Source organism: Lycorma delicatula, chromosome 2, assembly GCF_047948215.1.
Source record: "Lycorma delicatula isolate Av1 chromosome 2, ASM4794821v1, whole genome shotgun sequence".
Taxonomy (NCBI): Eukaryota; Metazoa; Arthropoda; class Insecta; order Hemiptera; family Fulgoridae; genus Lycorma; species Lycorma delicatula.
In genome coordinates this window covers 233551327-233754472 of record NC_134456.1, presented here as the reverse complement: position 1 = coordinate 233754472, position 203146 = coordinate 233551327, and the positions used below count along the sequence as shown (strand labels likewise).

Below are 203146 nucleotides of genomic sequence, written 5' to 3'. Positions count from 1 at the left end.
AATAATTTTATTTGTACAACTTCATACATAATTTATATCATATACTAAAGACATCATATTTTTGTTATGTAACCTAACAGATTTAAAAATCCTTTTAAAATAGTTAACTATATGTAATTCAGTTAGCTTATAGAGTTCAAGTAAGCAAACTGCACATACCAGTATTCAGATGGTTGATTCACAAGCATCTCCTGTAAATTCTGATACATAATAAAAGAAATTACACGATGTTAATGTTCAGTAACCATGCGTATTTTATAAAAATTATACATACATTTCAAATTTAAAGTAATTAAGACATATTAAATGATCAATCAGTATTTCTTACCTTGTTTAGCATATCTAATAACCTTGAGTATTTTATTCATTAAAATTGTTTATTGTTATATATATAGTTTCCTTGATTTTTTTAAGTTATTAAATTGTCAGTTGTGCGCTAACAGTAAAATTTTACTAATTTCAGATTAAATTTCTATGAAAATAAGTAAATAATAAATTCAGTTCAGTTTCCACCATTTGATTACAAGAAATCCATACTGCGGTCACTATTAAGAGATACAGTGAGAGATACATTTTCACAAAAATGTGGTGTTATCCAATTTCCAATAATTTGGTTCAGCAGTATCCCGTACATATTTTAAACACAAATTTTCCATTCCTGCTGACCCGTTTTATTGACGGCTTTTAAGCATTAATTTTTAATACCAGATATTTTAAATTAGTCTTTTGTAATGCTACATAACTTTGATTTGTCCCCAAATTAACTAAATTGGGTTGAGTTCACAATGAAGTGGAGGTAATCGAAGCACGGTTTTACCACTGGATCTTGCTAACTCATCAATTTTATATACATTAAAATTACTTTTAATACACAAAACCCTTTGCAGTAATTGAACCTTAAGTTCATCCTCTTCAAAAATCACTCCTTTTGAACCAAGCCACATTTTGATATCATTCTTTTTCCATGACACAGCTGGAATTTTTTTCCTTTTTACATGAATGAAAAGTGATGTTATCTAAGACAATAACCAAATTATCTTCCAAAAGAAATAACACATTCCTGAACCATTTCTCAAAAGACATGCTGTGCTGTTAATCTTGTTATGATAGTCTCCTGTAGATTTAGATTAAAAAATTCAGTGATCACCATTGATAAACTCAGTGTCACTGCTGATATGCGTAATTATTAGATGCTTACCTTTACCCGATGGAGCCTTAATACAGTTGATAAGCCACTCGGAAAGACTTCTTTTGATGAATTCACAGCTTTATCTTTCCAAATGAAACATTTTGTTAACCCAAGTTTCATGCATATGATTACTCTTCTTGCTTCATTTTCATTGTTTAAGAGAGGTAATGTCTTCACCGTATAATATTAAACCTGTCAATTGAAGCATGTTTAATTGACGATATGTTATATTTCCTGGCCCCATTTTTCGTTTTTCTTTTCGCAATTTATAAAAACTTGTTCTTTGGAAATGCAGTAGATCGTAATCATCATTTACACTCATAACATTTTGTTTATTATATGCAGCTCATGTCAAAAATAAAGTTTATATACTTTTTTACGAATTTCATTTTTATTGAAATTGTCAACTTTTTCTTCAATTGACCTGTGGGGTTTTGTTTTCTTAGGAGACCATAATTCATTGGTAGATTTATACTCGCGAATCACATTGTACACTGAAGCAGCAGAACTTCCACTTATGTTGGCAGATTTATTAACAACATTCGAAGTCATCACTATTGGATTACTCTGTAATTCGTTTTTTTAAGAATTTAAAATGATATGTTTTTCTGCACAACTTAAGGACTTTTTTCAGGTGGGATATCAATAATTGTGCACTATTATCAGCTGAATCATTATCAGACATGATGTCAGAATAATAGTATAACTCGGTCATACAGACACAAATATAATTCACTCACGTTCCAATAAACTTAAAAAATTGATCACAAGAACAAAAGAATGAATGATCATATGAAAAGATCAGGGGTTTTATTAGAATCGAGAAGACATAAAATTATATAAACATTTGATTACATGACTACTATGTGACTAAATAATGAGTAAATAATTATAGTGTGTACATAGATATGGCCACATAGTGAATCAGTACTGATACATGGGATGTGACTCAGCAGAATCACGACCAACTCACACAAATACAATGTTTGTTTATTCTTCACTCTATAACCTAACTGAATATAGTATAAGTTTAGTTACTTTTTTATCCTCAATCTGTAGGTTAGTCAGCAAGTGTTCTCCATGTGAATCTTTTTTCAGCCTTCCACACCATTTATTTTAAATAAAAAATGAAATCAACTTCCTTCATTGTTTGGCCTTCCTTTATATTACATTTCCTCAATTATTATTATTTTGATAATTTTATCATACCATTATAATATAGCCAATAACTTCATCTTTTCAGTTTGTTGTTTTCCCATGCTTTACACAATTTCCCTATTCTATCTACAACTTCCGTGACCTTATTAACAAACTAAATTATAGTAACTTCCTATAGCACCACATTTCAAATCCTTCTATACTTATATTGTTTAATTTTCTTAATTCGTTCTGAATTTTATATAACAGTTGATTAAAAATATAAGATAAATTTGAATAATAGAAAATCACTATTTTGAGAAAGTTGTGAATTTATATATTAAAATTTCTGTCTATGAACTGTAGATGATGCGCATTCACTTTTAAGGTTCTAAACGTTGTAGAATTGAAATGTTAAGTAAATGCCTAATATGATTGTTAGATATTATATTAATAAGGATCTGTCGTTTATTTTATTTTTTGCTATATTTTTAATTAAGTTTATAAATTGCAGTTATAACCTGAAGAGATAAGATAAACTTATTTGTACGTAGGCCTAAAATAGAACAGGAATAAAATAAACACTTGAGTAACTAAAAAATGGATATTATACCAAAGTAACATAAAATACAATAAAGCAGTGAATATTTTAATATCCCTGTTAATGTTCCTGTTGCCAGGGACCTGCGAACAGGCAGAACACCACATGATGAAATATACTTTTCTATTTAGATATGCCATTCTTGTAAGTAAATGTCTTTATTTTATTATTATAAAATCCAGCATTCCTCACTACTGTGTGTATAATTTCTTAAATTATATTTGTCATGTTATTAATTAATTATTATTATTCACTGATCTGAAATAATACAACTTTTGTTAACATAACACAACAAAGCTTGTTTCAAAATTAGTTGATTTCATATTTGATTCTCAGCAAGAAAGGAGTGGTATTTTTATTGTGATAGTACTAAAATATAAAATAACAAAGTGTTTTACAATACATTAAACTAAATACCATCTGTTTTTCTTATAGAGTAACTCAGTAGTCAGTCACTGTGAGTGTCACAGACTCAATTGACCAAACAACAATTATACTAAATTTTTTTGAAGGTGGTTTTTTTTAATCATTACGGAAGGGCCAAGTTACTTATTCAAAAAGATAACGATATGATAGTAACTAACAAATTTATGTATGTTACTATTAAACTGTGAACAATTATATTATTTCATAATAATAATAATAATAATAATCATAGAAACAACACCAGTAAAGTATAAAATTATAGTTAAAACATATATCTAAATCTTACTCTATTAATTCTACCGCTTGGCTATAAATCCATTTGTTTGTATGATTAGTTTATGAGTTGATATTGACTTGAACTAGACTTATTTTCTGTTTATTTGAAGCATATCTATTTTAACTCTTAATGGAACAAGGCCATCTGATTGGTTCTATTCTCCAATAGCAGTTTAACTGATTTCACAGTTCAGCCTCCTTATATCCTTCTTTTTCTGCTGTTCTGAAGGTGCAGGTTATTGGCCTCTGCCTCCCAAACACTCTGGTGTGGCTGCCACCTTTCAGCCTGTGTCTTTCAATCCATATTGATTGAGTGTGCATGATCAGAGTCCTTTTCTTCCTCCAAAATAATTTATGGTTATACTGCCAATCCTTTATCATTGGAATCTCATTATGGCAACAGGATACATCATAGGAAGATGTACCTTGAGCTTTGAGTAAATAAGAACAAATTTTAATGAGATGTTTCTTTATTACATTAATCCCTAATCATTGTTATCATTTGTTTTAAAAGGTAAAATGTAAAGAAACCCTCATACGGTCAAACTCGAAATATTCAATGCAGTGAGTTGAAAAGAGTAATATCTTATTTAATAAAGTCAAGAAATATAATGAAATGCAAACAATATACATTGAATAACATTAAATTTTATTAAATAGTGAAAGTTTTAATGGATAATTACATCTTAATACAATAGTAATCTTCATTAAAGTACTAAACTTCAAGTACAACTTATGCCTGTTTAACTTCACCTATAATTTATGCTAATTCTTAAGTAGAAGAATTTTTATTCCAATTTCAGTAAAATTTTAAATAAAATACTTACTTGAAGGTTGTTCTCTAGTAACATAATCTAGGCCACACTAAATGCATTTTCCCTCTTCAGTATGTACTGACACATTTTCATGACTTTTTGCAGTATTATGTAACAATATAATTAATTGTATTTAATTTATTCTAGGAAGAAAGCAGTCTATCTCTAGAATAAGAATTTATGTAAAATTTAGATTTGGTTTAATTAATTCATATTCGCTTAACATAATTACAAAACATGACATTTTGAAATTATTAAAACTTCTGAATGACTCGATTACTAATTAATTAAAATGGTCTTTTTTAAAATTTTGTTAAACAATAAAGTCACTAAAATAACTTTATACCCCTTACCGAACGGGGAAGCTCGCAATTTAAAAAAAGTTTTTTTAGTTTTGATTTTAATTTATTAAAATCAGTTTTAATGAATATTTGAATCATTAAAGAAAGCTCTCTGATGCATGAGCTATGAAATTTTCAAAGAGTCAAAAACATTTTTTGAAATTGTGATGCTAATATACTATTTTATTTTCATTTAAAATATTATTATCTTCATAGCACTAAATAGTGTTTGGATTTTTGGACATGAAAGCTGAGTAATATTGATATTTACAATTTTTATTTAAAATTAATTTTACTTTTCAACTTAATTTTATTGTATTATTTCTATTTTAAATTTTTTTTAAATAAAGCCATAGTACCAGGAAAGTTTTACAATCCTTTGCTGGCTCTTTTTCAGTTAATATAAATGGAGTAACTTATTAATCACTTTTAATCAGTTTATTAACAGCATTTAATCATGGCATATTATAAATAGTTGTTAACAATTTTGATACATTAAACAATGTAGTATGTAATTTTTTTCATTTAATATATTAAAAAATACAATGTATTTAATATATTACTGATTAATATTATTTAATGAGTATTATTTATTATTAATTAATATTATTTTATAATATTTAATTCAACCTGTACATGTCAGAGGAATAGCATTCCTGAGTGTAAGGTAGGCAGTTTTGAAACCCAGACGTACCAGTTTCATGTTAACATTAATGATTTAATGATATATGTCCTAACTATCATTCCGTTGTTGGGTTCTGATTAACTGCTCATCCTGGCCCAATCATCTACTTTTTTCTAATCAGCAGGTTTACTTATTACACAGAAATGAGGTGCAGCTGCCTGTGGTCACCAAATTAATAAATCACTATTAATTATTTGGAAACATTCAGAATTTTATATGAAACAATATGAGTAAATTGTTAGAGAGTTTCAGTTATTTATGAATAATTTATTATAATAACTAATAATAATAATAATACTTTTAGTTAAGATATATGTATTTGTTATCGTGTTAATGCTTAAATTTAATTATGTTATATGGGTTGCATTATGAAGGTTGTACGGTATTTATTTATTTATCATTTTATATTGTGCAATTTTGTTTTTAATTTAATTAATATTCTGATATTTATTTTTAACTGATGTTTGTGATACATAAATAATTTATTGTAATGAATTATTTTTTTTATGATCATTTAATTATGTTAAAACATTAAAATTATTTATAATGTACAAATTTGTATACAAAGCACAAATATGGCAATAAATGCGTAAGCTTTAGCTATATACATAGTGAATCATGAAGTTTACCAGTACTTTCATTATTCTACTTGTGAAAATAATGGAAAAAGTTCATATAACAAATGTCTTAAAGTGCTTCATTTGCGAGTTACAACTAGTGAAATGAGTTCATACTGGAATTTTTAGGGCAGAATTAGTGATTTCTTACAGTTTTTGACCTGAAAAATTGAATAAAATACGTTCCAGAACTGTATCTATAGTAGTTTTTGATAAATCTCGGGTGAAAACCAATAAATTGTGGTAAAAACCCCTGATATTTATATTTGACGTATAATAACTTTGTTAACTGGACAATGAACACACAAAACTTGTAGAGAATTTAATTCTGAACAAAAAGGTGAATAGTAGGTTGAATAAAAAAAAAAGTTAGAAAGATTTGAATTCTCTTTAGAAACAGTACATTACTACATTTGTTAGAAAAGTATTTATTTAATGTAAACAAAAACCAAATTTTTTTTCGGTAATGTGAAAAATTTGAAAAAAAATTTACTGTTAAAAAATTTTTAAAAACTGTTAATTACACAACAGTAATAAATAAAAATTACTTTAATAATTTTTATTAATAATTTTTTTTAATTAATAAAAGAATCACATAAATTATTTTAAAAATTACCCGTTTAGCAAAGTTACCGTTTGTCAAACATAAAAACAGGGTTTTTTACCACAATTTATTGGTTTGCACCTCAGATTTCTCAAAAACTACTGCAGATATGGTTCTGGGACCTACTTTGTTCGATTTTTCAAGTTCATAAACCATAAGAAACCACCACTGCCCCTTAATTAACATTCTAAAAATTTCAATATCGCCTAATTTCACCAGGGTAGCTGAAATCTGAGTGAAATCTTTCATTAACTGTAACAGACAAAAGAAACATTTTAGAACATATGTTTGTTTACATGAACTTTTTCCATTATTTTCATAGTAGAATAGGTGATGAAAGTCCTGGGAAAACTTTGTGGTACACTGTATATATGTTATTATTATATTTAACATAGTTATTCTGTATATGTCTTTATTTTAATATTTGTTGAATTTTTTTTTTTTTATTAACTTTGAAAATTGTCATGTCTTATTTGGATTTTTCATTGTAAGATAATATTGAAAAATATTTTTGTATAATTGATTTTTTTTGTAGGAAGTAGATAAAGCTCTTCTGAAAACATTACAATTTTAAGAAGAAAGCATTATATATTTAATTTGTGCGTGTGTTTATTCATGAGCGTGTATTTATATATATATATATATATCGGTTGAAGTTATATCAAGAAATAATAAATTTTGGAAAAGCATTATTACTTTTTTCAGACATTAAGCAAACTGTTAACTTTTGAATAAACTTTGAGCTTTAGAAGGATTTATTTTTTTTTGGAAAGATATTTCTCTTTATAAAAAATATTTATTACTTATTAATTTATAATGAATATCTTATAAAATAGGGGAGCTAGTAATTATAAATAACTTCCTTTCAAATTATGTGGTGATTTTAATCCTAGAACAATGAAACCTTTGAAAGCAAATTATGGCCCACTGATTTCTGAAAGGACAGACTCCATGAACTGCAATTTGAAAGTTGTTAATAATTTTAAAAAATTACCACGTTTTGTTGTGCTGTTGACTGAAACACAATTTTACAAAAAAAATTTTTCCTATGAAATTCTTTGCAGTTTAATTTTGTATAATATATTCTGTGCTATTAAAGCTTTTTTTGAGGAGCAAGACTTCCTTGAATAAAATTCATGGACAGTCAGCTACAATTGCTGTAAACCAGAAAAACAATGGTTAGCTTCCATTTCTTGCTGAAACCAACCATTGTACAATGTTTGAATGTTCAAACCCGTAGACTACAATGATCATTTTTTATTGGTTTAGTTAGAAACGGTAACCAACCGTTGTTATCCTGGTTCATATACAGTTATTTGTTACGGATTAGGTGTGATTTTCTAATAAATCTATTTATTGCTTGTAGTCATTAACATTTATTTTGCATATTGTACAGATTTTTTATTTTTGCTTTAACTGTATCATTGGAAATGAAAACCACCTGAAATTATAAACTTTGAAAAAATGAACCATACAAAATTTAATAAATACAAGGGTATAGTAACTTAAAAATGTTATTAGTCATTTTGGCGTCAGTTGGTATTATCACTAAATCTGTTATTGTTTATAATAATAATTATTATTATTTTTAGCATTATATATTATTTTATATTATTTATTTATATTTTTGTATAATAATTAATTACTATTTATAAATAAAAACCATAAAAAATCCAATTTTTTAATCCAACACACTTTTTAATCACATTCTAAATATGGATTTGCCAAATTCAAAACTCACCAATCTGAAAGCAGCACCAATCAGTGAAATGTTCATAAGAGTAAGTGAGAAAAAATTTAGAATAAACTATTAAAAACATAATATGTATAAAATTTGGTCCAATTTGTCATTTCATAGGTTTTTAAATAATTTTGATAAATAATAATTTATTTTGACATTTATTTTTTATAAGAACATGAAATCTATTTATCAGAAAACATTAATTTTTGCACAATATGAATCCCTTAATTAATTTAATTAATGGATTGTAATTACTTAATTTTAGAGCTGTGAAAAATTATGATAAACATTTTATAGAAAAAAAAATTAAAATCGTGTTACAAAAAGTATTATTTATTTCAGTTTAACTTTTTGTAATCTTAATCTAAATTAAGGTTAGTGTAAATTAAAATCCTTCAGAATAAAATTAATTTTTGTTAGTGTATATGTAAGTATAAAGACTATTTAAAAATTTTTTGAATACCATTACAAAACATGATAACACTGTTAAAAATTATAAATTACTTTCCGTAAAATTAATGAAAATAGTTCTTCCATAAAACCCTTTCAATCTTATTATGCAATTCCTTTTTCAGTGAAGCTACTGGTAGCACTGTTTTAATAGTTCCTGTCTTAAAAAAGGCATATCTTTATAAGGTCACTAATAAGGAAAGTACATAATTAGCTCCAAAGGATTCTCTGAAAGAACAGTTGCCAAGTAAATGAGAAGCAAGTTATTTATGATTTTAATCGATTGAAAACCATATTAATAATATTCTTACATCTTTGTTACTATTGGATACAAAAAAATAACACAGAAATATTCTAAAACAGAATTTATTAAATGCAAATGTAAAAGTCTAATTTCATTGGAGCTTTAAAAAATTGCGTTCCAATATGTAAAGAATCCCTATAAGGAAACAAACAAAATTTTTTGATATTTTTTTATACTGATATCATTCCAGTGTAATCATTAAAAAGTCATGTAATCTATATTTTTAACCAAATGAATTGAATTGTATTTTGACTTGTACAATACTGTTAAATATTACTTATTTTGATTTTTGGTTGTATTATATATAGTTTATACAGTCATTGCACAATTATTTCACTGTAAATATAATAGGGACATAAATATCCATTTTAGTATGTAAATGTAATGGATTGCATTTTACAATAAAATATCATTATTATATTCAATTTTAAAAAACACATAACTATAATTCTATAATTTTATATAAAACAACCATTAGTATGTAAGAAATATTATTCTTTTTCACTAGTAACAGATTAAAATTTATTTACAATTAATTATTGTTGGCAGGTTTGGTATTTTGTTTTTAGTACCATACTTAAAAGATAAAGAGTAAGTAAAGTAAAGATAAAGTAAATAATTATAAAAACACAATTAGTAAATTTTCTTACATCATACAGTTTTATTTGATTGTGATTTTGTAAAGTTGGTACAACTAGTTTGAAAATTCATAATTAAATTGTCTGAGAATTAGTCACTGATTTGCTGCAATGTAACATGAAGGTAAAAATTGTAAATTGAACATGAATTTTTTAAAATAAGTTAGGTGTTCCCTAAGTTGATGGATTCACTTAAAAATAATTATGCTTAGAAAAAAGTCATCAGAATTCAAATTATGCTATAATTATCCAATTTTTAACCGTAAATTAACACTTGTCTTATTGCCATATTTTCCTTTTTAATTAAATCTCTGTTGACTTGAACTTAGAGGAACACTGCTTATAATAATTCAACTTCAGATACAAAAATTGATAGCTCTTACCAAACTAAGTTAGATCTGTTAATCAACTTAAGGGGCCAATATAAGTAATACAATATGATCATTTTATCGCACACATCATTTGTCTTGAGCACACTGAAATTGAGTAACCTTGCTTTAGAAATTTTTTGAAGTTAATAGATATCTAGGTATTGGCTTTATAGTTAGCTAACCTATCAATAATAGATGGCATCAGCATATAGTATGCATTAATCATTTTTGTGCATACAGAGCACATGATCTTTATAATTACAGAATGTGTGGTGTGACATGGCATGATTTTTGTGACTAATTGTGCAGTTTTCAATAGCATAACGGGTGTTTATTGTCGATGTGTACTTTGAAAGTAAGTCAAATGATTACGTTGGAGAACAGTTTCATGTTAGACTTTTCCATATGCACCTGTGCCAAATAATTTGATAGTAATGCGAATCATCAATCGCTTTCGAGAGGCTGGAAGTGTTGCTAACAAGAAAAAGAATAGGCATGCTTCAGTATTGACAGAAGGGAAAATGAATGAGGTACGTGCATTACTTGAAAAGTCTCCAAGGTAAAGTTTGTGTAAATTATCATTGCAAACAAGAATCGTACAGGAGTGCACAAAAACCTTAAAGAAATTATGAATACATGCATACTGAATACATTGCACTCAGGAACTAAAACCCTCAGACATTGTTAAAAAAATAAGATACTACCAATGGTTTATCAACCAGGTGAAAAGTAACAGGATGGGCATACTGGATAATGTGATTTTTTTGTGATGAGGCGTATTTTCACCTATATCAATAGTCACAGTGACAGATATTGGTCAACACAATTTCCACACATCTTAGATGAATCGCCGCTGCATTCACAGAAGGTACAATTTTTTTGATGATGAATAGTGTTTACTGATGAACTGATGAGCAGTTTTAGTTCCAGTTAAATCATTAATTTACAATGATTGCTTTATTAAATTGGAGTAAAAAGGATTTTTTGTTATAACTTTGTTTTAATACCTATGAATGTGTAATAACATAAAATTATAGCTTGAAAATCTTAATTTAGTCTTTTACATGTAGCAGCTAGAAGCTGTGTAGAAATACTTTATCTTTAATATATATTCTGTTTGAAGAATTATAAGAAATTTATGTGATTTATTTTTCGATTGAAATATATCATTCAAATATTTCAATATATTTAAAATAATATATCTGATATGGTCATAAAGGTGTAAACTGCAATGGAAGTGATTTATTTTTTTTTTTTTTTTTATAAATACCTGACCTGATGCAGGTTTATGTTTATATAATAGACATGTTTGATTTTCTTCATTACAGTTTAATGTTTTGACTGTATTTTAAGATCATGCGTCACACTTATGAGTAAAAATTTTTTCATAAGTAGCATTATTGTTATGATAATTAACTATTAAAAATTGCCAATATTATGCGATAAACTCTCCAGCAATCTTTACTTCAGTGATCTGCAAGAACCAGTTACTTGAATGAAGCTTTTACTATAATTAGTTTACTGCACGGTATTGGCATTAAATTGTTAGTTATTTGATTATTGGCATTTTACTTTATTTCGTATTTTTTAATTGGTAGGACACTTTTCCCCAAAATCTCCCATGTTTTCCAAAATCACAAGCGTTAAAAGGGAGAACAGTTATCAGAATAATGATAATAATAATAATAATTATTATTTAAAATATATTCTGATATGATGTAATAACATGTATTGTTCACACTTATTTATTACTTGCATTATTTTATAAAAAAATAAAAACAATACTGAGTACAGATGCATTCCTTTACTTGTTGCCTATTATTCTATTATTATGCAGTTACTTGCCTTTATAGAATATTCTTTCCCAGAATTATTTCCTAGAATTTAGTTTAAGTATATTTTTATATTTTATTAATTTTTAGTTTTGCATTTTATTGTAATATAGTTATCTGTTATTTAATAACATTTTACTTAGTCTTTATAATTTATGGATAGTATTGTTCTTATTTTCTGTTTTAAACAGGATTATATTTTTAACCGATTTGTATTTTTTTTAAAAACTGATGTTGAGAGAAACTGTCCTGTCCTATAATTTTCAGGATTTGGGAAAGGAAGATGATGTATAATTTAACTGTACAAAAGTAATCACATCTAACATCATCTATCAAATTTTGATCTTTATGGAACTACATGTTGAATAAATATAATAAAGTTAATGCAAACAAATTTAACATGTAATATAATTAAGTGAGGTGAGTTGGGTTGTAGTGACAAAATGCAGATTTATGTCTTACTTAATTTTACTTAAATTACACTGCACTTAAGTTTACAAAATTTGACAAGAAATTAAAGAAAAATTTTGGTTAAATCTTTTAAGCAAATCATTTTTTATTAAAATCAAAGTATGCTCTATAAGGTTATTAAAATTTTCAGTTAAATTAAAAAAAAAATTGTTTGAGTAGATTTACTGGAATTCTGTGTTATGAATCAGCAAATGCATAATTTCAGTCTTTTTGTTAAGTATAGTTACAGCTTTTCTCAAATACTATTCAAGTTGTTTCAAAAGTTAAAACCAAAAGATTTTCGCCTTGATTAATGCCATCTATTTCATTATAGTTTTTATGATGTAAAATATCAAAAGACAGGTTAAACAATATATCTGTAAATTTTCTTCTAAGGTAGATTATATGAAAAGACAGACATTCTGATTTATTATATCTTTATAAGATTTTATTAATCAAAGTATAAAATACAACAAATTTAAGAAAATTAAAAAAAAATTATCACTTCTCCATGATTAATAAAAAAAATTATAATTACCAGTAGGCTATCAATTTTTTTTTTTTTTAATTTTATATAACTAGTAGAGCGCACAATGAATAATCATATTGTTTTTTTTTATGATGGTAAATTTTTTTACTTGATTTTCTTTTAGAATATTTTTTCTTCTTATTTCTAATTCTATTGTTATCTTTTTAATTGATTCATTTTAAAGAAGAGCTGATGTACCATGATATAAATATAATGTTGTTTAGCAATATGTTATATTTATTAATACTATAAACTGTAGTAGGCATAAATAAATTGCTGATGAACTATGGAGTTTGTTTATATTTGTTTTAAAAGTAATTCTTAATTCCGATACTGGTGCAATGAGTTAAAGCAATTGGTTATCTGCTTATTGCAGGAAGACTAATTACACTTAAATTAATTTTTTTTTAAATGTGTTGCTAATGATGAAGTATTACATTTGAGGAGATTTAAAATTTTTTGCACTGACAAAAACTTTTCTAGAGTTAAAAGAATGTCCAAAATACATGTACCTCAAGGTAGTATTCATGGTTAGGAAACTGCCCCACCCTATTATTCAGTTTTCATTAAAAAAGATTGTAATATCATTGCCACATATCACAAGTTATCAAATAAACTTTATTGTTATACATTTATATATCCCAGAAATATTAGGCGAATTGACATTTACACACACCAACACATATCTGCACTTATAAAATTGCATGCTAGGTTTTCTAGAGATCAAGATCTCAAAATATTGAGAATTGAAAAACTGAATTTCTTTCATTTTCAATCATTACTGTTACTTTCTTGTTTAATATAACATTCTATATTACAATTCTGGAAAAGTAAAACTGCATTTTGATGTTTAATTTACTATTTATATAAATATGTATTTTTGTACCTTTACATTATTCTAATTATTTTTTGTAATTCCATTCTGATAACTGCAGTTTGACTTCCAAATGAGTCATGTGTCATTAGCCCACACTTTCCTTCTATCTTTTCATAAAAAATAATGATGAAATATAAATTACTTTCAATAAATTATTATTTTTTATTATGGTAAAATTAAAATAAGAAAGAAACTACTTAATTTGGAATGACTGTTAATTTTATATTAATCCAGTTTTAGTAGTTGCTTTTTTTTACTTAAAAACTTAGCTTTTTTTATTATTTTATGAATTTTTCTTCAAATGTAATTATGTAAAGAAATAGTTGATAATGGTTTAGTATTTGTTATATGTTAAAGTTTACTGAGAGAAGAGATGAGTTCTAATTTTTTTCAATTTAATTATTTTTAAAACAAAATACTGTTAATTTTTTATATGTTGGTTGTTATAGCTTTAATATTTGTTGTTTATTATTATAATAAATTTAAACTGTTAATCGTTTTGTAGACATTTAAAATTTTTATTGTTATTGTTTATCTTATGATGTACAACATCACGCATAAAAGTTAGCTATTGTACAATATTTATTATACGCATATTTGTAATAGTAGACAAGAGTTATTTCATGCTTTTATTAATTTACGTTTTAGCTATTAATTTAAGTCAGTATTTTTGTGTTATACTGGAAAAGTGTACATATTTATAACATTTACTAATTATTACATTTATGAAATTCATTGTGTAAAATAATAAATATGTGATAAATTAAGCATTTGAAAATCTTGTCATTATTATCTTCAACTAGTATTTAATTTATTTATTTATGCAGTGTTATGTAGCTGGAATTGGTAATATTCAACCATCTTCTTATACAGGCATAAGGGCTAACTTCAATATTCTTGTCACTTCTTGATGAACATAAAGTGAATGATACTTGAAGATTGACAAATGCATTTGCCTTCAAGCATTGTAAAACGGTTGGTAAAAAACTTAACCCAATAAAGATGATCTTCAGCTTAATCGTGATTGATTAACTTGAGTAAAATTAAGTGTAGATCTAATAACAAGAACTGAGTAAATCTTTCCTGATTTGTATTCTTTGTGAGCACAGCATTTACATTTCACAATCATGCAGATACTGTTGCAATTGTTTAAACTACATCAGGTTTGTTAATTTTATGCTTGCCATACATCTATTTGGATATAAAATGCCTTTTGGTGTATGTTTAGCTTTAGAAATCACAATACTTCTATCATTTTAAGGCATTGTGTTTTTTTTAGAAATGTCTTTAAATTATATCTGATATCTGTATATGATTTTGATTTGACTTCTCAGTTGATTTCGTCAGTAGCTTTTTTGATCTGGGTTAAATTATAAAGCTAAACCCCACACAGAATCAATCACACAGCAGTAGCTCCCTGTGGCTAATGATTATTTTTTGCATATGGAAATTTTTCTCAGTGTTGATTCAGCTTTCTCTTGCTTAAGTACTCTGATAATATCAGGTGTACAAAAATGAATATTGCAGTTTTAATCTGTTACAATTTCTCTTTGATGAAGTGTACAGTGTTTATTTAAGGCTAGAATCAAAAACAAAAAGGACAATTTTAGATGCATGCATGGCCTTAGATTGATTCCTTACCTTTCCGTTGGACAGTGGCACTAGATGACAAAGATGATGACTCTTGAACAGAAAGCCCTCTGTATTTTGCAATTTGCTAAATATGAATCTGTAGTTACAGTTCAATATTTATTCCGTACAAATTGGATGTCTGTGTAAAGAGAAGAAGAGTACAGGATGACTGAAGGCGTCTGAAGAAAATGTGGAACTTTTTAGGGAGTCTTTCCTATATAGTCCTAAAAAATGTGTTTGGAAGGCTGGCCAAAAACTAACAATACCAATGATGATGAAATCATTTTAAAGAAACATTGACAAATATGTCTATATCATTTATAGCTGTTTACAAGCCGACTTCACATTGAACTGTTACAGCATGAAGACGATAACTTTCTTGATCGTGTTGTGTTTAGTGATGGCTCAACATTGTAGTGGAAAGGTTAATGCAAACAATGTGTATATCTGGAGGTCATAAAACCACATGAACTCATACAATACAAAAGGGACTGTCCAAAATTAAATATTTTCTTTGTAATATCCCAATGTCAACTTTACAGGCTGTTCTTTTCCACTGAAGTAAGTGTAACAGCTGTTGCATATTTGTATATATGGCATAGATGGTTTTTTACTTGACTACAAGGTGGACCAGAAAATTTTATTTGATAACAATATGTTGCCCCTCGTCACTTGCATAATTCTGTATGGTTGAATGACATTTCCCCATTCGGTGAATTGCTTGGCATGGACCCAATAACAGGGTTTGTTTATAGAGAACTACAAGGTCACCCGATCTGACCTCATGTGTTTTTTCCTTTGGGGGTTTTATAAAGGATCTTGTATGTGTGCCTCTAATATTTACTGATTTAAGGCCAGGACTGAAGAAACTTTCTTTACTCCAGACATGCTAGTTAAAGTACGGGACAAACTCCTGTTGATTGAATATGGGCAGCGTAATGAAAAATACTCACATTGTTTTCCTTGTAGGAAAAAACTGCAAGAGTTACTCTTTCTTTTATTTGTGATTCATTTCTGTTAGTCAAAGTTAAGAGATATTAAATAGCTTTAAAACTTTGACTTTATTTTTTTGTACATTCTGCGTAACTGTTGGATTACACAGATTTAAACTTAAATAATAAAAATATTAAGTAGACTGGAAATTGAAAATATTCAAATTAATTACAAAATAATAATGTAAATATATTTTTTAAAAAGCCTGCTTTGGAGATCAGTATAAATAGAACATAATACTTTTTCACTTATTCTTGAAATTGTAGCCAAATTAAAAACAACTTATGCCAACAAAATATAATGAGAGTATTATTTATTAATCTTTAAGGCTTATTTTATTTTTATTCTAAGCACCATACAAAAAATACTGCTCACATGAAAAAATCATTCATTAAAACATCCGCATTTTGATAAAAATAAAAAAAGGAATGTTAAGAAACTATGTAAAAAAAACTTGCCAATTATGAGTAAATACTCCAAAATGCAAGAAATGCTTAGATTGTCATTTTTTACCCGAAGCATTACCAGAATTTTGAAGTTTATCCTAATCCAAAACTCACTATAATAAAACATTAAGCAATAATTATAAAAAAAGGAAAATATCTTCAATGAAAAATACAAGTTTTTGTTCCCCTTAAGATAAAAAGAGGAAAGAGTTATCACCTTACAAAAGTACCATCAGAAGTACCTTCTTTTCAAAATATGAGAGATCCTCGCAAAAAAGGATCATCAAAATCAATCTTCTGAAAAGTAAGATAACAAAATTAAAAAAAAAAAAATGGAGTCATAAAAATTGAATTGAGAACCTTCTAATTTTTTGTACTCCATAAAAATAAGGAAATAATTTCTAAAAAGAAAATCATTTAATATATTGATCAGCATGAAAAGTATGACTATCTATAACAGTTTTTTTTATATTTTTAATAACTTAGTTTCCAAAATTCATGGAAATTGTGCTTCTAAAACAACTTTGAGGATATCGTATACTTCAAATCCTAAATTTTTCAAACTTAAAATCATATAAAATTTTACATTAAATTTATGGAAAGAATGTAACTTCTTTGTAAGGCGACATTTTAAGGTGAATTATTAAAAACCAGAATTTCAACATATAGTAATACATTAGCAGAAAGTAAAGATGATTTGTGTAATTTTTCATTACAGTTTCTCCATTGCATTCTGGGCCAGTGAGAATAAACAAATTATACTTTAGTTCCATGTGAAACCAAACTGATTAACAGAACAAAAAAACACAAATAAATTTTTATTTTGTTTCGATTTGGTTTTGTCTACTAAAAAACAGAAAATTTATCCAAATATTTTGTCATCCCATTGTGAATTATTTTTTCAAGTGATTTTGATCATTTTGAAGTTAACTAATTAGAGGGGAAAATTATTTTTAAAAAAAAGTTTTAGAAAAATATGCATATTAGCTAGTAAGAGTTTATTATAAAGTGATATAATAAATACATTTATTTTACCGTAAAAGTGTTTTTGTAGGATCCTGCATCATCAGTCATGATTGAAATAATTCCATTACTGCTATATAATTTAATAGTACAGAAGAATAACTTGAATCTTAAAAACATTAATTTCAGTAAAATAATATATATACATGTTGGAGAATTTATGCTAAGTACTTATCCACTTCAAAAAAATTTTTTTTTTGCTTTTGGCCCACAATTTTTATGCAGAATGTTAGATACTATTTCAATTTCCACAATGACACAGAGTATCAACCTGCCATTAAGGAAAAAAGGAAGACATTAGTTGAGTTGCATCTTTGAAGTACAGTTAATGTTGTTGGAAGCATATACATGTTGATGTATAAAATTATAACAATGAATATTTAATATTATATAATAAATTAAAAGAGTTAGTTTATATAACTAATAACATATTTAACATTTGGACATTTAATATTTAAACAGAAATATAATATTAAAATCTGGAACCAGATGTTGAATTGCATTTTAGGAAAAGTACATAAAATATATTCTTGAGAAACATTTCTAATAATATGACTGACTTTAATATGAACATACCCATGTTCATGTTTGTTAATGACATAAAAAATATCTTCCCAAAACTAGGCCTTCAAATCCCCACATTCTGCAACATACAGGACATTTTACAGGCTATAGTATCAATAAATATGCTGGATAAATGTGGCTATTTCTGATTGGGTGCTTATGAAAGTATATTGCAAATATAGTTTGGGAAACGAATATTGTTCATGTTACTTTATTAATTAATGTTTTTCCTTATAGATCTATTACAAAGTCAAAATTTAAGTGTTTAAATGTGTACTAAATAGCATTTTTTACCAAAAGGGTTTCTTCATTAAATGTAGGATTATTTGTATTGCCATATGAATTTATTTATGAGTTTGCAAATGAATTAACAATATAATTTCCCAAGGACTAAATCTTAGGTAGGTTAATAATCATGGAACAGTAATTACAGAGGATTAAACTGATTTATACCAGCAGTACTTTAAATTATTATAAGAGGCTAAAATTTATCCTTTAGGTGGATGTCCTGTATAATCACTTATATGGCTATAGGCACTTCAATTGCAATTGATACCTGATAGTACAATAATTTAATTTGATCAGAGTTGTATAGCTGGTCTGAAATCTGTGACTTTCTGTTTACTATGTTACACAGTGTAGTATATAGCATAGAATACTACAGTCAAATTCCGGCTTCCATGGCACGAGTGTTAGCACCTCAGCCTTTCATTTGGTGGTCCCAGGTTCAAATCCCAGTCAGGAATAGCACTTTTCATATGCTACAAAATTCCATTTCCATAACCTATACACAAGCTTCAAGCTTATGTGGCAATATAAACAGGAAAAAATACAAGGATTTAGGTTATTGATTTCTTCAAATGTTTATAATTAAAAAGTAAACTATTAGCCATATGTGATTTGGATTCATCAGTATATAGTTTGTAGTAGGAATCATTTCTTTTTTTTCAAATAAATCACATTGAAAATAATTGTTTATTTTGAATTTTGTTTAGTCAAATCTTCACCATCAAGTCCATTAACAATACAAAATGGTAATGGGTAGTAATGAGTACTGGTTTTAGAAAATTAAATTGTTGAGCAACAAACTAAACTATGTCCATACAAATTGGATTGATGTTAAGTATACTAGATTAGTTTTTGACAAATCAAAACTAACTAACATAAGTAAAGTCCTATTCATTTTCTAGCAGGAGTAATGCTGCATCTGCCCGACAAGCTGATATATATTAAGATAAATTTATTACAGAAACAATGTTTAATTGTTTCATGAGTCAGTGTTGTCTGGCAGTTTAAATGGATATCACTTTGTTCTCTAAAGATGCAACAAGGTGTTGTTTAAAGTAAGTAGGCTAAACCCATCGGGTTGGTCTAGTGGTGAACACATATTCCCAAGTCAAGAGTTACAGTGTTCAAGTCCTAATAAAGGCAGCACCTTTATATGAATTTGAATACTAGAGTGTGGATACCAGTGTTCTTTGGTGGTTGGGTTTCAATTAACCACACACTTCAGGAATGGTCAAACTGAGACTGTACAAGACTACACTTCATTTACACTCATACATGTCATCCTCTGAAGTACTACCTGAACGGTAATTCCCAGAGGCTAAACAGGAAAAAAGAAAGAGGCTAATCTTTGCTTCTTTATCTTGGACAGTTTTAGATGTTAATATTACACTGGTGTTGCTCTGTGGATTAAAGTTTGTAAAGGAAATAATATTTATTATCCAGTTAAACAACAAGTCTTCTTCAACAAAAGTGCTAAAGTATTCTTGAAGTAGGATTAGTTTCTGTGATAGCAACACTGCTTAATTCAAATCTTTTCGGTACATAGTCATAGATGAATTTTGACATATAACTACCGGTATATCGGGTATTGCAGATTCGATGTAAATTCGTTGATATAAAGGTGGTTTGCTTATAATGGACGTACCTGCGAACCTAGGAACGGATCACATTAAGGCAATTGTCATCTACAAACGCTTAAAAGAAAACAGAGAATAATTCTGAAATTATTTTCTGAAAGCATATTAAATAATTAGGAATTTATATTACTTAATTTAATCATAATATAGTATTGTGTGTTATATAACGTAGTATATCAAACGGTCAGTAACAAAAATAAAACTTAAAGTATTATCTTAATACGGTATTTTTAGATTTCTTGGATCCATTATCAGTAATTAAAATAAATATATTTTGTAAATGAATATATTCGCTTAAACGAAATTTCGTCATGTTGACCTAATTAATTTTTGTTTTATATATTTTGTAATAAACAGAATACTAGACCAAAATAAATATCCAACAAATGCATTAATTTATCACTCAAAATAATAAAATTCTTTTTATAATTAATATTGCCAATAAAATATTTTTTTAGAATCAGTTAGTAGAAGATGATTACGATTTTGTCGCACACAAAAACAGTTGGCTCTCTGGTTGTTCAGCTACCGAGTGATTTCTCATTGGTTATATTATTCCAAGGTTATTGTTGTTTCTAGCTGTTTGATCAATCTTGCCATTTTGGTGTGGAATTGGTAACTCTATTTACGTGGATGGGTATTGAGAAAACCAGTATTTATGATATTCTCGAGTTAGTGGTAAGTCTGTGGTTAAATGTATAATATAGATACGCATTTTTGTTTTGTAATTGTCTGAAAGTCTCGAAAATTGTACTGTACAGTAGTTTTTAGATTTTGTTACCAACTACGCTTTACCTTCAGCAGTACGTCCATTTTATATGATGTGTTGCGATAGTATATGTTAATATTTTAGATAGCGTATAATATTTTGAATTTTAATTATAAGGATTTTAATGTCGTAGTTTTAATTAGAAATAACTGATTATGTTGAGAAATCTGGTTACTGTTAGGTTTCTGTATTATTTCCTCCCCGCACCTAATGTTGTAATCTAGTTATTTCGTGTATTAACTTAGCACCGGTGCTTGTTTTACCAAGTTTTGGTGTTGGGATCTATTTTTCCTTGTAGTTTTTTAGTCATAATAATTAAATTACTCCTCAAATTGTAGTATACTGTTTTTGGATGATGTTATAATGTTATTTATTATTATAATTACTGAACATTTTAGTATTCATAACTGATAGTATTAATTTCCTAACCATTGTTGAACTACAAAAATTTCCAAGTTTATACAGGTGAGGACTATGATATATTAATTTTATTTTCTTGAGTAAATTACATTATGTGCAAAATTTACATTATTTTTGGCATTAAAAGAGACGATTTCTGTTATTTAATAATAAATTTGTTACTGATATTTATATAATGATATATATTACATTATATATAATATATATTATTTATATAATGACATACTGTACTGTTCGAGTAGTATATGATATACTAAGTTAATGATGTATTTAGGGAATACAATTCTTCCATACATAATGTATTGAAGCTTTTAATAAGTTTTTTGCTATTCAGCTGAATATTTTACATTTTTTATATTCATATTTAGTTCATGGTTGTGTGAATAAGTATTGAGGCCTATTATAATTTTTGTTATCTGAGAAATCTGATTCATTGATTGAGGAATGAGAAATGATCTGTGAGAAATGTTTTCTTTTGAGAATAATTTTTTTTATTGTGAACCTTATTTCAGATAATTCTGAATCACCATTATTAAATACATGAAATTTTGACTAATGAATTAATTACCTATTATTACCAAATTATTTTTCCTACTCTGGTTTCTTTCAATTAATTGTAAGCCTGTCCACTTTTTAAATTAAAAAAAAAAAATAAATAAATTATATATAAATTATAATATATTTGAAACTTTATTTGAAATAAAATAAACTTTGAAAAATTAAGTAATAAAAAACATGAGAAAGTAATAAATAAAAAAAATATTTCTTCGATTCTGCAACTTTCATAAAGTCTGCATAAAATGAGGGTTAGTAGAACCCACAAGTGTTATTTAATTGAGGTTGTATATGTATGTATGTAGGTTGTGATTTATTTTTGTGTCAACTTCAAAAGAAAAAAAAACTTTAAACAGATGTATATTTTGAGTTTGTATATAGGTATAATTTTTAAAAATTTCTTCAGTTACTGTTTTTTAGTGTTATTTATTTTTTATTAAGTTATTAATTTCAAATGGTTAATTTTTTTATGTAGAACAATGTCTTCTTTTTATGTAATATTGGCTATAAAAAGATGATGAAATATAAAATAAAAACAGACTTCAAAATATAATAGTACTAAAAAGTTACCGATAATTATATTAACTAAAGTAAAAGTATTTACAACAAATAACTATTTTTGAAGTCTGTGTCATTCGACTGCTAGGCAGCTTAAAAGCATTCCCACAAGTAAAGTGGAACCTCAGAAGCATATAAGAGAGAGCGTCTCTCGATCATACCTTATCTTGAGTTTGCAAAGATATATATACTTTGGTGATGTACCTAAGCATCTATATATTACACTTATATCATATTTTTGTATGTCGCATTTTGTAGATCTTGTTTTATTATAGTAAAGCTTATATTACCAGTTTTGCATTGTTCAAAATAGGATTTGTGTTATATTGATCATAGGATTTTTTTTACCTGAGTTGGCTGGCATCATCAAAAAAATTTATTTGTTGTAAATACGTTGTTAAAAAAAAATAAATAAATAAAACAGTTAAAATAAATGAAAATATAATTATTTGTAATTTTTATTACTATTATCTTTTGAGGTCTGTTTTTATTTCATAATTTTTATTCGTATCTAGAACTTCTATAATATACGAGGATCATTCAGTAATTAATCAGACAAATAGCTGTACATCAAAAATTGTTTATTAAATAAATATAGTTTTTTTTTGTATACTTTTCATGTAATCCCCACCAACCTCTCTGCATTTGTTCCATCTTTTTTTGAGTCTTCTTATCCCCTCAGCAAAGAATTCTTTACCTTGATCGCCAGTTTTGTATTTGTTTCTTTACCTTTTCGTTTTCATTGAACTTGATGCCATGCAAAGCTTCTTTCATCAAATCAAAAAAATCTGAAGGGGCAAGATCAGGGCTGTAAGAAGGACGAGGGTAGGGGCTTCCAACCCACTTTGCTAATAGTTACCAGCATCAGGTGCGTATGAGGTGGAGCGTTATCTTGAAGAAGATACATGCCTTTCCTCGTCTGTCCCAGACATTTCTTCTTCAATGCAAGCTTGACTTTGTTCTCAATCATGGCTTATTACTAGTAAAGGTTGTTGATAGTGCATTGCTCCTCTAAATAATCGCAGAAAATCAGACCATGGGCACTTGAAAAGATGATTAACATGACCTTACCACCTGATGGTTTCGTTTTAAATTTCTTACAAACAGGCAATTCAGGGTGTTTCCACTGCATGCTTTGATGCTTGGAATCTGGCTCAAAATGATGTATCTAAGTTTCATCACAGGTTAAAATCGTGTCCAAAAATGGATCACCTTTATTATTAAAACTATTTTTGAGTTCAGTGCAAATGCGAAATCTCTTTGCTTTGTGATGAATGGTAAGCTTTCTGGGAATTCACTTTGCACAAGGCTTGCAGTAGTTCAGTTTGTTTTGATTGATGGAATGAGCTGTGCCAGCACTTACTTGACATTTTTCAGTAGTTTGTCAACTGTAAGTCTTCGGTCTTCTGGAATAAGTGAATCAATATGAGAATGTAATGCCGAGATCGATACTGTAACCATATGCTCGGAGTGGTGCTCATTGGTCGCGCTTTTGCAACTATTATTAAACCTTTTCACCCATGTGTAAAAACTCATACACAACTCGTGTAATATTTCTGATGGTTGTACACTTTTTGAGTGTAAAAATTGAATCACAGAACGCTGTTCTTAAAAAGTACTTTCTTTGAGCAGATAAGCCATAACTAAGATTTAAGAGGTTATGTTTATGTAAATATTAATTGAAGAGGTGACTAACACTCTTCGCAAGGTTGCCAGATAACACTTAAAAAATTTCAATCGCCTACATTAAGCATTTCCTTCACTGAAAATGTTTGTCTGTTTAATTATTGAATGACCTTCGTATATTACATTTAAAATATATATTATATAATTAAAATATGGGTTTACCTGCTAAATATGCTGCTCAGATGAGACTGCGATATTTAAAAGAAAGTTCCCAAGAAAGGAATAATGATCCATTAAGGAAAAATAGAGAAGGAAATACCGTGAATATTTCTGCAGAGACTTCTCTACAATGAGAATACAGACTCCCACAAATGAGAACATACAAAAGCTAGATTCTTAACGGAATGAAAGTCTAGAGAGTCATGCTCATTGTGTCAGTTTAATACATAAACGTTTATCAAATGAAATGAAAGAACAACATTTTCACCAGCTCGGGTTGATATATGAGGAAGGAGAATTACCAGAAGCCGAACTCAAAATTTAATGACAAGACATTTGATCTTAGAATGAAAGACGTAACCATTAATTTGTACATCATACCAAGTGACAGGGATACGGAGATGTTGAGCATCTCCACGTATACAGCTCTTTGACTGGGCAGTGATAACCTCGGCAAGAAAAAATTTGCGAAGGGGTTGATTTATGTTGTTCTTTTGAGTTAAAACTTTAGAAGACATCACTTTGTTTGATTTGGACACAGATAAGTTATTAAATAGACCAAATGATGAGAAAGCTTTGACAGAAATTATGGATTGAGTAATCCATTGTATAGGATTTATTTGCGAGTACCAGGTTAAAAAAAATGTTTGTAATAACTATAGAATATTATTTATTGCAAAATTATATTTAATTTGCTTCATACAGAGTGATTTAAGTTGGGAACTGTTGTATTGCTATTTAATATTGCAAAATTAGAATTTTTATTGCAAAATATAAATATTTATATAATAGTTTTGCGATTAGGAATAATACACTTTTTTTATCATTTTATATAAATATTAAATGTAGATTTAATGTTCATATGGAGTTAAGAGGAAAGTAGCTCGTCAGATGTTTATTGGTTGTTTAAGAAAGAAAAATAGAGAAAGAAATGCCATGAACATTTCCACAGACTATAAACAGTGATAATATAAATTGTTATTAATATCCTACTTATACAGTGAAGAGACAGCAACACTACTGGTGCGAGCAGTCAGCGGTTAAGGGTATTGAGCCAATTGGTATTTTGGTATTGTTCCTAAGATTATCATCAATTTGGTTTATGTTTGTATGGGATTACTGCGAAAGTATACTCTTTCGATTAAAAAAAAAAAAAAATGATCAAAGTCGGTTTACTAAAGTCGGAGATATTGTGTAACATGCGTTTAAAAAAATACAGTCGAATTGATAACCTTTTTTTAAGTCTGTTATTAAATAAAGTTAACAAACCGTTATTTTAAAAAGTTATTTATAAAATAGTTAATATCATTATAGTAAGAAAAATATTATTTCATTATTAATATTAAAATTAAAATATGACTGATAAACACTTTTATCATTATTGTTTATTATGTAAATCTTATCTTCATTTTTTATGATCATCTGTTTACCTAGTAACTGTACAGACATGTGTTTACACTTCATATTGTATGATATATTTATTTAAAGTGTTATTTCACTTGAGGATGAAGTGAATAGTATTGAAAATTTATTTCATTCTTTATTCATTATTTATTTTAAGGCTATAAGTAATTTTTATACATTAGTAATTATTTATTGAAAGAAAGTTACATAGATGTTTTGTATAGAAAGTTTTTCCTTTTTTTTTAGCTTTATTATAGTGAAGTGTATATTTATAACTGTTGATGCTATAAATATTTATTTTAAAGGAAAATTGTTAATGTAAAAAAGATTTAGTGCGGGTTGGTTGGCTGGCTGGCTGGCATGTGTGAACATTACATATATACAGGTGATTGAAAATTGCATAGGAATTCACCAGATAATAAAAAAAGCTGATTTCAGATTAATATTAGCTAAAAAGGTTCCCATGATTGTATGTCTTGAAATGCTTTGTTTTTGAGTTTGACCAAAAAAATATTTCATCCCAGATTTCTGTTAGAAATCTTTTTACTAAATTGAGGAACAAATTTGTTGATTTTTATGAATTTTTGGACTGTAGATTTTTCTGAGAAATTGTTGCCTTGTCAAAAAATTGGAGCTGAGAATTTTTTAAAAGTTTTCCTTAATTAAGTTATAGATTAATAAATAAAATTTTTAATAAAATGTGTAAAGAATTTAATTAAAAAAAAAAATTATATAGTCAGTAGAAAATAAATATAAGCTTTAGAATTTCAACTAATTAAGAACAAAAACTGTGGAATTGTATGTGCATGTACAGCAGATACACAGAGCCAAAACTGAAGAAAGAACAAAATTATTTAGATTAAGTTTTTTAGTTAACATATTTCTGGTTATGAAGATTTATGTGGAGGATAATTGATATGTGCTATTGGGATTAATAAAACTAAAATTAAAAAAATATTTATAAAAAAAATTACAAATAAAGAAGTTTTTTTTTTTTTTTTTTTTTTTTTTTTTTTTGTCTTCAGTCATTTGACTGGTTTGATGCAGCTCTCCAAGATTCCCTGTCTAGTGCTAGTCGTTTCATTTCAGTATACCCTCTACATCCTACATCCCTAACAATTTGTTTTACATATTCCAAACGTGGCCTGCCTACACAATTTTTCCCTTCTACCTGTCCTTCCAAAATTAAAGCGACTATTCCAGGATGCCTTAGTATGTGGCCTATAAGTCTGTCTCTTCTTTTAACTATATTTTTCCAAATGCTTCTTTCTTCATCTATTTGCCGCAATACCTCCTCATTTGTCACTTTATCCACCCATCTGATTTTTAACATTCTCCTATAGCACCACATTTCAAAAGCTTCTAACCTTTTCTTCTCAGATACTCCGATTGTCCAAGTTTCACTTCCATATAAAGCGACACTCCAAACATACACTTTCAAAAATCTTTTCCTGACATTTAAATTAATTTTTGATGTAAACAACTTATATTTCTTACTGAAGGCTCGTTTAGCTTGTGCTATTCGGCATTTTATATCGCTCCTGCTTCGTCCATCTTTAGTAATTCTACTTCCCAAATAACAAAATTCTTCTACCTCCGTAATCTTTTCTCCTCCTATTTTCACATTCAGTGGTCCATCTTTGTTATTTCTACTACATTTCATTACTTTTGTTTTGTTCTTGTTTATTTTCATGCGATAGTTCTTGCGTAGGACTTCATCTATGCCGTTCATTGTTTCTTCTAAATCCTTTTTACTCTCGGCTAGAATTACTATATCATCAGCAAATCGTAGCATCTTTATCTTTTCACCTTGTATTGTTACTCCGAATCTAAATTGTTCTTTAACATCATTAACTGCTAGTTCCATGTAAAGATTAAAAAGTAACGGAGATAGAGAACATCCTTGTCGGACTCCCTTTCTTATTACGGCTTCTTTCTTATGTTCTTCAATTGCTACTGTTGCTGTTTGGTTCCTGTACATGTTAGCAATTGTTCTTCTATCTCTGTATTTGAACCCTAATTTTTTTAAAATGCTGAACATTTTATTCCAGTCTATGTTATCGAATGCCTTTTCTAGGTCTATAAACGCCAAGTATGTTGGTTTGTTTTTCTTTAATCTTCCTTCTACTATTAATCTGAGGCCTAAAATTGCTTCCCTTGTCCCTATACTTTTCCTGAAACCAAATTGGTCTTCTCCTAACACTTCCTCCACTCTCCTCTCAATTCTTCTGTATAGAATTCTAGTTAAGATTTTTGATGCATGACTAGTTAAACTAATTGTTCTGTATTCTTCACATTTATCTGCCCCTGATTTCTTTGGTATCATTACTATAACACTTTTTTTGAAGTCTGACGGAAATTCCCCTTTTTCATAAATATTACACACCAGCTTGTATAATCTATCAATCGCCTCCTCCCCTGCACTGCGCAGTAATTCTACAGGTATTCCGTCTATTCCAGGAGCCTTTCTGCCATTTAAATCTTTTAATGCTCTCTTAAATTCAGATCTCAGTATTGTTTCTCCCATTTCATCCTCCTCAACTTCCTCTTCTTCCTCTATAAAACCATTTTCTAATTCATTTCCTCCGTATAACTCTTCAATATATTCCACCCATCTATCGACTTTACCTTTCGTATTATATATAGGTATACCATCTTTGTTTAACACATTATTAGATTTTAATTTATGTACCCCAAAATTTTCCTTAACTTTCCTGTATGCTCCGTCTATTTTACCAATGTTCATTTCTCTTTCCACTTCTGAACACTTTTCTTTAATCCACTCTTCTTTCGCCAGTTTGCACTTCCTGTTTATAGCATTTTTTAATTGCCGATAGTTCCTTTTACTTTCTTCATCACTAGCATTCTTATATTTTCTACGTTCATCCATCAGCTGCAATATATCGTCTGAAACCCAAGGTTTTCTACCAGTTCTCTTTATTCCGCCTAAGTTTGCTTCTGCTGATTTAAGAATTTCCTTTTTAACATTCTCCCATTCTTCTTCTACATTTTCTACCTTATCTTTTTTACTCAGACCTCTTGCGATGTCCTCCACAAAATTCCTCTTTACCTCCTCTTCCTCAAGCTTCTCTAAATTCCACCGATTCATCTGACAGTTTTTTTTAAATTTGTATTAATATGCAGTACATAAAAATAATATAATGTATACAGTTAGAAAAAATCAAAAGTACTGTTATGTATTATAAACATTTAAACTACTTTGTAACATTCACACCTCATACATCTAAGCAATAGGGAAAAAATTCTAGACGGGTATCCAGTTACAATGACTATTATTAAAATACGTCACAACTAAGCAGTGCCAGTTTTAAAACAAAATTTTCAGATTAGTTTTATCTGACGTTGATGTTTGTACATGATTAGACTTTCTAAAATCATATGCCTGTTCAAACAAGTCTGTGGATGTAATTACATAAAGGGATATGTATGGCCTGTATTATTGCAATAAAATTTTGAGTTCAGTATTTCTCTTAAGCAAATTTTGACTACTAGGATCAAAATCCTACAATTGCTTGTGGAAATTCAGTTGAAATATAGTAATAAATTTCAAATAATAGAATAAAATTTCTTCAATTTCAGGTAAAGGAAAACTATCACCTAAAGAGTTGGTGAGGAGTTTGACTAGGAGGTTCAATTTATAGAGTGAACTATTTATATTTATCTTAAATCATGTTGACATTAACGAAATGAATGACATTAACACTAATGAAACTAATAATTAGCCATTAATGAAATGCCTACAGCATGCTGTGCAACTGCACCAGTATTGATTAACTTGTGTTTTATAGAGTGCCCACAAAGCCCCTTTCCATGATAAAACATTAGGTTGGAACGCTGTACCCTCATCAGCTGATAAAGGTTAATCGGTTGCTTTAATTTACTAAAGAAAAAAGTACCAGGTTTGTAACAAGGATACCAGGGTTGTAAGTACAAACCCACCGGGTTGGTCTAGTGGTTCACGCGTCTTCCCAAATCAGCTGATTTGGAAGTCGAGAGTTACAGCGTTCAAGTCCTAGTAAAGCCAGATATTTTTACGTGGATTTGAATACTAGATCATGGATACCGGTGTTCTTTGGTGGTCTGGTTTCAATTGACCACACATCTCGGGAATGGTCGAACTGAGAATGTACAAGACTACACTTCATTTACACTCATACATATCATCCTCATTCATCCTCTGAAGAATTGTCTAAACGGTAGTTGCCGGAGGCTAAACAGGAAAAAGAAAGAAAGGGTTGTAAGTACAAGGTTTGTTTTTACGTATTCAGTGAGAGTAGTGCTGTATTAAGAGTTTTCTTGTTCAGTAATTTGTGCTGTATTAAGTTAAAATGGCAGACACAAGCAAGTATTTAAGTGAAGAAAGACGCGTTTTAATATTTAGGTGCATGAGCTTACTAACACAAAATGAAACTATGAAAACACAAGAGGCAGATTCGTTCATTTTAGTAAGAAATTCAATCGTTAATAACACTCCAAAAGTAGGGAAAAAAGGATTTAATCCTAGATTTGAAACAATTTAGATGTCTTTCCAGTTGATTGAGTAGCATTGATATTGTTCAGGAATCCTATTTATGATCTTTTATATAAAAAGGAAAAGGTTTTTCTTGTAAGTTTACAAATAAAGATTTTAAGTATTTTTCCGTATTTTGTTATTGCTTAGTTGACTACTTGAATCTTTGACTTTGCAGTTAAAGATTCTACTTTAATTTTTCTTTGCAGTTTTTAACAAGATTTACAGTGTCATGTAAAAGTATAATTTTAGGATGTGAAAATTTTAAAAAATAAAAAAATGTATGATTCCGATTTTTATATAGAGTTTACAGAAAGAAGAAAAAAATGTTTAGAACCCACAGGTTTCAAACTGTATTGGCAATACAACTGAATATATTTAAGCATAGAGTCCTTAAGCATTACAGATTTTAAACAAAAAATGGAGGTAGGCTCAAAATCCTAAGTGTATTTTTTTTGCATTTGCTATAGAACTAGCTGAATGATAATTAATTAGAAAAATCTCATGTGGACACCACATGACATCCTATGACATGTACACCTATTAAATTACATATACACATTTTTTTAAATGAAAAGTACATAAAATTTTATTTCATTAATAACTTCTGATATTTTTTTTTTGTTATTGAATTATTATTATTAATTGTATACAATGAGAGGAGAGGTTAATAATTATTAATAAATATATTTATATAAAAAAAAGGAGATCAAGTCAGATTTAAACCACATGCCTTCCCCTAAGATCCAAATATTTCATTAATTAAAATTTTATTTGGTTGTAACTCTGGACCAATGAAAATAAGTACCACTTATGATTTATAGATGAAAAGCTCTCAATGAGGGCTGATTACTGCAGTTAAGAATTCCAAAATCCAAATTTTTAAATTTAAAGCACTTAAATCTGCCAAATTTTTTAATTTTGGATACTTGGTCCGGTCGATTACAATCAAAAGGGAATGTACATAACCAGTCCGAAAACAACACTCCTAAATCTACAATTTCAACATTCTACAGCTAATAGTTTTTGAGTTGCATATGTATATGCAACATGTTGTATATGTACATACATACATCACGCTGAAACTATTCAAAATGGATTCAGAGATGGTCAAATGTCTATTTTTATAGATTCAACTTCTTTAGTGCAAGGAAGTAAAAATATATACATATTATATAAATTTTAAGTAGAAAATAAGATTATATAAAGTATTTTAGCTTTAATAGTAAGAATTAAACTTTTCATGAAAAATTAATTTTGTGTGGTGCGAACAAAGAAAGCTGGCATAAAATTTCAAATAACAGTTATTTGTGAATTTGTAAACTATAAATCTCCTATCACTATTTTATTTGAAAGTTTATATTTGGTATCTGAAACGGTTATTCATTTTTAATGATATACGGTGTAGCCATTAAATCAATATATTTGTAAAGAACTTCCATATTTAAGTTTAATATCACATTCCCTTACGTTAAAATGTAGGTCTGTCTGAGAATCTTTTTTCTTCATTTTTGATATTAAAAAATGAAATCTAGTATTTTCATGATTTTATTGATTTACTGTCTGCTTAAAAACAATTATAACTCGTCTATTAAAGAACTATATAAAAGCATCATTCTCTCTCATGGCATTCAGGTTTTCTGTTGTTAATAGTAAATATCAACTCACATTGTTGTAGTGTTTTGGAAATTTTTTTTTGTATTTTATTATTTTTATGAAATTTTTTTTTTACAAAAAAATTGAAAATAATTTATATTTTCACTTTGCTTTATCTTTTCCAGTCACTTTCTAATTTGCTTAGGCTCTTATGCAAATTATTTTTCTAACTGTACTATTTTCATTTAATTTTCATTGTTTAAATGTCATACCTGTTGTCTAATAAGACTGGCAGGGGAACCTTCTTTAACATTGTTCTCTTTTCTGTCATCTCCCTAAACATTCTGGCATGTGTGACATTACTATTTTGCTAATTTCAATTTTATTATATATTAGCTGATTTTAATTTTATTTCTAAAATTAACAGTGTGAATTAATAGTATAAATATCTTTGTGTCTCATGGAAATTGATAAGAATTTCTTATATTTGATAATAATATGGCAAATTGTTTTCAGTTTATCATCATTTCACTAGTAAAGTTGCCTTAATCTTAAAATAGTATTTTCTTTTTTATCATAAATTATTAAAAAATTCATGTTTGAATTTTTTTAAACTACTTTTTGAATTTTTTTTTGTGATTTAGCAAAATATGATTTCAATGGGATTAAATCTTAGATTGTCTATATATTTGGTTAGTATCCAGGTGATAACCTGTTCTTCATTATTTTTATTTAAAGATTAGTGTTCACTAATGAGTCAATTCATTTGTGAATACTTCTGGTGGTTGCTTGACAAGTTCAGAAAAAAATTGAAACCTACCCATTTGTTTCCTACATGTCTCAGGACCTTAAAATTATTTTTTTTTAATTTTTATTTAAGCAGTTTACATGTGGCGGCGATTTTTGTTACTGTGCGTACACTTATTTTTATGATTGTAAGGGTTTACAGAAAAAATCGTAACTAATAAAAAACTATTGGTCCTGGAAGGAGATTAAACAAAAAACAATTTAATCATATTTTCTCAAGGTAAAAGATTGGTCCAGTGGTCTATTTACCTATCTCTCTTCTTTCTATGAGAAAGTTACCAATAAAGTTGAACATGAAAAACTGTGAAATTTCACTTTGTAATTTTTTTTCAAGAGGCAGGGATGGCATACACAGTTAGAAGTTTTACCATAAATAATATTAATGGTGATATACTTACCCCTAGACGTTTATGATTTTTTGTATATGTTTATCACAAATAAAAACGTTTCTTGTGTACTGTACTGATGAAAAAGTTATAACTTCTCAAAAATCATGAAAAACCTGTTTAAAACAATGCCATTTTGACCCTTTAAATAAGTGTTCCAATGGGTTTCTTGTCTCTTGGCACTTTAATATTTTTATACTTGAAATACTAATATACTAATATTTTTATACTTGAAATAGACTTGTTTGAACCATTGAACTGCAGTGTTCATGTTATAACAGGTGCATGGTCATTTCCAGTCGTTGGAAAAATCCATGTTGCTGCAACATGCTCGTGTATGCTTGTTGGATCATTTAGCTTTGCAGTTACAGACTGGTTAGTCTGATATTAGTCAGTGACCTGTTCACATCTTTACAGTGTCTCAAATTTCATCCTGTATTTGGAAGTGTTTATTAAATAAATATGTATAAATATATATAACATAATAACTTATTTATTAATATAAGTTTTATGTTAAATAATATTTTATTTGAAAATTTTAAAATCTATTAAATTTTTACATTATTTCCAAGTAATTTTACATAAAACAATGGAAGAACAATGTTCCATAGTAATGTATGTGAATGAAGTCATAAAACAGTGTATGGTACAGTGCCAAAAGAACTCATTAAAATTAGTGAATTTAGTGATGAAAAGAAGAATTTTGTTATTTGGGAAGTAAAATTACTAAAGATGGACGAAGCAGGAGCGATATAAAATGCCGAATAGCACAAGCTAAACGAGCCTTCAGTAAGAAATATAATTTGTTTACATCAAAAATTAATTTAAATGTCAGGAAAAGATTTTTGAAAGTGTATGTTTGGAGTGTCGCTTTATATGGAAGTGAAACTTGGACAATCGGAGTATCTGAGAAGAAAAGATTAGAAGCTTTTGAAATGCGGTGCTATAGGAGAATGTTAAAAATCAGATGGGTGGATAAAGTGACAAATGAAGAGGTATTGCGGCAAATAGATGAAGAAAGAAGCATCCTGGAATAGTCGCTTTAATATTGGAAGGACAGGTTTTTTAAAGACAAGTTTTTTTAAAAATATTTTTATAAAAGGTTTTTCTTGAGTAATAGACTAAATTCTAACTTACAAACAGGTAAAAACAACCATTTTCATCACTTTTTCCATGAGCTGTAGCATTGTTATTTTACATCATACAGAGGTCAAAAAGGGCTTTTTGTAAAGAATAAAGTGGAACTTCATCTTAGTGTACTCAAAATTCATTTTGTTACATAACCATATCTAGTAATGTTTACTGAAGTTACATTTACAAATTGTTTTTTCAAATTTTGGGCCCGAAATAAATAATGAAGGATTTAGGGTAACAGGCCTGTTTCTTATGTTTTTACTCTTAGGTACTATAGTACATATGGAAAAAAATTGTACTATTACTGAGTGTCCTTCATTAAAACAAATGTCTGCTAAATCGTAAGATTTTGAAAATGTCTCATTTTCGGGGCCCAAAAACCACATGTGAGACAGGTGGCAAAAATCTGAAATGTTTATGGCAGTAAGTACTTTTTATGTACCTCAAAACCATTTAAAATTTATTTTGTTACTCGAAGGGATTGACGAATAATGAAGCCAACTAACAATGCATCCAAAAGTACTGATATTATAAAAATAACAACCAAACAGATTATAAAAATACAGATTCAGATTCAGATTATAAAAATTACAACCAAACTCATTAGAATGAATAAATTGATAATTAATAAATAGTCAATTACAGAATGATAAATAATAATTACAAGATTATGAACAAATCAAATACATTAACAAGTTGTTGAATTGACTTATATCTTATTTTACTCCTGCTAATGTTTGTTTGATAACAAACATTGACATAACTTAGTACTCCTGCCATTTTTTTTTATTGAGTAGAACTGATTAGTCCTCATTCATCTGTGGTGCAATGTTGTGTCCTCTTCAAGTAATTTGTAGAAAAAGCTCTGAGGGCGTGAGAATCTTTGAAATATTTTTCAGTTGAACCCGTGTTTGATTATCCCTCAATGATTTCTTGAATGAAGTACTAGGAGCCTCTGCATTGAAAAAGTGTATTCTATATTCCTCTTCATTTTTATGTATTTTTACTTCAATGACTTTGCCCAACCACCACTTGCAATCGTATACACAGCCGACATAATTTTGGCATTTTGGACCAATGATATGATATAAGTCTCTCATTACCATACATTCATTCTCCTACAAGTTTTCCTTTTTAATGTAGAGGAAATTAGCTTGTTTCTTTGCAAAACAAAATGATGCCTTTTTAGATTATTTAAATCTTCAGTAAGTTTATCTAAGTACTCTTGAAATGGAAGAATTCTAATAGTCACTTAACAACGGTCAGTAGAAACCCACTATCTGAAGATAATTTCAGAATTGACTCATCCCAGCTCTCTTGCAATAACCTGAGCACTTCATTACTGCCTGGACATTTTTCATACTGTGACAGAATGCACGTTTCATTTTCTATATCACATACCATGGTTGAAAGAAGAATTTAATAATCAAATTCATTTTTGGAGCAGACAAAATGAGTACCTGGCTCACACAAAATCTAGGTCTTAAATTGCCAAATTTTAAAAAACTAATTTTTAAACGTTTTTCTTTGAAGGCTGTGTACCAATTCATTTAACTTGTCTAAGGTAAACCTTTTTTGAATATTAATTTTCTTCCAGTCAGCTTGTCTTACAGAGATACAGTTCATTCTGGTAAAAATTTTGGACATATTTAATAACATTTTCATCATTTATATATCTGGGCTTCTTTTTGCCGATTTGTGGCAAAATTCCACTATTAACTAATTGTTAGGATTGACGAACTAAATACTGACTCTCATTTTGAATTTTTTTAATGCTCCAGCTGCTTGGTAATAAACTTAAAATATGAAGTTTTCCTGTGTTGATGTAACTATTTTCATTTTATTCTTTAGTTTAATGATTAATTCTTCATATTCCGTACCTAAATCAGCATAATTTTGTGGTACTTAAACTGGTTTCTTCTGTAGAAATATTTAAATCAAAGAAATTTTTTATTTACTGGTAACAGACTCCTTTGCTTTTGTAACTTTATATTTAAAATTTGTTCCTTTTTGCTGCTTGATAATTGTTGAACCTTAAGAGGGAAATACCAATTACTGAACAAGCTTTATTCACTGACTAATATATCATTCAAATTCCAATATATCTTGACCAAGATGAAGTTTATGCTTCTCAAGGGTGCAGACAAATTATCGTATAGTTGAAACCCCCACATTAAGTATAAAGGCTATGTAATCAGCTGAGTGAGAGTTCATAAGTACCTAGGTGTTCTGTTTGATGAGAAGTTGCTGTTTAGCAACCACATTAGGCAAGTAGCGGCAGATGCCGTCTCAGTGATGCACAAACTTAGGAGGATTGCTCAGAAGGACTGTGGGTTGTCTGGCCGTCAGATGTACATAGTGTATCGAGGTGTCTTTGAAAGCATGATCTCTTACGCTGCACCTGTTTGGTACATAGGTTGGATATGAATAGAGCACGTGAAATTCCAAGCAAACCAATATCTTGACACTCCAGTTTGCTTTCTGTATCATCTTGTGGTTTTTGTATTTTGTTTAAGCATTTTGCACATAGTGCTCTGCCTGGAATTAATTTTAAATTTGATTGCTTGTTGAAAGTATTAGATACTTCTTGAAGAGATTTCTTTACTGGTTTAGTGTGACAGCTAAATGGGTCAGAACAACTTTTCCCATTAATATGAAAATATTTAAATATTCGGTTTTATGAAAAGTACAGATAATTTTTGTTTTAGTATATCCACTTCTTAAGGATATAATGTTATATAATGTATGTTATAATGTTATGATATATACTGTACTGTTGTAATGTTATGATATATATTTACTGTTCAGTAAATTAAAATATTGTGCAATACTGAAGATTATTTTAAATCAATTTGTGACATAATGTTTCAGTGTGAATGCAAATTGAACATTCGTAATCTGTTTTTATAAAATGGGTTCTTACAATAACAATAGAGTTAGTATAAATAATAAAACTACCATTTTTTTAATGAAGGACACTCAGTAACAGTACATTTTTTTAAGTACTATTAGTACCTAGGAGTAAAAAGGTAAAAACAGGCCTGTTACCCTAAGGCCTTCATTATTTATTTTGGGCCCAAAATTTGAAAAAAAAAAAAAAACAATTTGTAAATGTAACTTCAGTAAACATTACAAGATTTGGTTATGTAACATAATAAATTTTGAGTATATTAAGATGAAGTTCCATCTTTACTCTTAAAAAAAGCCCTTTTTGGCCTCTGTATGATGTAAAATAAGAATGCTACAGCTCATGGAAAAAGTGACAAAAATGGTTGTTTTTACCTGATGGCAAATTAGAAAACAGTCTTTATCACTCAAGAAAACATTTTTTTAAAAATAAAAATAAATATTTTTTGGCCACTACAAGGTGGGTAGTTCTAATGTACCAAATATAAAAATGAAAAATAGTGATGCAATAAATTTTTGAAAATTTGTTGAATTATAATAAAATACCCCATGAGGTGAGGTGTGTCTATTAAATAGGATTCCTGTGTTCCTACCTTTTGAGAAAGCAGTGAGAAACTGGATTGTGAGCTCTTTCACAGAGACTTTGAATCTGCATGATAAATAATGCTCTCAACTGTTAAGTTGATTGTCATTGTTTAGTCATGTTTTCTCTGTGCGTTAGAATAATGCTAAATAGAAAAACGTTCAGCCATGTGACATGTTGAAATTTTAATTTTTAGTAAAATTGAACAAAACACCAACAGAATCTTTTTAATTGCTTTCTTGCAAGAAAGATTGAATGTCTGTTTCAGTAACACAACATTTGATGAAGAATATCAGAATATAGAAGACAATAAATGATCTGGATAACATTCCTCTTCAAAAATTGAAGGAAATATGGAAAGAATAGCTAGATTGTTCGAGAAGGCCGCTAACAACAAACTGATAGCTGGAGCTTTGAACATTGACAGACATTGCATAAAAAATTATGAATGAGAATCTTAACATGGAAAAAAAATTGTGTCTATATGATCCCCTTATGTTTCTTATGCTTAATCAAAGCTAAATTAAAACAAAGGAAATTTGCACTGACATTGTACAAGGAAATGGGTAACTTGATGTTGACCCCCATCTTTTTTAAAAAATCATCTCTTGTATTGAAACTTGGTTTTTCCAGTACAATCCTGGGACACAACAGTCAATGCAGTAAAAGATGCCATCATTACCAAGAATGAATAAAATCTCATCAAAAGAAGTCCAAAATCAAAGACATGCTCATTGCTTTTTTTCAAGGATATGATTTTGGAAGAATGTGTTCCAGAAGGCCCAACAATAAACAGCATTATTAAAGTAAGTTTTTATAAAGTTGAGAGAAAGTCTGTAAACACAATTAGAACTGTAGGAAATGATGTCATTCTTCTTCAGAATAATGTGATGCTTGCCTTGTACTTGATATAAGTTTTTGGCCAACAAACTCATTCCCATATAGGAATAGCCTTCATAATTATCAGATTTGGAACTGTGTGACTGATTTTACTCTAAAATAAAATTTGCAATCAAACCAATTCATTCAGTAAACATGAAAACTGCAGATGTGTTAAAACAGCTGACAGAACTGTATCTTCTCCACACATTTGACCAGTGGAAAACAAGATGCATAGGTATTGCAATAAGTGCAGTGAGGACGGAGCTATTTTGAAGAATGCAAACTTTAGAATTATGATACATGGTGTAATAGAAGGTAAGTTATCAATTCATTATTTAACAGACACGCCTCATATTTTATTATTATTTTGTTATTGATACTTTCTGGATATTTATGTAAAAGTATTATAATTAGATGGGTTTTTTTTATACTTACAGAATAGTAATAGATCTATGAATTATGGATGAACAGTTAGATGCAGAGTTAGTGGCACGAGCTATCAACTTTCACGGACAACCTTTACAAAAGATATGGGAAAGTGAACGTGGTGAAGGCGATCTGCAGAAATCAAATGTTGACTTAGATTTTGGTGTCTATGCTCAGAGACAAAAACATCTTAAGTAATTTCTCTTTTTATCCATAATTTTATATAAGCCTTAGTATTAGTTTTAAAATTATCTTGCATCCATACTCCTTTAAAAAGTAGAGTAATATAATTGGGTGTCAAGCAGTACATTATCTTTGATTAATAAATAAAAAGATAAAACTCAATTATTAGTTTTTCAAAGATTAGAAAGTGTAAATATATAGTTGTGCAGTAGTTCTACTCAGAGCTGTCTGAAGTAGTGTTAGGATTTGAATAATAAGTAGAGGAGATAGTGAAGCATGGTGAGATGTCATATGTAGCAAGAAGCCAGTTACTGGTTCCGCTGACCAACTTGGCCTAATTTTTTACTATTAATACCAGTTATCCATTGTAATTGCAGGTGTGATTTTGGTTTTGTAGTTTGCTTTATTGGTTAGTTATCTAACATATTACTTCATTGGCTTTTGTTGTTCACACATTTTTAAAGTTGGGTTTGGTTTATAAATTAATATTAAGTATGTTGTTTGTGGATTATCTACCACATAAATAAAAAAAGATAAATGATAACTACCAGTTTACTTTAGTTAGTATTAAAGTATTAATCATGGATAATGAACAGTAACAAAAAGAAAATAAATAATTATTTAAAAGATGGAAAACTCTGTTACATTAATTATTCTTAGAAAGAAAGGTAATTTAGATAAAAAGTCCAAAAACAATTAATTTTTTAAATTTTCTTAAAAGTTATAAAGTATTGTGTTCAATCTTCTAATTAACAATAATTAAATAATCAGTAATTAGATGTGCGGGCCCAAAGAAATTAAATGGGGACTTTTCTGGATCTAGACTGAGAGCTGTGGGGTGGATGAAAATGAAAATAAAAATCTTGTGAAATTTGTTAGAGTAAGAATTGCCTTTTAAGGAATAAAATAACAAACTAGCGTTTAAAATATTTCAAAAGATAAATTATAATGCCTATAGTTAGGACCCTGCTGTAATGACCTATCGGTTCCTGGACAGTAATTGTAAGCTAAGCCCTTAGCATAGTGTATTGCACCATTGCACAACCATATTGTGCTACAAATTTGATTCCAGAAAGAACCCCTTCAGTGTATTTTTTTTAAAAATGAAATTGAATTTATGTTTTTTTAGTGGAATAATCAGATTTTGTGTTGTAGTGTATTTTATAAAACATTGTAATGTGAATTTATCGTGGCTTTAAAGTGAGATATGTTTTTTTTTATGTTTCTCATTGAAAAGGTTTCCAGTAGATATGTACCATATTAGGATAGTATTTTACTACTGAAAGATCTGCACTGGTCGGTTTCCTTTTTCCTGCCATATTGCTAGAACTTAGATACCTATGAATGATGTGATTATTGTAATTGTCATTCACTTATTCAATGGATTATTAATAATGATCAATATAAATTAATGCAAAAATATTAAATAACATTACCATACAATACAATTTTAAAGCAATGTATCCGAAATCTTAAACTATATTTTTGAAATAACATTTGTAAAAAGGTTCTGTGTGTCTGTCAACATTACAAAGCAGATCTTCTTAAAATCTCAACTTCCAGTGTCATAGTTATTGCGTTGGGCAGAATAGAAAATGCATTGTAAACAATTCATTTGAGGTAATATCAGAATGTGACATTTTATTTATTTTTATTTCAAGATAATTAAAAAGATTATTAGACTCATAATAATACCAGATGACATAAATAAGCTGCTGTATATCCCTTTTCTTTGTATTAGAATCTATCAGTTATTTCTATAATCTTGTATAAATTAAGTGTGGGGGGGGGTTGATCATTATTATGAACCGTTATAGTTAAGAGCTTTTGTATTCTGTCTTGCATATGTGTAATTTGAAATTAGTAACATTTTGATTGAAACTGTACATGTAAGCCTGATAAAAGAATAACTCTGGTTTAAGTGAACCAATTAAAATTATATTTGAATCTTTACCACTTACGTGTTATTGTTAATAGATCATTGGAGTAATAGTTTTCTGGTGATAAGGTTGTTTTTAAAACCTATGAAGTATGAAAAAAATTTCTGTATGACTGGAGGGGTGGCACTGTGGCCTGCCTCAATATGAATTAAAATTGCTGAATGATTTAAAGTTTTTTTTCTTGGTGAACCAATTTAATAAAACACACATGTCTCTACAAGGAATTGCAATTATTATGTTATATTTTATCTAGAAATAATCATGTAAAGAGTTCCTTTTGATACATATACAGTAGTGTTAAATTATTCCAAACCTAGATGTTATTTAAAAAGTAATTTTATTTAGAAAAAAAATCATTCCTGTACACTGAATATGTAGTAATTAATGTCCTTTATTCTTAATCGTTTCACATATTTGATGTGTGTTTCTATTCAATATGTTTTTTGATTTCATCATGAAACTTATCAATATTATTGTTTTAATGAGGTCATTTTTTGCTGTACAATTCATTTTTAGTATTGTTTTTTACTATTGCCCAAAAATTTTCAGTTTGGTTAAGTCTGGGGAGTTGCCTGGCCACAGGAGCACTTTGTTTAATTCTTTGAAAAGTTTCTCAACTTTTTTGGCTGTATGGTATATGGCGCCGCCAAATCTTGTTAGAATAATCCATTGCCTTGTGGGAATTTTTTTTGTCCTGTCCTATAGAATCTTGATGGCACTTTTCAACATACCATCTACTGGAATTAAATTGGAATTAACAAAGGCTTTCAAATGTGAAACAGTTCCAAAACATTTTTTCTGGTAATGTTTATCTGATTGTTGGATATAAGCTGGTGATGTATTTTCATGTTTCTTTTTGTAATGTGTGGAACCCTTTGCCCCCTGAATATAAAAGTGTGACTTGTTGGAAAACAACTTTTTTCAGTCTTCTTTAGTCAAGTTTTAGCATGTGCTTTGGTCCATAACAGCTTTATTTTAGATGTTACTGCTGTTATAAGATGCTTTTTGGTTGGTTAATGTCCATCTGCAAGAAGTCTGTATCTAATAGTTGGTCACATGTACACAAGAGGATGCTGAGGTGTTCCTGGCTTTATCTAGAAAGAATGGAGCCAAAGTTTTGAAATTATCCATTTATTCAACATATTCTCTCCTGAAACTGATGCACTTGGTACATTGTTGCAGCTTTTCTAGTCCATGCAAATAAAAGTCCTGTGATTGAGCGCAAAACTAGCTCTCGGCAGCTTCTTTGACATCTTCAATGTCCTCAAAATTAATACCCTTAAAGTGTTTCTTCAAGTTCAGAAACATCTTTCCGATTGAAGGGGCTAGGTCTGGTGAGTAGGGAAACTGGTTGACCAGTTAGAAGCCCAGGGTTGTCAATTTGGCAGCCACAACGTTTGACATATGTGCAGGTGCATTGTCCTGCAATAGAAAGATCCCTTTGGCCAACTTCCCTCGATGTTTCTTCTTAATTGCTTCCTTCAAGTGATCCAGCAGATTAGCTTAATATTGTCCAGTTATAGTAGATCTCTGAGGTAAGTAGTCCACCAACAGATTGTCCCAGAAAATGGATGCCATCACGTTTTTGGTTGATTTCTGGGTGCGGAACTTCTTTGGCCGTGGGGAATCGCTGTGGTGCCATTCTTTTGACTGTTCCTTGTTTCAGGATCTAAATGTGAAGCCAAGTTTCATCCTTAGTCACTAAGTTAGCCAAAAAAGGCCTCTGGAACTTCAAAATGACACAATGCCTTTGGATATCTCAGCTCGTTCCTTCCACTGATCACAGTTGAAACATTTGTGCACCAACTTTGCTGAAAGGTTGCGCATGTTTAGGATTGTGGTAATAATGAAACCAACTCGCTCTCTGGAGATGTCCAGTATCTGGGCTATCTTGTCAGATATTCGCTGGTCCTCAAGAGTGAGCTCGGACAGCATTGCATGTTGCAGTATCAGTTGCAATTTGAGGGTGCCCACTGCAGTGCTTATTTTTAACAGTGAAATGGCCAGTCTTGAAACGAGATATCAAAGTTTTTATAGTGCTGTAGGAAGCACTCTTCTTTCATAGTGTTTGTGACATCTAGTGTGAATGTCCTTTGCTGACTTTCCCTGGAGAACAAAAGGTTAATGACCTGTAACTCCACTGATGAGAAACGTGCTTGAGACTGCCATCTCAGCTTTCACCTGCAACAGAAAAAAATTGTATGAATCCTGGACACCTTATATTTACACAGTTACATACTAAGATTTCAAACTTTCAAATGAGTCCAAGGTGTTTCTGTTTCAACCACAAGGCATCAAAGCCAGGAACTTTTCAGCCCCCATTATAAATTTGTTCCACCGGCTGCTAAATATCTAAAAGTCCACAGCAGATAATTTTAGATCAAGTTTACTCTTTTTTCACTTTGTTAGATCAGTTTTTCTTTAACAGCCACATTTGCCTTTTCTTTAAGGTGTAAAGGAATCTGTTTTATGAGATGTGATCAAAAAATACGGTGAATAATTTTTTATTAAAAAAGTAATAAGGTTACATAGAATTCGATTTAATCTCCTTCAAAATACTGTCCTTGGCTAGCAATGTACTTATCCCAATGTTGACTCCATGACTGGAAGGCGTCTTTCAGAAGGGCTTTCAGCTGCTCGGTCGTGGCCCTCTCAATGTCAGCAATGGTGTCAGAACGTTTTCCTTTAAGCACAGTTTTAATTTTTGGGAAGAGCCAAAAGTCGCATAGTGCTAAATTTGGTGAGTATGGCGGATGTGGACAGACAGGAGCACTTTTTTCGGCCAAAAACTCACCAATGAGAAGTGAGGTGTGACACGGCGCATTGTCGTGGTGAAGAAGGGAGCCATTGGTCCATTTTTCTGGTCGCTTTCTTCGTACGTCGTTTCGCAAATGTTGCAGTATACCCTTATAAAATTCAGAGTTTACAGTTGTTCCCTTTGGAACGAACTCGGATCGCACTATGCCCTCACTATCGAAAAAACAACGAACATGACCTTGATGTTGGATTCTGACTGACATGCCTTTTTAGGGCGAGGAGATGAACTGGTTTTCCATTGGGAACTCTGCATTTTGGTCTCAGGGTCATAGCCATAGACCCAACTTTCATCTCCAGTTACAATTTTGGCCATGAAGTCCGGATCTGCATGAAGACTCTGTGCAAATTGACACACGATTTTCCTTCTGTTCATCACTCAAAAGCCTCAGAACAAATTTTGCACTCACTCGTCTCATTTGCAATTCATTAGTTAAAATGCTTTGAACGGATCCGTACGAGATGTTAATTTCTTCCGATAGCTCTCGAATAGCATTCGCCTGTTTGAACGAACCATTGTTTCCACATTTTCAACTGTTTTTGAGGTTAGTGGACGTCCTGCACATTGCTCGTCTTCAACAGACTCATTTCCATTTTTAAATCGGTCATACCACTTGTATACAGTCTTCAAAGTTACCACATTATCGCCGTACACCGATTCTAACATTTCATGAGCTTCTTTGGCACTCTTTTGCAATTTAAAACAAAACTTAATGTTAATGCGTTGTTCAAAAGCCATGTTGGGAGACAGACACGATAAACACAACCTCACTCTAGCGGCTCTGGCAGCTGACTGGTAAGCTTGAATGTGTTACAACTTGTCCCTGCCTGTCTCAGTTGATCACGCTATTGGACAAATTACAGCATATGGATGTAGTGTTGGCAGTTGCCGCTATAAAAATTCATTCACCGTATTTTTTTATCACACCTCGTTTGTTCAGAAAAGTAACAATTTTTAAACACTTTCTTGGAGTTGCCATTATTATATATTCAAGACAGCATAAAAAAATATGAAAATTGTTAAATAACTAAAGAACAGTAACCTCACATAATACAAACGACTTAAAGAATGGGTGTGGTCAAGCAGTGTAGTCACAACATAGAAATAAACAAACTCCCAGTGTTTGGATTAATTTTTGCACACTACTATATATATATACCTAGTGTGTGTTAATCATTTTATATTAGACTATTAGAATTATTGGATTCATGTGGTAAATGTGTGTTTATTTATTATTTGGAAGTCAAATTGTTTATTAATTAATTGGAATCTTATTGTTACATAATAATATAGTAATCATTGCAGATGATAAAATATTCATAAAACAATAATGTTTAATGTCTCTATATTAAAAAAAAGGACATAATTCAAATTACTTGCAATATAATTTAATGTAGTTTTTTCTGAAAATAACATTTAATTTTGTGTAATAAATAATTTAGCAATGATTGAATAACATTGGAAGATATCAGTTAAAAAAATGTCTAGTCACAAGAGATGTTTTTTGATATGCAAAACTGACATTTTGTAAAGCCTATTTACAAACCAATTGGCTTTTTACTACTTATTATTATTTGATTCTATCATTATGAATTATTGTAAATTATGTTTCATTTCAGTCTCGTAGAACTTTCGATCCAGTTTTTCTTTTTCTTTTAAGAATTTTAATTTTAGGATAAACCAAGAAGCTAAGCTCCCTCTGCTTGGATCCGCACCACTTTATGAAAATTCTTTATTTTTTTTGGGGGGGTGTTGTGTAACCTGTAATAAATTGATTTTTAATACGTATAAATTATACATTTTGCTAATGATCTTTTAAATTTGATTTATACAGAACATAGAGACTTATAATTTTTGTGTAATGAAATTTTTTTTAATAGTTTTCAGGATCGTGGGAAAAGACTGAAATTGCACCAGTTCATTGCAAAAAAGGCAAATGTTTTATTTGATCCAGAATTGAATGAGAGAGAAGAGCGACCGCCTACAAGAAGTAACGAACCAGGTCTTTATGCAGTTTTGCCTCCGTATGATTCGTTTCTCAACATTGATAAAGCCAGCAGAGTTAAACATTTCTTTCAGGTAGATTTTTATTATTTTTTTATTATATAATTGTGTATTGATATTAAAGCAACTAATTAATTTGTCGATATTTAAACATTATATAAGTATATTTAAGAATCAATATTGTTCTTTATTAAAGTAACAGCCGGTGGACAAAATAGGCAGATTTTTTTTAATCTTTAAAAGTTTACTAATGTATGATTTTATTTTTTGTATTTTTACAATACTGGATTTTTATCCTAGATTTAAATGAGAGCTCTTTACATTTCTACCCTGCACATTAATTTACCTATAATTCATATGCCTTTTACCCTGATTGTGCTATTATTATTATTATTTATCGCAGGAAAAAATCCTGCGATGGGTAGAAATTGTATGATTTTTTATTATGTATTCATATTGGGTAGGGCATATTATTTTTATATATAACAAGTTGAAATGGACAGAGTTAAAGAATAAAGAGTATTCCTGGTGGCAATTAGGTGTTCAAATTCTCAATATTGATCATAAACATAATCTAAGAGGTATTCATGGTGTTACAAAAGAGCTCTCTATCTTAATGAAAATGTCTAAATTCAGGACCCAAATTGTTCTAATTATCTTTTCACTTTTAAAATAATCAACCTGCAAGAGATATTTATGACAAATTTGCTGGGATTAGCAGGTTTTTTTCAGTTTCTTAAATGAAAAGAATTGTTTGAATTTTAGAATGATTCTTTTTTTTAATAACACTTAGATTGTGGAATATGAACTATTTTAGGTTTAGTAGAAGAGGGAATCTTTGATTTTAACAATTTGCCAATAAATATAAATTGTTCAATATCCTCTTCCTCCTCTTCGCATGCATGTGTAGAAATTTTTCGCATGCATTTTCCCAGAAATGGGAACAGTCATATGCAAAACTAGTTGTGATCCATTATGGAATTCATTTGGCTCATTTTTATATGTAATGCAATTTTTGATTAAACATTTTTTTTAAACTGAAACCAAAATCTTCAATCAAAAAATGTCTCAAAATTGTTTGAGAGAGATTGTTGGATAAAATGTTAATATACTTTTGGAGCTTTTATTTTATTGATAAAGCTTATCTTCAGAATTTGTTGAGATTAACAGAAGAGAAAAGGTTTTATATATATATTATATATGTATAAAACCGCGCGGTTAGGGTGAGAAGTTCCAGGCCTTGATAAGAAAACATTTCCTGGGTACACTTTGATTTTCCGCCAGAGCACTTAGGCCAGTTTGGTACATTGATTTATCCAATTCCTTAAAATAACCATCTACAGCAGCAATAACTTCACTAATGGTCAAAAATCTCTTCCCTCCAAGCCATTTTTTTAGGTTAGAAGACAAGTGATAGTCACTGAGAGCCAGATTAGGTGTATATGGAGGGTGTTGATTTTTGCCATTGCAGTGACGTATGAGCTGGAGGAGTATTGTCTTGATAGAAAAGCACTTTTTTTTTGTCAAATGTGGTTGTTTTTCTTTAATTTCATCACAAAGATGCTGCATAATCACATAATATTTGCCATTTATTGTTTCACCCTTTTTAAGACAATCAGTAAAAACTATCCCACGGTGCATTCCAAAAAAAGCTGTTGCCATAACTTTGTTAAAAGATAAATTCGTTTTCGCTTTTTTTGGAGCAGGTTTTTCTTTGTTTTGTCTTGGAATTGTAGTGATGAATCCAAGTCTCATCAGCTGTTTCAACTCAATGTAAAAATTTCTCTGGATTGCACCAAAAGAACTAGACAATCACTTGAAATGTTTTTTCGGCACTGTTTTTCATCTGATGTTTGTGCAATATATTGCACACATGCTCTGTTGACATAAATACAGATTCTGCTAACTCTTACAGTTACTCGTTGATCTGTCAAAATGATTTTATACACCTTTCTCTAATTTTTGGCATATTCACTTCAGAAGGGTGCCCTCTGTGTGGTTCATTGCAATTTTAAACTCTGCAACTCTGTGTTTAACTCTGTAGTATTTGATGGGGGAGAGTCTCCTGATATCATAATTAGCTCTTCTATAATTTCCTTTGCACATAAGTCTTTCAGAAAAAAGTATTTAATCGCTGTACAAATTTCCAGTTCTTCCTTTTTAAAAAAAAATTCCTAATTCTTCACTTTGACAGACTGTAAATACAGTAGTAGTTGTCCTTCCTGTGGCGAGTGATAGCTTCTCTGCTTTTCATCTGGAGGTTCCAGTGTTTGAATCATTTAATATGTAGACCGTCTAGTAAACAATAAACATTCTATTTCTTATATTAACAAAAATTTAGAAATATTAGAAATTAATGAAGGTGACAGAATTAAATATAATAAAAAAATATTACATAACTGAATAGAAAAGTGTTTTCTATTGCTGCATAAAACTTGCAGCAAAGCAGCACTCATGTAAATTAATATGTAATTTTAATTGTTTTAGTATTTTTATTGTAAATTATTAGAATGATTGAAATATCATGATTATGCAATATCATGATTGAATTAATCATGACTTAGAATGCAGGATCCCACGAAAGGACTTTAATGAAAAATTAAGCTAATATGTGTAATATGCTAATATGTAAATATTGTTTAGTTGGTGGTTTATGTAATAGAATTTAAATAATCTTAAATTTATATATATATATATATATATATATATATATATATATATATATAATGTTGGTAGTTTTAGTTAATGTTGAATTCAATAAATAATTGCATTGCATTTAATTAGTTTAGTAATTGGTCCGGTGATGAAGTTGCTCATGATCTAAAGTAATTGAAGGGTTTTTATTTAATATTGGTATATTTTGTAGATAATTTATTCAAAGATGTGTTTAATTAAATTATATGCTTTGAAATTACCTTGACATGTTTGCTACTTACAGATGTACTAAACACTTGTTGATATACCATGAGTTTTATTTACACAAGTTTATTTAAAATTGTTCATTTTGCCTATTTCATATTGTACACAACTGTTTTTTAATACAAATTTTCCCTTTATTAGGTAATAACTTATAAAACTAAGCTTTGATTACATTGTGAAATTCTGCCATAATAAAACTTTGTGGAAACTGTTTTAACTTGCTGAAATTTTACAAATAAAATTACAGTAACTACATATGTGTAGATATGTAAAGCTAATGTTAGTTTAACTTGTTTAACATGAAATTGAGTTTTTTTCAGTTTGCTAGTAACCATTGTAGTATGACAATAATAATCTTCTTAAGAAGAAAATTAAAATGTGAAACTGCTTATCTGTTTAATTTTTTCTTCTGTTTTATAAGAGTTTTGGTAAGCGTAAATATAGTTTACTTTTTGAAAGAAAACTGAATTGACTTGTCATATCAAATAAATTTAAAGGTTTTCATGTTTACAAATGTTACAAGCTCTCTTACTTATAGGGAAAAATTTTTTTGGCAATGATTTCTCAAAATTGATTTTTAAAATTTTTAAGAAAGTACACCAGAATAATGAAAACAGGAATTTGGTCAGTATTTGGCAAGTAATTTATCATGTATTGACATACATGGTAACAGTAATCTTTATTCAGTCCTTGAATAGATAAAATTAGAAATTATTATTTTCAAGTACTAGGTTTTTTAATTGTTTTTAATTTTACATATTTTTTTTATAGAAACAGGTGTGTTAAACAGTCATAGTAATATTTAGAACTAATTACAATTAATTAATGCTTAGTCACTGTTTGTAACTTATTCATATATGTATACTTATTCATGTATATATTATGATTAAACATAATATATACACCCTTTGCAAGTGTGGTGAAAATTAAACTGTTAAACACATCACAGAAGTTTGCCCTAGGACAGCTTATGAAGGGACTCCTGAAGATTTCCCAATTGCGACTCCAGAATAGATTGCTTATATTAATTTATTAGATGTTTGCTTGTAATTTTTGATTGTAATTGGTGTTATCTTGGTGCCATACGCTAAATAAACAAATACACAAGTTGTTTAATACAAGTTGAAAGAGTCTCTAAACCTTAACCAGCATTAACTCTTTGCATAAGGACAGCATCCATACAGAGTTTGGAAGTTTATTGATACAAAAGTTTTACTTTTGGTGGCACAGAGGGACTATTATACTGGGCTAGTAATCGTTGCCACTACAAGCTCACCCGTTACTTGGCAGTGACCACTCACCGTATTTTTTCTTTACTTCATTTAAGAATCGCCTACAAATATAGAGAGAAAAGTTGGTAAGTTTTACAGTTTGTCGGTCTAATGTGACAAAAGTTTGCATTTTAAAACATTTTCCGTGTCTTGCTAATTATGGAAGATACGAATTTGATTTTTATTTTTAGTTTTCTTTTACAAGAAAATTAGATGGTCCAAAAATACACTGACCCTGGATGGAACTGTTAAATTTAATTGTTAATTTATTGTACTTGAAGGGGTAACCTGTTATTCCTTTTTTTTTGAATTTTATTGAATTGTTTTTGTTTACAGTGTGTGAAAGTGGGAGATATTATATATGCTTCTATCATTCAAAAACTATCATCAGCTCTAGTATTGAAGGTATTGTGTCTTGATGGAGAGACTGCTCGCAGTGTTGCTGATCTTAATATCAAGGTTGTGATTGGATTTTAATTATTTTAATAAGATCTATAGCAATCTATGTCACTTCAGTATTCCAAAATAAAGTATATTTAGATAAGATTTAAAAGAAATTTATTACTGTGTTCATGCTCAACATAATGGAATGTGGTTATTAATATGAAATTAGTGAATTGTAAAACAAGAAGGTAGAAGTGTTCATAGAGAGCATTCTCTCTTGAGCACTTGTTGACTATGTAATCATTATACTTAAAATCATTAGATCAATATATTTAAAATTAAATTATCATCTAGTCCTTCAACATGGGAATTGTTTTACACAGTTTATTTTTGCTAAAAACTTGTTTTCTGAAAGAGTGGTTTTTTTAATGTATAAATGTCAGCATACCAGAGTGTGTACGTCTTCTTTCCCCATATTTTATAAAGTTCAACTTTAATGATTAAATTTGTTTATTTACATAAAATTAAAAATAACATTATAATAAAAAAAAAGGATTTGTGAACTTATATTTAGAAAGCAGTTAACTTGGTTTTTTATGTTTAAATTGACATATGTTGAATTTTACATTTAAGTTGTTACATGTTTAAATTGGAAAATGATATTATTGAAATAGTTGGATAAGTAAATTGAAGAATTGTTAAATCTGGTTATATTACAAAGAACTGTTTATTCTGTTAAAAAAAGAGTATGAAAAAACCCTAAAAAAGGCATGGGGCTTTTTCAACTGTCCAGCTAGTTGTCAAAAAGTTGGCAGTTGAAGATTAGGCATATATAAAACTATGAAATGGATAGAAATCTGATGTTTTACATTTGAAAACAGAAAATTTTAATGAGAAAAAAGAAAATTAGAAAAGTTTAATAAGAAATTAAAAATTTGAATTAATTAAATTTGTTTAAAATTTTAATGAGAATGAGAAAATTTTAAATTTCCACATTTTCCATTTACTACAACATGGAGATGTATTAATAAATTGCTAAAGTTTATAAATTTCATTATTTAGTCAGATTCTGATCACGTTTTGTAATTTTTACAATTCAATACCCCATGAATTAATTTTTTTAAATTGTTAAATGTTCTTTTATTTAAATGTGGGTTAAAAATTAAGAAAATAGCATTTTATTGGGTAGTAGTATTTTTAAATAAACCTTAGTTTCAAGGATAATGCATATAATTTTCATAGACTTAAAGTAAAAACGTATGACTTTCTAAAATAATGAGAAAGCTGTTGCTGAAACAGATTTCATCTGCTAAAAGCTATGATGAATATTCATTTAGAATTGTTTTTAAAAAAATTTTCTCAGGGGAAAAATTTTTTTTAATAGATATAAAAGTTTTATTTAAAAATTTATGAAAAAATTAAGGACAAACACTCGCTTCACATTCACAAGAAAGAAACTCACAACATGAATATTTAGAACACCAGAAAGGGCACTGAGGTCGGAATGTATGATAAAGTATGGGGAGGACCCAAGATCTGAACAGTTCCTTCGAAGAGACTTGAATAATGGACTGATTAGATACGGTTATATAAAATATAAAAAAAACAAGTTAATATAAAAAAATATCATTTTGCTCTCAGTACTTCAGGATCAAGCAGACCCAATGCAGGAATTTGCAGTATATAACATTAATAGATTTATATTTGTTAAATAATTATTCAATTGTTAGCTGTTCTCTAATTTATAGTCTGGAGAAATTTAGACTTGGTCATTTTAAAAAAAATCAGACTATTCAAAAGGACATTAAATTTTACTTGTAAAACAGTTTGCATTTAATTTTAACTTCATTGTGATTCTCTGCGCTACAGATTGGTAATAGATAAATCAATTTTTAATTGATAGCACATTTTATTTTTTCCCACTAACTTTTGTTATTATTATAATATAGTAAGTTAATATAATGTATGAGCCTATATGATGAAGAAATGTTTTCCATATTGAATTAGTTTTTTTTATAGGCGCATTGTCTCACAATGAATTTGATACCAGCTGTTGACAAGAAAAACATCTCGCGTCCATTTCTTATAAATGATCTGGTGTGTTGTGAAGTTTTGGAGGTTGTAGCCGATTCAGAGAAAATGACATGTGGCATGAAGGGTGTCCATACCTCTGAACACAGAGCGCGACTTGGCCTGGTACACTCTGATGATTTTCCTGAAAGTTATAAGTTAGTATTATTGCTTTATAATTAATTTCTCTTTATGCTTAATATGTGAATCCATTTTTTCATATTTTATGAAAAAATTAACAGTATTGTTTTATTCTTCTGTGATAAATTTATTTAGTAACATAAGCTATCTCTTGTATTCTATTTTATTTTAAGTACACTGTTGTCACAAAAAAAAATTCACGGTTTCTGCACATTGTGTAATGTTTGATTTGCACGTGTTTTCTCTGTTATCTATTTAAATAAATGTATCATTCAGATTATTAATCTTTTGTAAGATATTTGGTTCGCCCTGTTAAATAATTGTTTTAAAAAGAACTTTATATACAGGTGAATTAAAATTAAATTTAATTTTGTTATTTAAGTAAGGTTATTAACGAACATAGCTATAATAGATTTTATTCTTTATATTTCTTTCTACGTGTACAAAAATGTTTAAAGTTTACTGAAGGGATGAAAACATTTTTAATAGGGAAAATTGTAGGTAAGAAATATAAGTCTCTGTTATCATATTACTTATGCTACCATTCATTATTTCACACTTTCCCAACTTTAGAGAAGACAAAATATCAGGATAGTATGGGCCAGATTGTTTATTATTTTGAAATAATACCTTCATTACTCATTAGTTTTTATGATATTATTAAGAAACCACTAGTGAACAATTTATATATTTGTCAAACTAATTTGCTATCTAAACATAAACGAACTAACTTTGTATCAAAGAATTACTACTTAGTAATATATAACCACTTAGTAATAACTAAGAGGGCACTTATAACTACTAAGAGGGCATCCCAGACTACTAAACTAGGTCTTAAGTGCCCCAGTTCTTGAGCTTTGAATAGATTTTTAAAACATGAATAATGCTTACTGTATGGGAACTTGTTCATTCCTCAAGTTATTGATTCCATGACCAAACAGAATTGGTTTTATTAGATTGATTGTTTGGTGAGTAAATGAAAAATCTTAATTTTGAATTGTTATAATTTTATGACAATAAATATAAAAGAACTTGTTTTAAAAAGTTAATATTTTAAGAACCGGTTTAAACATTAAGAAAAATGCCATTTATGTTGAAAGGATAATGCTTGAAAATGTTTTTGATTTAGACTTCCACAAAGCATGTCGGTAAAAATAAGATACAATGAGTGGGACAGTTTGTGTGAAGCAAAAATTCAGTTATGTTGTGAAACTATGTATTGCGAATGAATTGCTTAACATTAATTACTGTTTTGATTTGACAGATTTTCTTTAAAGATAAATCATTCACTGGTTTGTCAGTTGTTTTTTCTTCATGAAAATTGGATTATTTTTTAATTAAAAAATGAGATAATGTGGTTGTTAGTTTCATAATTGTGAAAAGTATTGGGTCATGTCTATTCATATTAACAGCTGGCTCAGTTGTCTTATAAATTGAGCTTTTTACCAGATTGTAAAAATGTTTCTTATCGGTGAAAATAAAAAAAAGGGAAATTTTGTACATGACCAAAATATCAATGTCAATATCAATTTGCTTATTAACATGCTAATGTCTATATGTGATTTAATAATAGTTGTGTAATATCTGTAGGCGCATTGATATTTTCTGATGAAAAATAATATGTGTAATATTTGAAATTTATACTACCCTCTTCAAACTTCTCTTAGGATTATATTGTACTTACATATATTTTAATTTATGGTTACTAATTATTAATTTACGGTCACCAAAAATGACTTGCTGAAAGGTTAAGTAAAAGAATTAATTGAATAAACACGGCCACTGCTTTTGCCTGCTAATGATGTTTTAGTTGGATAGTTAAAACTGCCACAAATTATAAATATGAACCAAACATGAATTGGTACTCAATGTAATCAAGATGAGTAGTCATTTAAGTATGGTAATTTTATACCACTCAAGTGATTTTTAATACCTAAAAAGAGCCATTGTATGCAAAGTTTATTACACATCTTAGTTATTGTATTAATTTATAACTCAGAACCGTTTTATATTCTAATTCAAAATCTAGGTTACATCAAACAAAATATTGTGAACACAGATTTACAAAAGATGTTCTACTGTTACTGCTGAACCTTTGTGACTGTAATCTGTTGCTGTGATATGTGTAACAACGTTTGTCATAATCAGTGAATTAAAATTGTAAAAAAATTTGCATAGCATGCTGATAATACAATTAGCATCCCATATTAAAAACAAAAATTGTTCTTTTTAAAGCTTTTACAATTGTTTTATATTTAAAAAATTCTTGTCAGTTAAACCATTACCATAATATGTGTATTATTAGCAAATAAAGTAAGCGTGAATTTAAATTTTATTTTAATGAGGGTTCAATGTGAGAATAATAACTAAGATAGGAACTTACTAACAAATAATTAAATTTATTAACCAAAAAAGTAGACTGCCTTTTTTTAATATCACTTGTTCTTTCTTTATACTCCGCTTTAAAGATCTTTACTTCATAAATTGAATCCTTTTTGGTCTATCTTACTGTCAGATAAGAAATCATGTATTCATTTATAGTAGCTGAATTATATGTATTTAAAAAGTTCAGTATTCATTTTAAAGTGCTGGGATTATTGTTTCTGGTTTCTTTCAATTATAGTTAAGAATTAGCAGCGTGTGAAAAATATTTATGGGAAATGTTTAAAATAAATAACCTAAATGCAAAAGGTAAATTTAATCGATTAGTGATTTTTCATTCTACTTTCTTTCAGTGAATCAGTTGTATGATTTTCTGGGTATTATATAAAAATATTTGTGTTAATTACTAAAAATATTATTTTTCTGCTTTTTAGAAAATTATTTTTGAGTTCCTATTTCATGTAATCAGTTTGTCTTGGAGTGACATTTGATTAAAAGTTATTCAGGAAATGTAAGTGTGTACTTACTAGAAATTTAAGCCCCTACAAGCATCATAATGGGTTCAGAGTACTGAGGTGACTGTAGCAATATCTTTATTGAAAAAATAAAAGCTTTCTTGCTATCCGTACCCTTCACAAATGACTCATATGAATGCAGCACTATTACTTATTATCAGTTATGTATGTATTGTATATTAGAGTATAGAGTGTGAATCTGTCTCCCCTTTGTGAATAAAATGCAAAGCTCTCTTGAGGCCAGAAAACACAAATATTATGTAATTTTTTTCCAACCCTGTGTTTTCCCGTCTGTTGATTTAAGTTAGTAAGCAACTGATATTTTTTAAAATCAAGTATAAAATAAATAATTAATATAAGAGTAGCTTTAATATTGTAATGAGTTTAAAAAGACTGATTTAGAATTCTTTATTTTCTTCAATTTGTTGCTAAATTATTAAAAGACATAATTATTTGTCTTTTACTATTGGCAAATTGATTTTTGTCATATGTACAAATAAACTGAAAGTTCTGAAATTTCAGTTCATAATTATTGCACATTTATTAGATAGTTAATAGGTTAGAGAGTTTTTCTAGGTATCATGAACCTTTGTGTAGAATGTAGACAGCGTATGATGATATTAAAATAGTAAATCTAAGGAAAGTTGTGTTTGATGACATATAATGCCTTTAAAGTTGTCAAAGTAATCTGTTTACATTACAAGAGCTAACTAAATGTTGACATGTTTTTATAAGCTATATGAAGTTCACATGTATCGTGGAAAATTTGTATAATGCAAGATACATGTTCTAGAGTTAAATTCTTAATTAACATGTTAATTCTTTTAAAATCAGTTGTGACATTCAATCTCTTGTTGGTTTTGCATAAAACCACAAAAATCAATATGATTCAGACCTTTATTTGACAAGATAAGATATTGATTTGTTCAGTGTAACATTCAAGCTTTTTTACATTGCCAGTTGTTTTATGTGTGAAAATATTTCATGAAAAGTTTTTCTAAATGTGAGAAATTCTCAATGTATCTCTTCAAATGTAATGAAAAAATGAATACAGCAAATATATAGAAAAACATTCTATAATTCATTAACATTGTCAATCTTTCTCTTTTTGGCATTTTTGTAAGAATGCTTTTTGTATGTAATTCTGAGGTCATTTGTGAAAATTGACATTTTATAATTCAATTTAAAAAATAAATAAAATTGGTCATTTATTTTCACTTGTTTGAATTAAGTTTTTTTATTTTGCCCTGAGCTCATTAACAAAAATAAAAATAAAACTTTTTGACCCAGTTGATGAAATAGAATGCTGCATAAGTTTATGCTGGGAATTTGGTCAGAAAAGCACATGTACAGTATTTGAAAGTGGATGTTTAATAATATCTTTCTGATTAAATTTGACAGTAAAGGTCATAACATTAGTGAAGAAACCGTTTCATGTGCATGCATTAGCTACTTCTGGATGATTATATTTCAGTCATTGTCAATTTGATAATTACCACTAGAGTTTCTTTACTTTTCCCACAACTTGCACGTGCGCGTATTATTCTGTGTGTGTTATGCTCGTGTGTTATTGTTTTAAATAATTAGTAAGCGGCTTTTAAACTGGGAAGGTATAAAAAAATAGTTATGTTCTCTATTTGCTAGATTGTTATAAAAACTGATGAATGTGAGCATTTTTTAAAATTTAATACACAAGTGTATTTCTGGTATGTAAACATTTCTGTGTAAAATGTAATAATAATATAGTGTTATCTAAATGATTGAATAATGTGATTAAATCAAATTTTGATTAGTAATTATCTCCGAGTCTCTGTTCTAAAATGCTTTCTGGGAATCTTAGCTAAGAAAAGTGCTTGTTTCTGTAATATTTGAAATTGGACTATTAGTCAAAAGATACATTGTAAAAAAGTGAATCTTATCTTTCTTTAGCTGTTAAAGCTTGAAAGTTGCATGTTAAATACAGGACTTAAATGTGACAATGGTGTACATATAATGAATTATATGATCACATTAAAAAAAGTTCTTGATTTGTATTAATTGTATCATTTATTATTACTATTATAAACAGGCGTAAATTGAAATATTACATTGCTATTATCATTTCAGGTTATAATTTCTGTTTATATAACAATGAGTTAAAAAGTTACTAATGAGGAGAAATATATACTCTATCTTAGTCAGCCAGGATTTATTGATGTTTTACTGCTATTAGTACATTGCTTGAAAGAAAAAAATATTTAAAAAAGACTAGCGGCATAAAAGCAAAAACTAGTTCCACTATCCCTTCTTTTGTGTTGGCATTAAAAAAAATTAGAGTAAAGCTGTGAGGAAGTTTATCAGTTTGTCAGTATTTCATATTATCAATTATGAAACATTCTCTATCAAATTATTTGAAGGTTTGCTCAGGTTTTCAGCCATGACTCTGAAATAGGACTTAATCTTACAGTGTTTGAATTAAAGTGAGTAGCATAAAAAAAGAGAAAATATATAGAATATCAGCATTTAAAACTGATGTGAAGAATGAGAATCATTAATAAAAAACAATTTATATCTAAAGGCCTATTTGAGAATGATAAAAGAGTGGAATTAATATTTGTATTAAGTAACCAGGTGCGTCAGTGATTAATATTGAATTTATCAGTATAAAATTATGGATTTAATGCTGTTTATATAACTGAAGATGTTACATTTCTATTAAAAAAATATATATTTAATCAAAACAGATGCATTCTTTATGTAAGTATTTCATTTGAAGAAGATATAAAACCTGCAGAAAGTTTGTAGTAATAAATAAGTTTTAAAACATGCTCAAAACTGCATTGTCATCTGTAGTTAGGAAAATTTTTAATGATTTTCCTTGTTTATTGTGAGACTGCATTATAGAAGAATTTAAAAAAGTTTTCTACTTGCTCAAACTACACCAAAATTGAAATGTAAGTATGAGAATTTATTTATATTAGAAAAAGTAAACTTCGTACAGGTAGTAGGCGAATATTCGTGTATGTTCTCCATTAATGCAGTCTTATACCGACATCAAAATGAAAAGAAGAAAGTTAATTGTAGGTTTGTGACTGCAAAGGGTTAAATGATTTACGAGTTTGTATCATTAATTATATCGCCTTCATGATTATTATTTATTATTGTTTGTTTAAAAAATTTATAAAAATTAGATAGCAAGAAATTACATTAAAGGAATCACTTATTCATCATACTGTTTCTGATGTCTTGAATAAGACTTTGGTTATTTATCCCTGAAATTGTGTTACTTTTTGACATTTTTTTGTGATGTCCAGTAAAAAAAAATATTGTATAGTGAAAATTATTCTTTGGATTGAAATGTTAAGTTAAGAATTGTTAAGTTTGCTTTATAAAATGTATTAAAAATAAAAATATTAACCTTGTCCACACACAATAATTATTATTCTACGTAATGAATTATTTTCGCACAAAAATGTTGCAAGATAGAATAACTTGCTGCCTGTCTAATCATTTTATATTAATCATTGTTCAACATGAAAGAAGATATTGCATTCTTTACGTGAGGATTGAAGGTAATTCTTTAAGTACGCTGAATTAAAGAAGGAAATTACAATAGTTTTAAATAATTTAGATATATGGATTCTTAAATACAAGAGCAGCTATTTTTATTGTAGTGGTCTGTGTGTGTGTGTGTATGTGTATTATATATAATTTTTTTAATAAAATTAACAGTATGAAATATTAACCACCAAAACTCCAGTAAGTTAAACATATATATATATATATAAAATATGGTTACTGTATTTAAACTTACCATATTTTTTAATATGATAAGTTTAACTTATATATATATATAATGATATTTGTGTGTCTCTCTCTCTCTCTATGTGTGTGTATGTGTGTGTGTTTATTGTATGAGTATATTTTATTTTTAATATTATTGTTTAATTGTTTTACACAATCATTGTTGTAAATGCATACTATTCAGTGTGGTATTAATTAGTAGTTGTGCGTATTATATGTATGATAGTAAAATACTTTGATTCTCAGCTTTTTTTATACTTCTTGTATCTGAATTTTGTTTAGGGAATGTGTTTTCAGATTATTCTTATGAGAAAGTTTAATAAGAGTAACACTCAATTTAATTTGGCTTGTAATCTTAGTTGTTCAACAGTTAATTTAAATTTGTATGTTGTGGAATCATTATGTATGTGTGTGTGGCTTTGTACTTTTTTTTTAGTTACCATCATTTTACTTAACATGTTAATTGTTTTTGCCGTGGTAGTATTTTTGAGTCACTTATTTAAGTGATTGAAATAAAATCAAACAGAAGATATTGAGATCCATTGCTGGAATTCCTGAATGATAGTTGGGATGTGCTGTAAAAGTAGATATTAATTTAAGAAAATGGGTTATTTTCTTCTTTTATTCTATTAAAGAGATTTTTAGATGTTATTTTGTGTGTTGACAGGTTAGTCGTTCTTCATAGAATATCTGATGACAAGTACATATATTCTATTTGATTCTATGGTTATAAATATTCATAAATTATACTGGTTGATGATACATTTGGCTGGATTATTAACAACTTAATGTTGAATTTTTATATGTTCTTGTGAAACATTCATAGTGGTGTATCTAGTAAACTTTTTACACTTGAAGGAATTTTAACTTTTTAACCATTTCAAGAAATGAATTAAGATAAAAATGTATTTTCTCTGCAAAAATATTGGGTTGTAGAAAAGTTTTATAGACCATGTATCAGTGTTTTTTTGTTTGTTTTTTTTTTTACATAATGAAGCTTGTCTATTTTTTTTAATTTTGTCAATCTGTGTTACTTGGATGTAAATTGGTAATATATAAATTGGGAATTTGTCACCCCACCAATTGCTTGACAACACCTCCATGACATAGCAGGTAACTCGATTTTTAATATAGAGACCTGACCTATTAAAACAAAACTGTTGTTGAAGCATACCTATTTTTATTCTACTTTATTGTTTTGTAAACTCAACCATTGATCTATTGTTTTGCATATTAATGAAGAATTAATTCACAACAAGAATCTTAAGGCAAGAAGATTACAGAAAGAATTTAAACGAGAACTAATTCACAACAACATGCACAATAATTTTAAAAAACAATCTAATGGTAAAATGTCTTAAAAAAGGCAACCTTTTGAAAGAGAAAGTTTATATTATTTTATAATGAACTGTTGTTAACAGTTGTGAATTTCTATATATTTTTTTGTACTTTGATGTTAATATTATTTTGTATTTTTTATTGTTATATTTTAATCAAGTAGTTTAAAATTATATAATAAAAGTTAGGTATCATTTGACATCTAATTGTGTAGATGTTTAATATTCAGGTCTAATAGTTTCCTAATAGTTTCTAGTCTGAAACATAAGCAAGATAACAAAAATAAATATAATTAAAACTTTCATTTACAAACATTACATTACATGCTATAACATGGAGGAGGTTTGTCAGATAACTAATTCTTTGGAAGGGGTGTGTGTGACGTACTACTTGCATCAAGTTAAAGTTAGATGTATTCCTGTTTGAATAATGTGAGATGCACAAAATTGAGCTGCAGAACCATAATATTGATGAATTTAAAAATATATGTAATATAAAGTAACCACACTTTGTTTATCGGAATATAAAAATTCATATATAACTCATTCATGAATATTGTTTATCGTTGTTTACTTACTAAGAAACTTGGATAAGATAATTGTTTTGATATTATTCATAGAGTTAAGCTTATTCAAGGAAGGTTGTGTGGCCTGTTCAGTTTTGTGACTGATCATAACGTACAGGAATGAACCCTGGTTATAAAAATAAATTCATCAGTTACATAAAATAAGAGTGATTTACCTATAATCCTCATGATTGTAATGTTTTATTGATGTTTCTTCTGATTGAATTCAGCTTCTGAATTTTTTTTTTTTGTAATTCTTATTGTGGTGTGATTAAAAATAAAATTTAATAAGAAGGTTGTAATTTACATAACAAATTGTGAACTTTTTATTTAATCTGTTCTCATTTGGTATTCCAGCAAAACGCTTTGAACTCTGATCATATCATACATTTGGAAATGACGGAAAACTGTTTTTAAAAATAAAGTAAGATAAAAAAAAACCAAACACCACTGGGATGTAGAATTTATTTTGCAGCTACTACATTTGTGGTCTCGGTATTATAATATATGTTCTGGTGTTAAAACATCAATGCTGTTTGCAGTAGAGGATATAATTATTCATAAATTTGAATTTAATAATTTTTGAAAGAAAAAATATGTAACTGCAGATAACAGGTGAGACCAGGTATTTTCATGGTGGGGGGTGATAAATCATGTATTGATTTCTTAATTGACTGAATTCAATTTTTTTGTTTTAAATGTGGGTTTATTATTATTTTTTAAATGTTTACTTAAAGAATTTTAAAGTCATTTGTTTTCTGATCTTTATTTTATTAAACTGATAATTAACATCTTTCTTATTGCAGAATTAGACATTTTGCATGGCATTTTATCAGTTAGACTGTATGTATTGTATTACTTAGTTTACATTACTTTTGTACAACATTAAATTTTCTTCACAAAAATTTTTTTCATTTATTAATACTAAGTATTGATTTTTTTTTTGTTTCAAAATTTCTTTGTTTCAAAATGCTTGTATAATTCTCAAGAAAATATTAGAAAAAAAGAAATATATATATATATATGCTTAATGTTGAAATGCAAACAGCACATGCAGTGTATTTCAATGACACATTTATTAGTGAATTCTTACAGGGTTGTTTTTAAAGATGTTTTTAGCTCCAGCAGTTTCCTGAAGAAAGATTTAATAATAATGTTTATACATATGTAATTCTTACACATATTATACATATGTTAAGAGAAGTTAAGGAGAGAATTGTTTCTTCATGTTTCAGTGTTTCAAAATGTATTTTACAGACCAGTTAATTTTGGTGGTGATCATATTCTGACTAGTTTTGGTTTTGTGCGCTACTGAAGGTAAGGCTATTATATATGTTGGAAAAAAAATGTGTCATTAATTTACGTGTTGCTTGTATGCTGGATACGTTTTACACATACAGTGGTTAACTGATAGCACAAAAACACTACTCTATTAGGAAATTTTTAATAATATTAATTAATGATTTTATTTGTATGATCTGGGATTAATTCAGGCCTTAATTTTTTGTTTACAGGCAGGCACAGGAGTACAGTAAAGGTGAGCAGTACAATGAGCTGCTTGAAAATAGTGTTGGATTTAACAACCCCAGTAATATCAACTGTCTCTCAAATACTCTTGGACTGGGAATGAACAATTTTACTTATATGAATGGCATGAGGTAATGGTATTTTTATTTGTATTTAAGGTATTTCAGTTGCAGAAATTATTATATGCATAATTTTGAAATGGCAAAATCAGAGTGTAATTTTGAAGCAGTAAACTGTATCTGACAAGAGATATGTATAAATTTTATTTTTTATTGTATTTTATCCGCTCTTAAGATTATTAAAAATAGTAGTATGCAAGCATAACTTAATGGTTGAAAACAGCATCCATAAGAAGGATTTGTGAATGAAACTCGTGTATTGTGTGTGTGTGTGTGTGTGCATGCACATGTGTGCGTGTATATATATATATATATATATATATATATATATATATAGTATGTGGGGTGAGGGAGGCACAGTAACAATCCATTCTCAGCCCAACAGTTCTGAGTTTCTTTAATATTAAGACAGGTTTGGCCTATCTGTGATGAAATTCCACATCTTTAAACAGTAGCCCAGTTGAACATGTGATTTAAGCTACCATGTTTTTGAATAAGGGAAACAAAATGTAATAACTGGGAGCTGTGAGGAGAGTAACTTATACCTTTCATGGAGGTTGGTGAACATGAAAGTGATGTGACTGAAGTTAGTGAATTAGTTTTTATGAGAAGCAAGGACATTTTTATGAGGGCTCTATCCAGAAGGCAACTTATTCAGTTTGCTTTTGTGCCAAAAAAAGATTCCATTATCAGTTGCACAGGCACTAGAAAGTGGGTCACCATCCCACTAAACAGGTTGTAGTATCGAAATTGCAGCATCTAAATCCCCACCACCTCTCATAATGAACTCAGCATCATGAGTATATTTCAGGCTCTGATCTGATATAACATTGTTGTGTGTCTTCTAAGAATCCTACAGACATCATTGTCAGCAACTACTTCCGTAAGCAGATGCACCTACTGACAAGCCATGTGAGTAGTTTTCTGTCTTCTATCTTGCTTCCTTATGATTGTCACCAGTTTCTTCTCTGCCGACCAATTCTCCTTTCCAGCATTTTAGGAACAGTGTTATCAGCTGATATTCCACTGAGCAAATTTAAGCGACCCTCTCTGAATGATGTTCGACAATTAAAAATTGTGTTACCATATTACCATATTACACTGCCCAGTAAATATGTGTCTGATGCATGCTCTTCCCCCTGCGGAATAGGTAGGGGTTAAAACTTTCATGATCAAAAAGTCAGTTTACAATTTCCTTCTAACCCAGGACTTATTTTAAGTATTAACCGGTAAGTTCACCTGCTCAACAGTGCATCCGCCTACCACTTTTGCCATCTTTCCATCAGGCGTATATCAGTGTCCTCTGATTGGCCTCCTTTCAATACTCTCATAGCTTCAATACCGTAAGCTCAATTGGAGGGTTGTCGCTTCAGTAATGTTCTGTAGCAGCTGGCTACAGCCTCTTTATTATTATTGATGTCTTTTTTGTCTCCCATGCAGGTACTCATAAGGTAATGTAGTCCACGCCGCACTCGCCATCACCTTTCTGTTTGATGTGCATGGCCCACTGACATTTGCCATTAGCCGACTTAAGGTTGCAACCACCTTCTATGTCCTTTCTGTAGCTTTTTAGCAATATGGCATAGAAAGCTGTGTGTACCTCCTGTCAAGCCAAATGCCTAAAACCTCTTACCTCTTTTTAGATGTGGAGTTATCAAGTCCTCCTACATTTACTCGCAGAAGATAACAGGCTATTAAGCGTGTTCTTAATATCCAAGAACATTACCATGAGATCCTTTTGCCAGCCCCTTGAACCGCCACCAGTAACTTCATTAGCTATTTGAATAACTTCAGTCACTGCATCCACTCTATATCACTCAGTCCTGAAGCCATACTGGTTTTTATTGAAACCTTTGTTAGCTAACTCCACGCTTAACCTAGTTGCTTTTAAGCTTTTAATTGAGTCTCTCAGAAGATTTACTGAAGCTGTTGAGCAGACACAGGGTTATATAATGATACCAATCCATCCAGACGCCCTTTCTTAACAGGAAGGGAAAGTAGGGTATCTGGATGGACACCCTGCTTGATAACTCCTTCTTCCCTACCAGCCATGTGGAGGGAAAAGAAAAGAGGTGATTAATCAACCTAGGAGCTGCCTCTGATTAGAATAGATAAGGGTAGTTTACTGTGTTGCTCCCATCTTGTTCTGTCTGTGACCACTGGTGTAGGACCCATATTGGACAATCGGGATATATCAGGGAAGTTTTTCTTATACAAGGTCAAACAGTAAAATAATAAGATTGATTATGAAAAAAATTGTTACCTTTTTAGTCAATTGCAATATAGAATGATGAATCTAATTATCATTTGGAAGATGTAGAGGACTTTGTTTTCAAAGGTTTTCTAGAAATGTTGATTTACTGTTTCTCAAAAAGATAAGTAATATTTATAAACAATGCTTATCAAATCTAAAAAAGCACACAAACTTGCATTCCACATGCAAGCTTTTTTTGGTCTTTGTGATTTTTGACACATTATATTGAAGCTTTTGACATCTTGTCTGAATTATACTGGAAGAACCGCCAACCCTGCTAACACAATTTGATAATTCTGGCTTGAGTTCAGTTTGTTTCAAAATTTCAGCTGTCATAATTTTTATGTAAGGTTCACTGTCACTCCTGAGCAGATTTTTGGAAACATTTTGACACAGATTTTCTGCAATCATTTTTACCATTTATCTTTGATTGGATTATACAACTTTACGCATCCTGAATAGGTTGACCTCTGTCCATGAGGTTGATTGTCATTAGTTGTGGTCTTTGTATTTAAAATTTGTTTTGTCTTTTAATGTTAGAAAACATTTTATGAAAATGTAAAATTTGTGTTCTTGACAACATCTTTCCCAAAAGCCGTCTGAAGCTAAGTAAATTGTGGCCCTCTTATAGAGCTGTAACATATTAAAAAACTGTGATGAGAAAGAAAAAACACATCTTTGCTTGTTAACTTTACTGATAGGTCACAGTGATACTGAGAGGTCACAGTGATGTGCTCTGGACTTGTAGTGGTGGGAAGATCAAGGTCAAAGATGTTGTGTTATGCATGGTGCAGGTTTGCTCCATCATCCTAGAAAAAAAAAAAATAATCATTAGCTGCCCTAATTGTGAAAAGTTTTTTCAATCATTTTCATTTTTTGTTAGTATTTTTTTTACCATAAGCTGTTAGTTATGATAGGGCCATTGTTTAGTCAAATCATGGAAAGCAGTTCATTTTTTTATTTACCTTTTTTTAGAATCTAAAGGCTATTGTCCAATTTGGAGATTATTATGGTGAATGATACAGGGGTGTACCTTTCTTGTCAAATAATTGCATTGTGTATTGGTTTTTGTTTTAAGACAAGGTGTTGAAACTATTGATAATGTTAATGAATAAGATCTTATTTAAGCTTTTTTTTTGCGACTTGACATTTAGTAGTTACTTGTACCAGTATTAGTTAGTGAGATCTTCAACAAACTATACTATTCTATGGTTCCGGATTATGTAGTTTAATTTATGTGATAATGCAATTTATGACTGATGCCTGAACAGTATAGCTTTTATTTGCAGCTAGGTTTTTTACTCCAATTCAAGAACTGCTTCTCAGATGTTAGATCACATGCACTTTCTGCAATTGCTTCTCGGTTTCCATTTATTTTCAAGATGTAGAAAGGTATTTTCATTTCTGCTAAAAGTTGTGTATGCCTTTACTCCAGTAACAATGGGATATTAGCCTAATAAGTAAAGAGTAGCATAAAGAACTTCAGCATCACGTTATGGTCTTTATAGGAACTTACTTGTTGATTGCCTTTTTTTTCGTTTTATAGCCCAGTTTTCTCAAAAAACCACTGCAAATAGAATTTTGAAATTTTTTTTTTTTATTATTCATCAGGTCAAAACCCATAAGAAACCATCAAGATTACCCTCTTAATTTGGGTTCCTAGAATTTCAGTATGGCTTTATTTCACTCTTTGCTCTGGAATCATAGCAAAATCTTTCGTCAGCCGTAACTCACTGACAAAGTGTTTTTGTAACTCACTACCAGTGTTATTTTCACTGGTAGAACTCATCCTGAAATTCTTTCTGTTTCTTGGTGAAATACCCTATCTGTATATAATAACTACTTTTACTTCCACTAATATAAACCACCTAATACAGAGTATTAAGATTATATATCTTATTTTAATTATCTTAATAATTAGGTGGTTTATATTAATATAATTTAAAATAAAATTTAATGCTACAGAGGAATATTTATGCATCTTCAAAAGATTAATTTCAGTAAAATATATATAATTAATAGAAATACAGTTCAAAAAGAAGCTTCCTTTTTGCCCATATTATCAATAAAGTTTTGATCTTTAAAATCAAACTGGATTATAAATGAGGCCGGCAGAATTTATTTTAATGTGTTGATGAAGTCTTTATTAATCAGCTAATAAAAATGTTGAAACTGTTTGTTGTACTGTTACTGGTTAAATGTTTTAACAGAATTTTCTTCAGTAATCTTTTTTGTGTAATTTTAGGGATAGGTTTCCTGAAGGTGAATATGCCAGTGAGTTGAGACAAGTTCAAGCTAGCAAATGGGCATTCCGCAGTGTAGCAGAAGGAATCGATCATTTTAAGGCAGGACGTCAAACTGAGGCCTTTCAGTGTTTAAATAAAGCTCTCAATATCGATCCAAGAAACATTGAGGGACTAGTGGCACGTGGTGCATTGTAAGTCACTTTTTTTTTTACTAATTATAAGAAAAATGAATGATGATTTATTATTTTTTTTAACTTAAAAGTTTTGAGCTTAATTTCCTAAAATTTTCAAAATCATATTTTAATTTGCTTTTAATTTTATTAATAGGGTTAATCCATAACAATTCAATTAATTTAATTTGTAAAGGTTGCTGTCAAAATTTATTAATTTTTTTATTTTTTTAACCTAAGTTTGTACTATATTCAGAGAGTTGAAAACAGGTATTCATTAATTTTTTTAGATGTTCAGTTTTATTGAGCAGCCATTTGGTATTTGTGCATCAGTCTATTTTTCATTTTACAAAGGTTTGTGTTAACTCTGTAGCTTCTTAGTTTTTAAAGACATTCAGTTCAAATAAAAACTGTTTTAAAGAGCATAAAATGTACAATATTTTCTGTTTATTATATATTCAGGCCTGCTTAACCGTAAAAAAAAATTGTAAATGTTAATACCGTATTTATTTGAGTACTCCCACCCCGCCCACGAATAAGCCCCGCACCACAATTTTCCGGACCGAAAATCTAAAAAAAAAAAAAAATTAAGTATATATACTGGTATTTTAAAGTGCAACAGATATGATAAAAAAATACGAAAATATTCAGAAAGTAAAGCATTTAATTCATTAATTTAAATTGCAATATTAATATTACATTAATAATTAATTACCGTAAGTACTAGTTTAGTTCAGAATCAATAGCCAGTAAAACGAAAAGAAGATATGTTGAAAAGGATCATTTCGATATACTTTTTAATATGGGATTTATTTTTAATTAATCACTGTCACTGTCAATGTCTGTAGAAGAGTTACCGGTAGTCTCCACGTTGGTCTGCCAAAGGTGATTGTCTTCACTACTATCAAGTTCATTCGATATTCCGCATTTTTTAAACTTTTCCTTACTAATTATATGGAAATACCTTCCCAAGCATCTTTTATCCAAACACAAATCTGTTTAAAATCTGGGCGTTTGATTCTTCCTGCAGGCGTGAGAAAGAAATTTTCTTCGGCCATCCATTTACTGTACAGTTGTTTTAATGCAGATTTGAACGGTTTATTCCGTTCCAGTGGTTGCAAAAGAGATGTAAATCCACCTGGAATTATTACTTTGTCTGTCATACCCTTTTATGTCTTTCACTTTATCAGTCGTATACCCCCAATAACTATCCATTACTAGCATACCGGTATTTATTTTATTAAGTAAATCTCCTGATCGCTTTTGCCATACACACCTGATCCAATCTAAAATTAAGGTTTCATCCATCCAACCTGATTCCTGTGCCCTGATAATTACTCCATTTACCTGTATGGTATGAATTAAAAACAATGTACAGAGGTAATTTTGATCCATCATAAGTTGGGCAAAGCATAACACTACACCTTTGTTTTTCATTACCACCAGTGCGAATCGTAACACATTTTTCATTTTTTACTGTTTTGTCAAATGGCATTTCAAAATATATGGGGGTTTGATCAGCGTTTCCTATTTGAGAAGGCAGATAGCCTTTATCTTTTCTAAGATCTATTATGTATTTGTGAAAATGTAATATTTTTTGTTCATAAGCATCTGGAAGTCGTTGAGAAATGGTCGTCTTTCATCTTACTAACAAATCATTTCATGCAAAAAATTGTGTTATCCATCTACAGCTTGCTTTAAAATCAACTTTATTCAATGATTTAGCGATTTGACGAGCATATGATTGACACATTTCTGTCGTGACAGCATAACCGCATTTCCTTTTTTCCATAACAAAGTCATACAATCTTTTTTCTATGTCTTATGTATTTTGGTTTTAAGTCACAAAAAGCCCTTTTATTACCAGTGTATTTCACCAGAAGTTGTTTCATCTAACGCCAGTCTTGAATGCAGCTTTCATCTATGTCAAATTTTCTTCCTGCCAACTGATTTCCAATTTTTTCAGCCTCTTCTATAATACGCAGTTTTTCATTTACTGTAAAAGATCATAGACGCTGTCCTTTTGTATTCATCTTAATGCCATAATTAAAATAAATCATTGTATTAAACTTTACAAGATAAACTAAACAGATAAAATGCACATAACCATCCACAAATACAAACAGTCAATGACTATGGCAAATAGACAAGACGACGATGGCGATGGGTAACTGATACTGTAACTGTAGTGTCATTAGAACCGGATGCAGCTTATACAGAATAAATCAGTTTTATAAAAATACCATAACTTCGTTCCTATTGTTAATATGAACAGGTTGTTAATAATTAAGGATAATTGGGTATTTCCAGTCTGAATTATCTCAGAATGGACATACTTAAAAAATCTAAAATTTTCAGGAAACATTCTTTCATTTTGTTGTAATAAGTGTTTAAAATTTCAGGAACTGCTATTAAGTCTAGATATGACACTGCTTGTAGTAAAAATCGAACTAACGCAGAAGTGTAATTTGAAGCAATTTTTTTGTAAATATATAGTTCACAATCTGGAATGTGTGTATATATATATATCTATATATTTTTATAGTTTTTATATATATATATATATATATATATATATATAGTTTTTTAATTATGCGTCGGAGATATTTAGTGATGTGCGGTTGGCATCATTTGTTCTGCATAACATTCCCTGTTCTTTCCCTGTAACATGTTCTTGGATTGTTGATATCTCGTTTAGTTTTCGTGTTATTGTTATTTGAGTGCAATATGTTAAGTGTTAGTAGTGATTTTTGTAATGAATGATTTTTTGAAGATTGAATTTTTGTCTTGATGTTGTAGCTGTAAACCCAACTTTCATCTCCTGTTTTGATCCTTTCCATGAATGTTTTATCATCATCGGCTTCTTCAAGGAGTTGCTGGCAATTGTCTACTCGACATTCTTTCTGCTGTTCGGTCATCAAACAAGGAACAAACTTTGCTGCAACTCGATGCATGTTCAATTTTTCAGTAAAAATGTCACGGCATGATCCAATCATGATGCTAACTCTTTTTGCAAGTTTTTTGACAGTCAATCTGTGATGTGCATCATTTTTTGAATGTGTGTGTCTTCAGTTGAAGTCGAAGGCCTTCTTGGTCGAGGGTCATCTTCAGTTGACTGATTACAATTTTTAAATCATGAAAAAAAACTCGCAGAATTTGTAATGTGCATTTTTCAGGAGCAACAATACAACGTAAAATTTTGCGTGAAACTGAGGAAAACTTTCAGAGAAACTTATCACGTTTTGAAACAAGTTTACGAGGATGATGCTCTGGGTCGTATGTAATTCTGCGAGAGCATCATCCTCATAAGCTTGTTTCAAAACGTGAAAAGTTTCTCTGAAAGTTTTCCTCGGTTTCACGCAAAATTTTACGTTGTATTGTTGCTCCTGAAAAATGCACATTACAAAAATCGCTACAAACACTTAGACACCCTGTACTCAAATAACAATAACATGAAAACTAAACGAGATCAATAATCCAAGAACATGTAGTTACAGAGGAGGTTATGCGAAACGCAATGCTGCCAACCCAACCACATGTCACTAAAAAATTTCTCCGTTGGCGCGTAATTAAAAGTTTGGTTTTTTGAACAGATCTTGCATACATACACACAGACATTCCTGAACGCATTAGTAGTGGTGGGGAGTGTACAAGTTCAGACCTGAATGCATTGATTGTTAGCCGTACAGTATTAAGTAGCTGCATTCAGGTCTGACTTGTAAGACTTCCCACCACACAATTAGGGTAGAGAACACAGTTCTGGTCACCTTAAGGATTCATAGCTGCTTTTATGTTTATTGTGCAATCAACTCTGGTGGGGTTAATTTGTGAAATATTAATGTTTTGTTTTTCAGGTTATGTGACATTTTTTATTATTATGGAGTTCTCTGTAGGATTATTAACTGGTGAATTGTGTCATATACCAGCCTTTTTCTAAGGAAATTTATAAATTAAATGATGAGGGAGAGTGAACAATTGTTATTGGAATTTCGATTATCAAGTGAACAAGAAGCTATTTGTAACTGTCATAAAATGAAGTACCTTCATATATTTGTAAGAAACTGTAGTGATCCTTTAAGTATTCACAAAAAGCCTTTAAGAATTGGTTTAAGAGAAATATTTCTTGAACATTTACGAAAAATTCAAAATGTTCCCGTTAATTTAATCCCTGCTAAATCACTTTATGGTGGGTATACATATAATAAAAAAAAATTTTTGGTGTAGTTATAGAAGATAGACAAGTGACAGACATAGATTACTAACCAGACATTGAAAAACGTTACCACAGACATTGAAAAATCCTTTGTTGGCAAAGGTAGTAATTTAAATGTAGTAGATACAGTTTGCAAATCATTGAATCCGTCCTCTACATCCAGAATAATAAAAGTGAGTAAAAGAAAACGTCAGACAGCAGTAAAAACTAAAACAGAAAAAATAAGTTCAGCTGTCAAAGGAAAATTGGCTTCTTCTTTCAATGAGTTTGACAGATGAAGAGGAAAAAGATAAAGTAGATGAAGAAGATTTGTCAAATGAATACAAGAAACTGATGAAAGAAAAATGTAAATTAGCCAAAGAAGAAGAAAAAATAAAGATCATTCTTTGTCTAAACAAAGGATATGTGAAGAATTTAAATGTAACAATCAAGTACAGTATCACGGAACTTGTTGAAAACTCAAGGTAAGTTGTGTTGCCAGATTTAAAAAAGAAAGATGACAAATTAAGAGACAAAGTTGTTAGTGATGTCATTAAGTTTTATGAAGATGTTGATAGTAGTCGATTGTGCCCCTGAGAAAAGGAATGTGTAGGGTCATAAAGTTTACAAACAAAAAAGACTAATATTGTTTGTATTCTTTGAATGAGTTATTTGTTAGTTTTAAACAAAAATACCCTGATCATAAATTTGGTAGTCAGTTTTTCGCTCCTTAAGACCTAAGTGGTGTGTGTTTGTTACCTAGATCAGCTGGTACACACAATGTGTTTATCTGTTAAGTACCACCAAAATGTTAAAATTATGCTTATAGGGGCAAAAATAAATGCAGATGACAAAGATTTAATTGATTTACTGGTTTGTGACTCAGAATAATGAGTGTATGCTTGATCAGTCAATCGTGTCAGTTTTACCCAGGAAAAGAATTTCTTCTTCTACTTTTAAGAGATGGAACTGATGATCTTCCTGATGATGTAACTTTTATGCAGTGAATTAATGCTGATCGAACTGAACTAATAACTCAGGTTATTTTTTTTTGAGGGCTTAGTTGAAAAGCTGTTTATGATAAAATTTCAAAAGCGCAGTCACAATACTTTGAAGAACTCAAGGAAAATTTATCAAAAGATTTTTGTATAACGCTATGTAATTTTGCAGAGAACTTCATATTTGTCCTATAAGACGAAATTCAAAGTTTGAATTGGTCCAATCCACAAGCAACCTATGTGTTTACTGAAAAGATGAAGACAAGATTTATTGCAAGAGCTTATGTGTTGTAAGTGACAACTTGGAGCACAACACCGCTACTGTACATACTTATCAAAAATACTTCATTAAGAAAGTAGCCCCAGAAGTAAAAAAAAATTATATATTTTAGTAATGGAGCCAGCAGTCAAATTCAGACTGAATTTGAGTAGAATTTTTTTTGCTTGCTCACATGGCAAGAATACTTGTGATGGAATCTGTGGATCTACAAAAGAGCTGTGACCAAGGCTAGCTTGCAGCGACCATACAGCAGTCAAATTTTAACAGCTGAAGATATGTACAAGATTTTTTCTTGATAATGTACCAGGCATAAATTTTATCTGTGTAACATCAAAAGAAGTTCAATCAAACAGCATGAAATTACAGAAAAGATTTGATAGTTCCATACAAATACCAAATACAAGATCATCATAGATTTGTACCTGTAAGTCAAACAGATCAGATTTTATCAGAAAAATTTACTGATTGCTGCATTCAAATACTTTCATATACTGTATTTTCATTTGAAAAAAAATGATACAGTAGCATGCATTTATGACAATAAATGGTGGATCGGGAGAATTGAGGAAACAGCAGAGGAAAACTACGACCTCTTTATTGACTTCTTCCATTCACATGGTCCAAAAGCCTCTTTCCAAGCCCCTAAAAATGACTAAGTGCGGGTTCCAGTCTGTAAGGTACTACAGAAACTTATACAAACAGAATTCACAACTGTAGCAGGTCATAGTTTCAACATAGTGAAAAACTGTACAAAAATTAGTCAACTTTTTATAACCATTTCTGAAGAGCAGCTTTGAAATGACACTGTGTCATTTTTTTTGTTAAGATTGTAAACAGCAAAAGTATAACAATGTGTAAATAAAAATAATGTTTTTTTTAGATATGTACTACAAGCAATGGTAATGTCTGCACATATTAATAGTGCTTCTGTAACTAAAATACTAATAAAGTCTCAGTGATGAAATTTTAAACACTTATTACTACCAAATGAAAGAATGTTTTCTGAAAATTGTGGATTTTATAAGTGTGTTCATTCCAAAATATTTCAGACTGAAAATACCCAATTTTTAGAAAAATTGCAATATTTGAAGACCCGTTTAAAAAAATGGAAGCAAACTCTTAAGGCTTGCTTGCAACCTTTTAGGGAAGTAATACTGTAAAGACTATATCCAGGAAAAAAATAGAAGGTGAGTCTTAGTTTTATCTTTAACATTTTTAATTTTAAAAGAGAAGGATTTTAGTTTGAAAACATTAACATTTACCAATTTTTTTGTTTATTTACAGTTAAGTAGAAAATATTGTACATTTTATGCTCTTTTACATGGTTTTTGTTTGAACTGAGAATATCTTTAAAAATCAAGAAGTTATATAACGTTTAACATAAACCTCTGTAAAATGAAAAATAGGCTGATGCACTAATACAAAATGGCTGCTCAAAAAAAGTTGAACATTGATAAAATTAATACTTGTTTTTAATTCTGAGTGTAGTAAAAACTTAGATAAAACAATAAATAAATTTTGTCAGCAACCATCATTGGTTGATTTTGAATGGACTGACCCTCTATTTAATCTCTACTTCTGAATATTTCTGCTAGAATATGCACCTTAAATATTTTTCTTCTTTATTTTTCTTTCTTTACTAAATATAGTAAAGGCACCTGAATATTTAAACAAATTGCAAATTAGTGGTTGAGAACTCTCCCCGTGATCTGCCAAAAATGTGCATAATATTTTAAGTAAATGAAGGTGTTGTAATTTCTGAACATGTGAGGTCTGTTCAGAAACTAACCAAACATTTTTAATTTCATGCAAATGGAGATATTTAGTGTAGCAGCATTGTTACAAAAATCACTACTAACATTTAAACACATTACACTCAAATAACAATAACATGAAAACTAAACAAGGTATCAGCAATCCAAGAACACGTGGTTATAGAGTAGGTTTTGCCGAACACAATGCTACCAACTGCACGTCACTAAATATCTCTGTTGGTGCTTAGTTAAAAATGGTCGGTTATTTTCTGAATAGATCTTGTATGTAATTTTGCCACATTTAGTGGCGAAAAAAAATATTTCAAAATAATTTTCTCATTTAATTAATCTATTGCTAATTTTTCCCCTGTCAGGATATACTTTTATTTAAGTAAAAAATGATCTAGTACAAAAGTGCATTTTCTGTACTTAATTTAAGAACATGACCTTGAAATAAGCTTTATTTTTTTAAATATTTTTCCCCTGCCCACTTTGGAATAGAATTCTACGAATGAAAAATTAGCATGTTGATAATTTTCATTCAGCTGTATATTTAAAAATTACTGTCATTATAATGTTAATAGAAATACTCTTAGTTATAACTGTAAGAAACAGAAATTACCTGGCTTGAAATTCATGCTGTGTAATTACTACAGAGGTAAGCTGTGGATTATAAATCAATGATAATATTTAAAATATTATGTAAGCATTACAATTAAACAACAGGGTCTGTTCAGAAAATAACCAAACATATTTTTTTAATCTTTATTATTAATTTTACAGATTATTGGACCTTGACCCTTCAAAGTACTCCCCTCCCCCTATTCAGACAATTTTCCAGTGGTTCCACTTCACGTTGCAGTCCTGGTTAACTTCATTTGAAATAGCCTTTTAGGTTCATGACAAAATTTCCTTTGTCATCAATAGTCCCAAAATGCCATCCTCTCATCACTGATTTTAATTTTGGAAATAAGAAAAAATCGCAAGTAGGTCTGGCGAGTAGGGAGGCTGAGGAAGTGACAGTCATCTGATTTCTGACACAAAACTGATAAATTGACAAAGCTGTGTATGCGGGCACATTTTCTTGGTGAAGGAACCAATAATATTATTAAATAATTATTATTAATATTATCAAATATTATTATTGTGGTGAATTGTCTCACCACAACTCTAGTCTCTTTTTGCAGATTTTTTCATGTAACCATTGTAAAATGCCTTGATAGTAGGCAGGGCTCACTGTTAACCTTGAGGCAAGAATTAAAAATGTACAATTCCATTAAAACAAAAAACAGAGCATCACTTGGATTGAGACTGATTTTTTTGGGGGCATGGAGATCCTTTGCCAGTCCATTGTGATGATTGAACTTTTGTCTTGATGTTGTAGCCGCAAACCTGGCTTTCGTCTCCCAATATTATCCTTTGCCCCAATTTAAGTTGCCAACAAACATCCACTCAATGTCTTTTTTTTGCTGTGTTTGGTCATTAAACTAGGAACAAGCTTTGCTGCTACTTGATACATGTTCAATAATTCAGTCAAAATGTCATGGTATGTCCGTTTGAGATGCTAATTTTTCTTCAACTTCTCTGACAATCGATCGGTGTTTTGCACGCATCAGATTGTTGATTTTCTGATCGTGTGTTAACAGTTGAAGTCAAAGGCCTTCTTGATGGAGGGTCATCTTCAGCTGATTGATGACCACTTTTAAATTGTGAAAACCATTCATAACATTGCTTAGGACCCAGAGCATCATCTCTGTAAGCTTGTTTCAAAAGTTGAAATGTTTCTCTGAAAGTTTTCCCAGTTTTCACACAAAATTTTATTTTGCGTGAAAGTGGGATTTTGCTCCAGAAAAATCATACATTACAAAAATCATCACTAACACTTAAAAAAACAAAATGAGATCAACAATCCAAGATCATGTGGTTTCAGAGGAGGTTATCCAGAATACAATGCTGCCAACTACACATCACTCAGTATCTCTGTTGTTAAGACAAATTACACAACTAATAGTGAAAACGGTAGACCTTGCACTTGTGCTGATAATGGAAATGCAGATGTAAATAGAGCTTAATAGTAATCTAATATTTGAAGCTAACAGCAAAACTTGTGCAAGGATGTATAAACTTGACCTTGGTCTCAATTGTGTTCAGACAAGCCTTTTGTCAGTAAACTGTGCCAATAAATTCTGATCTGAAGTAGTGCCCCCTGTGATTTCCCCTAACACTTTCTCCACTGTTTATTTGTCTATTATTCCTCATTCTTTTGCAATTCCCATGAGTCAGGTCAGCTCAACTTCCATGGAAATGTAAAAGAAGTCTTATTGTTTTGAAGTTTTCACCATTCCTATTTAAGTTAAACTAGTATTGAGATATCTGTTTGATGAAGCTAAGCTTCCTATGCTGTTTCTAATCAGTAAAAAATCATAGATTTTTTTATTCTACTACTGTAAAGTTCTTGCATTAAGTAAATTAAAAATTTTATAAACTGTGGTGCTGATGTGACTGCAAATCAAAAAATTCACCTAGAAAATTTTGTAACTGCATAAACTTGATTATTTTTTGAAAATTCTGAAATTTTTTTATAACTTTCAAACCTGAACCTGTAAAAACTATCATAGCTAAACATTTTTTATCTGCATAAAAAATTAATTATGTACGTTAAGATCAATAGAAACGGCAAACAGTACAGTATGTATTAATGTATTAAAAAAAATTTGAATAGCTTATCCATATTATTTCTAGCAATTCAATTATCACAAAAATGACAAATTGATGTAAAACATTGTCAAAAATATTGAATTGAAATACTGAAATGAATAATTGAATACAATGTTAAAAATATTTTTTTTATTGTTTTAATTTTTGCATTAATAAAGCATGGTTTATTATTAATTTTCTGTGCTAATACTGTAACAATAAATTTATGTTAAGAAATTCTCATAATACTTCTCCCTCTTCTCCATCTTTTTATATATATATATATATATATATATATATATATATATATATATATATTTCTCAGTTTTGATTTCATTTTTTTGTAATTATTTTATTCTGCATTTGTACTTTTAATCATTACTGTGAACTATATTAATTTTATCAATATTTTTAAAAAAAGATTTTCATCAAATCATTAATAATATACCTATTATTTCCAATAATTGATTTTTGAAGTACCCTGCATCTTCAGTTGGTATTAAATTCTGTAACTACATTAAAACATATTCATTTTATAATTTGTCAATTTGCTGAAATTATTTTCGGTTTTAAAAAATTTGAAATTTTATAAAGAGCATACATGTAAATCCTACTGTTCAGTCTTGGAATGATGTAATATTTAAATTGTAGCATTCTCCTTTGTTCTTGTCATCAATGCCAACTGTTAGATGGAATGCCAAATGTGATGGAATATAAAATGGTGAACCACAAGATCATATTTGAAGATGTTGACTTAATTAAAAACATATAATTTATTAATTTTATATATAAAATTATAGAGATACCATTTTGTTTATATATTCATTTATTTAAATAGAATAATCTATTTATTTATTATGTTTATTTTAAAATCTGTACCTAGAGAGCAAGTTTTAAAAATAAATTTATATCAATACTTATGTTAAGAAACATCCTGCAGTTCTTTTTATTTGAATATTTCAGGTATGCTAATAGTGGAAATTTCAAAAAGGCAATAGAAGATTTTGAATCTGCCTTGAAGTTAAACCCTAACCATCAAAATGCTCGGCGATATTTGGGAGAAACACTAGTGGCTTATGGCAGAAGGTATAAGTTTATTTTTAACATATAAACATTATAATAAAGCTTACTATGTTAAGTTTACTAATTGTATTCTTTGATAGCGAGAAGGTTTTCTGCTTTTAACATATTTTTATTGATTGTAACTCAATTACTCAAAAATCTTTTGTGTTGGGGATAAAATTTATGTGTGTGCTTGCATGTAGAATCTAGAAATTGTTTTTCCCAAGTATTGTAACCTAAATTGAAAGGAACCTCTCAAAAATTTGGATATATCGTTTTTCATTTGAATATAGAGCCCAAAAAACAACGTAGGGATAACTAAATGTATATTTATAATGTTTGTACTGTATTTTGGTTATTTCTGAAATAGGAAAATTTATAAGGGAATTTGATATGATTACTTTTGTTCATGGGCCTTGAAATTTTTATATAAATTTGTGAAAGAGTAGGATAGTTCTAAATTAAAGTTTTGACAACTATTTTGAGATAAGTGTTTTTTTTTTACTCTGTAATAAAAAACATTTTTTTAGTCAGTAGTAGTAGTAGTAGTAGTAGTAGTAGATATAAAAAATTAAATACATTCCCCTATTCAAAAAGAAGAAGAAATTTAAAAGTATTGCAGTTGTATTAAAATACACACAAACAATGTGGTTTTTGAATAGGAGGAGCTCTCTGCCCTATCAAGTTTCCTGGTAGGGAGGGGACAATTAATTTAAGCAATAGAAGTTATTTTGTAATCCTTTGTGTGGAAAGTGGATCTGTGACAGAAAGGTGTAAGGTAGGTTAGATCACTTTGGGACTTATGACGGCTATAGTTGATCCATAAAAAGAATTTTCAAAAAGTACAAAGTATTTCACTTTTTCCTAAACGATCACTTTTATTATTGTTGTAATGTAATGTTCCAATTTTCTTTTTAAGAGGAAGTAGGGTTAATTATAGCAGAGCTTTGCAATAGTGTTTAAAGATTTAATTGTAATCTAGTATTGGCAGGCAAAACTTTGCCCTGATCTGTGTGCCTTTGGTAAAATTAAGCCTGGCTATAATTTTTAGGACCAATTATTGTAAAACAAAAGAATTAAAATATTTTTAAGTCATACCATTTTCAAACATTGGACTTTTTTGGCAACCCTGGACAACACTAAAAAACCAGGACTCTCTGGGCTAATCCTGGATGTATGGTAAGTGTATTTAAAATGTAATAACAGTAATCTGCTGCAACTTATATGGTTTATGATTGCAGAAAATCTATTATAGTTAGATTTTATTTATAGTTTCCACTCTTGTGTATTAATAGATTTTAGTGCCGATAATTGATGACTAAATAAATCCTGAATAGTAAAACTAATCTTCTTGTGCACATTAAATTTTTATTTATAGAACGTTCTACTCTTATTAAAATTAGCAATATTAAAAGTTTCTACCCTCTTTGTTCAATAAAAAAACATTGACATTGAGTAGACTGTTTTTAAGAATAATGCTAGAATTTTTATTATAGATTTTTTAAATTGTAATCTTATGTATAAGTTAGCTCAGAAAACATCTCTGTATTGATTGTTTTGTTAATTCTGTAGCTTTGAAGATTTGAACAAGATGGATGAGGCATTAAAAGCATATGAGAGGTGCCTAACTATTGTCCCTTATCATGAAGAAGCTCAAAACTCTATAGATTATATTAAATCAAAACAGACAAATGGAAGTAGTAAAATAATGGAGGGTGACCTTACTATACCTGGACTTACTCCATCAAAAGCACAAGGAGTTAAAGATACTTTAAAACAATTGATTGGAGATACTGCTGTAAAGGAAGACTCAAAGAAAAAGAAGAAGGAAAAGAAGTGAGTAAATGGTTACTTTTGTTTATGTAAAATGATAATATATAATTTTTTCTGTGTCAAACATTATGAGTTAATATAGTTATAGTACATGCTGAAAATTCTGCAGCCGATTATTAGCCGTGGCAATACGAACGGTGAAAATCATTTAAAAAAACATTTTATAACTTTGAGCATTTTATCTGGAACTCCTAACATGAATTCTATGATTTAGTGTGTTACGCTTAAGTAAATCATCACTTACAGAAAAATAAATTAAATTAATTTTAGAAAAAATAAATTAATATTTGAATAAACCACATTGAAAATAGATAGATAAAAAGTACAGCGATTACAGCTGTTTTTATTTAAAGGGAATACGAGTAGTTTTACGATGCAGAATTATTGATTTTAAGCATATTTTAATGATGTTACTTTCGGTTACGTTTTCATAAGGTCAGTTAGCTTTGTATGCTGTAATAATAATATATATATTACCTTTTCCATTACCTTCCAGAACAGAAAGAACTATCTACCTTTTCCATTACCTCCCAGAACAGAAGAAACTATTTATGATTGGCCCAAAAAACAAAGATGTTTTCTCTTTCTCTTTACTTTTTGCCCTTTTCTATTTATCATTGTTTTATTTTCACCATAATTTCACTGCAGTAAGACAAGAAAGGTCAAACTTTGGAATTTTACAGATGAGTTTGGATTTTTATGAAACCTGCATTATTTTTTTAAATGTATTTAATTAGTAAACAGGTTTTATCTGTTGAAAAAGTATGCAAATCAATTTTTTAGGAAAGAAATTAAAAAATCTTAATCTGTAATTAAAAAATTCTGAAATTTCACCTAGAAATTTTTAAAATAGCACATAGAAAAATTAAAAATGCGATTTAAAATGCCAAATCCAATTTATAGTCGACTGAAAAAAGATTTGTACACTCCCAAATACTTCTTGACATCATGAATTTGTACAGAGCCTGGAAAGAAACAAATATTAAAAAAATAAACTGTATTAATATTGAGATTTTATCTCAAATTAATTATTTATTTTTGATTTTTTGTCAACCAGTGGACGAGTTGGGCAGTGAAGAAGCCCGGAATATTTTTATCAAGTCTTTATTTTAGTCAAAATGGATTGTGGGGAAAAAGCAATAGTGAGGGTATTACATTTTAATTCAAAAAATGTTATGACCTCACTATATTTTATTTTGATATTTGGTGTATTAACTACCCACCTTGTAAGTGGGCAAAAAATATTTTATTATATTTTTAAAAACATTTTTCTTGAGCGACCATTTTCTAGCCAACAGATAGACAGCCATTTTTGTCACTTTTTCCATGAGCTGTAGCATATTTTACATTGTACAGAGGGTCAAATGGAACTTTATCATAGTGTACTCAAAATTCATTTTGTTAGATAACCCAATCTTGTAATATTTACTGAAGTTACGTTTACAAATTGTTTTTTTTATTTTTTATTTTGGGCCCAAAATGAAGGGCTTAAGGTAACAGGCCTGTATTTTACCTTTTAACTCGTAGGTAATAGTAGTATTGGACACTCTGTAACAGTCCAATTTTTTTTTTTATAGAGTTCATTAAAGAAAAGGCTGCCAAATCATAAGATTTTGAGAATGTCTCATGGGGCCCAAAAACCACATGTGGGACATTTGGCAAAAATCTGAAATGTTTACGGTAGTAAGTACTTTTATATACTTTGGAGCCATAAAAACCGCTAAAAACATCATTCCTTCAAACCGTGAACATTGCATCCAAAAGTTTCACAACATGTAGGCTTACTATGAAAAATATTCGAGGTAGTTTGTTACTTAAAGTACACACAAACTCATGATTAAAGACGAAAGTGAATAATGTATGGACATGAATGTTTACGTAATCCTGAATGTAAACATTGTAGAAGGCTCAGCTACTGTTTTGATTTCAGTGTGATATGTTGTATAGTTGCTAGTGTTAATACTGTGGTTAGGTAATGTACGCTTGTTTATAAAGTAATTTTATTATTAGTGAACTTCTCTTTTATGTGGTATCTTTTATTTTTAATTTTATTAATTAAAGAAATTTTTATTTTAACTGTATTGAAACTGGGATAAGACAAAGTCAGGTGCAGGTGGTAATTTTATAATTTAAACTAACTGCATTGTTGTAAGAACCATTGCATTTTATAAAAACAGATTATGAAGTGGTCAGTTTGCATTTACACTGAAATAGTATGTCACAAATTGACTTAGAATAGATCTTCAGTATTGCACAATACTTCAATACTGAGCACAAATAACATTGATATCTTTAAGAAGTGGATGTACCGAAACAATACTTTTCATATAACTGAATATTTACATATTTTCATATTAATGGGAAAAGTTGCTCTGACCCATTTAGCTGTCACACTGAACCGGTTAAGAAATCTCTTTGACACTTTCAACAAACAATCCAAATTTAAAATTAATTTCAGACAGAGCACTGTGTACAAAATGCTTAGGCAAAATACAAAAACCACAAGATTATACAGAAAGCAAACTGGAATGTCAAGATATATCTGAGCCTCAGTGATATATTGGAATTTCCGTGATATATTAATCGGTGAATAAAGCTTATTCAGCATTTGGAATTTCCCTAGTTAAGATTCAACAATTATTGAGCAGCAAAAAGGAACCAATTTTAAATATAAAATCACAAAATTAATATAAATTAAAAGATTCATTTGATTTAAATATTTCTACATAAGAAACCAGTTTAGTACCGTAAAATTATGCTGATTTAGGTAGGGAATATGAAGAATTAATCATTTAAAAGGATAATATGAAAACAGTGTTTGTTTCGTTTAAGAATTTTGTAATATATTCAAGTTTCTTAGTGGACTTTAATTTGGGTGATTCATTCGTCCGGAGGATAAATAATTTTTATAACAATGTGTTGTTGAAAAGCTTTATAATTTATAACATAATGAGTATACATGATGTTTATAAAAAACAGAATACTAAAACTACAATTGTTACAATTTAACGCGAACGCCTATCGTTCAAGTAGAGTAACTGATATGGCTAATTGGTTGAACACACATGACACGTCCACTCGCTAACCGTCTTGCACCGTACAAACAAGAGAAGAAACAAACTCTCCCCACCAAGTGGCCATACTAAAAACTAATTAATTCCTTATGTCATAACAGTGTAGAAACACACCAAACAGTGTTTTCATATTATCATAAGTTTATTACCCTGGAGCATTCAAAAAATTCAAAATGAGTTTATTGTTAGTATTCAGCCCGTCAATCCAAACAATTAGTTAAAAAAAATTGAGTTTTGCCTCAAATTGGCAAAAAGAAACCCAGTCACGTAATCTATGAAAATGTTATTAAATGTGTCCAAGATTTTTACCATAATGATAAGCACAGCTGAATGATGCCAGGCAAGAAGGATTGTGTTTGTAATACAAGCTGATGGGAAGAAAATTAATATTCAAAAAAGGCTTATCTTATGCAAGTTAAAAGAATTGTACACAGCCTCCAAAGAAAAACATAATTTAAAAATTGGTTTTTCAAAATTTGTTTATTCAAGACCTAAATTGTATGTTCTTGCTGATGGGTCAGGTACTCATTCTGTTTGTGTGTGCATCACCCACCAAAATGTAAAACTTATGTGATTTGCTCTAAAAATGAATTTGATCATTAAATTCTTCTTTCAACCATGGTATGTGATATAGAAAATGAAATGTGCATGCTGTCACAGTGAAAGATGTCCAGACACTAATGAAGTGCTTAGATTTCTGCAAGAGAGCTGGAACGAGTCAATTCTGAAATTATCTTCAAACAGTGGGTTTCTTTTGTGAACTAATGACTTAAACTCTTCCATTTCAAGAGTAGTTAAACTTACTGAAAATTTAAATCTAAAATGGAATTTTGCTGCAAAGAAACATGCTAATTTTCTCAACATTAAAAAGGAAAACTTGTTGGAGGGTGAATGTATTGTAATGAGAGACTTCTTTCAAAATTTTCCTTCTGTGATACAGGATGAAGTCCAGTCATATCACTGGTCAAAAACTTATGTCACAGTATATCCATTTCTCATATATTTTAAGAAATAAGTAAAGCCAAAGCTAGTATGTGATAAGTGAGCACTTCAAGCACAATACTGCATTGTTCTTCTGCTTCAAAAAGCAAGTTATAAAGTAAAAACACTGTTACCACAAGATTTTGAAATTGCAGCTGAATGGCATTTTTTTGCCTCATACCATGGAAAAGGACCATTGATGGTATGTGACTAAAGCAGGTCAACAATCAAATTGTTACACCTTCTGAAATGTACAATTATTTTATTGTACATTTATTATTTTAACATTATTTTCTGCCCTAATAAAGTTGTTCAAGAGACTGAAGAATACTTCAGTTCTCGTTATCAGCTAATCACAACAGTCCCAGAAACAAGAACCTTTCACAGTTATGTTCCAACTAGTCAGAAATGTATTCTGAAAGTCCGGACAACTGCTTAATCAGAAACATTTACATTAGTATCAGTACATAAGGACATTAGTGTTTCTGATTGTTTTATAAGTTTAAGTCCAAAGCCAAAATGGAAAAATTATGTCTGCTGCATATATGATGGCAAGTGGTGGTTAGGCGAAGTCATTGAGATCAAAAGCATGAAAATGGAGAGGAATGTAGAATACACTTTTTCCATCTGCAGGGTCCTGATTTCTCATTCAAGAAATCATTGAGGGATAATCAAACATGGGTTCAACTCAAAAACATTTTTGATTCTCATGCCCTCAGAGCTTTTTTTAAACTACTCGAAGAGGGCACAACACATTACAACAAAGATGAGTGAGGACTTATCAGTTCTACTCAATAAAAAAAAATTAGTGGCAGGAGCACTAAGTTATGTTAAGTTTGTTATCAAAAAGTGCAAGATTTATTCATAACTTCCAAAGTCAACTTTTTTTAACGTATTAGAGTTTATAATTTTGTAATTATTATCATTCTGTAATTGACTATTTATTAATCATTGATTTATTCATTTTAATAAGTTGTAATTTTTATAATCTGTAAAAAATACATAACAGTATTTTTGGATACATTGTTTATGGTTAGAAGAAATGGTGTTTTTAGCGGTTTTTATGGCTTCATTGCTCGTCAACCCCTTTGAGTAACAAATAAATTTTATATGGTTTTAAAGTACTTTAAAAAGTATTTACTGCTGTAAACGTTTCAGATTTGTCTACCTGTTCCACATGTGGTTTTTTAGTCCCACGTGACATTTTCAAAATATTATGATTTGGCAGCCATTTTTTTTTTTTAATGAAGGACACTAACAGTCCAGTTTTATTTTGTAGGTACTACTAGTACCTAAGAGTTAAAAGCTAAAAAAAGGCCTGTATTACTATAAGCCCTCTTTATTACTTATTTTGGGTCCAATTTGTAAATGTAACTTCAGTAAACATTACAAGATTTTGATGTAACAAATGAATTTTGAGTACACTAAGATGAAGTAACGTCTTTACTCTTTTCAAAAAGCCCTTTTTGACCCTTTGTACAATGTAAAATAGAACGCTACAGCTCATGGAAAAAGGGATGAAAATGGCTGTCTTTACCTGTTGGAGAGTTAGAAAATAGTTAATTACTCAAGAAAAAACTTTTTAAAAATGTAAAAAAATATATTTTGCCCACATACAAGGTGGTTAGTTTATATTAAATATTATCAAAATCAAAAATACTGATGCACTGATCATTTGTTTAATTAAATTAGAGGAATACCCCTTGTTCAAACATCACAAAATTTTAATTTTTTATGCTAATTAAGTGTGGATCCAAGTTTACAAAAGTTTACATTTACAAACCCCTAACTAGAATATATATCCCCTTTCTACACCTAAATAAACATATAATAAAATAAACAGATTGTAAAAAATAAAGTTTTTTCACAGTGAAGACCATAGTGTAAAAAAATTGCTAAACCTAGAAGAGGTAGGTGGAATGAGCTAATTTTTAAACTGTTTGTTACTCTGGAAAAAATAAACTTTTAAATAGTAAAAGTCCTTTTTTTAGAATAAGATATTTTTTCTTGGGGTTACTCTGGGCTAACATAAATTGAACTCTAGTATATCTCTTAATACCTCTTAAAATTTTTGAAGTATTTTGTTGCTGATTTAGTATGTTACTAGTGATCTTTATCCACTTAGAATTAGAAGTCGTATGTATCCCGTGTATATATATTAATTTATTTAGATTAAATTTTTATAGTTCATTTTTCTTTCTTTTTCCTCTGTACATTAAATAACTATATATAATATTTTTTTAGCCTTTGCAAAGTGCAGAATTCGAGAACATGTTCAGAACGTTTTCAGGTCTAAGCCCATCTTCAGTGATGTTTTTTATTTATTTATTTTTTACATTTACACATTAAATTATAGCTTCTTACTTTTATTTTGTGGAAATTGTTTATTAATAAAAAAATTTAAAATCATTTTAAAAATTGAGAACAAATATTTGTTCAGTCAAGAGAATGAAAAGTATTGCACTATTAATTTATCAATATCTTATCTTTGTAAGCCATCTTAAATAATTTTAATAAGAAAATTATAAGCCTTATATAATTACACACACACACACACACACACACACACACACACACAAAAACGTACACACAATTTTTCTAGAATTTCTAATTTTTTATTATTTTCATGTTCAATACATGATTACTTTTAATTACTTGTAAATTATTTTCTGAACAAGTTATATTATGATTATTATTTATTAAATGGTCAGCTACATTTGAGAAATCTCTTTTTTTATTTTTAAGTGATCTAAAATGTTCATTAAGTATATATTTATTGTTTATTTATTTTAAATAAATTAAATTTGTATTGTAAAACATTAAAATTTACATATGAAATGGAACATAATAGAAAAACTGGAGTATATAAAAATCTACCTCAAATGAAATCATTATAAACAAGAATGCTAATCACCTTGGTCCTAAAAAATTAATATTTTTAAAAACGTGATAGAGCAATAAAATACATAAACAGGAATTGTATAATTAAGTAATATAAAAAATATAGCTATAAAAAATTGATATCGTTATGTCATTGATTTTTCAATAACTCAAACATTACTACATTAATACTCATAAATAAAAATTAAAAAAATAGTAAAAATATTTATATAAAATACTCTTATACAATAAAATAGATTCATCTGGTGGTATTGATAAAATAAAATGCAACAATTGCAAAAAACATATATTGGTAAAACAAATAAGTCCTTTAAAGAGAGATTTAATGAACATTTTAGATCATTTAAAAATAAAAAAAAAATAGGTTTCTCAAATGTAGTCGATAATTTAATAAATAATCATAATTTAAACCAGTTTAGAAAATAATTTAGAAATAATCAATATAATAAATATTGAACACGAAAATAGTAATAAAAATTCAAAATTTTAGAATATATATAGGTATAAATGTAAATTCAGCAACAGAATTTGATGGAAACATTCTTATAAAAATTATTTAAGTTGGCAAACAAAGATTTGATATTGATAAATTAATAGTTATTAAAATTAAATGTAAAAAAAATAAAAATTATAAAAAACCATCGCTGAAGATGGACTTCAAAGTAAAGGTATAAAGGAATAGTTCTCCAATTCTCTACTTTGCGGAGACTGAAAACATATACTATATATATACACTAGTTCTCCATCGCAGCTTTGCCCACACTATGTGGGTTCTTGTGTTTCCCATTGCAATCTCTTTATTATGTTTTATTAGTCGAAGTAACTTGAGGCAGCTGCAACCAGTCACTTACAGTAGTGGTGGCAGTGGCTATGTGGGTTGAGCTACAGCTCCATAACATACTCCTTAAAAAAATCAGAATTAAGAAAAAACCCAAAAATGTTTTTTAAATATTTATCTGAAGAGTATTTGCAGGCCCAAATCTACTGAATATCTTGTTTACTATAGTCGGATTGGGAAATTTTACAATCATTGTTCAAAAAGTTTTTTTACCTTTCTTCATCCCCTTCAATGTTGAATTCAGAAATCTAGAAATTGGTTTATTGATGTGAAATTACGCTCACCAAAAATCAGTTTGATTTCTTTGTTACCAAGAAATTAAAAAAATAACAGGGTTTAAAAAAAAAAATCAAAAAACAATTTTAATCCTTCATACTATGAATGAAACTCAAAAAATGTAGAAATTAGTTTTTAGATGTTCATAATAAGTCAGTTCAAACCCAGCTTACACAGCGATAGACACTCAGTTAACAATTCAATAATTCAATGTGCTTCAACCGCCAAATTTCCACTACTACATTATATTTATGTATATTTGGGACAGTTTTCGGGATAAAATATATCCAAAAACCTTCTCAGCCAAAAATTAGAGGTAAAACTTTAGTTGTGAAAGATCAGGTAGTTTTTTTGTTGATGCTGAACAAACAAAACTGCCTTTCTCTTTATATAATAATATAGATAAGAGCAAATAGTACTCATTTGTATAAGCAGCAAGCAAAGCTGGTTTCTGATTGGCACAAATGGAATTTTTTATGATTCCCAAACCATAAAATTTAAATGTTGATCTTAGCTATCTAGTCTCCATTAATAGTAATTAATTACTTGCTCGGGTCTTGAGTTCAATTACTTGCAAGGATCAGTATTTTTTTCATGTCATCTCATCAGTCTTATCTTTTTTTGTTTTGAAAGTATGTGTAGGAGCATGCCCAAGGTCATGGTTAGAACTGTATAAATCATTAAATCTCCATAATTTAAAAAAAATTCTTATGCCTAATGCTTGAAGCATGTATACTAGAAATTAAATTTCTACTGTTATGACAACATAGTTTAGTTATTGTTGCAAACAAACGTTCATGATGAATATAGCAGCTGGCTCTCAGTGATAATGTACGATTTGATTGAAAAATTTGACGAAGAAAATGTTTGATTTCACAAGCTTTTATTTACGAGGGTTATTTTTTTTTCAAGGTCCAATTGGTCACAAAATTAAAACCACAGTGAAAATAAAAAATTTTTATTTTTTGTAACAAGTACTTGCATAGTTACGCTATATCTCTACATAGTCGCCACTGCGATTTAGAAATTTGTTGTAGCGTGGTACAACTTTACAATACTCTCGTCATAGAATGGAGCTGCCTGTGTTTTCAGTCATGTTTCTACGCTGGTCTGTGCCAAAATGTTGTCCTCCTAGCCAGCGTTTTATGTGAGCAAAGAGGTGAAAATCGGATGGAGCCAAGTCCGGGCTGTATGGTGGGTGATCAAACACTTCCCAACGAAAAAGCTGCAGGAGCTTCTTTGTTATAGCTGCAGTGTGCGGCTGAGCATTGTCATGGAGAAAGACAATGCTGATTACAGCATTCCTCTCCGCTTATTCTGAATTGCCCTTCGTAGACATTGAAGAGACACAGTTTGAGGCTGCAGTGATGGTCGTGCCATGTTCCATGAATTCCACAAAGAGAACTCCATTCCGGTCCCAGAACACAGTAGCCATACACTTTCTGTTGGAGAAGGTTCGCTTGAACTTCTTTGGTTTACTGGGAGAATGAGAATGCTGTTTGGTTTGTTATTTTGTTTCTATAGTTTTCAAAATGGACCCGTGTCTCGTCCCCTGTGACAATTTTGTTGAAAAAATCTTCTCCTTCATTGTGGTAGCGCTGGAGAAACGTTAGGGAGGCGTCCATTCTCATTGTTTTATGATGGTCGGACAGCATCTTGGGAACCCATCTCGCACACAGTTTGTGGTACTCTCACTCACAATAGTGTAGAGAGCTGACCTTGAAATTTCAGGAAACGAATCGCTCAATACGGAAATTGTGAACAGACGATTTTCTCGAATTGCCTCATCCACTTGCTCAACGAGATCATCGGTTAACACTCACTTCCTTCCCTGACCGCCTGCATCATGAACATCTGTACTTTGCTACATCTTGTCGCACTTTGCTGTCACTCATTGAAGTTTCACCATACACATTACTTATTTGTTGATAAATTTCAGCTGCATTACACCCTTCAGCCTGAATAAATCAAATTACTGCACGCACTTCACACTTGGCGGGAGATACCATTGTTGTAGACATGTTTACGTGCTAGCTGCATGTTCAGAACTAAACGAAGTGACATGGCGTGATTGAAGACCATACTAGAGACGCTGTGCAAAGGTTCATCCGATTTTTACGCGGGTTTTTATTTCACGACTGATTGGACCTTGAAGAAAAAATAAAACCGTCTTATGAAGTTTTGACTGAAAAATTGGGCTATAAAATATTGTGCCAGAAGGATGCCCAAGATATGTTGAACGTACACAAAGTAAAAATGTCTTGCTACAGTGCACAAGTCTGTGTGGCATTATGAAAATGAAGGTGATTATTTGTTTGATCATGTTGTTCCAAAGTTGAAACCTTAATTTCTTATTTGAACATAGACATAAAGGAACAGTCAGTACAATGGCAGCGTCCATAATCTCCTAAACTGAAGAAATCAGACAAGAATATTCAGTAAAAAAGCAAGTTTCATCTGTAAAGTTTCATTAGAAAATCTTCAGTCACCCATCCTATAGTCCTAATGTTGCTCCCAGTGACTTTCTTTTTCTTAACCTTAAACAGTGGCTTACATCGCAAAGGGTTTGACAATTATGATTTGAAAAATGGTGTTCCTGTTTAAAGTCAATGATGGCAGAATTTCTTAGAGAAGGAATGAGGAAGCTGGTGAAATGGTATGAAAAATGTGGACAGCTATGAAAAAAATAGTAAATAAATGTAGTTTATATATGTTAGTAGTAAAGTTTGTTCATATTTTTCAGGCTAGTTTTCTTTTTTCTAAACAGACTTTACTTTAAAACAAGCCTCACAATATGTGTATACAATTACACAGTACACATTTACCCAGCAAAAGTTTGTAAAATTATATTTCTGCACAACAATAAACCCTTTAATAATAAATAAGATATATATAACAGACAAGGATTTGATAAATACATTGTTTTTTTTTTTTTTTTAATTTTATTCTTAAACCTTTTATATAGTTACTGTAATAGCCCTCTAAATTTTTTAAATAAGGACAGCCTTTGAGCAGCGATTTATTTTTTTAAACCATTTGAATAAAAAGTCTGTTAATTACTGAAAAATATTAGCTTTATTAAAAAGTCAATTGAGCATATAGAAAGTAGTAACTTTTTTTTTAAATGTATAGATGAGCCAATTCACTTAACTTGCTTTGAATGGACTTTGTGAAACAGAATTAGCAACATTTGGATAGTATTTCTGATTTTTTAGGGACAATAATCTTAGAAATGTAAGTGCAAGATATTATTATCTTCCCCATATTTTTTTCAACTCTTTTAAGTGGTGAAGTCTGCTTACCTTTTTAAAAGATTAATTTTTTTGCACCTCCTTTGCAGTGACCCATTAACACAGTATCTTTAAATGGTCATTTTTTAATTTATTTAATCTTAAGGGGGAAAAGATAGTTACAGATTTTCAATCTCACCTCTTTGATTCCAAAGTTAAGTCTAACTGTAGTGGACTAGATAAACCAGTCTTTACCTTTTTAACTTGCTCTGGTCAACCTAGAAACAGACTTTCATCTATGCAGCCACCACTATGATTCTAGAAATTGTGATTTTTTTTTCTTTAAGCATTGCACTACACTATATAATGCACTTGACTTGCTGTATATTATAGTTTTGAGGGAAATATAATTAATATGATTTTTGTTTCTCGGTGAAGTGACTCTCATTCCATTGAAGTAGACTGCAATCTGACCAGCATGTGAGTTGCCTCATTTTCTTTGTATTGTTTTTTATTTTATTTATTTTTTATTTACTGTTACAAAGCATTATAAAATGATGTAAATATGTGGTGATTTAAAAGATGAACTGGTAAAGTGATATGTGACCCAAGATCTTAGGTTTTAATCCTAATCTTTGCTTATTTTACTTAAAAGTTTCTAAATATCAGAACACACAAAAACATACTAATATATTATGAGAGCTGTTATCTGCCTTATCTTAACTAACAGTTTTTTATCTCCTCATCACCATATTTAAATAATGTATAAAACTGTAAATAGTAAATGTTTCTTACAAAATTACATTAATTTGAGGGCTAAATATTATTACTATGTTATAACTTAGAAAAACCTTAGAAAATAAAAATAACGATAGGTTACTTAATTAGAATCTGCTTAAAATAAATAAAAGGTCTAAAGTAAAATATGCTGAATAATTCTGTTGTGCTCTTCTGAAGTCATTTCAAATTTTGCGTTAAAGATTTAACGTAAGAATTATTTTTCAGACATCTGAAATTCAAGCAATAATGGAAGTTTATCGCATTAATGCACATAAATCTGTATTTTCTATTGACATTAAAAAAAAATTTTTTTGTTCCTTATACATGCTTGTATATATCAAATGATCGATATAATTATATAACATTTTTTGATGATGAATTAGTACTTGTTTTTAAGCTAGAATCTTTGGTAGTAGTTAATATTAACTAAAATAAGTAGCTAGTTGTTTTCTCTAATGATCTTTTATAATTGCTGAAAATTTGATTAAATCCCTTCATGTCATATGTTAAGAATTCTATATAATCAGTTACTGCAGAAATTGGGCAAGTTTATATTGCTTATTTGACCGGGCTGGTCTCTGGCTCATCGACCTGAGGCAGATGAAACATTTTCTCCCTGAATTATACGTTGAATATTTGCTTTAAATAGCACACTATTGATATTTTTTATATTTTATTTCAACTCCTTTTGATAATTCAACTCATTTGGTGCTTGATGTCTAGATGCAAATATCAAACATGATCAGATTGTTTAAAATAAAAAGGGAAAATTTTAAACATTCTACTAATAGCTCTTCATCTCTTCTGTTTTAAATATAAGTAAAGATGATTCAATATATTTCACTGTTGAAATGGTTTATTCTTAAAGTCTTTGACTTTTTTTTTCATATGTGAAGCAAAAAATATAGAGACTACAAGTTAAATGAAAAACTTTCCGTGTAGAAAAATAATTTATTAAATCAAAAAATCTTTCTTTGGTCATAATCAACAGTAGTTTTTTTTTTTTCAGCAGTTGGTGTATCAAATAAAAATTGATTATGTACAGAAGTTTTGAGTTACTGTGAAAATTTAGAATTTCTGAAGTAAGGAATACATTACCCACTTGTGAAACCAAATTCTGGCTTTTTCGAATTGGACTGAGTATTTCAAGAGTATGGAAAATTTATTTCCATGTATAAAAGTTATTATTTTTATTGTAACAAAATTTGTATTGTCTGCTTACACTTATTCATTGTTTACTGCATTAATGAATGAACTTCATACCTGCTTTTTCAATTTAGTCATCATTGAATTATTATTAAAAAAAAAAGAATATTTATTGGTAATTACAGTTATCATTCTTACTGTCCTTTCAATATCTGTGGAAACTTGACTTATATTACTTATAACAAAGGTAATGAGGTACATATTTTTTTTTTTAATCATAGGAGTAATACATTTTATACACTAAATTGCTGTAATCAAATAAGATTTTATGTTTAATTTCAGAAGAAGACGACATCACAGGTCTTCATCAACTAGTAGCAGTAGTTCTTCTGCTTCATCTAGTTCATCTTCATCATCATCATCATCAGATTCTTCATCTGCTTCATCGCAAGATTCTCATCATAAAAAGAAACACAAGCGGTGAGTGATTGGTGAATGCAAGAACAAGATTAAAGAATGCATAAAAATATTATGTTTGTACCGATAGAAAATTGTTTATTAAAATTGATATGCTTAGAACTTTATTAATAGATGTTAGATAATTTTAATAATACTTTGTATATGTTTTCTTATAACTTATCATAAAATAATTGTAATATAATTTTTATTCAGTATTCTTTCAGTTAAATATTTATAAAATAAACAGCTATTAAAGAAATAGTTTCATTTTAAAACCAAAAGTGGAGCTTTATAATATTGGGCCTTATAATACAAATTTAAAAAAAAATCCTCAAAGTAGAAGAAATAAATAATAGTTTATCTTCTATCCTTCAAACCGCAGAACTTTATTTGTTTTATAATAATTTCTGAAATAATACATTAGCTTTGAGATAAAAATATGTAGAATTTGTGAAATCAGCAGGTAGCAGTAGAATAAAGGCCGAATTGAGTTATATTAAACTTTGATTTTAGTTCTGGGTTTGTTAAGAGAATACAAACACTGGGAAAAACATAACTTTACTGCATATATGAATTCATAATTCTCCTTTACCTTCCCATCCATTAAAACAAAATACCTTTCTTAAACATTAGTTTTTTTCAACATAGATGCAGCCTGAAGAATATGATTTCCTTTAAAATACACAGAAATATTCTGTGACGTATTCTGTAATCCCCTTTTTTACTATTAATTTTAATCCTGATTATGCAATCCAAAAGTTCCTGATAAAGGTCTATATGAATATATTTAATCCTGTGTGAAAAAGTGTGGAGATAAAATCTACAGCTGCTTGATAAATCTCTTAATTTTATGAGTACAAACTGTTCAACAACTTCCAAAAAAATGTTTTTTTTAATTTCAATCCTGGAAAATATCAGGTGCTTTTTTCAAGATTTGTAGAAAGAAAGAAAGAAATTTCCTGTGTAATGTGTAATAATTAGGAGTGTACTACTTCTTCTTTTGCCTGTTAGCCTCCAGTAATTACCTTTCAGATAATACTTTTAAGGATGATACGTATGAGTGTAAATGAAGTGTAGTCTTCATTTACACTCAGTGTAAATTAACTGTAGTCTTCAGTCTCAGTTTAACCATTCCTGAGATGTGTGGTTAATTGAAACCCAACCACCAAAGAACACCGGTATCCACGATCTAGTATTCAAATCCATGTAAAAATAACTGACTTTACTAGGACTTGAACGCTGGAACTCTCGACTTCCAAATCAGCTGATTTGGAAAGACGCGTTCACCACTAGACTAACCCGGTGGGTAAAGGAGTGTACTACATATTAGAACTAAATATAACTCTAAAGTTGGTATTAATAGGTTAAACTAAATCAAGTTTTGAGTGAACTGTACAATTCATTCTTTGATATATATTACACTGTAAAGATTAATTCCTTTAGTTCAATTATGTAATGATTCTTGCTGATATGCTTATCTAAAAATTTTTATATACTTTTTTTGAAGGCATGTAGTAGAAGTTTTTAAATGTATCATAAGGGAAAGAATTGAAATATTGTATTATTTTTTTCAGCAAAAGTGAACATAAAGACAGATCATTATCACCTTTAAGCAAGCGGATGGCAATGATGGAAGATTCAACTGCAGAGAATGAAGGTATTTAGTTAAAAATCTCACTTGATTGAACTATTTTATGGTATGTGTTTTAATTTGTTGATCTGTTTATATTGATTCAAAGTAAACTTTTCTACAGTGATACCAATGTCATGATTTATGAATGGTTTATGTTGTTTTGTTTAAATTAGTTTCACTAAAGGATTGGGTTATATTGTAAAATCAGCGATGATGATGGTTTGTTTGCTTTAATATCTAACATGTTAATGTTGGAGCTGTTGAGCTAATTTGTGTCATTGCCTTCCATTCATGTGTTTCTACAGTGTTTTTACATTACTGAAGAAAGTATTTTGTTATTGTTTTTAAGGACAAAATTATTAAAAATGTGAAATTATTTTAATTCTTTTAGATCAAAATTTTATTATGAATTATCTGCCTTTTCTAATGTGTTGCTACAGAATAATGTTTAACTTGGATACTTAACACAGTATATTGGATTTTTTATAAGCATTGATCAAGTTTTTCTCAAACAATCTTACCATTTTTTGTATTTTTGATTGATTTTTGTACTATTTACAGGAGCACCAGGCTCTGGAAGCCAAAGAGGAGGTTCCCATTATAATCCTCCATCAATGCCATTCTCATTTACAGGTACTTGTAAAATTTGTTTAATATGTATTAAATCTAATTAATTATTGCAAAAATATTATAAGAAAAGTTAACAAAATTTTCTTTCACATTTGTTTTTCACACATGAAAGTGCTTACTAAAAATTATATGACTAAGAAATTTTAGTTTAAATTTCATCCAGAAATAATATTTTAAAGTAGAATCTGCAAATCTGTTACATATACAGGTGATTCAGGAGAAAAGAGAAATAATTTGGAAACCAATTCTACAGCTTGAAAAAAGGAAAAGGTTTCGTACAAACATATAAGGATAATTTAAATATAAACTGGAATTTTGTCGCGCAGACTAAGGAAGAGCAGTGAATGTAGTGAGGCACTGTGGTTAGTAGGTTGAATATGTGGAGGGGAGCAACTGGCCAACCATGCTGATAGTTCACATTCCCATGTCAGTAGTAGAATGTCTGAGCAGGAGGTACCTTTGTCTGTTGTACAGCTAATTATATTCTGATTTCTCGCCAGCGATTATGTAAAATCCTCTGAAATTTTGAATGTCATCTGTGGACCAGCATCAATTATAGCATTCATGCCATTTATTATGACCTTGTGAAAGTGACCGCCGTATAACTGTTGCTGAAATTGCATCAGAGGTGGGCATAAGTGTTGGAATGTGCATACAATGTTGTCAGACACTCTTGGATACAGCAAAGCATTGGTGAGCTGGATTCCCACATCTCACCGAGGCACTTAGAAATGTCCAGAAAGACATCTGTCAGCGACTTCTGAATTGCTTTGAGGAAGGAGAGGGGCTTTTTAGACCAAATTGTGATCTGCGTTGAAATAGGGTCCTCCACTACACCCTGGAAAACAAGTGAATAAGTATGGAGTGGAGGAAAAGTGCAGAGGGTCACCAATCAAGGCCAAGAAATGCTCATCAGCTGGAAAATTTTGGCATCTGTGTTTTGGTACTTCAAAGGTGTGGTGCTGGTTCCTGCATGAACAAAGGACAGTAAATGCAACATACAGCCAGTTGTTGGATGACGTCAGGGCTGCTTATTCCAAGAATGATGCTGGCAACTGATTCAAAATGTCCTTCTCCACGACAACCGCATGGCTACATACAGCAACTGAGACTCATGAAAAAACTCACTAAAATTCATTGGACACCTCTTGTACACCTACCATACAGTCCAGACTTGTAACCATGTAATCTCTATATGTTTGGTTTACTGAAAGAAGCTTTAGGATGGGCAGATCAGAAGGTGATGCTACAGTCTAGCATTATATGTACAACTGGTTGTTGAGGCCAGCCATCTTTTTTTTTATGAGGGGACCAGGAAGCTGAAGGAAATGTATTTCTGTTTAAGGAAACTGTAGAAAAATTGGGAATTTATGTGTAATTTTATCTAATATCAATAAATATTGATTTAGATACATCAATATATTTATTTTTATTTTATTTATTTATTTATTTCACTTTTACAGAATTAATAATTAATGGAGTAATCCTAATACTAATTATAATATTACTACTAATACTATATACTATTAATTATAATATTACCTAATTATACTTAATTTATATTATTTGTAAAACATGAAAGATTAGGTGTCCACAGGGGTCTTGCGGGGCACCATCTCTTTTCTATTAATCTTTTTAGTTAGAGTAAGGGGAAAAAGTAAACAGTTTTATCTTATATAGGAGGATTATATATCTCTGTTGTTTGTAAACAGATCTATCTGCTTATATTTGAATGACCCTTGTGTGTCTGAAAACACTTAAATGGTTTTTTAAAAATCAAGCATTGTAAAGTAATACAGTAAAAACTTCTTTTTTTAAAATAAATTAAAAGTATTTAATTTTTACAAATTCATAACATTTTTCTGTTAAGTTTTGGTTTTAATAATAACATTTGATTTGTTTTTTGTTTATTTAGACTTACATTTTTTTTCAGAATTAAATTCTCCACAAGTTTTGATAATAAAACTTATGCATTTATTAGCTATTTAACAAAGTTATTGTACTTCAACTAAAAAAAAAATGTTTTTTTGTCACTGAATTTTTCTGTTTTACATTGGTTATCATGAAAACTACAGATCATCTAGTTCATAGATCTGCTTTATTAGATTTTTCAAGTCAAAAACTTAAGTAACCATCAAGCTTTACCTCTTACATAACCCTTAAATATTTCAGTATGACCTCATTTCACCGGGAGAACTGAAATCCAGGTAAAATGTTTTGCTAGTCATAACAAACTGCTAGAATAACAAAGCGTTTTTGTGAATATGACTCTTGAATCACTCTGTGTATAAATTTTCTAATGAGAAAGTCATAAATGTATCTTCTTTAAAATTAAGTAAGCATGATTTATTTTCAGACCTTTCAAAGAGAAAAAATTGGAATAAGCAAAAAGTTATTCTAAAAAAAAATTAAATTTAATTTATTTGAACTGTTTTCACAACTTATATTTTTTTATGAGATACTTTTTGTTTGTAAAAGGTTAAGTATATTGTTGTATGATAATTGTATTCATGTTCCATGATTTCTGAGAATGCATTTAAAAATACGCCTTTATTTGAATGTATAATGAATAAACACTTAATTTTTATTTTAAGGTGAACCACAACAGAATCCTTCTCAGCCTGCATACACACAAGCGCAGTCTGGTAAACAAGAGAAAGAATCTGAATACGAACAAAGAGTTCGTAAATTTTTGGAACAGACGAAGGGCGATTTGGATTATGAGGAAAAAGTGAGGAAATTTTTAGATGAAACTGCTAAATGGTGAGTGAATTAATTTTTTTTTATTTTTATAAATTCAAAACCTTTTTCTTTATGTCAAGTTTTGTGCAGATTTAATACTAAATGAAATTTAAACTACTAAAACACAATAAATTATCTTAACTTCTATTTTGATTCCAGGAAGCAATTTTCAGGGAATCCTGCATCTTCAGTTGATATTTAATCCTATAATTATATTAAAATAAATTTTTATAATTTGTATATTTTTGGATTCGTTGACAATGTTACTTTGTAAATTTTAAAGTTTGATATATACAAATTCTGCTGTTCAATGTCAGGATTCAGTACTGAAAACAAGAATTAAATACAAACTGAAGATGCAGGATCCCATGAAAATTGATTTTTGGAATTAATATAGTTCCTACGTTTTGGTAGTTTAAATTTTATTTTATACTTATGTATGAACATGTAATTTACAATGCTTGCAGTGCAGTTCTTGAAAAAAATTGAATTTTAGTTCTTAGGTTGTAAGAAGATTTGCTACATTGCAAGGCATTTTGAAAGAATACTAGCATTAATGACAAGAATGAGACATAGGCATAGTTATTATGCAAATTGTGTTTAATGAGCTAGAGTAACTTTGATGAAGCGTTTACCTGTAAAAATATTATAAATATGAAAGTGAAGGATGAGAAAGCAATGATAAGGACAAGAAATGATAAGAAAGCAATTTAACATTTTAATGAAACAAGAACATTATATTTAATTTCTGATTACATTTACATTGTAGTCTATAAAAGAATTTTTTATTTAAATTAAATTTAACCATAGTGAATAGCTGTTTCCTTATAAATTATATTAAGAGTTTTAATATAAATAAAACATGGATTACAGTAGTAGCCTATTTGATATGCAAATTTAAGCTGTGCATCCAGTAAAATGAAAATTTTAACATTAGTGACTGGAATTAGAAGAATGGGACCTATCATTTAGATTTGTAAATGAAAGAAAACACTACTTCCAGTTTATGAAGTAGAAAGTTAATTTATTTTTTATTAACACTTGCTAATCTCTCAGCAGATAGATTGCCTAAAAAAAAAAACTGATATTAACCCTAATTTCTGTTTTTTAGCTGATCTGTTTGGTGATAGGTTGTAAAAATAATTACTATATAGGTGTTGTAAACAGAAATTAACGTAACCTATTTTTTTTTATGGGTTCTTACTGGTGGTAAAATAAAAGTTATTAATATCAGTTCTACGTGTTTATAACAGTAAACATTGTTGTAAATTGGAAATACTTGACTAAAGTGTGTTTGATTTTTTTTTTTTTTTCAGGAAAAAAGAACGAAAAGCTATGGAAGAAAAAGCAAAAAAGAAAAAAAAGAAGGAAAAGAAAGCAAGAAGCAAAAGTAAGTTTGTATTTTATCATTGACTAATATCTTAATGTTTAAAGGATGCATGAAATGAGAAACTAGTTCCTGGTATCAATTCAGCCTACAATAAAAGCTGTGTTACTGCTGTATGATTGAAATGTGTTATTTGATGATTCTATTTTATGTAAGGACAAAGAAATTTACAGCCTTTTTTCACTTAAAATGAACTAAGGAGTGTCCCTGAGTAGAATTTTTTTTCACTGACCATTGATAGAAAATATTGCCTTTGGATTGTTCCTTCTAGTAGATAACATATTTTATCAAAGAATTGATAAATAACATGTTTTAATCAGTAAAATTCTTTTTATGAGATTATTTTCTTTCACTTTAAATCATGTAATGAAAAATATACATAAATTGGATGCAAAGAAATTGTAGAAGAGAAGACAAAAGTTTGTAAAGTAATGAATTAAATTTTAAACTAATAGGAATACAATATAGAATTTTTTAGGTAATAGACATTTCCAGTAGTACTTTTCCTTTGGCCAGTATGACAAGAATGGTTATGTGATCTACCAATTAGCCAAGTTGGTGGATTGCCTAGCCACGTGGGAATTCTGGGTAATGAACATCCAGATTCTGCTGCTAAAGACGCATGTAATCGTCAGCCTTCATTACTTGTATTACTACATACAATTTTATTAATTGTGTAAAACACACTCTTTGAGCAAAGTGGCAAGGTAGGTGATTGGACTGGTATAGTGGATAATAAGCTCCAGCACATCAAAGGTACTGTTGCCATGGAACTCTTCTTCCATGGAATTCTTCTGTTGACATGTAAAATTTATCGTGAGGAAGTGGTCCTCTGCTGATTATGGTTAGTACATATCAGAGTCACTCATGTCAGCAGAAAATGCACCATTGTGTGTATGATGCAACTGCTGCTTAATCGTGTGCCACATCCTTGTGGATTGCATTTGTTATGTGGCCTTGCATCATAAATTTAAATTGCCTAGAAACATCATTGCCCAATCCTGGGCATTGATATGAAGGTTTAGACCAGATGTTTCTATTTTTACAATGTATTAGTTTTATACATAAAATGTAATATTGTGTATAGGGAAATGTGGTTTTTTCTTTTATATTGTAATAATTTTTGTTAATTTAAATTTTACATTTATTTTGATATTTTTTTTAAATAAATTTATTTAATGTTAAGATTCCGACTGTGATATTATTTGTTAGTTTTATCTTTTAGTCTTTTTTTTTAATATTTTAATTTTAATCTAGGTTTAAGGCTTTTTTTTTAAAATTATGTTTATCCTAAGTGATCACTTGAAGGCAAAAGTATTTTTTGCCTTTAAAAAAACTTAACTAGTTTACACACCAAATTTTTGACAGCACGAATGAATTCTTCATCTGGAAAGCTAATAAGGTGGCCTGCTGTTCCTTGGTGGGATGAAGACTGCAGGCGTGCACAAAGGGATAGATGCAGGGCTTTGTATAATTTCAATTGAAGACCTACAACTGAATTGCTCTTCACATTGTGCAATATGAGAACTGTTTGTCATAGAGTGTTTCGGTGTGCTAAAATGAAATCGTGGATGAATTACATCAATAAAATTTGGCACTCACCACAGCCAATTGGACTGAAGGCAGCAGAATCCTTGTATTGTGCCAATTGATATGGTGAACACGTTCGGTTACTAAGTCAGTTGCTTTTACATCATCCTACTGTCCTGAGTTTATGAGATATAAGTTGCAGGTAGAAAGTGTGGCTTTTATTATCAGAGATTTGCAAAATTAATCCTTTTTGATTTTCATTTGATGAATTTAAGTTATGCCTTGAATAACTCTCGTGACACTTCCCTTGGAAATTATATCAGACTCAGTATGTTATCACACCTCCCAGATACTGCATTGTCATCCTTTGTATATCTATAATAGAATATTTTCTGACCAGGAATTTCTAGATTCATTGTCAGAAGCATTGGTAATTCCTATACTGAAACCTGGTAAAGATAAGTGAGCCCCCCTCAAGTTTTCGTCCTATCTCTGACCAGTACTCTCTGCAAGGTGGTGGAGCAAATGGTTAACCGGGTCATCTAGTGTGTTTTCCTTGATAGAAACATCTTAATTGCCCACAAACAGTGCTGTTTCCGGCAAGGTGTCTTTGGTTCTGGCAAATCTGTTGTTCAAAACAACAGATTCATACTTGCCACCTACTTGGCCAATGCCTGGTTGCTGTATTTTTTATATGCAAAAAATATTTTTTTATGACATGGCTTGGAGTAGAGGAATCATAAAAACTGCATGAATGGAGTATACAGGGAAATTCTGCATTTTTTCAGCGGTTCTTAAGTGTTACTTTACTTATGTAACTGTAAATAGTACAATAAAAACTGCATGCGCAAACCCATTATGTGTTCTGTATTTGTTAAGCTAACTTAAGCTGTTATAATAGACTGCAACAAAATACAATAACCCGTTTAGAATCGTGGAGTAAAATGACTGAATTTATGTTTTCTCTGGAGAAAATGAAATGCATTTGTTTTTCATGTTTGAGGAAAGATATTGACTTAACTGTTTTTGCATGGTGAACCAGTTGAACATGCATATGGGTGAGGTTTTGAGGAATGCGGTTGTACCAACAAATAACACAGTTAACACATTTAAAGGATCTGAAGGTAAAATGTTTAAAAATGCTAAACGTGCTGAGAGTTTTATTTAATACTTATTGGGGAATTGAACGAGTGTGCATGTTGTTGCACTTCTACCAACTTCTAGTTCATTCCTGCTTTGACTACGGCTGTGCGGTTTATTTCTCCGCTTAGTTCATTACTCTTAGAATGCTCGATGCAGTTCATCATTCATTCATCTATCTTGCTACAGGTGCTGTGGTAAGTCTACTGGTGGAAAATGGTGAGCCATCCCTTTGGAATATACAAACCAAATTATTCACACTTAAGCTCATATTAAAATGAAATCACTGCAATGAAATCATCCAAGTTCTCGCATTTGAATCGATACTAGGAACAGCCACGCTCCACTACTCTGCTACCCCATCAGAGCTCAGTGCCTTTTTTTAGCTGTAAATATACAATTACTACCTCCAGTTTCACTTTTTTACAAGTTATTATGCCCTCCTGCTTAGCAGCCTTCTCTCATCAGTTACTGCTTTGGTTTTTGTCAGTGTCAAAAAAACAAATATGAATAGCATGAATCCTGATGCTATAGTTTATATAGACGGCTTTAAAAATATTAATTTTGTTGGTTGTGCTCTTGTGGTTGGCAACATAACATACATGTTTGGCCTTCCCAGCATCATCAGGGGTTTCATTGCAGAGCTATATATTAGAAAGGCTTTAAAAATAATTAGCTTAACATTTTGACATGTACTTGTCTGTACTTGTACTCCAATGAAGTAACATCCTGTTATATGTGAGATTCAGTGTGTTATTTCTGAAGCAACATAATGCAACTGTGAGCTTTTGCTGTATCCAACCCCAGCCATGCTGGATTTCAGGCAATGAGCAATTGATAGTGTGGCAAAAGAGGCTTATTTCCAGTCTCCATTCACCAATCGTGTTTTCTCTGAACGATCTTATTTGTTTTCTGAAGAGGGTGGTAAAGTGAGTGGCAAAATGAATGGAATGCTACCATTAGTAATAAATCAGTTAAGCAACACTCTGTTACAGTGGAGCTCCTCATGCAGAAATAACAGCTGAGAGGTTATTACAGTTACAGTTTGCGAATAGGGCACACTAGGCTCACTCATGGATATCTGTTGATGGTATGTTGGGGAACAGTGAAACAACTTTATGATTTCTCAGGGCCATCTATTTAGATTTAAGTATTTGTGTATTCAGTAGTAGCTATCAGCTAGCTATTTATACCATTTGGTGTATTGTAGGTAATTTTGTTATTTATTTAGATTATTAATGTAACATTTCATTGTGGTTTTATTTCACTTTTTGGGTTTTTAGTTTTAATTTAATTTTTAATATTTATGTACGTACTATATAAATATTTTATCCAGATGCTAACGACACTTTGTTGTGCATCCAGGAAAAAACCCCTCATTGGCCCCCCTCCCATTTGTTATGCTTTTCCAAGAATACTTAAAAAAGTGTATGTAGCTTTAAATTAAGAATGGCAAAATCATTATTTTCTTTGATAAATAAATGAAGATAATTATAGAATAACTTTCTCTAAAAACCATTAGAATTGCATTTATCCATAAAACTTATTTTTGTTCTTGTAATTTTAAGATTTAATGTAGTTTTTTTTAAATATTTTTAGACAAGAAGAAGAAGCGTGAAGAGAAACGTAAGAAGAAGGCATTGAAGGAACTTCAAGAGAAGAAATTACGAGAGGTATTGAGGCGAGAGAAGCAAAGAAGAAGAGGAAGTAGCAGTCATTTGGAAGAGGAAGAAGAGTATATTTTTACAGACAAATCTGATTTACGGTACATCACTTAATTTATATTTACTAGGCCAATATTGAATGATTCGTTCTTTTAATTTTTTAGCAGCTCAATACTGATGGAGAAAGAGTTGTAGCATTCTACCTTTATACAGTTATTTTTTCTATCTTAATTTTTAAGGCAGACATATTTAAAAAGAATATTTACATGTTACAAAAAATAATGCGATAAAGTATTTTCATATAATAACATTTGGCTTATTCTTTTGAGACTTTGTATCCGTTCTAGATTTTACTAGTCAAAATTTAAGGCATTCACAGGTTATTTTACAGAGAAGCATTTTTTAAATTAAAATTATGGTGTCTCATTTGTTCTAAGTTCTGTATATATGGTAAATAAAAAAGTCTTTTTCTGAACATAAAAATCTGCCTCATTCTACAGTAAAATTTCAAAATTAAGTTAAGATTTTTTAATAACATTTATAAGTAAAGCATTGCAAGATCATGTGTAGCAGAAGTTGGTTATTTTAATAGTTGTTTATTTTAGTAAGTTGGACAGTTGCAATGTAAGGGGGAATCTTTCCCTATCCGTTTCTCCTTCCCCGTTACAGATTTTCCAAAACCCCTGGATCTGTCTGATCTGGGTCCTTCTCCTTCTGTTGACCCCAAAAAAAATCAGCCCTATTGAAATCCTTTTTGACCCTAGCCCCCCAAATCCAATCCAGATTTGGGGTCATACATTTTATCCCTCCCTTGAGTGGGTATCAAAATATCAGGAATCAGGCATAGATTATGTTTCTGAGGTTGAATGAGAACGTTAACAGATACCATGGACGAAGAGATTGAACAAAGCATGTCGGAGAGTGCGGGATCCCTTGTTACCCCATCAACTGGAGTTTCACTAGGTGCTATTACTGTTGTGCCACAGAGAAGAGTCAGTGATATGAAAGGCATGAAGAGAGTTCTTCAGGTGTCCTCCTCACAGGAGGAAGAATCCCCAGTTGTGGGGATAAAGGAACTGACAAATAAGCTGGGATTAATGCTGCTGAAACAAAACATAGGCCAGTCATGTTGTGCGGGGTTGGACGGTCATGTAATACAGCATGAGAAGGAGCTACTAGGTGAAATATATAAGACACTGAAACTTTTAACCGAGTGTTCCCTGCCATTGGGATTTACAACACAAGCTACGCAAACTGAGCCATCCAAAGGTCCAGACTTCAATGGGGTCTAGTGGGTTAACTGTCGAATGCAGGGCTGTTGTACCATTGTCTGCTCAGTTGTCTGGCCAACTGAAATCCTAAACATAGTTATATTACAGTGAAGGACAAAACAGAAGTGAGTGATACCGGTCATTTCATCGACTTAGCCAGCAGGCAGAGGGCTGACTTAGACTAGTATCCAATATCAAAGTTCAGCCCAGGAGAAGTACATGATGTCTCGTCACTAATAAGCGATGAATGTTACGCTACAGAAGAGTAAATTCAAGATTTATTATAATACGGCTGATGGTGATCATGAGGCGCTGAACAAGATTTTGAAGGCAGTAGATGCATCTTGGCAAAGTCTTCGAACCCAGTATACTTTTGGCCAGGAGGTGTATTCGGCATACAAGTAAGGAAGATTCTGGTGTATCTTTATGAAGACCGCAGAGCCAGTATCCGTCATCGTCCCTGTTGGGGTGTATGGCAGGTCGAGCTCTGCATTGACCATGAGAGCGACACCTTCGGTCAAAGACAGTTATGTCATTGTCGGAGCTCAGGGTAGATCATATGAAGATTTGTTCGAGATAAGTCCATGGTCTCAAGGGGCGAGGCCAGAGAGGTGCTTTTGCTGAGAAAGGGAAGAAATGAGGAACTTAAGGTCTGGATTAAAGGTGCGAAAAAGGCTGAACAATTTACCGCCACCCTTTGTGACAAAGCAGCAAATCTCAAAGTCTATTTTCGATTTCTTGGAAATAGACGGGTGGTGGTCGACATAAGGGACGTAGATGTGGACACCACTGAACAAGAGGTGAATGAGGCCATAATAAATGTCGGCAAGCATGAATAATTCCAAATAACATCTTTTAGACAGGTGTATGGAGATACTCTCTGGAGATAGTAAAAGTACTTGTTGACATACTTGTTACGTCAGAACTGAATAGATATACTTTGGCCCAACGCGCCAGGAGATTTAGCCATGTTAAATGTAAATGGCAGACTGGGTTGGCAATTGTTCCACAGAGGGTGTGGGATGATTGCTGTTGAGTTGACAGATCCTCTGCCGATTGGGGCGTACATCAGCCCCAACTGCGATCTTCTGGAGTAAGAGAACTACATTGGACAATTGGACAAGACGTAATAGTTAGATCTCCAAAAAAAGGTGATATTAGTGGGCAATCTTAATTGTAAAGCCCTTAGCTGGTTGTAATTATATCAATTGCAGGGGTGAAATGCTAACTGAACTTATGCAAGCTACTGGTCTCTATTGTTTGAATGACAACACCCCAATGTATGAGGCCAAGGGTCATACATTGGTATTGGACCTCACATTCTTGAAGGAAGATGGACCACAACAGATGCAGAAGAAGGGTCCTTACTGAAGAGACCGTGAGTGATCACCAAGCTACACTGCTGGAAGTAAATGACTCCTTGTTTAGTACAGTAGGAAGATAGAGACCACATCTTACGTGTGGACAGGTCATGACAATTGTTGCTAAGGTCGCTAACAAGATCAGAGATGGCAGGCAGTTAGCGCCTGAAGCTCTTCAAGATTTAATAATACAAGAAATCTCACAACTTCCAAAGGATAACAGAGCAAACAAAAGGTACAAACAGGTGGACGAATAAAATTGCTGAATTGTGACAGAATCTACTGTGGTTATGACGCCAGAAGCAAAGCTTACAAATTGCTGGTGGCTTTGGGTAGGAAATAGCAGCAAGTAATTTGCTGCTGACAGACCTTCTCTAAATTATGAGATAAAACAGTCCAAGATAACTAAATGGAGTGAGCTCTGTGGTTATCTGGATGTGGTTAAGTGGGGGCAGGCCTACCAAATAGCCGTGAAATGTTTTAGCAGGCATCTATCGCTTTGTCCTCACTGAGGAAAATGCGGAAAGACAGATCGCAAGATTTTTTTCTGGAGAAGTAACTGAGGTTATAGAATGTGAAAGAAAATTCTTCTCAGGATGAGGTCATCGCAGCCATACTTAAGCTGAAAAATAAGAAGAGCCTCAGGCCATATGGCATTCTGGTTGCCATACTTAAGGACTTGGCACATGTGGTTCCCTGGGAGATGGCAGATATAGCTAATCATGAAGTAGAGAATAAATGCTTTCCCACATGCTGGAAGGATGCATGCTTGGTGTTTCTCCCCAATTAGAGAGGAAAGGACATGGAATATCGTTCGCTCTGCCTTATAAACAAATGGGTAAGGCAGTAAAAAACATACTGGCATCTCGCATGGTGGAGGAGCTAAACGTGGATGCTGGCATTTATGAAAATCAGTTCGGATAATGGTCTGGCCAATCTACGTTGCAAGCCATCCAGAAGGTAGTGAATTGGGCTGCCACTGCTAGACAGGGGCCCATGTTTGTGATGCTAGACATACTTAATGCCTTTGGGTCTATTACTTGGGAGTCAATTATGACTGCATTGAGGGCCAAGAGAGTTAGTGAGCGACTACCTAAGAAGGCAGATCCAGGAGTATTTACCAGATCGATGGATTACCACTGATACGCAGGGGTCAGTGCTCTGTCCCTTTTTTGGCTACTTGTGTACAATGGGGTGCTTGGCCGCCGCCTGCCAGCTGGTGTGGAAACGGTAGCATATGCCAACGATCTTGCTGTCTTGGTAAACAGCAGGACAGAGGGAGAACTTGGAAGTGAAGGGGAACACAGCCTTAGAGATTATTAATGACTGGTTGCAAGAGAACATACTGGAGCTGTCTCCAAAGTATATACACAAAAATGTGTATATACTTTGCTTGAGAAGGAGAGTAATAAGGTCAATAGAATTTAAGAGTGGGTGGGCAGCCGCTCCAATTTAAACTAAAAATGAAATATCTGAGTGTAAATATAGATTGCGCTTGTAAATTTAGCCAGCACATATTTCAAAGCTGCAGAAGGGCTGAAAATACCTTGAAGGCCTTAAATTTGCTGATTACAACACAAGAGAGCTCTGCGAGCATCAAAGCAGAAAATGATTGTCAGTGGTCACATCGACCCTGTTATATACTGCCCTGGTTTAGGGTGCAGCGGGTAGTCAGGAGGAATCTGAATAGATTACAAAGCATACATAGGTGACTTCTAGAAGTCATATCCGGCTACAGAACAATTTCTTACGATTCTGCATGTGTCATTACATCAGTATTGTGGATTTACAGATTCAGGAACACACACTTAAGTATGAAGGAATGGACAAGGCAGAAGGTGAGGGTATATAGTCTGGGACATTTGGAAAGAAAGGTGGAGGACAGGCAGTGGTTCCAGATTTGGATGAATGGACTAGAAGAAAGACTGATGAGGTTAACTTTTACACTATACAGACACTTACTGGTCGTGGTTCCTTTGAACATTGGATGGGGTGTGAGCGGAAAGTTTGGTACAGTATACTTTAACTTCCAACGGCAACAGGAGGGCGTACAATGTGTAACATCTGTCATATGAGCTAAGGATGCAGAAGGCCGAAGAAGGGGTCATTAGATTAGGGCTGGGCGGTTAGCCCTGGCTGTGAGGGCTGGCACGCTGAGGTGTGCCAGTTCCAATGATTGGTCAGGGACTCCTGGAGAGTTATAGATCAGGAACAGGACTGAGACCCGGCTGCCAAGTGGGGCCCAGGAATGACATAGTTGGGCTTGGATACCCTTCCCCGGCAGTTAAAGATAGCCAAATATATCACTGAGTCCCAGTTTCTGGGGGCCCATAAATGACAGAAATGACAGCCGGTAGGTGGGGAGGCCCGTAAGTGTTAGGACACTCTTCCAGGCTGAGTTTTACTTAACTCTGTGTTTGGCCCAGAGGAGTAGGGTTTTGAAATAGAATAAATAATAAAAAAGTAAGATTTGCTCATCATTAAAAATAAAAAAGCAGCTAATAGACATTTCCAGTAGTTGTACTATTGTATTAAACCTACCTTGCAGAATTAGCTAGATGGAAATTTAGAAATTGATTACGTAGATTACATAAATTGTCATGTTGACAATAAAATGCTTTGATATTACAGAGGTTTGAAACTTGAATTTATTGTAGAATTTCTCAATATTTGTGTACTTCATGGTCGTCATTCCTATGCACAAATATAAATCAGATTTCTTACTTATTTATATGCTAAAAAGTGTTATCTATATTAAGTAAAAATACCGTATGAAATAGTAAAGCTTATTGATTTCTCACAATTTTGAGCAGGCACCAACAGGCTGCAGCGATGTATTTAATAAGTTCTTTATGCGACATTAATATCTTTATACTAGTATTTAGAAAAAATGTATTTTTCATATTACCCATTTTTATAATTGATCATAATATTTATTCTGTACTAAAGTCTATTTTACAAATTATGTTAACCGTTCTGCTTAACATAAGTTTTTAACGATAAATCAGAATTATTAAATATTTGTTTAATCTGATCCAAGCTATTATAAGTAGTGCTGTTGCTGCATCCCTCATGTCACGAAATCAGTCTTCCACGTATATGTAAAAAAAAGTGTGCATGTGTGTGCTTATTTACAGCCTTCAGTATTAATTGGTTGTGTTAGGTGTTAGATTTTCCTAGTTTTTCTTGTTATGCAAGTTATTTACATTTTTTGTAAATAATTTGCAAAAAATTTTATTATATATTTTTTGTTTCATTTATACATATTCGCTGTATTCATATGTTATTTGTGGAACTCCTGAATTGTATGTATTGTCTGTTTTAATTTTGGCAAAAATTGAAGTAAAATTATCTAAAATTCATTTCCCTAAAAATTGATCTTTGAAGTTATAACCTCAATGATTTTAACTCAGAATTGTTTAACAATCTGAAATCAACTTGCAAAGTCTGTTTGCAAGCAAAGATTGTTTGTTTGTAATCTTGTTCTTAACTAATCTCTCCCAATGCTTGTAGTCATGGATTGTTTTGCAACTTTTAATGATTTGTATTAGTTTTCATCACTTTAAGTGCAGGGGCATGAATTTTTTTCACCTGTATCCACTGAAGACCAGTATTAAACTCCATTAAAACTACAAATTGAATTTAACATGATCGTCTCATTATTACTTATCATTATGGTTTTTAGAACCTAAGCTAATAACTATCTTTCACTTTTTAAACACGTGAAAATGTTGTATGTCCTTTAATAGTAGAATCTTATTCAAATTTTTATATATATTGTAATTTAATTTAAGGAGTGAAAGTCTTTGGTTAACACCAAAGTGTTAAGCAAAAACTCAGAGCACGTGATTGAAAATTAAAGACATTACCATGCAGCTGTAAATAAATAATTTGTTATAGATATTCAAATGAGAAATTGAAATTAAACAATTCAGTGTCTGTCTCAACAGTATATTATTTTACTTTCATATATTAGAATATATATGACTGTGAGTTTTTGACACAGTTCAGTTTGCATCATTCATAAATTTTACCATATTATGGTGATAGAATAAACTTAATGCTGAAGAAAGAGGATTAAGTTTGGTTTAAAAATGGGTCGGCAGTAAAATTGTGTTCGTACTGTATGCCACTTAGACCGTTTACTAAATTGACAGATTGTTGATCTAAATGTGTGTGTTGCATCTTCACGAATATGTTGAGATGCATACGTATGACAATCATCATCTGTAGCAATATATTGATGCAACTATCAACAGTTGCTTAGAACTTGTTTATTCTTGGTACGTATGAAATACCAGCTTTTTTGAGTCTTTTCAATAATCTTTCTGTTAGAGTAATATGTACAAAGCTGTGGTTAAAAATTTTTTTGTATTGAATTATGTAAATTAGTACAAGCAAGGGTCTCTTTTTTTAATGAAATTAATTTTTTGCTTTTGGTTATGCACCTTATCTTAATTTATCATTAACAAGTCTTCTCTGCTTTTAAAACAGACTGTAATAACTGAGATTTGTTTTTCATCACAGTAGAATTAATTATTATGGAGTTATATGTTTTTATTTTCATAATTTTTGCACTTATTTTTATATATGACGATAGAATTTCATCCATATCTTTGGTTGTGTATGAAAGTTCAAAATTCTTCAAAATCTTTGTGAAAAAATATTCAATACAGTGAGCAAGTTAGTATAATTCTTTCATTGAAAAAAATAGTTATATTTTATAAAAATCATTTTTTTTTTTTAAGTATTTTGATGTTCTTACAGAATGTTGAGCATGGGAAGTCTTAATGAATTGGAAGATTTACAAAGTAAACTAACTGCTTATTATACAAAAGTTGAAAAAGGAGCTCCACTTCCTAAGAAGTAAGTTCCTAGCTTCATTGTTTTTTTTTTCCAAAATATTGCTTAGTTAATTTAATTTTATTAGAGATTTTAATAAAATACTTATTTTAAAATACAAATAAAATTGAAAATAGTTAAATTATCAATTTTAGATCTAGTTAAGCAGGTAAATTTCAAAATTTCTGGGAAAGCCATAATTTCGTGCTTAGTCTCCAGTATAGAATGCAGCTGCTGTCTTCGATTTTTTAATATGAATCTGCAATGTGTATAATAATGTTTTCTTTTTATGTATTAAGTTTGAAAATATTCATTTTCGATTACCTCTTTTTGTAGGAAGGAGAACAGCTCAGAAAAAAGCTTGGGTAGCATTGCTGGTGTTAGTAAAAATAAGCCTTCTCCAAAGTCTATGTATGATGATGATGATGATTTAAAACGTGAGGATGATAGTCCACCTCCAAACAGTGAGTATTGCATGTTTGTTTTACTTAAGCTGAATAACTTTTCCATGTTGACACTGTCATATTAAGCTATTTTTACGATGTTACAGGAGTCTTAAAAAATTTTATTCACCATTGTACACAGTTATGATTGAAAAATGTATGTATGTAAATATATTACTGCATAATAATAAATAAAAGATCTGATTAATGTAGTTAGTAATTTTTTTCTTTGGAACCAGCAGCTCTTATTTAATTTTTAGTATTAATGGAGTAAATTAAGAGTGTAGTGTGTTTGCATTGTGCTAATCAGTGCTAAAATTTTAACGAATTAGATTCAGATTTGAATGTGCAATGTCTAAAATTTTATAAATAATGTGGTTATTATTAAATTAAATGTTTATTTCATACAGGATAACTTTTTTTTGCAGGGAATACCTGGGATTCTGTGGCTGAAAAAAAGAGGCTAGATATGTTCGCAGATTCGCCCACACGTCATTCTGATACAAAGATAAACATTACTCAAGCTGCAGAATCTCAAAGTAATGTGCCTTCCAAATTCAAAATGCAAATTGGAAATGTCAGCAACAGGTTCGTTAATTAAAACATGCATTCTGAAATCTGTTTAGATTTTGTCTTGTACATAAAACTTTGATTCTTTTGTAAGTGAAGGGATGCTTAAATGCATGTGAAAATATATATATATATATATGTGGGTGTGAGTACTTATGCTGTTGTCTGTACCCTTTCTTTAGTAGTTTAATATTTTTATTCTAGAAAACTTTCAAAATTGTTTGAAACTTTGAATAAAGAACTGTGATTGGTATTATACTTGTCTTCAGTTTAACCCTCCATCGGTTGCTTAAAATTCGCCTTACAAATACAAGTGTAAAATATATGTTTTAAAACAATTATTCAAAAATAATAATTATCAGGAAATATAAAATTTGTAATTGTAAATGTTGTTAAAAGTTGAAATATACTTGATATGAAAAAAACGTAAATGCGTACATTCAAGAATATTGCTTACACATGGAAATATCATTGTGGAAAAACTACAGATAAAATTTATTGTAAGGAAAATACTTAAAAAAAGCCAGCCATTAATTGTTTTTGATTGTCATTTGTGGTTAGGTTGGCCAAAAGCAAAGCCTTTACAAAGGCTTAGACAGATGAATCACTGTCTACCGGTATTTCTTCATCTTCATCGCTAGAATTAGCATACTTTGTACACTGTACTGCAAAATGCTCTCTGCATATGAAAAGTTTGCACTGAACACACCTTGTCTTTGACGGCCAATTTTTCTTATAGTTGCAAAGGAAGCATCGCCCCGAAGTGACTACATCTGGTGGTGGTTCACGTTGTTGATCTACTTGTTTGCTGATACCCAGAATCTCACACATCCGTAGTTTCAACGGCTTAGGTATATTTCTGTAAGAAAGCTAGCTCTTGAATAAACTTTCTTCTAAAGATAGTCTGGTTTACATTTTTTTTCAGAATGATATAACTGTTCAAACATCCAATATCGAGAAGGGTGTATAACAGCCTCATCGACCATCGATTACAGACTCTGGAAGTTGAATAGCTTTCCTTATATTTGTCAACTGTGTCCACTCCTCCTTTGCTTGAATTGTAGAACAAATTAATTTCTGGCTTTCCATAAGAGCGAGAATTCTCAGTTGCGTCTACAGTATCTATGCATTGATGACAACAGGATTACATCTTTGTTCTTCTTTGCTTTAAATGAAACCGTTGTGTAGTCAGTCTTTCTTAAAAGCAAAACATGAACTTCCTACAGGATGTTTGGTATCGATGAAAGCAACTGGTATTTCATGTTTGTTTTTCCTTGCTGTTCCAACGAGTGTCAAGCGATGATCTTTCAAAAGTTCTTCACAAAGAGGTATGGATGTGAAAAAGTTGTCAACAGTCACATTTCTACCTGAACCAGAAACAGGTTCAGTCATTCTCAGAACAACTTCTTTGCCTGAGTTATCTACAACAAAAGGTCCTTCAGGTTGTTTCCCTACATATACCTCTAAATTGGCGGTATAAAATCTTTTTGCACAAGCCATTTCATAAACTTTGATCCCGTACTTGGCGGGCTTGTTTCTTATATACTGCCTGAAAGAACATCGACCACGCAACGATTCCAGCATTTCATCGTCAGTTACAAATTCACTTATAATGAATTGTTAATTACATAACTTGACAAAGTCATCAATCAAATCTCTAATAGGAGCCAATTTATTGTTTGAATTTCTATCTTCTCGCGTCGTGATGTCATCAAACCTGACACATCTCAATAAAAAATTGAATTGGCTTAGCGACATGACACATCTGAAAAATTCTACACCAGTCCCATCAGTGCCCCATAGGTCTTCTAGAATTAGATTGCTGCTATGCATATACAGGATACCAATAACAGTTCTTATCTCAATTGGATTAGTTATTTTGCAGTCTTGTTTTCTAGTAAACTTCTGTTTATTTGCGTTTATATAAATATTTGTATAGCCCGTTATGTCTTTGTCTCATCATGGATAAGGTTCCATGCCTCAACAGGAGACTTGGCTTCTTTTGCACTTTAGGCCACACATCCCATCCTCATCTGCAAAATATTTCTATCGGGCATTTGAGCCTGCGTACTTTGATTTGGGTGCAAGTCCCAGAGCATTTTCCTTTTGCTCATGTAAGCTGCTTTACCGTTTTGCCTACTACTTACAATAATTGCAGATTGCCGTTCTTTTAACGGAATACATTCTACATCATCTAAGTCATCTTCATATGTAATACCGTTATTGATATTGACAAAGTTGTCTTGCTCACCTGGTAATTCATGTACTCCTTCATTTACCTCTTTGTTTTCATCACCGGAGTCCAAAGCTGTATCTTCTACATGTTCTTCAGGAAATAATTTACGAATAAAACTCCCAGTGGGCCTAGATACATTTAAAATTTAAATTTAAATTACATGTAAAACAATGTAAAGAGAGGAGTTTAAGGACTTTCTATGTTAGCTTTAGCTAACGTAGAAAGTCTGGCGAGTCTTTCTTCCTCTTTTTACATTTTCAAAAACACAAATTCACTGCATAACTTGAAAATATAAGTGACCTATAAAACACTCTCACACACCGAGGTTTCGTCCAGGTTTGGAAAACACAAGCATACGCTCGCAGAGGTTTTGTCCAGCCTTCTACTGCTTCACTTGTGACACTGACCTTGAAGGAGGATTGGGGGTGGAGGGCCTGTCAGCTGTTAAAGAGAGAGAGTCGACAATGTTACTAATGGACAGTGCTGCCAACCCCAAACAACACATTTACCCAAATAAAACCAATTTTACCTGGAGGAAACTTCCGCTTAGCGTCCGATGGAGGGTTAAAAGTGTGCATTCTCTGATGTTTAATGTTGACGGAAATTATATGTAGTGCATTTGTTATTTTTCCTTTTGTTAATATTCATTTCAGCTATGTTAATAATTTTTAAAAGAATCTTATGATGATGAATAATAATAAATTTTCTGGTCCAAAACAAAAACCTAATTTATTATTTATTTAGAGACCAATCCCAATTGGTAAAATTGAGTAAAATCTTGGTAAAGACTTTTGCATTACGGTAAAATCCTTCTAATGACTTAATATATATAAAATTCTAAATTCTTAATATACACTTCATTTTCTTTCGTGCCAATTTTGTTCCCAAGCATATAAAACATCTTGCCTATTCCACTTGAACACGGTACTGCTCTCCTCTCTCCAATCGCGTGATTCTACCAATACTCCATTTATTTTCAAGCTATTTATTTCCTTCATCCCTTCCTTATTTGTTACTTATTTTATTCCATTCTTCCAGGTTTCTTTGAAACTGTTCTTTCCTCCTGCACCTGCAGAAATAAAAAATATTATTGGATAACAGTGTTTTATAAAGTCAAGGACAAAAATCTTCATTCTGATATCTCAAGAAATATTTTTATACAGCTGTCACCTGTGTGTGTACATTGCTTGTAATCAGAATATTGTTTTATTTATTTTTATTAACATGCTAATTCTAGTGTTCTTTTTATCCCCAAGACATTCTGTAGTTTGCGTATCTTCTTTACAGGTCTTGTGGCATTTCATATAAGCATTTATTTTTTAATATACCACCACTTTGCTTCTTTCTCTCTTTTTGCTATACTATACTTTCAGCATATATTAGTATTTTCTTTAAATTGTGTGAATAAAAGTTCTATATTGTTCCGGCCTGCCCTAGAAACGGAATTCCTTCAAGTTTCACACAACTTAATCTAATTATAAAAATTCTTCTTTATGAAAAAGCTTCTTATGCTTATGTAATATTGTAATTGCCTCTTCTGTAGCTGTTACACTTAGAATGATTTTTTTTTTTTTTTTGTAATATTGTAATGAGTTTGGTTTCTTTGTGTTTTGTTCTATGGCTTCCTGTTGCATCACAAATTACGTCTATCAATCCTTTTTCAATTTTTACTCCTTATTCCTCTATTGAAGTACATTCTGATCATGTAGTAGTGGAAGACACCCTCTATGTGGCAGTTTTGGTCACCACGCCACCCCCTCCATACCTAACCCAGGTCATCTTCAAAACCTCAGCAAAAGGCATCTCTCGGCGTTGTTCTTGCCTTGTTCAGGATGCCATCAATGTGATTGCCTCATGTGACATTCCCATTGGTGTACTACTATCATTAAGAGCTCAAGAAAAGAAAACAAAATGCATGTAAACTAAGACTGAATAACAAAAATAAGGAACTGAACAAAAAAAAAACCATGCGTACAAAAAACAAAAATGTATCTCAGGTCGACCATTTCTGAGATGTGTGGTGAATTGAAATTCAACAACCAAAGAACACACTAGTATCCACAGTCTAGTATTCAAATCCATATTAAAGTAACTCCCTTTACTAGTACTTGAACACTGGAACTCTAGACTTCCACATCTCCTGATTTGCGAAGACATGTTCACCACTAGACCAACCCAGTGGGTTGACCCATTCTGCCTTGTTTCGCTAATTAACACTGAGATCTAATGCCAACCCGATAATATCGAGTCAACAAATAGCCTCTGTGCGCATCAACTCGTACACATCAATTCATACAAAACATGATGATGAACGTCATCCAACTGTGTACATTCCGATCACTGAAGTAACTTTCATGAAGGACTGCATGACCTGCAATTTACTGCTAGTGCATTCTCTTTGCAGTTGATAAATGGTTGCCAAGGGCCAGCACAGATTATTGAACACCCCAGAAATGTCCAGGAAAATTCCCAGCACAGAATATCAATCAGACGAAACCTGTACTGATTATCCATCAGTAAGCCTCGCAAGGCTAACCTTACAATAACCGATAATAGCATCAAGAATCTATACGACGAACTAACAGTAGGATCCTTGTCACCACCTTTAAGTAATAATTTTACAATTCCCTTCTTCCAACAAACTGGGAAGCATCTAGCAAACAATTTATTGAAAATGTGCATAATAATTCTCGTGCTCACTCAAATCAGGTAAACAAAGAGCTCCACAGTTAGGCCATTGAAGCCTGGGGCCTTGCCCCTACCTAAACTACAGATAGCTTGACACACCTTGGCCTCAATAATCTCCAAGGTCAGTGCTCCCTTGTGAAAATGAGTGACCTCTCGATACACTTGCAGAGGGTATGGGGTCTCTCTCCAGCTTTGTCATCATCAGGCAGTAAATTTTCAAGTAATTGTGTAAAATTTCAATTGTATCTGAAATTACACCGTTCCGGGTCAGGAGAGCAGACATAAAAACGTTTTCCCGACATTTGTGTCACAAAACCATATATATGACTGCTGTATGAACCTTATAAAAATACAGAGACCTATGATCCCTCCATTCAGCTACAAGGACTGCCTGAGTTTTGGACCCCAATCCAAAACTCAATCTGACCGAAAAAGTCAACAAATTTCCTGCAGTCCGCATGCCTGTACAGGAAACGAGACCTAGTTGAACTGGAACATTCCATTGGTAATGCTCACTCAAACAACCAACAGTCTCATAAATAATCAATCAATGATCGCTCGAGCAATCTACCACCTTGTAATCAAACATTGACAGGAACAAACCTACCAGTGGTGACATTGATGTTTGTTTCACCAAACAGTCAACACCCATCTCCCATACGTGTGTAAGCGGGCAACTCACCAGGTACGTTAAATACTTGTATATTGGGCTTCTTAGCCCAATATGATCTACTCCCATATGTAAAAGCGCTATGCCACAATAATGACTTAGCATTTACATCTGTACTAATAAAAGATTGGACTGGAACCAGAGAATCGCGTAGTTATCCCAGACTTTAAGATGAGATATGTAAGTTTGGAACATCTACACAGATAACAACATGACGATTATTTGAGTGGCATCAGGACCCCTGTAGGGAAAGCATTCTGCTACCCCCTCCATTGCTAGCCCTTATGCTCTTTACTGAAGGTTGTCTTTGAAACCTCGGCTTTTGACATATTCCAGTCCACCTCAGCCAGGAAGCCATCAATGCCAGAAGTGACATTTCCATTGGTGTAATATTACTTAATGAGCTCAAAACAAAATGCATTTTACAGTCTTATGTAACACTAAAAATACTTAAAACTAAACAAAGGAACTGAACTACTTAGCCATAGAAGGTAAAAGTGAGTTCATCACACAACACAAAAAATAAAAATATTACAAAGAACAATAACAACACAGTAACATTGAAACGAAGTACAAAAACATAATTTATAAAGCAAAACGTTAACAAATAAAGAATACAATCAAAATCCAAGCAGGGCTCTATATCCCCTCAGCAATCTTTTCCTTTGCCAAATACACTATTAAACTTTGCACTATTGCCCATTTGGCTGGCTCTTCCAGTTTATATGGAGAGATCAAATACCAACCCCCCCCAATAAGATCAAGCTGACAGATGGTCTCCATGTGCATTAACTCTTATTTCAAGCACTTATAAAGAACATGGTAGGTATCATCCAATTTTCCGTATTGAGAAGACATATCCCTAAATCTACAAACTGAATTTCTACAGTCTTTCCCTAAAAGCATCATGGCCAAAGAGAAATTCTGTCACATATTTATACGAGTGTATCCAAGAGTTGTCCTATAAACCAACAACATTTGGAAAGAGATCATGCTTATAATGCCCATCTTGTCTCATCCCATCTGGCCTGCCACAATGCATTGCCATGTTGTTCAATTTCTCAAACTTTATCTGAAGTCAACACACCGAACACAAAGTCAATCGGTTTCATGCCCCCAGTCACCAATACTGCCTCACGTGAAATAGTATGGTAACCACCTGTTACTATTAACAATATTAGGCGTTGAGCCCCTATTAATATGTCCTGATTTCATATTTTAATCTATCTGCCCAAACAGGTGCCACATGTAGCATAATAGCCTTGCACATGCCTTTATACAGGATGCTCATGGTCTTAAAATTAAGACCCCAATCAGGATTGACCACACGTCAAATACTGAAGAAGGCATTGCAGGCCTTTTACACAACATATTGAAGGTGCTAATTAATTTGCATCTTCAACCAGAAGGATTCCCATTGTTATAAATCATAATGCAACACCCACTGGGCAACCTCAGCCGTAGTGGAGAATCCAACTCCACCACCAACAAAGGACCCAACACGCTGCCTTGGGATATCCCGTGGACAGCATCTTTCCAACCTCGTGGCTGCCCATGTAGCACATCCTGATTCACTTCCAGTATATCCTATTTTTTGGAGTTGGTAAATAGCAGAAAGACCACCATAAATATTAGATGCTCTGGAAATGTCATGAAAATTTTCAGGAAATATTTCATCTCACTGGTAGTTACCACACTCATCACACGAAGTTTGGCATCCTTAGTACCCTTTCCGGGATGAAACCCATACTGATCTCCATCAACAATCTTTGCGAGGTTAACCTCTCATTTATACACAAATACAGAACCTTTTCAAAGACCCAACCAATAACCAGAAGCAACGTCAAGTCGAGAACCTATATGAAGTAACAGCAGGTCCTTGTCGCCACCTTTAAACAACAATTTTACAATCTCCTTATTCCAATACACAGGGAAGTATGTACCAAACAACAATTTATTAAAAATTCATGTGACAACTCACACCCACCCTAACCAAATGAACAAGAAACTCCACTATTATTCCATCAAAAATGAGGGCCTTGCCCTTACCTAAACTACAGATAGCTTGATGCACCTCAGCCTCTGCAAACTTTAAGGACACTGCACCCCTGTGGAACTGAGCAACCTCTTGCCTCACTCACAGATTGTATTCAGTCTCCAACTTCACTATCATCAGGCAGTAAATCATCTAGTAATTTGTGTAAAATTTCAGTTGTATCTGAAATTACACCAAACCTGGTCAAGAGAGCAGACAGAGGAATGTCCTTTTGTCGTTTGTATCCCAAAACCCTATATACTATGCTCCAGGCATCCCTATTCCCCTGCTCATGAACAAAGGAACACCAGAAGTTTCTTTTCACAGTCTGACTTTATGAAAGTAATGAGATCTCAGATTTCTGTATTCAACAACAAGGGCCTGCCTGTTGTAACGGATTACCCTCACGTTGAGAAGCTCTTTGCAAATGACAAAACAGTCATCTTCATGCCTGACAAATCCCTATTCCATGATGATGTAAGCCTTTCTTGAATGGAACTTTGGGAATTGAACACTCTGCGGCATCAATAAAATTTGCTGATAAACCAACTGCCAGATATTCCAAATCCAAGTCATCCAGATTCTGATCCAAAACTAAGAAAGAGCCTGGTCGAAAGAAAATCAAATTTCTTCCTATCCCCATACCTGTGCAGGAAGTGTGCCCCCTGCTGAACTGGAACGTTACATCAGTAGTGCTCACTCAAGCCATTAGCAATTTCATAAACATTCAATCTATGGTCACTTAAGCAGTCATAAACTACTTTCTAATTACAAACATTAGCAGAGATAAAACTATTCACGGGGTAACATCAAGGCAGTCTACATATAAATCTTCTGACTTTTTTCTTTTCCTTACCCATTTAATTTACTAAGACACAGGAATTGTTTACTGAACAGTTAAGCCATTGCTGTTTTTCTAGTCTCTCAAGCCATAGAATAGCATAGGAACCTCTTTCCACAAACAATTTATTTTTGTTAACAGGCAGAAAGTGAAAAAAAAAGGAAGCGAAACTGGGAACATCCCAGTCATTAAATCCTCTTGACAAAATCAAGATATTAAAAAGCAAATACAACAACTAGAAGTTGACAAAGATATACAGTATAGAATGATAAAAGCAACTGTTCTTCATGTAAAGAAAAAAAATAGGAGTGTTTTCTTAAGCCAATTTCGATTGACACCAGTGCATATGAATGCCCATACTAATATTTTAGTAATGTTTTAACAATTTTTTTTTTTTTTGTTACAGGTTGAAAAAGAAAGATAAGTCTGAGGAAGCAAAAGAACCCTGGGATGAAGTAGAAGATACAAGATTTATTTATGTAAAGGAAGAAGGAACTGAAAGTAATGAGGATTTGCTTCCAAAAAAGACTCCAGATATAAAGAAAAAAGAATTAGAAGAAAGCGTACCAAAACGCCCTGCATTGTTGGATAAACTTGGTGGATTCAGAATAAATCCTATTGTTTCTGAAAAAAAGAAGGAATTGAGTCCTGAAACCAAACCACTTAAACGTAAACTTCGTCCACGAACAAGCGATACTGATAGTTCTGATTCTGATCCAGAGCCACGAAGAAACCTTAAAAAAGATCAAGATAGGTCACCCGATAGCTCACGTTCTCGTAGTAGGTCAAGGTCTCGTAAAAAGTATTCTAGTGAATCTCCTAAAAAGTATTCCAGTGAATCGAGAAGTTCTTCATATCACAAAGAGCGCAGCAGATCGAAGTCTGGTTCTTACAGAAGTCGGTCAAGAAGGTAAAATTATTTTAAAGCTCTCGCATTATAAATGAAAACATTTAGATAAGAATATTGTGCTTGAGAACAGAAGTGTGCTGAATGTGCACCAAGGCCCTTTAGCCATTAAGTATATCGTATGTTCCCCATTAACTTACCCAGTCACTCCTGTGATGGCCTAATGAATAATGAACCCTTCCAGCCAGGTCAAGAAAATAAACATAAAGAATCCGTAAAAAATACAGATTCTTTGTGCCTCACTATCATTTGTAGCTACAGGCTGACATCCAAAATCAGCTGACCTTTTTTTTAACCAAATGAATATGAATTCTGTATTCCTTACAAATTGCTAGCCTAAATGTGGAAAAGAGTAATGTACAGATTATGTCAGAGGGCATCATCTTTAGAATAAACCAATTTATTTTTAATGGTGACGTCAGAAGGGTCTATCAAAGATAAACATTTCTGCCCAATTCTCAGAGAGGCCCTATCAAGTTTATAATTTTCTTCTCCAGATTTTATACTGGCTGTCTACACTATGTTTTGTTTTTAGTATAGTTAATATATCAAAAGATTCCAGACCTTATATAGGTTAAGGGATTTCATTATCCAGTTCAATACTTTCATCGCTTTGTCTTGGCACCCTCAGCTTTTGACTGATTTACTAGGAACAGGAATAAGACGGTCTGGGTTTACCCAGTAGGCATCTTTGTAATTAATTTGACTTCTATCAAACACCAGAGATGGTCAGTAACACTCTTAACTGAACCAATTTGAACATAGTGCTTTAAAGGTTATCTTGCTATCAATGAAAATAAATTTACACAGACTCTTCACTGCATTATACTTGAGATTGTGTAGATTATATATATAGCCTGGAACACTAGTCTTAGGAATTTTTCATACTGATGCCATATATTTTGGCTTTTTCCTGATTTTTTTTTTTTATACCAGTAACATTTATGAAACACAAGATTCCTGGTAATTCAAGGAGTAAAAAGTTTCCATTCCATTTTGTCAAGAATCTGAGATATCTTCATCTTATAAAGAATTAAAAACCATTAAGCACATCACATTATATGGTGGAGTGACCAGCATTCTGCCTATGTCTTAAGCGGTACGCTACCAATCTAGCCTCAGAAAGTATGCTTAATAAGAATTTTTTCTAATCAGTCTTTTGATATTCTTATCTTTTTTTTTTCACAGAACATATTTATAATAGTTTGCTTTTCATATTTTCTCTATGTTTATGGAAGTAAGACTAGAGATTCACTCTTTTAAACTGTGAGAACTCAGCCTTTACTTAATAGTATATACTGGGCTTTCTTTCACATAGCAACACACTGTACACTGTCTCTGGCTTCACCACAGTTATACAGTCTCCAGTACAAAAGACAGTTAAGTTGCTCATGTGATAATTGTTACTCCAACGACGTTTGCCACCCTAGTACCTTGTGGTAACCCTGAAAAGGGTTGTTTGGATTTTGTAGTGTAGCACAAAAACAGCACTATAGCAGATGCTATAGTGGTGGCCCCCATAGCTCTGCAGTGTTGGGATGATGACAGCTTTTGTCTTCTGCAGAAGCAGTTCTCCCAAAGTGAAGATGAAGCCAGTTGTCTGGCTCCATCTTCACTGCTAACCCCCCTGGCACTAGCAGGCTTTGTGCCAGACCTGCTGCTCCAGTGGAGATGTTGGCATTCACCACATCCCACATTGAGCAGTGCCCAATGTGGTAGCTGGTTATAAAACCAGCCAGCATGTCATGGGGGCGTGGCACAGTCAGCTGGGGGTTGGTGGGATGAATGCATGTATAGGTGCATAGATAGATTGCAATTTTCCCTGACATTTAACAGCTAGCATTGCACTCTCTAATAATAAGCACAGCATGTGATGGCAGAATTTTATATATATATTGTTGTCCCGTAGGCTATACCAACTAAGATTTTGTAAAAAAATTACTACTTTTTTATTGTAAATTTATAATAATTTTATGCTGAATGAGAGATTCTCAAAATCTTTTGATGTTTTAGTAAGTGTTCTTACATCTTATTGCAGTGTATCAGTATTTTTAATACATAAAATATATCTCATTCAGATGTACAGATAAATTGTTTATAGATCCTATTTATAATAATTTTCAAAACAGCATTATTTCCTGTTGTGATTGGCATTCTTAAAATTTCTTAACATTGTTCTTTCAATGAAAAAAAAAGAAATTAATATTTTATGTTAAAATGAACATTTAAAAATTTGATCGTTAACCTTTACAATCTTACTGTAGACTATCCTTGACAAATTTACTTTTTGAACATATGTAGTAAGTATTTGGTGTAGTGGTTATTCTTGTTAGCAGCCTTTTTTTTTCAGCTTCATTGGAATAATTTGTTATTTTCAGGTACCGAAGTTCAGAATCTGGTTCATACCGCAGCAGATCCTATTCAAGATCTCGCAGCAGGTCACGGTCAGGTGATTATTACCGAAGATCTCGAAGCCGTTCTGATGATAGGCATCATTACAGGAACAAATACCAAGGTCGTTATCCTCGCAACCGGGGAACATATTACCGGCCTCGTTTCCAGAATTACAAAAGTCCAAGGGGCGGTGGTAATTATGTACCTAGAGGGCATAGATCTCGTGGTTATAATAACAGGGGAGGCAACCGCGGTTATGTTCCACGAATGAGAGGCCGAGGAAGGCCAAGATATTTCCACTACAAGCCACAAGATCGTAGAGATTACCGCAGATACGATAGAGGTATATCACGTTCTGATGATGATGACATGAGTCCCATGAGAAAAGTTGGTGCTGCAAAAGAACAAATTGACAAATTGATAGCCGAAGAAAAAAGACACACCGGCCCTCTGAGTGAAGGAGAGGAAAGAGACGATGAGTATATCGATCGTAAAGAGTATGATGGAAAATGGGCATCAAAAGATTCAGAGGGACAGCGCATGTCTTCACCCACCAATGAAGATGATGTGGATAAGTTTCTTAATAAAGTAAAGTCGCAAAAGAAGTAAATCTTAAGAAAATTTGGTAAGTGGTATTATAAGTTTAGTTATCAAACTAATAATATTTTTGTAATTTCCTCTACTGAATAAAAATGACTTGGTAAAAATTTTATTAAAAAGGAATTTTTATGTAATATGATAAGTATTTAATGCATTGTCACCACTCCTATGTAACAATCAAAAGAAGTTTGTTTATAAAAAAACATGTTTTCTTTAAAAACACTTTACCTATGGTTTTTTTTTAGATTTCATATTATCTGTCATCAAGGTGTATTATGTTATGTTTGGTATTGCATTAAATTAGATTTTTTTTAAAGTTACATTATGTATTAATTACATCCAATGTGTTTTTAAAATTATACATTAATAGAGACTGATAATGTGTTTGCAGTTTATTCAAGACGTATATAATCAATTAAAATTGTAACAATATGAACATTCCCAATAAGGCTAAAAAAACAAATTGATGTTAAAGCTTTTTTCTTATTAAAAAAAGTAAGTTTTTGTGTGAACAGTGTGTAATGTTTAAATAAGGAAAATTGTCGTCTATTACTTTTCAAGTCATACATTTTATATTCATACAGATAAATATTAAATTTAGTGTTACTGCTTTACCTGTTGTTTTTTTTGCTGATTTTTTTTTCTGTGGAATATGTTATATGTGTTACATAAAGTAAATTTTTTTTTTAGTGTTTACAACTTGAAAATAGTTATAGGAAATTACATTCATTAAAAATTTATGAAAAATATATAGTTTTTTCTCTTACTTATGCAACTTCTTTGCCTTATCACCAAATTGATCATGATGCCTTTCCAAATGTACAGAACAATAGTTTTTAAGGAGATTCGAAGTACACTATTGCTAGTGCACTATTGAGTAAAAATATTAATTTGGTACACTCTCTCTCTCTTTTCCTGTTTAGCCCCTCCGGTAACTACCGTTTAGATAATTCTTCAGAGGATGATATGTATGAGTGTAAATGAAGTGTAGTCTTGTACATTCTCAGTTCGACCATTCCTGAGATGTGGTTATTTGGTACACTCTAGTCTTAGTAAAATAAACTTATATTCCTCTCATCAAAGTTTTGAAAACTTTATACCTTCAGCATTCATGTAGTAGATGAAAATGTATTATCAATGACATAAGGCAGTAGTCCATACAGTTAAATTTGTATTCTGTGTTGTTCTGAGCTGCAGTACTTTAGCCAAAATCAGTTTATAATTCAATTCATGCCATTTGTTAAAATTTTTCCTTTCTTCAAATGCTTGTACATTTATAAATGTAAACTTCTTGTTTCTGTAATTACAATCTGTTCCATGCTGGAATAGTTTTTTTGTAATTATAAACATTTTTTTGAAATGTGGTAGAAAATGTTATTTCCTTAAGGTAGTATCAAATATGCAACCCACATTAGGAGTTTATGGATAAATCTATGAAATGAAGCGTCTAATTTTTATGAAGTGAAATTAAAATTTATCCTTACCAAATTTTATGTGTACTGAGAGTGTTATAGTTCTGGTTCCAAAGCTCTTTGATTATTTCCAATAAAATCTATAACCAGATATTTGAAATGTACTGCTGAATCCTCAGATTAACACCTAACATTAATTCTATTAACATTATTAAATCTTCATTTCTTTGATATAGTAATTTGTGATGTGGGATTTGCTGTACTGGCTTAATGAATTTTTTCTTTGAGGGTTTTACAGCAGTATAAGCCATTTTTGACAACCCAACTGCTTGGCTTTTCAGCTCTACCAGTAGCCATCCAAATTCCTTTTCTCCATTGCCTTCATCATTCCAGACAACAATCTCTGCTTTAAAGATTATCCATATCTTTTCTTTTGTGGAATCCATTCAAATACTTTTGTATTCCTTATGTACTGCAGTCTAGAGGTCCTGTAACTATTATGTATACATTCACCTCCAGAGCTAATAATTTTTCATCATCACTCTTCTGAAGGTCCCAAGTTTCTGATACATACTACTGCATCCTTTGATTACAGTCATAAAGCTTATACTTACTGCTTTCTGAACACATTTGACCATCATAAGCACCTTCCTTGTTCAGTGATTTAATGTAATCTACACTATTTCCATTCTGAGAGAGGATTGAACCAAAATACTATAATTATATAAGATAATTTTGTTGATCTACAAGTACTCTCGCTTTGCACTAGCTATCAAATTCATTGCTTTATTAAAATGAGCACTGTTATCGTGTGGGTCCAATACTAAAATGTTCTAAACTTCTACAAATAACAGTGTATGAGGGTTGTCTGAAAAGTTTTGAGCCTAAAATTTAGAAAGATATATTTTTTCTGTCAAGTATGCTTTTACCTCTTTAACCCTTCTGAATAGTAGCTGGGGTCCTTCTCCACAAAATGGGTGTTTATGTATGCGATAACCTCCTCATTTGATGAAAATCTTGAAGGAAAGAGATTTAACCTTAAAGCGAAACTTTAAGGTTAGGAAATAAGAAAAAGTCGCTTGGGGCCAAATCAGGTGAATTTGGTGAGTGGTCAACCAATTCATAAATTTTAGCCATGGCGATTGTGTAAGTGAACAGGTGCACTTTCTTCTTTAGATGTGGTAGTTTTTTTGCAATTTCTGATGTGTAATACTCTCCTATTATTGTTTACCTTTTTGAAGATAATTGATAAACAAAATTCTGCTACTGTCCCAAAGAACAGTTGCCATCATCTTCATTCACCCTTTGCAGTCCACTCTTTTGACTGTTGTTTCGTCTCAGGAGTGTAATTGTGGATCCATGTTTCATCTACAGTTATGAATTGACACTAAAAATATGACTAGTTTTGCTTAAACTGCTCCAACAGGGCCTTGGAAATGTTCATTTGAATGTGTTTTTGGTCCAAGGTGAGCAAATGCAGCACCCAACATGCAGATACCTTATGCATATACAATTCTTCAGTTAATATGTGACAAACACGTTCTTTTGATATGCCCATAGCTTCCGCTATCTCTCTAACCTTAATTGGTCGTCCAGTACCATTTGATGAACTTTTTTGATGATATCTGTGGTGGTTGCAGTTTTTGCCTGTCCCAAATGCTCATTATCAACCAAGCTGGTGCAACTAAGTTTAAATTCAGCTGCCCATCTTTTCACGGTGGCAAATGATGGGACAGAGTCGTCCCTGTAAACAGCATCCAACTCTTTTAATTTGTGTAGGCATATTGCCTTTAAATGTAAGTATTTAATCACAGCATGATATTCAATTTTCTCAAAAACACTCGCAATGACTTACTCAAACAATTATTAAACAACAACTGAGCATCCAAAATGGATGAAATTTTAGTAACTACTTTTCAACGCATGTACAAATACATTCTCTAACTTTTGTTGACAAGTGCTCCCATCTTCATGTTGAGGCTCAAAACATTTCAGACAACCCTTGTATGTGTATAAATAATCATTGCTTACTTCTAGTAACTTATTCAAATATATGTTAAAAAGAATGAAGGGAAACAGTATGCCTCTTTTATAACCAGTATGTCCTTGGAATGTTATGCACAGACACTTAGACTTCTCACATTTTCTTAAAGGGTTATAGGCTTTTGTATATGAAAATTATGCAATTCTTCAAATTTTAAAGTAGCTTTTTATTCAGCAATTGTTACTAAATAAAAATAATACACATGCAACATAAATCCAGATTGCTTCTCTTTTCAAGCATATTTTTTCTATCTTAATTTTAATAATGCATCCACACAATCCTCAATATATAGTCTTATGTTTAATTGCACTCTAATTTTTTTTTTTATTTTAGCATTTCCTACCTATTTACAAAACACTTGATAAATTATTGTTAATTTATCTATAAATTGAATGAGCAAAACGACAAATACTTTTTTTTCATAATTACTAAGATGTGATAGGGAGAAATCCTTTGTTTTGAACTTCTACAAATAACAATATATATGTATATGTAAATAATCATTACTTATTTTTTAACTAGTAAGCAATGATTACTTCATATTCTTTTTGGGCAGCCAAGTTTTATATCTATGGGCCATCAATTACACTACTCTTATTATTTTCAAAGTTGTGCTGTTAATTCGTGAACTTTATATCCTTGCTTTCACTAGATACTCTGTCTCCAGATGTCTGTCTCTCATACTCGCTCTCTCTCTCCACTCTGTCTTTATTTCTGTCTCTCTCTCTCTCCAACCTTTCTGTTTCTCTAAATGTCTATCCCTTTCTCCCTAACTCTTTCTCCATCTTCCTCCGTCTCTCTGTTTGTCTTTATCTATGTTTCTCTCTCAATCTCTAACTCTTGTCTTTCTCTCTCTCACACACTTACCAAATCTCTCTCTCTTTCCCTCTGTCACTCAGTTTGTATTTTTCTCTCTCTGTCACTGTTTCTGGCTCTCCCATTCTTTCTCATTCTCTTTCCGTCTGTCTGTATCTCTCACTCATTCCCCCCTCTCTCTCTCTCTCTCTCTGTGGGTTTCCTTCTCATTTTCCCTCTGTCTCTCTTTGTGGCTTTCTGTGTTTTCGTATGTGTCTGTGTGTATGTCCCTCTTCTCTCTCCCTCTCCCTCACTCTCTCTCTTTCTCTCTCTCTGTGTGTGTGTCTCTCTCTAGTCTGTGTGTGTGTGTGTATGTTTCCTCTCATTCCCTCATTCTGTCTCTCTCTGTGTCTTTCCCTCTCTGGCTTCTTGTGTTTGTGTATGTCTCTCTCTCTCCCTAACTGTGTGTGTATGTCTGTGTCTCTCACTCTCCCTCCCTCTCACTATGTTTGTGTGTGTATCTCTCTCTCTCTCTCTCTCTCTCTCTCTGTGTGTGTGGTCTGCCTGTGTGTATGTCTCTCTCTCTCTCTCTGTGTGTGTGTGTCGCTCCCTCAAACACTCTCTCGCTCTCAGTGTGAGTGTGTATGTTTCTCTCCCTATCTCTGCGTGTGTCGCTCTCTCTCTCTTTGTGTTTGTGTATGTCTCTCTTCTCACTCTCCCTCTCTCTCTCTGCGTGTGTGTATTTCTCTCTCTCTCTCTCTCTCTCTCTCTTCTCTTCTCTTCTCTTCTCTTCTCTTCTCTTTCTATGCTTGTCGAAACTCGAACACTCGATATTATTTACTCCCAATTAGATTAGGATCTCCTATTTTGGTTCCACTATATCATTTACGATTAGTTTAAAACAATATTATAAAATATCTTTCGTGTTCTTATATTTCTGTTGAATTACACAAAAGATCTCATTTCCTTCACGAGAATAGAAAAAAGCAATCATTACTTGTAGATAAAACTAGCGGTGGTGCTGCTCCAAAAACCTTTTATGGATCATATAAAAATTAGTTCAACAAATTTATTGGTAAAGGATTTTCTCAAATCTATATGCGATTAATATCGCTCCATTATCGATAGTTTTGCTTATTCAGATTGGGCCGCTTCTACATAAAAGTCGTTTCAATAAATTTTATCGAATTAAAACCACCATAATGTATTATTATCCTTAATGAAGTATATAATCTTGTGCAGGTCTCAGGTTAACCATTCCTGAAATGTGTAGTTAATTGAATCCCAACCACTCAAAAATATCAGTAACTATGATCTTGTATTCAAATCCGTATAAAAGTAAGTGCCTTTACTAAGTTATAAACCTAAGAACTCTCGAATTTGAAATCGGTTGATTTTCAATGACGATTTAACCACTAGTCTAACCCGGTGTGGTAAATGGATGAAAATTATTTCAAGAAATTTAGTGCTAAATGATTTTCTAACATCTATCTGCCATTATTAATGCTGCGACATCGATAATTTTACTTATTCAGATGGCCGTTTTAACATGTTTTAGTTGATGTATCGAAAAATATGATCGAATTAGATCATATTTTGTTCTAAGTCTAATTTCTTATTATGTATTACAATATCATAGTATGAAATTGTCGATGGTTAAAACCATCTTCGCAAGCTTGTTGCACTAGATGTAGGTTATAAGCAGGAAATTTGTTATTATAGCGGTAAAATACATTAAAATTGTTCAAGCAGCTCCTTTTACGTTGATTTATTGTTAACACGATTTTTTCATCTGGCAACTTTGAATGCTTATAACTCTATAATGAAGGATTTAATAGAAAAACCGGTTACACCATCGTTTTTCTTGGAAAATTTTAAATGGAAATTTGGTGTATTATATCCATATTCGTATTTTTAAAAAAAATTACGTTTGATTCAGCATGGCGGAAAAAATAAAAAAACTATCGTAATGTAGGTTTTTTTAAAATCTATATAGAACTCCAGTTCTTTGGCTCTCCAAATATACCTCACGTAGCTTGGATTTTCTTCCGGAAAGGGGTGGGTGATAAGGGGGCTGATGATGATTAAATAATAAGGGGGCTGGTCGGATAACTGGTGTAGCCGCGTGACTCAACACACCTAGAACCTCGTCAGATATTTTGCTGTGCTTGCTCCAACAGTCGGGCGGAACTAACCTATTGTAATTATAGAGCTTACAAAGAACAAATTTCACTTCTACGGTCGGCAGACTGGTGTAGCTGCAAGACTTACCGCACCAGGTTCTACTCATAGGTGTAGTGGTGCTAGAGTCGACAGTTGTGCCTAATTAATGTATTGTAATTCCACAACTTACATTGAACAAATTTCACTAATACAGTCGGCAGACTGGTGTACCTGCGTGGTTTAACGCTTCAGGCACCTAGTGAAATGAGTAGTAATACTAGTGCCGACTGTCGGAACTAACCTATGTATGGTAATTTCACAACTTACATAGGTCACATTTCACCTGTATTGTCGGCTGACTGGTGTAGCCGCGAGACTTAACGCACAAGGTATCTAGTCACAGGTGTAGCAGTGGTAGCGTCGACAGTCGGGACTAACTAAAGTATTGTAATTTCACAACTTACATGGAACGTATTTCACTTGTATGGTCGGCAGTCTGTTGTAGTTGCGAGACTTAACGCTGGTACATAATCAGAGGTCTAGCAGTGCTAGCGTCGATAGTCGGTCCTAACAAAAGTATGGTAATTTCATATATTACATGGAACAAATTTCTATTTTATGGGAGACTGGGTTAGCCGCAAGACTTAACGCAGTAGGAACCTAGTCAAAGTGTAGCAGTTCAAGCGTTGGAAGTCGGCCCTAACTACAGTGTTGCAATTTCAGAACATCCGTAGGTCACATTTTACTTGTACGGTCGGCAGACTGGTGTAGCCGCAAGACTTAACGCACCATGTACCTAGTCAGAGAAGTAGCAGTGGTAGCGTCTACAGTCGATAATAACAAAACTATTGTAATTTCACAATATAAAAAATACAAATTTCACTTGTTTGGTCGGTAGACTGTGTAGCCCCGAGCCTTAACGCACCAGATACTTAGTCAGAGATTTGACAGTGCTAGCGGATTTCACTTACATAGAACTAATTTCTGTCGCATGGTCTGCAACCTGGTGTAGTCACGTGACTTATCGCACCAGGAGGTTTTGCTGTCTAGCGTAACTAAACTATTGTAATTTCAGAGCTTACAAAGAACAGTTATCACTTGTATAGCACACTGGTATAGCCGCGTGACTCAACGTACGAGCTACCTGGTAAGATGTCTAGAATCGACAGTTGGGCCTAACAAATATATATTTATTTCACAAATTGCATACATCAAATTTCACTTTTATGGTCGGCAGACTAGTGTAGCCGTAAGACTTAACGCACAAGGTACCTATTTAAAAGAGTAGCAGTGCTAGCGTCGACAGTCAGGCCTGACTAAAGTATTGTAATTTTACAACAAGCATAGTACATATTTCACTTGTAAGGTTGCCAGAGCGGTGTTGCATCGTGACGCACCAGGTACCGAGTCTAAGGTTTGGCCATGCTGGTGATGATTTTCAGCCCTAACTAAAGTTTTCCAATTTCGGAACTTCCATACTCATATTTCACTTGTACGGTCGAAAGTCTTGTGTAACCGCAAGACTTAACGCACCAGGTTTCCAGTCAAGGGGTGTAGAGATGCTAGCGTCGACAGCTGGGCCTAACTAAACTATTATAATTTCACAGCTTACATAGAACAAATTTCAATTTTACGGTCGGCTGATTAACTAGCCGCGAGATTTAACGCACTAGGTACCTAGTAAGAGTAAAAGCAGTGCGAGCGTCTACAGTCGGGCCTAACTAATGAACTGTAATTTCACACCTTATGTAGAATAAATTTCACTACTATGGTCGCCAGGCTGGTGTAGCTTCGTGTGTTATTGCTCTAAGTTACAAGTCAATGGTGTAGCAGTTACTAGCTAAGGCCGACTGTTGCCGCTTAGCGGCAACAGTCGGCCCTGTAATATCACAACTTACATAGAAAAAACCTCCATTGTATGGTTGGCAGTCCGGTGTAGCCGCGAGGCTTAACGCACCAGATACCTAGACAAACATTGCTTCTGTCGCCATTCTTATGCCAAGATGGCTCTATCCCCTGAACTCTCTCTTTGTCGCTAACCCTGCCTTTCTCTCTCTCACACTCTTTCCCTCCTTTCTCACTGTTTGTATTTTTCTCTCTCTCCCATTCTTTCTGCCTCTGTCTCTGTCTCTCATTCTCACTCTCTCTCTGTCTGTCTCGCTCTCACTCATTCCCTCCTCCCTCTGTCTGTCTCGCTCTCACTCATTCCCTCCTCCCTCTGTCTGTCTCGCTCTCACTCATTCCCTCCTCCCTCTCACTCTCTATCTATGGGTTTCCTTCTCTCTTTCCCACTCTCCCTCTTTCTGGCTGTGTTTCTTTCTCACTCTGTCACTGTCTTTCATTCTCGCTGTCTCTCTCTCTCTCTCTCTCATTCTTACTCTCTCTAGCGAACCTTCTCTCTTTCCCACTGTCTCTCTTAGTTGCTGTCTTTCTCTCTCTTTGTCCCTCTGTCTCTGTATATCATTCTCGCTAACTTTCTCTCTCTCATTCTCTGTCTTTTTGTCGGTCTATCTCTCTGTTGCAGTATGTCTTTCCCGCATTCACACTCTCTTTCTCTGTTTCTGTATGTCCTTCCCTAACTATCGCTCTCTCTCTCTCTCTTTTATTTTGTCCCACTGTTTGTCTGTCTCACTCGCTTTCAGTCTATCATTCTCTCTGTATATCTGATGCCATCACCTTCAAAGCCTCACAATTTCAGCTAAGCTCTTATAGACGTCACCCTTCAGGAGCAGATGGCCAAGATGCCTGCTCATTGTCCCCGATGAGCCACCAATGGCTCCTGCGGGACGCATTCCTGTTGTCTGAGGCCGGCATAGCTATAGTGTAATTTCTGAGCTGTATATATTATTAATTGTAAATGCATTATTTAAATATTGATGTGAATGAGAAGTGTACCTGTGACACGGATGGTGCTGATGTGATGCATTTACGTTCATTTCAGTACCACTCTGCATGAGAGAGTGCTTCTTTAGTGGGTTCCACCTCATAGGGAGTGAACCCCACGTACCCGGTATGTGCGGGCTGCTGGGTATTTGGTTCCAAATACTCCAAATTTTCCTAATTCGTATGGAAAAAAAGCCAACCCTGGCGTCTGCTACGGAAAGTTCCTTGATTGTTGCCTTTTCTGGTTTAGTTGGTGGAATGAATATGAATATGTATTTTGGTTACCTATTCCATCTTTTGTAATTTACTTTCTTTTTCAGGTTTCTATGAATCCAGAATATTATTTTTATTATAATCATTTATTAGTAATATTACCACAATTATGAGGATAATCATACTCTCTCTCTGTAGCATTTCTTCTCCCTTTCCCTCTGTCTCTCTTTGTGGCTGTCTTTCTCTCTTTCCCTCTGTCTGTATCTCTCATTCTCTCTCAATTCCTCTTGTTTCTGTCTCTCATGCTTTACCTTTGTCTTTCATTCTCTCTCTCTCTCTCTCTCCATCTCTTTCATTCTCTGTCTCTCTTTCTCTTTGTAACATTCCTTCTCTCTTTCCCTGTGTCTCTCTCTCTCCCCCTCCCTCTCTCATTCCCTCCCTCCCCCTCTCCCTCCCTCTCTCCCTCTCCCTCTCCCTCTGTCTGTGTCCTCATTATCATGAATCATGTTGTAGTATTCGCTTAAACAAATCGTTTCCCAGATGATGTTGTCTCTATTCACATAAACACACTGATAAAAATGTAACACTTTACTATTAGTGTTGCAGTCCTTTCTGTTCCATCATTTGGTGGAAGATCACATGGATACCACTTGCTGGATAGAAGCCCCTGTCACTGGATTTACAATATTCTTGGTGCACAGTTAACTCCACGGTGCTGAAAATTCATCTTTGGAATACTTTGATAAGATGCACACATATCCAGTGGCTACTCGAGAGTATAGGCACTGTGAAACTGTAGCACCCCGTATATCCACTTGATATTATCTATAAAATTTAATATAACGAGTCATTTTTTCTTTAATTATTTCTTTATATTTGTACAATATATAATCCTTAAGCTTAATCCCCCAGTTTATGAAAAATATATAAAAATGGAACTGTGTGGGTCACAGTTCCAGCTAATGCACATACAGGAGGATGCACGTAAAGGAGGCAGAGAACTTACACTCCAGTGCTGATCCTGGCTTATTGTTAAACGTAATATTGATTGTAAAGAGTGACTGTAAATCCTATATAGGATTGGAAACAGGATCATAGAGCGCCTGTCAGTAAAAATGTTAAAATCAGTAAATTCTTCTTAACTTTTACGGCAATGCTTGGCTATTGCTAGATTTCAGTATATATATATATATATATAGATTAAATGAACGCAATTGAAATTGTGTTTTTCTCTCTGTTTATCTGGTTTTCTCTCTCACCCTCTTTTTCTCTGACTCAATGTCTATCTTTGGCTCGACTATTTTTCTTCAGGATATGTTAATGTATCAGTCCTGTTTCATCGTCCCATCTACAGGAATAAATGTTTCTTTCATATATAAAACATCCCGAAAACATTTTTTTGGCTGGGTGTTCCTGGCATCCTAGTCATCTCTCATCTCCCAACTTACGAATGTAATTAGGTTATGAATGCTGCAACAAAAAGAATAACTTCCGTATATCGACGAATTTCTGGACCTACAGTTGAGGTCCAGATTATTATAATTATACTTTTGAAAGCTAAAAAGGTTCTCTCTGTGGCTTTCCTTCTCTCATTCCCTCTGTCTCTCTTTTGGTTGTCTTTCTCTATCAGTCTCCCTCTGTATTTGTTTCTCATTCTCTCTCTCTCTGTCTCTGTCTTTCATTCTCTATGTGGCTTTACTTCTCTCTCCCTGTATCACTGTCTCTCATTCTCGCTCAATTCCTCTGTCTTTCATTCTCTCTGTCTCTCATCCTCTCTCTCTCTCTGTAGCTTTCCTTCTCTCTTTCCCTCTGACACTCTTTAAGGCTGTATTTATCTCTCTCTCTCTCTCTCTCTCTCTCTCATTTCCTGTGTCTCTGTTTATCATTCTGTCTCTTTCTCTCTCTCATTTCCTGTGTCTCTGTTTATCATTCTGTCTCTTTCTCTCTCTCTCAATTCCTCTGTTTCAATTCTCTCTGTTCCTCTCTCATTCTCTCTCTCTGTTTCTGTCTTTCATTCTCTCTGTGTCTCTCTCATTCTCTCTCTCTCTGTGGCTTTCCTTCTCTCTTTCCCTCTGTCTCTCTTTCTGGCTGTCTTTCTATCTCTCTCCCTCTCCCTTTGTCTCAGTTTCCCATTAACACTCCCTCTCCCTCTCCCTCTGTGGCTTTCCTTCTCTCTAGAGCGCCTGTCAGTAAAAATTTTAAAATCAGTAAATTTTCCTTAACGGTAATGCTTGGCTATTGCTAGATTTGAGTAAATATTTGTAGATTAAATGAACGCAACTGAAATTGTGTTTCTCCCATTCTGTCTTTCTCTGTTTATCTGGTTTTCTCTGTCACCTCTTTCCCTCTGACTCATTGTCTTTCTCTTGCTCTCTCAGATTGTCCCCCTCTCTTTAACACACCCTCTCTTTCTGTCTCTCTCTGTCTTTCTCATTCTGTTTGTTTGTCAGTCTTTTTCTCTCTCTCCCACTGTCTCTGTCTCACACTATGTCTGTCTCACTCACTCACTCACTCACTCACTCACTCACTCACTCACACACTCACTCACACACTCACTCACACACTCACTCACACACTCACTCACACACTCACTCACACACTCACTCACACACTCACTCACACACTCACTCACACACACACTCACACACTCACTCACACACACACTCACACTCACACTCACACTCACACTCACTCACACTCACTCACACTCACTCACACTCACTCACACTCACTCACTCACTCACTCACTCACTCACTCACTCACTCACACTCACACTCACTCACACTCACTCACACACACTCACACACACTCACTCACTCACACACTCACTCACTCACTCACTCTCACTCACTCACTCTCACTCACTCACTCTCACTCACTCACTCTCACTCACTCACTCACTCACACTCACTCACTCACTCACTCACTCACACTCACTCTCACTCACTCACTCACTCACTCACTCACTCACTCACTCACTCACTCACTCACACTCACTCACTCACTCACTCACTCACTCTCACTCACTCACTCTCACTCACTCACTCACTCTCACTCTCTCTCACTCTCTCTCACTCTCTCTCACTCTCTCTCACTCTCTCTCTCACTCTCTCTCTCTCACTCTCTCTCTCTCACTCTCTCTCTCTCACTCTCTCTCTCTCACTCTCTCTCTCTCACTCTCTCTCTCTCACTCTCTCTCACTCTCTCTCACTCTCTCTCACTCTCTCTCACTGTCTGTCTGTCTGTCTGTCTGTCTGTCTGTCTGTCTGTCTGTCTGTCTGTCTGTCTGTCTGTCTGTCTGTCTGTCTGTCTGTCTGTCTGTCTGTCTGTCTGTCTGTCTGTCTGTCTGTCTGTCTGTCTGTCTGTCTGTCTGTCTGTCTGTCTGTCTGTCTGTCTGTCTGTCTGTCTGTCTGTCTGTCTGTCTGTCTGTCTGTCTGTCTGTCTGTCTGTCTGTCTGTCTGTCTGTCTGTCTGTCTGTCTGTCTGTCTGTCTGTCTGTCTGTCTGTCTGTCTGTCTGTCTGTCTGTCTGTCTGTCTGTCTGTCTGTCTGTCTGTCTGTCTGTCTGTCTGTCTGTCTGTCTGTCTGTCTGTTTGTTTGTTTGTTTGTTTGTTTGTTTGTTTGTTTGTTTGTTTGTTTTTATCTATCTTTCTGTATGCTCCATCTATTTTACCTATGCTCATTTCTCTTTCCACTTCTGAACACTTTTCTTTAATCCACTCTTCTTTCGCCAGTTTGCACTTCCTGTTTATAGCATTTCTTAATTGCCGATAGTTCCTTTTACTTTCTTCATCACTAGCATTCTTATATTTTCTACGTTCATCCATCAGCTGCAATATATCTTCTGAAACCCAAGGTTTTCTACCAGTTCTCTTTATTCCACCTAAGTTTGCTTCTGCTGATTTAAGAATTTCCTTTTTAACATTCTCCCATTCTTCTTCTACATTTTCTACCTTATCTTTTTTACTCAGACATCTTGCGATGTCCTCCTCAAAATTCCTCTTTACCTCCTCTTCCTCAAGCTTCTCTAAATTCCACCGATTCATCTGACACCTTTTCTTCAGGTTTTTAAACCCCAATCTACATTTCATTATCACCAAATTATGGTCGCTATCAATTTCTGCTCCAGGGTAAGTTTTGCAGTCAACAGAGTTGATTTCTAAATCTTTGCTTAACCATGATATAATCTATCTGATACCTTGCAGTACCGCCTGGCTTTTTCCAAGTGTATATTCTTCTATTATGATTTTTAAATTGGGTGTTGGCAATTACTAAATTATACTTCGTGCAAAACTCTATAAGTCGGTCCCCTCTTTTAGTATAAGTTTTATATAATTATTTTATAAAACAAATCCTGTGCTTTATTAACAATGTTATGCTCTACTCACCCCTTACTACTCGCAGATTACAATTTCATGCTTTTTATTTTACTAAAAAATAAGATTGCAATTTTTTACACACCATTTACCTGCAATAACATTTTTCAGACATGAATTTATATTTAAAAATAAATAAATACACAAACAATGAATAAATGTTATAGTTTTTAGATTATTATAAAAACAGGTTTTCAGTTTTTCTTCTTAGTTTTATTGTTTGCATGTCTAAACAAAGATAAAGAAATTCTAAACTCTAATAAAAAACTTCAATAAAAAAAATCCCTTTTAGCATGCCAAAAGGTGGAGGTAGATTTCACCGGTGCTAAGTAGGAGATAAAAAAGATTTCCACCTAAAGTTAAGAAAAACTTCAAAATTTACTCAATATGTCAATGGTTGCATGTGAAAAAAAGTTTCACATGTTTAGCATACGACAAGCCTCATCTTCTTATAATTCCAGCAACATTTTGGTCATCCCTTGTTGTAAGGATTGGTCATTTTACAAATTGTTACAGACAAAAGTTTTAGGTAATGTTCCTTAAAAATAACTCATCCCAAAATCAATTTAAACCGATTTGATACTGCGCCTATTAAGCGAGTTATGATTCTTTTTTGTCTTTGAAACCCCATTTTTTTCAAACTCTTGGGCCAATGGTTGGTGATATAAAAAAAAATTTACTTAGATAAGTTTTAGGGCCTTATCCAAAGAATAGTAGGAACTTTAAATGAAGTCAATATTTTACTTAATAAGAAAGTTATAAGATTTTTTTTGTAAAAGCCCCTCCATTTCCACCCCGATGGTCCGATTTTGGCCATTACCAAACACATCCAAGATTTTGGGATGAGTTATTTTTAAGGCACAATTGGAAAGTTACTGGCACAAAATTACGGCAGTTATAGAGTGAAATATATATATATATATATATATAAAGAAAGTGAAATATATATAAACTTGTACATATAAACTTTTGAGCTGACGCTAGTTTTGGGGTCTGGAGGATAGCTTTCTTATGAAATCTACCTAAAAATAAAATCAGCTAATTAATTTAAATTCAAATATAGTTCAAAATTAGAAGTGTTTTAGTATTCACTACTTATCAGGGCTTGGGAGGTGATAAATAAAAAAATTGTATTTTTTTAGTTATTTTACAATTCAACATATTTGAAGGGATAATACTAATGTATACAGTTACTTAATGAAAAATGCTGTAAATAGAACAATAATTTAAGTGGAATAAAAAGATGATTTTTTTTATATTTTGATGAAATTGTCCATATGTTATGTTACATTTTATGCAATTCCCTTAGATTAAAAACAATTAATCTTTTATTATAAACAGTTATTTTATAATTTTATGATAATCAGGTTTCTATATCATAATCAATTTTCATTATGTACCATTTGATATATGTTTGAAATGAAAAAAATAAATAGATCTGTTTACATCAGGATATATCAGACTTTGAAAATAAACCAAAATGTTATATAACAAAAACATGGTATTTAAAAGCATCTAGGCCAGCAATTAGGCCCTTATGCAATTCCTAGAGAGAGAATATAATTCTAGAATAATTCTGCAGCAGGTAGAACAAACTTTTCACTATGAAACTGAAGTGACGAAGTGACTGGTACCAGTTTTAAAAGTAGTTAACCAGGTAGAAAAAGTGAACAATAAAAGCGGGTGGGTTGACAAAGAATGCAGAATGACTATTATGACAACTCAAGTTAACATTACACGTAGGCTGTGAGTATTCATGCTGGTTTTTCAGACCTACTGAAAACTATCTTCCTTGGCTTATTGATACATCAATTTTTACCACTCCTAAGGGAACAGTGTTAAATATCTATACTCTGCATGGTAATTTTAGTTAATGCTACAGATATGAAAATATATTAACATTGCACTGGGTAAAATTTCTTGAACTAGTATTTTTTCAAGGTTTTTGAACATGCATTCATTTAAATTTGTTCACAAGCTGTCTAATTTAAATCAAAATCTACATGTTAAATTACATTTCACACTCGTTTTAGGTTAATAAATAAAAATATATCTAAATCACTTTTGTGATTTTTCTAATGCAAGATTCTTTTAAAATATATTCTAGATTTTTATCAATGTGTTTTTATGAGTAACAATTGTAATGAATTACCTAATATAGTATTTTATAACTGATGATGAAAACATGGACTCCACAAATTCTCATTTAAATTGGTCAATCTATATTACGCTTCTTATGCGATGTGTATATACATGATTTTTGTTAATCTATATGAATGAAAAGCTCTTTATATAAACTGGTAAAACTTTCAAGCTCGCTATTTTGTTGTTAATGATTTTGTGTTAATAATTAATTGCAGTACACTAAAATATACTTTTAATAAAATGTATGTTAATGTGTATGTATGTATATAATAAATGGTGGAAGAGGAATCTAAACTTAATTTGAAAAGAATAAGCCAACATAATAAAAAATAAACCATAATGGATTAACATATAAATAAAAAATTTAAAAACCAATCTTTTTTAATTCAATCTAGCAAAAATTCAAACATTTACTAAAATGACCAATAGATATTTTTTCTCCTACTTATTAGGCAGTTCATATATAAGCTTTTTACTCAAGGAGAAAAAATGGAGTAAATGTTGACCGATGAAAAGTGCCAAATCCAAGCTCAGAATTGGAATTGTTAACTGTTATACAACTTTTAAGTGTTATAACCATAATAGGTGTAGGTAATTTGACATGGGTTACAAGCCACTCTCCAAAACGATGCAGTCATTCTCAAGAACAACAAGACCCTATTGTACAAGGCTTACTAGGAAAGTGAGGATTACAGTGGTTTCCAAACAGTATTAAAAACCCACCAAAATATAACTGATATTTAACCCTACAAGCACACCTACCCTCAGTTTTACCACTTGGGCACTAGTGTGTAATAAACATAATTACTCTCCAAGTAAGTAACTCTACTGATATTTTTGATACATTAGGTATTTTATATGTGTCACAGTCACAATGAAACAATGGAAGAGATAATGCAAAGAAACAGTTTAATGTACCTATTTGTTGTGAAACTGTGTGCTATGGAATGGAAAATCAGTTGAAATATGTTTAGTAAAGTCTTGTAATATCATATAATTTTTTATTTTATATTAACATTAGATGATTCGCAGTTTTTTAAATTTAGGAAAAATAATATTCAAGTAATATATTTTTAAAATTCAACTGCGGTTACTGATTATCAATAATTCCTCTAAAAAAATGTTTATTTTTTGATAGCCAATTCATAATAATTTAATGTTTGTTATATTTTCATGATTATTTTTGTAAAATATAATTTTTTTTGAACTTTCATGACTATTTTTCAAGCATATCATTATAATGAAACCCAACAACACACAAATCTGAAGTCTATTTTTCCTGTGTTATTATTATTTGATATTCCATTAGATGATTTTCAAAAATGTTTGACGTTTTGGTTTGGAGAGACCGGTTTACCTTCTACAATTTTATTTTCTTCAAATAATTTTATAAGTCCAATGTACTTAATTGGCATGAGTTTGATGATAATGAAAACTGATACAGCCATTCTGGAGTAAATTTATAAATCAAAATATAAACAGATCTGCAACACAAAACCTTCCTCCTCCTGCAACGGCAGGGACAAAAGTATATTTAACTTTTTTTTTAGTACAATTATTATAAAATTTCATCGGGAGAATTGGCTGTTTCCTAATCAATTGTTTTTCAAAGTAAATATATGGAAGCTAAAACCCAATAGATTGAGAATTTTTGAGAGGGATTATGTGTGAGAAAAAGAGAGCTCAAACAATTTAGTATGATGCGTTAAGAATACAAATACTTTAGAATACTTTACTGAGACATAATGTGAAAAGTTCTTCAAATATATATAAAACAGCTAAAAATTGCAGAATAATTCATTGAATGATTTCATTAGTATTAGAGAACATTCATGAAGTCACATAACCAAAACCTATATAGAAATGTACCCTTTAGTGTGTTTTTTAGTTATCTTGGCAAAACGAGTATTTTACCATAATTGTATAAGTGTAACAGCAAAGGCCAAAACACACATGTATAAGTAGAATATGTGTAATCAACATGTATCTATTGACTAAAAATTTTAGGCATACCTTTCCTGATGAAGCAGTACAAAGTAAATTTATATACTTTTTTTGTTTAATGGCTAGACTTTGGTAAGCAGTGTTGTAGCAGGTGATACATTTAATGGTTGTCTGTCAGTTTTAAATGATCAACACATAGCATTAACCTGGTATGTTCTCTAAAAAACAGCTGGTAAGAAAACTTTCTCAACCGACTGGTCTCTTAATGTTGTTCTCAAGGCGACAAATAACTGAAGTTTTAATTGATGCATTTGTATTCAAGTAGTACACAAATTTAAACTACCTCATTTAATAGACAATCTCAGAACTATAAATGATTATATTTTCTTAGAAATGAAATTCTGAGACAATTTCTTTTAGTCAGATAAAGCATGGTCTTATTTTTTCAGATATATCAACTCGAACAGTATACATGTTACATGAAATGTGTACAGGTACATGAAAAGTTACATTAAATAAATTATTTACTGCTCAGCATTTATAATTTTCTGCTGAGGTGATTGAAGTAGCAATTTTTCATAAATGATTAAGTTTAAAAACACGAAGCATAAAAATTATAATTAAAACACAAAAAGGACATACATATAATCAAAATAATGTCATTAAATAATCTGTGGTGGAGTGGTAGCATCTCAGACTTTCATCCACAGGTCCTGGGTTCAAATCCTGATCAGGCATGGCATCTATCATATTCTAAAAAATTCCATTTCCATATCCCATGCACAAGCTTAAAGCTTATGTAGTGATACCATAAACCAAAAATAAAAAATAAAATAAAAACTAAACCCCTGGATCGTAAAATCTTTATAAATTTAATAATTTTTTTTGAAATGGCTTTAATATTAGTTTCATAAACTTAAGATGCCATTTGGCCAACTATAAAACAATTTTAATCTAACATTAAATGATTTAATTGCTGAACATTATTGAAAAATGATTTATGTTTTTCATTATTGATGGTTATAATGATATTAATTTACAAATATAAACTTTTGCAATGAGAAATTAAATCAAATTTTATTAAAAGGTTTTAAAAAACTTACTTTAACATTTTTTCAGTCACCTTTGCAATCCTTTTCATTGAATGGTGCTGTCTTTTCACACTAACATCAGCTGATGTTACTGGTGATTTTTTGAATTGGTAGACATGTATTCAGAATGTAGCCAAAAAAATGTGTGTCATTTTATTTGTGTTTGATCATTTCATAATGAAATATAAACACTTAAAAACAAATCAGTTTTTGAACAGACACACTCCTTAACCACATTCTAAATACTTGTAAACCTAAAATCTGCCAATAATAATATCTGCAATAATGTCATTGTAAGAACAGCCACATCAGTTACTGAGAATGTCATAAAGATAAAAGAAAATATTTTAAATTTAAAAAAAAAAACATTTTCTTATAAAATTTGGTTTGGTTTATTGTTGCAAAAATGTATATTTTTAATTAGGAACAAATTTGTTTTACCCTTGTTAGCGTCTGATGAATGAGAAAGGTGGTTGTAACAATATGATACATTATGACAAGAACATAAAACTATGCGATGTATAAATCTTTTGGTGACTTTCTGATGGCTAATGGCTTCCATGTTCCCTGGATCTCTTGTTTCAAGAGTTTTATTCATAAAACCTGTTTTCAGGAAAAACCCACACTCAATGATTGATATCTCCAGTATCAGTGCATAAATTGATCTTTGTAAATAAATGAATTCCTTTAAATGTGAATTGTACAACTTTATGAGTTCTTATCTGCATTGAAAACATCATCGAGTGTCTAGAAAAGAATTATACTTTTTATACATATTGAAAAAGCACAAATGAAGAGCAGTGCACCTATTTAAATAAGAGGTGCTTTCTAGAACTCAGAAATGAAATTAAAAAACCCAATACAGTCACCTGAACCAAATGCCAATAATTCAGGAAAAAGACTTTAGAAGTTAAACCAAATTTCATGGTCAGAAGATGTAATTTCAAAAAATAAATATATTATAAAAAAAAAAAAAAAACATAACTAACATATTTTTTAAAAAGTACAATTATATATATAATTACGGGGAGCTTGTACCATGAAATTCTACAAAAAGTTGATTTTGCTTTTTCTATTTCTTTTAATACTTTAAAGTACGCCCTTTCAAGTGATATTAATAGTTTGATAAAAAAATATTATTTTGCTTTAAATTGTTTTTTAAATTTACATTTGTATGGTACTAAGGTATCCTTCTTTTTGTAAAAAAACTTACTCTATTTCTGTTACAAAATTTTCTACTATGTAAGGAAATTTCTGTTCTTTCTTCTGTACATCACTGCATGTATTTTTGCCTAGTCAAGATTATAAATAAAGTTGTAATATAGACTGATGTAACATTGATTATAAATGAAGTTGTTTTTGCTATGTCTGTAAGTACAGAAAAGGTTTTAGATGTAGAAATTCAGTCTAAATATTGTACTGTATGCAAGAGAGATATGGATCAAGATAAGTTTATAGTTCATTTAGAAGAGGTCAGTGTTCAAAAAATTTTGTCGGAGTAAGTGGAAGGATGGAGGCAAAAGGTGCTATAGCAATCTTTGCTTGTTCACAACAGCTTCATGATTTTCACTACACTAAATATTTAGGAAACGGTGACAGCAAGGGATACAAAAGAAGAATTTTGTATTCCATAAGGAACAATAATGCATATCACATATCAAGCGCATGGATACTTGCCTTTGTAATCTACGGCAAGAATTAAAAGGAAAACTTTCTATCGGGTGGGAAGAAGATCAACGGTAAAGGTAGGCTTCCAGACAAAGCTATTGACAGCTTACAAAAATATTATGGTTTGGCCACTCACAGAAATGTAGATAATTCGAACGATATGCGGAAAGACATCTGGGCAAAGTACTTGCACAAAAAAATCAGCTGATGACAAACCGCAAACTTCTAAATCTTCTTCTGTGCTCACAAGGTGAAAATTTGTGGTGTAAATATAATAAAGGTTTTGTTTATGGAATTCCTTACACTCACAACAATGTAATACCTGCAGCTATCATGGATGCAATAAAGTCAGTTGTCGCAAGATGAACTTCTAAGTAACTGTCTACATGGTAAGACTCAAAACCCTAATGAATGTTTTAATTCCATTATATGGTCAAGGGTGCCAAAATCAATATTTGTTGGATGAAATACACTAGAATTAGATGTTTACGACTCTGTGTTAATTTTCAATATGGAAATACAGAAGGAGTGAAAGCGATAGAAAAACTGGGACTGCTGGGTGAAAGAAGTACAATGCAAGGCTTTGAATGATTTGATACCAAAAGGGTGAGAAAAGCAGAAAAGGAAGTAGAAAAGTTACTTTAAAAAATAAATGAAGCAAATACATGTAAGAGAAGGCTTAAAATAGAAGAAAATGATCTAGATGATCCTGAATATGGAGCAGGAATGCACTAAGAACATGAGTTATGTCGCAGTTTCTTTATTTTTTAAAACAAAGGTACATTTTTCTCAAACACTACTGCAGTTAGGAAGGTGAAATTTTTACACAGCATGTAGGACATTGCACTAAGTGCAGCAGAAAAATTACAAAAAAATAATATTCACCAAAAACTAATAAAAAAAAACTCAGTAAGCACAACTAACTGCCTTATCTGTGTAAAAATGTCACCTTCCTAGCTGCAGTGGTTTTTTTTTCAAATTTGTACCTAACTTTATCAAATTTAACAAGGGCGAGATACATGATACGAGTTCCTCTTAAAAACATAATAGCATGTTATTCTATAATAAATGATGATGGTATGTAGAAATAGTAACAATGAACTGTCCAATTCATCCTGAATCTAATAAATGGATTGATAATCAAGTTCATCCCTCACAATCTCATGGTTCCATAATATCTGGAGTATCTCTGTGATTAACGTCTTACAGTGGAAAGAAACAGTAAGAAATAAAAGGAGTGATGTAAGATATAACCTGCCAATAGCCTAAATCACATTTAATAAATTCCCATACAATACTGATGAAAATCAATGTTTAGTCCAGTTTTATTACATTACTAGTAGCTTTTAATAGTCGTGAACGTGAATTATATATCAATTGATGACTTAAAATTTTATGAATGCAGTCATTTCTGCTAGGTTCTGGGAGACACCCCTCATTAGACATTGAAAGGGTTGATTGGAAACAAATTTGCTGTCTGGGTTACATTTAATAGTACTCTCCCGGTAAGTGTCACACTGAAATAAAACCTGCTGCTTTACTGTAATTAAGCTGGATAGATGCTGCAAGATTCTAAAATCCTTAAGTATAAGAAAAAAATTTTCTATAACATTTTTGGCATTTCGGTATTAAGAACCCTGCTGGACTACAATTCCCAAGAGATACTTATATGAACAGAAGAGAATTGAACAGTTGATAGATGTGCCTAGTCATAGTATCAAGTGAAAATCGTATAAAACTAATGTTTAGAAAATTCATAGATTGCATAGGCAATTTTAAGTTGGTGGCTTTATTGTACTTAGTTGGAGACATTTACAAGAATTAACATGCAAGTATAATTCATGTTTCATAACTGCATGATGCAGATGCATGCATGTATATTCATAATAAAAAAAAAATGCCACAATAATTCATTTACATTCCTTATTAATAATTAAAAGACACATATTACATTATTGAAAGGCGTTACATATTTTTAAGTACATAAGCACACAATATACTAATTATTAATATATAATAAAATACATAAATTACACTATAGATTTTGAAAGATATGAATAACATTTAATTATTATTATTATATAAAGAAAACATAAATTAACACTTTTTATTATACATATAGTTTATTTTTATCACAAAAATATGGAATGATTTATTTACAGCGGTATTCATTTTGCATTAACTGTTATAGCCAACTGTATTTCCTAGCAATTAAAAAAACTAAGTACATTACAATTTCTTTACATTAATAAAGGAAAATATAAGAATATTATTTAATATGAAAACTAATTTTTCGTTAATTATGTATAAGAATATTAAAATCTTATTTAAACATGCATTATTAGTTTAAGCGTAAAATATTTTCTTCTTTAAATTATCTTATAAATAACAGGTAATAAATAACTATCCCAGATAAGAAATAATTATATATCTGGGAATTAATAGTTCCCAGAACCTTTACTGTTGCGTCCAAAAGTTGTCTTGAAACAAAACCATATCATAAAAATTAGAGACTACATAAAAAAATGAAGAAATGGTTAATAGGTGCTTGAGTAGTGAATATGGAGAAGAGATGGGAGCTATACAAATGGAACTATATATATGCTGTAGAGTTTGCATAAGACTTAGAGTTAGTGTGCTAACTAACAGTGTGACAAATCGCCATAAAAAACGTCATTTCTCATGAGTGAATGTATTACCCCAAAGAAATGGTTGTATTTAGCTCTTAATAGTAACACCAGGTTGATGCTTCATGTAAAAATGATTTACTACATAACAGAAGGACTGGTATACTTGGCCCAGCCAAAGTAAGAGCTTAGATGTCATGAGCAAACTGCATAATACTACTTTGCCTGAAAACTCCACATATCAAATCGAAGTATTAATTTATCATACTGTATGCGATATTAATCTCATATTTACATTTACTAATTATAATCGATACGTAATTAATTAATTCTTTAATTAACCTTTTAATTATAAAATTCTTTTACAACCTTTATACTAAATTATTCATGTTTACTTGAAACTTCTGGCAAGTTCACCCGACCTCGCTGAACGAATCGCTATCACTCTTTTATTTTTACTTTCACTATCAGAGTATGTTCTGTCATTTCATCTTATCAGTGGTTCCAGTTTTTCATACTCTTTTTCATTATTTTTTTACTTTTTCACAACAGGGTTTCCAGTCACCATTCATGGTAAATTTTTTCTCCATAGTTAATTTTTCAACATTTGTAAAAGAAAATGTTATCACTTGCCACATGTCTTTTTATAGCTAACCATACTATCTCAATCGAATTCAAATCGGGATGGTACGATGGGAGTCTAAGAACACAATGTTTGGGAAGTTCATCCAAGTGATATTTTTGTACTTTTTTGTGTAACTTTACTAATTCATATAACTGTGGTTTTGGCATTTTTGAACTATATGGAATATGGTTTTCTCCAGCCAATCAGTACTATCTTTTCTTCTGGAGTTAAAATTTGGCACTTTATCAATAACTACTATAATCGATCTAAAATATGAAATTGGTCTATATTTATGTTGTCATGGTAGTTGCCACTTTTCAAACTGGCTTTCCAAGTTAGTAATGCGTTCAGAATAAAACTGATTTCTCCTCCAGCATGAATTACTATTACCTTTATTAACTGGCAGATGAAGTCCCTCAACAATACCATCAGACTTCAAACTTTGTCGAACAATGCGAACTTAAAATGTAAGTTTTATCCAAATAAACGATTGTAGCATTGCTTTGTTTGTACTCGAGCCATTGCCTGCAAATATTCAATTCTCTTCCACCTGATATAAAAGTTTTCAGTTTAATGCTATTTGAAATCTACCTCTGAAAATAACAGCTAAAGTTGATTCACTTCCCCAGAAAAGAAAATTTCCCCAATCCCAATATAACAGAAGAAAATTTTTTTGTGCATATAAGAGTAGTGAATGATATTGATAATTGAGAAATTTGCTTGAAACAAAATAATATTTCATTCTATTTTGCAGATGTTTAATAAAATGTATAAGGAACTACTAATATTTCAACAAATGTTTTTTTTTATCCAATTAATTTAAAAGAATGTTAATGAAACAAGATGGTTTAGGATAAGGGAAGAACATATTGAAAAATCCAAGCCTTATGTGATACAGAATACAATACACACCTATTAAGCACTGGTTTTATTATTTTTTAATGATAAAACACTTTATGATAATATTAATTGTTTTGCATGTGATATGGTTTTCAGTCAGAAACTGAGGGGTATGAATGCTGTTAAACTTTCTCACTGTTAAAGAATTATTCATTTGAAAATCAATAAAATTTGGATTAATTTTTAACAATGATTAGAATTTATGAGTATATTTTTATTAAGTAAATTTTTATTTTAGCAGAGAAGATACATTTTTTTTTATAAATTTTAAGTTATAAATTAAAAAAGTTTTTAAATTTTCAAACTAATTTAATTTTTTATTTTGTAATAAAAGATTTATTTTTTATTATATTTTATGTTATCATACTATTACCTTTATTTTGACTGAATTATTACATATTTTTAACTATCAAGGCTTTTCTTTCTTTACTTAAATGTTATTTTTATTGATTTTTTATTAATATTCAAAGAGATTTATACAATAGATAATAAGAAATACTGGAAAAGCATTTTAATGTTAAAAAAGATATTCTGATTAATCTTCTTTAAAAGAAGTTGAAAATTACTTTAATAACCCTCCCTGAAAATGTATTCAGTCAAAGTTAATTGAAATGGCACAAAATATGGATATTGTTCAGCCATAATGAACTAAGTAACTAGACATAAAAATTTTAAATAAAAATATAAGAAGAGGTCTGTAAATAAAGTAATGAGACTGGTTCAGAAAAACTTTTTATTTACAATCCAATTATACATGGATTCTATCACCTTCGAAATAGTTCCTTTGGGAAGCTACACAATGCTTCAAACGGTTTTCCCTCTCTTCATATCAGTGTTGGAACTCAGAAACCAGAGTATCCTTCAGATGGTAGTTACTTTTTTTTTGTTTTCTACGTTCCAAAATGGTGGTGTCCTTTAAGATGTTTTTTTAGAGTTGGGAACAGGAAAAAGTAATGGGGACTCAAGTCAGTTGAATAAGGTGGTTGAGGAACTACAGGAATGTTATTCTTCGCCAAAAATTCATTAATTGAGAGTGCAGTATGACAAGGAGCATTGTCAAGATGCAGCAACCAGTTGTCTGTAATGCCTGGTCTCACGCAGACATCTCTTTTCCTAGTCTTTCAAGAATTTTTCGGTAAACATATTGATTTACAGTCCTGTAATCAAAAACTCCTTATGGACAACGCCATTACTATCGAAGAAACAAATTAGCATGGTTTTGATTTGCTCATTTTTGCTTTTTTGGGACAAGGTAAGTTTGAAGTGTTGCCACTACTTGCTCTGGCGTTTTGTTTCTGGGTTGTACTCAAATATCCAAGATTCATCACCAGTAATAACATTTTTTAGAAAATCAGTTTCAATTCGCCCTAGAAGATTGCGGCACACTTCCACCCTGTTTTTCTGTTCAACAGTGACGTTTTTTAGGACCAATTTTGCAGAAACTTTTTTCATGTCCAATTCATTTGTCAAAATTTTATGGTCTACAGTACGGTTTAAATTCAACTGTTCTGCATTCATGCTGACAGTTAATAGCCGGTCATATCATATTAAGTTTCTGATTACTCAACATTGTCTCTTTTTGACGTAAACTGTCTTCCAGAGCGTGGATCTCTGCAACTGATTCCCGGCCATCTGAAAATGCTTTAAACCACCTAAAAACTTGAGCTCATGACAGAGGTTAATCTCCAAACGCCCTCTTCAATTTTGAAAAAGTTTCAGTAGTATTCTCACCGAGTTTCAGGTCTCGAGGTTCTCAGGTTTCCAGGTTTCGAGTTCTCAGGTCAACGCAAAACTTGATTGCACAACATTGCTCATAATTAGTGTCACTCATTTTTGTAACGCACAACAAAAATTCGTTTCACGAAAAATTTGTTTACGTCTCACATGGCAACAATAGACTAAAAATATTAATACCTAATATAAATCAACTGTTATATACATATAACCATACATTTACTAGTAACTTTACAATGTTGCCACTTTTGCTGCCAAAAAAAAGTATTCTCGTTACTTTATTTACAGACCTTGTATTTAAAGTATAGTGGCCCTGCGCTTTTGAAAATTACTGTAATTTTGTGTTTTTATACTGGGTGTTTGAAAAACTAAACCTTATTCCTGAATAAGGTTTCCTAGCATGTAAGCAGGAATTGTTTCCACAGCTGGTTAAGTGACTATTTTTTATCGGTATATGGTGTCTTTTACGTAGTCCCAAAACAAGAAATCACTTTCAAGAAGTCCTTTCACAAGAAAGGACTTCACAATGGCCAAGCAATGGGAGCTTCTCTGCCTATCCAGCCTTTTGGGAACTTGTTGAGTGCAGTCTGCACAACTTCTGCATGATATGGAGGGACTCCATCCTGTGAAAATTATGCCCTACATATTTTTAATCTGTGGAAACACAAAATTCTCTAACATGTCCTTAAATAATTCTACACTATGCTCGTAATAATGATAATGCTCATGGCAAAAATAATGATCCAAAACTTTTATTACTTATGATACCTCACCAGACATTCACTTTCAGACAGTTGTGAACGAATTACACCAATTCATGTGCCTTTTCTGAGTTCAATACTTGACAACTGGTGATTCATGACTCCACAAACATGAAATGATGCTTTATCAGAAAATATGCTGTAGGTAGTTTTCACAAACAGAAATGAAGTCTAACATGGTCATTTCAAATTGAATATTTTATGGCATATCATTAGGTTCAATTTCATGGAACAGCTGAAGTTTATAAGCATGAAGTTTCAATTGATTGTGAACAACTAACAATTCTATTACAACAAACACTATGAACTGAACATTTTGGACTTCACTGGAAAGACAGCCGAATCCTTTCTGTGTTTATTTTAGGCCTTCCCTGGTGAGTATCCTTTTAAAACTCTTCTGGTTTTAAATCAACTTAAGCTTAAAAAGCTGATTGTAAATAGATCACACCACACAATGAAGCTACATCAGTGTTGGAAACTACGTTGTACTGTCATGTGTGGATTGACTTCTACCCAAGTTTGTTCATTGCGAAGGTTATTGATCCCGTCTCAAGTAAACTTGTCAGTAAATAAAATGAACCTGTGTAATCGGCGGTTCATGTTTAACTAGTTGCAATATTGAAAACATAGAGGAGGATCTCTTGGTTGAAGGTTTCAGACTCATTTATGGTAAGGATACAGTTTGTTGTTACAAAGTGTTCTCCACACCATAGACTGAGAAATCCAAACCACAATTAAGACGTCATGTACTAACACCTAAACTGTGTTGAATAGCCTCGATAATGGTTTCATCAATACTAACATCACGATGGGCAGAACGGTCGTGGTGAGTGCTAATGATAGGAAGTGTATCTATTTCTCGCTGTGTATGAAATGTTCCACTAATTATTTTAGGATTTGGAACTCTGTAGTTAGGAAGAAGTCTGGTATGCTATAGTTGCATTTCCATCACACACCCCCAAAATAAATACCACGTTGTTGTATTGCTCAAAGTAAATAACAAAGCCATTGCTGAAGTCTATCATCAATTAAAACAAATACAAGCATTAATTAAACTACACTAAACTGACAACAATTCACAGCAGTAGTGCAAGACATGCAATGCACTGATGACACAACATAAAATGCATTGTTGGCCAGCTGATTTCTGTTATCAACTTATGAAACAAACCATAATTTATTAATCTTATTTTTATGTTATATTAAACATTATATTTTGTTTCATTGCACTTTGTAGGAAATCAACTATGCTTTGTACATATAATCCCTTAGTTTTCAAATGGTAAGTGTTAGTAATAAAATAAAATTTTGTGAACTTGTATTTGTTTTTATTGGGTTATTTTCATCGATTTTCTCAGAATTAAATTCTCTGCTAGTTTTGATAATTTTATGCATTTCTTAGTCATTTAACAAAGTTTTTCTATTACAAACGTAAAGAATGTGTTTTAAGGCAACAAATTTTTCTGCTTTACATCAGATATTATGAAAAATACTGGATATATGGTTGTTGAAGCTGTTTTATTCAATTTGTCAAGTCAAAATCCATAAGAAACCATCAAGTTCCCTCTTGTTTGGGTTCCTAGAATTTCAGTATGGTTTCATTTCACTCTGCCCAAGAATCAGGTCAAAATCTTTCGCTAGTAAAATGATCTCAGGAAGCACCAGTAACACTACAGGAATCACCTGCGTATATAAATATTAAATGGAATATAAACCACCAAAACTTAGAAAATAGATAAGTTACCATATTAAATTCAAGAATCAATTGTCGGCGATATTCTGCACATTCAGTCGATATTAAATCCTATAATTACATTAAAAATATATTTATTTATGACTTAATTTGTTCAAATTTTTTTCTTTTTTGAAAATTTTGAAGTCTATTAAATTGTATTAGCAAAGTGGTCAATATGTTAAAATAATTTTTTTGAATTTCCAAAAAATTATATTTATTTTTTATATTTAAAGAGTACAAATTTTAAATGAAAAAAATTAAAAATTTTTATAAACAACCATATTTAACAAGATAAAAAGCATTTTCCTTATTACTGTGCATTCTTAATTAATAATAATTATTACTGTACATCAAGAAAATATAGCTATTTATTCTGAAGAAATCTGGGACTGCTGAACTTTATTGTAATTCATGCATTGCTTAACTTTACATTTACCTACATAAATACTTTATTTATGCATGGAATCCCCAATTCTTTTAGGAGCAGGACAGTATTAACTGTTTTCATGGAATGAGTAAAATATTTTCCAGATAAAACCGTGTTTTAAAAAACAAAATTTAAAGTCGGTACACAAACTAAAAAATTACACAACTTATAAAACCTTAAGTTCCTCTATAGAGTTATTCATCGGCATTTATTAGATCTTTATAAACTAAAAAACTAGTATAAATAATTTTCCATAAGTCTAAAACTTCTTTTACTATCTCTCTACCAATCAAATTTAAAAAAAAATTAATACAACTAATCCTGCCACTAGCTGTGTTGCCATGTACATAGAGAAAAGCCTAGTTAATGCATAACTGAACCACAAAATAAATTTTAAAATGCTGCAAACTGAAACCAGTGATTAATGGAAAACATTAACAAAAATATGACTTTATTGTTTTTGATTCTTTCAAGAATTTTTCATAACTGCTGAAATTTTTTCTAAGGAAACAAAAGCTGCATCATAAAGTAGCATTGATTGTAAAAAATATTTCTATTCATCTCGATGTGAAATCTTAGATGACAACATTAAGACAATTTCTCTGTTTTTCAGTGTTGTTAGTTCAGCCTTTAGATCAAGTTGCCACTCAAATCTCACTAAAAAATGTAAATCTATTTATTGATACTTAGACAAATTACATCCTCTCATTACCTCTCTACCCCATTGGCACTTAATACTTCTGTGATAATCTTGACCTATAAATACAGCATGAAGAAGATAGTTCATTCATTATAGCTAACTATTACACGTAGCTACATAATAATAGCGATAAATAATAACTAATTCAAAAATCTGTATTTAAACTTTACTACATTTACACATCACATATTTACTACGGTTTAATTAATGAACTTATTTTCCTGCATAAATGATTTTATGTTTCATATTAAAAATAATAAATAAATGAATTCTTACCTGGGATATAAAATAATAATGATATTTGATACAATTTCTTCATTTGAGAATCCTTCTTGCCGAAGATAATTTAAAGTTTCCTTAATATCAAACTGAGATATATAAAGCCAATAAGGATGCTTCTTCAGTGCTGATCTAGCGATATTTTTATCGACCGATAGTGTTAATTGTAGATATTTAAGGATGTCATGTTGGTTACATTTATCTAAATGCTCAATATGCCTGTAAGAATGAAATGTAAAATTCACAAACAGCTGTTCTTAAACAGATACAGATTAATGTATAAATACGAGGGTAAGTCAATTATTATCCGCAATTTAGTTATAAATTTTATTGCAATACAAATAGGAAACTTACATGTATATCATTTTTCAACATAGTCCCCTTGCATTTCAACGCACTTTGTCTATCGTTGCACAAGCTAACTGATGCCCTCATAAAAGAAGGTTTTTGGTTGAGCTGTGAGCCAGGAATGCACCGCTTCTTTCACTGTTTCGTCCGAGGTAAATCAACTCTCTTAATGCCTCTTTGAGTGGACCAAACAAGTGGTAGTCAGAAGGGGCAAGATCAGGACTATACAGAGGATGAGCCAGTACTTCAAAGTTGAGTTTCAGCAGTGTGGGTGGCAGTATGTAGACAGTTTTCCTGCAGATGGTTGGGTCTTGAACTTTTTTTTGCAGGGCGAATTTAAATGTTTCCATTCCATACTCTGCCATTTACTCTCCGGCTCGTAATGATGGATCCATGTTTCATCACCAGGGTTATGATTCTGTCTAAGAAGATGTTCCATTCGTTACCATAGCGATCCAAATGTTTTTGGCAGATATCTTTTTCTATATTAAATGCAAAATGGTAGAGCAAGTGCTGCACTTCTCACCAGTTACAGTATCTATAAGCTATGGTGCAAACACATGTTTTCAATATGTGGACAGGAAAAAAAACAGGTTGTTAGAATTGTGTAAAGGATACAATTATCTACTTTGTTTTTATATCACAGCAGCAGGAATTATTAAAAATATTTTCAACCTGCATAATGATACTGTAACTGATGGGAAGTGCAGCACTTGCTCTACCATTCTGCATTTAATATTTATATAAAGAATGTTCCTACTTTCTCTTTATTATTATGTATAGACCTAAACAATAATACATACATTAATTATGCTTTATATTACTCAGTATTATAATGCCTATAATCCAATTTATCCTGTCTTGTAACTAATGTAACATTATATAAAGTCTAATAGTTAAATAATCCTAATTGCTAAAATGTTAAATTTAAAATCTGCTAAATTAACAGTTATTGTTTTCTTTTTTTATGAACAAAGTACTACTATGAACTAATGTTATACTTGAAACTTTTCCAACAAAATTCCTGACTTTAGATACTGCTAAAATTATTTTGGACTTGTGTCTAGAATAATAATGAACAGTAATATGTCTAATTATGTTCTTACAGCTAAATAAATCATCATTAATATGCTTAAATAAATCATTAAATAAATCATTAATATGCTTAAAGTAAATACTCCACTTAATTTTTAATAAAATCAAATACATACCCTGTTTTAATGATCTGATTAATTTATTTCTAGTACATTACAGAAATATGATTTCTTTAAAAAATTAAAATAAAGAACTAAAACAGCCTTAATGGAATTATGACACAAGTTGATGTATTACAAAGACTCAAATGTTGAATATAGCTTTCTATTTCTTACAATTTTTTTCACAAATGCTGACAGTAATTTCATTAATTTTATACATACATTATATTTTAGACTTTTTTGGGGGGGGGGGTGACAAATGCTTTCATGTTATCATCATCCATTAAAAATATATAACAAAAAAACGCCCCTTCTTGAATATCAAAAATATTAATAAAATAAGATTAAAACTAAAATAATAGAGGAAATGTAACCATTAAGATAAAATGTACAACATGAATAACAAATTAAACTCAAAATTTATTATTGGATAACATTAAATTTGATACCTCATAAATATGTGTTCTATAGCTCGCCTTGAAGCTGACCAAGCTTCAAGGTGAGATATAGTGTTCTATATATTATATATATATAAGATATAGTTTTCTATATATATATAGAAATGATGATATACATAGCAAAATCATCAACAAATAAAGAACATGAAACAAGTGACTACACACATTTAGTAATACTGTTGATGGCTACAGCAAACAAGGTGGCACTTAATACACTTTCTTGAGGTAATCCATTCTCCAAGGTGGCACTACCCGACAAAGAATCTTCAACATGAACACAGAAAGTTTGGTCATTTAAGAAACCCCCTAACAAAGGCAAGCATATTGTCTTGACTCCTCATTCTTTAAGGGTGTTTAGAATACCATGAAGCCAGGCTATGTTGTATGCCTTCCTGATATCAAAGAAGATAGAGACGAGGCATTGGCAGAGCAGGAAAACATTTTTTATAGCTGCTTCCAGTGACACTAAATGTTCAACGGAAGACGGAAACCACACTGTTCTGGAGATGAAAGGTCATGTCTCTCTAAGTATCATGTAATACTGCAGTTCACCATTATCTCCAACACTGTATAAAACACTTGTCACGAAAATAGGATGGTAGTTTGAGAGGCATGGTTTATCTTTACAAAGTGTGGATTATATCTTCTAGGACTCTATCCTTATGGAGTGTAAAGGTGGCAAGAAAATAACCATAACTGTACGAGGAAATACCAGGTATTAAATTATATGGACAGAAACCCTATAACGGATTACCAAATCAGGTCTCAAACATTGTTCTAATTTTATAAGCTATAATTTTTTCCCCCAGAAATCTTTAATTAAAATTCATCCTCAGAAAGTATTCTTCCTTAGTTTGAAATTTCAAAATAGTTTTTATGAATGTTATTTGAAATTCTGCTTGCTTGAAATATTTCCTAAAATATTCCCTATTAATGAATTAAACTTCCTATGGCATAACTGTTCTTTTTTTTTAAATTTATGTTTTGCTAGATGTTTGTATGTACTATGTCAAAGCAATATCTCAGAAACGGCTTGACCAGCAGAGATGAAATTTCAACTGTACTACCCTTCTACTACCCATAGTGGTGTTAAATAGCTAGGTCACAAATGAATATACAGGTTCAGAATTAGGTTTAGATCTTAAATTGTGATAGAGTACAGTTTGTCCATGTGGAATGGGATTCTAACTGTAGCTTTAACTACCTTTACTTCATCAAAAATCTTAATCACTTTTGAACGTATGAGTGATTATTTGCTGTAAAATATTCACTGCTCTGACTATTTTCGATGTAAGGGAACAGTATTATTATACTGGCTTGATCTTTCTTCTCTGTATGGGAAAGTGCACTAATCTATGACCATGATCAACAAAACATTTATCAACTTGAAATGTTTTTCTATCAGTTTCATTTTTTGAATTATATCATATAATTTAGACCTCAAATTCATCACACAAGATTCTGTTTTTTTTCCAAATAATTGATTGTATCTGATAATCTAACAATTGTGGAATCTTTCCTGAGAGGTTTGTCAATTTGCCTACCACAGTAACGAGTTTATCTACCATTATCACACAAAGTTAACAAATTTGGGATTACTCTTTTCATTAACAACATCTTTCAACACTGGTACTACTCATTTGTCCATATAATTTTCAACTGAAGTGCTTCCTTTCAATATTAATCCACTTCTATTTACAAAACTTTCTCATACACTAACAGAAGCTATGTTCAATTGATTAGAAGCATTTGTAGTGTTCATAACTTCCATAATATCCTCACTTTGTCAACACTTTGTGAAAGTTACATTTTTTGTTTATACATGTTTCAACTAAATGTAAAATATTAGAACTACTTTCCAATTTATTTTTTATTTAAGCAAATAAATTTGGCATTTACAACAAACTATCATCAAATCAAAAGTTTTCTTTTAGATTTGCAATCGTCCACTTGAAATATATTTCTTTTAAAATTTATTGAATAGTGAAGAATCTCAATTTAAAATCTATTTTAATTTGTGATACTGGTTACAACTTCTTCCAGGTAGGTACAATTTTCTGCCTTAAATAAAACTCTTTTACTAATTCTTTTATTTCACGTCGATCAGTCTTCAATTATAGCATTCCTATGTTCAGGGTGTTTTCTGTTTTTCCTGATATTGATAGAATTCCACTTTCATTACATCAAGCTTCCTTGTCATATACATTTGATTGTTGTTATTGAAATGTTATAGCAATTTGATGTTCATTCAGTACTCTTGTTTAAAAAAAAGAAGACAATTTTGTTTAGCTTCTTCTTTACAACACTATTACAATTAGAAAAATATTTTTTGTCACATAATGAATAGTTTTACGTTTTGTACAGTCGACATTGTACTAAACTTAAATCTAAAATGATAACATGTAAAATATGACAATCTGTAATGGTCAAAGACTTCTTACTAGAGAGAGAGAGAGAGAGAGAGAGAGAGAGAAAGAGTACTATCTAGGATATGCATTTAAAAAAATCTTTTTTAAAATAATTTAATAAAGTAATAAAACGGATTACCTTTTTAAATTATCTTCATGTGATTTCAGTAACTGAATACTTAAACAATTCATATTTGCATCTTGAAGTTGCTGCAAATGTTCTGTACATTTACTTTGATGTACTAAAATTTCTATAAAGCTTGGATGATACACCCACTGTGAGAATACTGGATGCTCCATTAATGTCTTTAGTCTATTACATACATTATCAGAGTGTAAAGTGTATATTTCTGGAGCATGTAGAACACACTCTTTTTTATACCAAATTCCTGTTAAAAAACAATTAATTAATTTAATTACCCTAATGAAGTTCTAATTTTAAAATAATGAATAAACCAATGGTACCATTAACATGTAATATTTAATTGAATAAATATGGCTAATGGTTCAATAGTTAGTTGATTAGTTGATAATGTTTGCATCTAGCAGGAGGAAGGAACTGTCCTACTGTACCGTCTGGTTGAGGATACCTTATACTAGCCTAGTTATATATTTCAGCCTCACTTGAATTATTCGCCATATACTATCTTGAAACTTGTGCGTGGTAATACGAAATGTATTTTGGTAGTATATGAAAAAATGTAGATCCTAATCTAGCAGGATTGAAACCTAGTATCTTCCAGATAAACAGTTGAAATATTGTTCTACCAAAGAAGATGGACTGATAGCATCCACTGTCACTCCATCCTCTTTTATAATCAAAAATATGTATTGTATACACTGGAGAAATAAAAACAAAGTAGATTAACTAGTTGGTTGAAAGAAAGTGAAAAACAAAATAAGGTGATGATAGAGAGATGTCAAGTACATGAGTTCTGAATCTGATGATAATGCTGATTAAATCTAACTGTGCCATAGGTTCAACAATGAATAAATCATTTAGTGAAATCCCAGATGTTGTCTTACTGGAAGTGTCATAAACTGCTTTTACTTTCGTTGTGGATGAATCTTCCCGTATAACACAATGATGTGGAATGTAATATGATTTAGACCCTCCAACTTCTTCATTTGATGTTTCTATCATATGCCCTAGGTTTTTGTATTCTCTCAGAAGTTTCAATTCAGAGTTTGAATTCAGACATTTCACAAGTAAAAGAAATCTTCGCACTGCAGCAGTTCTTGATTTACCAACATGGTTTAATCACCTTTCAAAGGGATCTTCGCACAGTACCTTCCATCCATAAATTTTGTCGTATTATTTTCATACTATTCTTCACAAGGTTTGTCATTTCCTGTAAATTGTTTTTTGGTAGAGCTGTAATTTTCTAATTCCCACGATTTTTTAATATTTTCGTTGATGTGATCTAGATACGATTGTATACAGATGTTAAAACTGTTTGAATGCTGATCAATTGATATTTTACCAGAAATTACCCAGCCAAATAGGATATTTTGAAATGTTGGATTTGATTTACTTGTTTTAATGCTTCCTTTATATAAGACATCATAAAATAATTCTGCACCAAGAACCATGTCAATCTCACTTGGTTTGTGGAAATCTGGATAGGCCAGTAACAGATTCTGTGGTAATTGCAAACTTGATTTTCTGATTTGAACTGTGGGTAATTATTGAGTGATGGTCGGTAAAACTATATTTACTCTATAAACTATATTTTTCATTCTATATTTACTGCGAATCCGTTCACTCTTGATTTAATAACACATTCCACAGAATGAGTTTATATGAGTTAATATCATTAACTTGTAATATGTTTTTCTTTGATGGTAGACTTAAAAACTTAGCAGTTTTCTCAGTGATGAAATTTGACTGCAAACTCTGTCAAGTAACACGCAACAACAATAAGAATTACGATGTATATCTAACACTGAAACAATGGCTGCTGACAGCAAGATAACAGGGTTGGATTGCTTCAAAGATGAAATTTTTGAAGCAATGTCCTTAGAAATCAAAGGAAAAAACTTAGTTCATAGAATATTTCATCAATGTATAAAATGTTTCACAGAAAATCCCAAGGGGATCATCCGGATAATGGGAAACCTACTCAAATCATGTGTAAATCCAAGTTTTAAACTATTTGTAAACACTGGGATTGGTTATTGTAAACCATTTTGGATAAAATTATCCAGAAAACGTCATAACACAGAAGTGTTATGTATCATTATTTGTTTGTTTCAGCACTAAAGCCATTCATTTAAGAGTTGGCTGAAGATTTATCATCACATTCTTTCATCTCAGCGCTCAAATGCTTCATCGCGAGAAGGAGCAAACCTACTGAAATATATTTCAACAATGGAAAAAATTTTGTCGGAGCCCAAAGAGAGGTGATTCGGCTAGCAGAATTATTCAGAACTGAAAATTTTCAATAGAGGCACATGTAAATTCCCGACCCTTAACTCCAATATTGGACAACCCTTCCGATCTTCTTCCTCTAACATCGGCACATTTCCTAATAGGTGATACCTTTAGCAGCCTTCCAGAACCAACCCTTACAGGAAAGGGTTTGCAACCCTTTCCTGTAAACACACTTAATCACTGGCAACAGAATCAGCAAGTGCAGCACTTCTGGTCTCAATGAGTATCTGAACAATCTTCAGCACTGATCAAAATTTAAAAGCTCTACTCCAGATCTGCAAGAAAACAATTTGGTCATCATCAAAGAGGATAACCTCTCTCCATTCCATTGGAAAATAGCTCATCGTCAATATACATCCTGGAAACAATGGAAAAGTGCATATGATGGTTCTCAAAACTTCAACCAGAACATTAAAAAGACTAATTTCAAAAATATGTTCATTACCGAAACAAGAAGTTCATTATTACATTATGATTTTCTTGTGTATTATAAGCATATCTTACTTTGTTTTATTTTTTGAAGGTGTTTCTGGGGGGGATACTGGATATTTTTCTGTGTGTGTATGTCTACAGTAGTAGTAGTTAGTTCTCCCACTCCGTTGTTCATGTGTGTTGCTCGCTTTGCTGGGTTCGTGAAGTGGATATATGTGTCAATCTAACACAGTAGTGTCAATCGATGTCAATGTAATACAATAGTGTCAATTGGTGTAAATCTAATACAAAAAAGGTATCATAATTTTTAGTTATATTTAAACTGTCATTTTATTATACAATTCACTTATCTGTTTATAACCAGAATCCATTAACTAAATTTAAAATCATTTTAACATAAATAAGATATACCTTCAAGTAGCTGTCAATTAAAATTAATGATTCAGCAGTGTTCATGAGGATTTTAGGCCGCATTTTAACTATCTCATTTATATTAGTATCAGCCAACAAAGGAACTTTCTTTAAAATTTCTTCTAATCTTTCAGGTAATACACACAAAATGGGAAGATTTTTTTTTACCTGAAATCAAGTAACAAATATTATTTTATCATAAAATAAAGTAATCTCCTAAAAAACTTTTACTTAAAGAGTAAGGAGGCTCGAATTCTTATGGCCTGAACCGATTGCGAGCTTTCTTCTAAGTGTTTAAACCAGCTGGAATACCATATCTATGTACTACATTAACATGACATATTAAACATCTTTCATATTTTCTAACCTAAAAAACATAATTCTAAATAAATAATCTTTTTCTCATATTAGCGCTGTTGGTGGTTTAGAAAACAGAATCTGATGCACCAAACTATACAAAACATCTGTACTCCCACCCAATAATAACCAGCAGGGAGATGATGTCTATATTATCAGAAGCATGGGAGTTTCAAATACCCGACTGAATTAGGTAAGGTTTGAGTACTGAGGGAAGAATATACCTGCTCACTGAATAGGGCATAGTTTGACTTATTACAGGGAACTCCAAAATGCTTCAGGTTCTGACCCTCCAAAACAAGGTTACAATCCTAGCACATAGCCAGCCAAAAAAAAAATAATTAAAATCAAAATAGTCAATAAATTCTTGTTCAGTTTTTGGTCCACATAAATGAATGAAGAATGAGTCAAAGGCTTCTGTGATAGAACATACAGTAGAGAAAATTCTTTAAAAAAAGAATGAGTTACTATTTGTCATCATTAGAGCAACTGAAAGATACTAAATTGCCTAGAAGTGTACAAAACTGATTATTATTACAGAACTGATAATGAGGAACAAAGCCCTTAATAATACAGGCTAATATTGTAACTAATGATTAACAAGAAAAGCTGTTCAATCTCTACTTCTACTAAGAGTTCCTGCAACTTTCATGTAAAGGAATAAGTAACAAGCTAAACTGAAGCGTTTTATAAAAACTACTTTCTGAATTGAAACAATGCATTATACACTCTACGTCAGTCCAAAATGGGTTGAGTGTAACGTTAGGCATGTAAAAAAATTAAAGAATCTTATTACGTAATCAAAAGTTATTGACTGTTGTTCGTTCTCTTCAGTGTTAGAAATATACTAGTTGAGGAAACATGATGCTTATCACTGCTTTCACCAAATGTAAGGTGTATATGACATGATTATTAGTTTTTTGCAAATGGATGAACACAGTACCAAGATCCATTGACAGTTGTATGGTGTTTATGATAGTAATAATATACATAACAGCAAATGCTGTGAGTGAGAGAGAGAGACTGCCACAAATTTGAAGAGGAATTCAACAGAGCTATTTGATACAGGGAAGGGGTAAAGGTAATATTGAATGGTTATTGATGAACTTATTCAAAAGGTTTAACAAATTCTACAAGATAAACATTGTTTATTGATTTTTTAAATTCAAAGGAATTTCCATAAAATTTAAGAATAAATAACTTTTTACAGAATTGTGACAGACAACTTATGGGGTTTATAAGTTCTTCATACAGTAGGAACCAAACTAATCTTCCAGACTGTGGAAGCATAGTTCAAAGAATAGCTGTAGCATAATATTCGTTGGGTGTGATGATAAAAGGATGAATATTGACAGAATTATAACTGGATGTAAACTTTTTCACATAAAAAAAAAATTCCAGACTTTTTTTTTAAGTTGTTAGCACTTAATTGTTTGATGATATTTCTTTCTGTTTCATGTTAATCCTTTATCTAAAAGTATTAACTAAAGCCTACATTAACTGACATATATATTCCAAAGTAAGTCTTCCTTTACAGGTTTTACCTTCTACAGACTTCAACCACCAGATTATCTAAACTTGAATGTCTTAATACATAGCCAACCAATCAACTTCATCTCTTTAGAAGATTCCTTCTCTCCTTTTTAAATCATTACAAGACATTTCAAAGTTTATCAACCCATCTAATTTTTAACAACCTTTTGCAATGCCAAATTTCAAAGGTCTCTACTTTTTTCTTTCTATTTATCCTATTATTCATATCTCATTAACATAAAGCAATACCTTTACAAATTTTTCAAGCATTTTGTTTAAATTCTTAAAAGCTATATTTTTTTCCGAAACTATATTTGCTGATTTCTTTTCTTGCTAGAGCCAATCTGCTATTGATGTAATGTAGCAATGTCCAATCTTTGTAATTTTATTATCTAGATAATAAATTTCTCTCACTTCAGGCAAATTGGGGGTACACCTTAAAACTTTAACTCTTCATTATCCTCCTTTCTGTCACATACATTGCTTTACAATTATTATTTTCAGACTGAACTCTCAAAACAATAAATTCATGTCATTCTTATCTTCTTACTACAGTTTCTGTCTAAAAAACAATGTCATTAGTGAATTTTAACATCTTAATTTTTTCATCTTGAATAATTTTACTTTATGATAAAATTTTTCTTTCGGGTATGTTGCTGTAGAAACCAGTTTCTCTAGCAACATAGACTATATACTGTTTTCTCAGTATATATCAACTAAGCTTAAATACTGTCATTTATATAGTCAGTCATCATTATATACTTCTAGAGTAATACAGAGTCAAATAGGGAGGTAATTGTTAAGTACCTGACACTGTGAAGTACATAGCGTCATCATTGGTTTTTTGCAAGCTAAAGGTCCACAAGCCAAGGTCCATCATTGGCTGTGCATAGTTTATGGTAAAAATGTAATGAGTGATGATTCTGAGTGTGAAAGAATGGTGAAGGAATTCAGAGAAGGGTGAACTAATGAGCATGACGAGGATTGAAGAGGGTGATATTGAATTGTTGAAAAAATTCAAAATGCCACTCAATAAATGCTGCTTCACAATTACTGAATTTAGTGAAACTTTTTCCTCAAATTTCAAGGTCCACTTTTAATATAATTGTTACAGATAGATTGGGTTTTCATAAATACTGCACATGAATGCCACTGGCTTTTTTTCTGCAATACCACAATAAATGAAGTGAATTTCTTTACTGTACTGGGACTGAGGATAAGACATGGATTTAGTTCATTCATTTTGAGACAAAAGAAAAATCCAAACAGTAGATGTACATACACTCATTGGAAAAATTCAAATTCAAACAAAATGATGATAGCTACTGTATTTTGCTAACATATAGGAATGTTGTTGGAAAAAGTTATGAAGCCAGTTACGCCAGTAACTAGAGAATTTATTGTGAAACATTAAAAAGCTTAGGAGAGCGGTACAGAATAAACAGTGAGGAATGCTAATGAAGTTTTTTTTGCATGAAAATACACAGTCTCACACAGCTTCTAGCACTAAGAGTATACTAAACAGATAATAAGTTTAAGTAGCAGATTTTTTAAATATCTCCCTTACAACCCTAATTTGGCAATGTCCGATTTTCATCTGTTCACAAAACTGAAAAATTGGCTGGTACACTACACTTCAAAAGCATTGATCAATGCATGGATGGGTACTTTGGCAGCACTATCCTTTGAAGAGGGAATAGACAAGATGGTGTCATGACAACACGTGCTTGAATTTGTGCAGGGACTATATCAAGAAGTAATATAAGTATTACGTAACTTTTTGTATACAGTAGATTTTTAAATTTATTTGTATTACTCTACTGGAGGTTACTTTATAAGTAGCCCCTTAATATATAAGATAATCTTTTTCTGTACTTTATTTTTATTTTTTATTTATTTTTCCAGCCAAATGGAAGTCAATTTTGGAATAATCCTTCCTGATGTATATTTTCTTCAAAATTAAAATTGTACATTATTAATTTTTCTTTTAATATTATTGTTAAAGATAAATTATAAAAATGTCCTGAAAATTTATGAAAACATTTTTAAAATACTCACTTTTTCTTTTGATAATTCAAATTTTCCGGTCAATATCTCAAACGTTCTTGAAATAAGACGAAAACTTTTATAACGAAGTCGTTTGTTAAGCTCTTTATTGTCTGGCCAAACATCACCAAAGAATTTTTTCATTAAAAATAACATATACTTCACCTGAAATCCCAAAACATAACATTTTTAAATACTGTTTTTCTTGCATAATTCACACATTTTGTTTACCAATATATTTTATCTAAAAGTAAGAGAGTTATTTATGAGAAGAAACAATTTTACATAGTTTAATAATGAAACTAAAGTATGATAATCAGTGAGGAGATTATATTTATTAGAGGAAATATTTTATTTTCAATATTTTTTTAAATACTGTTTAAAATTTCAGATGCATGAACTACGCAATGGTATGAATTTGCTAAGTAAATTTGGTAATAATTTTTTAAGCACCAGGACATACAAAAAAGTTATATAATTAAATAATTACATAATAATAATAATAATAATACCACTTGAAATAATTCATATTTCAAATTATTCTTTTTTTTTTTTAACTATTTCAACAAATGAAGATTATAATGGAAAAAAAAAACAAGAAACATGAACAATAGTAATTCATTAATTATCAAGTGTGTAAAATATGAAACCAGAATTTTTGTATACAAAATACATGTTTTATTGTATGAAAATTATGAAAAATATTTTATTTGAAATATTGTTCATTGCATCTATTAATTTTTCCCATCTCTCTGACAATTTATGAATGCCACACCAAAAAAACTGTTGCTCTTTTGAGGCAAACCAGTCATCGAGCCATTTTTGTACATTTTCATAAGAAGTGAAGCGCTGCTCAGAAAGTGCGTGTTCCATTGATGCAAATAAATAGTAGTCAGACGGAGCCAAGTCTGGTGAGTAAGCCACATGCAAAAGTATTTCCACCTCAATCTTTCCTTGACCGGTTTTGCTGTGTGTGATGGTGCATTATCATGAAGCAAAATCATTTTGTGTTGCCTTTTTTGATATTCTGGTCATTTTTCACACAATGCTTGATTCAAATCGATCATTTGTTGTTGGTAACGTTCAGTATTAAAGGTTTCACCAGGTTTTAGCAGCTCATAATAGATCACACCCTTCTGATCCCACCAAACACAGAGCATTGTCTTCTTTCCATAGCAATTTGGCCTTGAAATCGATGCCGATGGTTCGCCTGGAGTTACCCAAGATCTTTTACGCTTAGAATTCTCAAAATATATCCACTTTTCATCAGCTGTCACGATTCAATGGAGAAATGGCTTTCCTTTGTACTTGGTGAGCAAGATTTTGCAAGTGGTTTTTCGGTTTTCTTGCTGTCTTTCATTCAGTTCATGTGAAACCCATTTTCCCACCTTCTGGATCTTTCCCATGGCTTTCAAACATATGGAGACAGCTTTCTGTGTTACATTTAATTGATCTGCATGTTGTTGTTGTGTTTAAGTATCATCCTCATCCACCAATGCTTGCAATTCGCTGCCTTCAAACTTTTTCGGTGGTCTTCCATGTTCTTCATTTCTCACATCAAAATCACCACTTTTGAATTTTTTAAATCACTCCAAGCACTGTGATTTACCGAGAGCATGCTCACCGTAAGCTTCGACAAGCATTTGATGTGATTCTGCAGCAGTTTTCTTTAAGTGGTAGCAGAAAATCAATGCTGTCCACAAATCGTAGTTTGTAGGTACAAAACTCTACATGTTCAACGCTAATTAAAACTATTCTGTTGTATGAAACTTGTATTGTTGTGAGTTGAAAATCTCAGCCATCAAAGAAAGAAAATGTCACCAATGATGCAGTTTGATGGTAATTACATTGACATCTAGGACCATCTACGGTCAAATTCCAGTTGCATATTTACACACCTGGTATATACTAACTAATTTCAACACTCTATAAAGCAATTGTACAATAATATAAGTTGTTCACAATAACAGTTATAGTAATAACTTAACTCCACTTTCAGTTTAACATAGATAACACACTCATGCATCCATGTGATAAGGCACAAATTCATAAATAAGACATTTGTAAAATTTAGAGTTGCTAAATCAGGTTTTGTCTGGTAATGACCGATCTGTTATATTTTTTGTAAAGTTTATTACAATAGGTTAAGAAATAGTAAACTAATTTGTTATAACAGTTAACCTTGTTTTTTACCCTTTTCACATTGCAGAACACCTGTTTGTTGTTTAGACCCGTAAATCAAGCTTATACCTACCAAGTTAAAACAATTAATACGTATCATTTAAAGATTATATTTTCAATTCAACAGAATAAATTCCTTAAAGGATGAAGTACATAATTATAATTAAATTTCAAAACATAGGTAACAATTAATTAACAATATGAATTTTATTTTTCTACAAGCTATAGATTGAAAACCTGTCTGTCAAAGATTATGTTTTTTGATTTTCACTTGGGCAGCTTTCTTTACAAATGACATTAAGAAAACTAAATTAAAGACCTTATAATATAATTAATCCAACTTTTAAGGTTAAAATGACGTTTGATTGGTCTGCAGATCCTTAATTTTCTTTGAATAGAAAACAATAGTTACATTTAGGAACTGGTAATATGTCATTACATGTTCCATCATGTACCAACTGCATCAGCAAAGTCATTAGTTCTGTAAACTTCAAGATAACTGATGTCACTAAGTATATAGAATCACCCTTCTGTCCATTTATATAAGAGAAATACATCAGTTCGCAAAGTATTAGTTAAAATGTTAAACATACATACAAGGTATATTTATGTATAACATCAAGTATGTTGAGGGACTGATCATAAAAATTGGGCCTATAAACAATATTCTAAATATAAGAATAAGAATAAAACTATTTGAATTTTTTTTATTTAATTTAACTTAAATTTACTAAAACTTAAACTGTTTTAAATTATATTAAAAAATCTCCTAAAATTTATAAATAAATTCAAAGTAATAATTATTCCTGAACTGAAATTATTACAACCATATTACTGATGCTGTTATCAGATCACTGGACAAGTTAAAAGAGAAAATGTTTTTTTTATTTTGCATTTTACAACCTGTTTGGTTAACACAGTCAAGAAAAAATTATTGTAATGAGTTTGTTTGCTTATGTTTAAAAATGGAAAAAAAAAGAATGGAATTTATTTTTATGTGAAATTATAGAAAGCAGATACTGAAAGATTTTTAAATTGTATACGATAAAAATATTTACTAATTTGAATGGCATAAACAATTTAAGAAAGAAAGATACACTATAAAGATGAAAACTGGATAACTCATCTTCAACTTTCTAAAAACAAAACTCAGCAGAATCGATTAAAAATTTTCTGGCTGAAGATTAAACATAACTATTCAAATGTTAGAAAAAATGACAGTTATTAATAGAGAAACAATTAATCTTTTTCCTCAGATTTTTGTTTTGTTCCTCATTTATCAGACTGAAAAAAATCAAACACGCTGCTGCATTGTGGCTGAATTTATGATTGATGATAGAAATCTTTTACACAAAATTGCATCAAATGATGAAAGTGGATGCTATACTTCATTAACTTGCAAATCAATTGTCTGAGGAAGTTGCAAGCTAAGATACAGACTGACATCACGAATGAAAACAATGTTGATTGTTCTTTTGCTGTCAAAGATCTCATTCATCATGAATTTATAATAAAAAATCAGTCTGCAAACAATAAATTATTGTCAAAATGAGAAATCACTGTTATCCCACTCTCCATTTATAGCACAAGCCAAAACAATAAAATAATTTTAATTTTTCTTTCCTAAAATAAAAATGGTGTTGTGAAAGTGATGTAATTTAAGGAAGTCCCATTAATCTAGAATACTGTGATAAGTAAAAAATATAAGGTGATTCCAAAGAAAGTATTTTCTCAGGCATTAAGTTTATTAAATGACTGATATAACCATATACAAAAGCAGACGACGGCTACATCCAATGAAAATAATAAATATTTTTGGTTAATTGTGTGTTTTTTAAACGCATCTCGCAGGAATTTAATATCCATTAATAAGTTATGGTGAATTAATTTTTTCTGTTTATTTTTTGAGTAGTCTTTCTGCTCTAAAGTAAAAATTCTGGCAGTTATTGAATAAAATTTCACTAAATTTGTTACCATTAGAAAATTATGGTTCGGCAACACATACAAACACTACATGTTTAAAAGTGAATATATTATTTATTTTTCTCCGTACTATTCCCATACAGGATCAACTCTTGCTTCTTTACAGGATCTTGTGGAAGTTTTCAATGATGGAATCAAAAGGTACTGCTGTTTTCTGTATTAAAAGCTCTCCTGAACACACTCTTACTTATAACATTTTCTCGTCCTTTAAGGATTCCAGTTAAAAAATATTCTATACCATTTAGTTTCTTTTACATATTTTTCCTATACCACATCTGACTGTCTGTTAGACATAAGATTAGATTAACTTAAATCTAGCATTGGTTTAATTAATTATGTCCAAATATGTTACAAAATCCTCCGAACATCTGAAAAATGAACAGATTCCCCATCCCACAAAATACTGTCTGGTATAAACTTTACACTTACGAAATATGTGAGGAAATAAATATGTTATATTTTGATCAAGCATAAAGTAAGATCCTAGATAAACATTTTATCTTAATAAAAGATTACACAAAAAAAGTACTACATTAATCCTTATTGTTAAATTGTAAGGAAATAATGAATATAATCATTCATCATTATCATTTGTTTATTGTTCCATGTTTATGTTTAATTATAATCAAGTATTCAACACATCCATGATTACATAGATTGGCAACATTTAACAGCATAATATACAGGGTAATTAAGTATTTAGAAAATAATAGTAAAAATTATAAGAGCAGAAATAATAAGAATAAAGAATATTGCTCAAAAAATTATCTTGACAGTTCTAGTATAAATAAATAATAAAATAAAGTCTATACTATAAATATTAAAGTAACATTCTGAATATTGTAAATATGAATGCTACCATAAATACTGCAATGATATTAATAGGATTTACAAGGGCTGCAACACAAAAATCGCTTATATAATACAAAACAATATTATAAAATTTGTAAAATTAAATTTAAGAAAAGTAATAAGACGATGATTCAATAACTAAAGAGACAAATGGCAACAGTGGAAAACTATTTAATAGAATAAACTAAAACTGTCTGATGTTCAAGTTGGTACCCCTGACATAAAAAATATCAGCTGTTCGAAAATAATTTTTATTATTATAGCTTCTTTTGCTTATTTCGAAACGTTGTCACTTAAAATGCGTACTGGGGAAGAACAACATGCTGTGATAAGATTTTTATTTTCTGAAAGTGTAAAACCACCAAAATTCACTCATGGATTTTAAAACAGTATGGTAAAAGTGTATCAACCATGCAAATTTTTATTATAGGATTGAACAATTTAAATCGGTCAAAACAAATGTTAATCATTTTCATCAAAATGGAAAACTGGTGGATGTTTTGATTGACACTTTGCAAAACCACATAATGATCTTATTCGCAAGGGCAGACTCATAAAAATTTGGTCATTTAAACTTATATTAAAGAATAACATAAAAGTTGTTAATAGAAACAATATTGACATTCTAATCTTGCTAAAAATATTATATGTAATGGACACAGATTTAATTAAGAAACATTTTTGAAGATTATCAGATTTATCAAATAATAATTTTAACACTATAAATTTGGAAGTGAGTATACCATATATACCTTTTGAGGTTTGTTTTGTTTTATTTTGTAATTTTTTTTTATTATTATACTTAGTTGGTAAAAGGTTCTAATTACTATTAATATATTTATAACATTTTCCAAGTTCACTGACCACTTACATGAAGTTCTGATAAACTGTTATTGTCAGAAATCCTACTTTGAGATCCAAGGTCTATGGGTTGATGGAACCCCAAATATTTTGAATAACTGTTATTAACATCAGTATTTTTATCTATGAAACCTTTCTCTTTCAGAACTGTTACTGACTGATAAAAACAAGTATAGAAGCTGTAACAAAAGTAATTAATATATAATTAAATATACACACGTGCATGCACATACCTACACACGCACGCACACACACACACACACACACACACACACACACACACACACACACACACACACACACACACACACACATATATATATATATATATACACATACACACACACACACACACACACACACACACACACACACACACACACACACACATGACAAACTTCTGGGGTTATCTTAACCTATTCTACTAGTGAAAATAATGGAAATAGTACATATAAACATATGTCCTAAAATGCTTTGTTTGTGAGTTACGGCTAGTGAAAGATTTCGCTCAGATTTCAGCTACACCAGTGAAATGAGGTTTTACTGACATTTTTAGGATGTTAATTAGGAGCTGAATTAATGATTTCTTATAGTTTTTGATACGAAAAATCTAATAAAATGGGTCCCAGAACTATATCTGCAGTAGAGTTTGAGAAGTCTGGGGTGAAAACCGAAAAAACGTTTTTTTTTATTTTTGATGTTAAACAACTTTGTTAAATGGTTAATAAACACTTAAAACTTATTAAAAAAAAACTTGTAGAGAATTTAATTCTAAACAAAATGGAGTAAGATAAGTTGCATAAAAAAAATAAAAGTTAGAAAGATTTCAATTTTATTTAGAAACAGCACATTATTTCATTATCAGAAAAGTACTTATTTAATGTAAACAAAACCAAATTCTTTTTCTGGAGATGTAAAAGATTTGTAAAAACAAATTTATTGTAAAAAATTGCCATTAAAAAATTTTAAAAACTAGAAATTTCACAACTTAAAACAAAAATGACTTGGATAATAATTTTTTTATTAATGACCGAAATACAATAATTATTTGAGAAAATATTATTTTAAATTTGGCAATAAAATAACAGCAGCTGATCAACAATGCACAATACTGTATTAGTGTTTAAAACATTCTGTAAGATACATTTAAGTATATTGGGTACTGTGAACTGTGCTGTCATTAGTGAAAGTTTTCTGTGAATTTTAGTTTGAACCTGATCGGTTTGCCATTGGAGTAATGCAATACTTGTTTACAATGGAGGAATATGTTAATATGGTATTCATTTTGGATGTAGTATTGCTATAGCTACTGCAACAGAATGTGAAATATGTTTTCTGAATTTCAGGATTCCAGATCCCAAAACAATTAGTATGACTTTTCACAATCTTTGGGAAACAGGTACACTACCTGGTATCGTACAAGCTATGGTATTAATCAATGAAAGATTTGTCCAACATAATGCTGTTATTGATGAAATTATTACTGATGCAGTTCAGCGCAGTCCAGGGGTCAGTTCACGACATCTTTCTAAGCAGATCAGAGTTTCACATTCAATAGTTTGGAAAACACTTAAACAAAACAAGTTTTATCCTTATTATAAACAGCCAGTTCAACATTTACTCCCAGGAGCCTGTCCACTTTGTTTGGAATTCTGCAACTGGTGGAATACAAATCAACAACTCTACAAGTATGTTTTTTTACTGACATGGCAAATTTCACTCGAGATGGTGCCAGCAACTACACACATGGGCAAAAGTAAATCCTCATGAAAAGGCGGAAGGCAATTTTCAACACCGATTTAGCATCAATCTATGGTACGGTCATCTTCACAATCAGTTGTTTGGATCATTGATATAACCTGGTCACTTAAATGCTGAGGTCTACTTGTACTTTCTTCAAGAAGAATTGCCACAGCTGCTTGAGATTTAGTGCTGAGATGCAAAGTATACTTCCAGCACGATGGTGTGCCTCCTCACTTCTCGTCTGCTGTTTCCACTCACTTAAACTCAATTCCCTGAGACATGAATCGGTCATGGAGGTCTATGTTCCTGGCCACCTGGATCGCCTGATCTAACCTTTAGATTTTTGCGTCTGGGGATGGATGAAAAATATTGTATACAAATCAAAAATACATTCTTGTGAAGAATTAATTGTTCATACAATTGGTGCAGCTGAGCAACTTAAGGATAGTCCTGAAGAACTAAAATGAGCAACAAAAGCAGTAGAGAAGCGTGCCAAGGTATGTATTGAAAATAACGGGCTCATTTTTTAACATTTATTACAAATTGGTACAAATGCACTAGGGTCTAGTATACATTTCTAAATAAAATTCAAATTTTTTGAATTTTTCTTTGTTTTATTCAACTTACCTTAATCCATTTTGTTCAGAATTAAATCCTCTAAAGTCTTGTTTAAAAGTTTTATGTGTTAATTATCCATTTAAGAAATTATTGTACGTCAAACATAAAAAACAGGTTTTTTTACTCTAATCTATTGGTTTTCATTTCAGATTTCTCAAAAACTACTGCAGATACGGTTCTGAGACTTATCTAATTTTATTTTTGAAGTCAAAAACCATAAGAAATCACTAATTCTGTCCCCTTAATCAACATCCTAAAAATTTCAGTACAATCTCATTTTACTGGGGTAGCTGAAATCCAAGCGAAATCTTTCACTAGCCATATCTCGCAAAAGAAGTATTTTAGGACATATATTTATATGAACTTTTTCCATTATTTTCACAAGTAGAATAGGTTATGGAAGTCCTGGGCCTGGGAGAAATTCATGATACCCTCTGTATGTATGTAATATACTAATATATATTTATTTTTAATTACATACACAAACAAAACACAAAAATCAAAACCATTAAAATATTATAGTCAAGCAGGTAACTAATTGCCATACATTATTCTCAAATAATGATTAATTCTTAGAAGTGAAAAAATTTGTAATGCAAAAATCTGTAAAAATTTATATCTGATCTCAAAATTTATTTTTTATTTATGTATAAATATAATGTTATTGTTTGTTTTTTAATATGTTTTATATAATTCAGAATACTATTGTAAATTTAACTCTTTCCAGTCAAGAAAAGCTAGTCAACATAAAAAGAATTATTATTTTCATCAGCCAGTCTTTCTGTTTCATGTACAGACTTAGAAACATAGTTTTATAAAAGAATTTTCTATAAAAAAAATATGGACACATTACTGTTAAAAAGATTTAAAAGAAACAATACTGTGCATTGTAGATTGTACTTACTAATGCTATTCAATTTTTTATTATTATTTGAACAAGTTATTTTCTGAGAAATTAATTCAAAGTTCAGTTATCACTTAAAACAATATAAAAAAAAGAAAATGCTAATTTTTCTAGCACAATATTTAGAATACAATAAGCTCAGTGATTGTGACTATTTTAATCCGAGGTTGCATAGAATTCATGGTTATTAGGCTTCTTGCAAGCAATATCAATCAAACAGATTTGTATTTTGGTAAGTTCTATCAGTGAAAAACTGCTCAGAACAGGTAGAATGTTTTTAAACATTCTACCTTTTAGCATTGTTTTATAACACCTTACTGTTTAAATCATACAAAATTTATTTTGTTTTCTGGATTAAATAAATGGAAAAATCATAGTAGTGAATATATTAAGTTAAATGTACTTGTTCACGGACAGGACACAGGGTCATTTTCTACAAATATCCAATATACCTAATAAATTTATAAGACTGTGTATTTTATAGCACAATACAACATGTATAAAAATTATTCAAGTTCCAAAAGGCTTTATTTTTTAAACAAATGAACATATAACCTTGCAGCGAATTATAAAATACATGTTTGAATATAAAATTTTACTAATAATTTTCACAAATGCTCAATTCGGCTCCCTCTGGAGCAAGTTATGCATCTACACAACAGACCATGCTTGATCATCGGGTTAAACTCAACCCATGATCAAGCAATCATAACTAGTGTTACTCAACCACATTACTGCAACCACTGCTGTTGTTATGTAGTTTCACAAATCACCCACAGTTGCTGGAAGAGGAGGCACATAAACGGGGGGTCTTTCCAAACCCCCACAAGAAAAAAATCACAGACAGTGAGATCAGGCAACCTCGCTGGCCAATGGTAAAATGCCAAACTGGCAGAGCCTACAGCTGATTCATCGTTGTGAAAGCTCATTGTTAAGAAATGTTTGAACTTGAAGATTCTACTGCAGTGGAACTCTGTCCTGCTGGAAAATGAATTTATCAGAACACACTCATAACTGTAGGAAAACCAGTTTTGCAACAATTCCAGATGTGAGATTCCCATAACATTGTTTTTCATAAAAAAAGTACACATCATAAACTTTTTCTTGAAACAGCACAGAATTCTTGGAGTCTCTTTTATGCTTACATAGGGGAATCTCCCCATACTCTTACACTGTGGCAGTTCACTTTCCACATAGATGAAATGTGGCCTAGTGCAAAACATTGTGGATGAAAGAAGTGTCATCTTCCTGCTTGTCAAGGATGAATTTACAAAATTCAAAATATCATTTTTTATATATAACTTCGGCGGAGGGCTTGTACAAATTGAATCCTATATGGTTTCAGAGATAAATGTCACCACAAAATACACAGTCATATGAGGTACAGCTGTGGTCATGATGAATGGACTTTCCTGGATTACATACAAAACTCTGTTAGATGCGTCAATGTCTTCATCTATGCCATCTGTATAAACTATAACATCAGGATTAACACTATTTACCATATTAAAAAATTTTCCTCATAAGATTCGTATACTTTTTTGATATCGACAAAGACTAAAGCAAAAATTTACAAGGCCGTCAAAGGGGGTAATAACGTCGAATAACAGGAGGTACTTGTAATTCTATATTTAGAGAAAATAAAAGGTGGTAAGCTATTATGCTTAGTAGAGCAGGAGATCTTGAATGTTTCTCATATCGATTAAGATGTTTCCATTTTCCATTGTTAAATTTTTGAATACTGTCATTCCAACTCAAACTCAAAAGGAAAGACTATTGAGGAAACCTCTGATAAATGCAAGACCCTTTTATACCCCATTCATGCAACATATTTGGGATTCCTCTCCTCCAAGCCATATCATATGCTTTTTGCATATCAAAAAACCAGCAAACAGGTATTGGTGAAGTAGGAACACGTTCTGAATAACAGATTCCAGGACAACTACATGATCAACAGATGATATTTACCTTGGCCCACATTGTTTGGAGGCAATTACATTATTTCTCTCAAGGTACCATACTAGACAAAGGTTTACCCTTTGTTCCATCACCTTACACAGGATACCAATCAAGAAGATAGGACGATAACTTGAAGGGCATGATCTATCTTTATCAGGTTTCAGTATGGGAATTACCAGTACTTCTGACCAAGAAACTAGAACAATCTGGTCAAAGAATATTTTATTATAAATAGACAACAGATGTCAAAATGGAGTAAACAGGAGGTATTCAAGGCATATCTTACCTCATCAAAAGAAAATGGAAAGTTCAAATCATTTTGAGAATCTCTAATAACAAATGGGATATTTTCTATTTACAACTTAAACCTCATAAACTCAGGACAATATGATGTTATAAGGAAACTGACATAAAGGAATATTTTCAAACAATGTTCGCCACATCAACTGGCATGGTGATGAGGATGCCATTGTTTTCCAGTCCAATCGTCTATGAGATTGTCTTGATTCACATATGGGCCAAACGTTTCTCCATACAACAGATTATGGAGTTGTCTGAGAAACTGTATCAAATAATTCAGCCACGATTTTTGTTTAGCACACTGTAACACTTAATGGCAAACAGCCCTTGCAATGCAAAGACACTAAGCAATTCTGTTACAGGCCTTCAATTGAAATTACACATAGCCCTGTGATGATCCCTTAATATACGCCTGCAGTCTTCATCACACCAAGGAACAGCAGGCTATCTTGGCTTTTCAGATGTTAAAAGGATGAATTTATTTGCACTATCAAGAATTTAGTGTGTAAACTTGCCAAGTTGGTGGATCGTGCTACCACTCTTGTCGTATTGGCCAAAGGAATCCTTGTATCCTTGTACTGACATAAAGGAATATTTTCAAACAATGTTCGCCACATCAACTGGCATGGTGATGAGGATGCCATTGTTTTCCAGTCCAATCGTCTATGAGATTGTCTTGATTCACATATGGGCCAAACGTTTCTCCATACAACAGATTATGGAGTTGTCTGAGAAACTGTATCAAATAATTCAGCCACGATTTTTGTTTAGCACACTGTAACACTTAATGGCAAACAGCCCTTGCAATGCAAAGACACTAAGCAATTCTGTTATAGGCCTTCAATTGAAATTACACATAGCCCTGTGATGATCCCTTAATATACGCCTGCAGTCTTCATCACACCAAGGAACAGCAGGCTATCTTGGCTTTTCAGATGTTAAAAGGATGAATTTATTTGCACTATCAAGAATTTAGTATGTAAACTTGCCAAGTTGGTGGATCGTGCTACCACTCTTGTCGTATTGGCCAAAGGAATCCTTGTATCCGTTCAAGTTCACTTTCCCAACCACCCATCTGCTTAGCTGACTCTTGAGGCAAATCACCATTACTAAATGAGATAACAATTGGTCTGTGATAGCCTCAAAAAATGTTTTTGGAAATTTGCCAGGTAAGATGTACATCGATGCATGAAGGTGTACTTGATGAAGATGACATAAATGTGTACAACCCATCGTCTAATAAGCAGAGATCTAAGTTCTGCCTCAGTCAATCAACTATAGTGCCTCAGGAAGAGCATGATGAAGAGCTTAATGAATAGTGATTGGAGTTGATACCACCAAATTATTATGCAGGGTTAAGGAATATGTGAAAAAAGACTGGATAGATCATCCTCACTAATTTCAAAATGTGGGGGAAAATGTAAGTTGTAGACAATCATTTTACATGGTACCAAAATCTTTAAGGAGACCGCAGGGATGTTTGTATCCACAGAATCCACTTGGCCAATATGATTTCCTTTAGGAAAACAGCCACAACTTCTTGATTTCTACCTTCAGCTGGATGGTCGCAGGCAAACATATCCACAAAAAGAAGTTTCATTCTGGGGACAGAGGCGGGTTTCCTGCAGACACAGTATTAAAGGATTTTATTTCTTTAGTAGGATTTCAATATTCTCATATCAAGAAGAGAGATCAGAAACATTCTAATGAATAATATTTGTATACATAAAATTAGGTTTTTCCTGTTATATGTAAAACACTACTTGCAGATTATTTATAAAATATTATCCTGTCTTTCTTTTGTGTTTAAAACTTTAAGGAAGTGCTTTGTTTCTTCAGGCACTTCCAACACCATCATATGCTCAAAGCAAACTCGAGATGGTGGTGGGGATTTGGAGGCTGGAGATACTGTACCAGACAATGATTTTTCTGTAGATCACTTCATTGGGATCTTAGTAGTTTGCTGTGTAATTGGTGCAACAGAAACTGGGAGGTGTACCAACTGAAGTGGTTTTTGGTGAACCACTGTTGGTCTTTCCACCAAAAATATCCTTCTTGCCTGTACTCAATGCTGCAGTATCAGAAGTGAGGAATTTTTACTTGGTCTGACAAAGCTTGGCCCAATTTGGTCAGTTCTTTGCACAATGTGTACTCATTCACCTTTTGTTAGTAAGAGCCTCGATAAAACTAACATCGGGCTGTAGTGGATTCCTCATGTTGAGGGATTTTCTGTATTCCCAATGAGCCACAGGAAGTGACATTTTCTGTACAGTAACAATCCTTAACATAAGTTCCTCCTTATAAAGGGGGCATTTGTGAGACCTTGTCGACTGTGAACCCTTACACACTTACACTTTTCAGCTTCAATCTATGCACTGCCATCATGTCCCATGCAACTGCAACGCACACAAACTTGTTCCTTTGTGCAACCAAATTTGGAGTGACCAAAACCCTTACACTTGAAGTAGCATCTGCAGTTTGGTTTGAATGGTTGCACACAGACAGAGAAGTAGCCAATTCAGGGACCATCAGAGTAGAAGAGGTTATATTAAGTGAGGATATTGGCACATCAACACCAATCTCCTTCCTCATTATCCTCTGAACAAATATGACTGATTGTGGTGACAGTTCTGATACTTCTGACAGTTCAATACCAGTCAAGTCATGCAAAAGATTTTTTTTCTCTCGCTGGAATTTGGAGTATTATGTGTCTTCACTATCATTCCATTCTTCCCTATGAACCTAAGGGCTAGAAGCTTCCAATTCTATTCCTCATCACTCACTCATCTCAATCAACAGGGCGCCACTCCTAAGGTTTTTAATTAACTCCAGAGAGCCACATGCTGCAACAGTGCATTTATCTACTAAGAAAAGTGAAACCTTTCAATAAACCATATTATTGATAATTTAGCAATCTTTATTTTATTTCTTGTTTCATTATCTACTGACAAATCTTCGGCTGACAAGGTCAGTTAAAGTCTTTTTAAGCTCCCAGATTTTTTGGTTTTTTTTCAAGCGGATAAATACCACCAAAGGATTTTTGATTGGGACCAATATACAGTAACCACGAGTACTGGTGATATAATAAACCACTCCAGCAGAGCACACATGTACTGGAGTTAGGGCTTCATACAACTGCGTTCACCCTGGTGCCCAGAGGACATCATTTGAGATTCACTATATAGAGCCATCCACCCATCAGCACAATAGTTTCCACCTTGGAATCCAGTTGCAATTTTGGTGTGAAGTACACACGCGCGCGTGCATGTGTGTGTGTGTATGGTGTAAAATGTTCTGCAGCAATGTGTAGTAGGAAAAAAGCTGCAGATGTTAGGGCCATGGGGATGCCAACCCACAAAGTCCTACCTGTCGGGTCTGAGTGTAAGTGTAAGAAAAAACAGTGTAAGATATTGTGTAGATATATAAGAATATATGTTGTAAATTGCATATTGTTCTTGGTGTAGTGTATGTGTACAGTGTAAAGAGTTTAGCAGTGTGTAATAGGAAGAAAAGCTGGAAAAGCTATATTGAATCTTTTCAATACACCCAGTATAAACATGTACAAAACATAAAAGTTCAACCTACCTTTACTCTTACCTGACTTATATATTAACTGAAATAAAATTCCAATAACATGTTTTTTCATTCTTAAATAATTTAGATTAAGGAAAATTAAATTATATTACTGAGCAATAAATTTATAACAATCAAACAAACTTACTGGCACCTGCTTCTTCAAAAATCATATATTGATTCTTTAGAGTAGCAGGATGTACAGACAAAACTCTTAAATTTTTAATTATGTCTAGTTTTGGCAGGCCACATTCCTGAAAAATATTACAATATATAATACATATAATAAGTAAGTTTTGGTGTTTCTATTACATCTAACAGCATTTAAACCAAAAACAAAAGAATAATATGCATAGTTAAATCATATATTATAAAACCAATTTGCAAAAAAATTTACAAAATCCAAATGAACACACCTAATTATAAGGAAACTAACATTACGAATCATCAGGTAATAAAATCTTGTAAAGGTGAACTTGTTTAAGCAGAAATATTGAATGAGTCTTTAATAAAAAACAATTCTTTGACAAGTTTAAAGTTCAAATCAAGTCAGCTGAATTAATTAACAAGAGAACTGAATTAATTAAAACATTGCAAATAAAGTTAGGATATAGAAAGAATGAACTGGGGTCACGAAATGGGCCGGTTGAAACGGAGCGCAGGGTTAAGTAGCCAACATCGTTTATTAGGAAAACCACATAGCTCCAGACATGTCAACTATCCGATTCTCTACCTCCCTGTGGTGTGATCCGGGCAACGCAAGACCTACCAGGTGGCGCGGCAGACAGAGAAGGGTGGGGGTCATGTCTAATGACCTTTTTTGAATCAAATGTAGCTACAAAGTGAACACCATAAGATGAGGCTGCAACGTCATTAACACCTTAAGCACTGATTCCAACAGTGTCATGAAGCCTTGGGTTACCACGACTGGAGACCACCGGTGGAAAGAAAAGAAAGGTCGAATTTTGATTATAGGCAACATGAAGAAGTCAAACAAACAAAACCTTTTAAATCCAGACAGGTTCAAAAGAATGGATTCATGCTTTATGGAAATAATGGTTGAAATAAATAACACTACCCCGCCGGGCACTAGCCTTCGGGTTCGTGATCCCAGGACGTCCACTCGTGGACAGATCAGAGCTCGAGACGTTTCGGGGGCGAGCAAAATTAAGCATCCAATTGGACCCAGGATTTTGCGCATTGCCTCATGGAACGTGGGTAGCATGAATGGAAAGAGCTACCAACTGGAGGATGTGATGGAGAGACGGAGATTGGATGTTCTGTGTGTCCAAGAAACAAAGTGGCATAACCAAGCAAACAAGACCCGTTTTTTGGATACGAACACAAAGAAATTTAAACTACACTATCACAGGCTCAAGAATCATCGAAATGGAGTCGGCATCATACTCTGTCAAGAGCTACAAAACAACATCGACGATATTGAAAAAGTCAGTGACCGCCTGATGAGCATTAAGTTGGTTATCGACAGGGGAATTTGGAACATCATCAGTGCCTATGCACCTCAAACAGGATGTCCAGCAGCAGAGAAAGAGGCTTTTTGGCTTGAACTGTTGAACTTGCTTAAAAATCTCCCCAAGAACGAGAAGGTGTTTCTGGGTGCGGATCTCAACGGACATGTCGGCACACAAAATCAAGGCGATAAAAGGTGGCATGGTGGTTATGGCTGCAGAAATGAGCAGGGAAATGAGATACTTCGACTTGGCAAGGCACATGAGTTAGCGATACTGAACACGTTCTTCAGAAAACAGTCCCGACACCTGATCACTTACAGCAGCGGGGGCCGTACGACCCAGATCGATTACCATCTGTGCACTGCCGACATGAGAAAGCTTGTGAGGGATTGTAAGGTCATCTTGGGAGAGGACGTTGTGGATCAACATCGTCTGCTATTGACTGAAATGCGCCTTCCGGCTGCCTCTCGAACTAAAGACAAGTCGGTTAAAGTGGAAAAGATTAGACGGCAAAGACTGGGTACTGAACAGGGCATAAAACTTCTGACAGGATTGCAAGACTGGATTCATGATGTTGTTGAAGCATAAGCTGAACTGGATGCTGGTGAGATGTGGCAGGTTTTCCAAGATGTCTGTTTGTTGAAAGCTAAAGAACTGCTTGGAGTGTCAAAAGGTTGATTGAAGAACGGAAGAGAAGCCTGGTTTTGGAAAGGTGACTCTGTCAAGAAGGCAGTGGCGGCCAAGAGGGCAGCATTCCGGGCGTGGTCGAAGTGTGATCCACTACTAACAATAGAAAAAGAGCGGCTCCGACAACAAAAAGTTGAAACGAAGAGAGCCACGGCAAAAGAAATAGCTAAAGCCAAAGCTGCTGCGTGTCAAAAGTTTTATGAAGATCTCGAATCTCTGGACGACGGTGGGATGATCTTTCAAGTGGTGGCATAGCGTCGAAACAATGCAAAAGCAATAACTTCACCTAAGTTTATTGAGGATGCAAATGGCAGGCTGCTTACTGACGACCACGACATAATGCAGGGATGGAGAGATTACTTTGATAATCTGTTGAACGAGGAGTTCCCACGAACCAAATACCCATCCTGTGAACCTCTTAAGCGAAGAAGTGGAAGACATAACTGAATTGGAGGTCAAAGCTGCACTGAAAGAAATGAAAAGAGGTAAAGCAGTGGGACTGGACGAAGTACCCATAGAGCTGTGGAAGTCTGTTGGAGCGATCGGCATCCTCTTTCTCTGTATTTTGTTCAACAAAATTAAAAACGGAAGTTCGATGCCTGCGGCTTTTTGTCAAAGCTTCCTCTTGCCGTTCTTCAAAGGCAAAGGAGATCCAGAAAATGTGGCAATTGCAGAGGTATAAAACTACTGTTGCACACTATGAAGATTTGGGAAAGAGTCATTAACAACCGCCTGATGAAAATTGTACTGTCAAAAATTCACGTTAATTAATGTGGTTTCATGCCTGGCTGATCAACAGCGGATGCAATTCAAGCTATGCGTATACTGGTGGAAAAGTTTAGAGACGCTGCTAGGAATTTGCATATGATATTCATAGACCTTGAGAAAGCTTTCGATCGAGTGCTGCGAGATTTGATATGGACGGCATTGAGAAGTCACAGTGTTCCAGAACGATATGTTGAAATCATTGTGGACATGTATCGCGATGCGACCACAAGGGTGAGATGCATTGCAGGAACATCAACGGCTTTTCACGTGAACATGGGGTACACCAAGGCAGCTTGCTGAGCCCACTGCTCTTTAACATTGTTATTAATTATCTGACATCGCACATCATGGATGAATTGCTGCTGAGCGTCCTTTTTGCTGACGATGTGGGTCTCGCGAGTGAAAGTGATGTGGTGCTAAAGATGTCTTCAATCCTTGGAAATGTGCACTTGAAAATCACGGTCTGAAGATCAGTGAATCCAAAACGGAATATATCTTCTTGTCATTCAGCGACGCACAAGCACAATCGCCTGACATTATGATCAACGGTCAAGTTATGCCGAAGTGTACAAGTTTTAAGCATCTTGGATCTATATTGAATCAAAGAGGCGGCAGTGAGCAAGATATGAATCATCGAATCACCGTGCCATGGTTGAAGTGGCAGCAGATTTCGGTTGTTCTTTATGACAAACGTATGCCTCCAAAACTTAAGGGCTGAATGTATACTACCGTGGTTAGACCCGCACTTACATATGGAGCAAAGTGTTGGACACTATACGTGCAGTTTGATCGAGATCTCACGACGGCAGAGATGAAAATGTCTCTTGGTGTGACTAAGATGGACCACATCAGAGGCGAACGAATACGAGGCTCCCTTCGGTGGAATGACAGGTGGGAGCAGATGAATCTGAGCCAGATGAAAGCAAAAGTGGTTCCATCTGCAGAAGAAGTCATGGCTATGGTTTTTATGGATTCTCATCTGTAATGCTCATAGACTACAGGGAAAAAGGCAGAACTAAAACTAAGAAATATTATGCTCCACTTCTGAACTGGCTGAATTGTACTTTTCAGGCTAAACATCCACATCTGGTCAAAAAGAAAGTGTTTTCACCATGATAATGTGCCAACAAACACACTGGGTTGTTGCTGCAAAACTTCAAAGTGCTTCCAAATGTGCCATATTTGCTAGATTTGGACTCAAGTAGTTGTTACTTCCTTTTTCTAAACCTGATGAAATGACTTGTTGGATGAAGATTCATTTCAAATCATGAGGTCAAAACTGACAACCACTTATTTTGCAAAGTTGGACAAGTCACATTACATTAAGAGTATTTAAATGTATAAAATTGAAAGATTACATTAAAAAATTTTATTAAAAAACCTCATTTTATTTGTCAGGCCAAGAACTTTCTGAACAGTCCTTGAAATAAAAATATCTTCTTTTTACCGTAAATTAGGAAATGTTAGTTAATTTAACTTGATTTTATTTTCACAAACCAAGGTCTGCACTCATAAAATGATTAATCTGTTAAGTTTTAAAATATTAACAAATAAAAAACTGTTTTGAGTAACCTGCAAAACTGAGTGCGTATTTCTGATTCTTTCTTCACTTGCTTGGGCAAATTGTTTTCTTTCCTTTACCGCTTCTTCTGCTAGTTTAGTAGTACAACCTGAAATAAAGAAATCTTACTTAGAAAAAGTGATAAAAACCAAATCGTTAACATCAATAATAAAAGATATTGGATATATAACACTTCTTAATAAGTATATTTTGTTTATTTGTAAAATTTTGAAATAAATGGTTATCAATAATTACAAACCAACTTAAAACCATAATGAAAATCTCTAAACAAACTTATACATTAAAAACCATCTTTATTATTATACAAAAGAAAAAAGAAAACTAATAATGAAAAAAGAAGACTAATAATGTACTATGAATTACTCTGAATTAAATAATCAATTAATGTAAACAAGGCTACTAGATAATTACAGATTGTAAATTGAAAATAATCCTAAGAATTGTAAATTTTTTACTAAACTTGAAATTTACACTTTGAACCTTGAAATTATTACGAAAAAAAAAGTTGAAAACATGTTGATACTTTCTAGTACTAATGGATTTCTTTTTGATTATGTTAAGCAAAAATCTGTCAGTATATAAAATACACCTGGTACCCAAACAGAAACAAAATTAGTCTGCTTCTCTTTGAAAAATCCAGCAGCAAATTACAAATTTTTTTCAAGGTAAGTTTTAATTTTTCATGTTGTGTCACAAAGAACAGTACTAAGTCAAGGGTCAACAGAACTATAATCAATGTAAACTTATTTTTTATTATAACAAACCTATTAATAAAATTACGTTCTCATTCATAACTAAAAAAAAAAATCCCTTTCAGCACGCTGGAAGGCAGAGGTAGATTTCATTTAAGTACTGTGCTAAGTAGAGGCCAAAAAAAATTTCCACCTTAAAGTTAAGAAAAAACTTCAAATTTACTCAATATGACAATGGTTGCATATGAAAAAGTTTCACATGTCTAGCAGACAACAACCCCCATCTTACAATTCGAGCAACATTTTGGTGGAAAACTATAGCAGTTATTGTGTCCACAAGAAAGTGAAATATATATATAAAAATGTATGTATAAAATGTTGAGCTGACGGTGGTTCTGGGGTTATATATATGTAAAATAGTTATACTGTACTGAAGATTTTTAAAATTATTATTATTGTCATCAACATTAGTATTATTTACTTTTCTACAATAATTTTTATATGAAATGACCTTTTTATTAGTAGACTTTTAGATACCTGAAAACTTTCAAACATTGGAAAATGACACAACATGATATGGATACATAAAGACAACTAAATGATCATACAGATGAATGGATAAAAAAATAACAATTCAATCAAGACATAATACAAAATAAAACAACTAATATATATAAAAAATATATATACATAATTCCCACACTAAAATTCCATTATGTGAATCTCAAAAAAATTATGTATAATAACACAGTATGTAAATGTGTTGTAAATGTATGTATGTAAATAACATTTACATTATGTAAATGTCAGCAAGTAATGTAACTATAGAAAAAAAGTATTTACACATTCAGACAAACTTCAAATAACATAAACACTTTGAACAAATAAAAAAATCACATCCCTGAAATACAGACAGTTATCTAGAAACAAAAGCAGATGCACACACAAGCAACATCACTTTTCTAAAATCAGATAAGGCAAATAGCACTGTCATCAATCATAGAAGAACTTTATAACAGAGTTGAAAAATTTGCTATATAGAAAAAACATCATAGACTTAAAACAAGAGACTACAGACAAATATCAAAACAAATTCAAATACATGATCACTAAGGAACAGAAGTAATACCTGAAATGAATCAGACCTTTAGTCCCTATCCTAAACAATATTTATATATCAACAATATTCATGAAAAGGATATATGACTTTGTTCTGTAATAAACTAGAGAACAACTCTAGCATACTAACATTTACAACATGTGATAAAAGCATGACAACAAACACAAGGCATGATAAACAAATAACAAGAATTTTAATCTTTATTAAAGATAATTTATTAATTCTTCTAGATTGGTATTGTTCCTTTCAAATTAGCTTCCCAGAAACGCAAAAGACTTATCACAGCATTTATTCCAATGTTCAAAAAATTTGTGTGTAGCAGTTTCTGGAAAAGCAATAATTTATTTGGTGATTTTTTTCTTTATTTCAAAAATCATTGCGAATCAATGTTCTTTTAATGTTGTCTTAATCAGAGGAACAAGAAAAAATCACAGGGTGTCTTGTATGGAGAATATGCATTGGCCTCAGCAAGATGTTATTTTGGCTAAATAATAATGAATTAATAATGAAGTGTAAGCTGGAGCATCATTGTGAAGCAAAATCCAAGAATTGTTTGCCCAAATCTGTGATTGTTTTCTTTGAATTGCCTTACATAAGCAGCATAAAACTGTTAGGTAATACAGTTTGTTGATCATAAAACCTTTGGTAATAATTCATTGGATGACACCATTCTAACAAAAAAATACAGTAAGGATAACCTTTACATTTTATCATACTTGGCATGCTTTTTTCAGTCTTGGTCCTTCAGGAAGTTTCCATTGCAATGTTTGGATCTTTGTTTCAATATAATAATCGTACCTGTATAATATAATTTCATCACCTGTTATGAATGTTTGAGTAATTCTGAGTTATCAACTAACAATTATTCAGCAAGTTTTTTGCAGTGAAAATGCAACAGTTTTGGAACAAATTTTACTGTTTTATACCCAAAATTGTTTCTCATGAGCCATAAGAAAATTCCCACTTCTTCAGTAACTTCTCTAATAATAATTTGATGATTATTGATTACAATGTCCTTTATTTTGTCAATATTTTCCCTTGGTTGTTGATGTGTTAGGACATTTGATCCTTTTGTCATCCTCAACATCTTCACAGCCTTCTTCAAACAATTTGTACCACTGATAAACCCTAACATCTTCACTAAAAAGTATGTTTTTAATTTTTTCACCACTTCACTGCACTTTATTCTATTTTTAATGCAACATTTGGTCCATATTCTTGGTTTTGGTGAACCAAAGGAATCCTCTGCTTCATCAAAAATTCCTGGGTTAGATGTGACAAACAGGCAGATACAATATCATGCTTCAACAGCTACTTATGTGATTCCCACAGGTCTAATCTCTTGTATTTAACTGTGTCACAGAGATGACCCACAATTCCCACATGGTCAGACAGTACTGTTTGCTGACTGTTTGGCCTTATTATGCATATTCATGATGCACAAATATACAACAGTTGAAATAAAAAAGTCAGCATCACTTCACTGTCCTCCTTATTTGTTTTACTTTCTTTAGCTTTAGGGACGATAATGACTTCTACTGTGATGATTAAGCTTTGGTTTCTTGGTTATAGTTGTAGTACCACCAAGTTTCATTACTAATTATCATAATCTTATAGAAATTACGATCACCATTGGTATACTCCAGCACACCAAAATGAATCTCTTTCTGTACAAGAGAAAGCATCTCAGGCATAAATTTCACAGCCATTCTGCGCATGCCCAAATCATCCTTTTAAATCATGTATGCTGAACCACTGCTAACTGCAACATCATGTGAAGTTTTTACGATGGTCAGTCAACAATTTTTCATTATCAATCTGTTCTCACTGTAAATTAAATTTGGTTTTCGGCTTATCGACAACTTACCAGTAATCTGATCACTCTCAAGTGAACTTTTGAAAACAGTTATACTGCTATTTAATTTGTGTAACCTTCATAGTTTTGTTCTCAGAAGTGTGTGTTATAGATTGTTTCACTTTTTGTCACTGAGGAGAACTCAATACACTAATGCTGTTCAATCCATGTTCTCCATCATTATGGAGAAAATAAAAATACAATACGTGCCATTACATTAATACATACAATGGTACTGAATAACAACTCATGTGCTCTGCGAGATTACAAAAATATGTAAACACTCACTAGGTACTAGTGTTGCACGCTACCAAGTTTTCCAGCTGAATTCAAATGCTTTTAAAGAAAAAATATGATATGATACGTTATCAACAGAACTTGTATTACTAAAATATTACTTCAACTAATAGAAAAAAACAAAAATTCTTTCAAACAATGGTGGACACTGATACAAAACTGAATCTATTGGTACAGGTTCAGGGGCAACATAATCCTACACAATCCTGTGTTCATTTTTTGTAGAAATATACTTATTCAAATTCTCTGAAATAATTACAAAGTTAGTACAGCTTACCAGTTAATTCTACCAACAAATCAACAATTTTTGATTTTGAGTGATAGCAACTGCAGCATAGCACAGATTTTTGAAACCTATGACTTCTTGGAATCCCCTAAGGTATTTCATTTAATTTAGAAAAAAATAGTGAAAGACTTCATCTAAAACAAATTAAATAAATAAAAAATTGATAAATTAAATTTTTAAATGAGTAATGTAATATTAAAATATTTAACTTAAATTTAAGTTAAATGACAACTAACCAAATAAATAAAAATTCTAATTTCAAAAAAAAATCTTTGTTGCTATTTTGTATTTCCTTTTTTAAGAGTGTTGCAGATTGCATTGTAGGTCTTGAAATAATTAGGAGACCTCTTTAGTATGCCATTGATCAGTACTTTTATTTAATTTGTCCTGTATTTGTTTAACAAACTTTTGTTAAATTTAATACAATAATACATTAAATTTTCTGGCATTTTATCATAGCTTACATATGTTATATGTAAACAATTTTTAATAAATATTTTTTGGCTGTGTGCCCTGTTTCTGTAATATTATTTTAAAATATTGACTCTACTACAGTGAATATATCTTCACATACATTCTTTGTATCATTCTTGTGATTGAAAACCTAAAAAGGTATATTATAATATAAATAACCTTCATAAAGATGATGTTAAACCACATTGAAATAACTACCAGATGGCAACAAAAATAAAAAGTCACTAAAAGTGAAATAAAATGAATAAATGCTTAAATTATATCATATTTGCATAATCTATGTTGACATTGTAAAATTTAATTTTTATTCACTATACACACACACACATATATATATATATATATATATATAGGAATGGAATGCAAAGGTGGCAGGAGTTTCACAAATTCTCCCTTCGAATCGCAGAACCTGGACAGTGTCCCTTGCTGCTGTATGATTCTATAATCGGGCATGTTTAAGAGTTTATTTTTAATGACGGGTCTAAGTTTTAAGTTTTATATTATTTATATTTTAAGGACAGATTTATTAGCATTCCAATCCGTTCGTACCGTTCTCGAACTCATTTTTGGGTCCAACCGCGGGAGGCTAGGCTTTTAAAACCTGTCCTACCGACATAATTCCCCTTCAGACTGTCCACTGAAGTCCTTTCGGTGCTAACACTTCATAGGCTAGCAGGAATACGCCACAACGGGGCACTAACTGTTTGGAGGGAGCAATGCAACCCTTCTCCGGAAGGAGTCGCAATTGCTGATTTAATTTAATTTATTTAATTGTAAGTATTTTAGGAATGGATAAGGAGAAGATCTTCATCCACTTTTTTAATGGCTGCCCTTCACGATGCATCTCTGCTGTGCTCTTTTCCGGACTCCTGTCTGTGACGTCGGGTCGCGTAGAGGGTCTTCTTTCTTCTTCATCTTCTACAGATGGCCTCTTCGTTCTTCTTTGGCCTGCACTTTCCGAGACTTGGCAGTAATCAGAATTGCATGCCATTAACCTTGATATTCCTGTGGCCCCCAAAGGGTTGAACGGGGGAAAGTGCAGGTTTCTTCTTTCTCCGTTCTTCTATATGCTGTCAGTGGCTGCTGGGCAGGTGACTGCTGGGCTCGTTCCCTATTCTTCTTTCTTGAGGGGAAAGGAAATAGGGAACTTACAATTTTGGTGAAACTTATTCGCGATTGCAGTTTGATATATATATATATATCAAACTATATATATATATATATATAAGTAGTGAAGATTTGCCAGTCGAATATAAACTTTAATGAATTGTGAACTGTTAGTGTGTCACTGAGTGAACTGGGCTTGAACTGAATGATTATGAATCATTTCTAGATTTTTTGAAATTCCAAGTTAAAATGGGTTTTGAATTTTTTTTGAAACCCGGTTATTTTTTTCTATTTCTTTGTAACAAATGAAAAATCAACCTGATTTTTGGTGAGTGTAATCTTCATGTCAATAAAACAATTTCTAGATTTTTAAATTCGACTTTGAAAGGGGATGAGGGAAGATAAAAAAATGTTGAACAGCGATTGTAAATTTTCCCAATCCCGACTATAGTAAACAAGATATTCAGTAGATCTGGGCTTACAAATACTCTTCAGATAAATATTTAAAAATCAGTTTTGAGTTTTTTAAATTCCAATTTTTTTAAGAGTACGAAAGTATATGGCGCTGTGGCTCAACCAACACTGTTATTGCCACCGTTACTGTACGTGCACTTGCCTCTGCTACTTGACTAAAAAAACATAAAATAAAAATGACTGCTGGAAGTCTTCTTCTGTGAGCTCTTTCAAAACGCGTACCACTTTTTCTTTCACAGCTTCAATGGTCTGAAATCTTGTTCCTTGCAGGTCAGGTGAATAAGGTGGATGGTCTAACACTGGGATGTTATACTTGGCTAGAAATTTCGTAATAGACAATGCAGTCTATTACGTATTAAAGCTGGTACATTTTCCTGATGAAGAACCCTTGTCTTGTTCTTCCACAATTCAGGTTGTTTTTTCTTATTTTTTCATGGAGTTGAGCAAGAACCTCAAATAAAGTAATTTTGATTAATAATTTAACCTTCAGGAACCCAGTGAAGGTACACGATCCCCATGAATATTGAAAAAAAAAAACAATCATCATCCCTTTGAATTTTGATCATCTTCAACGTCTTCTCAGTCATCTTGGAAATATTTAAACCACTCAATAACCCACGCGTGTAATAAATATTCATTGCCATACACCATTTTTAATAAAAGATAAATTTCAATAGCGGTTTTTCCAAGTTTCATATGAAATTTCACGTCATTTCTTTGCTCTAATAAAACACTAAGATTTTTTCAGCAAAACAAAAAAAACAGATGTTTTCCTAACGAAGGCTACAGCCAGACTAATATGTCTACAGAAACAAGTGGCAACAATCAATAGAGAAGCCTTCATGCTACAAGCAGTTGTCGGTTGTACGAATTTGGCGCATGCGTAGTTCTGTAACAGCATTAGTCTCGTTATTTAATAGCTACACACCTTATAAATAGTATGAAACAGCTTTCAAAGCTGTTTCATAATAAAAGCAGTTTTTTTTTTAATTAGAATTTCTTTACAATTTTAAATTATAAATATTACTGAACAGCTTTTAAAATAGATGTGTTAAAAAAAGTAAATTCAGTTTGACAGTTGATTATGTTAGATTAGTTAGTCATCCTAAGATTAAAAAACTATGCAATCAGAAAGACAAGAAAAGTAATCAGTATGTATTTTTCTCAAATATTATTTCATCTTCAGTGCTAAATTATTAAATATTACAGTTACCATGTTTGTGTCAGAATAAAATTACAATGTATTTAATCTGACCCAATTTAGAATAATTATGTCAAAAATATTATTGCAGTTTAAATGTTTATGTACTGTTTGTACTTATTTAAAACACTTTTCTATAATATCTATTTCTTTCCTATTCTGTTAGTTTTTAGTAAATCTTTATTACTGACTACATCCTTTATCAAGGGTTTAATTTATGAGTAAGTATGTATTAAGTTAGATTTTCATTTTTTTAATTATTAATCCTTACAATATATTAGTCTAAAAATTATAATCCCTTATATTGAATACAACACTTAATTTACTAAACCAAACTCTTTTTCTTCTCTGTTGCAATTTTCTATACTGCAGCAATTCTTACTCTATTATTTTTCATCTTCTGTACAATGCTTCTTAAAAACTTCATCTCAGCATCCTGTATTGTACAGCCTTTTCTTCTTATAGCTACTCATAACTCTGAACCATATAGTAAACCAGAATATAATAGACAATATTCATCTGTAATGTAATAAATGATTAGTGTGTTTACATTTCAAACACTTTTACATAAATTTATAATGCTTAGATTTAATTCTCTTGTCATTTGCACTCTACTACTGATTCAAGTACTCCTTTTACTTGAAAATTATTTTCCATTTTGATCATCTCTTACTAGTACCAATATTTTGCTTTTTTATGCTGTTTTCATCCCCTTTTTATTTCCTCCTTGGGTGGAGGAAATAATTATATACCCACTTCCTCCAAGCAAATGAGTCATGTTGGACTATATCCTCTTTTTTCTCCAAAATTTCAATGTCAGCAAATAAATATGCTCTTTCTTGGCTTTCTATTTTTTTCCATTTCCATGTAGAACTCTTCCATAACAATGATAAATAAGAAAGGTGAGTGTACACTACATCATTTTGGTCTAATTTTTTCCATTAAACTTTTCAGCTTTTCCTCTACAGATTGAAAGCATTCACAATAAACTAGACTGAAAGAACATAGTAAGGACTCAAGGCTTTGTTTCACTTCACAATTTTTGTGTATTCTTTTAATCATACATAAGATTTATAGACACTTTTCCTCATTAATGTCTAAACTTTCTTTTGAGAATCTTACTACAGGCCTTCTTTGCATGTATACAGGTTGTAATGTAGTCTTTCCCATACTCCCAACTCTTCTTAACTACTCTATCAACACTTCTTAGGAGTACTTCTAAAAGGAAAGTAATGCGTCTCCTGAAAGAAATGCCTTAGCTTTGTTCTATCCTCAATAAATTTGTATCTTTCAGTAATAACACCGTAAATATTTAAGTTGAAATATGTTAATGATAATATGTTAAAAGAAATAATGTCAACTAAATTTTTAATCTAGTTAATTCTTCTAGCTTATGTCAGAAATATTTATTAGCATATCAGAATTAAAAACATATTCAATAATAAAAAAAATTTGGACAAGCATTATCCTATAGCATTATTGAAACTGCTAAGCAGTAAGAAAAGCTTAATATACTGCCAATTTAAAGCAGAAATAATGAACAATCTTCATTTTTTGATATGTTTCCTGTCTGTAAAATACTATGAAATATTAAAATAGTTTTTTATGTTGTTAAATTGTATATTTTACAGTTTGCATTTTATTAAATATTGTTTAACAGTGATAAGTAACAATACGTATAAACATAAATTTTAAAGAAAAAATTGTGAAACAGGCACAAATTCTGTGATAAATCTACTACAAAATGCTATAATGCAACCATTTTTGTCCTTAAACATAGAAATTATTGTACAAGATGAACTGAACTATAGTTCAACTGCCCAGTCCCTCATCTTAGTTTAAAATTGCTTGCTTTCACTTCTCTTCTGTATTTGCTAGTAGTTTATTGGGATATACTCAGGAGTTCTGAAACATGGTCATAATGTTTCCCCTTCTTGTAAAGGATAGTGGTAACTGTCCCATGAGCTACAGATATACACAATATAGAAATAGATATCTGGAAAAGCATTAATTTTCACATTTACCTCTTTAAAGAAGGCATCTTTTCTACACACATTTTTCAGGGTTTTTTTTTTAATTTAGACTTCAGGAACAAATTATTAAACCGTCGATTATTTTCTTAGAAAACCAAGGAGGAAAACTGTACAACACATTTGAACTAAAAATCAAGCACAATGTTTAATGATATTTTTTAACCTTTTAGAGCTTAATATATGTAATCATATTTTCATCTTAAATTAATCTGTATATTTCTAATTTGTACAAATATTTTTATATTTGATATTTTCTGATATAAATAACTATTTTATGATACTTTGTTTGGTACTTGTACTGATATTGATTAACCTATTTTCTTTTAAAAGTATGTATGGTATTAATTGTGATGCAATAACCAGCATCAGTACAATACATTGATTCTTTCAAAATGAAATAATTTTAGTGTAGATTACGAAGAATTATTTAATATTTTTATAATTACATTAAGAATTATTATTTTTTATAATTATCGTTTATTATAATTATGAAAGTAAAAAAGTAAAGTAATAAAAAACAAATGAATATAATTTTTTTTTTTTTACTAAATATAGGGTTCAAGATTATATAAAAATAGTGAGAAACTTTTTTTTTTATAATATATTTTCATTTAACATATCTATATTTGAATTTTTAGTTAGACTAAATTTGTTTGTATTAATATCAGTAATTCTGGGACTGCATTGTTATTATTGCATGCATGAATTTTTTATTACTTTAGGTTAACGTAGAATATCAAATTAATTTTGATTCAGGTAAGTGCTAATTTTACTAATTTAACTTGTTATTTGTATTGTATGCTTTCTACCTTAACCTTAAATATAAGTGTGTGTAAATATATATGTTAACTGTTAATTCATTATTAGTGTCATATTGCTTTGCATATTTAATTTTATTATACTGAATTATAATTCTATAAAGTGCCAAGAATACTTAACAATAATGAATAATTGACTGTCAGATTATTAAGGTTATAGGCTTTATCCACATTTTTACGACTTGTAGTCAAATTACTTAAATTGTTAAATGTTCTTGACGTTTGCCTAGGGGACCACTCAAATATTTTAAATGGTAACACCCTTTGTGTGATAAATAAAAAAAAAGGTCTTAGTTCAATGTTCGTGTCTTAAAGGTCTCTTTAAGACAAGAAAACTGGTATAAATAAAATTTTGATAATGTCTGTACCCAAAATGGCGGCGGGATAAAGTTTGGATTTTGAAAAAATTATGTTTGTTCTAATTTAAGGAACTATTATTGCAAATAAATAAGTTAGTAAAAATTTGATTAAATGGGTATTATCGAATAAATTTTTTTTTTTTTAAATTATTAGCGTGGTTTTGCTTATTTACTTGCATTTCATTTTAATAAATGCTTGAAATGTCCTCGTTCTGGTGTGCCAGTTGGTTGTAAAAGAATGATTCATTATGTGATTCCCTTGTGATATTTTGTGCTGATTCTCAAATTCTATTTTGTAAATCATCTATATCTTTAGGCGTATTATGATACAACAATACTTTTTAAGTGGTTCAATAGAAAGTAATCCAGTGGGTGATCTCGCTGGCCATTCTATTTGACCCCTTTGGCCAATCCATCTTCCAGAAAAAAATGCATTTAAAATTTCATGAACCGATTTGTTGAAACTAAATATTTTAGATGTTAAGGACCAATAACCATTTTGAATGTTTGAAATGATATGATCGACAAGCAAAGGCTCATATTTCACTGCATTTAAATCTCAGTTATTAAATATAGGCCCTATCAATCATATCCACCAACAATATCTGCCCATACATTTACTTGAATAGATACTGTGTATCTGCTCACGGTACAGTGTGGATTAATATCAGTCCAGTATTGAAATTACGGCAACTTACATTGCCACTTAAGAAATATGTGGCTTCATCACTAAAAACTATGTTGTTTAATAAATTAGGATCTACACAAATATTTTTCATGATAATTTTTCAGAACTCAAGTCTTCAATCATAGTCATTTCATTAAGTTCTTGCTCTGGATGAATTTTGAAGGGTTAGAAATTTTCCCTTTTTAAATGTTTGGATAATGTTATGATCTCACGCTGCTGTTTGAGTCAAGAAATGAGGATTCTGATAAATTCTTGCGTAATCTCTAATGATTTGTTATTATTTGTTGCAGATGTAGGTCTCCCTGGTTTTTCCCTATTATTATTGCTATCTGTTTCTTCAAATTGTTGGGAATAGTTTTTAACACTGTACCTTTTCGAAATAGGGTTATGATTAAGTGACATGTTGATAGCAATGTTAGCAGGTAGCACAGAAAAAATTAATTCAGTAGAAAATGATTTAAAGAAGGTAAAAAAGATGTAAATAACAAAAGTGGCTTACAAAATTTGGTACAAAATAAATTAGCCAACTGATGGCAATAGATTCTCATAAGAAACTAATAATGTAGTAATGAAACACTAGGTGGAATATTGCACAACAATGATCAGCAGATCACCATGATTAGGTGAAAATATTTTTATTTATTTACTTATTAAATTGGAACAAAAACAATTTTTTGAGTTTAAAATATTTTTTTTTTTAATTTATTATATTATTTGAACTTACTAAAAGGTCTTAAAGACCTTTAAAATTATGTATCACACAAAGAATGTTACCACTTAAAATATTTGAGTTAGAACCCCTGAGCTACACCCCCTCCAAAAAGGGGTTGAGATCTTATTTTTCATCAAACGTTAAAGTAGTTGACTGATACCTTATACTTAGAAAGTTGCAGAATTCTATCTGGAAGACTCTGTTTGCCCGTTCGTTATATTTGTGAATTCTGCTGCAGTAGTTGAAGGATTACGTAAAACATTTTTATTTAGTGCTTTATCAAGTACATTTTTACTTAACAAAATATAATGTAATAATTAAAAATTGTTCAGTTATTGAGTATATATATTCTGTTCATTCAAAAATGGGCAGAAAAAAATTAGATTAGACATGAATAAACCCATACTACTAAATTAAAATTTTCATCAGAATTTTTTTACATACAGAAATTTAATTTGACCCTAACTCAGTTAAGAAAACAACTCACATGATGGAGAAATTCATTAAAATCAAACATAAATGAAAAATGTATTAAAAAAAATTGATTTTGTGTGATGTGTTGTAAAAACAAAGCATCATTTCTAATTGTTTGGCTCTAACCATAATTGATGGAAACTGACTACCACTACTGTAATAATATAGGAAGTACTCATCTTACTCAAAATGTGCAACCATAGCATTGAATGCAGTAATTTGCATCGTTTGTTAATAAACAAAAAAATTTCAAATTATTATTATAAGATAATTTTTTCTATTTTTATTTCACAACCTCTTCTTAAACCAACATAGATCAACAGTTTTTCTTGGCTGATCTCAGGCCAATTATTGTTGAAAAAGTGTTGATATTGAATCCAAAAAACTGAATTGCACTGGTAATATATGTATTTAAAACAGATAAAAATATCTGTAACATATTACATTAAAGTCGAGCTGTGACACCTATACCATTCATCTAAAAATAGTATTCATAAAAATTTTATAACAAGTATATCAGTCACATAAAGGGCACTCATATTAAGGGTTAAAGGGCTATTGTTAAAAAAGCAATTCTCGCTGCTACTGAACTATAATGTACACCAAATGCATCATACTATTTATCCCAGTTTGAACTTATGATTCAGTCCCCTCCAGTATGAGAAATTTGCTTTGTAAGTGAAACCTCCACACTAGATAATAGTAGCAGCATACATATTTATACTATGTATATAATAAACATAATTTTTATATGAATGAATATGCTACTCATGTTTAATAGTTTTTAATTGTACGAATTTGTTGTATGGTTATTAAAAAGCAGCTAATGTGTTGTGTTTTCAGTTTTTATATAAACATTTTTTATGCTAGATTGTAAACAGGTTAATTTTTTACTTTAATACATGTTTTGTTTTTTTTTTAAACTATGTTTACTTTTTATGAGATTATATTGCAACAACATAATGTGCAGGGTTTATTTAAACGAGAGTAATGTTCTGAGATTTTGAAGACTCAATGCGATTTCGGAATCAATACTAAATTTAATTTTAAATGTTTATTTTAGGTACTGATAAAATATTTCATTTTTATAAAATAATAATTATGATTATGACACTTTCTAAATAATTGGAAATATGCTTTCAGAAGATCTTTAAATATTATCCTGTCTCTTCTTCAGAAGTAGGTCAAATAATATATTTAACAAATATTGCATTGTTTATTTATAATTTTGTTTTTGTTGAATTTAGTGAGTTTATAAATTTGTTCTTAGAGCTTGATGAGCGTATAAAAGTAAATCATGAACTCGATGTATCAGCGACAATTAAAAATTTATATGCTCTGAATTTACAATTATATGTAAAATTTTGATTAGGTTTTATAACCGTTAAGATAGATAGATAGATTACATAATGAAAGCATCTCCAACTGAATCATAATAGTGAAAAGAACTTGTACAACATAATTTATTTGGACAGTTTTATTTTGATTGTAAACATAATTTTTTCATGCAAAACTATGAATTTTTATTTTAAAAACAATGAGCAAAATCTACCATCAATCTTCAATAATATATTTACTGTTTTCCCCCCTTTTTTCAATAAAAAATCATTTTACTGTTTGATTAGTGTTACTGTAAATTTGTAGTAATGTGTTTCGGGGGCCACATTAGTATATTTATGTATATATTTACTTGTTCATTTCTCTTTATTTAGTGGAATTATTTACTAGATTGTTAATATTCAAGACTATATGGCAGTTAAAAAGTTATTTAATTCTTTAAATGTAACTTCAGTTTAAAATTGTTTTGTAGTAATTCAATCCTTACATTTTTTTTAAAGTTATTTTTTGCATACTTGATGTAAATACAGAACTTCTATTATGAATATCTTCATTATTTTTTAATGTTATTTATTGTTTACAAACATGAGTAAGCTTACCAATACAGAAACATATCTACATATTATATGTCATGTACTTCTTACATCTTATTTTGTGTAAATTTAGTGAAAGTTTTCTGAATTTTAGCAAAAAATAGTGTAATGTAAATTAAAAAATTATGAGGTACTCTGCAAAACAATTCTGTTTCATATTATGTAAAAAGTTAAGACCATGAAATTTCTGATTCAATTTTTTACAATTTACTTTATCAATTTTTCTTTAATCACAGTTAAGTCCAAATGCTTCTTTATCAAATAACTCATCCATGTACAATCTTGATAGACATTTCTGTACATTTAGCACTTAGAAAATTAAAAAAAAATTGATTTAAATGAAATTTTAAATACAGTTACTGTGATAATTAAAGTGTGTTATTGTTTAGTACCAAAAGAAACATTTTTATTTAAAAGATTTCATTATTTTGGATACATCATACTCATGATGTACTGCTTTACATTCTTGAAATTGTGTTAATATATAGTCTGTTTATATGCATGTTTGAAAACATTTTTAAGGATCAATTAGTATATTGTAGGTTTCTCTCTTTAATTTAAATGTAGTATTTGTATAAAGCTAGTTAATCAGGTATTTAAAACTGGTTCATTAGTATCAGTATCTTCATTAGTTCGATAAACTAATTTTACAGTTTTTAATTACTCTCAATTAATTTTTGGTATTTCTTTTTTACTTTAAAAAATATCTATACTTTTATTTTATGGATTGTTTAGTGTTCATTTTAATATTATTATTTAGTCAGGTGTCTAAACTGTTATAAATATATGTGTAACACTACTGCTTATGTTTTAACTGATTATTTTTACTGTTTAAACTCAGTTTTTTTAGTTATTAATAATTAAATCACATTTAGTTGTAAGTAAATTAAAACATTCAATAAAATATATATATATATATATATATATATAATATTTGGTTATTTTTCATGTAAAATTATAAACTTTCTGAGTATTATTGGGCTGAAGTTATTTTTTTTTTATCAGAATTAATAATACTG

General features: G+C 31.2%; 1 protein-coding gene and 1 long non-coding RNA gene across 7 annotated transcripts; one reads left to right on the top strand and one right to left on the bottom strand.

The window, feature by feature from the left end:
• The first annotated feature begins 20987 nt into the window (after positions 1–20987).
• Positions 20988–126729, top strand: LOC142319753 (uncharacterized). 5 transcript variants are annotated; one of them, XM_075357383.1, is made up of 21 exons: positions 20988–21144; positions 39281–39463; positions 46088–46286; positions 50738–50860; positions 52805–53013; positions 63094–63237; positions 67725–67916; positions 78780–78902; positions 80451–80714; positions 92450–92491; positions 94283–94417; positions 95971–96053; positions 96591–96662; positions 99254–99422; positions 100718–100791; positions 105058–105223; positions 112522–112620; positions 112933–113060; positions 113468–113627; positions 122486–122989; positions 125365–126729. In XM_075357383.1, exons 2-21 carry the CDS (start codon positions 39303–39305, stop codon positions 125987–125989), a joined length of 3672 nt encoding a protein of 1223 aa, XP_075213498.1. In that variant the 5' UTR covers positions 20988–21144; positions 39281–39302; the 3' UTR covers positions 125990–126729. The 5 variants fall into 5 exon arrangements, with proteins under 5 accessions (XP_075213498.1, XP_075213497.1, XP_075213501.1 ...); XM_075357382.1 differs by having other exon boundaries at positions 94280–94417; XM_075357386.1 differs by lacking the exon at positions 92450–92491.
• A 37453-nt stretch (positions 126730–164182) lies between these two features.
• Positions 164183–191945, bottom strand: LOC142320389 (uncharacterized). 2 transcript variants are annotated; one of them, XR_012755366.1, is made up of 5 exons: positions 191848–191945; positions 187597–187694; positions 174011–174179; positions 168136–168288; positions 164183–164355 (listed from the first exon to the last, which is right to left on the bottom strand). It is a non-coding gene; the product is annotated as an uncharacterized LOC142320389 (long non-coding RNA). The 2 variants fall into 2 exon arrangements; XR_012755367.1 differs by lacking the exon at positions 164183–164355 and having other exon boundaries at positions 168200–168288; positions 174004–174179.
• Positions 191946–203146: the final 11201 nt, after the last annotated feature.

Excerpts from the sequence above, each read along its gene's own strand:
- LOC142319753 (XM_075357382.1), top strand. The coding sequence starts at position 39,303 with ATGGATGAACAGTTAGATGCAGAGTTAGTGGCACGAGCTATCAACTTT. Across the intron at positions 53,014-63,093 it reads GATTTTCCTGAAAGTTATAA|GCAGGCACAGGAGTACAGTA; the intron begins GTTAGTATTATT and ends TTTTGTTTACAG. Across the intron at positions 122,990-125,364 it reads TACAGAAGTCGGTCAAGAAG|GTACCGAAGTTCAGAATCTG; the intron begins GTAAAATTATTT and ends TGTTATTTTCAG.